Source organism: Saccopteryx bilineata, chromosome 1 (assembly GCF_036850765.1).
Source record: "Saccopteryx bilineata isolate mSacBil1 chromosome 1, mSacBil1_pri_phased_curated, whole genome shotgun sequence".
In the NCBI taxonomy this organism is placed as follows: Eukaryota; Metazoa; Chordata; class Mammalia; order Chiroptera; family Emballonuridae; genus Saccopteryx; species Saccopteryx bilineata.
Genome location: NC_089490.1, coordinates 284,214,966 through 284,466,100, shown reverse-complemented (window position 1 = coordinate 284,466,100; position 251,135 = coordinate 284,214,966). Strand labels below are relative to the sequence as shown.

Below are 251,135 nucleotides of genomic sequence, written 5' to 3'. Positions count from 1 at the left end.
TCGTCCCCAAGTTAGCTCACTGCCATGGGGTACATGGATTCTAGGCTCTTCCAGATGTCAGAGCTAGACTATCAGGTCAACATCTCATACTTTATGATAGCTCCAACTTAAATCCTACACACCACAGCATTCTTCTTTACGCCCCTCATTCTATGTTCTACTTCCCTTCATTGCAAACCCTCATTAAGTCCAGGAGCCAGAGGTGAACACAGCCTGAGGACCTGGGTTTGGGGTTTCTCACCTGTTGCGGTGACAGAGAGAAGGCAAGATTCCCTTACCAGTTAGTTGGATTGTACCCCAGAGTAGCTGGCTGCCAGGCTTCTTTTTTTTTTTTTTTAAAGTATGGTGGACTGACACTGGTCTATTCTTTTTTTTAATTTTTTTTTAATTTTTATTGATTTTTTAGAGAGAGAGGAGTGAGAGAGAGAGACAGAGAAGGGGGAGGAGCAGGAAGCATCAACTCCCATATGTGCCTTGACCAGGCAAGTCCAAGGTTTTGAACCGGTGACCTCAGTGTTCCAGGTCGACGCTTTATCCCACTGCGCCACCACAGGTCAGGCCTGCCAGGCTTCTTAGAGTGAGCAAAGTATTTATGGAAAGGAGAGGACTTCTCACAAGGGAGGGCAATTATCCAACTGAACAATATTAAAACATTCAACTCTGACCCACAGGAACCTACCTGTGGACTTTTCACATAAAATCAGCTTTTGAAGATTTCCTACTTAAGAAAAAAGTAAGGACAAAGCTGCTTTTGTACTTTTCTCCATACAAATCACATTTCCAACAAAAAAGCTCCTTGATCCATCACCACTGGAGAAATGTCCCCTTGAGCTAGTTCTGCTGAACAGAATTTTCAGTGGAGTGTTGTGGTTAAACCACCCATGAATAAGACTGCTTTCACTTTCTGACTCTGCACACTACTGAGAATGTTTATGAAATTCTATTAGTAAACAAACTTTGATATCGGTTGTAACAATTTTTCCATGTGGTATGGGTCTCCCAGTATCAGACTGGCCAGTCATTACAAAACAACTGGGCACAGAACCCAGATTCCCATGGAGATGCTGTCCCCTTAGGTCTCAAAAGCATTTAGCTCAAGTACCAGTATTTCCCACAAGTCTTGAGAATCAGGTACTACTATTCCTGTTTTAAATGAGGAGCAAACCAAGACTCAGAGAGACTGTGTTATAACAGAAAGTCAGAGAGCTAGTATTTTAGTGAGTCTAAGATACCATAGATGTTAAGGCACATTTATTTCATTCTCAGGTATGTTAACGTGGGGAGGAAGGGAAGCATGTCTTAGAATCCGGGAAACAGGCCTGACCTGTGGTGGCGCAGTGGATAAAGCGTCAACCTGGAAACACTGAGGTTGCCGGTTCAAAACCCTGGTCAAGGCACATATGGGAGTTGATGCTTCCTGCTCATCCCCCCTTCCCGCTTTCTCTCTCCCCTCTCTATAATGAATAAATAAAGTCTTTAAAAAAAAAAAAAAAAAAAAAAAAAAAGAATCCGGGAAACAGTGGCTAGCGTCTGGAGGCTAGGATCAAATTCAGATCTTCCTGACTATGAAACCACGCTCTCTCCACGTGAGCAAGAGTTAAAGGAAGTAGAGCAAGCAGGAGGGGAGAGCCAGGATCCCAGGAGACTGAGAGGACAGGGAAAGGTTTCAGACTCTGAGCAAAGGCACGGATGTGAGCGTTTGCTTGGAGAGGGGGCTCAGTGAAGAGCTAATCCAACTACAGCCAAGTATTCAGAACAGAGACCAGTTAATCTGCCTAAAAAGAAATAAAACTTTTAGAAAGCAGGACTATCGCAGGTAGTGCATGATTATTTAGGTTTAGCTGCTCTAGGTAACTGGGCATCGTTGTGAGTGCTTGGGTGGGTGTTACACGTTCAAAGCTGTGTTTTACAGGAGGTGTGTACAAGGTGGATTGGAGGGGAGAGAGGGACGAGGCTGCTGCCGTTCAGACAGGCACCATGTGATGAAGCTTGAATAGCTATGGTGGCCCTGAGACTGGAGAACTGGGTTATAGGCATGGGGGGATTTAAGAGGAAGGATTCTCAGCAGTTGCTGACAAATTGGAGGTGGATGGGGAGTCCATATAATTTATCATCCAAACCAGGACAACTTTGAGATAGAAAGCAAAGTGCTATTAAGAAGCATATCAGACAGCAGGCATGAAACAGGACATGGTGGGCAAACCTGATATGCCGTTACTGCAGACAGAATGGAAAGACCAGAAGCAAAAATTATTTCCATTATTTCTTGCTTTGGAGACTGTGGGTTTCTTACTGTAGTTGACAAGGGAGTTGTAACTCCCATTTCTTGTCCAGGAGGGTCTCTTTTTTATCTTCACCTGTCCTTCCCAGTTGGGCTAGTGAGAAATCAAACACCCCCATGTGATATAGATTAAGGAACAGGCTTAATTCATAAGCTGTGTGCTAGGGCCAGGGTGGTTTCTGGGATCCACTATGGTGGACATTCCTTGGGAAGAAGCCCCACTCTCCCCTCCCACTCTGTCCCCTCTGTTCCTTATAGGGCAAGATCAAGAACAACCTCATCAACGGGGAACAAACTGAGATAGTACACGAACGCCAGCAGTCTGCAGAAATTGTCTGGGAAGTCCAGCGGCCTCGCATCTAGGGAACTGGAGGGCCCATGGGAAGCTGGTTTTGGAAGCAGGGACCTCTGCACTTGTGGGACCTGGAGTCAAGTGCGTCTTCTCTTTGGAGAAAGGAGAAAGGCCTTCAGTCCCAGCCAGAACCTTGTCCAGGCAACTCAGAATAAACACCCAAAGCCTTTTGTTTCGTTTTGGTTTTTTGTCAGATAGCTCTTGGGGCACCAGAGGACCTGGTTGAGAACAGGAGTAAATACAAATAGTGCAGAGAGAAACCATCAATTTTTAATAAACTTGCTTATAAGCAAATATAGCAGGTCCTCAAATAATGTCATTTTGTTATGATATTGATGAGAAAAAAAAGAGATTCCTGTCCAGAGCTACTGTCTATGTGGAGTCCTTACATTCTTCCCACGTCTGAGTGGGTTTTCTCTGGGAGCTCTGGTTCCACCCACATCCTGCAGATGTGCACGTGAGGTGAACTGGTGTGTCCCCACTGCCCCAGTCTGAGTGAGTGTGGGTGTGTGAGTGGCCCTGTGATAGAAGGGTGTCCTGTCCAATGTGGGTCCCACCTTGCTCCCTGAGCTGCCCGGAGAGTCTCTGCTCACTTTTTTAAAATTTTATTTTATTTATTGATTTTTTAGAGAGAGAGGAGTGAGAGAGAGAGACAGAAAGAGAGAGAAGGGGGAGGAGCAGGAAGCATTAACTCCCATATGTGCCTTGACCAGGCAAGCCCAAGGTTTCGAACCGGCGACCTCAGTGTTCCAGGTCGACGCTTTATCCCACAGAGCCATCACAGGTCAGGTCTCTGCTCACTTTTGACCCTGAACTGCAATAAGATGGTTGGAATATAATGATCTTACTTGTTATTAATCTTTCTTAAATGTAAGTATGGCTAGCATTTATTTGAATGTTTAATATTAGAAGTGTTTTGGATCTTTATTTAGAAGTTTGGTGATTTTGTGACCAGAAATTTGCCATAGGAACTTAACTCTTGCTTATATCATCAGTTTACCTATGGAAAATCAGTTTTGTTATATATTGTTTAGTTTAAAGTTGCACTTTTCAAGAACCTATCAATGATATTAAGTGAGGGCTTACTGTAGATAGAACTTTAGACTATATTAAATATAAACTTATTATTCCTTGAATGGTTCAGAAGGTAGTTGAGTCTTGCAAAGCTGAAGGTTCCCCATCAACACAACTGGCTGTGCAGTCAACACCTGTCTGTGGCCATTGTGCATGGTCCAAGAGGGTGGTCACATGTGACAGACTGACTGCACGTTCCTAACAGGGCCTGCGGCCACTAGCCCAGCTTAAAGGGTCATCAGGTTTTGTGTCTCATTTCTAATGAACTAAAATTAGTAAGAGGTGACAAGGCAGATACACACTTTAAAGGGATGTTTGTGGGATGGAAGTGTCACAGCTATTCCATTGTATTCCACTAATCTAATTTTTACTTAGTAAATACCCTGGGGACTAGAGGCCTGATTTGGAGGCCTGGATTTAGTTAGAGACAATCCAGTTTCACTCCCCTGATGGCAGTCAAGCGGAGTTCCGAGTTCCGGGGCCCTCAGGAGACTGGTGTTTTGAGACTATCACTTCCTCGGTAAAAACAAACAACAAAGAAACCCACAAATTTCAGGAACTCTTCACAGCTCACAGGATTGTGTCTAAACTAGTGACTGATACTTGAAACCTGTTCCATATGATCTGTTTTTCCAGTAGTCCTTGCAGTCAGTCTGAGCTGGCCAGCGCCTCTGAACTCACCCCGGCCTTGCCCTCCACCAAGTTCTCATACAGGCTGCTCCTCCTGCCTGGATCCACCTCTTGTTCACAACTCCTGCTGGTCTCTGAGCTGCAGACCCCTGTACCCAACAGCCTAACTGACATTTTCTAACATGACCCAAACCAGCTCCTCCTCCTCTCCCCATCTTAGCGAAGGACAAGTAATAAGTTCCAGTACCTCTGCCAGGCTCGATATAATCCACTGTGCACAGGTACCTTCCTAAAACACAAAGCAGGCCACTTCCCCCCTCTGCCAGCTCACCAATGGCCCCAAAGCTCAAACCTCTTAGCAGCACAGGGGAGGAGGCCCTTTCCAGCACCTGCTTGCTCATCATCTGTCCTCTAGCTCAGACTGCTCCTGGTTCCTCCGAAGGCAAGGCTGGTTTATCCTGTCCCAGACCGGGCACACATTCCTCATGCCATTCACCCAGCTGCCTTCTCCAGGTTCCTTTTCCCTTGTCCATGACCGAAGCACCATGAGGGAAATTAGCAGGCCTGCTTGTCTTACTATGTATAAGCCCCATAAACAGTCTTTAATGAATGTTTAATGCTCAATGAATGGAGAAATAAGGAATGAATGAAACTAAAGTACAATGAGGCAGAACCAGGACGATAAAGAAAAAAAGAGGCTGCGGACTAGGATGTTGGTTTGCCACCTCAGGAGCTCCCCTGGGTGAAATTTGAAATGGGCCCCGCTATACAGAAGGCAAGAAGAGACAGAAGAAAGAGGCAGACCATCCAGATTGGCAGGTGACAGGTTTAGTAAGCAAGGGAACTTAACTAGGCTTGTCTTAAGCAGCTGCAAGACAAGATCTCTGCACCAGCCTGCCAGAATCGTAGGGATGTATATAGAGGCTTTAACAGGGTTTAGTCTAGACCAGGCATGGCCAACGTATGGCCCGTGGGCCGGATTCGGCCCGCGTAATGAGTTTATGCGGCCCGCGATTAAATTTTTAATATTCTCCACTACTTTAAAGTCTCAGCTACTCAAAAGCGAAAGCGTCTTTGATTATTGGAAACAGAGATATTTAAGAAGATAGTGATACGTGGAAAAGAATTCTGTGTGTGACTAATCTAAGGTTAACTTCCAATAACTGGTCGAATAGATTCGCGATACTTCTTTATTTTTTATTTTTTATTTTTTTTTGTATTTTTCTGAAGCTGGAAACGGGGAGAGACAGTCAGACAGACTCCCGCATGCACCCCACCAGGATCCACCTGGCACGCCCACCAGGGGCGATGCTCTGCCCCTCCGGGGTGTCGCTCTGCTGAGACCAGAGCCACTCTAGCGCCTGGGGCAGAGGCCAAGGAGCCATCCCCAGCTCCCGGGCCATCCTTGCTCCAATGGAGCCCCGGCTGCGGGAGGGGAAGAGAGAGACAGAGAGGAAGGAGGGGGGGGTGGAGAAGCAAATGGGCGCCTCTCCCACGTGCCCCGGCCGGGAATCGAACCCGGGTCCCCTGCACGCCAGGTCGACGCTCTACCACTGAGCCAACCGGCCAGGGCCACTTCTTTATTTTTTAAAAAAATTCCATTATAAAGATTTACAAGTTTTGTACTCGTCTGTACTCAATATGAACTGTTTGACGTTTAGCGGCGATGTGAAACCCACATTCTTTTAGGTGGAGTTTGCCAGTGTGCACCCAAGGTCAAACAATTCCTTATTTTTGTGGTCAGGTGTGCTGAATCAAGTGGCAGTGTAGCATAGACAATAGCTGCAGTTGATAACTGAAAACGTGTCCAGGCTGTTTGTAAAACGAAATAATTGTTTTATTTGTGATATAACCCCTTCAAGCTCATTCTATTAATTAAATATTGTTTTGATTGATTGCGATACAGTTTGGATATTTATACGGTATATAATTATATTTTTATTAAAATATATTTTTATTAAAATAATATTGTATATTGAAAATTTTTCACTCACCTTTATTCATAAACAAATTACATAATAAAATTTTGTTTACTTAAACAAATCATTTTTGTATTTAACACTTTTTAATTTTAATATTTCATCCAGCCTGTGAATAAAGTTTTCTTTCTACTCTGGCCCGGGGGCAAAAACTGTTGGCCATGCCTGGTCTAGATGGTCTCAACAACACCTTACTCTCCCAACCTGCGTCTCAGAAAACAGCTCCCACTGCGGGAACGGTAGATGGAACATACATTCCAAAGATGGGGAGGAGGTGAGGAGCCTAGGATTGTCTGGGTCCAGCTGGTGGTTCAACTGGCGGTCATGTCCTGTCTATGAACTCCTCCAACATAGGACCAGAACAGTGGCTAGTCTGCTGATTCAAGTGTAATTGCTGCCCGGTGGGAAGGGGTTGGAAGTTAATATCCTGCTGTCAACCTTGCTGATTTTGTGTGTGTGTGTTGATGTGTGTGCCTGTGGATAGAGAGGTAGTACCTTTGCAGGATATATTCTTATTGTAATATGACTCAAATTCCCTCTAACTAACCACGCTGAAGCCTTTTGAAAAAGCTCTTTTATTAGTGGGCAATACCTAAATTGGGAACACCGCTGGTACTTGAGTGGCCACCATATTGGTGTGAGGTGGTTCATTTCTGGTAAGCACCTCTCTTACAGAATGCTTGTAAAATGTAGACTATTCTAGTTTGCATATTGAAATTCTCCTTCTTTTTTGAGAGAGAGGGACAGGAAGAGAGGGAGAGGGTGATAAACATCACCTCATAGTTGCTTTCACTTTAGTTGCGTATTGATTGCTTCTTGTAGGTGCCTTGCTCAGGGCCAAGCCAGTGTCGCCTTGCTCAAGAGAGTGACCTTGGACTTTTCATGGCAGCAACCTTTAGGCTCAAGTTGGTAAACTTTGGAATTGTGTGGACGATCCCTCCTCCTGGCTCAAGCCAGCAACCCATGCTGACAAGCCCGCACTCGAAGCCAGCAACCTCAGGGCCTTGAACCTGTGACCCCAGTGTTCTGGGTCAACTCTTGATCCACTGCACCACTACCAGTCAGGCTACATATTCCAGCTCTTATAAGCACAACAGATAGTCAGCCCCAAATAGAAATAGCTAATCCCTTCTGAGAGCTGGGTCTTAGAAACCAGGTACAATCTTATTTTCTATTTCCTCCACGTTCCTGTTGTGTAATCTTCCCATATTTTGTGCCAATAGTGAACTATCTAGGTTCTCTCGGCTCAGTGACAAGAAAATTAGGGAAAGGAGTAGAAGATAAGGTATGAAGAGGAGGGCAGAATTGCTTTTGTAAAATTATCAGCACAAAAATCATCTACCTGTAGGACTAATAATGCAACGTGTACACATGGCTTCTTGCATTGAAGGGGTCTTGGACCTGCTGAAGAATTCTAACATGAAACACTTTAGGGAGAAAAAGAATACTGAGGCATTTCCCTCTCATTCTAAGGCTTAGCTTAATTTTTTCTATTCAGCCTCCTGGAGTGGGAATTAATTATTCATTATTTTTCTCTCCTATTACAAGCTTTTCAGCTACTTTGGAAGGGAAAGGTGAGTGGCCTCTTTTAAGAGCTCCTATGTGTATTTTGCTTGTCATTGCTAAAGCTGTGTTATTTCCTAAACTGTCTCTTAGATCCACACACTTTTGTGTCCTTGTTTTCCTCAGATATACATCGTCAAATCATCTAGGTCATTAGTGTTCATCACTGTTGCCAATATTCAGATATGCAAAATTCAGGAGAAAACCTTAAACTGCAAGGTTACCCACAGGAGTTTTAAACATGACATGTTCTTGAAAGTTGAGGACAAGGTTTATTTGAACCATCACTAGTATTATTTTTATGTAGTCTTAGCACTGAATAAATTATTCAAGCGTCACAAAGATAATTAGACAAAGAGAAAACACTCAGCAACACCCATTTATATGTCTATGCTAGGGTCAACTCCTGTGACATTATTCCTTTGTCAGTAATTGTTAGAGGTCAGAGATGAAAAGGACAGCTTAGAACAATTAGAAGTGTGCACCTTTTTATGCAAAAACAGTTTTGTGTAGCATTTTTTTTCTAGTCATTTTCTCTTTTTCTTTTGAAATTAAAGTTAATGGGGTGATCCTGATCAATTAGAGTATATAGGTTTCAGTTGAACATTTCTATAGCATTTGGACTATTGATTGCATTATGTGCCCATCACCCAAACTCAAATCATTTTCTGTCACCATAAAAAATATTTCACATAGTGGAAATATCATGAAATTGAGATACTAAGGGTTGCAAACCACATATAATAAATGGAGTTTAGCTTTTCCATGTTTTGGCTGTCAACAGCTTTTACAAATTCAACAGATTCTGACAGTAATTAGAATTCAAGGGGGTGGAGGAATGTGAAAAGTCTTGCAAACCTGCTTGTGTGTGCCCTGATCAGGGATTGTGTCCACATGCTGGGGCTGATGCTCTATCCAGAAGCACATCTGCACTGGTTTGGACACGTGTCTGGCTCCTAATCTCTTCTGCCCAGGATCCTCCCTCCAGCTGTGGAGTCTAGTGACAAATTTTAGAATATTGCACTCCCGGGGCTGGATCCAGTGCTAAATAAAGGCCAGATTACACAGTAAAGCTTCACTTATCGTTTAGAAACTCCTCCACGAGGGCCAAGAGGGGGGATCAATGCCTGGGGAAAGACAGTGTTTCTTTTGTGCTTTGGGATGATGCTCCAACCAATTGAGCTATCAGCCAGGGCAGTTAGTCTTTCTTTTGTAAAACATCAACATCAACAATAAAAAACTTGACACTGAATTGTTTGTTTGTTTGTTTGTTTTTTAAGTGAGAGGAGGGGAGATTGTGAGAGTCCTGCATGCCCCTCCACAGGGATCCACCTGGTCACCCCTGTTTGGGGCCAATGCTCAAATCAACTAAGCTATCCTCACTGCCTGAGGCTGACGTGCTCAGACCAATGGAGCTATCCTCAGTGCCTGGGGCCAATGCTGGAACCAGTTGAGCCACTGGGGCCAATGCTGGAACCAGTTGAGCCACTGGCTGCAAGAAGGGAAGAGAAGCAGATGGTTGTTTCTTGTGTGTGCCCTGACCAGGGATTGTGTCCACATGCTGGGGCTAATGCTCTATCCACTGAGCCAACCGGCCAGGGCCACCCTTAATTGTTTCCACATTGCTTGCTTATTGACTCCCTGGGTTGTCAGAGGGATTCTCTTCAAAGGCAAGTCAGAAACACCAGAGCCCCCGCATTGCCTTCACATTTAAACCCAAACTTCTCTCCACTAGTGGATCATTCAAGGCCTTTATAGTCTGCTGCAGATATACAGACGGATCTGTGCACCTCCACCCATACCTCCACACCGTCTCTCTCAGGTTGATCTCCCACGGAGATTACTGCCCCTCCCCTCCAACCTCTACTTTACTTCTCTCATCCTTACAACTCAGGGCAGATGCCATTTACGTATTCCAAAGTGCCTCCTGAAACTTGACTCTTCCGCTCCTTCCCTAATTTCAGATGCATGATTTAAGTAAGGCTCTTAGCGCTGAGTGATTTTCTTCTATTGCAGTGGTTTTCACAATTGTTATTGGCCCCTCCTTGGGTTCCGAGCTATCAGTGGCTGGAAGCCATATCCACAGAACTTAGCAATGTGTTGGAACCATAGTAGGTGCTCAATAAATCTTCGAGTGAACTCGAGGAACACACTCTCTAAGGCAGTGGTTCTCAAAGAGTGCACCAGGGCGCACTGGTGTGCCCTATGATATTCCAGAGAAAAATGTGCCTGTTGGGGACCAAAAAACCAACAGGGTTTTGGGAGTTTAGATTATTGGGGGACAGAGGTTTGGGGAATTGGCTGTAGCTGACAGGCTGCCCAATCCCCCACCTCACTTGCCTGATTAGGTTGCAAAAGGTTTTTAAGCTGTGGTGCTGGATTGTTTATACTATCTCCTATGTTCTCCGGAAAGGCTGGAGGTGAGTTTCTTCTATCCTTTGCTTGGTGTAAAGTTAAGATGATATGTATGATGGGGTTTTCTGCGTTCAACACAAGAGTAAAAAGAGAGGAATTCTTCAATGTGTTGATGAGGAAATGAGAGTTTGCCTTTCAAATATATGCCCAAACATTGAAGAAATTGCTAGGACACATCAGGCTCATGTTTCTCATAAACACAAGAATGAAAAAACTTAACACATTTGCGCCGGGACCTACCAAATTTACTAAATCTTACTAAGAATGTATCTCTCTATATAAAAAATAACTTTTTTTTAACCCCTCTTTTTTACAAATTCTAAAAAGCATAACTCAAAAAATGTAACATAAAAATGTTTTTTAATGTCAGAATAAATTTAATTTTGTTGTATTTATTTCATTTAATTTCCATAAAAGCACGCTTGGACTTTATATTTTTTTCTTTAATACTTGACTTTATTATTATAACATATTTCTCAGAAATTTGTATATAGTGTGCCTATGATTATTTGTAGGATTTTAAATATGCCCCGACTTCAAAAAGTTTGAGAACCACTGCTCTAAGGTATCGCAATCATACAATAAAGTGCACACATCTACAACATACAGGTCAGTGAATTCTTACATATGTATACACAGAGGGACCACCCATATGAGCATTATACAACTTTCCCCAGAGGTTCCTTTGATAAAAGGCCTTAATTGTTCTGGGGTTGAGCCCTATTCAGCTGGTGAATGCAGGCTGGTTGCTAGTAGAAGATTCCAATAGGATGTAAGATACCTTGATTCATTACAGGTAGAACGCTTAGGATGGAGGGATGGGCATTTATTTTTCCAAAGAAAAGCAAGAATAGGGGAATTAAATAATACATTTTTAAAAAATGAAAATAGTGAAAAGTGAGCATAAACAATTACTCTTTTCCCCTCTCCCCACACTCACCCAGAAGCCAGGGCCAGTGAGGCCCGGTAAGGGAGATTTTAAGATTCCCTGTCACCCGCCACCTCCCGGCTGCCTTTCCCCAGTCCCGATGCCTGCTGTGACACAAAGACCAGAGTGACATGGAAATAAGTGCCGTAAGGACTTGTCAAACTTCATTTTGATACCCGCAAAGCATTCAGTCTCCCCCACCCGCCCCAGAGGTTCTGGTTTCTGAGTTCTCGGCTAACCGGGACCTTCCACCTGGACCTCCCACAGGCCAACGTGCATTTGGGAGCCAGATGACTTAGCCTCCAGTCCGAGAGAAAGCGTCCCCCACCCCCACCCCCGCCTCAATCGCTGCGGCCCAGTGTTTCTTTGAATGTAAAAGGAGAGAACAAGACGCTCTTGAATTGACCCACATGTTTTTTATTTCCTTCCTTTCTCAATCCAACATTTATATCATCACATTTTTTGCGAAGTACTAGAGACTTCAGCTGTGGTTGGGCAGGCTGCCCCCGCAAGCGCACTGGGCCAGGGGTGGCTGGGGGCTGAAATCGCCCTCAGGGGAAGGGGCGCCCACAGAGCCTCAGGCTGCAGGATGGGTGAGCGCTGGTCCCGCTTGAGGCCCTGAAGATGCCCAACTGATTCCGCCCGTAGCCCTGACTCCCTTCCAGAGCAGTAACCCGCGGCTATCCTCTCCTTGTCCCCTCGGCAGCAGTAAGGGAGAAGGGGGTCACGTTCCCCTGGCCCCCGGGACCCCGCCCAGCTGGCTCCCACCGCGCGGGGGGCCCGCCCCGCCCCCGGCCCCCGGCCCCCCGCCACCCCGCCCCGCGCGAACTTGGCCGCACCCACTTCCCTCGGGAGGCGCCCCCGCCGCGGCCGGGCTGACGTAACAAGGCACCCAGCGCCGGCGCCCCGCGGTGCGCGCCCCACGCCGGGACCCGCCGCCTTCACGGCGCCGACACCCAGGCGCGCCCGCCCGCCCGCGCGCGTGCCCGTCCCTGTCTCCGTCCCCGTCCCCGCCTGCAAGCGCTGCTGAAGATGGCGAGCCCGGCGCCCCAGGAGCACGCCGAGGAGGGATTCCCGGCTCGGGCTGCCGGGGAGCAGGAGCCGCCGGCCGGGGCTCCCCCCGAGGAGCCGCAGGAGGACGCGCAGGAGGAAGGGGCGGTGGCGGCCGTGGCCGCCGGGCGGCAGGTGGAGGAGGCCGCCGCTGGCGTGGCCGTCGCGGTGACCTGGCTGCTGGGGGAGCCTGTGCTGTGGCTGGGCTGCCGCGCCGACGAGCTCCTGAGCTGGGAGAGGCCGCTCCGCACCTTGCTCGCCTTCGTCGGGGCCAACCTGCTGTTCTGGTGAGATCTCGGGGATAGGGCGGGTGTGTGTGTGCTGGGAGGGGTCCGGAAGGGCAGGTGACCTTGGGGCTCCCGGGGTGGGGATTGCGCACTGGCCACTGCGGAGTAAGAAGTGGGAGCCCTGTCCCACTTTCTTGGTCACCTTTCTGAGCAGGTAGACACCCACTCCAACTTTCTCCCTGTAAAGAATTGTCATCCCCCGTGTGTGTATCCAGCTTCGCAGGGGAGGGGGTCCGCTGACCCTCGTGCACCTGTACCTACAGGTGTGCCTGGCGTGCTGGGCAACTTGGGTTTTTGCTTTCTAAAACTCGCAGGTTTTGACCTGCTTGCCCAAAGCGTGCCCAGACAATCGTGCTTGAACTTGTACTCGTTCTTGCACCCCCAGCAGGCATATCTGGACCAGCTTAGGTACATGCTCAAGACTGCACCGCCTTCATAAGCCACCTGAGATGGGCACTGAATGATTTGTTTTTCCATTCCCTGGAGGGTTGGTTTTACTGTCTTTCTCCTTGATGAGAAAACAGGAAGCAACCAGATGGATTACGTACATCCCCCAAGCCCTCACCCTCATATGCAGTGGAAAACAGTCATATTTTTAGGTAAGGTATGGAGAGAATACATAGTAATGGCTATGACAAGCCCCTGATCAACAGGTTTGACTCCCTATAGAGAGCCCTTCACTGGTAAGGACAGGGGAAGTGTCTGGCTCCTTCCTTGAAGGACAGCTCTGTCATCTGCTACCAGTCTGATGGAGGGCGGAGAAAAGCCTTCTTTGTTTGCAACCCTGGCCTCATAACAAGCATGATCCACATTGTGCAGATTAAGTAGAGGTTAGGCAACAGATACCTTGTTATAGGACATACAGTTCTTTTTTTTTTTTTTTTTTTTTTTCTTGTTTGCAGTATCATACATGATCATTAAACTGCTGCTAGAATGTTCACACCTGTTACTGCAAATTCAAAACCCAGTAATAGCTCCTGGGGAATTTACTTTAGGTCAGGATAGGGCTCGCTGGTACTGGACATACAGTTCTTAACCTTAAAGTTAGGAAATAAATGCACAAGACCTACACAGGCTACCATTTTCTAGTTTAATTGAGCAACTCAAAGATTTTTTTTTTTTTTACACAAATCTGTGCTATTCCTGGTTATCTCTAAAAACTGACTGTATCTTATCAGAGCCCCTGAGTGTGAATTTAATTTTACTTTGGATCTGTTAGCTCTCTGCATTTCTGAACTTTATTCCAAATTTCCCTATGCTGTTATAAAGTTATGTGAGCACTCAAATGAGGAGGATATGTTGTACTATACTGGATGCGGTAACAGTTCAATCATCTTAGGTCTATATCTCGCTCATTTTACTAATGTGGGACAGATAATTCTTTAAATTATGTCTTATTTTAAAATTCTATTTATTAAAAAATAGCAAATATCCTCACAGTTGAAAAGTTTAAAGATGCCTGACCTGTGGTGGCGCAGTGGATAAAGCGTCAACCTAGAACACTGAGGTCACAGGTTCGAAACCCTGGGCTTGCCTGGTCAAGGCACATATGGGAGTTGACACTTCCTGCTCTTCTTCCCTCCCTTCTCTCTCTCTCTCTCACACATGCTTTCTCTCTCTCTCTCTTTAAAATAAATAAAGTCTTAAAAAAATTTAAATATACAAAAGGATAAACATTTTTTAAGTTTCTTAAAAAATTTATTTATTGATTTTAGCGAGAGAGGAAGGGAGGGAGACAGGAACATTGATCTGTTTCTGTATGTGTTCTGACCAGGATTGAACCGGCAACCTCCGTGCTTCAGGATGAAGCTCCAACCAACCAAACTATCCAGCCAGGGCAGGATAAACATTCTGAAAATCTCTTTCCCATCCATGCCTGTCCCTGGCTACCTGGTTTCCTTCCAGAGACAACCAATGTGACCAGTTTCCTTGTATCTTTCCAGATAGTGCATATTTTAGCAAATACACAGTATTCTACTCAAATTGTAGAATTTTGCCTGTGCTGTTCCTCTTCTTTGTGAATCTTGGTGATCACTTCCTTATTCTTTCTCAGCTGCAAATAAAATTTCATTGTAAGGATGTCACAAATTATTTAACCTGTGTCCTACTGATGGATTAAAATTGTTTCCAAACTTTTGCTGTCTTAGTGTTATAGCTTTGTACATGCATTGTTTTACATATGTGCAAGTGGTTCTGTAGGATAAATTCCCAGAAGTGGAACTGTTGGGTCAGAGGGGATGTGCACTGTCATTTTGTTGAATATCACTAAATTAGTAGACATCCTTGAAATTCTACCAATTTGTACTCCAAGCAGTGATGAATGTGACTTTTTGTTTCTCTATATTCTTGTCAACAGCATTTCATCAATCTTTTCTGATCTTGTGAATCAAATAGGTGAAAAAGGGTGTCCCATTATGATTTTAATTTGTATTTCTGTGGGATTGAGCAGTTTTCCTATGTTTAAGGAGCATAATAAATATCTTTTCTTTGCATTATCTGTTTATCAATAACTTTTATCCACATTTCTATTTCAACTGTTGGCATTTTTTCCTATTGATTTGTAGGAACTCTTTTTATATTAAGAACCTTAGCCTAATTTCTATAATATAAGTTGCAAACATTTTTTCTGTAATGTATTTCTAATAACCTCTATTGAAAAGGATGATTTTTCCATAAAACAATTGAAGGCATAAAATAATTGAAGGCATATTATTCAAGAGTGATGTCTTCTATTTATTTTTTTTATGAGTTCTATAGTGAGGCAAACAATGACCAGGTGTTCAATCAGTTTATATCTTACTGCTTATCTGTTTTATTTCTTCTCCTGTTTGCAGTATCTACATTCCACACATGTATTTTCTTTGACAGAAAAATAATAGTATTTCTTTTTAAATTCCAAAATATTTGTTAATTGGAATTGCTGACTCATTTATTAATTTTATTAAAATTGTGGACTTCCCCCCTTTTGCTGTTTCTGGGGTTAAACACTTTTTTTTTTTTTTTTTCCGTATTTTTCTGAAGCTGGAAACGGGGAGAGACAGACAGACTCCCGCATGCGCCCGACCGGGATCCACCCGGCACGCCCACCAGGGGCTACGCTCTGCCCATCAGGGGGCGATGCTCTGCCCATCCTGGGTGTCGCCATGTTGCGACCAGAGCCACTCTAGCGCCTGAAGCAGAGGCCACAGAGCCATCCCCAGTGCCCGGGCCATCTTTGCTCCAATGGAGCCTTGGCTGCGGGAGGGGAAGAGAGAGACAGAGAGGAAAGCGCGGCGGAGGGGTGGAGAAGCAAATGGGCGCTTCTCCTATGTGCCCTGGCCGGGAATCGAACCCGGGTCCTCCGCACGCTAGGCCGACGCTCTACCGCTGAGCCAACCGGCCAGGGCGGGTTAAACACTTTTTAAGGACATTGTTGTCTTTAATAGTGTACTTCTTATCAAGTCATCTTATATGATGATGTTCTAATATTCTCTGTCGCAGTAACTCTAAAGCTCTATTTTTTATGTGTAAAACAAAAAGATCAGTGTTAGAAATGTGAGGAACCCAAATCTTGTCTTAAACAACAGTGATGATATTTTTACTTTAATGGTGTTATTTCATTTTTGTGGAAATTAACTTTTAAAATTTTATTATTTTTTTTTAAAGATTTTATTTATTGATTTTAGAGAGAGGAGAGAGAGAGAGAAAAAAAGGGGGGTAGGAGTAGGAAGCATCAACTTGTAATAGTTGCTTCTTGTATGTGACTTGACCCGAAAAGCCCGGGGTTTCAAACTGGCAACCTCCGCATTCCAAGTTGATGCTTTATCCACTGCACCACCATAGGTCAGGTAGAAATCACTTTAAACATATATTTTTGAATGATTTAGTACCTGGTACCAGCAGTAGCTTTTAGGATTTTGGGTTTGAGTTCAAAAGCTCTAAGACTTATTACCTTCCCATTATCTGTAAGGTTTTAGTACTATGTACTACAAGAACCAATGTTGAGAGATAGCTGCAACAAATGGGTATAGTATAATTCAAGGATGCATGAAGCAAGTGTGGTAAAAGAGCCAGAGAAAGGATAACTCATTTTGATGCAGTTTCAGGGTAATAGTGACATTGTGGATGGAAGAGATTGTGAGGTCTTCATAAGGAGATTGTGCTTAGACCAGACCCTGATGGACAGAAATGTTTTGGGTAGATCTAGTACATGGTCAACAGCCATCTAGCCCTAAGGAATCATATCTGGAATTTTGATCAATATACAAAACTGACTTGGTTGGTATTGGTACTTAATTGGTACTTAATTGGTAGAGACTAGTGGGGAAGGTGAGACTGGCAAGGTGTTTTGGAGACATATTTGGGGACAATGGTTGCCTCGAATGTCATGTGCCTGGACTTCTTTTCTCTTTAGGCAATGGGGACAGAAAAAGTGGCACATTAATGTATCCATGGACATTTAATGCATAAGTTTTGGTCCATTTATTCTTATTATAAAATTCCATCTAACAATAAAAACTACAATAATAGGCAACAACACAGATGAATTTTACAAATGTAATATTGGGCAGAAGAAGCACAAAGAAGAAGTTATATGTGCAGAATGATTCGGATTTTTAAAAGTTTGAAAATGTACAAAGCTGAACAGTATTGATTAGGTATACACATAGGAGATAAGAAAGACATTCTTTTTTTAATGTTATTTTTTTACCTTGTGAGATTTATTTTATTTTTTAAATTGAGTTTATTGGCATGACACTGGTTAACAAAATCATACAGGTTCCAGGTGCGCAATTCTGCAACACATCATCTGAACATGGTATTGTGTGTTTACCACCCCTATCATCTCCTTTCCCTAAGCGACCCCCATCCCTGGCAATCACCACACTGTTGAGAAAGACCTTATCCCTGAAAGTTAGAGAGTGCTTGTTGCTGGGAGGAGTGAAGAGGTATGATCACAAAGGGACATGTGGAAGGTCTGATGAACAGGCAGTGCTGTATTTTCTTACCTGGATAGAAGTTACATGGTATTCGAGTTATAATTATTTTCAAACTCTGTGTGTATAAGTATTTTAAAACTATGTGTATATCTATTATCTGTGTATTTTATGGAAAATACTAAGTAATGCTAAAAAATGGTGTTCACTCAGAGCTCAGAGGAGTTGGATAAAACATAAACCACATGTAATGTTTACCTCAAGAACAGGGTTCTTGAAGTAGATTGGGTAACACTTCATCTGTGTTTCCTTTATTTTACCAATGAGAAACATGATTTAAAAATTCTTTCTCTTAATTTTAAGTTTTATTTATTTTAAAAAATAGCCAATACCGCCTCTCAGTTCAAGAGTTTAAAAGTACAAAAGGGTAAACAGTTTGAAGATCTCTTTCCCACGCTGGTCCCTGGTTACCCGGCTTCCTCCCAGAGGCAACTATGCACTCATTGATAAACACAACATCAAATAGAATGAACCGAGTGAAACAGAAAATGCCCACTTGGTTTTGCTTTAAAATAATTAACTTTTTGCAGTCCACTGTCAGTGAAGTGCACACACTCTGAGCGTACAGCCAGATGTCACACCCATGTAACAACAAAGGCAATCAGGATATTCTAGACCATTCATTCCATCACTCCAGAAAACTTCTTTGAGTTCCTTTCCTGTCAGTACCCACCCCTTGGGACTGATCTGCTTTCCATCACTATAGATTCTGTTCATCTTCTCTAAAGTTTCATATGAATGATACCATATATTATGGTGTCTTTTGTGTTTGGCTTTGTTTACTCAGCATAAAGTTTTGAGATTCAACCCATTGTATCTATCAGTTATTTGTTCCCTTTTATTGTTGACTTGTATGCCACTTCAGGGATGTGCCACAATTTTTTTTTTGGTATCCATTTGCTAGTTAATATTCATTTGGGTTGTTTTCAAGGTGGGCTATTATGAATAAAGTTACTGAAAAAATTCAGGCAGAAATCTTTGTGCGAAACGTCTGTTTTTGGTGAGAGGAGTGGCAGGCTCTGACTCATGTTTTGTATGGCCACATGACAGTTGCTGTGGACAGGCGAGGCATAGAGCAGAATGCCCCTATTCTCAGTCGCCTGGCTGGGCATGGTTGCTGAGGCTGGATGCCTTTCAGCACAACCTCCCTCTTGGGGCACACTGTCTCTGCCGCCTAGAAAGTACTCTGATGTGATTTAGCATTAAATCCACAGCTGGATTGTGTGGCATACGGAAAAGTCTCTGCGTTGGGCTATTCCTCAGAGCATCTGACATTGCACAGCATTACTCTCCATTTGTGTGACTAGAACTGCAAGACAGTGATTCGCCTGACCGCACAAGGACAGGAAACCTTGGGTACTATGACTTTTGTGGGCCAGATCTGTGGTGGCTCAGTGGATAAAAGTGTCGACCTAGAATGCTGAGGTCGCCAGTTTGAAACACTGGGCTTACCTGGTCAAAGCACATATGGGAGTTGATTCTTCCTGCTCCTGCCCGCCTACTCTGTGACTTTTGTGGTGTCTCAAACTGGGCATCTGTGCAGTCCAGGATGCCCAGGACCCACTGGGAGCCCTTGGGATGCTGTCCTCCAGAGTTGGTTCAGAGGTTGCAGGGTCCAGCTCCCACTCTATATACTTCTCAAAAGCCCCTCTCTATATACTGTCACTGGCGGCTCTTCCAGCTTGTGTTAGAGCAGTGCCCTCACACAGTGCTCTCTGACCCTCTCTGACTGGCAGCATCAGGGGCATCACCTGGACAGTTGGTAGAGATGCAGGTTATTATGGGTTCCATGTGACACCTACAGGACCAGAATCTCTGGAAGTGGGACCACAGTATCTGAATTTTCTCCAGCTTCCCAGGTGACTTGATACACACTCCAGTTTGAGAACCACTGACTGCATTTGAGCACTTTCTAGGGTCCTGAGCTCCCTTTTTTGTAAGGCAGCGTTTCCACTGTTGACCAATCCTGAGTAGCAGATATTTTCCTTACACCGAGTTAGAGCCCATCTCTTGCTTATCTCTGCAACTTTCCAAGATCCAGGCCCCATTCCCTGCATAGTCCTTGGACTGTTTCAAGATCTGGTCTGTTTTCCGTGCCTGCTGAGCCTCCTCCCTCGCTGAACAATCCTGGGTTCCTTCTATGCACTGTTTCCAGACCATTATGAACACGCTGGGTGATTTGTTTTCCTTCTTCAAGGCAGCATTCCTGAGACAGTCTGACCAGTGTGTGTGCTTCCCCACCTCCCCCCGGGCAGCAAACATCCTCAACACCTGCTACTACTATTGACGAATGTTAGACTCCCAGCAAACTAGACTTGTATATATAACTGTATAATTATGTATATAAAGGTCTGATTTGTCAAACTACAGTTACTAAGTATATTCACATTTAGCAACTCATTTAAATCTAACAGCAGGTATTGTTCTCCTTTTATGTAAGAAGAAACTAAGGACAACAAAAATTATTCTGTTATCACAGATGACTTTGACCTGTACTGTTCAGTGGAATATTTGCAGTGATAAAAGTAGCTGACATCTCTACTTTGCAGTATGTGGCTATTAAGCATATGAAATATGGCTAGTGTGACTCAGGAATTGCATTTTTAATTTTATTTAGACTTAAATTAAAATAGCCACATGTGGCTGTATTGGGTAGAACCGTCCTAGACCATAGACATGGGGCAGGGACATGAAGCCACATCTTCTTTCTACAAATTCAGTGTCTTTTTTACTCTATCACTATAAAGGGTAAGAGAAGACAAATTATGGGAGCCAAAAATTGGGGCTTACATTTTTCAATATTACAAAATTACACTTAGTCATATCAGTTTAGAGGGAAAATAATTATGTAAAGAGAGGTTGATTCTGCATTAACAGTGATGTTTTCAGCCTGTCAGTTCAGTTCAAGTTCCTCACCATCTCCCTGCTCCATTTAGCTAGTCAGCTGCTGTGGAGGAGTGTCTGCCCCAGGCCCACAAGGTGCTGGACCCACCGGGTAGACCAGAAGCCCAAGGACCAAGGTTATCTATGAAAGCTTACTTCTTTGGTTTGGGAGATGTGACTGGCTCACTGAATTGATTGAAGCAATATATATACTAGTTGTTTGTATGTCGCAGTCCCTAGGGCTCAACAGTTTAAGAATAGTGGAGATCAGGGAGGTTAGAACAGTTGATGAAAGCTCTGTGCACTTCATTGTGTAGGTTTAAAGAGAAGGTGTAATTGTAAAAGGTTAATAGTGAGGACTTTCCATGGAGGACAACCTCAGGAATCAATAGGGCTGAGCGATGGATACTGTCAGCATAAGAGACTCGCCTGCTTCACACTGGAGGTGTGTTCTGGAGAGGAGAGAGTATAAATTATTATTCTTGGATGCTTGGAACCAACATGGGGTCTGAAACATTGTAGATGTTCAAAAGGCTTAGTGAAACTGAGTTAGACTAGAGGCGAGTCTTCTAGCCTGGGTAGGGTGGGACTTGTGGAAGGAGGAATGGTCTTGCGCGGTGGAAAGTCTACAGTGCACTGAGAGGAGTTATGGACATGTTTTATGTCCAGCATGCCGCAGGTGTTTCTGGAGTGGTGGCCCCGTCTGCTCATCATTAGACAGAGGCTCTTTCGTGAGTTTCCATGTAGGACTCTGTCAGACCTTCGTTCCGTTCTGTAGCTCTACGAGCTGCTGGTTTGAGGACTTAAGAATCAGGCTGCTTTCACCAGATTAACACTCATTCTAGAACCCGATCAGGTTTTTCTCGCTAATGTGATACCTACAAAGCTCATTTTCAGTGATTTTGCACAATTTTATGTTTCTGCTCTTTGTATAATACTTCACCTCAGCTTCTTTTTGCTACTCTGTTTTTCTTTTTTCTCCTGTTGTGCATGAGTGTTTTCAAGAGGCCTGATTGATCCAAATGAGTACAAATAAATGAGCTGTATCATTATTACTAGCTGCTGAGAATCCAGTGTGACTAAGACACATTCTGATCCCTGGTGAGAGAAGCAGATTAGTAAACCTATCATTCTAATGCAGAGTGATGCTGCGAGTGGAGTGCTAAATTGTCACAAATATGCCAAGAAGAACCAATAGGATTTCCTTGGTATCAAATGAGGGGTCCTAAAGACTGGGGAGAAGACAGAATGATCAACATATAAAAAGTGGAAGAGAACTAATGCATATTGAGTAGCTGTTATGCACTAGGTGCTCAGTTAATTCATGGAAGCTTAAAAGTGTACACAGTAGCACTCATAGTTACTTATATATACTACTCACAGAAATTAGGGGATCTTTTATCACTTCATATTCATTTTGAAACATCCCCTAATTTTTTATTTTTGTGAGCAGTATAGAAGTGTGTGTGTGTGTGTGTGTGTATATATCGTGAGAGAATGAGGAATGGGAGAGGGGAGGGAAGATGATGGGACAGGAAGGGAGGAGAGTGGGGGGGGGGAGGGGAGGAGAGGCGTATGTTCCAGGGGAAATATAAGAGAAATGTTAGAAAGAGAAATGTTGGGACGAGTTTATGAAGAGGTTAATTTTGGACTGAGGAAAGGAATTTGGACTATATCAAATAAGCAGTCTCTGTTACCCCAATATAAATACCATTGTATTACTTCCTTCTAAGACCTTCATTCAAAAATTATTTAACAATTATTTATTGAGTGTCTGCTACATGCTGACACTGTTCTAGTGCCAGAGATGTAAGCAATAATGAGATTTCTTTTCTTTTGGAGCTTATATTCTAGTGATGGAAATGGTGGAAAAAGACAATAAACAAATATACAAAATGCTAGGAGAGTCTGGATGCTATGTCGATTAACTAAAGCAGAGACAGGGGACAGGAAGTGATCGGGAGGTACTATTTTGCTGGAGTGGTCGGTGCTGGACTCTTAGTGTTGGCTTTCCATTGACGCTCTGGGCGAATTAGGGGAGTGAAACCCTGGGGCTGGAGACCAGTAAGGAGCAGCAGTGGGAAGGGAAGAGGAGATGGATCAGGGGAGGCTCTGGAGGTAAAATCAGGAGGACCCACTGATGTTGTGGGTGGGAGAAGAGAATCAGGAGATGGGATGACTCACTGACAATGGTCAAGGAAGAGTGGCTGGTATGAACCAATATGAGGGTCACTGAGGCTTCGGCAGGTTTGTGCGGTGTGGGAGGAGGGTGGCAAGCCCAATTTTGAGGCTGTGGAATTTGATGTGCCCATAGGCCATCAAGTGAAATTGTCCAGCAAATCTCTGCAAGGCCGATACATGGCTGGTGCTCAGGGGACAGTCTGGGTAGGAGTACAGATTTGGGTATTTTGGGGGTGCAGGCTTGTGGAGCGGTGTGTGAAATTCCCTAGGGAGCATTTGTTGGGTAATAGGAGAGAAGAACCTGTGGGAGAGTTTTGAGGAAACTGATATTACCAAGGTGGGTGACTGCCGAGAGCACCTTTTGCAGGAGAGTTCGAGCATGGCAAGTCCCAGAGAGAGGGTCCTGGAGGAACCAGGTCAGGTAGCAGCTGAAGTCATCAGCTAGCGTTTGACTAGGAAGTGCCCTTTTCTGGCTTTGTGACAGCAGTGTGGGCAAGGGCATGGCCTTCCTGACCATACCAGAATGGGAGGAGTCTCTTCCTTCCTCCCCATCACTGCCTCCTCCCTGTGCAGTTCCACGGAAGACAGGACTCCAGCCTGTCCTCCACAGTCCCTCTGTGGTTTGGTCCCCAGGCCAGCTATTGACTTGGCAGACGTGAGTTCAGGCATAATTTAGGAAATCTCTCTCTAATGCCTGGTTTTTGGACCAATGAGATACCCTGATTTGAATATCAGAAGCTACATTTTGCTGTGTTTCTATTGTGCTCATTCTGTACAGTCTACCCACCCCCTCTCCACGCCGTCCTCCACCTGCTCTTCGGATGCCTGAAGACTCCTGAGAGGGCACCCTGCAGGTCAGTGGAACTTATGGGGATGGAGGTAATGCCATGGGGAGGGGAGAAGGACAGTAGGGGCTCTTGGGAGGACTGAAAGGGCTGGACTTAGAAGGACACCTCTTTTTCTGGTATCTGAGGGCAAGGGGGAAAGGTAGGTGAGAACCCGCAGTGGATGTTGCCAGGAGTCATGGGCCAGTTGTCACGGATTTCTCTTTGAAGGAGTAGGAGGATCTACTGAGATTCAGGAGGTTGAGAGAGCACGCGGCTGGCTTTATCTTTCATGGCAAAGGATAGCAGGAAATCACAAATAATTGGGGGGAAATGCTGGATGACATTGTTTTCCTGGCTTTTTTTATGTCTGGCCATTTCTACATTGAATACATTTTTATCAGGTCCCTGTTTCATCTTTGTCCTCATGGACCATTTTTTTTCCCCAGGCTACTTTTTTTCATGGAATAGTGCTAAATTTAGTATTGTGGCCCCCCCTTTACTGTATTACATTAGCAGGAAATATTACACGGGAGACTTTCCATTTGCTAAAGAAGCAAGCTCTAAGTGCTCATGGTATCCACATCTCTTTACAGACATGCTTTTAGAAGCATAAAACTCTTGTTTTCAGAGATTCTTTGGAGAGATTTTTCTACAGTGTTTTCTTCTCTGCTCATTTCAGTTTTTTTGGTAAGGGCATATCTTTCTCTTGGAGATGAAGGCGCCACTACCTAAGTGAAAACACGTTGGGCGAGGTGTGGCCAGTTGCATGCTCCTGACAGAATCTCAGAACTGGGAGAAAGAGCTGGAGCCACCCATGGGCCAGCTGTCACCCCACCCCCACCCCCCGCCCAGGCACTGGCAGAGTGAACCTTTCATTGGGAAGATAGACTTGGATGACGCAGAGTGCTCACTCAGGTTGTGGCCACACAAGCACCCTGGGTTTCTGGATAAACCAATTTGGCAGCTATATAACAAGCTGGTGTTCTTTTGACAAATTTGGGGGCATACTTTCTGTGGCCTTACATGATTTCACTTGGTGATACCTGCAGTGACCATTGATTTTTAACAATGGCCATTCATTGGGCTCCTGCTTTGGGGCACTTGGCATAGCTATTATGTTATTTACTTTTCACACTACCCAGCAAGGGGTCATTGTCCCATTTTACAGAGAGGACTTTGAGGCACAGCACATTGGGGTCACTTGCCCCACGATGACAGTCTTGTTGCAGGGCTGGCATCCCAGCCAGGTGTGTGTACAGCCTTCCCCCATCAACCAGAACCTACTGCAAGGGGAGGTTGCGCATAAAATGAGTGGGATATCATATGGCTGTGCCCTCTGTCATCTACAGGAAGGAGTGAATTTGCTTCTCAGTTAAAACATCAGCTGCCTCCCACATAGCCGGTGTGTCTTATCTGCTTTCTCGAAAGAAGTTAATTTATTTTCCAAGTAAAATGTCATCACCAGCCACAGCTCCATTCCACCACCTCTGTTTTCCATTTTCCAGCATTAATGACCGAAAGCTGGACTGCATCCCTCTGAGCTGTCAAGTGGTCCAGCTTCGTTCTACTTCAGCTCCCTTTTGCATTTGCTCTTTTGTCTAGACTAGAGGACGGCTCTTTCTCTCCAGGTAAAATGTTGTGTGGACTCCTGCATCTTAGGTGGCTGCACCGCTTGGTGGTGTAGAGTGGTACCTAAAATACGGTATGTGTCCTTTAGGATGTGAGCCTGGGTGCATTTACTGATGGGAGATGACATCTTGTCTTTAAGGAGCACTCCTGCTGTCCCCTGGGCTGTTGGGCTGAGACCAGGCATGACCAACATATGGCCCATGGGCCAGATCCGGCCCTCGTAATGAGTTTATGCGTTCTGAGATTAAATTTTTAATATCCTCTGCTACTTTAAAATCTCAGCTACTCAGAAGTGGAAGCGTCTTTGATTATTGGAAACAGAGATATTTAAGAAGATAGTGATATGCGTTAAAGAATATCGCATGTGACTAATCTAGGGTTAACTTCCCAATAATTGGTCGAATGGATTCGCGATACTTTTTTATTTTTTAAAAAAATTCCATCATAAAGATTTACAACTTTTGTACTCGTCTGTATTCAGCATGAACTGTTTGGCATTTAGCAGCGATGTGAAACCCACATTCTTTTAGGTGGAGTTTGCCAGGGCTCACCCAAGGTCAAACAATTCCTTATTTTTGTGGTCAAGTGTGCTGAATCAAGTGGCATTGTAGCATAGACAATAGCTGCAGTTGATAACTGAAAACGTGTCCAGGCTGTTTGTAAAACGAAATAATTGTTTTATTTGTGATATAACCCCTTCAAGCTCATTCTATTAATTAAATATTGTCTTGATTGATTGCGATACAGTTTGGATATTTATATGGTATGTAATTATGTTTTTATTAAAATATATTTTTATTAAAATAATATTGTATATTAAATTTTTTTCACTCACTTACATTTATTCATAAACTAATTACATATAAAATTTTGTTTACTTAAACGAATCATTTTTGTATTTAACACTTTTTAATTTTAATATTTCATCCAGCCCATGAAAAAAGTTTTCTTTCTAATCTGGCCCGGGGGCAAAAACTGTTGGCCATGCCTGGGCTAGGACTGATGGTGGTGTCTTTATTGAAGGAGCATGGGAGGATGTCAGCAGGATTCAGATCATCCTGCTGTTAGCGGCTCTTACTGGCCCCGGGCCTGTTCCCTCCACCTCCGAGACTCTGCTTGTCCCCACCCTTTCATCCATAGCCCGTCACTGTCATTAGTCTCCTTGTCTCCTCAGTGGGTCATCCCTGCCACCCTCTCTGGGTCTTGGCTGTTAATTTCAGTATCTAGATCTGTTTGTGTCTTTGATGGCACCTGGTACAACTTGGAGGTATTTTGTTTTTCTGTGGGTTTGTTTCTCTAATTCTTAGATACTTAGTAAAATTCTGTTGAGTACCAGGGAGATCAAAGAAAAAAAAATGAAGCTACAGTTACAGAATGTGCAGTAAACGATGTGGGAAGCACTGCATGTAAAAATTAGTCACTCTCTCTACACACAGATGCAGTCTTTATCTTGCTCTCAGATTGATTATTCCCACCAGACTTTTAATAAAAATACAGCAATCTCTTGCCCACTTCTTTCCACATCCTAGTTCTGTTTTTTAGAGCAGTTATTGTTCATTTTCCGCGTTTTGCTCTATTTATAGCTTTTCTAAGTAATATTCTTAAAATATCATTTTTTACATTTGTAATTTCTTTAATTTTTTTGAGGTATAATTGACTTATAACATATTAGGTGTATAATATAATAACTTGATATTTGCATATATTGTGAAATGATCATCACAATAAGTCTGGTCAACGTCCATCACTATACATAGTTACAATTATTTTTAAATGCCTTTTCTCAATTGAGCAATCTGAGACATATTTTTCCTCTCCCACTCTAATTCACATACACGCCCTTCCCCTCCTCTGTCTACTATAACGATGTCACAATTTTGGGTTTAATCATTACGGCTATGTAAGAGTTGTTGAGAGATGAACTAAGGAGAATGCCTCGCTTATAGTACCTTGCTTGTACCATTTAATTTTGCTGTTACTCTATTTTTTTTCTATTCGTTTTTTTTTTTTTTTTGGCTGGATTATAATGCCCAAATATTCAGTTAAACATTATTCTGGATGTTTCTGTGAGGGTGTCTTTGCATGAGATTTATATTTAAATTGGTGGATTTGGCTAAAGTAGATTACGCTTCATAATGTGGTGGGCCATATTCAATCAGTTGAGAGCCTGAATAGAAAAAATAAGACTGACTTCCCCCAGTCAAGACGGAATTCTGAAGCAGATGATTTCGGACTTGAACTGCAACCCCTGGCTCTTGCTGGGTTTTCAAACTGATGGATGACCTTTGAACTTGAACAACAGTGTTGGCTCTTCTTGGGTCTTCAGCCTGCCAATCCACCCTGTAGGTTTTAGACTTGCCAGTTTTCATAATTACATGAACCAGTTTCTTGGCTCACATAATGTAATTTCTTCAACCTTGACAAATAGAACATTCTCTTGCTAGAATATTTTCCAAGTCTTTTTTCTTTTTTAATTATTAATTTATTGTGTTTACATAGATGTTAGTGTCCCCCCAAATATATCGTCCCCTCCCCTGTGTTTCCCAGTACATCCCCCTGTCCCCCGCCCCTAACGCCCTTTCCCCTTCCCTCCAGGCTTTGCTTTTCTCTCATCCCATCCTATAACCCTACCATCCCCTTTACCTCTGACCGCTTTCCTTCTGGATCTTTTCATCCCGCCTCTGTCTCAATTCGGCTCCTCAGTTCATATTGTTCGTCAGATTCCTCAAATGAGTGAGGTCATATGATATATTTCTTTCTCTGCCTGGCTCATTTCACTTAACATAATAGTTTCCAGGTTCATCCATGTTGTTGCAAAAAGTAATATTTCCTTCTTTATCATGGCCCCATAGTATTCCATTGTGTATATGTACCATAGCTTTTTAATCTATTCGCCCACTGTTAGACACTTGCACTGTTTCCAGATCTTGGCTATTGTAAACAATGCTGCCATAAACATGGGGGTGCATTTCTTCTTTTGAATTGTTGATGTGTTCTTGGGATATATTCCTAAAAGTGGGGTAGCTGGGTCAAAAGGCAGTTTGATTTTTAATTTTTTGAGGAATCTTCATACTCTTTTCCACAGAGGCTGCACCAGTCTGCATTCCCACCAGCAGTGCAGGAGGGTTCCTTTTTCTCAGCACACTTGCCAGCACTTTGTGTTGTTTTGTTGGTGAGCGCCATTCTGACTCGTATGAGGTGATATCTCATTGTGGTTTTAATTTGCATTTCTCTAATGATTAGTGATGTTGAGCATTTTTTCATATACCTATTGGCCATCTGTAGGTCCTCTTTGGAGAAGTGTCTATTCATTTCTTTTGCCCATTTTTGGATTGGATTGTTTATCTTCCTGGTGTTGAGTTTTACAAGTTCTTTATAAATTTTGGTTATTAACCCCTTATCAGATGTATTGTAGAATATATTCTCCCATTGTGTAGTTTGTCTTTTTATTTTATTCATATTGTCTTTGGCTGTGCAAAAGCTTTTTAGTTTGATATAGTCCCATTTGTTTATCCTGTCTTTTATTTCACTTGCCCGTGGAGATAAATCAACAAAGATATCGCTGTGAGAGATGTCAGAGAGCTTACTGCCTATGTTTTCCTCTAGGATGCTTATGGTTTCCTGATTTACATTTAAGTCTTTTATCCATATTGAGTTTATTTTTATGAATGGTGTAAGTTGGTGGTCTAGTTTCATTTTTTTGCAGGTAGATGTCCAATTTTTCCAACTCCATTTATTAAAGAGGCTGTCTTTACTCCATTGTATGCTATCTATTTGTTCTTTTAACTCTGTAACATTTCTGGAAAGCTCCTTTTTGTAAAGATCAAACATATCAGGCTGACACTTTTTAAAAATTGGACTTACTGGCGTGGCATTGGTTAATAAAGTTATAGAGGTTTCAGGCGCACAATGCTACAGCGCAGACAGTACAGGCTGACACTTGGGCTCCTCCTTTTTTCCTTTCCCTTGGAACCTTCTGGTTTCGTGTGATTGTCCCCTGGGCCTGCTGTTCTCATCCCTCATCCTTCTCTCCTGTGTGGGAGCCTCCGTTATGAGGTCCATGCTGAAAACAGGGCCAAGAAGCTCCAGTGATGAGGCCTCCTTTTCTTCTCCCTAAGATGGTTTAAGGTTTTGTATTTGTTCTAAGTTTCTCATTTCTGTTTGTTTTTTCTGTCTCTGGATGCTTTCGTGGTGAACTCTTTCCTTTTATTTTTTCTTTTTTCTTCCCTTCCCTTCCCTTCCCTTCCCTTCCTTTCCCTTCCCTTCCCTCTTTCTCTCTTTTCTTTCTTTCTCTCTTTCTCTTTCTCTCTTCCTTTCTCTCTTCCTTTCTTTCTTTCCACAGAGGCAGAGAGACAGACTCCTGCATGTGCCCTGACCAGGACCACCTGGCAAGCCCACTAGGGGATGATGCTCTGCCCATCTGGAGAGAATGCTCTGTTGCTCGGCAACTGAGATATTTGAGCACCTGAGATGAGGTCATGGAGCCATCCTCAGTGCCTGGAGCCAACTTGCTCCAACTGAGTCATGGCTGTAGGAGAGGAAGAGAGGAAGAGAGAGAGAGAGAGAGAGAGAGAGAGAGAGAGAGAGAGAGAAGGGAGAGAGGGAGGGGTGGAGAAGCAGGTGGTCGCTTCTCCTATGTGCCCTGACCAGGAATCGAACCCGGGACATCTGCATGCTGAGCTGATGTTCTGCTGCTGAGCCAACTGGCCAGGGCCTCGTGGTGAACTTTTCTGTATTGAAAGAGTACATTCTCCAGCTCTGAGAAAGTAAAAAGGAAATGCATGTTTTGAGGACTTGTGTGCAGAAAATACCTTTATCTTGCTCTTCCAGCTGATTGGTAGTTTAGCTTGGTTTTGAATTCTTGGTTGAAAATAGTTTTTTAAAAAATATTTATTCATTTTAGAGAAGGGAGACAGAGAGAAAGAGAGAGAGAGAGAGAAGGGGGAGGAACAGGAATCATCAATTCCCATATGTACCTTGACCAGGCAAGCCCAGGGTTTTGAACCGGTGACCTCAGTGTTCCAGGTCCACTGCGCCACCACAGGTTAGATAATTTTTCCTTAGAATTTTGAAGCCTTGCTCTCCCTGTCTTCTCTCTTGTTCCCAGTGTTGCCTTTGAGCAGTTGGATACCTTTCCAAGGCCTTTTTAATCTCTTGTGGATGATTGATAGCCAGTCCAGCTCTTGATTCCTGATTGCTGGTATTTAGGTAAGCAGGGAACTGGCCAGACTGTTGTATTATTGCTTGTGCTTTAGTGCTTCAGGGCAAGCTTAAAGAATTTCGTTTTGGCTTTTGTACTTCCAGGGCTCAACGTTTGCCATATGAAAGCTCCATATGACTTTTGTGGTCCGCTATAGCCCTGTGGACTTCTGTGTGCCTCCAGAGGGCACTTGCACAGAACACAGCCTGAATGGGGCCCCTGAGTTGTACAGGGAGGCTGCCCTGGCTGAGTGCTATGACTTTGCTGAGTCATGCACTGGAGGACGCAGAGCAGGGCTAGGGGTCAAACCTGCCTTTGTAGGAACATGTATCATTTTAGAATAGGCTGCACCTAGATGAACCAAAAGCTGGAGAGAATTCATGTCTTGACCTCCTTTGCACGTCCTCAAAGCAAATATCCTAACTTGCCATAGACCAGGATACGACCAGGATGCATGGAGATGAAAGTGTCACTGCTGTTTACTTTTTAGGTTTGGTTGGAGCTTAAGGGCACAAAGGTACCTCTTTCTGCTTCTAAAAAGCACCCAGGCACTTTTGCTCGTGTTTTGCTGGTCTGGGAGGCACTAAAGGAAGTGTGCGTCCAGAGTAGCAGATTTCAGCCAAAGAGTCATAAAATGAATCTGTTAAAATCATCTCGGACCCTGAGCTCCCCAGCACTTTGAGGGGACTAATCTGTTTTTCCACGTTTGAAACAGCTGATGGCAGATACTTATTTCTGTGATCAATTTACACTAGCTCTGACCTAGTAAGCCCGGTTGTTTTGTTAGCAGCTCAGCCCTTTCAAAAGACGGCATCTGGTGATGCAACACAAGGTAGGCCCTCTGCTCTGGCTTCATCTTCACCTTGTTTCATAGATGAAGACACTGAGGCCTAAGTCCCCACAGTGAACTGGTGACACCATGACCCATCTCAGAGCCTCCTGACCCCCTTTTAAATGGTGTGCTGCTGAGTGCTGAAACAAGTGTGATGAAATTTAGGATGTCCAGATAATAATGTTCCCAAGTGCCAGGATCACTGATCAGAGTGTTCAGTTTACTGTGGGAAAATTACTTTGCTGCTCCAAACACGTTTCAGGGATCTCGAGCGTCTGGAGCTGGGTGCATTGACAGGTCTTCCCATGCTTTGCTGGGACCCTCACAGCTCCTAGCTATGAACTTAAGACTTTACCCTCCCTCCTTACACCCCGCCAGTGGAGCTGAAGTTCGTTAAAAGTTGCTTTTGACAGAAAAAAGTTGAGGACTTTCTCTTGCTTTCAGTTGTAATGACTTGACTTGAGCCCATCTACTTGAAACAAGATGTTTAACATCCAGCTAGTGTGAATACCACCTTTTTTCACACGATAAGGATACCTCTATCCTGGAAACCTTTTATAGGGGGAAATTCTTGTCACTTGAACATTCATTTACTATTCAAAGGAAATATTTTTGTATGTTCCTGAACTACAAATTGATACTTGTATTTTCTAAAACAACCCAGGATCCCTTAAAATGGACACGGCCACTTCAGTAGTGGCCATGTATTTCTAAATACAGCTGAAGAGCTTATTTGTTGTTGTTAAAACCTCTTTAAAATAGCTGTTGACCTCTTCTCGTCAAGCACGCCTGTAGCTAATACACATAATACATGGTGTTCACAAACAAAAACCAGGCGTGCACTCAATGTTTTTAAAAAATTCAAGTTTTCATGGGAAATAAAACGTCAAGGTCAGGATGTGGAGATGTCCATTAGAACAGCACAGTATAGGAACCATGATGCACAAGACTGCACATCGCCAGATCCCGAAGAAGGGATTTTCACCACGAGGCAGAAGACGGCCTTGCAGCCTCTGTTCTGAGCTCAGTTGCTCATGAGTTGCATACACTCCCAGTCCATCTTTGCATGGGGAAGGAAGCGTGTACGATCTGGAGGAAGGACATTATGTGACCCTCCTCCCGTGGCTGTGTTTCTGCATCCTGAATGGGTATATGTTGGGGTGTTGACTGTGGAATGAACACCTTTCTTTCTGAAAGAATATATATTTTCTTAGTTTACCTTTTAAATTTAACTTTCAAAAACCTTCTGGGTAAATTCAAAAGTATAACTTACATGGTTATGCTGTATATAATATCTGAAAGTTTTAATGAGAGACTTTAATCAGTGTATTATCATAGTTACTGCAAAATGGTACATTAAACTCAACCTTTTTAAAATAAATGATATCTAAATATATAAAGATACTTAACAATACAATTTTGCTTTTGGCTCAAGTTCTAAGTTCATTAGAATACATTTAAGATATATAATTCAGTGGAAATTGAAAAAATGTTTTAAAAATGCTTTTCTGTTTTTTTTTTAAATTCACTAGTATTAGTGAATACTAGTTTTTATTAATCAAAATGAAAATTGGTAATTTCCATTTAAATTTTCACTTTTGGCCCTGGCCGGTTGGCTCAGCAGTAGAGTGTCGGCCCAGCTTGTGAAAGTCCTGGGTTTGATTTCTGGTCAGGGCACACAGGAGAAGCAACTATCTGCTTCTCCACCCTTAAAAAGCCTCCTCTCTCTTTCTCTTTCCCCTTCTCCCGCAGCCATGACTCGAATGGCTCGAGCATATTGGCCCTCGGTGCTGAGGATGACTTCATGGCCTCACCTCTGGTGCTGAGATGGCTTGGTTGCTGAGCAATCATTGTGCAGTGGCCCCAGATGGGTGGAGCATCGCCGGGAGGAGGCTTGCTGGGTGGATCCTAGTAGGGGTGCATGGGGCAGTCTGTCTCTCTGCCTCCCTGCTTCTCACTTCACTAAATTTAAAAAAAAAATACTTTTAATAATGTCACTAAATATAGCTGAAAAGTTCAGCATGTTTGTATGTTAATGCCATGTATGACTAAGACATTGGATGCTGTGTATGTGCCAACTTTTAGCTCTAAGGTTGCCCATGGAATCTCTGCTGTGTATGGAGTTTGCTTGGTGCAGACAGGTGCTTATGAGCCCGTGTATGCCACATGCCTATGGCATTCAAGAGCATGGCTGAGAGTGGAAAAACCATTGTTGTACGACAGTTCCCAGAATGTCAGTGATGATTTTTGGCTTCTGGTGAGAAGAACTCTCAGATGTCTAGAAAGAAGCCCAGACATATAGTGTAGATTTGTGTGGCTTTTACCATAAGCATAGCTTCTTAGACTTGAAGGGAGGTCCATTTTTTGCCTCTCCTCCAGAGATGAGGATACACGAGCCAGCCAGGGCACCGTCCTCTTTGACCTGACTAACCACGTCATTGCAACAGGGCTTTAGCACAATGGCAGTTAAGAGAACCAGACTGACTTCCAGTAGCTAATGAGAGGCCACATCTTCCCTTAAAGAGAAAGACTAAGCCAAGGTCCAAGGACCATTCATGGCCTTTAAAAATTGTATAGAAGGTTTCATGCTTCCCCTACATTTTTTTTTTCATTTTGGCACATGGTTATTGTTATGACAGTGTGCTTCATGGATTTCATGACTAATGATTACATGAGTGACATGCATGATTATTTAAATATAGTAATTGACTCAGTCATTCAACAAATACTGAATGAACAACAGTACAAAATGTATGTATTAAGCACCCATTTGTCCAGGCAGTGACTTAGTGCTGGGGTGATATGCAGTGTGGTGTCAGAAAATGATAAACAATGAACAAACAAATAAATGTATGAGTAGAAATCAAGATTTGTCCTATGGAGGGGAAAAAAACATTACTCTGAGTGGTCTAATTTGATTGCAGGCTGCCAAGGAGACTGGTTTTCAGCATGTGTGGCTATCGTGTGACAGTTGCCCACTGGGTGGTACCTTGACTCATTTTTGTACCTTTGCCAGGCTTTTGTAAACAAATGCCTTTTGCCAAAGGATCCACCTTTTCCTTTATCAGAATAGCCAGTTCCCTTTGAGGAGAGCAGATTCAAAGTTCTGATGTAGCCGACTGCTGATTGGGTTATCAATAAATGGCATGTTAACAGCTGAGAGCATTTCTTTGTCATTTGCAAGCAGAATTTTGCTTCTCATTGGATCGCAGTGCGAATTTATGATTGAAATGTGGATCCTCTTCTATTCCAGGCTCATGGTCCTTGCTGACTGTGTTGGTGGTTGAACAGAGGCATTTTCTTTTATTGTTTGTGCTTAACGGCAAATGTTATAAACACAGGAGCTAAGTCATTCATTTGGAGGACTTAATGAGAAACTGTCATCTTTCCTTATTACGTATTTTTTTATTTTCCTCCCCACATTGATTTTCATGGGGCTGTCTGTCTTGTTTGGAGAGGTAATACAGCCCTGGAAATCTCAGGTGGAATTATCAGGAGACGTGTTTTTTGTTGGAGGTTGGTTGGGCTGTGCCAAGGGACAGCTTTGTCTCCCTTGTTTAATTAGAGAAAGTAGTTAGGGTTGTTTCTAGCCCTGCTCACTGCCCGTGTGTGCACACAGAGGGAGCAGGACGGACAGACCTGCTGGGTAACGGCAGCCCCTTCTAGCACACCCACACGAGTGTTTAGCTCTGTGCACTGGAGGGGTGCTTTGTTCTCTCGTGGAACACTTCCAAGCACTGCTTCTCTTGTCTTCTAATTCATAGCTCCTTCTTGGAAGACATTGAAAAGACCGACATGCAAATATCCCCATGGAGTCACTTTTAACAAGTCAGGGTGCTATTGGTTAGCTCGTTATTGTGGTTCTGGGGGCTCAGAGGGAGCTTGGGCTGTCTGTGACGTTTGCTGTTTCACTTACTTCCTTTGCTATGTTTTATTGACCAGTTCTTCTCGTAGGAATCCTATATGGAAATGATCTCTGTGTTAGTCTGTCTTCTCTTAGTGAGGTACAAAGGGGGATTCCTCATGATGAAGCATCAAGTTCCTAGCCCGAAGAGGTCTTCCCAGACCCAGATGTGTGGCTTTCTTTTTGCATCTCAGCTCCTGGTTTGGATTCTTGTGGGCTAACCTCAGAATTGAGTCATCTTTTTTTTCTTTGTTTTATTTCCTTTTGCCAATTTTCTTATGTATATGTTCTTAATCTGTGGGATTGTAGCTATTTAAGCTCTCTCCATAGAGCTGAAATATAGTAGAAATAAATGCTCATAGAGGTGGGCAGATGTGTGTGTGTGTATGTGTGTGTGAGAGAGAGAGAGAGAGACAGACAGACAGACAGACAGACTGGGGTGTAGGGGTGCTGGAATGAGGTGAACTAGCTTCCAGCAGGGTGAACCAGCCAAGTGACCTAATGTTTCTGAGCTTTAATTTCCTCGTTTGTGAAAGGTGGGCAGCTCGCAGTAAGGAGCAGGGAGAGAGCCCGTCTTGTGCCTGCAGCACATGGGCTGTGAGTTCACTAAGACCTGTGGTTCTTTCCCAGAATCAGTTTCCCACTTAAAAATGTTAACTTTTGTGCTGCTGCTTGTTTGAGCTATTCACTGAAGCTTATTTTTAAAATCACAAAATGTAAAAGAAGACATTAAAATATGAATTTAAGTAAAAATAGCTTTGTATCTGAAGGGAGCCTGATTTGTAAATCGACTGGCACTCCAGGGTCCAGGTCTAGCTAGTCTGCCTGAGCAGGTGGAGGCAGGACCTCTGCTACAGCGGCTCGGGCTGTCGCTGCAGTGTGCACCCCCTCCGTCAGAGTGGACAGGATGGCCGGCACGAGCCATTGCTTCTGTGGCCCTGCTTCTTTCGCCCCACTGTGGGGTTCAAGGGGTCCCATGGTTAGGGGCTGAAGTTGGGGGACCTGGAAGAATTGACAGCAATCAAAAGAAATTCATTCTCGTTGCAGGTTCACTCTCAGTTTGGAATGTTTAGAAACAGAGCATAGGGCACTTTGAGGACTGAGGTCTGTGAGGCAGCCAGCCCTCTCCTGCTTGCACACTTATTCACAGGCATTCCTTTTCTGTCTCTGTCTCTGTCTCTGTCTTCTTTCTTAAATGGACCCATACGAAAGAACCAGAAAGGCTTTCCTTCCTGGGATGACATAACACAGTCCTTGACCACGAGCTTGCCCTGCCCATCAAAATCCAGCTGGACAGTGTCCACGGCATGTGAGCCAGGAGTGGACATTCTTGATACATATATTGGTTCCCAGATACTTTCGGCCACTTTCCCCTGTGCCGTAGGTGTGGCCCCAGAGCAGCAGGGAATCTCATCTCACCAGGGGCCAGGAATGATGGGCCATGGTCCTCCTCTTCCCTGCCAGCATCTGGACACTCCACAGACTCTTTTTATTTAACTCAAGTTTTGAAAATATTTCCCACTCTGTTAGGGCACTTGCACCACATAGGATTATAATCCTTAGCTTTGAAGTCCCTATTCCAGCATTGCCTTTCATAGGGACAGATGCCCAGGAGTGTCATCATGGTTTGGCCACTTAAATATACCTGTGGAAACTACAGTGGCAGGAGCCCACGTCCAGCTCTGGGTGTTATGTTGGTTTTTGCACATTTCGTTGTTGAACAAGAAAAGTGGATGATGTGTTCCTGGGACAACTGTGGGTCATGGTGTTCCTGATATTAAGGATGCACCGTGTCGGGAGGCTGTTCACTTGTGTTCTTAGACAGAGGGGTGTGTTCTTGGGTCAGTTCTGCTGGGCAGTGCAGATTCAGTGTACTGGTAAGGGGCATTTGAACTTGGGCTTCAGATGAATGTCTTCCCAGGAGTGACAGAATTACTAATTCAGCGCTCCATCTAGTTTTGGATGTTTGAAGCAAATTACATAGTTTCTTCCTTGTGTCACATGATTGCAGTGGTACCTTGAGATACGAATTTAATTCGTTCTGTAACCGAGCTCGTAAATCAGTCAACTCGTATATCAAACTGCTGATACTGGACCCGTGCGCCAACGCGCCAACTAGCAGCAGCTTCCCGAATCATGACTCGTATCTCAGAATTTCGCTCGTATCTCAAACAAAAATATGGATTGAATTGCAGATCGTATCTAAAAATTCATATGTTTGTCTGTTCGTATCTCAAGGTACCACTGTATTTGTATTTTTTTAGGGTGACTGTGTGGCATCATCATTTTGTGCCCAAATCTAAGTATACTGGGATGAGGTGTAACTCAGGATGCTATGGTTTCTCTGAATTGAGGTAGCCTGTGCTTATAGACCAACTTTGTTCAGATATTTCAGCAATGGTCTCTTCATTCACTGGGTGTAGTGCCTGAGAAAAATCTGCTTTTGTAGCAGGGAGCTTGGAGCAGACAGGCTGGGTCCTCAGCTCCGTGAGCAGACAGGGCCAGCTGCAGTGCTCATCAACCTGGACATAGAAGGAGACCGTGGAGCTGGCAGGTCAGTCCAGACACTTGGTTCAAGGGTGTAACAGTCTCAGTCCTAGTCCAGGAACTTCCTGGTCTCCGACTGGGAGTGGGAGGGTCCGGGCGGTGGGAAGTCTTGTTGCCGATCCTAGGGTTTACTTGTGTCTGTGACCTTGGACAGTGGGTAGTTAGAGTCCTATCAAGAGTCATTCACCTGGAGAGGAATTGGCTGGAGCCAGAGAGGTGCAGCCCTGGCAGGGCTTCCCATGAGGCGGAGAGGAGAGGGAGCAGAGGAGGGTGAGCAGGAGAACCAGGGCCAGCCCTGGGACAGAACCACGTGGAGCTGATGCCAGTTCCCTGCATCTCGGGTTATCAGAGGGAAAGAGGGGGAGGACCCATGGGACCTACAGCTGTGGCAGTGTCGTCACTAACTGACTTCCCTTTCGGGACCCTGACAGGGCCAGGTACGCTGAGCTCATCAGTGTGTGTCTGCCCCTTCCCTGCCCCCTGCCCGCCCCCAGAGCTGTTCTTAGAAAGCTTTGCGGCCTCTGCCCCTGTGTCTTGCACCCATGCTATGCATGGGCTTATTTATGAAGAAAGAGGCCCCAAAGTGAAGCTTGGTATTCAGATCAGTCATGTGCAGGCCTCTAGTTTACTGTTTATGGACTCAGCGTTTGAGTGGAAAGGGCCTGAGAGACTGTCGCAGCCCAGTGTTGGTAGAGCTGGCTGTGAGCATGTAGATTCCCGCCCCTCACCTTCCGAGGCTGCTGATCCCCCGGGTCCAGTGTGAGGCCCGAGAATCTGTATTTTTAGCAATAGCCTCCAAGCAATTGGGATGGTCAGCCACCTTGGGGAAGGTCTTACCTATCCAGTGCCTCCCTTTACAAATGGAAACACTGAGGCACAGAGAGGAGGGCGTGGAGGTGGGTCTCATTGGCCTCACTGCACAGCTGTGACTTGGCTGAAATTCAAACAGTGACAGGTACCACTGGACAGACACTGTATATTTCATTGTCATTTGCATGAAAACCCAAATACACCATCCAGGCTGCTCATGACAACAGCTTCCTGACCGTTACATATTTTGTTCTTTCTTCCTTTCTGTGCTTCTGGGCTTCACTGTCCCTTTGTCCCTCTAGCCCTCCTGCCACCTAGCAGTGTGTGACTTTGATCAGATTCTTCTGCTTTTTTCTTCTAGTTCCTTTCTATGACCAAATCTGGTAGCTAATATTTAGCTTACTGATAACTCAGCTGGAGTGGGTGGCAGAGGTTGACTCCCCCTTCCTGGTCTGGAAGTGCCCTCCTCCTGAGCTGCAGTGACCAACTCGGACAGAAGGCGCGCGGCACTGTGGATGGGCAGATATTACACACAGGCGGAGCTGAGGAACCCAGTGCACTGTCCTGCTGCTCCCGACGCAGTTTGCCCATGGCTTTCTCATAGTTCCTATGCAAAGCAGGAATAGAGCCGGCTGATTTCCCTTCTCCTTGACCTCAGATGGACTCGATTTCACTCCGGTGGAGCCCTTGGCTTCTCCCACTCTCTGGGCTCAAGAACGCAGGTTCCCTACCGCTGCTCCCCACTGTCCTGTGGATTCTGCACTGTGCCTTGTGGATTCAGCACATTCCCTGAATTCACTGTGCTGCCCCCACCTGTTTCTACCAGAGCCATCCTGTCTCCTTCCACGGCAGCGGACACTTTCCGATAGCTTCCACCCAGTGTTTCCTGACCTGTGGGTGTCTTCTAGAGCAGTGGTCCCCGACCTTTTTTGGGCCACGGACCGGTTTAATGTCAGAAAATATTTTCACAGACCGGCCTTTAGGGTGGGATGGATAAATGCACAAAATAAAATTATGCGTCTGGCGTAAAAACTGTGGTATTTTAAAATATAATTGTCGAACTTACTAGACAAGCGTCAAGAGTGAGTCTTAGATGTAACAGAGGGAATCTGGTCATTTTTAAAAATAAAACATCGTTCAGACTTAAATATAAATAAAAGGAAATAATATAAGTTATTTATTCTTTCTCTGCGGACCGGTACCAAATGGCCCACGGACCGGTACCGGTCCACGGCCCGGGGGTTGGGGACCACTCTTCTAGAATATCTCATCTCCCTGTAGAAGGAAGCTCATCCCTTTATTTGTTCCCTTATGTTTCTCTCTTTTCTTACCTCTAATTCACTTTTTTGGTCATCATAACTGAAGATGTGCTTCTCTAGGGGAAAAAAAAGGCTTCTGAGTTTTACCTTCCGTTTGCAGTTGAGTCATTACCTTTTCTTGCTCCATTTTGATCACTCCTTATTTCCAAGTTATTTAAAACTGTACATTTTGTTGATTTTTGAGAAATATATTCATAATCCCCCTTGCCTCAAAATATACATTTAAACTGGTCTGAAATTGGGGTGCATTGTACAATTCAGAGGGTCATAGTAGTTTATTTGGCAGCTTTTTATATTTGCATTTACATTATATTAGGTATTATAAAAAATCTAGAGATGACTTAAAATATACGAGAGAAAGTATGTTGGTTACATATAAATACGTCATTTTATATAAGAGACTTGAGCATCTGCAGATTTTGTGTATTTATATGCAGCATATAATGTTCACATGTACTAATTGCTTATCATAGTATGTATGTGTATATTGCAGTAGTCATGTACCTTGTTTTCCCATGTATAAGACGCTCCCATTTATAAGATGCATCTTAATTTTGGGGCCTGAATTTTGAAAAAAAATGTATTACATAAAGTTCCTGAACTCAAGTTTTATTCATCATAAAATTCATACAACTTTCACATCTGCGCGAGAAAGTGGGAAATGCAAGTAAAAAAATCTGCAACCTCTGTATAAGTTGCACCCAGTTTTTAGACCCCAAATTTTTTGAGAAAAAGGTGTATCTTATACATGGGGAAATACGGTATGTATAATGTTTGCCTGTCTTGGTTTCCAAAATCAGGACTAACTTTTGTCAGATAAAAGTTATGTCTTACTCTAGCTAAAAGAAGTATATATAACAATTTTTAGTAAACAGAAAAAATATTTTAATTTAAAAAGACGTAGTAGTGTTGTTTTTAGCTGGTTCTACAAAGCCCATCCATCTGCAGGGAGATGTTTATGATATATATACACGTGGGGGTGGGGGCTGCTTCTGAAAAGCCTCAGTTCTAGAAGCCATCAATGCAGTCAGAGGTACCAAGGCTAATTTGGGTAAAGACAAAGGTCAGTAGCCTTCTTTGTTGAACTAAAATCTGTTCTAAGGAGACATAAAAGCCTGTCTTGATCACTGATGGGGCCTGCCCTGCAAAATACGATGAGGCTAGCGCCAGCTAAGTGGCCAGTGGCTGTATAGTCTCACAGAGCCCCCTATGCCGAAGGCCCTGCGAGTAAGGGTCGGTGCTCCGAGGTTGCCATTTTGTAATTCTTTCAATACTTTTATCTTTGAATCTGTGCTTTTATAAGTGAAGTGTGATGGGACATTGAAGCATGTGTTGGGGTCACGGAGCCTTGGCTCACACGAGGTCCCACCGCTCCAAGATGGGGTCCTTGCCGCTCCCTCTCTGCCTCTTAGTGCCAGTCCTGCCCAGCCTTCCCCGCCCACCCCCTGCTGCCTGACTGCCCAGGGTCCTCTGCCCGGAGCAGTGGCTGGGTTGCATCAGTGTGGGAGGCTTGTGTTTCACTGTGGCCATGTGCCCGTCCCAGGGACCTGAGCACAGGTGTCAGAACCATTTTCCTAGAGCATATGCCCTGTAGCTGCAAGATAAGGTGGTTGACTCTTTTGTTCTGGCTGGCAGCACCTTGGTGCATTGAGTGTCAACTGGGCAGGGATCTCAAACCTACAATGGACAGGTCCCAAATGTCCCTGAATGGAAGTTCCAGTTACCTTGGGGATCTCCATTTGTCATGGGTTGGGGCTATAGGCTGGTGGGATGAGGATATTAACTTCTCACCCCCAGTGTGTTCTTTGCATTTTTACCTTGCACTAGACCTCAAAAATTGTATCCCCCATCCCCCAAGAATGGTGCTTCTCCACAGACTCACCCCTTTCAAAGTCTACTATCACTCTTTTTCTCATCATTTCTTGGGCATCCTGCAGTTTGACTATAACCCATCTCTTAATAATTATTTTGCATTCCAGAATGCTCTTACCATTGTGTGTGGCTATCTTTGCTCCCACATTTCTCCATGGGTGAGGTGATCACTGCAAATAGCAAAGTCACCCTGGGGCTCAGATCAGGCTGTGCTATGTGATTCTCTTTGGTAGGTTCTAATGGTATTTAGTTTTTCTACTAAGAACTGCTCCTTACCTCAAAGCAATTCTCAGTGTTGACCAAGCAGATCAACACTTAACCGACACTTAGACCTTAAGAATGCATAGGTATAGGCCCTGGCCGGTTGGCTCAGTGGTAGAGCGTTGGCCTGGCGTGCGGAAGTCCTGGGTTCGATACCCGGCAAGGGCACACAGGAGAGGCGCCCATCTGCTTCTCCACCCTTCCCCCTCTCCTTCCTCTCTGTCTCTCTCTTCCCCTCCCGCAGCTGAGGCTCCATTGGAGCAAAAGATGGCCCGGGCGCTGGGGATGGCTCCTTGGCCTCTGCCCCAGGTGCTAGAGTGGCTCTGGTCGCGACAGAGCGACGCCCCGGATGGGCAGAGCATTGCCCCCTGGTGGGCGTGCCGGGTGGATCCTGGTTGGGTGCATGCGAGACTCTGTCTGACTGCCTCCCCGTTTCCAGCTAAAAAAAAAAAAAAAAGAATGCAGTAGGTTTCAACAAGCTGTTTAAGAAAATCTCTTACTATGTCTTTGTGGACAAGATGGAATACTACGGGCAAGAGTACAGTGGCAAACTGGGTGGTCTCTGCCATATTCACAAAGTACTGATTCATAAATCTAGGTCACTCTGGGAGCAGCTGCTAATGGGGTGTGGCAGGACCCCAGTATTTGTGGGTCTTTGATGGATTGTGTGGATGAGGACTCATGACATGCAGGGTACCAAATATGTGGGTGTCATGGAGCTGGACGAGAGAACAGATGTGATCAGTGCCACCACTGAGGTCTGTAGGTTTGAATGATGGGCTGTGTCAAACAAGAACCAATTTAATAGGGCATACTTAGGTCCAAAAATTGCATCTGAAAAGTAGAATCTTTGGGGGTTTTAAATGCTTAGAAATTCAAAATAAGCTAGCATGCTGATAGGACTGGTAAAAAAAAAAAAAAAAAGAAGCTGTGACCAAATGAGCTGAAAACTGATGATCACACAAAATCCTGCACACAAATTTTTAGAAAAGTTTTATTCATAATTGCCCCAAATGGGAAGCAACTGAGATGTCCTTTAGTATGTGAATGGATAAGCTGTGAATATTATACAGTGGAATACTATTCAGTATCAAAGCATGCAAAGACACAGAGGAAACTTAAATACTGCTAAGTGAAAGATGCCTGTCTGAAAAGGAGACATACTACATATGTGATTCTTACTGTATGACATTTTGGAAAGGCAGTATTTTGGAGACAGTAAAATGACCAGTGGTCTGCCAGGGGTTGGGGGAGAGAGAGGTAGATGAGTAGGTAGAGTGCTGGAGATTTTACATGTGTGAAAATACTCGGTGTGATGCTATAATGGTGGATATATGAGCTCGTATATTTGTCAAAACCCATAGAATTTACAACATAAAGAGTGAACCCTGATGAGAACTATGGGCTTTAGTTATATCAATATTGGTTCATTATTACAGTTGTATCACTAACGCAAGATGCTAAGAGGAACTCTAGGGGAAAGGTAATATGGGATCTTTCTGTGCTGTCTGCTTAATTTTTCCATAAACTTAAAACTACTCTAAAAATAAATTCTGTTAATTAAAAAAATACCTGTCTAAGTAAATATGTGGAGTCCAGAACCAAGGGGCTCAGGTCCCTCCTGGTTTCATTTGCTTTGAAGTCACCACCTAGGGCCCGGCCAGAGGTGGGTGGGACACCTTGGGAAGAGGCGAAGGAACCAGGATGTTTGTCTTGAAGAAGGCCAACACTTCAAGGAGGCCTGAACATATTCCCCAGTTTCTGCAACCCTGGTGGTGACTGCTTGCTGTCTTCAAGGAGAGCTCCTGGAATCTCTTTAGTCAGTTTGGCACACCCAAGTAGACACACTCCTGCAAATTAGTGACAGCCCTTCCAGCTATTTTCATGTGGTAACAGGCAGATGGAGAAGCAGGAACTTGTGACTGGGAGATATTTAACAGCAAGATAAGAGAGCTGGCTTAGAGCCAAACTGTCTGGATCCACATCCTCGTCCCAGCTCTTCCTGGTCTTGGGGCCTTGGGCAGGTTTCCTAACCTCTCTTTACTCATCTGCAAAATGGGAATAATGGCAGTACCTTCCTCATGGGATTGTTACAGGGATTAAATGACTGAACACATATGAAATTCTTAGAATAGTGCTGGCACTCACCTTTTATGAGCTGGCACTCAGCTTTTTTATTCAGCTACCATTTGTTTCTGGGAGGCAGAAGTAGCACCACTGGGTCAAGGAAAGCAGTTCAAGGGCAAACGTCCTCACTCTTACTTGTTAGCCTCCTTGCACTCATGTGGTTCCCTTTGCTTATGCTGTCCCCCCACCTGGATGGCATTTGTCTCTTTCTACCTGGCAAAGTCCGACTTCTCTAGGATGACAACGTTTAAGTGCCACCTCCTCTTGAGCCTTCTCTCTGACTTTCTTATCCTCTTACAGCCCTTTTCTCTGCCCCACAGCACTTTGGATAGTACTGGGGTTAAACACAGTTGTTTACTTGTCTGCTCCCATCTCCGCAGGCAGGCTGGGATCTGGTCTTCAAAGTATTCCCCACAGCTAGTCCAGCCTCTGACCAACACTCCTTAGGGGATGAAAACACAATTGCCCTTCCCCCAGGAATAATAGGATAGTGCAGGAAATTGGATGCTGCAGAAAAGGCTGAGCTTCCTGATAGGAGGTGTTTCAGCAGAGGTGGGTGATGCTGACTGAGAGGCTCACGATGGGTAGCACGTAGCGTTGCTCTGAGCAGTGCCGCGGGGGGCTGGCACCCGATCACCATCACCGCAGGCCAGCAGGCAAGGACTTGTTTGATGTCCTAGGAGACAGTTTTCATATAAAGAAAAGATCAGTTGCAAACAACTTTACTTTTTTTTTTTTTTAAATATTTTATTTTTAACTTTATTCAGTTGTTTTTTTATAGAGAGACAGAGAGAGAGAGAGAGAGAGAGAGAGAGAGAGAGAGAGAGAGAGAGAGAGAGAAGGGAGAGGAGCAGGAAGCATCAACTCTCATATGTGCCTTGGCCAGGCAAGTCCAGGGTTTTGAACCGGCGACCTCAGCGTTCCCAGGTCGACACTTTATCCACTGCGCCACCACAGGTCAGGCACAACTTTACTTTTTAAAAAGTAAATTTTGATTAAGTGAGAGCATGCATTCAAAACCCTCATTTTTCTTCAAGCTTTCAATTTTAGGTAATGTAATCTATTTTGTTTGATAAATCTAAGCGGGTTTAGACAACCATTTCCAAGATGGTCTTTGGTGGACGATTAGTTTTGTTAAAAAGTTTAAACATTTTAAATGAATTAGTAAAACTTATATTTTCTCTGTCCTCTTGAAGACATCATTATCAAAGATTACTAAGGTGGTACCAAAGGGGCTTGGGAGCCAATATGAATAAGTTCCCACCAGCCAAGATGAGACATTTGAGGGTCAATAGGGACAATACTGCCCCAGAATCAAGCACATCAAATATGTTAGTAATTACTCTAAAAAAGCTCAAAGGAATAAAGAAAACTAACTTTGTAACCTTTAAAGCAGGGGTCGGGAAACTTTTTGGCTGAGAGAGCCATGGATGCCACATATTTTAAAAATATAATTCCATGAGAGCCATACAATGACCCGTGTACGTTATGCATTATCCAGTAAAAATTTGGTGTTGTCTTGGAGGACAGCTGTGATTGGCTCCAGCCACCCGCAACCATGAATATGAGCGGTAGGAAATGAATGGATTGTAATACAGGAGAATGTTTTATATTTTTAATGTTATTATTTTTATTAAAGATTTGTCTGTGAGCCAGATGCAGCTATCAAAAGAGCCACATCTAGCTTGCAAGCCATAGATTCCCGACCCCTGCTTTAGAGCAGTGGTAGTCAACTTGGTCCCTACCGCCCACTAGTGGGTGTTCCAGCTTTCATGGTGGGTGGTAGCAGAGCAACCAAAATATAAATAAAAAGATAGATTTAGCTGTAGTAAGTTGTTTTATAAAGATTTATTCTGTCAAACTTAGCGAAAATCTGACATAAAGTACTTGGTAAGTAGTTATTATTATATGCTTTAACTTGCTGTAACTCTGCTTTATAAATTTTATAAAGTAAAGTTACTTTCCTACTTTATAAATCACCATTATTGTGAAACTGGTGGGCAGTTAGAAAATTTTACTACTAACAGAGATACAAAAGTGGGTGGTAGGTATAAAAAAGTTGGCTACCCCTGAGGATACTAGGTAACTGTCCCATAATCTTGAAAGGTGGTAAATGAAGAGAAAGAATCTAGTATTGATCCTGCCTTTCCTCTCAGCTCCATCCCTCCCAGGAGTCAAGGATCTATAAAAGGAAGTTTTTCTGTGTAGCCATGACCCAGCTAATGCCTGAAGCAAGACTGGAGGACTGTCATTCTGTGTGTCTCCTGAAGAATTACTGCTAATATCAGAAAAATGTGAACACCAGATATGCAGACAGTGTGTGACTCCTTACAGAAACACACACCACTACCTAGTGTGTGGCTTTTATTTCCGCTTCTTTTTCCAAGCGAGAGGAGGGGAGATAGAGAGACAGTCTCCCACATGTGCCATGACCAGGATCCACCTGGCAACCCCTGCATGGGACCAATGCTCTGCCCATCTGGGGCCATACTTCCAACCAAGCTATTTTTGGCACCTGAGGTGGAGAGTTCACGGAGCCATCCTCAGTGCCCGGGGCTGATGTGCTCAAATCAATTGAGCCATGGCTGAGGAAAATGAAGAGAGAGAAAGAGCCAGAGAGATAGAAGGGAAGAAGAGGGGTTGAGAAGCAGATAATCGCTTCTCCTGTGTGCCTTGACTGGGATTCAAATCTGGGACATCCACAGGCCAGGCTGATGCTCTGCCACTACCCCAGCTGGTCATGGCCTAACGTGTGGCTTTACCAAAAAAAGAATTGAACCTAAATCTGGTCAAGTCTCTGGATCCAATTACCAATTTTTACAGCCTGCAGAAGGGACAGAGGAAAATGTTAAAATCACAAGGATACAATGAATGATTCTTAGACTCTGGAAAACTTTACTAGACAATGAGTCTGTTTCTTCCACAAACATATTCAAGCAGAGAAAGAGAGAGAGAGAGAGAGAGAGAGAGAAAGAGAGAGAGAGAGAGATATGGCAGGAGACCTGTAGATTACAGAAAACTTAAAACATACACCTCACAAGTTCAGTGTATTACTTCTTTTTAAAAAGATTTTATTTATTGGTTTTACAAAGAGAAGAGAGAGAGAGAGGTGGAGGGAATGAGAAGAATCAGCTCATAGTTGCTTGACTGACTTTACTTGTTTGTTGATTGCTTGTTGCATGTGCCTTGACCAGGCAAACCCAAGGTTTCAAACCAGTGACCTCAGCATTCCAGGTCAATGCTCCATCTACTGCACCACCACAGTCAGGACTGTGTATTACTTTTTCAGATCCTGTTTGTGTCTGTGTGTATTGTGTGTGCATATGTATGTGTATGTGTGTGCAAAAGAAGATGGGGAAATGTGTACATTGACAGGCTATCTGATGACATTACAGAATTAAAACAATTCTTAAGGTATGATAGTGGTGTTTTTTTTAAGATAAAGGACAATATTTGCAATTTTTAAAGATAAAGGGCAATATTTGCAAATTATATCATATTTGGGATTTGCTTCAACTAATCTTGGGGTGGCAGTGAGGGTGGAGTTTAGTGGGTGGGAATATAGAAAACAGAAGATTGGCCATTAATGGAGAATTGTAGGGCTTGGTTTATTATATCTTGATGTCTCTTTTTGTATATGTTTGAAATGTACCAATGTAGAAGTTTTTAAAATATGACTTTGTCTAACAACCCAAACCCTCCTAAGTATTAAGTAATTCCTATAAAATCAATAAATTAAACTCAGAATGTTCCTAAGATTTTAATTTCACATCACAAGTCTAAATGATACAACTACATATTTTAAATTGGGGCTTGAGACGAATCATCTTAGTATATAGAACTAAAATACCAAATATGTGCAGGTTTTTCTAAATACAAATTATTAATATTTGAGATTTATTTTTCAAAAATTTCTATACTTAAATCTTGGGGTTCAAAGATACTGACCTACCAAGGAAACAATTGTGTGATCCCATGCAGTTTCAGCATTACCATCCCAAGCAGTTGTTGGGGTTCTGTTCTCATCTGGCAGAAAGTCCTTAGTGACTAATGAGATCCTTGGCCAAGATGCCAGCTGGACCCTTGCCAGGACACACCAGGGCATCCCCAGTGCTTTTTGGAGTTGTCATGGCAATGCTCTTTAAATTAAGTCTTCTGGAAGCCAGGACTGTAGGTAGAGTCCTGTCATTACCTAATTTTTCTATTTCTTGAAGATTGTAACTTCCACTAAGAGAATAACTAATGACCTTCCTTGCTTTGGTTGGTTTTTGCATTTCTTTGACTTTTTAAAAAGATTTTAAAATAGCTTTCTGGCTAGCTCTAAAGATCTTTACACTTGAGGGAACTTTCTCTCTCTCCTAGGGCTTTGACTCCACAACGAAGGCCATTCTAATGGAACACACTAATCAAACATTTGCAGATTCCCTCTGATGCAGTGTGACTTAAACTGTGAGTGGCATCCCATTTGTGGGCACTGAGTCATGTTAGTGAGTCACAGTCAGCATTTAAAAGCATAATAGAATTGAATGGAAAGTTTCAGCCAGCATTACAGATTGTAAGGAGAAATATTATTTTTTGAACCGTTGGTTTTGTTTGTATATATTTTATTTAAATGCAAATGAATTTCTGCTGTGGCTTACCACCCAAAATTTTGAAAACTGCCACTTCAGTACAAGGAGGGGAACACTAAGAGAGCCTGGCACAGAGTCAATAGCAAAATTAATTATAAACTGATAGGGAGGAGGTAGGCCAAAAAGAAAGTAAACACCAAAAAACAACCTTGGTCAAAACAAGCATTGGAGCTCAAAAGATAGAGGAAGTGGTTGTTGCTTAGTGGAGGAAAAATTATTATTACTATAGACACGAGTATTGGCATTATGGGTTATCTTCTGTGTCTGCTCCTTTCCTCTGTGTTCTTGTACACCATTAATTCCCTTTGGGTAGCACAGTATCTGGCCCAACCTGGGCAAATACATAAATCAGTATTTATTGAATGTAAATACTGGTAGTTATGTTGTAAAGTATTGTACCTTAATTCCACAGGTTATGTAGACACCAAGGCAAGATACAGAAGAATTTTTAGGAGGAGATTTATTAATAAGCTGGCTGCATAGGACTTACACGGGGTATAACTGACCCAAATCGTGTGTCCCAAAAATAGCCCTGAAGCCAGTTATATAGACTTGATCACATACACGAAGGGGAACATGACACAATAATCAATCATTAACAAGCTTACAACATTTGTCTGTAGCAGTGGTAGTCAACCTGGTCCTTACCGCCCACTAGTGGGCGTTCCAGCTTTTATGGTGGGTCTGGTAGCGGAGCAACCACAAAGTATGAATAAAAAGATAGATTTAACTATAGTAAGTTGTTTTATAAAGATTTATTCTGCAAAACTTAGTGAAAATCTGACATAAAGTACTTGATAAGTTATTACTATTATATGCTTTAACTTGTTGTAACTGCTTTATAAATTTTATAAAGTTACTTCCCTACTTTATAAATCACCATTACTGTGGAACCGGTGGGCGGTTAGAAAATTTTACCACTAACAGAGATATAAAAGTAGGTGGTATGTATAAAAAGGTTGACCACCCCAGTCTATAGAATCAATAAAAAACATTCCTGCCCTGGCCGGTTGGCTCAGCGGTAGAGCGTCGGCCTAGCGTGCGGAGGACCCGGGTTCGATTCCTGGCCAGGGCACACAGGAGAAGCGCCCATTTGCTTCTCCACCCCTCCGCCGCGCTTTCCTCTCTGTCTCTCTCTTCCCCTCCCGCAGCCAAGGCTCCATTGGAGCAAAGATGGCCCGGGTGCTGGGGATGGCTCTGTGGCCTCTGCCTCAGGCGCTAGAGTGGCTCTGGTTGCAACATGGCGACGCCCAGGATGGGCAGAGCATCGCCCCCTGGTGGGCAGAGCGTCGCCCCTGGTGGGCGTGCCGGGTGGATCCCAGTCGGGCGCATGCGGGAGTCTGTCTGACTGTCTCTCCCTGTTTCCAGCTTCAGAAAAATGAAAGAAAGAAAAAAAAAAACAAAAGAAAAAAAAAACAAACATTCCTACATATTAAAACTTACAAGATAATACAATAGTGATGTCGTTTTACATATTAAAGACATTCACAAATCTTTTAGTGTTTACCTCCCATTCCTTTGTCTAGAGGTATATGTTACTCTCAGGATTCCAGGAAGGGAGGGAGAGTTAAAATCAGTGTAGGATATGTAAATATTGTCTCTTATTGAAAGGGAAAGGAAGTTCTTCAGATAACCTTTATTCTTTCAAAGCCTGACTTTTCCTCTTTAAAATGGCGTTGCCAATACTAAGTTTTACAGTTCTTTGGCACCATATCACAGTTAGACCACCTGTTTCAGAGAACCTACAGAAGGAGCCTGGGATCTGGGAATCTGTATTTGAACAAGCTTTCCAGGCAGCCAATCTGGTGGCAGTTGCAAGCCAATACTTAAGAAGCACTGACCTGTTCTACCCACTCATTTTCCTGGCCCAACTCTCACACACAGTCACATTAGAATCAAAACTAGAACGTGGGTTGCTCACCTTCTGATAAAGGGCTTTACCCACAACTTCACCAGCATCTCATGTTGACCACCTCTCACAAATATGACTTTCTAGTAGATGTCCTAGACTCTCTGCTTCTTCCCTATTTCACCTCATTCTCTCTGCTGCCTCCACACTTTTTCATAAATCACCTATCATTTCATTTTCCTATTCTATACCTTTGGCTTTCTCTCAGTTGCAGATATTAAAACCAGATGTCCCAAAATGTCATTCAGTGCCTGCCACAGTCTGCCCCCAGCCTGTCTCCTTATTCTCTTCTTTCTTTGATATCCTCCCAACTGTCCTTTATCCTTCTCCTTCTGCTGAGGCCATCCTAGGACACTTGGCATGCCCTGGGCATACTTCTCCCTTCCCTGACTCTGATACTCAGTTCATGCTGTATCCTCCAAATGGGACAGCCTGTTTTCCTCTGAATTGCATTCATCCTCCCAAAGTTTCAGTGCCACTTATAGAAAATTTTCCCTGACTTAATTATTTCTTCTTTGTTTCACTTTGCTCTTTATTTATGTTCTGTTACTGCAGCCGAGACTCATTGCATTGCATATTTTAGCTCAGTCTTTGTCTGATGAGGAAGTAAGTTTCTGGAAGGCAGTATTCATGTGTTGTTTAATTCTCTATATTCTCTACAATCCCTTGCAATTAGCATTAAGTGACTTTTTGTTAAGTTAATTTTTCTATGAATTATGATTTCATCACAGTTAGTATTATTGTCAGCTTGGCCAATTAACTAGTGTAAAATGGGCTTCAACCTCTATAGGAAGCCTTGAAGCTCCCTGTGACTTTGCTATTCCATTTTTTATAAGCCCCACCCCCTCAAAAAATACTGTAGGGTTTGTGTGCTGTTCATGATAAAGAACTCTTTGTTTCTTTCTGGGGAGGAAGGAGGTAAATAGACAAAAGGGTAGTGATCTTAAAGGGAAAAGGTTAGCAAATTGGGTCTTTAATACTGCTCTTTTTAAGAGGTTGATGGGGAGGATATAATAGTTCAAGAAATGAATATGGCATAAAAGAAAAACATAAAACAGGGTACAGGGCATCTATTATAGCTTCTCTGTGTGTCTTAGTAGACCCTGTGGCTCTGCCTTTTCAGGACAATTCTGTTCTCCATCTGTCAGAGCAATATTTGGGCCATACACAAGACAGCTGATCCCCTACCCAAATTAGAGGTTCAAGTGGAAAGCCTAAGGCAGAAGTATGCCTGGGCCAGGCACTTTATTTTGCTGAATTTGATGCCTATTAAGTAACTTTTATGTGGCCACCTTGGGGTGATTTGAAGAGCGGTATCATTGTTGAATGTATATTTTGTTTCTGAGGTAGGAACTAAAGCTAATTTTTTAAAGAGAAGATGAAAATCCTCAAGCTGAAATGATGTGTCTGTCTTTGCTCCGATAGGTTCCTTGCACTGACTCCATGGAGAGTGTATCACCTGATTGCCACCGTGCTGCTGGGGCGTGTCATCACGCAAATAATAAAGGACATGGTTCTGTCTAGAAAGAGAGGTAAGAAAGCTCAGAATTCATTATTCTCACATTTAATTTTCTAGAGCCTGAATATCTGATCTTTGTGTTCGTGTTAGAACCAAGAAATGTTTGAAAAGGAGCAAAAAGCGAGACAGTACTGGCATTGACTTTGTTACTTTTAATATTGGCTGAATATTTATTAAAACTTTAATATGTGTTATTTATTTAATTGGTGTGGTCCCTTGTCATATCTACTACTCTTGGGTAAACAGTTTGTGTGATGGTTTCTCTTTCAGCTCCAAGCACTATTATTTTGAATACCATTTTGATATTTAAGTAAGCTGCCGTGAGGAGAACAGTTTATTTATTACATCCTACATGATGAAAATGGGCCATTAGAAAATGGACTGGTAGGCCCTGCCTCAGTGGTAGAGTGTCGGCCTGGCATATTAATGTCCTGAGTTTGATTCCCGGTCAGAGCACACAGGATAAGTGACCATCTGCTTCTCCACCCCTCCCTTTCTCCCATTCTGCATCAATAGCTCAATTGGTTCAAGCACATTGACCTGGGCACTGAGAATGGCTTTGTGGAGCCTCTTCCCCAGGCACTAAAAATAGCTTAGTTGTGAGCAATGGGCCCAGACAGGCATTCTTGGGTGGATCCTGGTTGGGGCACATGCAGGAGTCTGCCTCTCTCTCCCCTCCTCTCACTTGGAAAATAAGAAAAAAAAATGGACTAGTTTATGTATTTTTTTTCCTCCCTGAATGAACAAAAATAATCCAGGGCTTAAAAATAATTAAATAATCGTTAAGCATTAAAAAAAATAACGATAATGAAAAATGAATTAATTTTAAACATTAAGTTTAAAAATGAGAAATTAATTCACTTTTAAATTTATCTGAAGGTGTTTTCTGACTAATTTCTCTGTATTATAAACTCGAGTCAAGCTTTTCCATACTCGGAGGGTCCTCTTGTACCACAGTTTGAGCTTGTTTAGCAAATGGACAAAAACCCCTCCTTGGAATAATTGAACTCTGTGAACCTAAATGTGGTAAGACTGATTTGACTAAAAACAGCTAACAGAAGGGTACAGTTAGTGAGGCATTTGCTTTCACTAACTGTAATCTGAAATGGAGGGATAATTTTGGTTGAGGTCCACATGGATGGATGCAGGTAAGACCTGCCCAGAGTTCCAGCCTGACAGGGCACCCAGGCCTCCCTGTGGAAGGCACCTTCCCGATGCCACCTCCAAGACCGGGGATACGAGCTATCACATATTTACCATCACGGTGTTCTATGGGGGTCTTTAATTCAGTTTAGATTTTCAGTCCTTATAGTTCTTAAATGAAATAATTTACATTTCTAAAAATGTAAGCCATTTAGAAAGATTGTTTTATATTGGTATGTTTTAAACTTTGAAGGTAATTTTTACTTTTTTTTTAAATACCAAAACCCCCCTACTTTTTTAGGTCCTGACCTGCGAGGATATCCCGTGACCAAATATATTTATATATACATGCCCATTTGTAGTCTTATTCCAGGAAAACAATAAATCCCAATTGAATTCTATGAGTGCAATTCTCTATAATCATACTTTCCTAAACCAAAGAACTGTATATATTTGTTGAAAAGGTAATTTCTTCATTCCAGTGTTCTGGGAAGGTGAACAAATTTATTTTTGTCCAGTACTGCTTTTCGTGAATCTGTGGATTTAGACAATAGTCTTTTAAGCGTTTCTCTTCCTCTCTCTATCCCTAATCCCCTTTTCTCTTTCAGAGAACAGATTCCCAGCTTTTACCGCTAATAGGCACCTGCCCTGATGCTCGTGAAGTGTGAAGGCTGCCCAGAGGTGGAGCACCTCGGTGCTTTGCGATTTTGTACCGGGGTTGGGGTTGGTGGGATCAGTGCATGGCGACTCCCTGTTTTTGCCTTGATTCGTAGCTGGTAGAGGAGAGCCTGTTTTTCTTAAATAGACTTTGTAACATTTTCACCTTCCAGAACCTCCCTCCTGGAAATCTTAGTAGAAATAGCCACTGCCAAATTTTGTCTGTAGTCATTTTAGCTCAGCAGAGGAAGCTGACTCACGGAGCAAGCTGAGCATCCATATTTTCAGTGGTGTGTATCAGATGTGGTCCCAGCAGAAGTTATAAGGGACAAACGTGGAAGGCCAACGATGAAGCTGAAAGACTTCACAACTGTCCTTTTCTCACTCCGGGCCCCTTACACAGAGATCATTTTCAGCATTGACTCATTGGCTTAATGTTCTTGCAAATATAAAACTTTCATATTCATAAATTGCAAGGAACCTCTGCATTGCAAAGATTCAGTCCTTTAAAAAATTAAGGTGCTGGAGTTGGGATAATACTAGCCTAAAGGGTCTAGTTCTTAAGGGCATTCATTCCATTTCCTAGCTGTGGAGAAGACCCCACCATAGGCTGTATTAAGTGTTTTATGGCTCCTGTAAGATTTACCACATTCTTGGTGGCTCCAAACAACAGAAATTTTGTTTCTCTCACAGTTCTGGAGACCAGCAGTCCAGAATCGGTATCACTGGGCCAAAGTCAAGGTGTCAGAGGGCTGTAGTGCCTCTGGAGGCTCTAGGGAAGGATCTAGCTCCTCCTTTCCTAGCGGGACTTCTGGTGTCTTTGCCTTGTAGCTGCATCACTCCAGGGTGCTTTCGTGGTCACATTACCTTCTCCTGTGTGTCAAATCTCCCTCCGCCTTCCTCTTCAAGGACACTTGTGATTGCATTCACGGCCCATCTGGATGGCCCACGATAAATCTCCATCGTATGGCCCTTAGCTTACTTACATCTGGTAAATCACTTTTTCCATAAAAGTATCACTTTGCTGTCCTGGGGATTAAAACTTGACGTCCCTGGGAGCCATTATTCATCCTACTACCCTCTCTGAGCCTCTTTATCCTGTGAAGTGGGAGAAACCAACCCATTCTACAAGGCTGTGTCAAGGCCGAGTAAGAGGGTAGAAGCCTTGGGCACAGTAGCAGTCTGCTCTGTTCAGCTCTGCCACAGAATCAGCACAACAGGGGTTTGTGCCCTCATCTGTTGGTCTTGAGCGCCTTTCTGTGCCGGGGCTGGTGTGAGGCACTGGCCTCCGGTGGGATTCGGACACACACCTGGCCTCCCCGCCCATTTGGCGCTCTCACGCTCCATCCTGTAGAGCAGACGTTTGTCACTGGCCAATCTTTCTGTCAGGGTTCCACCCAGTGACATTGCTCTGAATACAGCATTTCTCCTGAATGGGAAAAAAATAAAAAAGGAAAAAGACTAATTACCGTACTTTCCTGACCCTCCCTTCCCATGACCGAAAAAAAAAAAACACCAGTGCCCGTGTTGCCCTCTTCATGAAGTCTTTTAGGACAAAGACCCTCTGAGGCCTGAAAATGGTTGGCAGGCCAGACTTCACAGGGTTTTCAGCCCAGGCCCCGACTGTGATGAATTCTTCTCTGGGAGGCACAAAATTGGCTTCAAATTAGATCCAGATGCAGTTATGGTAGCGCCATGGCTTCCACCAACACTGCCAGCCACTCTCATTAGACACCTTGGCTGGTAGCAACAGCAACAAGGAGAGGACAGCCAAGCACCGGGGCTCACGGCGCTGTCCTGCCTCCTCGCATCTCTTACCTTCCCTGCTTCCTACTAGGCTAAAGTTATTAAAGTTCCATTGTTAAGAGGTTAATTGCATTTCTCCTCTCCCTTCGTTATGATTTTTAATACCATCTTAGATGCTTACTGTGAAATAGGTGAGGGAAAGTATGGAGAGCCTTATTGTGAAGTAATGGTCTTGTGACACCTACAGGAGCCCATGTCTCCATTACTTGTCACCAGAATGGGCAACTTCCAGCTGCCATGGGATCTTCTCTCTCTCTTATTATGTTCTTTGAGTGCGTGCTTTCTGCATTAACCCCTTTGTCTGGGCTCTAGGGAACTCCTCTGCAGCGTGGAAGCAGCTCCTGCAGCCTCCGACTTCTCTTTGACCACCTTCACCTTCTCTCGCATTGCAGAAGGACCGGAAGGTCTGCCCCAGCTCTCTTTAAGATGCTTCGGGCTTAGCAGAGCTGCACATAGCCACCTGAGCAGCATTGTTACCCATTCTCTCTGTATGCCTTTCCTCCTGCAAAAGCTGCACGTGCACTACCCATTTGTGCCGTGCACTACCCATTTGTGCCACGTGCTGGTTGCTGCTGAACACGGACCCACCAGGAACCATGGCCTATGAACTAACTGTAGTCCTTTGTGCCCCCTCCATTCTCTGTCATTCCGGCTTGTACCCCGATGGCTTGTATGACAACCTGGATGCAGTCACCTACTAGTGAGTCCTCATCTTTCACCTTAGCCTTTGGAAGTACTATGCCTCCAACCTCTGCAGAGGCTGAAGGTCAGTTCTCAGTGGACCACTCTGTCCAGGCTTCCACCGCTGGCTGTGGTTGCACCAGCTCCTAGTGCTCAGTTCAAGTGTTTTCCTGCTCAGCCTCTTCCACGGCACTTCCCTCAGCCCTGTCAGCACCTGGCCTGTGCTCCGTGAGTGCGGTACTGCTGCCCTTCCTACTCCATGCCCTTGTTTCCTTAGCCAGCAGCCATGCTCTTGGCTCCTGTGTTGTCAGAGAAAACCTTGTCGTATGACAAGGTCAGGTGGTGCTTCTAGTCTATCCAGCTTTCCAGCAATAGTTGAGACCTCACTAGTGCTCATAATTCCTTGAATTCTTTTGTATTCTTTATTTGCTTTGTTTTGATATGCCATCCAACTCCAAAATATTTGAGGTAACTTATAAGGAGCATAAAGAATACGATTGCTTAGAAGAGCTCTAGTAGAAGAACCAGAGTCTAACATAGTGACCATAACTGAGCAACATTTTATCCTTGAGCTTACTGGCAGCCAAGGCAAAAACGGAAACCACATCAAACACAATTCTAATAATCTGATGAAAGGATGTAAGCAGTTTTGAAAAGCTTTTTCCTGGGGTTAAATTTTAAGAAGAATTTACCATGTAGATCTTTGATAGGGGATTTGAAGAACAAGAGACAACATTTTTGGTAGTTGATGGAAAATGCAGAAACCACCTTGTAGCCATTTTATTAAAGCTGGTAGTTAAAAGTGTAGTATTAAGGCAGAGTCCAATGAAGAAAGTCATTGAGGAGTTAAGAAAGCAAACAAGATCTAGGTATATATTGTTTCTGTTGATTACATGTGAGCCTAGACATAAGCTCAGAACACCTAAAGAATGAATAGAAAAAGTTCTCCTTTCTGCAATAAGAGGTCTGAGTTCCCCTTTTGTCAGCACCATTGCAGAGCTCTCCTTAAATGCCACCTCTGTGATGAGTGATTTCTTTTTTTTTTTTTTTTTTTTGGTATTTTTCTGAAGCTGGAAACGGGGAGACACAGTCCGACAGACTCCCACATACGCCCGACCGGGATCCACCCGGCACGCCCACCAGGGGCGATGCTCTGCCCACCAGGGGGCGATGCTCTGCCCCTCTGGGGCGTCGCTCTGTTGCGACCAGAGCCACTCTAGCGCCTGGGGCAGAGGCCAAGGAGCCATCACCAGCGCCCGGGCCATCTTTGCTCCAGTGCAGCCTCGGCTGCAGGAGGGGAAGAGAGAGACAGAGAGGAAGGAGAGGGGGAGGGGTGGAGAAGCAGATGGGCGCTTCTCCTGTGTGCCCTGGCTGGGAATCAAACCTGGGACTTCTGCACGCCAGGCCGACGCTCTACCACTGAACCAACCGGCCAGGGCCTGATGAGTGATTTCTTGAGCAGACACATTTCACTCTCATGGTTTGTGCTTCTTGTGTACCTTGGCTTGTATTTACATGAGTGCAAGTTTTGACTGCCCCACTGCAGTCAAGTTCTCAAGGCAGGACCCTGTGGTATGGGTTTCCATCTCCCGTGGTACCTCCGCAAACGTTTTGCATGTAGTAGCATCTCAGTAAGTATTTGTGGACTAAATGCCTGACTTGGTCATGGTAACAGAGGTGTACATGGTATGATTGGCTAGTTCTAGAGTTTAAAGATCTAAGCACTGCATTTTAGATAGGTCAGAATGTTTCTAAGTTGAGAAATGCTTCCAGAGAAAAATACTGCCGGCTCAGTTTCACCTTTCCCTTCTCCTTATTGCAGGTGCCCAGCTGTGGAGGAGCCTCACGGAAAGGTAGGAGGCTTGCTTTCTGTGTGGTGGGGATAGGGGTGAGTAGGGGAGGTAACTAAGCTACCAAGATGGACCGCTGAAATATTTTAGTGACAGGGACCTAAATCCTATGGTAATTTACAAGAATGGGAAAATAAAAGAAAATTCAAATGAATTGAGGGCAAAGATCCAGTTGGGACTCATTGGAAAAACAGTTCACATCTTGCTATAATATTGAGCAGCCTGAATGTGTGACGGTCACAATGTGTGAGGATGGGAAGTGAAGGAAGGCGTTCTCATTGTGAAGGGCATGTTAACTAACCTTATTATGGTAAACATTGTGCAGTAGATATGTGTATCAAATCATCATATTGTTCACCTAAATTTGAACAGTGCTTTATGTAAACTATATCTCAGTAAAGCTGGGGGAGAGAGAGGGGGATGAATGCCTCCCTTCCTTGTTTATAGGCAACACCTTGTTATTTCACAGGCTCTTGTTTAATCTTTGGGAGAATTTGCTCTTGTCAGCTAAGCTAAGCTTACCGTGTTTCCTTCAGAGTTGAGCAGGCAGGTGGGGGGGGGTGCGTGTACACTTCTGCATGTGTAGTTTTTTTGGGCATTAAAGGGTTTTCATAAAGCTCACGTGTATTATACTTTACCACATAACAGTAAAGCCAGCATCTGATTTCCAGTATGGTCATCAGTAATAAAAATTGGATAATTTTAATCATATGCCACTCATATATTGATTTTGTACCTGGAAAATTCATCTTGTGCAAATGGATTCTCAGTGGGTATAATTCTGAGAACTGCTCATGCTTGAGCAATTTTTTTAATAACCAAGAAGCATTAACTCTACAGTCTGTGAACAGGCTTTATACAGAGCTGTCTTTCAGCCTAAGCAAATTAACATTATGACTCATTCCTAGTATTGAAACGAAACCTGATCCATAGTGTAATAGTGTTTTATTTCTTCTGCATGTGACTGTGGCAGCTGACTGAATAAAATCCTCTGTTTACACAGGAAAATTGTGCATCTCACCTTTTAAAAACAAAATTGTTTTTAGTTAGGCCAGGTTTTTCTAAGTAAGTATGAATTAGAAAGAAATAACTTCACTTACATATAATATATGCCAATCAATCAGAAATATTTTATCTGGGTTTTTCATAGTTTTATTTATACATTATAACCCAGAATAAGGAGCTGTTTTCATCATAAATCCCGTTTTGTTGTTTAGTGCCAATTTACAGAAAACACAGGGGGTTTTCATGGCAACAAATGACTGAAAATTATGGCTTAGAGCTCTGGTGTTCTCGAACAGACTTCCCCAGAATCTCAGCGCCCCCAGCAGGACATCCTGCATAGGAAATGGGGAGCTTTTCAGTGAGGTCAGGCGGGCAGCAGATCTACTCTCCTTACCGTGAGCTGACTCAGGGGCACAGCAGAGAATTAACAGTCAATCCTTCTAGAGCCAACAGGGATTAGCAACAGTGGGGAGTTTTCTGCCTCTAGCTTAGTGGAATTGCAGGTTGACTGACTCCTCTCAGCTTGACTCTCTCACCTGCTCTTAAGAGAAGTTGTTTTGTGGCCCCACTTCATGGGATAAAATGCCCTTTGTCTGTCAGCATCTACTATAGGTACCTGCTTAAGTGTTCTGGCTGTCTCCCCATCCCTGCCCCCACCTGGGGAAGAAGAGCCAAGAATCTTTGCTGGTAAACCCAAATCCTGAACTTGCCCCAGCTCATATGCCCAGAAGGAACTAGAGCGTTTAAGTAAGAAATGTTTAATTAAATTATTGAGCTCAATATTATGTCTTCATCAAAAGTGAAAAGTCATCTAGTGTTTGCTAAACTGTCTCCTCTGAGGAATAGAATGCAGTATGAAAATTTTTTTCTATGTTTATGAATCATTATTACTCAATAAAATTGCATAGACAGGGTACATTTTCAAGTAAAAAACATGAAATGGTCACGTGTTAAATAACAGAAATTAAGTCAAGTATTTTTTAAAGATCCAGTTGGCTTTGTTGAACAATTCATGAATCGGGCAGCATCCGATTTAGCAAAGAGGAAGGAGGTCCAAGGTGCTGCACAAAATGAAAATGGAAGGCTTTTATAGAGAGGAGGGGGAAGGGATCTGAAAAAATACTGATTACCTCATCATCCTTTGGGGAATGGAAAGGGCCTGTGTGGCAGAAGACCTCATAGGTGGTTACCATAAAATTCCAGACTGACTGGTTAAAATGATATTCCTGTGGAAGGTTGAAACTGCAGTTAGGGTAGGTCTGATGCCTTGGTTTGGTGATGTGAGCATAGCACAAGTGACTCCATTTTGGCCTTTTTTTTTTTTTTTCCAGCACATGGTAGCTTGAAAAGTTTACTTTCTTTGCTGTTAGGCACAGTAATAATTCTTGACTCAAGCATTAAAACTATTAGATTTTATGGTTTTTAGCATTTTTGAATGTGTTTAACCCTTTGAGTAGTGAGTATTTTTCATGTTCGCTGACCCCCGGGAGTGAGTTTTTTTTTCAAAAACTAAAATTAGTTCCAGTTACTCTGGCTGGTCAGGAGGCATGGGACATACATGAACTTTCGTACTACACTAAGGGTTAAAAATCACCGTATAACTTGTATTTTGTAACCTTGTGCTTGTACCGTTCTAATAAGGCATAATACTTGGAAACTATTTTTAATTTAATTGCAGTCAAAACTGTAAACAGGGAGCCACATCTGCGTGAATTTTAAAAAGAAAAATCTTGCTGTTGAAGGATGCATTTGGTTGGACTAAATGAAAAAATATATCTTTTCCTCAGGGAAAATAGTTCACTTAAATTCAGAAAAGGCTGGATTTAGCATAAGCGTATTCAGTAAGTCTTTGGTTGAAGATGTCTGAGCTAGCCTGGGAGTTGAGCATCCATTTTAAAGTCTCTACTCTGCCAAAATAAAAATCCGAATAGGCCTTTTATTCCTTTTCTAAAAAAAAATAAATAATCGAGCATAATTCTGTAGTCATATATTGCACAGTGGAGAGTGAAAGCCGCTTTCTTCCTCTCTCAGGAAAGAACAGACCCATTCATTGACTGAGAGATAGCGAGCTACTGAGATTGGGTCCGAAAGTTTCTCCAAGTTCCTTCATCTGGATTCCAATCTGTTGTGTTCATTTTTTAAAGCTGTACTTTGAAAATTACCCCACTAGAAGGCAAGTATGGAACAAAGGACCAGAAGCAGTTTTTAAAGCTCCTTTGGAGGACAGTGATATGGAGAATTCTGCTTAGTTCTTCACATTAATGGTGTACCTGTATAGAAAGTTATTTATGAGTTTTAAAAATGCCTCATACTAGACATTCAAGGACCATTCTTTTCTCTCAGTTGTCTGTCAAACTAAAATGCATGTCTAGCATGGGAGTTCAGGGGAAAAGCTCTTCATGAAGTTGGTGTGGATCTTCACGACGGCGGCTAATACATTTCCTGAGACATTAACAGTAAAGTGAATTGTACACCTGAAGCTTAAATAATTTTATTATCCAATGTCACTGCAATACATTTAATTAAAAAATAAAAATAAATAAATAAATGAAAGAGGAAGTCCGGTACATTTCATAGCCCAGTGGTTTCATTGACAAGGGCAGTAAATTTTCCGACCTTCTGCATTCCATTCATGAGTCACATAGTCTCCTTATGTTCGTGCAGATTTATCGAGTCAACATGGGCAGAAGCCCCAGGGTCGGGCTCTCTGTGGGTCAGGGAGCAGCAGCCCTTAGGTGACCCTAAATGACCTAATACTTAGGATTCCTTAAGTGAAAAGCACTCAGTGTTATATTTTAATATCATTTTTGTTTTTGATAGTTTTAGACATTTCTTTAAATTAATGTAATTCCATAGTAATCTGATTTAACATTAGTGCTATCACCATTTTCCCCCCTCATTATTTTAGAACTACTTTATCTTTGCATAATTAAAATTGTGTGTACACTGTCATTCCCCATGGTGGCCCCTGATCTCTACAGCCACTTGAAACAAATGAAAATTCTGACTGTCATCATTTTTATCCATGTTTACAGATTCTCTTAACCCCAAGCTTACTAGGTTTGATTAGGTAGTAGATCCTGAATTATTAAGGATTTGAAAATGTAGTTCATTTATAAAATAATTAAGCTAGGTTATTGTTAACTAATAGTATTCTTTCTGTGCTTCAGTAAATTTAAATTACCAGAGAAGTAAGATTAGTAGTTAAAATTTATCTATCTTGCCATAGCCTATGTTACAATTATTTTTTTCCCTTTATACATTATATTGTATGCAATATTTATTTATGTTTATTTTTCTCTTTTGGCTTTTTAAAAGTAAATTTATTGCTGTGAAATAGGTTAATAGGATAATGTTTCAAGTATACATTTCTCTGATACATGATCTGTATATTTCATTGTGTACCCAACACCCCCTTCCCTCTGGCAAGTACCACACTATTGTTCGTGAGTCTCAGTTTTATATCCCACATATGAGTGAAATCATATTAGTTCTTAGCTTTTTCTGACTGACTTATTTTGCTTTGCATAATATTCTCAAGGTCCATCCATGTTGTTTCAAATGGCAGTATTTCATCTTTTCTTCTGGCTGAGTAATATTCCATTGTATATATGTACCATATCTTCTTTGTTTAATTTTCTATTGAAGGACACTTTGGTTGTCTCCATGTTTTGGCCACTGAGATTAATGCTGCAGTGAGCCTAGGGGTGAATATATTGTTTTATTATTCCCAAACATTTTTATTCAAACAATTATTTGAATATAAAGGCTTCACAGGTAATTGAAAGTTTCTTCTCTCCATCTTCCTTCCCTACTTCCTTCCTTCCTTTCTTCTTTCTTTCCTTCCTTCCTTCCTTCCTTCCTTCCTTCCTTCCTTCCTTCCTTCCATCCATCAAAACTGACAGTGGTGCTTAGAAACAAGATCTCAGATACTCTGGGAATGACGGTTTGCTGTTTCTTATATGCATTTGGATTTAAGGAGAGAACACAAGGAAGATTACATGAAGGTGGGAGAAAGCAAGGTGGGAATTGGGTTACAGGATAGTTAACAAGATCATGTGTTCTCTTGAGGGTGGTTTCTCTTCCCAGGGGTATGAAAAGGCATTTCAAAGGTGTGTTGACCTAGGTGTACAAAAGCAATGGCCAAGGCTTGCTTAAAGCAAAGGTAAACCTTTTACTAGGGAAGTTATAGGCCTGGTGAGTGACTATTCACCATGACCTGTCCAGTTAGGAATTTATGATCAGATCACCCTGTGACACTACTTTTGGTTGGATTTATTACAATGCCTGTTTTTGATCTTTCTCTTTCTCTCTCTCTCTCCCATCCTCTCTCTCTTTCTCTATGTTTCTTTCTGTGGTTCCCAAACATTTTTATTTGTAATCATATTTGCCTGCCAGCATTTAATATATATATATTTCTCATTTTAAAAATAATACCTCCTAATATAGAAAACTGAAAATCTAGGAAACACTAAACAGTGAAAATCCAAATCCGTTATAAACCTATTACCTGGAAATTAAACTTACTTTCAGTTTTATTTCCTTCCAGTCTTTGTAAAATTATATATATGTCCATCTATTTATCCATTCTTTCAACAAATGTTTATTGAATGCCTTATTGCCAGCCATTTGTGGAAGGAAAACCAGCAACAACAAACAACTGTGTCCTCATGGAGTTCACATTCTAGTGAGCGAGCCAGCATATAAATGTTACTATCACCCATAACATCAGATGGTGTTTAAGAGGAAGCAGAGCAGCGGAGGGGAGTAGGGACTATGCGGGTGGGCAGGAAGGGTCAAATTGTAATACGCTCAGGAAAGGCCTTCCTGGAAAAGGTTTTTGAGCAAAGACTTGAAGAAGGTGAGATTGTGAATCATGTTTGAAGGAAGAGCTTCTAGGCAGATGGACTAGCAAGAGCAAAGGCCCTGAGGCAGAAACTGTATTTTAGGGTGATTTTTGTTTTCTACCAGTAAGGATTTTTTTTTTAATGCAGCAATAGTAACTGGAATAAATGTAATATTGTGTAGCTAATTCAGATTATGTTGTACAAGAGTACTTAGGGCTATGAAAGTTGCCTTTTATTGCTCATTGTAAAAAAAAATTATAGATTTAAAGCTAGTGCAAGGAGGTATAATACAGAATATATTATAATTATATGCTGGTACATAAAAGTGGTATTACTGTGTGAAGGGAATATAGGTAGTTCTAGTTTTCTTATTTTTGTTACCTTTTTCCTATAACGACCATGCATAGCTTTTATCATGAGGAGAGACAAGCTATTCAGTGAAGGCGAGGGTCACACCAGTCCGGGTGGGCCTATGGCTGTGGCTGTGGCTGTGGGAGGGGGTATGGAACTCCGAAGGCAGCACAGCTTTGGGTATTCAGTTCCCCTAAGTGCCAAAGAGCTGCCGGCCAGAGACGGGGCTCCGGTTACGAGGAGAGACACTGGCTCGGCTCAGTCATTGGAAACAAAGGTCAAGGCCCAAGTCCAGAGAGGCAACTGGGCTCAAAGGAGGGGATGGGGCCTCAGAAATAAGTCCGAGGCCTGTGTGTTGACACTAAGCCTCACTGGATACGGTTATAGAAGAACTCTTAGTAGGTTGAAATCATTAATTTCCAAGGTCAAGTGGTATCTGAGAGGTGGGATAAAAGTTCTGAAATTCTCCCTTTCTGCAGCTAAGCAGTAAGCCCCAAACTGAGCCTCCAGGGAGAGGTGAAGGGCCTAATAAGTTCATAGTCTCATGATTTAGGTATCTTCCTCACAAGGAACTTTTACTTTAAGTAAAATCTGGAAACTCTTTGTGTCATTCAGAGAAAAGATTGACAATTTAAGCCTTGTACTCAAACTATAGTCTTTGGGCCATTCAAATAAGCGTGAATCTGGGAAGACACATACTGTCTTCTGAACAACCCACTTCTGGGTTCTGTTGGCCCATCTGTCTGTCTGTCCATCTATCAGATATCAGCTGTTAGCCTATCAGTCTATCAGTCTACCTACCTACCTGTACATATTCCTTAATTATATTTTAATGGCCATATGTGGTATATTGAAAACTATATGGCAGTGGTTCTCAACCTGTGGGTCACGACAGGTTGAGAACCGCTGCTATATGGCATCTACACATAAGTTATAAGGCATTATACTAAAACCACATCAACCTTCCCCCCAGCCAGGCCTGGCACTACTGTGTCTCCCGCCCCCTGCTGCCACCTCCCCACACCAAAGCAAACATGGTCCTGCAGTTTGAGCTCTTGGCTGACTTGCTTTTTAAAACACTATTTATACATATATGTGGACATGTAATATAAATACATATAAATATACGCCTATTTAAATTACATGTATTTGTGAATCAAATTTTTGTTTTTGACATCTATAAAAATGGTACCATATATATGTAGCCTTTTAGAACTCGTGTCTTAGCACTGAACATTTTTCAGAAAGATGAGTCCCATGTTGCTCTGTTTAACTGTAGTTCATTCATTTTGTGGCTGTATCAGTCTGTCTTGTGACTGTACCACGTTTATTTAGACCTCTGTTTTCACTGGACTTTGGATGTTTTCTTTTTTTAACCAGGCTGTCCATTGCTTCTATATGGCCATACCGAAGGTCAAACACACAAGAAATGCCTAACATATAAAGTGAATGGTTTCCTGAGCCAGAGTACTGTTGTTAATATAAACCTATAAGGACTTTTATGAGCTTATTTGAGCCAAATGGGCAATAACTGTCAGGAAGCAAACACTCACAGTTTTACCACTTATTTTATACCTTAGAATCAAGGGGGAAGACGGAAGGGGTTACATGAAATTCATTGGTGATAGATTAGGATGGCAGGAGGAGTAAAGCCCGTACATTTTTGGGATTCGATGAATAGGTACACACTTCTTTTACCTAGGTGGGTGTGGGGTAGTTAAGAGTTAACAATGAACACAACAGTGATAACAAGGAGGGGCTCTGTGCTCTCCTGCTCTGGTGGGAGATTGTACCACATGGGGTCTGGAAAAAGGAAATTACCCTAACATTCCAAAGGTATGTTATTGTAGATGCAAAAAGAAAATAGGCTTAAAGATTGACTTTGTCAAGAAATGGTATATCGACCTAGGACATGACTACTCGCCCAGACTTGCTTTTGGCTAGAAAGTTAATTTCAGACCATTCTATGTGGTTACGTTAGCTCTCAGAGTATGTTAGACCCGCCACGCAGGCCTCCCCTGAGCGTAACAGGTTGAGTATGTGTCCCTTTTTTTCGTCCACACTGTATGTTTGAAAGCTTGTATAAAATCTGCACCAAGTTTTGGGTTCTGACACCTATTAATATTTTAGAAATATTTCCTTCAAGACTGTTTTAGTGCCGACTGCCACTAGAGGGTGCATAAGAGATGGGACATCAGCGTGACAGGGAAGCTAAGAATAACGTGGCTACTGTTGAAAGCTAGCTGCGTGGCTCTAAAGTATAATTAGTACCTGCATATTTCCATGGGGCAGAAATAGTACTATTGGCGGTGAGAACGAAAACGGCGCCAGGTGTTAAAGCAGTGGAGTGAGACTGGACTTCGGTTCGGCACCCTCGGTACTTGGGTTCTGGCTAAGAAAACTCAGAGCCAAGACTCAAACTTTAAGCAAAATTTTACTGAGAAAGTCACAAAGGTAGAAGAAGCAAGCCATTGAAGAAATGGGTTCAGGAAACAAGTTACAGAGGCCAAAGAAGGGCCCTTGGAGCTTAGGAGAAAGAGATAAAGGTAGAGAGAGGTACTGCGTTTGGGGGGAGGGAGAAGGGAATGGGAAAGGCAAGGACAGCTCCTGAGAGGGAGAGCCCGCCGGGTCCTCTGGCCGAGGGCTTTTAAGGGTGAGGATTTTAGAGGAGGACTCAGGAAAGGATCTCAATAAAATATTCATCAGCTGTCCAGGTGTGTCCTTTCAGGGGGTTCTTGGTCAGTGCAGCTGTTCCCCCGGGGTCAGCCATGGAGTTGCTTGCCTGGTTTTGCTGCTTTTCTGGACCTGGTGCTGAAACAGAACTGAGGCCTAGATAGATTCCATGTGAGTTAGAACCTCATTGTCCTGGGGGCTTCATGTTTAAGGGCTATTCTTTGCCCCCTAATTTTTCCCCCTCTAAGGGGGTCTAACCCATATGACTAGCGACATGCCAGGGGAAGGGTCCTTACTGCATGACCAGCAGTATGAAAGTCAGGGGATTCCAAACCGTGTGACCAGAAATATGCTAGAGGAGGAAAAGTGACCCTGGGGCGAGGTCCTCGTTTTCCCAGTTTTGCCCCTTGTTTGGACCTGGAGCTTTCCCCCCGGTGACCAGTTCCTGGCCCATTGTCCTTGCTCTGCACATATCTGTCTAACTGCTTCCCATGGCATTGTTCCAGTTCCCAGATGAAAATACAGTTCATATATTTGTGTCCATACACATGTTCACGTGGGTGCGCGTGTATTTTGTGTAGCAGGAGGAGTGAAGACGATGAACAGGGAGTAAGCCAAGCGACAGAAGGCTGCATCAGTGGAGAATCAGGCAGACCAGCAGGGAGGAGACACAGACATCAGTGGAAGAGACTGTGCTGCTTTAGTTTAGGAGCATGCTGCTGATTCGCTAGCCTCCATGCACTCAGTGCTGCTTTTAGTGCTTCCCCATTTTACTGCCTATTTCTGTCCACTGTCTTCTGAAATTTTTTTGACTGTTGTTTATTATGTGCTCTCCAAAGTCTGTCCTTCCCTAACTGGGCCCTGATATAGTACTTTTCCCTTTCTTGGAAATGAATGGAAACATGGACACCCCCCTACCTCCAGAATCCCAGAAAATTGCTTGATTTGCAATTGCGTAGATTGAGGACTTCTTGGTGTGTTGTTGGCCCCTTGGTATGAAATATTGAAAGCAAAGGCCCCTGCTTGTTAGAAAAGTGCACAAAAGAAAAGGCTGCAGAAGCCTGTCCTTAGGACCTTGGAGTGTTTGTAGTGGACTGAATAACCCCCTCACTACTCCCTCCAAAGATGTTCACCTCCTAATGCCCAGAACTGGTTAGTATGTTCCTTCCACCATAGAGGGACTTTGCAGATGTGATTAATTTAAGGATCTTCAGATGGGGGGATGATCCTGGATTATCCTGATGGCCCAATGTAATCTTAGGAGGGAGGCAGGCGGGCAGGGCAGACAAGATGCTAAGCTGCTGGCTCTGATGACGGAGCATGTGTCCTTCACTCGTCATTTTAGTCAGGTTTCCTCTATAATTCTTTTGGAAGAGGAGGGGCTCTGCAGGAATGGGGGCCCATTGAGGGGGAGAACATTATTATTGAGAGATATTTGGTAAAAGGAGGAAAAAAGGCGTATGATGTCGTACCCTTATTGGGTAGATTGCCTTGCTCATGAGCTGTTTGTTTGTTTTTTTCAAGGCTATTCTTACTTGTGCTTGTTTTTAATACCTGAACAACTGGGAGAGAGAACTTATAATCCTGCAGTCATTTTGGCTTGTATTCTTGGAGAGTATTTTTAAACTACAATTTCAGAGCCATCTAATGCCATGAAAGCATCAGAAGTGCTTTCAGTATTCAGCTCTGTTGAACTGCACACTTTGGACTTTGAAGAGCGTTATTACTTCCACTGAAAACACATTTTTCAAAGATCTTTTCTTGGATGTTTTCAGTTGTTTATTAAAATGGGTGATGGTATTTTCAATCATGACTCAGGAGTCACCTGCCAGGGAAAGAAAACTGTCTGAATTCTAGCGCTTATCAAGCTAAACATCCTCAAGTCAGAAATGGTTATTTATTTTGAATACATTGCACATTTAAATACCCATCCCCGGGGGCTAAGTTGAAATGAAATCATCTGGTTTTAAAAGACTTTTAATGAATGCACCGAGCTTGGAATAGATCATGAAGACTCAGTAATCAAGAGAAGTTTGAAATGGCAAAGAAACTTGTTTTTTTAAATTGAGCAATGAATCTGAAACTGATTTGGGATCCAAACAGGACTGTCCCAATCTGGGACAGCACTCGTTAACCTAGGAAGGAAAAGACCACCTGCTTCACAGCCTGGTTCACATAGGAGGTGTTCATAAATGCCCGGGTGATCGAGTGGGGCCATCTTTACTTGCCGCATGGAAGGAAAGAAGTGAAGTGTTCTTGGTTTGAGGAATTTATGGTTTTTGTGGATGGCACATGGAAAATTAGAGATCAATGTATAAGTTTGTCTTTGTTCCTTCTTCCTTAACAGGGAGAGGATACATTGCTGGTAATAAATGATTTTTCTTCTGCTGGCTAGAATATGGATCAATAATTTAATCAGTAGCCAGAAGTAGTTAGCTAAGACCCTAGAGAAAGTTTTCCTCTTGACACTGAGAACTGATTTCTGGAATGCAAAACAAGTAATTCTCTGCTAAGCAGGTGCTTTCGAGAAGTAGAGGGAGACCAGTGAGAAGGGGATGAGGCAGCTGGGACCAGGGTGACATCCCAATATTGCATCAGTCACGTTGCTTGAGCTCACCGCCTAGACTTTGCCTGACCTCTTGACCCATCTCCCCCATTTGGGTTTTAATAATGGGTCTAAGTAGAGGAAAAGAGTTGGTTGACACAAGTGGTAGGAATACAGAATTAAAGAGTAGAACCAAACTATAGGTAATCTGAGCCTCTGAAAAAGTCCTTAATGAAACAATCATAAAGATAATCTGTCCAGCACTCAGGCTCCTGGAGAAGGGTTTGTTTGCTAGTCCCCTGGGTTAAGTAGTTTTGGTGTCACACAACCCACTTAGATATAGATATGAAGAAGTGCTCCCTTTCACATTCCTTTTGGACACTCTTTCCTGCCTATTACCATGGAGCTCTGGGAGTCCTGAATTACCAGCGTTGTTTCAAGGGATATTGCAGATACTTGCAGATACTTTGATGTGGACCATTTTCAATCATTTACCACCTTTACCAGTTTATATTCTGACATCTTTAGAAGAGAGCATTATAGCCACTAACAGGTGATTAGGGCTGGGGGAAACTGTGGGTCATGTGGCAAGTTCACCTCACATCAAGATACCGTCAAGGGCAGAGCCATGAACCAAACTGATCTCCCATCCAAGTACTAACCAGGCCCGACCCTGCTTAGCTTCTGAGATCAGACGAGATCGGGCGCGTTCAGGGTGGTATGGCCGTAGACGAACCAAACTGATCAACCCTCCCCTCTCCCAGCCTAGGGACTGATAGACCCCAACTCCTCATTCACGTTACAGGAGAAGAGAATCCAGACAAAATGTAAAAGTAGCTCTATATAAACTTTTTTTGGTCAAAAAAGTTATAATAGATGCAGAGTGAAATAAGCAAATCAGAAAAAAAAACAAGAACTGCAGGATTCCATACATTGGTGGGACATAAAAGCGAGACTAAGAGACATGGACAGGAGTGTGGTGGTTACAGGGAGTGGGGGGAGGGAAGGGGGGAGAGGGGGAAGGGGAGAGGGAGGGGTACAAAGAAAACTGGATAGAGGGTGACGGAGGACGATCTCTCTTTGGGTGATGGGTATGCAACAGAACTAAATGACAAGATAACCTGGAAATGTTTTCTTTGAATATATGTACCCTGATTTATTGATGTCACCCCATTAAAATAAAAATTTATTTATATAAAAAAAAGTTATAATAGTGTTCTCAAGATCCTTTCAAATTTTTAATCAGCAGGTCACGTGAAAGCAAATAGAAGCAGGATCGATAATGAATGCATGAGGACTCCTAGATTTGCCATTCTTTTCTCTTTATTGCATAAGGCCTTATCAGGGTCAGATTCTGCTACATAACAAACAAGCGTACCAATCACAGTGGCATCCAGCCAACCTTTATTTTACATTCATGAGTCTGGAGGTCAGCTGGGATGCATCTGGCTTAGGCTGGACATGGCTCCAAGTTCTGAGTTGCATCCAAGTGTGCCCCTCTCTCTTTCAGGCTTGTTGGACCAGCGGCCATCTAAGGCATATTGCTATACTGGTTTTCATTCTACGTTGGAACATTTTTTGATGTATGCATATAGATTTTTTCACTTATGGGGTATAAGCTTATAAGTCCAGTCTTCTCATTTATTTCTGAAGATTGCAACTTTAACTACCTTTTCCTAACCCTTAGTATTTTATAGGTGCTTCTTGAATTTTTGGCCATAATTATTAGTTTTACCCAGCACTAATTTTCAGGAATTTACTGAATACCTTATTCTTCTCTCTTTCAAAATCAGAATAGTTTTAGCCAATAATTTCAGGATGTGAAATTGTTGGCAAATTTGATGTTATGATGGCATATTTGCATATATTCATACACTCAGAGCTTAAGGCTTATTGTAAAACCTGCTGTTACAAGACTGAGCATCCTGTGTGCCTTCACATTTAGAGAAGAGCCTCTCGGTACACATCGCAATGGGAACTTGGAAGAACCAGGTATACCTCTATTCATCCACATATTTCTGCAGCCTAAATTTCTGCTGCTGAAATAAGAGTTAAAGTTTTTTGTGTCATAGATTAAATTCCCATTGTTGGAAACACTCATGGTTATTTAATAAAAGTTAACAGAGCCAACTGTGAACTAGGCTCAGTGAGAGTATGTTGCAAAGAAAATATAGAATATTTTTAAAATGTTACTTTTATTCTGAAGAAAACCAGATTTTCCTGTTATCTCTGCAGGAGTTCATTAGCCATCTATCCTTTCCCTCCATAAAATATACTTGATCTTGGGCAGGACTCTGAAATTCTGTACTTGAACCTCTTGGGATTGTAAAGGGATGAAACACTTCACAGAAGTCTATCTTTCTGTTTGAGAATAGAGAAAGGGAGGAGTCAGTTTCCCTGGGCACCCTCTAGGTCTCTAACAGCTGCTATTTTGGATCCCTGTTTAAACTTCGGGGCCACTTTCCCTGGTTGGTCGTTGTCTTGAACTTGATCAGTGGCTCCATTCTTCTGACATTCAGTAAACGCCTGCTTTGTGTAAGGCACTCTGCTGGAGATCAAGCAGGGCACCCCATCTCCAGTCAGGGTTCTGTTGTATTTCCCTTGATGTCAGAACAAGAGGAGAAATTGTCAGTGTCAGAGAGGTGGTAGAAATAACAATTGTTACACATTGTAGGCGAGTTGAAGCTGTGTCATTTCACTTTTCAAGTGATTTTTAAAGAGATTGCATTGCTGTTTGTTTTACATAAAGAGAGAGAGCCTGTGGCCCAGAATAAAAATAGCTGTAAGTATTACATCATCAGGAAAAGTTTTCATTGGTCCGTCATGCCTTTAAGGACGGGGTTGGGAACCTATGGCTCGCGAGCCAGATGTGGCTCTTTTGATGGCTGCATCTGGCTCGCAGACAGATCTTTAATAAAAATAATAATGTTAAAAATATAAAACATTCTCATGTATTACAATCCATTTATTTCCTACCGCTCATGTTCATGTTTGCGGGTGGCTGGAGCCAACCACAGCTGTCCTCCAGGACAACACCAAATTTTTATTGGATAATGCGTAAAGTACACGGGTTGTTATATGGGTCCCACAGAATTACATTTTAAAATGTGTGGCGTTCATGGCTCTCTCAGCCAAAAAGTTTCCCGACCCCTGCTTTAAGGGAAGGAAGCTCATGGTTTTATTTAGATTGATTCTGTTTTGCTTATTGAAATGATAATTTTAAGACAAAATAAGAAAAAAGAGGGAAGGGATACTTGAAGAAGGCCACAAAGTTTATTTTGTACACATTGATCAATAGTGCAAAATTGGGGTTTGATGTGAATTTTGATGTGTATTGAATTAGCACCCTATTAAGAGAACTGTCTTATATTTAAAGTATAAAAACATCGTTGAGGTAACATGTTGCTTCTAACAATGTACCTCTTTTCAAATGTTGACTGTTTCTTTATAAGAATATGAAGTTTCAGGGTCTATACAGTGGAAAAGCAAAGGTACCAAAGAAAATTTATTTTTTGTGATTTTTTTGTGCTTGGGATTTTGGTTATTGAATCTTATAGTTTTTACTTCTCATGACCTGTGAAGACTGGACTTAGATTCTCTCATGAAGGGAGAAAGGTGTCTGACTCAGCACTCATATGATGCATTTTGTCACAACCCAGCCGTACACCTGGAGTGACAGTGCACATTTGTCCTGGTGCTGCTGTGGGGACAGAGAGAACCACAGGTCTGGGGTAGCTATTGTACCTTTCTTTCCAAGGAGCTTCGATTAGAACAGCACAGACACCCCTCCATCTAGCATTAATCAAGGAGGAATAATTATTTGGACTTGGTGCCATATGGATATTAAAAGAAATGCAAGGAACCAGAAACTGAAGTGGCTTGAAGGTGCCCCCAGGAATCCAAGGGGGGTGACAGTGAAGGGTAGTCGAGGAAGCAAGGGGCCCTGGATGATGATGATGGTAAACTGTCCAGAACTCTACTCTATTAGTGCTTAAGATTTGCCTGCCACTGTGCTGCATACTTTCAGCATTACCTAATTTGTTTCTTGACAATTGACAAGGCAGGCAGTATGAGCCTCATTTGGAAGACAAGGACACCAAAGCGTGGTTAAGTAATTTAACCAAAGTGACAGAGGGATCCCAACTCATGTCCTTCTCTCCTCTTCCAAGCCAGTGGCCTTACCTCAACATTCTGCCCCAACCTATATCAAACAGCTTCTATTTCCTTTTCTAGAACATAGCTTTTTAAAAAAGTATATAGGCAAATAAAGTATAATATAAATAAAGTTAGGAATTTAAAACAAGAACCTAAAATGTTTTCATCACATGGCAATAATGAGGAAGCAAACAGATTGGTGGAGTCATCAGTGTGCAAGGATTAGCGATGATCAAGCCCATGGCAGGAACCATAGCTGGACTGAAGTGAGCCCTGACCTGGGCATGGGGTGGAGGGCTCCCTACGTGTTGGAGAGGCCACTGGTGGTTTTTTGTGACTGAAATATGTTTCTTTGCTATTGCTAAAAGCTTATTTTGAATAGACTTAAAGCTTATTTTCTTCACAAAAATGCAACTTTATTTTTAGTAAAAATATGTTGATCTGTGTCACGTCAACTAATTTTTTCTTGGCATAGAGTTTCTCCTTTATGTAAAATAATTAAATCATAGGACATAATGTGGCACCAATGGAATAAACTTTGAACTTGGAGCAAATAAGTTTAACTCTCAGGCCTCAGTTTTCTTACAGGTTAAAGGAAGTGAGTTGGCGCATTTTAAACCTATGGTAAGTAATCGAGACAGTGCAGTGAATAAATCACTGGAACAGGGTAGAGAGTACAGAAATAGGCTCACTCATATGACAACTGATTTTCAACAAAGCTTCACAGGCAATTCAGTGGAGAAAGGATGGTTTTTTAACAAATAGTGCTGGAAAAGTTGAATAACCATATGCGCAAAAATTAAACTTTAACCCATTACCTTGCACAATATATAAAAATTAACTTAAAACAGTATGAAAACATAGGCCTAAATCTATAAAATTTCTAGAATAAAACATAGGAGAAAGTCTTCATTTCCTTAAGAAATTTTAAGATTTCTTAGACACAATACAATAGGTATAATCCATAAAAATTTAGAAAAATTTGACAAATTAGGTTTCATCAAGATTAAAAACTTTTGCTTTTAACAGACACTATTGAGGGAATGAAAACTCAAGGGAGGAGATAACTATAAATTTATGTAAATATATCTGATAAAAAAATTTATAGTGAGAGTATATAAAGGACTCTTAAAACTTAGTAAGAAAAGCCTGACCTGTGGTGGTGCAGTGGATGAAATGTCATCCTAGAACACTGAGGTCACCTGTTTGAAACCCTGGGCTTGCCTGGTCAAGGCACATACCATAAGCAACCAATGAACAACTAAAGTGGAGCAACTATGAGTTGATATTTCCCACTCCCCCACCTCCTCACTCTGTAAAATCAATAAATAAAATCTTTTTTTAATTGATTTTAATTTATTGTGTTTACATAGATTCTAGTGTTGCCCTGAATGCATCCTCCCTCCCCCATATTCCTCTCAACATCTCCCTTGCCCTCTCCCCATAGAGCCCTACCCCCTTCCCTTCAGGTTTATCCCCTCCTTAGAAAAACCAACAACTTAGTAAGAAAACTACCCAATAAAAACATCAAACAATTTCAACAGGTACTTCAGCAAAAGTAAACATATGAAAAGATGCTCACTATCATTAGTTATTAGAACTGCTAATTAAAACCACATTGAAATACCACCATACCTATTGTAATGGCCATAACTTTAAAAGACTGACCATACCAAGTGTTTGTTTGGAGGATGTGAAGCAGTTGGAACTGTCATATTCTGCTGGTGGGGATGAATGTCAGATGGGTACAACTATTGGCTGAAACAGTTGGGCAAGATCTTAAGAGATAAACATATACCTACCATGTGATTCAACCATTCCATTCGTAAGTATTTACCCAGAAGAAATGAAAACATGTGTCCACACAAAGTCTTGTATGTGAGTGTTCATAGCAGCATTATTTGTCATAGCCCCAAACTGTCCATCAGCAGGGGAATAGATAAATAAATTGTGGTATATGCATACAATGGTATAACAGTGGTATACTTCCCTACAACAAAAAGGAATGAATTATTGATGTGTTGATAAATGAAACAATGTGGGTGGGTGAATCTCAAAATAAGTATGCCAAGTAAAATAAACCAGAAAAAAAAGAATACATGCTGTATGATTTCATTAGTATAAAAATTTTTTTAAATGCAAACTCATCTGTCATTACAAGCAGCAGATCCGTCCTCACCTTGGAAGGGCAGGGCTGGTGCAGGGAAGGGCAGGAGGCAGGGGAGGGCACCAGGAAACTTTGGGAGGGTGATGGAATTGTTCGTTATATTGATACTGATGATAGTTTCATGGGTGTATGAATATGTCAAAATATTACTATGTCAAAGAGTGCACTTTAAATATGCACAGTGCATTGTATGTTGATTACACATTGAAAAGCTATGTAAAATAAAGTGGGTTCGGCAATCAACACAACTACATGCATGAGAACACAAACAGAAGTTTGTGTTGAGAAGCCAGCAGGGCTTTTATTCAACTTTGTAGGCATGGTTCCAGAACTGGATTTGACAGCCTTTTATACCACTGAGGTGTCCCTTTCATGTGTGCTGTGTGGCACGTGTTTTAGCTGAAACAATTCAATGGTCGTTTGATTTTGGAGACTAATGTATTACCAACTAAGAAACAAAAATGTGTTATGGAGGCCTAGTGCAAAGATGGACAAGTGTAGACCTGAATTCGGAGCTGAGTTTACCTAGGGAATGGTTTTCAGGCTTCTTGTTTGCCTGTCATTCAAACAAAAGCCATAGAGTGCTGGGTGGTGGAAACCTGCAGTTTTTCAGAAGCCCTCTGACTTGCTGCTGTTGTATGTAGATAAGCAAAGCAAACTACAGATGGGCTTTAACAACCCTGCACCCCCAACTGAAAAGCCTTCAGGTGGAAGTCAGGTGGGTGATTTTTTCCTAGTGCTCACATCTTCACTAATCTGTAGTGGCAGAAAGCAGAGCAGGGGTTTTCTAGGGCTGGATTGGGTTTCAAAGTAGTGTGACGGGGTGGGGGTGATTTTTAGGTGGGCATCGGAAATGTTCTGTGTCTAGCTTGTGGTGATGGTTTCATCGGTACAAGTATTTGTCAAAACTTACCAGATTTTATGCTTTAAATGCATGCATTTTACTTTTTTTGTGAATTATACTTCAATCAAAGTACTATTTTAGAAACTCCACGTTTCTGTCCTCAGCTCTCAGCCCTCAGCTTTAGAATGTAGTGACCCCTGCACACATGCACCCTGATTATGTACTCATGAAATAATCATATCGTTGCTGCCCTGGGTCATTTTTTCTTAGGAAACAAGAGTAAAACCACTCCGTTAGGTGCTATTTCATCCGTAGGCATGCAGATTAATTTTCAGGGTTAAACTTGGCTAAGTCAGGTGTGAAACTGAGGCAGTTTTAGTTAATAAAATACTAAAAGTGTGATGTTAATTGAGTCTCTTCAACTATACGCTCTGGGGCAGGGCAGGGCCCACGGTGATGTTTGTCCTGCAGTCTCTCAAGCACAGTGACGTCACATAATAAATACTTGTTTACCTGTCGGTTGTCTGAATTGATGCTTTTTCCTGTCATTGTTTTTAATCATCCTTATGAGTCAACTGCCTTACTCCATGGTCCCCCAACCATGGAAAGTGTCTTCATGATCACTTCTCACCCCACTTTCTGCACTCAGCAGGGTCTGTCTGGCTACGCACAGCACGAGTGACTGACGGGTGTGGAGCCCAGCACCCTGCCTGTCTGGGACAGGCACACTGCTGTCCCTTGCCTGCCTTTCCCTTGGATATAAGCACCAGTTAGTTCCAGATTACTCATTAACGAGCCTCAATCTTTCCTAGATTTGATTTTCCTGCAGACCGAAGTGAATCATTCACCGGTACATGTGTGAATTTCCTGAAGGGTTCAGAATCAAAGGGTTTCCGATTCTCAGTTCCTAAGATCCTTTCTGTAATCTTTAGATTCGTAGCAGAAAGGGTTCCATTATTTAGCTCTGGGCTGTGTCCGCAGAGGTCCGTGCCCGTGACCGTGACATTCATCCTGAGCTCCGAGCCAAGCCTCCTTAGTTCTTCCTCCTCCTTCCCACATAGCGGGTACACTTTGTCCTCTCCAGTTTGATTAATTATTGACTTTATAAATGATGCTGCTTAATAAACAAGCATAATAAGGTAATTGATTTGCTCTTAAGATGTTTACAAGTCCTTAAACTGAATCAATAAAACAGAGATCACTGCCACAGGAAAGCCTACTGTGCTAATAATTGTTGGCCAGGGGATGCAGGTTGAAAGGAAAAAGCTGATCAGTTTGGATGCCTACATTCCCATCCAAAAGAAAGATCCCATTTTGGTAAATTTAAGAAGTGAATGTCTCTGGACAAGAGTGTGGTGGTTATGGGGGGAGGGGAAATGGAGGGGGAGGGGCACAAAGAAAACTAGATAGAAGGTGATGGAGGACAGTCTGACTTTGGGTGATGGATACACAACATAATTGAATGACAAGATAACCTGGACATGTTTTCTTTGAATATATGTACCCTGATTTATTGATGTCGCCCCATTAAAATTAATAAAAATTTATAAAAAAAGAAGTGAATGTCTCTCTTTTTATTAGCAGCCAGATCCCTTGTCCTAATCAAAAAGCAGGCAAGAATATGAATAAAATAATCATGTCTTACATTAAAAAGTGATTTGAATGTGCGCTTCCCTTGGGCAGAGTTCTTTTCTGTTCATGTAAAACTGCCATTCACATTTTCTACTCCCAGCAAACGTCACTTTAAAAAGAGGAAGTTATTTTGAAACATGTCATTCAACTTAGGCACATTCGATAAGTGGAGAATCAGGTACCAGTAATTATTTGACATCTATATGTCTGGTGATTAAACAACTCATTAATTTTTGACAGTTCCTCAAAATATGTTCGAGGCGAGTCAGGGAAGCAGTGAGATCCGCCCTCAGTGATGGAGAAGTGACACAGCCGGGCAGCCATATGGGGACAGCTGGCTTTCCTGGTGGGGGCAGGGACAGGCCAGGCCCAGGGCTGGGGGCGGCAGGACCGGGGGCTGTGTTCTGACCTTTCCTGTCTGGCTTGCTAAGTCCCAGCCCTGCATTACGAAACATGTTCTGGAAATTATATCCAGAGGGCACACGTCCCTCTGGTGACAGCTTATTTCTGGATTCCCGGTGCAAATGCCTGGACTCTGATGACAGTCAGGGGTGTGTTTTATGGTCCATCATCTGATTAGTCACTGAATTGTAAGGATTGTCCCATGGGCTTTGGGCCAGAGCACGTGAGTGCAGGAACAAAATAACTTGTTTATTTCCTCCAGGCTCCTTCTTGCAAACCAAGAAGTCAGGACCTCCCTCCTTCCTCGGTGTCCCCCGGCATGGATATCCCCAGCTGTTTGGAAATGAAATGTGTGGGCCCTTCCTTGGGAAATGGTCTCTGATTCAGAGTTCTTTGCGGCCCTGTGCAGTGACGTAAGAGCTTTATCTGAAGACTTGATTTCAGTGCTCACTGGAAAACCTTGGAATACCAAGTGTGTCTGTAATAGAGCCTCACACGTGATCAAGCACTTTTGTTCCTCTTCGATTCTAATCTAAGGTGAGGTCCCTGATGCCTCTGGCAGCGTCTCTGGTGGTCGGTGGTTGTGCTGAGAGTCATGCCATTGTGGTTATAATAGAATTGAGTTCAGACCCCTCATTGCTTAGTGTGCTCATCTTTAAAGTGGGAGTAATAATAGAAACCCCTCTACTGGTGCTTTGGGGAGACGTGAATGAGATCGCGTAGGTACAGCATTTAATACAAAATGTGCTTTCAATTCAGCTTAGCTGTCTCTCATCGTTATTATTTGTCCTCACTGTGTGTGACAAGTAGAAGAGGCCTGGACTGGAGGCCACTTCCATGCTCAGAACAAGACTCCCAGGGGGACTCAGGAGGCCCACTAATCCTCCAGCTGCCAAAGCAGTCACCTCACAGCTCCTCCGGCCAAAGCGGTATCTTCACGTATTCCCTGAGGTTGGTAGCGTGGCCCCCAGAGTGGAAGCCGGGCTCCGTCTGCTCTGTGTTTTGGTTCAGGAGGGTAAGGTGGGGGAGTTAGGGCTCCTTCCAAGGCTGGGGGCTGTGCTGCGGCTCAGAAATAGTGTTGATTTGAGCCCCTGCTCGAACTGAGTGTGTGACCTCACCGATGTTGGGAAGCTGATGCCAGGTTCCTTCCTGTGAATACCCTTGACAGCCAGTTCGTCTCTACAGGATGGGGCAAAAGTAGACTTACAGCTGTGCAAAACACAGAGTTTATTTTTGTATTAGTATTTGCTCATTATTGTATTATTTTCCCATATGAACCCCTGTAAACCTGCTTTCGCCCTTCCCTGTAGTCTGGGCGTGTCCTTGTGGTGGAGAACCCCTGCACTTGTCAGCTTGGGCTTTGCTCAGAAGGCAGTGGCCTGGCTGCAGGCTGCGGTCAGGCCCAGGCAATGCTGTCGCTCTCTCCTCAGTGGATAAGAAGTCCCGCAGGGGTGATCGCACCAGCCACCTCATGTCCATGCTCATGCCATCCTCTTCCTTTTAAAGAATTAAAGCCCGCCTTTGATCTGTGGTCTTAGCTGCACACCACGTGTGGCCCGCTCCCACACCCCACCTTTGAGCTACTGCAGATGTTGGCAGCTGACAGCCCTGGGGGCTTGGGTATCCTGGCCCTCAGCTTCAGGCAAGTAGAGGAGCCATTTACAGAACGCCCCCACCACTCTCTCAACAGGTGCCTGGCCTGGGCAAGTTCTAAGACCTCAAAGCTTCATTTCTTCACTTTTAATATGTGAAAAATGCTATTTAATTCTGGGGTTCTAGTAAGGATGAAAGCACACGAAAGTCTGCGAGGTACCTGGCCCCTTGGTAAGGACTCTGTGAACAAGTGGTCTCTGGTTCATACAGTTGTTTGGGATCAGGCGGGTCAGGCGGCTGTGGAGTGTACACTCTCATCCTAAGGGACAAGGTGGACAGAGTGAGATTGGCATGGGCTGGTCAGGGGTGAGCAGGGAAGAGTCCGAAGGGCAGTAGGTTGAGATTGAACCTTCTGCCATCTTGATACCATTGTGGTGTGAGGTGCAGTGAAGAGCCCTTCCTTTAACCACACAGATGATCTCCCAACTCTTGAGAGCTCAGCTTGTGGGGGGGGGGGGCTTTAAACAAATCCTTCTTTAGAAGAACATTCTTTTAAGTCTGCCAGCATGCTTTCTCAAAGCAAGGGTCTGATATGAGCTTAGAAACTTAGTTTATAAAACGTTGCAGCTCTAATTTTAATTTATTAAAAGAAACGCAATCTTGGACATCCTTTTGCGTTGGTGCCACCAGCACTGTGCAGTGATCTCCAGTCTGCTGGCAGGCAGCGGTGCCCCGCACGATGACTCATGGGTTTTCCATCCAGTGCATCTGACACATCTGTGGTGTTAGTGTTTCCTTTTGGGTGGATGAAGGAAAAATGAAATGGGAGACACATGTTTGTCCTGAGACCTGGTGTGTCTTGGTGGCATCTTGGGAGAGGAGTTAAAATGTGTTGAAGTGTTGACATGTCCAGGTCCCGAGGGTGAACCAGGTTGGTGATTTTATGTTTTGTGAGGTGATCAACTTATGCTGACTCATAATCCTTGTCACTGTCACTGCCACTGTGAGCAGTCGGATTCTTGCTAGTTGAAGACTTGCGGAAGGAGTTTGGGTTTTTATCAGCACTGTCCAGCTTCGGGGCATGTTGTGAGAGCTTCTCTCTGGGAATGAGTGAGGGGGCTCCCTGATTTTAGGGCCACCTCCTCTGTGAAAACTGGCCTGAAAATTCTGACCCACCCCAGCACTTGAGTGGTCCACTTCGAGCAAGGGAAGTGAAATGGGTGGGAGGGGAAAGAGGGCTCAAAGGAGACAAAGGACTTGCAAGACTCTTTGTTCATATGCTGCCTGTGATGCTAGGTCAGGCAGATAGATCCACGTAGCAGTGAGCTCTCTGTCGTCCCTGGTGCAGTGTGCCTCCAGAAGCCATTGTGCCCACTCTGCAGACGGCGCTGTGCCCCTGGCATCATTGAGATCAAATAGGGCACTCCGCTCTCATAAGGACTGACGTTGACTGAACATATATTTGTGTGTGTTTGAGAGTGGGGTGGGGACAAGAGGGAGAAAGACACGAATGCCAGTCTGGGCATTCTGGTTGAAACTACTGCATTAGGATCCAGCTTTTCATAGCTGTTAACAAAATGCACTTTCATGTTTATTTATGTCTTCACTTGTTTAATATCGAGCTTCTACATCACCCCCAGGAAGCAGAGAATATTCATCCCATATTAATCCATGTATCTCTGGGACCTAGCACAGGATCTGGCACTTAAATGCTCACTTTAAAATGTTTGATGAATGAATACATGATCCTGTGCCCATAAGGAGACCATCATTTCCAGAGAAGAAAAATGGTAGCCTAAGACACTGCCCTTCAGAGGTTTGGTTGGGATATTTTATCGATGTAGCAATCCCTCATACAGAATGTACTTCTGAGGGGGCCCCTCCACCCTTAGCTAATCAGGAACATGGAGGTTCTGGGTCCCGTGTGAAAAGAGGCCAGTAAAAATTCAGAAAAGGAAAATGAGAGCTGGCTGGAATGGAAGTGTGAATGTTGATATGAGTACAGAAATACCCGGGCTACCCCTTCTGATTCATTCACACATTATCACATGATGGCCTTGGCCTTGATAAGGTTGGCTGAAACAAGCAGGGTAATCTCTGCTCTCCACAGGCGCTATACGTCCCTGCCACCCCGCGGGGCTGGGCAGGTGTGGAGCACTCTGCACTTCAGACGATAACCTTGGGGAACATCTCTTCTCGGCCCAGCACCAGGGGGCAACTCTATCTCAGTTCCTGAAGTGCGCGCAGACAGGGTTGTTCTCACACAGAGTTAAAGCCTCGGCAACTCCAAATGGACTCTGACGCTCAGGTTTTTGGTCGATAGAATGTTCATTATTGTGAGTCAGTGGGTGGTATAAGGAAAATGTGCTATTCTTTTCCAAAGTCCTGACGTTTGGAAGGACTTCCCATAAAGGAGAATTTTCTGCCTTCTATGTCTTTGAGTTTCCAGGCATTCTTTGTAAAAAGATATTTAAATGGCATCTAGTTAACTGTGTCAGTCTTTCCCTTTGTCTGTATGGGGAACCTACCTGAGGAAACACAAAGCAAAAAAACAAACAAACATATGAACACTAATTAGTAGATTAAGAGAAAACTTGTGATGTTCTAGAAAGTTCTAGACACCCAAAGATTCAAGTGACAAGCTACTTACATTCAATGTTATTGGGTCTCCACTGGATGTCAGGACATGTTTGATCTCAGTGTCTGCCTCCTTGTGTCTACTTTTTAAGGACAGTTTTCCAAGCCAAGGAAGACGGGGGTCTGCTCCCTACACTCCAGCAGTCTGACTGAGGTGGGCTGGCACTGGAAGCTCTGACATGTTCCCCGACGCTCTCCTAATGAATGCCACTCCCTCTGGTGTAAAGGAACCTTGCATTTGGTGGAAGAGCACATGCAAGTCTTCCTAATGGGTTTGCTTACAGTATGTGCTATGAAAGGGAAGCCTAGTTCAGGGCTCTCTGCTGCCTGATATGGTAACAGAAATCCATGCTTGGTGGAACCTTGTATTCCTCCTCCTGTTCTACCACTCCCCCTTCTCCGCTCTCAAGATGTGCCACAAGTTGTCTTGCTGCCACTGGGAGTCCACCCCTCTCAACCCCAGCCCTAATACATCCTTTCCCGTCACTGAGACACCACTTCCCTGGGAGACTTTTGCCCACTGTAGCCTCTTAAGCTTGTCTGCTGGCTCATCACATGACTCTCCGTATCTGTTCTTTCCCTGTCATAATAACACCCATCACATTGCTTTGTAATTGCTTGTTGATTTGTCTGTGTTCCTCACAGACTTTAACCTGGTGATGACAGAGACCATTTCTAGTCTTTGCCCTCCTAGTGCCTGGCCTGTGGTTGGCTACAGTAAGCAGTTATTAAATGAATCAGTCGTGTAACAAAACTGTTTAGTTAATAAACACCTAGATGAGTTTGGAATTGTGCTATTGCTAAGCAATGGGAGAGTCCCGTAGAGCAGTGGTCCCCAACCTTTTTTGGGCCACGGGCCGGTTTAATGTCAGAAAATATTTCCATGGACTGGCCTTAGGGTGGGACGGATAAATGTATCATGTGACCGAGACAAGCGTCAAGAGTAAGTCTTAGACAGATGTAACAGAGGGAATCTGGTCATTTTTTAAAAATAAAACATCGTTCAGACTTAAATATAAATAAAACAGAAATAATGTAAGTTATTTATTCTTTCTCTGAGGACCGGTAGTGGTCTGCGGCCTGGGGGTTGGGGACCACTGCCCTAAAGGAAAAACATACCCCTGGCTCAGACTTTTGCAAGTTCCTGTGGCTTTGGGCAAGATACTCGGCCTCTCAGCCTCAGTCTCCTTATCTGTGACATCTTCCTCAAGGCCTTTTAAGGATTATTGAAAGTTAACAGAAAGCACTTGACACATAGTAAATACTCCTTAGCTGCTGCATTAGGATCTGTCATCAGTGGGTGAGCTGGCCAGCAGTGATAAGGGACCAAAAAGGAAAGAATAGGAAATCTAAGAAATAGTTTTGTTCATTCATTCTTTTCTTATGTTTATAGTCCGATGAGAGTCAGAGAAGGGAAAGATCATTGTAATTTGAGAGAACCACATGGAAAATGTGAGATTGAATCTCTCCATCTCTTGAGTATATTTATAAAGCAAACTCTTAAGTGGGACTGTCCAAATGCCAGCACTGTTCTCAGTATTTTGCACGTTTACATTCTCATGCAGTCATATCTACTTAATTCAGTCCAGTCCACTTGACAACAAATGTATGGTCTTCACGACTGTATGAAGTACTATTTTTATCCCCATTTTACAGTTGAGGAAACAAGCACAGAAAGGTTAAGGAATTTGTCTGAGATCACATAGCTAGTGGGTAGTAGAGCCAACATCAGAACACATGCAGGCTGGCTCCAGGGGTCACTTGGCAGAATTGTCCCCGGGAGCACACACACCATGCCCAGCGCAGTGAGAGGCATGGAGACGGGAGACTGTCTTTCAGTGGTTTACTGCTCAGGCCAGGGCTGGCAGTCCCTTGAGAAGTAAACAAAATTTGGCAACAAAGTTGAGGACTAGAGCCAGGGTGGGTTTCCTGGAAACAGTCTGTAAGGTAGAGATGAGCAGGCAGCCCGTTTATTAGCATGGGTACCTGGGAGGGAGCAAGAGGTGGAACGGGCCGAGAGGAAGTGGTGCTGTCACGTCACCTGGCCTTCTGGGGCAGGGAGGGTGGGATCAGATGATGGAGAGAGTATAGGCCACAGCTTTCTGGATGCAGGTCAAGCTACATGAGGCTTCACTTAGACTTGACACTAATTGAAACAGAGGTTGAAAATGAACCTGACCAGGATGCAGGATAAATGCAGATAGTATCTTGAGGGTGGTGTCTTTGCACCTGAAGGACACTCAAAGTTACCTTCACTCTCTACCCTGTTCCACATCTGGGTGAACTAGCAAAATGCACTGATACCATTCAAGACGTGAAAAAAGAAAAAGAAGCTGAAGTAGTTGAGCTAGCTGGGAACTCATCTAGATGTTTGGTTTACTTTTGGGTTTAGCTTGCTTTTAAACTGGGCTACAGAGTATCCTGTGGGGGCCTTCAGTGGGATGGCGATGATAGTCAATCAGATGCTGATACATTGAAAGGAGCGTTTCTGGTTTGTTCAGTTACCACATTAGCAGCAAGGGCTGCTGGTTTGATTTGCAGCAGATATGATAAGAGGCTAATTATATGATAGGACGACCCACGTGGCAGGATGATTTCGGTCATAGCAACACAATATTTATTTGGACAGCAAACAGTCAAGCTGCTAATTCAAGATGCAACCTTTTCCAGAGACTCTGCCAGTGAGTAAAAAAAATACCTTTCTCTGTTCCTCACACAGACACGTTCCAGTTCTAAGCAATAATACTACGACAGGTTATTTTCTAGTCAATACCGGCTTAGAATTTATTTCGTGATCATTTTTAGTACGTGTTTTATTTTAAATAACCTTCATAAAAAAGTATGATCAATGACAGGACTCCAAAAGACAGAATAACAGATTTGTTTTTATTTGTAGATTTTTAAAGGCAGAATTTTAGACTTATCTATTTTTGGTAGAGTTTATCTGATTATCGAAGGAATACATGTGAGAAAACTTAAAGCATACAAAAGAAAGTAAGAATCATAGAGATAATTACTGTTAATATTGGGGTAGATAATTCCCTACAGATGATTTTCTCTAATCAACTATACATGGATACATAGTCTGTTATAATTTGTGCTGTGTGTATTACACGGGGTTTGGCCATCTGTGGCTCAAACTCATTCATTTATGTATTGTCTATGTAACAACTGTGGAGTTGTGTAGTTCTGACAGAGAGTGACTATCTGGCCATTTACAGAGTTTTCCAACCTGTTTTAATAGTATGGAAGACATCCTATCAAAAACGTGCTTTTAGCTTGATTAGGCAGTGGCGCAGTGGATGGAGCGTCAGATTGGGATGCCGAGGACCCGGGTTCAATACTCCGAGGTTGCCAGCTTGAGTGCTGGCTCATCTGGTTTGAGCAAAGCTCATCAGCTTGGACCTAAGGTCACTGGCTCGAGCAGGGGGTTACTCGATCTGCTGTAGCCCCACGGTCAAGGCACATGTGAGAGGGCAGTCAATGAACAACTAAGGTGTCACAATGAAAAACTAATGATGGATGTTTCTCATCTCTCCGTTCCTGTCTGTCTATCCCTCTCTCTGACTCTCTCTCTGTTAAAAAAAAAAAAAGTGCTTTTAGTGTCTTTGTGGTATTCAGATGAGTGGATTGAAGTCATATGTGATTTCACCACGTCCCTATTCCACTCGTTTAATCCATCAGCTTGGCTCCTTCTCCAGAATGAGTCCTAGGTTCCCCACTTGGCCATCCCCTTGGACCTGGGCCGGATCTCACCCCCAGCTGGTCCCCATGCCTTCTCTTGATCCTGAAGAGCTGGCTTCCACACACCAGCCAGAGCTAACTGTGTCGATGACCTCCTCTTGCACTTGGAATGCAGTGTGTGCCTGACACCAGGGACGGTGCGAGGGTGGCCGGGGCCCTCCTTTCCATTGCCGCCTTCCAGGGAAGGGTTTTGGCCCCTTGACTACGTAAGGCTTCCTGAACGGAATTTAAAGGGTCCAGCTCCTACTCACACTAATGGCAACCACTGTGAGATCAGTTTGATCATTTAGCTATGTTGCTATATCTAAAATCACCTCTTATTTACATAATATATTAGTTTAAACATGCTGCTTTATTTCCCCTTCATGTCAGTTTTATTGAAGTTGGAGCCACTTTATGAGTCAAATGTATTTTTCCAGAACAAGTTATCTTCGCTCCTAAGTTGGGATAGAGAACTTTAAAAAAACAAAGTCACTAGAAATTGTACCAAGCTAATAAACAACTATTTCAAGCAACTTTTTCTACCTTTATTTTTGGTCCAGTTTTATTGAGATATACTTTACATTAAACATTGTATACATTTCAGGTATTCAATATAATATATATATTATTTGTGGTAATCATTTCCATATATATATATATGGAATGAGTCTACTTAACATGTATCACCTCACTTAGTTAAAAATGTTTCTCTGGGATGAGAACTTTTAAGATCTACTCTCTTAGCAAGTTTCAAATATCTGGAACACTATTGCTAACTATAGGCACCTTACTCTACATTACATTTCCAGGATTTACTAATCTAGAACTAGAAGTTTGTACCTTTTTCCCACCTTTATCCAGTTCCTCACCTCCTAACCCTCACTGTTGGAAACCACCAATTTGTCGCTCAGTCTTCCTCACATGCCTACTTAATGTACTCCTGTTTAAAGAAATGTCTAAAAAGCCTATTGATAACTACACCCAGCCCCTTCAGTTATGAGGTCACACCACCACAAATAATTACAAAGTCTTTGATAAATGTCTTTGTCTTTAATTATATGGTTATTGTTATTAATATTACTAATGTATGATATAATGTGATATTACAACAATATACCACTTCTATCGGATAACCTCTGTGACATCTAAAAGCTTCCCAAACTAGCATTGATTAATGCCATTTCAGACATTCTTCCTCCCCTAGTACTTTTGTATTCTAAATAAAGAAGTTGAATGTACAGACCTGGTATAGGACAGATTTGGTAAGATCTTAAACATGTGGCCACATCCTCCTTCTAAGCAATGATTTTAAGTAAAACAAAGTGAAGCATGTTTTTAGAGATGAGTAATAAAGGGACAAATATTACTTCCACGGATTCTGAGGCACCACCAGATACCCCTTCAGGAAGGAACCCTGACCAATCCATCTAGGAAGCTAATGTTGGCTCTTTCTCCATATCCCAGTGTTGCCTAAAGGGCTGCCATGTTTACTGGAGGGCCATGGACACACAGGGTCAAGACAGGCACCATCTTGTCCACTGAAGCCTGTTTCTGGCTGAAGTCCCCATGAGGAGTCCTACTTTGCCAGTAAGGTTTGTAATTCTATGTTACTGAGAAGCCCTTAGAAACAGCTATTTCTCACTGTTGGTGAGACTCCCGTTTTTTGTGGTTTTTTTTTTCGAAGCTGGAAACGGGGAGGCAGTCAGACAGACTCCCGCATGTGCCCAACTGGGATCCACCCGGCATGCCCACCAGGGGGCGATGCTCTGCCCCTCTGGGGCGTCGCTCTGTTGCAACCAGAGCCATTCTAGTGCCTGAGGCAGAGGCCACAGAGCCATCCTCAGCACCCGGGCAATCTTTGCTCCAGTGGAGCCTCGGCTGCGGGAGGGGAAGAGAGAGACAGAGAGGAAGGAGAGGAGGAGGAGTGGAGAAGCAGATGGGCGCTTCTCCTGTGTTCCCTGGCCGGGAATCGAACCCGGGACTCCTGCATACCAGGCCGACACTCTACCGCTGAGCCAACTGGCCAGGGCCGAGACTCCCGTTTTTATCTCCTCACATGAAAACAGTTGCACTTTCATGGAAGGAGATGGGTACCCCATCATCCTGGAAGACATATCTAAGCACAGTGTCCCCCACCCTTGCACATCTGTCCACAGATGGTATGGAAACATGTTGTTTCCTGTTCTCCGTCATGGCTTCTGACACAGCATGTCACTTAACATTTAGGACTGAGGTGATGTTTAAATTTTAACTGGATCCACAAGGTGGATCAGGAGGGGTCTTAAAGAGGTCTGTCTATGTTCTCTGTTTTTTAAGATTTTTATTGTTGTCTTAAAATACGTAAGGTCCAGTTTTGCATAAAGAGTTCACGTAAGTTATAAATCAGCAAACGGAAAGCAGCTCTGGCAGCGTGAACTGCGCTGAGGACCTGTGATGGAGTGTGTGTGTGGCATTGCCAGGGTTTGATGCTAAAAGTGGGTCCAGATAAAGAAGCCAAGTCTTGTTTCCATTTTTAAACTGCAGACTTCCTCTAATACTCAAAATAGGAAAGAAACATGAAAGGCAAGGACGAACAGCACACGTGGAAGGGAAATGTGAACTTAGTTACGATCCTGGAAATTTTGTCAGAGTGAGGGGAACAGTGGCAGGTTGTCATGGCTTCTAGAAGAACAGAATGGCGGCAGCCAACGTGTGCACACGGCTCACCTCCAAGGACATGACTCACAGCATGTGACACACCATGGAGGAGTGTGTGTAGGACCCCGTCTCACATACATCCTTGGGGATGGAACACGTGTGTGTAGCACAGGCTTTTGTTCCCCTGTGTTGGGCCACCCCCGACTTACGGGTTCAGACTTGGTGTCGCCTCTTGGCTGGTGCTGACTCTGTGGGAAGGAAGTGAGATAGATAGTCTTAGAGTGTTGACTGGCTAAGGGTTGGGCAGGTCTAGTGCAGCAGTGCCAACAGGGCAGAGAGGTGGCCTCTCCGTCTCTTAAGGGGTTAGAGGAGGACTCATTGGTGAGGATAGGGTGGGCAGAAACAAGCTTGTGACTGGAACAGTTTGATCAACAAAATTAGTTTTGTATACCTCTTTTGTTGTTTTTAATAAGTAGTAAATGCATGAAATAATAAGCTATCTTTCAGTATATCATTTTTTTATACTTAAAATGGTCATTAGGGCAGAGAACTGGTTGTTAAGTTATTGGGATCCCACCCCTGGTCAAGACTCTCTTCTTTCCCACGAAGGATCAGCAGCTGCCCAGCTTTTCTTGTAACAGATGCTTGAGAGGGGGCTGCTTCCTCCTCAGAAAGGCCAGAGGCTGTAGGATGTTGGCTGGGAGCACGTTTCCTCAAGCCGCTGCCTGGAGGAGACGTTCCTCCAGGGCCTGAGTGAGAAGGTCGTTCCTCCAGGGTCTCAGCCCCTCCTGGGGCTGGGTCAGCAGGTGGCGCTCAGCCAGCTACGGCCAGGGTGGTCTCACACGGTGCAAAGAAGAGGGTGAGAAGGAGGCTTTCTGGTCACCCAGCCCATAACCTCCAAACGAATAAGGAAATAATGATTAACTATTTAGGCCTGTTCAGATGGAAAGTCTCCATTTCAGTTTGGCTCCTCCACAAAATACTGAGTAAAAGTATAGCCAAGAAGCCTCTTGGTAGGTGCTTTTCAGGAATAAAAAGTAATTTTTTAACATGGATCTAAGCAATTTAGGATGAGGAAGATTAATATATAACAAAAGCATTACATAACCCATAGTTAAAACCAAAGGCTGTCATTGCCCTCTGTCTTGCATGTATTTGTTTAGCTCAAGGATAAGATTGCTTTTGAGCCCTGTGCCACTCTTGTTCAGTCACTTCAGGCTTTATTGTTTACAAAGATCTCTGTTTCTAGGATTTGTGGTCTTAGAAATTTTCCATTTCCTTATGTTTGCTAAAAGCAGTGAAGTTTGCCAGACTGATTTTTCTCTTATGGCTGTTCTAAATTTCTTGGAACCAAAAATTCTCTGTCAAGGACCTTTACCCCAAAATACACATAGAGCCTCGGAAGAGAGTTTTCTGTAAGCAAGCAAGGCTGCTCAGGAGCAGGTGTGTTCTGTGGAGGGAAGCTTGACCCACTGGGAGCATTTGGCCCTGTAGGGAATTTGACTTCTACCAGTATCTATACTTCTGCTGGAGTTTTATAGGAGATTTTTTTTGGGTGGTACTGGAGAAGGATGAGAAGAAAAAGAAACAAAGAAATTGGCTTGGTATAAGACATATCAAAGGTGTTTTAAGGAGAGAAAGAACCAGGAAGTAAGTATGAACAAAACCAGACTACAGGGCTTTAGAGAGAAGCGGTCACAAGCAAGTGTTTGTAGAGACCATGTTTAGTACAATGAAATGGGTCACGGTAAATGCTGGATACAAGAAAAAGTAAGTCAGTGACGTGAGGTGTGAGGTCCGAGCTCCTCCTTCCTGGTTTCTTGTCGGCCTTCTGTAGGCAGTCACTAAATGGCCTCTTTTTCTTCCTCGTGTATCCTGAGGCTGCTCCTGTGCTCTGTGGTCACTGTCACTCCCTGCTCGCCATCTGCCATTTCTCCCTCTTCCTGCGAAGAGCCCGCTGAATGAGTGAGCAGATGGGTTATTCATGGTGTTTACACTTTGCTTCATGGATTCAAGTGATCATTAACTCCAAAATCTTACCATTTAAAAATTCATAACATATATTGAACTTTTATTAAGAAACATATTTGATCAGAAAGTTAGGACATCATATAGAGCCCCCCAGAGATCAGCATGACATCGGTGTCGCTGGCATAAGGCATGACTCTTGGAGGCACTTGCATGTTTCATGGGTCTCCCTGACAGCCTCTCTCCTACCAGCTTCTCTCCACACCTTGACCCCCTTTCCCTTCCTGCCATTTTACAGCTCTTCTTCCATATTTCTGTCCTACTCCTGGGCTTTTCGCCTCCACCAGGCTGGCCGGCGTCTCCAGGCTTCCCTGGGCTGCACGCTGTTCTGTCCGCACCACATGTCCAGCAGCTGCACTTCAGCAGATCTCTTTGGGAACATGGAGCAGGTGTAGCGCAGCCTGGACCGGAAAGGTGTGGTAGGCACTCACTGGCCAAGCTGAGCAGTCTGTGGCAAAGATTTGGTTTTAGTTGGCAGTCCTCACCAAGACCATAACAAATTATGTGGCAATCCAGGCATATTAGCAAAATAGAAGTTCTGACAAATAGTGGAAAGAACATGGTGATATAGTGATATACAGTGTGTCCGTAAAGTCATGGTGCACTTTTGACCGGTCACAGGAAAGCAACAAAAGACGATAGAAATGTGAAATCTGCACCAAATAAAAGGAAAACTCTCCCAGTCTCAATACCTATTAAGTGCAGTTTGATGTGGGCTCACGCACAGATTTTTTAGGGCTCCTTAGGTAGCTATCCCATATAACCTCTACAGACTCGTCACTGACTGATACCCTACCAGAACGGGTTTCTCCACCAAACTGCCGGTTTCCTTCAACTGCTTATCCCACCGACTAATGTTATTCCTATGTGGTGGCGCTTCGTTATAAACGCACCAATATTCACATTGCACTTTGGTCACGGATTCGAATTTAGCGAGCCACAGAACACACTGAACTTTCCTCTGTACCGTCCACATCTCGACTGGGAATGGCCGTGGCTGCTCTGCTGTATACACGGTGTTACGTCATCATCTGCGCATGCACACATGCTGCCACATCATCCTAAAGAAACTGGGAGGGTTTTCCTTTTATTTGGTGCAGATTTCACATTTCTATCATCTTTTGTTGCTTTCCTGTGACTGGTCAAAAGTGCACCATGACTTTACGGACACACTGTATTAGGTTACCCTATAATGTATAACCCAAACAGGTACACTGATGAAAGTGAAAATGGTCTGTTATTATACCAGGAGGAGAGGTACAACTGGGGAATGTCTCAGGCTGGAAAATAGGGTGACTAAGTGATAACAGAAAAAGGAAGAAGAAGATTGATCAGAAAGCTGAGGGGCAGGCTCTGTGTATTGGTTTTAGAGTGCCAGCTATTTTTGGTTTTGTTTTTAATTTTTCTTTACATTTTTTAAGACTTTATTCATTTTAGAGAGAGGGGTGGAGAGAGAGAGAGAAAGAGAAGGGGGGGAGGAGCAGGAAGTCTCAATTCCCATATGTGCCTTGACCGGGCAAGTCAGGGTTTCGAAATGGCGACACTTCAGTGTTCCAGGTTGATTCTAGAGTGCCAGCTATTTTTGGGTGAAAAGAAACTTGGAAACATTCCCTGTGCAAAGCTTTTCGGGTCCAACTCAAAATGAGCAGCTTTTCAGGCCACTCCATAAAGTTGCTGGAGTAATATGCTCACCTGAGGAATAGGCTGCCTCCCAAATCCACAGGCCCACTAGGGGCTGTGCCTCCTTCTGGGTGGCAGGAGGAGCTGGGTGCCACTAGTTATCCTTCACCCCGGAAGAGGTACTTGTACTGCTGAGTACCACTGGACCCATAATATTTCAGTGAGTTCAGAAAAAAAAGTAAAACGTTAAAATGGGTAACGTAATTGAGTCCATTCTAATTATCATGAGAAGAAACTACAAAGAAAGGTTCCTACTTTCTCTTCTTGGCTGCCCCGATGATCTGGGTCACTTGTTTCCAACCGTATCTTTAGCAGTTCTGGGTTTCCAAACACCCAGCTCAGGGGCTGCCTTTGTGAGGGAGAGAGGACATGTCTAAGTGCTCTGCCCCCATTTAGAACCGACTGCCTCTTTTTGACTTGGGCACAACATAGCTTTTTTTTGGGGGGGAGGCTTTTATTGCTTTGAAAGTCACCAATCTAGGACATGTCTCAGTAGGATTCCTCCAACTAGAAAGAAGAGAGAGGGGACCATCTTTTGGTAGTGTGGCACATTGTAATTGCCCGTTATTACCAAATAGATCACTCACCACTCACATCAGGTACATATACGGTCATTTGATCCTTTATTTATTTTTAATCTAAGGGGGGAAGAAAAAAAGATGTCCTTTTCCACTTTGTTCCAGAAATATACTGGCTCTGATACTATTCCATACCCTTATTGTACTTTTGCAAAGTGGATACTATATAGTCTGAATTTTTGTGGAAAATGAATTCTGTATTGGCAGCATTGGAAGTCACTGGTGGGATATTAAAGGATAGGGAGAGGAATTCTTAGACTACTGAAGCAGTGGGTTGGGGGAGGGCTTGCTTTGGTTTCCTTTCTCTCCTTTCAGCCAGCACGAGTCTTCTACAGAACAGTCTCCAAAGGCAGGACTCGTACTGGGGCAACTTGAGTGCAAATCTGTGAAGCCTGGTGCTCCTGGAGGCCTTGCTTCCCAAGTGGAAGAGCAGGGATTTTTTCTTCTGTAGTGACAGGAAGCCGCAGAAAAAGTTTCTTCTTCTATTTAAAAGTAAGCTTTTATGCATTTTTAATTTTTATTTATTTATTCATTTTAGAGAGGAGAGGAGAGAGAGAGAGAGAGAGAGAGAGAGAGAGAGAGAGAGAGAGAGAAAGAAAGAAAGAAAGTGGGGAGGAGCAGGAAGCATCAACTCCCATATGCGCCTTGTGCAGGGTTTGAACCGGTGACCTCAGCGTTGCAGGTCGATGCTCTATCCACTGTGTTACCACAGGCCAGGCTCTTTTATGCATATTAAGAATTTTTTTTCCTATATGCCAACAATGAAATATTAGAAAACGAACTCAAAAAAATAATCCCCTTCACGATTGCAACAAAAAAAATAAAATACCTAGGAATAAACATAACAAAGAACGTAAAGGACCTATATAATGAAAATTACAAAGCATTGTTAAGGGAAATCGAAAAAGATACAATGAGATGGAAAAATATTCCTTGTTCTTGGATAGGAAGAATAAATATAATCAAAATGGCCATATTACCCAAAGCAATATACAAATTTAATGCAATTCCCATCAAAATCCCTATGAGATTTTTTAAAGAAATGGAACAAAAAATCATCAGATTTATATGGAACTATAAAAAACCCCGAATAGCCAAAACAATCCTAAGGAAAAAGAATGAAGCTGGGGGCATTACAATACCTGACTTTAAACTATATTATAGGGCCACGATAATCAAAACAGCATGGTATTGGCAAAAAAATAGACACTCAGACCAATGGAACAGAATAGAAAGCCCAGAAATAAAACCACATATATATGGTCAAATAATCTTTGATAAAGGGGCCAACAACACACAATGGAGAAAAGAAAGCCTCTTCAACAAATGGTGTTGGGAAAACTGGAAAGCCACATGCAAAAGAATGAAACTCGACTACAGCCTGTCCCCGTGTACTAAAATTAATTCAAAATGGATCAAAGACCTAAATATAAGACCTGAAACAATAAAGTACATAGAAGAAGACATAGGTACTAAAATCATGGACCTGGGTTTTAAAGAACATTTTATGAACTTGACTCCAATGGCAAGAGAAGTGAAGGCAAAGATAAATGAATGGGACTACATCAGAATTAAAAGTTTTTGCTCAGCAAGAGAAACTGATATCAAAATAAACAGACAGCCAACTATATGGGAACTGATATTTTCAAACGACAGCTCAGATAAGGGCCTAATATCCAAAATTTACAAAGAACTCATAAAACTCAACAACAAACAAACAAACAATCCAATAAAAAAATGGGAAGAGGACATGAACAGACACTTCTCCCAGGAAGAGATACAAATGGCCAACAGATATATGAAAAGATGCTCAGCTTCATTAGTTATTAGAGAAATGCAAATCAAAACTACAATGAGATACCACCTCACTCCTGTTAGATTAGCTATTATCAACAAGACGGGTAATAGCAAATGTTGGAGAGGCTGTGGAGAAAAAGGAACCCTCATTCACTGTTGGTGGGACTGTAAAGTAGTACAACCATTATGGAGGAAAGTATGGTGGTTCCTCAAAAAACTGCAAATAGAACTACCTTATGACCCAGCAATCCCTCTACTGGGTATATACCCCAAAACCTCAGAAACATTGATACGTGAAGACACATGTAGCCCCATGTTCATTGCAGCACTGTTCACAGTGGCCAAGACATGGAAACAACCAAAAAGCCCTTCAATAGAAGACTGGATAAAGAAGATGTGGCACATATACACTATGGAATACTACTCAGCCATAAGAAATGATGACATCAGATCATTTACAGCAAAATGGTGGGATCTTGATAACATTATAAGGAGTGAAATAAGTAAATCAGAAAAAAACAAGAACTACATGATTCCATACATTGGTGGAACATAAAAATGAGACTAAGAGACATGGACAAGAGTGTGGTGGTTACCAAGGGTGGGGGGGGAGGGAGGACATGGGAGGGAGGGAGGGAGAGAGTTAGGGGGAGGGGGAGGGGCACAGAGAACTAGATAGAGGGTGACGGAGGACAATCTGACTTTGGGCGAGGGGTTTGCAACATAATTTGATGACAAAATAAAGTATACATGTTTTCTTTGAATATATGTACCCTGATTTATTAATGTCATCCCATTACCATTAATAAAAATTTATAAAAAAAAAAAAAAAAGAATTTTTTTTCCTTATCATAAGAGAAGTTTGTATTTGTTGCTGAAAAACAGAAAATACAGAGGCAAAAAGAATAAAATGGGAAATACTCATTATTTCCTTAAGCCAGAGAAGAAAACCATGATCAACACTTCAGTCTAAGTCCTTTATATTACTTTTCCTTTCTCTGCTCTTCCTTCTCTCCCCCTTCCCTCCCTTTCTACCTCCTTCCTCCCTCCTCCTCTCTTCTCCCCCCTTCTCCTCCTAGTTTCCTTTTCATACATATATATCTTTCCAGATATTTTCATCAATATATAAATATATTTATGTGACCACAGACCACTGTTTTGGACCTTTGGCTGTAAAGGATAGAAGACAGTTAATAACTAGGAGACGTGTGGTTACTGGTGGGATTTCTGGAAGAAATATTTGTGAATATGTTTGTAGGCTGAGGGGAAAAGCCAGCTGAAATCGGTAGGGTCATGAACTGGCAATAAGAAGGTAGGATCGTTGGTGGTACAAACTGGAAGAAGAAGGGAGGGGAGGGCTTTGAAGAAGTCACATAGGAGATCTTATTCTTGTCTTCAGAGGCTGGAGGGAAGGAAAGATGAGAGAGGGTTTTAGGTGGAGCAAAGCACAGGCCACGATATTGAGGGAGTAAATGTTCAATGGACTCTTATCAATACTGTCCTGTTGATTGCCTTGTAAAATCTCTACCCTTCTCGCTTTTGATTAAAAGTAATTCTGAAGCCTGACTAGGCTGTAGCTCAGTGGATAGAGCGTCAGACTGGGACGCGGAGGACCCAGGTTCAAAACCCAGAGGTTGCCAGCTTATCACGGACTCATCTGGTTTGAGCAAGACTCACCAGCTTGAGCCCAAGGTTGCTGGCTTGAGCTAGGGGTCACTTGGTCTGCTGTAGCCCCCGTCAAGGCACATATGAGAAAGCAATCAATGAGAAACTAAGGTGCCGCAATGAAGAATTGATGCTTCTCATCACTCTCCCTTCCAGTCTGTCTGTCCTCCTCTCTGACTCTGTCACACACACACACACACACACACACACACACACACACAAAGGCAATTCTGGAAACATTTTTTAGATAATTGACAAGAATGTATTAATCAGTTCTCATAGTAAATTTTGTTTTATGTCTAATTTAGACCAATTTTGGCAAAGTAGAGATTGGAAGCTCTAGAGCTGTACAAGCCAATAGGAATATAATGCAAGCTACATATGCAAATTAAATCAGTTCTCATAGTAAATTTTGTTTTATGTCTAATTTAGACCAATTTTGGCAAAGTAGAGATTGGAAGCTCTAGAGCTGTACAAGCCAATAGGAATATAATGCAAGCTACAATTTCTAGTGGCCATGTTAAAAAAGAAAGTGAAAAACAAGTGAAATTAATTTATATAATAAGTATATATTTTTTAACAAATATACCTAAAATATTATCATTTCAACGTGCAGTCAATATAACAATTAGTAATGAGCTACTTTACATTCTTTTTTTCCCTACTTCATCTTAAAAGTCTGAAACGGCCCCATTTCACCTGCCCAATAGCCTCACGCAGCTGGTGGCTGCCATATTGGACAGGGCAGCTCTGCAGGGTCCACACAGTTTGTATCTCTGAATGCTAATATAAGAAAGAAAAACGTGTCTGTTCTTAGGAGGCGACAAAAGACTCTCTCATTGGCCAAACTCGAGTCAGGTTCCTCTGAGCTCTTCTTCAATGAGGCTCTGTCCTTGGGTATGTACTCAAGAACTCATTTTAGCAAGAACTCTGTCAGTAGGGTTTTGAAAGAGTGTGGATATAAGAAACTTCAACAATGGAGGTGTCTGGCCAGATGAGCTTTAGCCAGGATGTGTGGGCTCTGCTGTCTCTTCGGCTGAAGTGTAAAGAGCACTCGGTCCTGGAGGCACCTCCTGGCTCTGCCACCGCAGGTCAGCTAACTTTGCTGGCCCAGGTTTCAGCGTCTGTGGCCCTCAGGGCCTCTCCCTGTCTCCATTCTTCAGGGTGTCTGTGCAGTCCACGTCAGCAATGATGAGGGGGCCCTTTGCCCCACAGCCCCCCGTGGGGCTGAAGGCAGCATTGATGTGAGCGGTCTTCTGTGCAGTCTGTTCTCTCTGCTGTGCTGTTTCCCTTCTTGTTCTTGTGAATTTCAGTAATTAACACAAATATGCCTAAAGGGAAATGCATGGTTGAAACAAGTAACTTATTTTTTTTAATTAAGTTTATTGGTGGTGAAACTGTTTAATAAGATCATTCAGGTTTCAAGTGTACAGTTGTATGATACATGATCAGTATATTGTACTGTGTGCCCAACACCCAAAGTCCAATCATTTTTTTTCACCATATATTTGGCCCTCTTTACCCTTTACTGCACCCCCCACCCCACAGCTCTCTCCCTCTGGTAAGCACCATACCATTGCCTCTGTCTGTGAGTTTTTGTTTCTTTGCTTTTCTTGTTTTAAGCCAGTAATTTAAGAGTGCATAAAGAAGTGCTTAAAGGCAGTACTTTAGTAAATATTGCAAGGCAGTAATCAGCGGTTGATCTGTTACAGCATTAATCAGTTGGTCGCCCTTTAAGATGGAGAGGCATCTTTCAGGGATGTATTCAGTTCTATAGTAACCAGCTGCCAAGTTCAGCAACTGCTGCACTCAGATATTCAAGAAATAGTAAAATAGGAGTTGAGGAGAACAAAAGGTGAAATTAATGGGAAAAAATTGTCAGAACTGAGAGAATTGGCATTTTTTATTGATAAGATTAGATGAAAGTGCAGTAATATTTTCACTGATAATATTTTCAGTGTTTCAGCTTTTCAGTTCTTTCAACCTGAAATTTCTAACAACGCAGCACATTGCTTCGGCTCTGCGAGGCTCCTGCACACCCTGATCTTCAGAACTCTGCTTACGCCTGTTTTCTTTCAAGGTCAATGGTATTTGAGTTATGTGTTCGAGTATCTGCACTGACTTAACCTTGGACTTTTGAGGTCTAAAGCTTTAAATCTTGTATGAAATATTAAAGAAATGTCTTAAATTGTGACATATATGTATCACAAAACAGCTAACACCATCAAAAGAAAGCAGATTATGTTATTTGTTTCTACTTGTTAATTCTTTAATGCTCTAGAAATGTTTTTGACACATAAATGTAAAATACATATTAGCTATAACATAACAATGGAGTACAGGCATTTAAAAAAAGAAAGGTATATTGTTTCTTAATAATTAGATCTTGCTTACTGCCTTACTTAATGCTACCAGTCAGGAAAACAAAATGGTTTCAAGTTTTTATGATATATTCCTAAAGGAATCTCAGTAAAATTTCTCTAACCTTTTTTTTTCTTTAAATGAGGAAGGAGCTATACTTTCTATTTTTAAACTGAAATATGTTTTAAATTGATAGATAATATATTAGTTGTAGGTGTACAACATAATGATTCAATCTTTGCATACACCCTATGTCTAATTAACATCTGTTACCACATACAGATTTTTGTCCTGTGATGAGGATTTTTCAGATCTACTCTCAGCAACTTTCCAATACACAACACAATATTATTAACTATGGTCACTGTGCCGTGTAGTTCATCTCTGTGACTTATTTTGTAACTGGAAACTTGTATGTTTTGATTACCTAGCTATAAACTTTTCTCCTAGCCGTTTGGTAAAAGTAGAATTGAGGTGATTTTTGTCTTGCTCTTAGAAGTTGTAGCAAATGAGGGTACCCAGTGATTGATGGCCCCATAGTGAGGAGACAAGCCACAGAAACCTCTCAGGCTCAGTCCCGCCGAGTGCCAAAGTCAGGCTGCTTTCCGATGACGAGAAGTCCTGAGGGAGAAACCGTGTTGCCCAAAGGAACACAGGGGCTCTTATTTGTGTGCACACTTATTCTGAGTTGAGAAATCAAAATGACCTAAGGAAAGATTTCCATGAAAACAGTATCCCTCAAAACACAATTGTTTATTGGCTTTTTTTTTTTTTTTTTTTGAGAGCTCTTCTGCTGAGTGACTGTGTGTTCTCAGAGCAAACAAAGCTCTCAGCTCCGGCACGTACAGCCAGCCCACTTCGCCTCCGCCCTCCAGCTCTCTCTTGTGAGTTAGAGATCCGATAGCCCAGGCTGAAGCTCCAAGCTCCCCGTGGCCACGTCGCCCTTCTGTGGGGTGCCTGGTCATGCCAGGGGAAAAACAAGGAAAGAGAAAGGGGTAGGCAGGCCCAGGCGAAGTCATCCCAATAAAGGTTAATCTCTGGGTGGTGACACCTTCTCACACGACTGGACAGAAAATGCTGGGCAGCTGGGCTGTGCTTGCTCCTAGCTGCCTGTCACGGTACTGGGAGTAAGAGGTGACCTATTTATTTTTAGAAGGGGACAGTCATAATAACTCGGCTTTTAGCTTCATTCAAGGCAGGCAGACGCTTTGGAAGTTTGTAAACACCTACTTTCTGAGTAAGGGAGGAGTGCTTGTTTGCGAAAAAAGGAAGAACTTGACTACTGGGTTTTTTCCTCCTGATAGTCATCGTTAGCGTGGAGAAGAAACCACTGTGGCACGGACGTGCTGCTGCCTTCTCCACGGTATTAGTCTTTTTAAAGGGCAGAAATGCCTGAAGGTGAAGACTTGGGACCAGACAGAAGGTAATTGCGATCTATCCTTACTACTTCTAGAGTCTGTTTTATTTGCTAGGTATCTTTCATTTGCTAGTTATCTTTTAAAAATACTATGCCTAGTTAAAATTAAAAATTAAAAAAATTAGAATGTAATCCCTTAATTCCAGGAAACTGAATTTTCTTTAGCATGAAGAAAGAGACATAAAATTAACTTAATATACCCTTAGAAACATACGCAAATAAGTGTTTTTATTTAATGAGGAAATGATGGTGTGAAATTCTAAAAAATATTTCTACCTACACCATGTAAAAATTCTACTTGAATTTTTGGATGTTTGATTTTTAACTTTAGATGATAGTTGTTGGAAATCTTAGCTAGTAAACATTTTGTAAAACATTTGCATTTTAAAGACTTGTTGAACATTTCTAGGGGTTAAATATTAGACCAATATACCAATTTTGATATTGGCATACTTTTTTTTTTTTAACCACAGTTCTTATCTTTGAAAATGCAATCGGTTGAAGCCCATATGCAGAGCATTAATTGTATCAATGTTTTTACTAGTATCTAGCTCCAAGAAGAGAGGATAGGGATGGGACAGAAAACAGAGTTATTCCTAGTAAATATGAGCATAACTTGTGCCCATATTGAAAGTTCCATTTCTAGCCCCATTGCTGTTAACAACATTGGTATGAATGAGTTTCATTGGCGTTCTAATTAGTGTCATGGAAATTCAGGTATGAAGAAGTAGGAAGAAAACAAAACAGAAGCGAACTCATGGATACAGAGAACAAACTGATGACTGCCAGATGGGAGGGGGCTTGAGGGACTGGGTGAACTAGGTGACTGGGGTTAAGAAGTGCAAATTGGCAGTTACAAAGTAGTCACAGGAATCAAAGTTCAGCATAGGGGATGTAGTCAGTAATATAGCGGTGCCAGGTGGGTGCTGGATTTGTCGGGATGATCCCTTTGTATGTTATATAAATGTCTGATCTTACTATGCTGTACACCTGAAACTAGTATAATATTGAACTGTGATTGAAAAAATAATTTCTTAAACTGTTAGAAAAGGAAAAGGGGCTATTGACAATTTTATTGTCAAAGAAGGTGGAAACTAATCACTCTTTAGGAACAGGAGTGCTGATATTTTGTTGTTGTTATTCTTTACTTTAAGATAAGCAGCCCTTTTTAGCCATGGTTATATGATGTGTGTGTCTATGGATTATAATGATTTATAATTGTGTCCTTAGAAGCTACTTTTCTCTTTAGTTTTTTAGTTTTTATTTTCTTCCAGATTTACATCGAAGGAGGACATTAAGTTGTTGACATTTAATTGAGTAATTGAACAGTTTTTTATGTAAAACGAGACATTAAATCAAGTACTTGAAGAAGACATTTATTAAAGTGCCTAGATCTAAGATACGACTAACTAAGTACTTATTTTCAGAGAAATGGGAATGTCAGTTTTGGTTTTGAGCTGACGGGGTTGATCTACCTGTATTGTGTGTCTCATTCTCTGCCCCAGGTCGTGTAAACATGTCTGAAAGCAGGACTTCCTTTTTTTCCTCTTAGCATTTTGGCATTCCTGCCAGCCCTCTGAATAGAAGTTTGAACAGAATAGTAATTTTTAATAAATATGTGCTGAATGGGGTGTATTTATAGACCATTTTAATACTTGCAGTAAATCTAGGGGGCCTGACCATTTTAGAGACTCAAGGGACAGATTTGGCAGAAATGTAATAAAGGTTGACTCAATGAAATGTAACATCATCACAATTAAATAGTAAATAATGGTGGATAACTATAAATATTTTGAGCTTAATAGTTTGTGATGTAAACTTAACATAAGATTGTTTTCTAAGAATATTTTATTGCTTACAAAGGACAGACAAGGAGATGATGTATCTAATAATTATTATTATTACCAAGGACTGATAATGTACTTGCTGAAAATGGGAAACTCCCTCTCAGTCCTTTGAAGTAATATACCCCTGCTCCCACTTTTTTGTTTTGATGAGGTAACTCTCCACCCTTAATAGTTTGTGATTTTCTATACAATAGAGTTTGCATGGCTTCATATGTTTGTCCCCCCTGCCCCCATCTGTGAGATGGCCAGAAAGGGCAGGCACTGTGGACAGGGCGAACCCATAGAGCTAGGCTAGAAATAAAATATTACACTTTTGAGAGGGAATTTTACTCCTGCTAAATTTGAGATGAATTGCCACCGGACGACTCCTCTGGGGCCATGTCTGAGAGAGAAATAACTATTACAAGTGGCAGGTCTGCTGACACTTGTTCTGAGGGCTCGAGTGCCACGGGTCACGGCTGAGCCTCACATGCACACTGCTTCATATTACCTAGGGCCCGGTTTGGAATTTGGTGACCTGAATTGCTCTGCAGCTGGCAGGGAGCTAAATCCGAATGCTGTGGTTTCAATCAGTGGAAACCAGACCCTCACCTGTGTGTCGGGATGAGTGCTCTGGGCCCCGTGCGCTCAGGGGCAGTGGCTCAGAGGCAGCTTTGACACTCACCTGTGTACAGATGTGAACAGGCTGCCTGGGACCGGGGGAGGCAGCAGAGAGACCCTCCCCTTCTTTGTGTATCTCATTGCCCATAGTAAACACTCTTGGTAGCAACCTTCAAAGTCTCCGTCGCAGTTTCAAGGTCAGGGGATGAGGGGAGAGGGTGTGACAGAATGCCACTCGGAGGCAGGATAAGGAAGGCAGAAGCCCAAGCAGGAAGCCAGAGAAGGAAGAGGCGGAGGGGGCGGCAGTGTCTGAGGAAGCTGACAGGATTGAGAAATACAAGGATAATGAGACCCTGGCCAGAGGCCTGGCTCTATGTGGTCCCTCGTCCCCCACCCCTTGACTTGGGGCCCCACTGTGGGGCAGCGCCTGGGTGGAGTGGTGTGGACAGGGGAAACATTCCCCATTCCAGCTTCCAGCAAGGGGTTGGGCCCTAGGCTACCACGACTGAGCTCTGAAGGTGTCCTCCACTTCCACACAAGGTCACTGTGTTCACACGTTCGCTCTGTGTGTGCTTCTCAAGTGCGCGTCTGAACCAGCTGCTGTGCCAGGTGGTGGCATGAGGGGTTAGGCACCTGCCCTCAGGGAGCATACAGTCTGGATGGGGAAGACAGACATTTAAGTTAAAAAATAAGTAAAGAAGATTTCAGATAATAAGGGCTAAAAATAGTTAAAATGGTAATGTGGGGAAATGCCTGGTGCGTGTGTGTGTGATGCATAAGAGGAGTTCAGAAGGCCTCGCCCAGGCGGTGCCCTTGGAGCTGAGGTTGGAAGGAGCCGGCCGTGTGCGGGTGGGTGTGCGGAGCACATGTGTGCCCAGGAAGAGGACCCAGCGCGAGTGCAGGCATGGAGGAGGGGACACACCAGCATCTGGTCGGTCAGAACAGAAAGGCAGGAGTGGAGAACGTAGAGAAGGAAAAGGTTTGGCCAGGCCCACAGCGTCTTACAGGCCAGAGTAGGAGGTTAGGTTATTCAAGATGGTGAGAATTAATTAGAGGGTTTGAAGTAAAGGGTTGGAGTGGGTGTGGGGCCACCAAAATACTTCAGAAACATGAGGTAATACACTTTTAGGGGTTGGCACAGGAACCTCAGCATCATTTATAACTTCATGGAAACATGGATTCTGGGGTATAAAAATGCTATGGTTTGGAACATAACTATCAATAAGTCAATAGTGGGAAATCAGGTGGGTGTGCATTTCAGAAAACAGTATAAATTACGCATCAAGAAAACCCCAGAATAGAGGCTGATATAGTGGAAATTCAAGGCAGACTGTTTATTATGGAGTAATTTGAGGTCAGCCATTGGGTGACAGATAAGTGGGTCCCCTGCATGGTCTTGCAGGCCTTCTCGTAGGTGCTTAGACTCGTGTCAGCAGCTTTACCTTCTGAAGAAAGAGAACAACTTTACATGGTGAGTCTGACCATTAGGTGACCCAGTGGGGTGGGCTGTGAGTGTGTGACTGGCTCCACTGTCTTTTATTTTTAGGCAAGTATCTCAAATCCATAGTGAGGGAGGGTGATATGGCATCTTGCTCACCATGGAACAGGGAAAGACCACTACTGGGATGCCCTCTTGAGAACTGCAGATAGAGTAGAGCGTCGGCCTAGCGTGCGGAGGGCCCGGGTTCGATTCCCGGCCAGGGCACACAGGAGAAGCGCCCATTTGCTTCTCCACCCCTCCGCCGCGCTTTCCTCTCTGTCTCTCTCTTCCCCTCCCGCAGCCAAGGCTCCATTGGAGCAAAGATGGCCCGGGCGCTGGGCATGGCTCTGTGGCCTCTGCCTCAGGCGCTAGAGTGGCTCTGGTCGCAATATGGCGACGCCCAGGATGGGCAGAGCATCGCCCCCTGGGGGGCAGAGCACCGCCCCTGGTGGGCGTGCCGGGTGGATCCCGGTCGGGCGCATGCGGGAGTCTGTCTGACTGTCTCTCCCTGTTTCCAGCTTCAGAAAAATGAAAAAAAAAAAAAAAAGAACTGCAGATAGCAGCTGTTTTCTAGATTGTTCCAAGTATCTGCTTATGTTTTATGCAGATCTAATACTTAACCAATAAGCCAAATATCACCAAAAGGGCAATGTGCAGTTTTAACGATTAAGAAGCAAAATATTGGTAATACAGGACTCTCTAACGCCTTGTTATTTGCCTTGTCATATAACATATTAAAAACTTAAAACTTTAATTGATAAAGGCCACCTCTAAAACGAACTCAGCGATAGCAGTTTCAGATGCTCACAGATCTTACTGCCTTGCTCCGGAGTGGTGAGGTTCCATTTGTTTGGACTCTGGCGAAATATACGAAAGGCTATTTTATTAAAGAAAACTAAAGCTGTTTTAAATAAAGTACATGGCCTAAATTGTATTTGGAAAACGGCATTAGCAATTACATCGAATTTTATTTTTGGAGAAAATAAAATAAATTAAATATAGTTTTCTAATCCAGATAGTTTAATAATTCAGGTTGACCCGATTATAGGCTTAATTTTACATTGTTGATAGAGTCTATCCTTCGATGGTACTATTTCTTTAAAATATGAGATGAGGCTAAAGAAAGCCTCACCAAGAAATCTGACCAGCACGCGCCATCTCAAGCTTTATGTGAGACGGGTTTCCATGAGCAAGCATTCCATATTTCAGCATTTATGTCTGAACACGTCCTTGTGCTGCTGTTGTCTTTGAAATTGGCACAGCGAGGGGAAGTCAGTGAAGTTCATACAGCCATGAAGTGAAGGGCTTCCTACTTGAAGGCAGGCTGCTGACTCCTGCGCCTGTGCAGTTAGACACATATACAGTCATGTGGTGCGGACACACTGGGTGGGTTTGATGCTCAGAAAGGTCAGTATGGTTGGGGAAAGGAGAAAGAAGAGAGTGGCTGGCAAGGAGTGGAGAAGGTGTAGAGGAAGCCCTGGTTGGGCCTTCTAGGTAATGGTGTGCTGGTCTTTGGGGGAGAGGAAGCCCTGAGCTCAGCATTCGTTGTTTCCTTTTCCAGACACACATGAGTGCCTGAAAGTGGAGCTGGGAAGGATGCACAGAATTGGTTCTGGAAAGCCTGTGGGGCTCTGCTGCAGCTCACAGAGTGATCGGGTGTTGATGCAAGAATTAGCGTTTAATTCTAGGATTGCTGCATCTTCTTCACGGATGTATCCCCAAGGCATGCCAGCCGCTCATGAAGGCTTGTTGAATGAATGGTTTATTTTTTTCCACCCTCCCACACAGTCATGGAAAATGTCTCTAAGGCTTAGAAAATGTTTACCACTTTTGAAATCCTCCTTTGACCCAGCTGGGCTAATATTTGAAATTGATTAAGAACATGGAGAACAATATGGCCTGTCCTTGCTGCCCGAGTTTGTTTGTGTGCGATATCTTAAACTGCCAGTTAACAAGTGGCACGCGTCCCAAACCCTTGGAGCTCCCCAAGCCCCTGTTAAAGCTGATTTCTGTTTCATAAACATAGGTGACTAATTTTTTGTCGTCCCTGAAATGTGATGAAGGTCTCTTCGGTTTCTAATACCGAAGGAAGGCTACAGCTGCCATGTGTTGGGCCATGGAAAGAGCTGTCCCCGGGCTGTCCCAAGGCTGCCAGCAGAAGCAGTCCCTCCAGAGGAAAAGTCCACCGTGTGGGCTTTCCTTACTCCCAGACTTTTGTCCCTTTGTGGGCAACTCTGTCTATGTCCATCCAGTTGTTGTCTTCTCACTGTGGAAATCAGCGGCAAAACTTGTACACAATGTTGTTTTCCACTAAAAGGTGTTATAGCCATTCATCTGGGGAAATAAAAATAGTAAGGGGAAAAATAAATATAAAGAAGAAAAAAATCAACTGTCATCTTACTGCCCTAAAATAATGCTGGTATATTTTACCTTCAAGTATTTCTTTGGACATAGGTTTTGGGGGCAAAGTTATGATAATTGTATACGATGCATACAATTTTTGTGTGCTCCTTTTTCTTTCTCTCTCATGAGCCTTTCCTGGTGGCCTCTAACATTTGGAAGCATATTTTTATGCCTGCAGAATATTGTACCCCTTGGATTTTCCCAAATATATTATTACTGTACTATTGAAAATTGTTTTGCCGTGTAAATGGGAGTGATGCACCACTTTAATATTTCTAATTAGAGAATGAGCTGCCAGTTTCCTAAGGCCTGGACCCAACATCATTTCCACCACGTTTTGGTGGTTAAGCAGCCAAAAATTCCAGAGTCTGGAATGAAGACATGGAGACCTCACTTTTCCTTGGGAAGAATGTCAAAGAATTTGGGGGCTTCATTTAAAACTTCTAGGAAGAGGAAAAATATTTACTTAGTATTTGTTTTTATAAAATATTTTTAATCAGTTATTTGTTGAAAAGATATGTATAGTGGAACTTTCTATCTGGAACCCTCTCCTAAAAAAAATTGCTGACCAATGACATCTGTTCCTAACAGAGGAATGCTAAAGTAGTTTTTGATGAATACACTTACTTATATGGCTGTTTTTTGAAGCTCAGATCTTTAGGCATAAACACTTACCTATTTCATCCATTGTGTAGAGTGACTCCGGCATGGTCTTTGGAATCAGGCAAAGCTATTTTCAGTCCTGGCTGCAGATCCCAGCCTCCGCATTTACTGGCTGAGTGACCTTGGGCAAGTTTCTTAGTCTCTCTATATTCCATTTTGTTTATTAGTTAGATGGGGATAATAGTACTTTAGAGGCTTCTTTTATAGATAAAATTTGGTAATCTGCATTAAATATTTAGTTTCGTGAGCGGCTCATTGTAAGTCCTCAAAAAGTAGTTAATCATAATGATATTTACAGAAGTTATACATTGCTTTTGCAGCACAAAACAGGTCATTTTGAGTGAAAATGTCTCAAGCATCTGGAATCTAATCCTTGTAAATATCCTTATTACAGTCATGACATAATGTAAGGTGCTCAGTGTGTGCTGTCCATCCACGCTGTTTAGATGGTGGTCTCAACTGGGCTCCATGCAGAACCGCCCAGAGCATTCCTGGTTGGCCTACTCTGGATAGTCTGCGTGTTCATGTTTGGAATAGGGCCATGAGGGGGGATGTGTTTGGTTCACATTGTTTTTATCCTCCTTCGTAGGATTGCTTTAACCCAGGTGAGTGTGGGTGTTATGCTGCATTTTGTTAAGTGAATTTACCTCTTCTAGTGGGAAGCAAGGATGTCGGCCCGATGCGGCCCACAGTGAGCTGAGTGTCTGCAGGAGGAAGTTCAGATTCAGGACATGTGTGTTTCTCTTGTCCAGTTGGTTTGTTTTAATCTTATGAGCACTGCAAATCTTCTAAGCGATCATATTTCCATCTCTGATGTAGTTATTGGGAGGTACAATGACAGCTCGCCTTTAGCAAGTATAGGGAACCCTCTGGAATGCACTTTTGCATACTCTTCTTCCCCTGGACTTACTTTCTTTCCCATCAGGCCCGTCAGCACCGTTAGCTGTAGGGCCACTCCCTCCCCCATGGCTGGAATAGCCAGCTGTATGCCAAGCCCAAGGCATCTAGCTGAGAGACCCGTTGTGGCCTGACACCCATCCCCGACTCAGCCCCCAAGCTGTCCGCCTGGGCTGGGGCTGCATCTCCTGGAAGAAGTGCACAGTTTCCACAAATGCATCTTACAGACCACAGGCTCTGCTCCCTTAGGTGTTTATTTTATTCCTTGTTTTCTGCATACTTTTATAAGCCAACTAAGGTCTTTCTGGACTGGAGTGAGATAAAGTAATTACCAGGAGAATAGCTTCTGCCACAGACAAATTAATATATACCTGTATATGAAGAAACAGAAAAGGAAGTCTTCCGTTCACCTAGTTTTTAACTTAGGACTGGAGGACAGAAAGCCATTCAGTTTAGAGAAGGCTAGTTGGAGGTAGGGCAAAAGAAATACAATGCCTTGATTTTGTGTTTGAGAAGCATCAACTTGCAATGCCTAAAGAATGGTTGCTTTGAAAATCAGTAATTTTCTTCAGCCCTTCAGCCATCAAACTTCTTTTTCAACTTAAATTCAGGGGTTTTAGTTTGTTTCTGGGGATGGTTGGCCATGTTGCAGCCTAATAAGATTGTACAAAAACCAGCCAAAGGACCTTCTTGGGCAGAAGTGAGTTAAAACTCTATTTATGTTTTTTTACTGTTCTTGTGAAATCACCGGTAAACTCTGAATGGGAAAATAAAAATGACCTCCCAGGAGAATATTGGCTTCTGGCTCTTTGACCAGAGTAATAATGACCTCATCAAGTGTCTTCTGTGAATGAGATGCAATCAGGCAGAACAGTCCTAACCCTGACCTGCTCTTACCTGTATTTTTCTGATTTTTCTCTCATGCTCTCATTCATCCTGTCTCTCTCTGATCTCTGTGCTCTGCCTGTACCTTCACACCACGAACTGCCTTCTCTCACCCATGGTACCTGTCTGTGAGTCCAAATTGGCAAAGGCAAGAGGCAAAACCTAGATGTAGCAATGCATGACAGTCCATGTGGGTCACAAAGTGTTCCGATGCAGAAGTTGGGAAACAGTGGGAGGGTCCCAGCTGTCCCTGGGAGATACACACAAGTGTAAGTGGTGGTCAAGAGGGCAGTGGTGTTTCCCTTAAAAGGAGGCCTGTCAGTCTTCCAGGCCCAGCCACACTCCCCTCCCCCTCCCCAAATACAGCCTCATTTTTGCAAGGTTGGCCTGCCCTGGGCATGATTATCACCCACTAGCTAAATGCCACAGAGGGCTATAAAAGATGTTGCTCTGTGGTTTTCGCAGTGTCTGGGGAGAAACTGAGATTGTGGATTCTTTATCTTGGATGGGGTATGGGGGTAGTATTGTTGTGAGCGCCCAATGTGGGAAGAGGTGAGGGAAAGGCTCGAACCCCCAGTAGTCCCCTCTTTGTGGTAAATGATTTATGAAGAGTGCTGTATGTCGAAGGTGGAGACTGGTACTCCAGAGCTGTTCAGACACCCACATGTGGTGGTGCCTAAGTAGGAGTGTCATGCAGTAATTATCATCATGATGTGGCCTCTTGCTGGTTGTAAACAGAGCAGCTGTTCGCAAAGACTGCCCTGTGACTCATGAGCTGACATCTCATGGAGCTGTTTCATTTAAATGATAGGCAAGTGCTTTATTTTTAAAACAAATCCATCTATCATCTTCAAATTATACCTATAAAAATTTAACCTATATACTCTGTCTTTAGATAAGGCAAGAGAATGACAAGATGTTTACATTTTTTTTGGAAATTAATAGTGTATATTTCATAGGGAATTCTAGGCAGGACTCACAAATTATGTGGCATTTGTATGTTTAAACATGGCTCTGTTTTCTCAGACGTTAACAAAATGTTTCTGGAGCAGCTTTGTAGTGTGAGTGGTGGGTAGCTTTCTTTCCAAAGTAACTAAACTGAACGTGAATTCTCAATGGTCATCATTCCTCATGGTTTTTAATATTTTGAAGACTTTCTTTCAGAAGTATATTTGGTTTGCAAAGGAAGACTTTGCGATATAGGCTTTGTTATAAAAGGAAAACATACCTAAATCAGTTATAAACCTGGAATGCGTTGACTTGCTTGCTGAAACAAGAAGAGATTTGCCCAGTAAACAAAGGTACAACACTGACGTCAGCGATAAAGGAAGTAACTGATAATCCCTTTTTTGGGTACAGCAGAGGGGAAAATGGGAAGCTGTTGTGTTCCATAAGGCAGGTGCGAGGGTTTGATGGCAAATGGCCTCCTTCTCTTGTGCCAACGCCTGTGAACTGGAGAAGGTGCCTGGAGTTCTGGTAAGGATGGTGAGGCTTTGTAAGGAAGGGTCTGGAAAGACTGTTAGGACAAATTAGTATGGTCTGCCATGCTTGGAGAGGGTGGATGTATGTAGGAGTGAAGCACACTGTGCCAACGTGAGTTTGGGAGCCAGTGGCAGGGGAAGCAATGGGAGAATAAATTTTGTTTATTTGGTTTTGAATGACCCTAAAAAGTCCCTAAAAGTTCTAAGTGATATTAATGGCATTTGGGGCCCCCCAAACCCCCAGTTACCAATATTCTGAAGCTTCAGAGGGTAGAAACTTTACCTAGGAAAATCTGAAGGTTAGATGTCTCTTTGCTAAATCCCAGATAAACTGTGAGGGCAAGGACTATTTTAAGATCAGAAGGAAACCTTTCTCTTTGTAATATTTTACAAGTCAAATCTGCACATAACAACTTCACCAAGAGTGTGATGAGAAATTGTGTGCTTCTATTTCAGTTATTATTAACAATAGGACTGTTTTTCATCCAACCACTGTAGAACAGTCATGGCAAGTTGGTGGGTTGGAGCTGGAAGGACCTGGAAAGATCTGATCGTGGTGCTGACACTTCTTGGCTGCCTGCTTTCTCATCTAGAAAATGGGGGCGTTTACCTGTGTTGCCACATTGTAGTGAGGATTGCAGATAATATGGTAATGCTCCTAATGTAGTTCCCAGCACTCGATAAGCACACAGTACATGGGGGTGTTGTTATAGGAGAAGCTCTTTGAATGGTTCTCAGTCAGCTTGTTGGGTCAATCACTGATCTCTGTCACCGCTGTGGAGCTGCATGGCTGAAGCCCATGACACCCTGAACCCAGGAGGCCAATTCCACCCTGCAGCCCGGTTTTGTAAATCAGATTTTATGGAAACACGACTAGGCTCTTATATTTGCATTTCATCTGTGGCTACCCTCATGCTGTAATGGCAGAGCTGAGTACAGAGACTGTGTGTTCAACAGAGCTGAAGGTATTTGCTGTCTGGCTCTTTTCAGGAAATGTTTATCTGCCCTGACTCTATTCTACCATTTGAATTGTGTGCTTACCAAGTCAGTGTATTTATTCACGAATCTTTTTATGCCTATTGTTGCTACTGTAATTGCATCATTTTAATTATGAATCATGTAAACTGATGAAATAAGAGATCAAAAATTGTATTGTTGTGGGAGGTTCTGCTGTTTGTTCCTGAATACCCATCTTCCCTTCCTTTGGTAATAGACTTGCAAGTTGCAGCTAGATGATGGCCACCAGTAATTGACTTACATTTCCTAGGCTCTCTTGCAGCTAGGCATGGCCAGTGTGTTCCAGCCAATGGGAGGTGGGAGGAAGCTTTGCGTGCGACTTACAGGATGTGACTTTAAGGGAAATGGAGTACTCTCTGGCTCCCTTTTCCCTTCCCTGCTGGCTGTGATGTGGATGGGTTGGCAGGAGCCTTGGACAGTAACTATCTTGGACCATGGATGGCAGTGTGATGCTGAGGGTATCTGGAAAACAGATGGAAAGAGCATAGATCTCCAACATTATGGAGACCCCCACACAGCCTAGGACTGCTCTGCTCCACTGTACATGAGAGAAAAATGAAGTGATTTCTTGTTTAAAACACTGTCACTTTGACATTTGAGACATTAGGTCAACTTATATCTTAATACATAGCAGTCGTTTACCTCTATGAAAACATATTGAATGCATTGAAGAGAATCAGTAATGGCAAGTTGCTGATAAATACTGCTTTAAAAAAAATAGACAACTAAAAAGGTTGGTGGAGGCATGAGCATAAGAACGATCCTGTGTGTGGGTTGTTTTGACTCAAATTCTTCCTCTTCTTTAAATATTTTATTGATTTTAGAGAGGAGAGAGAGAAAGAAAGGCGGAGGGTAGGAGCGGGAAGCATCAACTCGGTGTTGCTTTTTGTATGTGCAAGGCCAGGGCCTCAAACCAGCGACCTCAGTATTGTAGGTCTACGCCTCATCCACTGTGCCACACCACCAGCCAGGCTCTTACTCCTCTTTAAATAAACTAGAAATCATGGATAATTTGTGTGTGTGTGTGTGTGTGGGGGGTATTTTATGTAAGAACTACCAATCTCTGTCCCATGCCCTGAATCAGTTGGAAGTTGTATAACTCCCACTGCACATGTGTGTGAGTTAAAACTTATTGGATTGAGTTGAATGCCCAAAAGTGTACTACTTGGTTTTTGTTAGTCCCCAGTCAGCATTGAGGTTATTCCCAGGTATAAGAATATTCACACCGATTTCTTATTATTATGGTTTAGAATTAATGGGTAATCTGTACTATTCTAGATAAAGGAAGGGGGGAATTATCTAATACTGAAAAAGCAGCTTGAAATTGACCATTGTTGGCAATATATAAGGATACAATAGCCCTCTTAAACCCCAGGATGAAAATCTGAGAGGGAGGATTTAATTACTCCCAGGTAATTAGGCTCTGATGCTTAGTTGTTTTTGGTAAATTTACCTTTACATTCTAACTCCCAGCTCTGGAATCTCCAGCTCATGTTTCCAGTGACATCAAAGGTCAGGGCTTTAACTGAACACAGAATTTCTAGTTTGTTTTACCTCAGGGGACAAATCAATGAAGGTTGTAGCTTCTAGCCACTCTCACAGGTCCAGCTGGCCGCTCGTGCAGAAGGCGGCCAGCAGGACATCTACTCTGGGCTTGCCGTCACCAGGGGCCTGGGAACCAGCAACCCATTGTAAAGAAAAGACAGAATTCCTTATATGACCCTGAGTTTCTCTATTACAGGACTGCAAACATTGGCATAACCTGGGTTTGCCATTTTACATTTTTAATATCCTCACAGCCTCAGGTAATGGAAGTTTGCTTATTAGGAGGCCCGTTTGCCAGGAAACTCTTTCAACCTGAGATATGACACTTGAAGTGTCACCAGTAGTTATTGTCTAAGATTTTCTGTTCCATCAGTATCACTGGGGATGTTTTAAGGGATATTGCTAACTTTAAATATTCCTTTTTCAAATTAATATCAATTTCTAAATCTGCTCTTTATATGAGAAAATAAATGTTTATTTCATAAAAATAGTACACTTATTTGGTGTTATACTAATTCAGCTTTTCAAGCAAACATGTGACTGTATAGCTGATTACAGAATCCTTGAGCAGATGTCACCGAATATCCCAGCCAGCAGTACTCAGCCCAGGGCCAGTGGACCCTCCGATTTCCTGAGATATTTCAAAGTGGGGGACATGATCCAGAAAACAGTCAGTACCCAGTCTGGTTCAGCTTCATATTGTATAGACCCAGAAACCCGAGTTCCTCCTATGGACTAGTCAGAACTCCAAATGGAGTGACTTCTTTGGTCACTGTGCTTTTGATTTGTATATTATTATATCCCCACATTCTTTAGCATAATTTGTTAAAAGAATATTAATTTTATTTGCTCTTAGGATTCCAAAGAGGTAATTCATAACATAATTCACAGAGTCGATTCATTCCTGTTCTCTTTGGCTATGTATTCAAAAGAAACTTAATGTTTAAGTGAACTTAATCATCCTCAGCATCTGAGGTTCCTGCTGGCTGTGTGTACAGGGATCACTCAAACCCTGCTGGAACTGGATAGCTTGGTTAAAGATGGCATAGATTAGAAGGTATAAGGCTTTCATTTATGATAAGAGAAGCCATGGCATATATCTGATTTTAAAAACAATTGCTTCTTATGGAATCCACCGTTTTTTTCTCTTTCTTGAAAATGCATTATGGTTACATGAACTAGAAAAAAAAAATACATCATAGATTGAGTTCTGATCAAAATACAACTCTAAAGCATAAAATGTACTTGAAGGTAGCGATTAAGGGATGCATCTATATCTTTCTCTGTTTTTCATTGCATGTTTGTGTAAAATAGTCAATGTGTTGTTTACAAATAGGTGATTTTCTTTGGCCAGCTGGTTCCATTGGCTGTGGTCAGTTCCCTGAAGACTCACCTAGGGTAGTGAGCTCCCAAGTAGCTCAGGATCAAGTGTTTAGCAGCACCTCATTGATCTACTTGGCTGGATGAAGACGACCCTACAATACCCAGGCCCAGCAAAGTGCTATTTCTCAGTAGTTTTGTATGGATGTGAAGGCGATCTGGCTGGACATCTGTCACCCCATTGATCGCCAGGGTTGATTCAGCTGATCTGGCTGGCCAGGCGGGTGTCCCCTTCCTCCCTCACCGCTCCATGTGCGTCCCTCCCGAAGCTGTGCACTCGGTTGAAGAGGACGACCTTCCCCAATAGAGGAGAGGACCGTTCTTCGGTCAAGGGTATACCAGTAGCTGTGCTCCCTTGCTAGAACCTCCAAACAAGTCTCAAACTCCAAACAAGTTTTGTGGTCCTGGATGGCTCTCACCATTAGGACAACTAAAGAACTTAGGCAGATCAAAGAGCTGTTTCATCTCCCTAGAGGATCTTACCAACTTCATTTTATGTACCTGCACGATAGAGTACAAGCAGAAAATGAAACAGTAATAAACTGTGTGTGTGACAGACAAGGAGGCATTTAAAATTTTACCAACTAGCCAGTCTAGTAAACGATGACCCAGGGGAAAGAAACGAGGGGTATGGACTTACTAACGTTGTGCCCGAGGGAGGTGGTAGGTGTGAACACCACACACTTTGTATGATACGATTTAGGAAAGGTGACTTCCTCGAAATGGCTAGAATATTGAGCAAGCAGGTCTCCAATATACTTGGCAGTTTTCCCACATGTAAATCACATGTGGCAGTTGTTAGATTTTCCAGAACACTACTGAGAGGAACTTGAAGTCTAGAAGCGGAGAGGAATACCTGCGACAGGTGAAAGTGAAGGAGGACAGCGTAGATGGGCAGGCAGCTCGCGCTGGCATAAGGTTCAGCCTAGATCATTCAGATCTCATTTATTTCCACTGAATGACATTTCACAAAGGAATACCAACTTTAAGAATAAGGTTTCCTAAGCTAATTCATAATGTGAATGGAAATGAAAACTTAAGAGGAACTCTTAAGTTTTCAGGAACTTTTTTAAACTTCAGATCTAAAACACAATGACTGTTACAGTAATCAGAAATGCATTGAAGGATGACTCTTTTCAGTTCATTATTAGACAAGTTCCTATTTTTATTCTTTGAACATATGAAAGTGGGGGAAATGCATTCCTATAGAGGTGCTCTCTAAATCAGACAGGCTGTATTACTTAACTTTTATAATTTTACTTTCCTAAGGAACCTATTACTAGGAGAAATAACTTCTTTTGAAATTCATCCTCACTCCATAGTATCAACCACTGCACACCCTCTCTGAGCAAAAGACTTCTGTCCAGTAACACATTTCATGTACCTGTATCCATTTGTACCTTGACTGTCACATAGCCCCTTCTAGTGTGTGCCCTGCACACCCCCACATACATACCCATCATCACTGCAGGCTGTTACTGAGTATTGCTTTGTACAAATTTAACCATTAATGCATGCGATATCCACACAATAGCTTATTTTTTAAAATGTGCTTTGAGGGAGGCTGATGACAAGTGTAGCAAGCATTGAGACATCTTAATGAAATTCTCAGGTTTTTTTCCTATGACTGATAAGATGATATGAATGATCCTCTTAGTAAGGGTGTGTTCCTTTAAATGCCATAGATGTTATTCCATGGCTGGATTAAAAATGAAGATAAATGAAAGATGAACTCTTAAAAGAACTACAGTGTGAATGTGGCCCACAATGTAACAGGCCAGCATCTTGAATGAATACCTCAATAACCAATAGTCATTGACTCCATATTTGCTGTATTCCTGGGTACCCCCTTACCACAAAGACTGACAACAGAGTCTTCAAAACAAAATTAACTTTAATAGGCTTTCATAATAAAAAACATTGTGGAGGAACTTGCTCATTCATTCTGTTTGGGTTGGATGTGCCTGCTCAGGCCCAGTGAAATGGGTAAGTTCTCTGAGAAACAAAATTAGGAACGAGATTGTTGATGAAATTTGCTCTGTAAGAAATATATCCCTTAGTATTGTCACAGAGGTGTAGGTTTCACATAACTAGGCCAAAGGTGGAAAAAGGCAGGGAGGGCACAATTGCCTTTGACTCCAACTGCAGTAAATCCTGGAACAGACTTCGCTGGAAATCGTGGGTCCCAAGTAGAATGCAAAGAAAGGCTTTTGTCCAAGTTAGCCAACTCACTTCCCGGTAACAATTTCTGTTTTCCTTGGGAAGTGCTTCCTGACTCAGACATTATCTGTTCTTCAGAAATAAAGTAGAAACCTTTTCTTCCCCCGGGGATAGTTAGTGAAGCAAATCTTGGCATCCGTAAATGAAAGGGTGTTTAATCTTCAGCAGGTCTCAAGTAGGTGCTTGTTCCAAGCTAGTAATGGAATTTTAATTGTTCATGCCCTGAGTTTATGAAAGTCTAGTTGTTGAAAAGTTAACAAAATTGAAAACCCTGGAAAATAACTACTGACTGGCATCTGTTTATAGAAACTAGAATAACATAAGCAGTAACGTGATGGTGGTTGAGTGCCAACCTTCCAGATTATCTTGATGGGTCAGTGGTGCCAGGGAGTGGCAGTGCATAGATGGAGATGGCAGGGACAAAGGGGCACTTTCACAGAGGGACTGATCTCTGATTCACCTCAAGCAGTATTAAGAGAGAGAGAGAGAGAGAGAGAGAGATTGAGCCAGAGAGAGCGCAAGCCCCACATAGAACCACAAGTTGCCCCGAGGGAGGTGGGGCTGGGCTCCTGGGGCAGAAACAGCCGGCATCTAGGTGGCGCCTCCTGGTCCCGCCTGGGGAGGAGTTGCTCACGTGGCTAATTGGTCTGAGAAAGCGAAAGCTTCCAGTGGAGGGCTCTGTAATTTCTTAATCTTGTGTTTGCTTATTTTAATCCTCCAGTTGACACATCTCATTTGCTTTGTCATGGTTCTAATGCTGTTTGTGCAGAGACACATACCTGTTTTTATTTTGTTTCTCTGCCTGGACACACACATACACAGTGGGGAACATATTATGTGTCCACAGGATTAAAAAAAATTCTCACACTTTGCACTAAGAAATGTTAAAATCTGTAACTGGATACTCACTGACCTTTCTAAGAAAAATTCGGCAGGACTTACCATCAACAGATGTTCACCAACAGAGAGCATGAGACCATTAGTCACTAGCGGAGAATGGAAGGGCTATGAGGGTTCCAGGCCAAAGCATATTTATAGGTGTGATGGTTGAAGCAGCTGCTTGCCATGGTTGCTAGGTGACAACTTAGGTTATAACAAATCCTCTCTTTAAAAACATTTGTCCATATGGGACATTGACATAATTCACTTTCTGAAAAATATTGCCTGGCTTCTCCATTTCCATTCCTATAGATTAAAAATAAAATCAAATGGCATAAAATAATGTACCTTCTCTAGAGGTAGTATGACAGTTCTTGTAGACACCTTTGAAATGATTATTGCAATATGGGTTCTTAGAGATACAGAAAATCTAAAAAGTGACTAGAAGTGTGGGTGTGTGTATCTATCTGTCTGTGTGTAAGAGGATATAACAATATCTGAAAGTGCTCTCCAGTGGATTGAGGTTGCCTAACAAAAACAAAGAAGGGACTCATTCTCTCTATCGCATGGAAGGCTGGGTAGTGGCTGATTTTCACACTCTGGCCCCCTCGACTTCACGAGAGAGTACTGTGTGCAGAGGCTGCTCCTGGGTCCCCTTGGAGAAGTCAAGCTTTCAGACCCACGTTTTGCCAGAAAGAATTCTGCAAAAAATACTGATAAGGAAACTTTTGGAACAAATGAGGCATATTTCCTAATTGCCTAATTTTGAAGACATTTTAGGGGAAAGTTAAAAAAACTATTTCATGTAAATGAAAGTGAGTGTCCAAAGTTTTTAGATCTTTTGCCCATTGTTATATACATATATCTTTATACATGGATAGGAATACATGCTAATTATTGCTAATATTTCATGTATAGCAACATTAAGTAGATAAAAATCATATATAATGTCATTAATTAACCACTTATTTTTGACATTTTCTTCTTTGATATTCACTCATTGTTAATACTCATTCATCGCTTATATTCATTCCTCTATTCACTATTTTATGTGCTTCATACATGTCAAGCTCTCTTAGCTTTGAATCCAGAGTCATGTGTATGAATTCTGTCACAGAATTTAAAATCTAACAGGGATTCAATATTAAAAACTGAAATTAACTACAATCAATATTTGCTATAAAAGAAACTGATATGATGATGGACTGAGGAGGGGGCTCAGAGGGAGAAGATTCAACGAGAAAATGTACAAAGTGCTAGCCCATTGGAGACCTCAGCCAGTAGCACCTGTGACCGTGGTTATCATTGGCGTGTGCTCTGGAATCATTCATGGATTCTGACTTAGAAACAGCTGAAGTGGTGGAGAAAGAAAATAGGAATCTCAGGTCCTTGGTCTTCTGTCTCACCTGGAAACCAAAGCTGCATTTTCAGATATTTCTGTTTCTATAGCTTGGCAGTTGAAGATTCTATATGCCTTCCCACAGTACAGCTCTAATATACTTTCCCACTCATCTTTGAAATGATCCCCATGTTCCAATCCAAGTTCTTCTTGTATCTTCCCTTAGGAGCAGTCTTAGTTCCATTTCTTACAGCCTTAGTCCATTGCATATTACTTCTGTGACTTTGAGCAAGATAGTTAATGGATCTGGGCCTCAATTTCCTCATTGATAAAACCAGAATAACTACCCCTTTACTTCTGGGCTGACTGTAAGGATTAAATAGGAGAGTAAATGTTCAACATGGAGAACAGTGCCTGGCCCCGTTGTTGGCTGTTATTCTTACTTCTTGCTGCCTGAAACCTCCTTAACTTGAATTGTTAACCAGGTGCCTTGACTTAAATTATTCACCCTATTTCCATCCTTCCATTACACTAAAAATCGTTGCCTAAATAAAACTGTGATACTAGTGTCTATGTGTAATCTTATTCCATAACTTTTTAAAGAGTTGTTTCTACCTCCTATGTTAACATATATAATACAGCTTTTTATTGATCCCACTGAAAAATATGTAGCATTTTCCTTTGTGCTGTAGATGCCAGTAACCCAACTGAAACCAACTCAAGGCCAAAAGGGGGAACTGGCTCCCACCCAGGGGATGTCTATGTCTGGCTTTGCCTCTTGGGGCTGAGAGGACCTGAGAATTCAAACCAGAACCTCAAGATTCATGCATATTCTCTATTCCTAACCTGCACACTGCTTTCTCTTCTCTCTTTCTCCGTCCAGCACACATTACCCATCTCTTGTAGGCAATTATCTCCTCAAAAATCGAAAGCTCAGGAAATATGTGAAAGGAGTTGAGCTTTGATATATAAAAAATCTAACTTTTTTGCTTTTAAAAATACTTTCCATTATAAAAAATGCCTTTTGAATTTTAGGTTTACTAGTATATTCTAAAAAGATTCATTATCCTGTGAAATGTACAAGAATGACAAGATGGTATCTTATATTTAAGACGTTCTCCTCCCATATCCAACTCTCCCAACTTAGTTTTGGATGTTTTTCTCCAATAGCCCTAATTAAATGTCATTCTGTAAAGGCGAGCTTCAAGTATAAATGAGAGAGAAAGAGAGAGAGAGAGCTAGCAGTTTGGGGTCCCATGTAAACTTTTACTTATTGGTTAGGAGGGTGCCTGTGTCATCATTAATCCCTGGATCCAGCAATGATGACTGACAGTCCTCAACTGCCTCCAGTGCGTGTTTACTGAAATGAATGGCAGGGAAACGGTGCTGAGAGACACCATTTGTTCTACGCCAAGATTCATGTTTCAGCTTTATTTTTTGTAGAGCTCAAAGACACTGGGGGCAAAAGAGATGGAACAGGCTGCTAGCACGTGTTCTCTCACAGAAGTAGTCTATTTTTAAAGAGCACAAAAGTGTCACATTTATCAGTCTCACAGCTCCCCCTAATGAAGGATACTGTGTGCTACATTCTGAAACTAAATTGCTTTCCAGTTTCATGTATATAAGCCATTAAACTGTATAAAAACTAACTTGTCTTTTAATATAAAATTTAAACAGTGTTTTTGTTAAGTATCTTTTTTTAAAAATAAATCGACCCAGTAATCTAAAAGGCAAGCATGAAAGAAAATGTAATCTTTCGGATCTCAGTTGGACCATGTGAGTTACTTGGTTCATACCAAAACTGACCACTTTTTATTCCTACCTCTGCCACAGTTAAATTACGTCAAATCTGTTTGATCTCTTTGGAGCTTGTTTTTAAGACTTGTTAAGACCAGAGCAACATTTAGTCTAGGATTAATTTATTCTTTGCAACTGAGGTAGAACCCTTCTGCGTACCTGATGCGTGAATTTGAGGTTTTCTAGTCTGGTGGATAGGCCCAGGTGTCTCTTGCCTCATGTGAGCACAGGCTTCTCTTCTCTGTTGTCCTTCCTATGGCTTGTCCCAGTCCCCAGGGTCCTCACAGTTGCACTGGTTGCCCTCGGCTGGAGACTCCAGGGTCCCTGATAGTCAATATTCTCTCTGCAGGCTTTAGTCTCCCACACTCAGTCCTGGCAGCTCCGGCCTCTCTGGTTTTCTAGTTGGACTCTGAATTCTGTCTCATCGACTCAGGCAGTCACCGGAGGCCATCTTTCCTGGAAACTCAAGGCAGTGAGCTGGCATCACCGCAGTCACCATCTCTCTGGGGTCGCCAACCTGCCTTGCATAGTGCCCAGGGTATTGAAAATCAGTATTTCATGCATTTTATCTACTTTTTCTTTTTTTCCTTTTTCCTTTTGGTTGTTTCAGAGGGGAGGGCAAAGTAGATCCCTGGTAGACCATCGTGTCCCAGTGCAAATTCTCCTCTTGTCTTTGTTTAGGAATTCCCGTAACCTCCTCCTAGGATTTCTCTCCCTCTCTTAGTGTAAGAAACACCTGCCTCAGAAACACTTGGGACGCTTCCTGCCAGTCTGCTCCACCGCTCTCTGGAGTGCCCCTGGGGTTCACAGTCCACCTGAGAACTGCCTAGGAGGATTGCTTGGGCCAGAGCCCCTAATGTGTATTCTAATAGGAACATGGAGGCAGAAAGAAAGGATGGTGGGTCAAGTTCTCCTGGGAAGCCAGACTGCCTTCTGTGATAAGGCGAGGCTGCTGGTTGGAGGAGGCATCTTTCTCATTTCTGTTTCGTTAGACTTTCTCAGGCAGGCGAAATCATACATTGGTTCTTTGGTAAATAAATGCTTATCTTTACCATGCAGAATATCTTTTGTCAAAAATCTGTCATTTGCCCTGGCCGGTTGGCTCAGCGGTAGAGCGTCGGCCTAGTGTGCGGAGGACCCGGGTTCGATTCCCGGCCAGGGCACACAGGAGAAGTGCCCATTTGCTTCTCCACCCCTCCGCCGCCGCGCTTTCCTCTCTGTCTCTCTCTTCCCCTCCCGCAGCCAAGGCTCCATTGGAGCAAAGATGGCCCGGGCACCGGGGATGGCTCTGTGGCCTCTGCCCCAGGCGCTAGAGTGGCTCTGGTCGCAATATGGCGACGCCCAGGATGGGCAGAGCATCGTCCCCTGGTGGGCAGAGCATCGCCCCTGGTGGGCGTGCCGGGTGGATCCTGGTCGGGCGCATGCGGGAGTCTGTCTGACTGTCTCTCCGTTTCCAGCTTCAGAAAAATGGAAAAAAAAAATCTGTCATTTCATTTTTTTTTTTTTTAAAGAAGAACATAGCTAAGTGGATCTGCCAGGGCCATGGTTTTGGTATGTTTTTTTGAAGACACCATACAGCTGCAAATCCTTGGGCAAAGCCCATTTGAAAGATGGCATGGTGCCTGACCTGTGGTGGCGCAGTGGATAAAGCGTTGACCTGGAATGCTGAGGTCGCCGGTTCAGAACCTGGGGCTTGCCCAGTCAAGGCACATATGGGAGTTGATGCTTCCTGCTCCTCCCCCCTTCTCTCTCTCTCCTCTCTCTCTAAAAAAATGAATAAATAAAAATCTAAAAAAAGAAAAGAAAAGAAAGAAAGATGGCGTGGCCACGAGGGATTTGTGGCTTCTCCCTTGGAACCACTTCAGCTGGGCTCACCAAGGGTGTGGGGGGTTGGGGATGCTGGTCACCAGGGACAAATGTCCCTTCAGTAAGGAGGTTCACTCCTTACTGAAGGCATGATTGAAAGAGAAAGCTGAAGGACAGAAGGAAGCAGGTGAGGGAGGAAAGAAGGACAGACAGATGAACCAGAGCCTTACTTCCCTTTGAACCTGGCAAATGCATGCTCTCTCTGAAACTAAAGAGGGGGGAAAATAACCCCTGGACTGTTAACACTGAAGCCACTAGGAACTGGTTTTCCCCACTGGATGACCTTTAGTCATAGAAGAGTTATAGTCTTTGGTTTAGAACTTAGTAAAGCTTCACACTGTTTCTAAGCCACCTTTTATGTTAGTGGGACCTTATGTTGCAGGTTGATTGGTGCCAAGGGTGGTGGGAAGACAGCCTCACACCGTATGAAAGATCTCTTTCCCAGGCATTGTCCAGTATTCACAGGAGATCCTTCCCCTGGTTATATGTTTTCCAGATAAGACTCTCTAGGAAAACATAGAATTTCATTATGGAGCAACTCTGTGTGTGTGTGTGTGTGTGTGTGTGTGTGTGTGTGTGTAGACGTCACCTGTATTAAATGTCAACTAACCACTAAGCATGAATCTTAGTTTCCGCTGACTGTTTAGATTCTGCACATGAAGTGCTGCTTTTTTTGTTCTGCCTAGAAAGGTGGGTCTTAAATGAGGCCTCATGGGTATGGATCAACCTCCCCTTATTCCTCCTGACTGTAGGAAGGAGGTAGGAGGGACACTGAATGTTCCTTTTCAGTCTAATTAGAATACTGGATTTCTTCAAAGGATGTCATTGAATTTATGCATCCTTTAAAGGGGACCCATGTCTAAAGGAGACATAGGACTGCATTGAAGTTAGGAGTCATGGCCTCAGGTTGTCGCTTTGCCCCAAACTAGCTGCAGAAACTTGGGTTTCACTCTCCTCATGTATAATGATAAGGGAATTAAAATTTTTTTGATGTTATTGATTTTAGAGAGAGAGGAAGGGAGACAGACAGAAACATCAACCTGTTTCTGTATGTGCCCTGACCTGGAATAGAACCTGCAACCTTTGTGTATCCGGATGATGCCCTAACCAACCAAGCCGTCCGGCCAGGGCAATGATAAGGGAATTTGAAAAGTTGACATAAAATGTTTCATTTCATTCTACATTATATAACTATATTAATTATAGTATATGTTACATACCAATACAATATTACCTAAATTGAATTGTGGTGACATTAGCTAATGGTAGACTATATATTTATATAATGGACGACTATGGAAACATGCATTCTAAGGGAACTCAGAGTTAATCACTGGGCAGTTTAAAACTATTATGAAACTCAAAGAGAGTGACTTGTCTGGGTCCATGTTTCATTTAAAGAAGTGTAGAGTGACATCTCTTCTTTGTCCTTGAATTCAGATTTTCCTTTTAAATCATACATATTTCCATTAAATTGTATTTAGTACCATCCATACATTTATTGTTATCTCAGATATTTATTACTCTTTCCAAATCCATTTGGTTAGAAAATACTTTCAACTTGTACACGAGTTTCTCATTTCTTTTGTTGATTGTAACAATAATTCAGATATCAATTATAATTACTCACAGTTCTTACGTTAATATAAATGTTAGTAACAGTGGAATTTATTGTCCCAAAATATTATCACAGGAAACTATTTTTAAAGGGGAGAAATTTAATATAAATGAGAGTGTCTTCTTATGGCTGTGAAAATATGCACACATTAAATACTCTTTTGTCTCTTCTTCCCACCAAGTGGTGATGTCTGTAGATGCGGAAGGGAACAATGCTACAAGTATTCAGTTTTTGTTGGCTTGAAATAATGATACTAGCTTGACCTGTGGTGGCACAGTGTATAAAATGTCAACCTGGAATGCTGAGGTCGCTGTTTCAAAACTCTGGGTTTGTTCAGTCAAGGCACATATGAGAAGCAACTACTATAAGTTGATGGCTTCCCCTTCCTACCCCTGCCTTTCTCTCTCTCTCAAATCAATAAATAAAATCTTTTTTAAAAAAGAAATAAGAAATAACAAATACTAAATGCACTGAATATAATGCAAAACACAATGGGAGAACCTGATAACTTTTTATTTAATGAATGGATGGATACTGAGGTTTCTTCATATTCATTTGAAGTCCCCTGTGAAAACAGTAAGGTCCTTAAGTACGAATCAGAATGTTTAGGTATTTCATTGTATTAAATATTTTAAGTTGTATAAAGATTTGCTGTAACATTTTTCCTATGCAGATAATTTAGGTAATTTTAGGGATTTAATATTAGACTAGGGTCCTTTTCAATTTTAAGGCATTTATTTACTAGAGTAATAAAACATATATACAAATGTGGTGTCACTTCTAAGGCCTGAATCCTAAAGATAGTATTAGCAAAAGGTTCTGGAATCTATATAAAGTACCATTTAATCAAGAAATTGTTTTTCATGGCTCTCACCAGAAGAAATACTATTTTTACTTCACAAGTACATAAACCGAGGCAAGAAGAGAGATTTCTTCCTAAGCCGCGGAAGTGGGTGCCCGTGTTGCCCCACGGAGAGGCAGGGTCAGAGGCCTTTCTGTGGGCTGAGGGCAGAGTCTCTGGGCAGCCCCAGCGCCCTGGGAAAGCCACGCACGGGAGGGAGTGAGAACTAATCCCAACGGTGGAGATTTTCCGTGCTGGAGGCTGTTTCACTCAGAGGGAACCGCGGCCGGCCTCATATCCTGGTTTGCGCGCGCAGATAAGGAGTGAGCGATTCCTCCGAGTGCCTCGGCAGTGCGCGCCCGAGTTATCGCACAGAGGGGCAGAGTCAGGGGCCTTTGTGTGGGCCAAAGCGGAATCTCGGGCCGCCCCAGCGCCTTGCAAGAGCCGCACACGGGGACGGAGCGAGACTCAATTCCAACACTGCAACTTTTCCCTGCGGTTGGGGGTTTCACTCAGAGCGTGAGACTGCTGGCCGGATATCCTGGTTGCAGACAGTGAGTGAGAGTTTCCTCCAAGCGCCCCGGAAGTGGGCGCCCGCTTGTGTTACCGGATAGAGTGGCAGAGCCAGAGGACTTCGAGTGGGCGGAAAGCCCGCCTGATTATGCTAGCAGCTCTGACTGACTGAGCCTTACCCAGAGCCCTGTGCTGAGTGGAAATAGAGTGGGGAGTTGCAAGCAATTTGAGCCTCTTACTATCCAGGCAGAGGCAGCAGCAACCCCATACCTGGACTATCAGGCTACTAATTGAGGAAGGAAAGACTAGGAGAAAGGCTCCAGGAACACGGACTCTCTCACTGTCGGAGCCTATAAATGCTAATGAGCCTCGACTCCCAACGAGAATAAAGCACAATACATGACATTGCCATAGAGACTTATCAACTGCAAACCTCTACCTGAGCGTGCCAAAGGGGCAGAACCCGGGGTACAGAGTCACCGACCAGGAAGAGGGAGAGAAAAGAAAAAGCAAGAAGATAACCTCTCAAAATCAAGAATAATCTGCAGACTTTATAACCTATCCCATTTTATTATATTTGTTCGTTTGTTTCTCTTATCTTCATTCTTGAGACTTTTTTTTCCTCCTCCAATTTGGCCGATTAACTCTCTACCGGTCTTACTCTCTCCTCTCCCTGAACTACACTACCCATAAGTGTTACATCTCCCATTATCATTTCTCTTCTCTTCCTTTCTCTCTATGAGGGTTGCACTCCAAAACCCTTAACTCTCTCTCTCTCTCTCCTTTCTTTTTTCTTCTTTTAGTGGTTCCCTCTTTTTTTCTCTCTCTCTCTTTCTTTTCTCCCTCTATATTAGTTTCTTCCTTTCTCCTTTACATCTCCTCTCATTCAAACCTCAATAACAAACAAATTATCTTATCTGGGACTCAAACCTATGTTTGTGGCATTTTGGGGGGTTTTTACTTCACCTTTTTAACTCACTAGCAGTGCTCCCATCCCTGGCTCTCCATATTATCTAGTTCTTGTTCCACTAAATACAATAGTAAGTTTTTAATTTGTCCCCCCATTTTTCCATTTTCCTCTTATTCCTCTCATCATAACTCTTAGAAAACCAACACCTAAAAGCAAATCATTTTATTCTTGACCCAAATTTTTTCCTTATTTGCTTTTTGTGGGTCCATACGCTCTTTTATTTTTCTTTTTTCTTTTTTCTTTTTTTTTTCCTTTTTTTTTTTTTTTTCTTTCTCTCTTTTTTGCCCCTTTATTACTTTTCCCCAATTCAGGCCCTCCATCACAGGCATTGTTTGTTATAACTCACAGTCCACCACAAGATTTTCTCAAGAAAGAGGGGAGAGGAGAGGAGAGGAAAAAAAGAGGGGGGGAATAATTTCCTTTTTTAAAAAATTTTTATTTTATTTTATTTTTCTTTATTTCATTATTAATTTTTTTTAAAAAAAAACAACTCTTTTCGATTTATTTTTTTATTTTTTTTAACTTTTTATTCTTTATTAAATCTCATTAATACTATCAACAAAACCACCCTCAGATGCCATTAAGGAAGAGAAAATCGAATATCATGGATACAAAAGAAAGAGAGGTAACACAGCTAGATGAGGAAAAATCTATGGAGAAAAAATTTAATATATTGGAAACCTTGGAGCTAAATGACAGAGAATTCAAGATAGAAATCCTAAAAATCCTCCGAGATATACAAGAAAACACAGAAAGGCAATATAGGGAGCTCAGAAAACAACTCCATGAACACAAAGAATATATGTCCAAGGAAATTGAAACTATAAAAACAAATCAAACAGAGATGAAAAACTCAATTCACGAGCTGAAAAACGAAGTAACAAGCTTAGCTAATAGAACAGGTCAGATAGAAGAGAGGATTAGTGAAATAGAAGACAAGCAACTTGAGGCACAACAGAGAGAAGAAGAAAGAGACTCAAAAATTAAAAAAAATGAGATAGCCCTACAAGAATTATCTGACTCCATCAAAAAGAATAACATAAGAATAATAGGTATATCAGAGGGAGAAGAGAGAGAAAATGGAATGGAGAACATACTTAAACAAATAATTGATGAGAACTTCCCAAGCCTGTGGAAAGAACTAAAGCCTCAAGTTCAAGAAGCAAACAGAACTCCAAGTTTTCTTAACCCCAACAAACCCACTCCAAGGCATATCATAATGAAATTGACACAAACCAATAGCAAAGAAAAAATTCTCAAGGCAGCCAGGGAAAAGAAGAATACAACATATAAAGGAAGGCCCATTAGATTATCATCAGATTTCTCAACAGAAACTCTACAAGCTAGAAGAGAGTGGACCCCAATATTTAAAGTCCTGAAAGAGAGGAACTTTCAGCCACGAATACTATACCCATCAAAGCTATCCTTCAAATACAAAGGAGAAATAAAAACATTCACAGATACAGAAAAGATGAGGGAATTTATCATCAGAAAACCCCCACTCCAGGAATTACTAAAGGGGGTTCTCCAATCAGATACAAAGAACAAAAAAAAACATAGCCACAAGTAAAAGCTCCAAGAAGAACACAATAAAACCAAATTTAAACTGTGACAACAACAAAAAGAAAGAGGGGGAGAAGACGGAGATTAACAGTAGCAAAGGACGATGGAGTGCAAAAGTACTCACAAAATAGTTTGCTACAATGAACAGGGTAGGGACCCTTTTCATTACTCAAAGGTAACCACCATTGAAAAAACCACCACAGAAGCACATGAGATAAAAAAGATAGCAACAGAGGAAAGATGTATGGAATACAACCAAATAAAAACAAAAGATAGAAAAACGAAAGAGAAGGATCAAACAAGACACAAAACTAACAGAAAGCAAGATATAAAATGGCAATAGGGAACTCACAAGTATCAATAATTACACTAAATGTAAACGGATTAAACTCACCAATAAAAAGGCACAGAGTAGCAGAATGGATTAAAAAAGAAAATCCAACTGTATGCTGCCTACAGGAAACTCATCTAAGTAACAAGGATAAAAACAAATTCAAAGTGAAAGGCTGGAAAACAATACTCCAAGCAAATAACATCCAAAAAAAAGCAGGTGTAGCAATACTCATATCGGATAATGCTGACTACAAGACAGGAAAAGTACTTAGAGACAAAAATGGCCATTTCATAATGGCTAAGGGGACACTGAATCAAGAAGACATAACAATTCTTAATATATATGCACCAAACCAAGGAGCACCAAAATATATAAGACAGCTACTTATTGATCTTAAAACAAAAACTGACAAAAATACAATCATACTTGGAGACCTCAATACACCGCTGACGGCTCTAGATCGGTCATCCAAACAGAGAATCAACAAAGACATAGTGGCCTTAAACAAAACACTAGAGCACCTGGATATGATAGACATCTACAGGACATTTCATCCCAAAGTGACTGAGTATACATTTTTCTCCAGTGTACATGGATCATTCTCAAGATTGACCATATGTTGGGCCACAAAAACAATATCAGCAAATTCAGAAAAATTGAAGTTGTACCAAGCATATTTTCTGATCATAAAGCCTTGAAACTAGAATTCAACTGCAAAAAAGAGGAAAAAAATCCCACAAAAATGTGGAAACTAAACAACATACTTTTAAAAAATGAATGGGTCAAAGAAGAAATAAGTGCAGAGATCAAAAGATATATACAGACTAATGAAAATGACAATACGACATATCAGAATCTATGGGATGCAGCAAAAGCAGTGATAAGAGGGAAGTTCATATCGCTTCAGGCATATATGAACAAACAAGAGAGAGCCCAAGTGAACCACTTAACTTCCCACCTTAAGGAACTAGAAAAAGAAGAACAAAGACAACCCAAAACCAGCCGAAGAAAGGAGATAATAAAAATCAGAGCAGAAATAAATGAATTAGAGAACAGAAAAACTATAGAAAAAATTCATAGAACAAGGAGCTGGTTCTTTGAAAAGATCAACAAAATTGACAAACCCTTGGCAAGACTTACCAAGGAAAAAAGAGAAAGAACTCATATAAACAAAATCCAAAATGAAAGAGGAGAAATCACCACGGACACCGTAGATATACAAAGAATTATTGTAGAATACTATGAAAAACTTTATGCCACTAAATTCAACAACCTAGAAGAAATGGATAAATTCCTAGAAAAATACAACCTTCCTAGACTGAGTCAAGAAGAAGCAGAAAGCCTAAACAGACCTATCAGTAGAGAAGAAATAGAAAAAGCCATTAAAAACCTCCCCAAAAATAAAAGTCCAGGCCCTGACGGCTATACCAGCGAATTTTATCAAACCTTCAAAGAAGACTTGGTTCCTATTCTACTCAAAGTCTTCCAAAAAATTGAAGAAGAAGCAATACTTCCAAACACATTTTATGAGGCCAACATAACCCTCATACCAAAACCAGGCAAGGATGGCACAAAAAAAGAAAACTACAGACCAATATCTCTAATGAATACAGATGCTAAAATACTAAACAAAATACTAGCAAATCGAATACAACAACATATTAAAAAAATAATACATCATGATCAAGTAGGATTCATCCCAGAATCTCAAGGATGGTTCAACATACGTAAAACGGTTAATGTAATACACCATATCAACAAAACAAAGAACAAAAACCACATGATCTTATCAATAGATGCAGAAAAGGCTTTTGATAAAATACAACACAATTTTATGTTTAAGACTCTCAACAAAATGGGTATAGAAGGAAAATATCTCAACATGATAAAGGCCATATATGATAAACCATCAGCTAACATCATATTAAATGGCACTAAACTGAAGGCTTTCCCCCTTAAATCAGGAACAAGACAGGGTTGTCCACTCTCTCCACTCTTATTTAATGTGGTACTAGAGGTTCTAGCCAGAGCAATCAGACAAGACAAAGAAATAAAAGGCATCCATATTGGAAAAGAAGAAGTAAAGGTATCACTTTTTGCAGATGATATGATCCTATACATCGAAAACCCCAAAGAATCCACAAAAAGACTACTAGAAACAATAAGCCAATACAGTAAGGTCGCAGGATACAAAATTAACATACAGAAGTCAATAGCCTTTCTATATGCCAACAATGAAACAACTGAGAAGGAACTCAAAAGAATAATCCCCTTCACGATTGCAACAAAAAAAATAAAATACTTAGGAATAAACATAACAAAGAATGTAAAGGACTTATATAATGAAAACTATAAACCATTGTTAAGGGAAATCGAAAAAGATATAATGAGATGGAAGAATATACCTTGTTCTTGGCTAGGAAGAATAAATATAATCAAGATGCTATATTACCCAAAGCAATATACAAATTTAATGCAATTCCCATCAAACTTCCAATGACGTTTTTTAAAGAAATATAGAGCAAAAAATCATCAGATTTATATGGAACTATAAAAAACCCCGAATAGCCAAAGCAATCCTAAAGAAAAAGAATGAAGCTGGGGGCATAACAATACCTGACTTCAAACTCTATTATAGGGCCACGACAATCAAAACAGCATGGTATTGGCAGAAAAATAGACACTCAGACCAATGGAACAGAATAGAAAGTCCAGAAATAAAACCACATATATATAGTCAAATAATTTTTGATAAAGGGGCCAACAACACACAATGGAGAAAAGAAAGCCTCTTCAATAAATGGTGCTGGGAAAACTGGAAAGCCACATGCAAAAGAATGAAACTGGACTACAGTCTCTCTCCCTGTACAAAAATTAACTCAAAATGGATCAAAGATCTAAACATAAGACCTGAAACAATTAAGTACATAGAAGAAGACATAGGTACTCAACTCATGGACCTGGGTTTTAAAGAGCATTTTATGAATTTGACTCCAATGGCAAGAGAAGTGAAGGCAAAAATTAATGAATGGGACTACATCAGACTAAGAAGTTTTTGCTCAGCAAGGGAAACTGATAACAAAATAAACAGAAAGCCAACTAAATGGGAAATGATATTTTCAAACAACAGCTCAGATAAGGGCCTAATATCCAAAATATACAAAGAACTCATAAAACTCAACAACAAACAAACAAACAATCCAATAAAAAAATGGGAAGAGGATATGAATAGACACTTCTCCCAGGAAGAAATACAAATGGCCAACAGATATATGAAAAGATGCTCATCTTCTTTAGCTATTAGAGAAATGCAAATCAAAATGGCAATGAGATACCACCTCACACCTGTTCGATTAGCTGTTATTAGCAAGTCAGGTAATAGCAAATGTTGGAGAGGCTGTGGAGAAAAAGGAACCCTCATACACTGTTGGTGGGAATGTAAAGTAGTACAACCATTATGGAAGAAAGTATGGTGGTTCCTCAAAAAACTGAAAATAGAACTACCTTATGACCCAGCAATCCCTCTACTGGGTATATATCCCCAAAACTCAGAAACATTGATACGTAAAGACACATGCAGCCCCATGTTTATTGCAGCATTGTTCACAGTGGCCAGGACATGGAAACAACCAAAAAGCCCATCAATAGATGACTGGATAAAGAAGATGTGGCACATATACACTATGGAATACTACTCAGCCATAAGAAATGATGACATCGGAACATTTACAGCAAAATGGTGGGATCTTGATAACATGATACGAAGCAAAATAAGTAAATCAGAAAAAAACAGGAACTGTATTATTCCATACGTAGGTGGGACATAATAGTGAAACTAAGAGACATTGACAAGAGTGTGGTGGTTACGGGGGGGGGGAGGGGGGAATGGGAGAGAGATAGGGGGTGGGAGGGGCACAAAGAAAACAAGATAAAAGGTGACAGAGGACAATCTGACTTTGGGTGGTGGGTATGCAACATAATTGAACGACAAGATAACCTGGACTTGTTATCTTTGAATATATGTATCCTGATTTATTGATGTCACCCCATTAAAAAAATAAAATTATAAAATAAATTAAAAAAAAAAAAAAAAAAAAAAAGAAATCATACTGTATATAGTCTTCTGTGTGTTTTTTTCCTCAATATTACGATTCTAAGGTTCATGGACAGACATGGAGTTGGAGTTCATTTCCATTGCTGTTTTATCTTTTATTGCTTGAATATAACTCACTATTTTTGTTCATTGTCCTAATGAAATTATTTATTTTAAATTTGTTTCCAATTAGGAAATGTTCATTCATTTCATTATAATCACTAAAAGAATGATCATCAAATTGGTTCATTTTAAGTTTTTCATTGCTTTTTGTTAGAATTATATTTGCCAAACAGTTCAACAGAATCCCTGAAATACCGTTCAACATACATAGCAAGCAGAAATGGAAACCTGTGTTTCAGTCCTCTCTGTGGTCTGGAGAACTGCCCAGTAGCCAAGCCGAGCCGCCAGCTTGCAGCATGTCCGTGTTGTTCTAAGAAAAGCGGCCATTATTTGATAACCTTATTTCCTTTGCTTTTACAGCTTTTGCGTTTATAAAAAAAATCTCTCCCCGTTAAGCAGTCATACTGGCAAGATTTTGTTACAGATAGTGGCTTCCTAACCATGCATTTAAGTGTTTCTTTTAATAGGTCCGGCATCATTCATGAGATACACAAACCTAGTGATAGACTTAGTCACCATGAAAGGAGGTAGAGTTGATGGATACATAAAGCACTCCCTGATTCTTAAACATCCCTCAATGTTCATTTCTTCTGACAGCAGGACATCATTTGACGAATATCTACCTAGTGGAATTGCATCACCTGGACAGCTTGGCTTCAGAGCATTAATTGAGGCTGACAGAACAAAGAAGGAAGGAAATGAATTTTTTTTAATGCCATTGAATTGATTTAAACTTGGATTAACATGTATATTGAGAAAGGAAACCTTATTTATTTAGTTTACAAATTGCCTTAGTCTTCAAAGTACATTAAAAAGTAACAATCTATATGTACACGGATCCTATGTCATTGAGCACTTAAGGGCCAAGGTAGCTTTGACTTGTCTGAGGGCTACTATAATTGAATCCAGAAATCCAGCCTCACTCTGATACCCTGCAGTCATAGCTCAGGTGATAGTTCACTTCTCTGTACTTGAAACATGTTTAGGTATGGCCTTATTAGCTCTGTAGCAGTGCCTTCATCATGGTAGGTACTAATAATAATTTATGAAATGAATGAATTTGAGGGCCCTAAGCAGAGCTGGTTTGAACTGACATAGTTTTGTGATGAGTTAGAATTGCAGGAGTGGGATTTGAACTTGATGTCATTGTAATTGTAGGGAATGCCGTGTGTCTGCTAGTGTCTTCTTCCTGCAGTGATCGTTATCAGTTTTTAGCTTACTGAGGTTCCTGGGGGAAAACAAGGGCAGGGACATGGTTCGACCTAGTCCACTTGCTACTTTCCCAGTTTCATGTAATGATATTTTTCTGGTTCACTCTGCTGGAGCCACACTGGGGGCTCAGAATAGTGCTTTTAGCTCCTTCTCACTGCAGGGCCTTTGTGTATGTTGTACATTATTGTTTCTGAAACTCTCTGAGCCCTTATGGTAAACTTCTACTAATCCAGATTTTAGCTTCAAGTGACTTCTTCAGAGAAGGTGCCGCAGCACCCCCATCCTATACCTCTCCCTCAGCCTGACCCTTCTGACCCTTGTTGTAACTGGGTAATTGTGTTGCTGGTGGTTTAACCTGCATCTCCTCCTCTCTTGGAAGTTGAGCTTTGCTAGGCAGATGTCAGGCCTGTTTATCTATGCATGGGGCTTTTCCAGAGAACATGGCCAACAGTATGTGCTCAATAAATATTTGTTGAAGTAGTGAATATCAAGTCATCAAAAGTTCAGCTAAAATTTTTTTGTTCTCTTTTTTCTCTCCTTAGCTGGGAAGTTATCAATTCCAAGCCAGAGGAAAGACCCAGGCTCAGCCACTGTATTGCAGAATCATGGATGAATTTCAGCATATTTCTTCAAGAAATGTCTCTTTTCAAACAGCAGAGCCCTGGCAAGGCAAGTTTTCTCATATAGGCGAATTACCATGTGTGCTTTAAAATGTGCAGTAAACTTAGAAGAAATGAATAAGCTTATTTTATTAGCTTGTGAGTGCTCTCCATTTTACAATATCACCTACAAAGAACACATGCTGTGAGAGCTGGTATGAACAAGGTTCAGAAATGTGGAACTAAATTAACAGCTTGAAAAATCTTTTTTTTTTTTCTGTATTTTTCTGAAGCCAGAAACGGGGAGAGACAGTCAGACTCCCGCATGCGCCCGACTGGGATCCACCCGGCACGCCCACCAGGGGGCGACGCTCTGCCCACCAGGGGACGATGCTCTGCCCCTTCAGGCGTCGCTCTGTTGCAACCAGAGCCACTCTAGCGCTTGGGGCAGAGGCCGAGGAGCCATCCCCAGCGCCCGGGCCATCTTTGCTCCAGTGGAGCCTCGGCTGCGGGAGGGGAAGAGAGAGACAGAGAGGAAGGAGAAGCGGAGGGGTGGAGAAGCAGATGGGCGCTTCTCCTGTGTGCCCTGGCCGGGAATCGAACCCGAGACTTCTGCACTCCAGGCCGACGCTCTACCACTGAGCCAACCGGCCAGGGCGAAAAATCTTGAACCTAATTTTGAAATTGGATTGTTTTTAATTTTTTACATATATAGCCAGGCCCTTAACTAAAATGAATAGTAATTGGTCTTGTCATCCAGACTAAGAAGAAAAAATATTGAGAATTATAGTATGTAGCCTAGCTCTGAAGTCAAAGGGAGATGAAGGGAATACATAACCCGTTGGAAGGGGCTTTTGGAGATAATTGAGTCTGACTTTTAATAAAAAAGTAGAGTTTCTTATGTTATATATTTAAGAAATAAAACCTTTGGCAAAAACACTCATAGTGAGTATATAAATGGAATGAGTATTTTTCTAAGTAAGGCAAAACCTCTGAGGAGAAGAGTCATCAGTGGTTTGGAAGGGATTGCGAGGAGAAGCACATGCTCTTGTCTTGTTTTTATGGGTGGAGGCAGCTTCAGTGCGATCCTGGTAGCAAGGGTGAGCTGCGGAGCCATCAGTGGACCCTTCCCTTCCAGGATTCTATTCAAGTTTCTTGAACATCTGCCTGTAGCTGGAAGGAAGAGCCTAGGAACGTTGGCATTTCAGTCCTCTTGTACCCTGTACAGACACTTTCTTACCTTCAGTCTAATACTAAATAATCAAACTATGCTTGGACACATTCTGAGTATATTAAAGTAGTAAGGTTGTAAATGGATGGATTTTTAAAAACCACTGATGGTGATTTTTTAGAATAGATATCCAAATGGTGGTGTGTGTGTGGGGGTGGTGGTGGTGGTGGTGGTGGTTTTTTTAATGCCTATTTTACTGAAATGGTTAAATGTTTTAAGGAGATTCTGAGCCTAAAGCTTCATTAGCTTGTCTTAAGAGGCTCCAAGTCAGTTCGCTTCAGAGGGCGATGCTACAGTTAGAGGCTATTGTAAAATTCCTTTGCAAAACTGAATCCTGACTATACTAATGCTTTTGTACACTTATTTGTTCTTTCAAGTTTTAAGGTCTTTCCTCTTCCATTTTACTACTAGAACGCCATGTTCTCTAAGGACCCCACTCTATCAGAAATAGCTCATTTAGTTCCACAATTTCATCAGTTCTCCTTTTGACTAATTTATTAATCCTGTGCCAAGGAATGAAAAATCAAAGTTAATCAGAACTGTAGACCCCCCACACTCTTCTTCTTATCAGTTATTGAGCCATTGCAAATACCTTATTTGCGTGTCTTTTTCAAATTTCCTTATTTTCTTTGCTTATCAGTTTAGTATAATACCCTAAAGATAAAGCAAAAGAAAAGCATTTATTTTTAAGGTGAGAATGTGTAAAATATGTGAAGACTTTATGGGAGAATTTTTCTATCTTTGTGTCTAAATTTTTTAAAACAGTCAAGATTTTTGGGGGGGTCATGACTGACGGAAGGGGGTCAATGTGGTATCGTTAGGGAGGAGGAATGGCCAGTAGAGTTATCTCAGCAGCTTTTCAGCCACCATACAAATTACCATTATGTTTGCGGAAATGCCTCTAATTTTTGTTTCATGTTTTGCTGTGTTTATGAATTTTGGTAGGCTTATAGAATTAGAACTTAAAGATTTAGTTGCCAGGTTGCTTTATATTCAGCAAGTAGTCCTGAGTAAAAGAAGTTTCTGGGAGCAATAAATCTTCAGTCCTTTTGCATCTGACAGCATTTCAGCCACAGCATGGTTAATGGGAGACATTGTGTTCTGTGCCAGAAATTAGCTTCTGGAACGTCAAAAGGATTATTACCAAGTGTGAAAATGCAGTAAGGCCGGTTGAAGTCATTAGTCAAAACTATAGGCATTAGTCATTATTCAAAACTATGGGCACAAGAACACTGAAAAACATTTGCCATAATGTGATAGATCACATGTAGATAAATAACCGTGTGTATATCCTATAGGCTCTAAAATATCCTGGTGTCATACCTGTCATGTTATTTCTCTGATTTCTAGTTTTGCCTCCTGGTCTGCAGTGTGTGCACGTTTTTTATGATCTTGGGAAGTTACATTCCCGGGGTGATACTCAGCTATCTACTTTGTAAGTATTATAGAACATTTGGCTAGATTGTGTGGTCCATGTGTTATCAATTAATGGTTAACAAGACCTGCCATAGTTTGGAAGAGGAGGAATGAGTGCTTAGTTATAAAGAAAGTTGGTTATTCTTTAATATCCACCTGTACAAAGTTTCTCCTTTCCCTAGTGATCTGTTTATATTTTAAATTGGAAGAATCGTTTGAAAAGGCAGGATTATAAATGATTAATTTTATTTTAAATTATGTTTTAAAACTATATGTTATACTCCCCATCCCCAAGTGAATACCTTTGCCCATGTGTATGTCCTGTGGCTTAAAAAATAATTAAAATCACAATGAGATACCATTATACCAGAATGGCTAAAATAAAAATAATAAACAGATCATACCAAGCTAATTAGCAAGGATATGGAAAACTGGAATCCTCACATACTGTTGGTGGGTAAGTAGAAAGGTACAATCACTTTGGATAACAGTTTGGCAAGTTTCTTAAAAACTACTATATGTCCCAGCCATTCCATAACTAGCTGTTTACCCAAGAAAAATGAAAGCGTTTTTTTGCAAAAGACTTCTACACAACTGTTCGTGTATGAATGGAACATAATCCATATGTCTATTAATAGATGGAGGGATAAATAAAATATGCTATATTCATAAATGAATTACTGTTCAGCACTAAAAAATATATATGTGCAGCAATCTGGATACATCTCAAAATAATTAGATTGAGTGGGAGAAGCCAGATTAAAAAAAGAGAGCATATACTTTATGATTTCATTTATATACCATTCAAGCTTAATTTCTAGTGACAAAGCAGACCAGTGTTTGCCTGAGGATGAGACAGGAGAGGTCAAGGAAAGGTAGGAGGAAGGATTAATAGAAACCCATGGAGACTTGGGGATGGTAGATTTGTTCACTATCTTGATTGTGGTGATGGTTTCTTGGTTGTGTGCATAGGTGAGAACTTAACAAATTATACACTTTAAATATGTGCAATTTACTATACATCAGCTATAACTCAAACATGCTATAAAAGGTATAGATTTAATACTTCTCCTGAAAAATAGAATTTAGCGCTGCCACTTTTAGATGGTGTGTGCACTCTCCACATAAACTAACCCTCATATTTCCCTATTTCTCTCATACCAGCTTTTAAAATTTACACATACCACCTTGGTTTCTAGAGGTATTTCAGTCTGCAGCTCCTATTTAAAAGGTAAATAGGCACGTTTTCTAATAACAAAAATAAATATTAGGGAAGATGAGACAACCTTGATTTCTTTTTGTATTCCTAATGCATAACACAGATGGCAAATGGTCCAAGCTCAAATCTTTTCTCCCAAATAGAACTCAGGTAGAATACCAGCCTCTGGATGTGCTTTGTTCAATAGGCAAAGGAGAAGAGAGCCAGAGAAGGAGAGTCTAATATGGGCAAGGTGTTATTCAGACGGTTTGCACTCATTTCATTTATCCTTCACAACAGCCCCCAAATAATGTTATTATACCAGCATGACAAATGAGAAGCACATAGATAATAACTTTCCCATGGTGCAATAGCATTTAACAAATAAGTTAAACAGGCTCCAGACTGTTGTCTGGAAAGCATGGAACCTTTGTATACATGTTGAGGGTAAAAGGATTAAAGGGAGGGGATTGATCTAATTGCAAGTCTTTGAAAACAATGGCTATAAACATGATGCGTGTGTGTTTGCGAGCATGCATGTAGGAATAAATATTTTTATTACAGAGGGAAGAATTGAAATTATAAACTTATTTCATAGAAGCATTTTCCTAAGACAATGCTTCTGTTTGTCAGTAAAGGAACTGAGACATTTTTGTGAAATACAAAGATGTATCCTGTTGAAGTAAAGATGATCTTACCCACACTCTCTTCCTTCTTATATTTCAGTACTGTGTGCATTTTTGTGTCCACTGTTTAAGTGTAATGATATGGGACAAAAAATATACAGCAAAATCAAGTCAGTTTTGCTGAAACTAGATTTCGGAATTGGAGAATATATTAACCAGAAGAAGCGTGAGAGATCTGGTAGGTAAAGTTTGACTTAGATTCTACGCATGAAATGAGACACTAGTGGGCTATTTATTATGAAATCATCTTCAGTACATTTCAGGTTGTCTTACCATTTACAGCATATTATTACAGAAGCTAATCATCCCAGGTAACATAGCATTTTCCTATTTAGACTTTTATTCATTTTTTTTTGAAACATGCAATAAATAGACTTTTTATTAAATTGTCGGGAAGAGAAAAGGATTCAACTATTCTGTATTTGCTGCTTATGATCTACTTTCTTTAATTTGCTTTATTTTTGGGGTGAGCTATTGCAAATAAAAAAATGACAAAAGTAGGCCTAAGAATGTGGAAACTGTATAGGAGGGATCAAAAGAATGGGAAGGAAAAGAAAATACATAGAAGAAAAATCCAAGCGGTCGATTTTCACTTTTTAACTTGCCCTGTGACCTTATATCTTCTCAAACTACAGCAAGCATCACAACTCCTTGGAAAACTTCTTAAAGCGTCAATTGCTGGGCCCCACCCCAGAGTTTCTGATTCAGCTGGTCTAGGGTAGGGCCTGGCGAAGCATGTCATCCCTATAAATTAAAAAAAACCACACAACATACATAATTCAAATAACTTGATCTCAAATCAATCAATCAATCATACAAAGTTCCCAGTGGTGCTGATGCTGCTGGTTCAGGGACCACGCTGTGAGAACCACTGATATGGACTATCTCCCTTGGAAATGAGACCTTTGCAAATATGTGAAGCTTGTTGTGTGCAAACATTTAATTCTATGGAAGCATTGGAGAAAATGAGGAATGTGGGCAAGGATATGTAATGGATAAAATACACCATGTCTAAGCCGGCCGGGAAACTGAAAGCTTCCAAATTTTTTCTCAACAGAAGCAGACAAAGAAAAAAGTTACAAAGATGACAGTGAATTAGACTTTTCAGCTCTTTGTCCTAAGGTATTTTTTTGTTTAGTTTTCAATTTGTTCCTGTGTGGTTTAACTGTAAATTTACTTACACGCACTAATGCGGAATGATTTTCCTAATAGAATCCTATTTCTCTTAAGATGATTGAACAGTTCTGAAAAAGAAATACTCATCTGATTTTTCAGTATCCTGATATTTTTAGTGTTAGCATCGAGTTTTCAAAAGATTTGCCATACAAGGTTAAAATGTGCCATTGGTATTTATATTAACACAGATTAGCCTCACGGTGGCTGCCAAAGAATTGTCTGTGTCCGACACAGACGTGTCCGAGGTCTCCTGGACGGACAATGGGACGTTCAACCTTTCGGAAGGCTACACTCCGCAGACAGACACTTCTGATGGTATGCTCACAGTTCTCTTTTATTATTAGCAGTGCATGCAGAAAGATTTAACCTTGTCCACTGCTGAATGGATAAACAAAGTGGGGTATATTTATACAATGGACTATCACTTGGCTATTAAAATGAAGTATTGATAAATGCTATGACGGGGTGAATCTTGAATACATTAGGTGAAATGAAACAAGCAGGACACACAAGTTTACATATGTTGTCTAACTCCATTTATGTGCACTGTGCAGAAAGGGCAGAGCCATGTCGATGCAAAGCAGATGGCTGGTAGCTACCGGGCCTGGGGCAGAGGGAATGGGGAATGACTGGAAATTAGTCTGTCTCTTTCTGGAGCGATGAAAATGTTATGGACTTAGATAGTGGTAATGGTTGTACAGCTTTGTGACATTAAAAACCACTGAATTGTATACTTTAAAGGGGTACATTTTATAGTACATGGATTACATCTCAAAGGCTATTATTTTTGAGTATAAGAAAAAAAAATCTAAGCAAGTCAATGCCTAAATTCTGCCTTTATTTTGAAAACAAATATTGACAATGAAAATTAATATCTAAAATGCCTGGTGATGTTGTTCGTAGCACTAATGAGAGGAGGGGAAGAGTGAAGCTAATCCCACATACCCGGCTGGTCCTCGTGAACAGGGACGGGCGCATGGAGGGCAGTCTCCCCAAATCCAAAGCTGGCTCCAAGGTTTCTCACGTTTTTCTTCAAAGTTAGTTTAAAAATAAGCAAAAAACCAAAAAACAAACAAACCCCCAAAACCTCTTATTTTAATTAGGTTAGATACAATTTAAAATAGACAACGCTTGTGTAGTAACTTAATTTTAGCTAGACTCACTGGATTATTGCAAGTCATTTTAGCCGTATACTGAAAATATGAGCAGATTGTAATGGAGGATTATGAATACACTGTCTTCTGTGTACTTTTACAGGCAAGAACACACTTTCTTTTTTCTAGATGAAGGAGGAAAGCTGTGCAGGGTTTGAAAGGAGACAGGTTTGGAGACTGGGGGACCCAAGTGTTGGCTTTTCTTTGTAATTAGGTAACTTACCCATAACAGGCGACGGACTGTGTGTGGACCTAAATTTCCTCATCTTTAAAGCACATGAGAACAGGAGGATCACTGAAGTCCACCAGAGCTTGACAAGCTCTAAATAGCCACAAGACCCGGATAACACACACATTGTTTTTAAGTATCCCATGTTAAACTTTCACAATGAAAGGACAATGATAATCCAACCCACAGATGAGACTTTTCAGTAGTTAAATAGAAGATTTCATATCGGTGTTGTAAAGAGTTAAACATTATTCTGAAAAACTTTCTATGAAAAGTAAAAAACAATAAAATCACTGACTTCCTATGAACCACATTGCTTTCAAATGTCCCAAATCTTAAAAGTGTTCCTATATATGTTCAGGACAGGAGTTTGGTTAAAATGATACGGTCAATTTCAGCTATCTTTATGGAAAGCCAAATATTTCCATATGCTCTGAGGTTGAATATAGAATAAAAGGAGCAACCGCTTCTTCTAATTCATTGCTTTAAATAAACACAGGTTACAGATACTCAGATAGATCTCCATGGATGAAAATGCTGAGGTTGGGTAATACTTCTCTTCTGTACCAGATACCATGTAAAATTCCAACTGAATTATTTTTTATTCTTTAATCATACATATCCACATTGGCTTAAGTTAATTTCTTCCCTATGGGGCAGGATGAAATTTTTGTGTGTGGTGAACATTTAAACTTCTCAAACGTCAAGCTAATGTTAGGTTGAATATTGAGTCGTTACATACACTGTTTTGTGCTTACAAGGAAAGTTAAAGATGTCGGGAACCATGTAGTATTTGTATACTTGTGGAGAGATAGTGTCCCAGACTCGGGAGGGATCCAATATGTGTGGTTAAGTTGATTTAAACTGAACCAGAACGCTAGATGAATGCCAGGGTTGTCACGGGGTTCAGATTAAAATCAGATATCTTTTAGTCAGCTTTTTTATTTCAAATTTATGATGGCACATAAGCATGAACTTCTGTTATCCGTTTCACAGATCTTGACCGACCTAGTGAGGAAGTTTTTTCTCGAGGCCTTTCAGATTTCCCATCTCCAGAAAATGGCCTGGGAACAAACGATGAAGATGAATTAAGCCTTGGCTTGCCCGCTGAGCCCAAGAGAAAAAAGGAACAGTTGGATAGCGGCCTCAGACCCAGCAAAGAGAGGCAGTCAGCAACCGGTCTCACTCTTCCTCTGAGCAGTGACCAAACCCTTCACTTGATGAGCAACCTGGCTGGGGATGTCATCACAGCTGCAGTGACTGCTGCCATCAAAGACCAGTTAGAGGGGGCACAGCAAACCCTTTCTCAGGCTGCACCAAGTCCGGCAGAGGACACAGACAGTGAAGGTGATGACTTTGAACTTCTGGACCAGTCAGAGCTCGATCAAATTGAGAGTGAATTGGGACTCTCACAAGATCAGGAAGCAGAAGCACAGCAAAATAAGAAGTCGTCAGGCTTCCTTTCAAGTCTTCTTGGAGGCCATTAGTCTGGGAATCAGCTTGTACAACAGAGCACAGGGAAACCTCCAAAAAATGTCAAACAGCAAAAAAAAAAAAAAAAAAAAAAGAAAAAATGTTTTTTGAACTGTGAGCTTTACTGATTATTTTGTCTTATTTTCCTTTCTGCAGTGAATTAACTGGATATATATCAGCTGACATTGATAGATTGATACCTCTGATAGTTATTTTTATGTAATAAGCATGGAAATGAAAAAATATATTTAAATACAGTTGACCCTTGAACAAATGGGTTTGAACTGTGCGGGTCCACTTACTTGTGGAATATTTTCAATAAATACTATAAATGTATTCCTCTTCCTAATGATTTTCTTGTACATTTTCATTTTTCTGGCTTACTTATAAGAATTCAGTATATAATACATATACAAAATGTGTTAACCAACTGTTTGTTATTAGTAAGGCTTCCAATCACTAGTAGGCTATTAATAATTAAGTTTTGTGGCGAGTCAAAGATATACATAAATTTTAGGCTGTGCAGGGGTCAGTGCCCCTTTCCCCCACATTGTTCAAGGGTCAACTATGTGTGTGTGTATATATACACACACAAACATATACATATATACACACATATATATACATACTGTGTTTTCAGAGATGAATATTAGTTGTTTTTAAAGCAAAAAGAAAATACCAAATTACTGAGATCCTTCATAAGTACTCCTCACTGTTACTTTATAATTAATTTTTCAAGCATGCAAGAACAGCTTATTGTAACTCACTGACATAACAACAATTAATTGCAAATACATGTTGTATCAGCTCCTTTGTTTCTAATACTTTGAAACAGATAAATATATTCTCAGTAGATTTTGTTGTAAAAAGACAAAAATTATGGAGACATTTTCAGTTGAAGGACTTGGGAAAAAATATCAAAATTAAATCCCCAGGAAAAGTTCTTAGAATATATTGAATGCCTTTGGATAGGCTGGTATATTTCCGTGTTATTTCTGCAGTTGTAGGCTTAGCTTTACTTGTACATGGCATGCTCTATTGACTGCCAGCCCTAGTCCTGCAATGGGTGGTGTTACCCCATAGAAAGCCAGTCATTATATATCACATAGATGGTGGTTTTGATGTAAACAGAGATTGGGTGATGCTTTGTGGTTCAATTGTCACGTATTTGTAACAGGGATATTGTGAGTAACAGGCAGATCTATTCTGCCTGCTCAGATCTAGGTTAATCCCTCGTCTCTGATATAGTGTCACAGAATACATCTCAAAATCATGAAATTTAGCTCCTGGTCTGTTCTGTGAGTGATGTGGTCATCAGCAGTAGAGAAACAATAACTGTTTTTGTAGTCTGTATAGATTCTCCAAACAGGAGAAAAACTTGCTTGGCTTTAAAGTGCATTTATTTGCCATTGAAGTCTAAATATTTCATCTGTTTCTCATTGGAAAGCTAGAATATGTTATATTTTTCAATTATTTTAAACTTTTAAAATCACCTTTAAATAACCAAATTTGACTTAAGTTTTTAACAAAGAGCAGAAATCAAGCTAATTTTTTTTGTCATTATATCACTTGAAAGTGTAGAGGGACCATGTCAGCAATACCGACAATCTCTTCAATCTTCAGGTACAGCCGGCATTTCTGCAGATGCTTACAGGGATCTGCGGCCCTCAGAAAGGAAGGATAATCCATGAATATAGGAAATCTGTGATTCCCTCCCTTTGTTTTACCCCTTTCCTTATATTTTTAAGGAACTGATTATAGGTAATCTGACATTTTAATGTAGCATCTCTTATTTATTTTTTCTTTCTGAGGTATTAAAATATCTAGACTGAATTTTGCCAAATGTTTTAAAGGGAGAGAAATTACTGAAGATTTTGAAAACCTGCTTTTTGTGATTGACTATGCTTATGTCATTAGTGCCTCATGACTGTGTTTGATGTCCTTTATTGATACAACGTGAGCCTGTGCCTTCATTATCTTGCCCATTTTGGTACAAATGAAAACTTAGATCCATGAACTGTGTGTGTATGGGAGGAATATACCTGAAGTCTATTCAGTATGTTTCTGGACATGAAGAAAAATACAGTCACATATTTATAAAATACTTGTGACCAAGATTCTTTTTTTTTTTTTTTTACGTGTTCGTTTCTTCATCTAAAAAATATTTTGACTATAAAATCAAAAAGTTTAAAGGTAATTTCAAATTTCTTCATTGAGGGGAAAACAAGAAGTTAAATAATGTAAGTAATTAAAGAATGTGTTACAAGTCAGTGGACAAGCTTACAAGAGAAGATAAATTCAAGAGTCGATGGTATGAACAATACACTAAAATAAAATGTTATTAACTATAAATCAAAAGGGGTTTAGGGATGGGGAGGGGATGAGTATAGGGAAGAAAAATATGTTACCAGTACTGTGGAGAAGACATACCAGCTCTCTATGGATAGTAGCATTATAACCATATATACACTTCAATATTATTTTTTCAAGAATATGATAATTTACACAATGCAATAACGGTATTCCTTAATTCAAACAAACAGGGACGTGGAAGGTTTTTGTTTTGTATGAGTCTGGGTTATTTTCTTGTTTTGTTTTTTTTTTTTTTTGATGGGGGAGCATTATATTTAATCTTGTTTCTGATTTTAAGATATAGTAACAATAAACCCTGTGATTGATCCAGGATAGTTGGGGACTGTATATCCCTTACCATGAGGATTTATGCAGTCATTAATAATCTAAAGCATGAATTTTTTAAATTATGGAGCTGTATAAAAATGTTTTGCTTATTTAACCCTGTAGAAGATGCTGAGCAAAATCAGACAACGGGAATAGCTTACAATGGGAAACAATAAAGCAGGGCCCAAGAAGGTCAAGCTTGCTTAAAGGTCTACCCAGGGTTAAAGTGGTGTTTGTATTCTCATTCTGAAGCAGCTTTGCTTTTTGATCACCCTGAAAATCTTCGAAAGTGATTTAAAAATTACTGCTCTCCAGTTTAGTATTCTCTTAGGAAAAGAAACTTGTATAAGGTTTTGCAATTGACAAACATCCTTAACATATTCAGGCATCTCCATACAATATTTGAAATCAGTGCAACTACCTTCCTTTAAAAAAGTGACCAATGCCAGCATACTACTGATTTTAGGCAAGAAGGAAATCTACATTTAAGAAAAACTACATTAGTTATAATATAGAAATTATTCTAAAAACCCTTAGTAAACTGTTGTCATAGGTCATGTGTTATCATGAGGTTTAGAAAGTCCCAGAACTATATTTTTGTATATTATTTCCTCCATTTCCACCAAAGCATTTCAGTTAGGATGGAATGGAAGCACGATTTCTGGTTCTGTCTTAGGGTAATATCACCCTAAGACATAATATCAGTCACATAACATCCCCAAACCACCATTTCAATTTCCCCAAACTTAAAATTAGGAAGCTAATTCTAATCTTTTTCACACTAGGGATGGCCCATGGGCCAAATCTGGCCTGCCACCTGTATTTTATGGAATACCAGCTAAGGATGATTTTTTGTGTTTTTAAATAGTTGAAAAATATCAGAAGAATATTTCATGCCACGTAAGAAAATGTGAAATTCACCATTCAGCATTTATAAATAAAAGTCTTATTAGAACATGCCACACTCATTTATTTCTGTACTGCCTATGGCTGTGAACATGTTGTTACCAGAAAAGCTGTATAGTTGAGAGAGAGAACATAGGCCTACAAAGTCTACAACACAGGTCCTTTATAGGAAACGTTTGTCAACCTTTGGTCTAATACATAGAAAATAATACAGTTAGGATTATGTGTAATCCTCACGATTCTACCGTTCAGTGGTATCAAGAGCATTTTTTCAGAATGATGGGGTTATATAAACTGCCCAAAGTCATATAGCTAGTAAGAGGAAAAGCTATGTCGCAGTATCCAGGAGGAATTTTACTTTACAAAATTTTCAAATCTAAATTTTTTTTTTGTCATGGACAGTCTCAGTTTAAATTTTTTAGTAGGATGATTAATTGGTAATAAATATTTTTGATAGTATTGTCAGCAGAGATTAGACACATGAACATAGTACTCTGGATATGCTGTGGAAAATTTAACTTAAAGGTCCTTTAGTCATTTGGCTTACATTTATCAAAAAGCTAAATTGGCTATAGACCTGTGCCTTTCTGGTATTTTTTCAATTTACTGCAGCTCCTGCTGCTGGATCTGCTGAAGGCCCAGTGCTCTTCCTGATGCCCATATAAACTGAAACACTTTTGAGTCCCTGCCCTTGACCCAATGATAACTTGATGTGTCTAGTTTTATTTTCCTTTCTCTCCCTGTATCCTATGCTTCACTCAAACTAGACATATCCTTTCTAAATAATGTCCCTTATTTTCCTCCTTCCCGTATTCTTTTTCTACTTGGCAGATGAAGGCCTCAATATTCCCCCTCCTTTAGGACTCATCTGAAATGGGTCAACTCCTTAATGAAAACTGTTCTATCTCCCTAATTGATGAGATTTCTCTATGCTGAAGGTCCCATTGCCCCTTTCTTTAGATTTCATTGTATTTGACCCCATCTTTATTGTATTAGTTGTGTATTTTTTACTATTCACAACAAATCCCAAAATGAAAGAAGAGTGTCTTAACCTAGGACCAGCTGATTATTATAAAGGACAGATGATGTGCTTTCTAATAAGAAATACCCATTTGGTCTCCATTCCTGGCATAGAGCTGTGTGACTTCCCCAACAAGGTTCTAAAAGACATTATGGTTTCCACTTTGCTCTCTTTGGAGGAAGCCAACTTCCATGTTATGAGGACACTCAAGCAACTCTATGGAGCGGTCATCTCAGTGGGAAACCAGAACCTCTCGCTGTGAACCTGTAAAGGAGCCCTCTTTCAAGGGGATCCTTCAGCCACTTTCAAAAACCTTCACATAACTTCATCTTTGGCCCATATATTCACTACAATTTCATGACATCCTGAGACACCCACATTCCTGATTTATAGAAACTCTGATAAAGTTTGTTGTTTTAAGTTGTGCTATAGAGAAAAGTTACGCTTAGTAAAGACTTAAGAATTGGGGGTAGGCACTATATTTGACGAGAGTATGGATTGGACAGACACCTTGAAGGAAGCAATCCAGCAAAATAATGGTTCAAACAGCGCCTGAAGGGTTTCTAAGACTTAGTTCCAACAAAAGATGTTGGCTTAGCTTTATGAGAGGAACAGCAAGTTTCAATGTGACTGAAGTGGGCTGAGCAGAGTGGGAAAGGGGTGTGGCAGGAGGTCAGATGTGGAGGTAAGGGTGGTGGCAGATCATAGAGGGCCTCCCAGAATAAAAAGTGGCTTAGTCCATTCAAGCTGCTATAACAAAATACCATAACTAGGTGGTTTACAAACAAGTTGGTTTCCCATAGGTTTGAAGGCTGGAAGTCCATGATCAGGGTGCCAGCACAGTCTGCTGAGGGACCTCTTCCTGGTCACAGACTTCTTACTGTACACTCTCCTGGATATCTTTGAAAAAAGCACTAATCGTGTCACAAAGGCTCTCCCCTCATGACCTAATCACCTCCCAAATTACCCCCACTGAACACTAACCTTGGGCATTAGGTTTTCTTTCAACATATGAATTTGGGAATGAAGGAGAGGGGTTACACACGTTCAGGTCATAGAAGTAAGATGCTTGAATTTTATTCTGAGTCAAGTGAAGCCACTGAATGCTTTTCAGTAAGAAAGGCAACGTTGCCTTGACATAGATTTTTATTTTAGTGAGAAGATGGGAGATGGACTCTCACATGCGCCCCCAATGGGGATCCACCTGGGAACCCTCATGGGGCTGATGCTGGAATCAACCCAGCCATCCTCAGCACCTGAGGCTGGGGACCAACCCAGCCATCCTCAGTGCCCCAGCCTACATTCCAACCAATCGAGTCACTGGCTGTGAGAGGGGAGGAGAGATAGGAAGAGGAGAGAAGAAGACGGCAGCTACTCATGTGTGGATAGAACTAGGACTTTTGCATGCTGGGCAGCGGAAGCATCAACTGAGCCTATCAAATGAGCCAACCGGCCAGTGCCTGACGTAGATTTTTAAAAACGTCTCTATCTTTATTGTTAAGCACCACTTGGATTCTGAACGTGTAATGTTCAGTCTCACTCTGATGACTGGTTCAGTTAGGCTGTGCAGATAAGTCTAGGAACTCCTTGAGCCTGTAACATTCACGTTTCTGATAGAATTGGGTTGCTACCTACATCTGAGGCCAGAGTTAACTGAGCACATGAAATGAAGCTAGTTCGAATGGAGATGTGCAGGTAACTGTAACACAGGCTGGGGTTCCAAGATTTAGTGCCAACAAATAAATGTGAAGTGTCATTAAACCTTTTGGATGATTACATGTTGAAATGATATTTTGGATATACTGGGTTAAATAAAACATATCTTTCCTCTTTTTGCTTTTTAAAATCATGGCCACTATTCGATTTAAGATGGCACATGTGGCTTGGTTTAGATTTCTATTTTTTTACTCTTTGCTGTCATTTTTTTCACTCATGACTTCCGCCTGTGCCCTTCCATTGAAAAAGCCAGGCTTGGTTCTGGCCGCCTGGCTCAGTGGCGGAGCATTGGCCGCGGGCCGTGTCTAAGTCGTAGGTTGGATTCCCGGCCAGGGCACACAGAAGAAGCAGCCACCTGCTTCTCCATCCTCCCCTCTCTTCCTTCTTGGTTTCTGTCCTTCGTGAGTTCAGGAACGTTGTGACATGGTTTAGGGGAGTGGGGCGTCAATGGCGGCTTATTGGCCTGGGAGGACCCTGAGAGTGGTCTTGGCGTCCACGTGACGGTCGGGGCTCTCAATTCCTCTCTTCTTCTCCCGCAGCCGTGGCTCAGTTGGAGCAAGCTGACCCCGGGAGGGAGGAAGGAAAGGAAGTAAGGGGAGGAAAGGAGGAGGGAAAAACTGGGCTCAGGCCTGGGCTCCGGTTTTCCGGTGAATCCCCTCAGCTTCAGGCCTGAGTGTCCGGTGTCGCTGGACTCCAACCTGCCGGCGAGGGTTCGGGTGGACGGACCCGGCTAAACAGCAGCCCCCGCTTTCGTGACACTATTCACCCGGCTGCCGGGGCTTTAGCGCGCGGTCCTCCGGAAAGCCCCGACCGTCACGTGGACGCCAAGACCACTCTCAGGGTCCTCCCAGGCCAAGAAGCCGCTCTTGACGCCCCACTCCCCTAAACCATGTCACAACGTCCCCGAACTCACGAAGGACAGAAACCAAGAAGTCTCGGAGGCCTTGAATCACCATCGCCCAACTTAGTGGACACAATCAAAATTCACCCCCGAACCTGCAAGCAATCAACACAGGCTGACCCAATCAACACCCGCTTCAGGCAGACTAGGCGGGGCCTGATTAGCCAGTTGCAGCTCTTGCCTTCCCTGGCTCCTCATTGAAAGAGATGCGGGTCGAGAGGCGGGACTTCCTGTGCAGCCGGTAGTGACTTCCGTCGCGTTATCATCTCCTCGCTCAGATCCAGTCGGGAAGTCGGCGCCCGGTCTGACTCTTTGCGGGCCGTGAAGCTAGTTAAGTAAGGTTTGAACGCCTCTTGGGAGCAGGGCGCTGATCACTAGATCTCTGCTTCATCGCCTCTTATTTCCCGCCTGGAGATGGCGACGTACACCTGCATCACCTGCCGGGTGGCGTTCCAGGACCCGGAGATGCAGCGGGCCCACTACAAGACGGATTGGCACCGCTACAACTTGAAGCGAAAAGTGGCTGACATGGCCCCGGTCACGGCCGAGGGCTTCCAGGAGCGCGTGCGGGCGCAGCGGGCCGTGGCGGAGCGGGAGAGCAAGGGCACGGCCACCTACTGTACCGCCTGCGGGAAAAAGTTCGCCTGCTCCAACGCCTACGAAAACCACCTCAAGTCCCGGCGGCATGTGGAGCTGGAGAGGAAGGCGGTAAATCGCAAGGTGGAGATGATGAACGAAAAGAACTTGGAGAAAGGGTTGGGCGTGAGCAGTGTGGACAAGGATGCCATGAACGTGGCCATCCAGCAGGCCATCAAGGCCCAGCCGTCTCCCAAGAAGGCCCCCCCGGCGCCTAAGGACTCCGGGAGTCCCGTGGCAGCGGCCGGTGGGGGACGTGCGACTGACGACCGGGACCCTGCCGAGAAGCCTCCCCGGTTCCAGTGGTTCGAACAGCAGGCCAAGAAGCTGGCAAAGCAGCAGGGGGAGGAGGAGGAACTGGATGGAGACGGTAAGGGCCCTAGGGGGCGGTGTGTGTGTGTCTAGGAAATTGGTTCGCCTTTGGTTTCCAGATTTATACTCGAGGTTAGAGGAGGGAGGGATCGTTTTTATTTGTTTATTTATTTGTTTGTTTATTTTATTTTTTTGCATTTTTCCGAAACCAGAAACGGGGAGGCAGTCAGACAGACTCCCGCATGCGCCCGGCCGGGATCCACCCGGCACGCCCACCAGGGGGCGACGCTCTGCCCACCAGGGGGCGATGCTCTGTTGCAACCAGAGCCACTCTAGCGCCTGGGGCAGAGGCCACAGAGCCATCCCCAGCGCCTGGGCCATCCTTGCTCCAATGGAGCTTTGGCTGCGGAAGGGGAAGAGAGAGACAGAGAGGAAGGAGAGGGGGAGGGGTGGAGAAGCAGATGGGCGCCTCTCCTGTGTGCCCTGGCTGGGAATCGAACCCGGGACTCCTGCACGCCAGGCCGATGCTCCAGCACTGAGCCAACCGGCCAGGGCTTATTTATTTTTTATTAATTAAATTTATTGGAGTGACATTGGATAGCAAAACTTTACAAGTTTTAAGTGTACAACCCAATAAAACACTATCTACACCCCATATCGTGCACCATCCACCCCAAGCAAAGTCTCTTTTAGGACCCATTTTCCACGCATCCCACTCCACCTTATCCTCGCCATTTGTCCACCTCCACCTACTCACATCCCCTTTCCTTCTGGCTAACACCACACTGTTATTTGCGTCTCTGTGTTATCTATATATGGTTTATGTGGGGGTTTTTGGGGCTAATCCGGAGGGATCCGTTTTGAAGGGAAAGTGGTAAGGGCGGATTCCATGCTTCCCGAGGTCACGTGTCCAGCATCCTCCCCGGAATTTTGTTTGTTTCATTTACTATTGTAGATTCAGGGCCTGAAACCTTCCGGGGAGATAGGTCCTTAATACACTTGTAGAATGAATTGATGCCATGTCTGTTTGTTTTGAATGAGGAGGTTTTTAACATAGGCAAAGGAAGACATGTAATTATCTTGGGTTTCTGGTTATGGTGGCTTTGCACTTAGTTGATTGAAGCAGTGAAACAAGGGGTTCAAAATCAGCTAGCTATCCTAAACTGAGGAGCTGGAGCCAGCAACCAGGCTTTCTTGACTTTGAGTTATTTATTCCTTCTTTCCTTCATCACACATCCTTTTACATTGATTGTATGTGAACACATAAACGCGAGAAAGAAGCAGACTCCTTCCAGGAGTTTACTGTGGGCTGGAAAATTAAAATTAAAGTATTTCTTAGCCATACAAATTGGTCTGTGGTAAAGCAATAGTTAAAATTGAGCTCTTGAAAGAGAGGGGTTCTCCTGGGAGGTAAATCAGCACTCTGTCTCCCCAAATATGACACTGCCACCTCATGTTTGTATATCTGTGGTTTCTTTTATTGTGGTTACTACTTTCCTTAAACTAACCTTGTTTATCAAATCTCTGCTTGAAGATTGGGAAGATATTGATTCTGATGAAGAACTGGAATGTGAGGATGCTGAATCGATGGATGAGTTGGAGGAGCAGGATGCAGAGGAGGAAGAGGCTGGGGGAAGCGCACCCCTTGGTGCCATCTCTATAAAGGACTGCTTATTTTGTCCCCATCATTCAAGCTCCCTCATGAAGAATGTGGCGCACATGACTAAAATCCACAGCTTCTTTATTCCTGACATAGAGTACCTTTCGGATCTTAAGGGACTGATTCAGTATTTGGGTAAGTACAATAGCTTTCCTTTTAATGAAGAAGTAGCACGTTATTGGGGGGCAGGTCTTAAAGAAACATTCGTTTTATGTTTCTCACCAATCTTGGATTTAATGACGTTTATTTTGTGTAGACCAGAACTTGATGTGTGTATTTTGAATTGTGCTGATGTATGGTGAGATTTAATATGGCCACAAAAGCTTTTTTCATACTTTTTTCTTCAAATTGTTTTTCCAGGAGAGAAAGTTGGTGTTGGGAAGATTTGCTTGTGGTGCAATGAGAGAGGGAAGTCCTTCTATTCCACAGAAGCTGTACAAGCGCACATGAACGACAAAAGCCACTGTAAACTCTTCACAGATGGTGATGCTGCTTTGGAATTTGCAGACTTCTATGACTTTAGGTAAATCTGTGGTTGTAATGTGAAGCAAAGTGAAGTCATCGTCTTTGCATTGATGTGATATTAGATGTGCCAGTGCCTGATATGTGTCTAGCACCGTATAATATACTCTTTATATCTCTTATAACGCTTCTATAGAGGTGGTTATTCCCTCTCATTTTGTAGGTAAGAAACTGAGTGTAACAGAGTTAAACACACACATATCATAAAGAGATCTGATAAGAAGGTCTCAAGTCCCAAACTGAAATTTATTTGACTTGAAAACTGCTTTTTGGCAGTTTCATGGTCAGGAGTTCAGTTTTTCCAGTTAACCTTACGAGCAGAGGCACAGGAATTAGATTTTGGTTTTTCTGAGAGTCCTTGAAGCACAAGCTGCTTCCTAAGGGAGTTGGGGAGGTTGCTGAACTAAGACATTCCCAGGCATTAGATGGTGAGATCATCCCATGGGTGGTTCACCCTTTACTCGAAACTGGTATAATTGATCTGTCATGCACCAGATCTGTGCTAGGTACTCTTGAATAGCTAATTCCTGGTGTCAAGATACCTATGACCTAGCACAGGTTTGCTACACAAGCAGATGTGTATAATTACCATGCCAGATGTGCATAATCCACGTGATACAGATGTTTAGAAAAGTCCTAGTCTTTTTCAGTTGTCCTTTTGCATTTTCTGCCTTATTTCTCTTGTAGTGAGGGAGAGTTTTTCATTTTTGTCACTTTGGCTGTATAGGGGTATTCCATTGTGGTTTTAACTTGCATTTCTCTGGTGACTGCTGCAGTTTTATATACTATATTAACTAACCATTTAGATGTCTCTTGTGAGGTGTTTGATCAAATTTTGTTTTTTGGGGGGGTTCTCTGTCTACTGTTAACATTTTATGTGTATTTCTCCAGTTAATGTCTATGCATTTGTGAACATTTCTAGGAACATAGAGATTCTTCTAGAACTGCACTGTCCTTGTGGCTATTAAATAATTAGAAATTAAATTACAAATTTAAACATAATTCTTAAGTTACACAACTACATATCAAAGCACATTGATTACTAGCTACCATTTTGGACACAGTCATAGAAAATTTCTGTATCACAGAGTTCTATTGGACAGCACCGTTTTAGAACTTAAGAAGTTTTTTTTTCATCTTCCAATTACTATTGACATACACTATTATATTAGTTTAAGGTGTACAACATAATGATTAGACATTTATATAACTTACGAAGTGATCACCCCAGTAAGTCTAGTACCTGACACCATACATAGTTATTACAGCATTAGTGACTATATTCCCTATACTGTACTTTATATCTCAGTGACTGTTTTATCTCCCCCAACTTTTTATAACCAGAAATTTATACATCCTAATCCCTTTCCCGTTTCACCCTTCTCTTCAACTCTCTTCTATCTGGCAACCATCAGTTGACAGAACTTATTGTTATAATGGTTAAATTGATGAAAGGTGCATCTCAGCTCTCCATTTTCTTCCTCTCTGGTTACCTTCCTAGGGAGAAGTTTTTATTAGTACAAGTTTAGGTTCATAGCAAAATGAGCAGCAGATACAGAAATTTTCAATCTATACCCTGCTGCCACATACGCATGGCCTCCCCCATTATCAACACCTTCCACTTGTACATATGTTACAATAGATGAATCTACACTGACTCATCATTATCAAAGTCCATAGTTTGCATTACATTGCACTTTTGGTGTTCTACATTGGACAGATGTGTAATGACATGTATCCATCATTATAGTATTATGTAGAGTAGTTTCACTGCCCTAAACTCCTCTTTCAGCCACCCCAAACCCTGGAACCCACTGATCATTGCATCCTACACAGATTTGTTTTTTTTTCATAACTTCATGTAGTTTGAATTATACACTGTATGTAGTCTTTTCAGACTGGCTTCTTCCACTTAGTAATAGGCATTTGAGGTTTCTTCATGTCTTATGGCTGACAGCTCATTTCTTTTTGGTTTAAATTGTATCCTATTTGGATGTACCACAATTTTATCCATTCACCTAGTGAAGGACATTTTGCTTACTTCCAAGTTTTAGTAATTACGAACAAAGCTGCTATAAACATGTGTGCAGGTTTTTTTGTGTTGACAGTCATTTTTAGCTCCTTTAGGAATATACGAAGCAGTAAGATTTCTGGACCATATGGCAAGAGCATGACCATATGTCATTAGTTTTGTAAAGAACTGCTGAGCTGTCTTCCAGAGTGGTTATACCATCCCCTTTCATTCCTTCTTGCAGTGAATGAGACTTCCTGTTGCTCCACATTCTCACCAGCATTGGCATTGTTAGTGTTACCAGCATTGGTGTTGCTAGTGTTCTGCATTTTGACCAGATTTAAACATTACATTGTTCTAATTTGCATTTTACTAATGATATGATGAGGAGCATCTTTTTACATGCTGTTTGCCAGCTGTATATCTTCTTAGGTTTCTGTAAGGTCTTTGGACTGTTTTTTGGTTGGGTGTTTGTTTTCTTACTGAGTTTTAAAGGCTCTTTGTTAAAAATATTTTGGATAGCAGTATTTTATCAGATGTGTCTTCTGAAAATATTTTTTACTGTCTATTGCTTTTATTTTAGTTCTCTTGACATTGTTTTTCACAGAGTAGACATTGTTATTTATTTATTTTTTAATTTTTGTATTTTTTCTGAAGTGAGAAGCATGGAGGCAGAGAGACAGACTCCCACATGTGCCTAACTGGTCTCCTCCTGGCATGCCCACCAGGGGGCGATGCTCTGCCCATCTGAGCATTGTAACCAGAGCCATTCTAGCACCTGCGGCAGAGGCCATGGAGCCATCCTCAGTTCCCAGGCTAACTTTGCTTCAATGGAGCCTTGGCTGTGGGAGGGGAAGAGAGACAGAAAGGAGAGGTGGGGAAGGGTGGAAAAGTAGATGGACGTTTCTCCTGTGTGCCTTGACCAGGAATCAAACCTGGGACTTCCACACTCCAGGCCAATGCTCTACCCTGAGCCAACCGGCCAGGGATCAGATGTTTTTAATCTTAACATAGTCTACTTTATCAATTTTTTTCTTTCATGGATAATGCCTTTGTTATGGTACCTAATAAGCCATCACCAAACTTAGTTGTCTAGATTTTTCCTACATTATCTTCTAGGAGTTTTATAGTTTTGCATTTTCCATTTAGTTCTTTGATCTATTTTGAATTCATAAATCATTTACATACTTTTACTTCAGAGCAAATGCTAAAAAATTATTTTCACCTCACACCTTTCAGCGTACAGACCCTGCAACTTTCTATCACCCCTTTTGGGTAGCTAGTGGGTTTGCCATATTTGTAAATACAATTTATGTCTTTAGGTAAATTTGAGGTATCCATCTGCTTATTAATGCCTTTCCCTGTTTTCCAGGAGTAGCTACCCAGATCACAAAGAAGGGGAGGAGCCTGAGGAGACCGACCTGTTTCCCCCAGAAAAGACCTTGGATTATGATGATGAAACCATGGAGCTGATTCTACCTTCTGGTGTGTGCATTTGTCAGAACTAAGTAGCTTGATGCCAGTGAGACTGTTGGAGAGGCACGTTCCCTGCAGTCTTTTCCGTACGGAGGGGAGAACAAAATGAATGTTTCTGTTCTCGGGTGTGTGGCACCCTCTGAAGGTTGCTACTTAGCTCTGTGTTGGCCGTTTTGTTTACATTGGATCGCTGCTTTTGCTCACCTCTATTTTGATCAGAGTGCTCTGTCATTGTTTTCTTTTCAGAATTGTAGACCTGTTCTGTTGTATTTATCAATTTTGGCCCCATCTAGGTTTTTCTTGTTAATCTTGACCTTACTGTTATTCTTTGAACTGATTTCCTGTTTTCTCATATTGCTCAGGCTTCCAAATGGGAGTCTGACCTGGGTCTGTCTGATTGACAGTGCCCAGGTTGCCTGTTTCTTATTGTAGGGAAGAGGCTTAGAGTTTGAATTCTGTCTTATATTTGGGGAACAGTATTCATAATTGTGGGACTCTAACTCAGGTTTGTAAAATTGAAGAGAAGCCGTGAATAAGGGAAGCACCCATTATTGTTCATAGTGTTATGATTAGCTGAGGAGAATAGGAGACTGCTCAAGACACCTGTACCAATGAAAGAGAATAAATGGTAGAGATAATAAGATCCTAGCCTAATCAGATGGTGGCACAGTGGGTAGAGTGTCGGACTGGTACGCAAAGACTCAGGTTCAAAATCCGGAGGACCCAGGTTCAAAACCTTGAGGTCACCTTGAGTGTGGGCTCATCTGGTTTGAGCATAGCTCACCAGCTTGAATCCAAGGTCACTGGCTTGAGCAAGGGGTCACTCAATCTGCTTAGCCCTTTGGTCAAGGCACATAGGAGAAAGCAATGAACAACTAAGGTGCTGCAATGAAGAATTGATGCTTCTCATATCTCTCCCTTTCTGTCTGTCTGTCCCTATCTGTCCCTCTTTCTGTCTCTCTCTATCTCTGTCTCACACACACACACACACACACACAGAAAAAGATTCTAAAAATACCTTGTATTTCCTGATCAGTTCATTTTATTTTTACAACAAGTCTTAGGGGCTTGGAATCATGTTTGCCTGTAGTACTGGGAACATATTGCTTCGCCTCTATGTCATTAGGCAGTGAAAGAAAGTGGTGTGAGATGAGCTGAAAGACCGATATCACTGGGGTTTTTTGTTTGTTTGCTTGTTTTGTTTTTAGAGAGAGACAGGAAGGAAGATGAGAAGTGCCAACTTGTATATAGTTGTGGTGCATTTGTGCCTTGATTGGGGGCTCTGGTTGAGCCAGTAGCCTAGGGGTCGGGAACCTATGGCTCATGAGCCAAATGTGGCCCTTCTGAAGGCTACATCTGGCTCGCAGACAATCTTGAATAAAAAAATAATAACGTTAAAAATATAAAACATTCTTGGCCCTGGCTGGTTGGCTTAGTGGTAGAGCGTCGGCCTGGCGTGCAGGAGTCCTGGGTTCGATTCCCGGCCAGGGCACACAGGAGAAGTGCCCATCTGCTTCTCCACCCCTCCCCCTCTCCTTCCTCTCTGTCTCTCTCTTCCCCTCCCGCAGCCAAGGCTCCATTGGAGCAAAGTTGGCCCAGGCGCTAAGGATGGCTCCATGGCCTCTGCCTCAGATGCTAGAATGGCTCTGGATGCAACAGAACAGCGCATGCGGGAGTCTGTCTGACTGCCTCCACGTTTCCAACTTCAGAAAAAAAAAAAAAAAATATATATATATATATGGTCTACCAGAAAGTTCTGTCTGTTTTTGGAATAAAACAAAATACAAATTTTTCTTACCATCAATAAACTTTATTAAATAATATATTTTCACACCAAATCCTATCTTCCAAATATGGTCCGAAATGGTTTGCTGAGCTGAATTAAGCCTTTCTGCGATCTCCCATGTTGTGAGAAAAGGATCTTGCTCCAACATGGTCTTAACAACATCATCATCGATCAAAGATGGTTGCCCAGAACGTGGCTTATCAGAAAGGTCGAAATCACCTGTTTCAAATTTTTTGAACCATCTTCTGCATGTCCTATCAGAAACTGTACCTTCACCAAACACTTTCAATAAATTTATACATGCTTCTATAGCATTTCTTTTTTTTTTTATTTTTTTTTTATTTTTTATTTATTATTTTTTTTTTTTTCATTTTTCTGAAGCTGGAAACAGGGAGAGACAGTCAGACAGACTCCCGCATGCGCCCGACCGGGATCCACCCGGCACGCCCACCAGGGGCGACGCTCTGCCCACCAGGGGGCGATGCTCTGCCCATCCTGGGCGTCGCCATGTTGCGACCAGAGCCACTCTAGCACCTGGGGCAGAGGCCACAGAGCCATCCCCAGCGCCCGGGCCATCTTTGCTCCAATGGAGCCTTGGCTGCGGGAGGGGACGAGAGAGACAGAGAGGAAAGCGCGGCGGAGGGGTGGAGAAGCAAATGGGCGCTTCTCCTATGTGCCCTGGCCGGGAATCGAACCCAGGTCCTCCGCACGCTAGGCCAACGCTCTACCGCTGAGCCAACCGACCAGGGCCCTAGCATTTCTTCCTTGTTGAAATTCATATACAATACAGTGGTGTAAATGAACTTTATCAGTAGCCATGGGTACACTATCGCTTCACACATAAGACTAACGTGAATCAACTTTTAGTTAATTTGCTACATCAGTATGTATACATTAAGTGATAAAAATAGAGAGGCATACATGCACCAAATAAACATGTGCTTACGTGTCGAAACTTGTGATAGAAACGGACAGAACTTTCCGGTAGACCGTGTGTGTGTGTGTGTGTGTGTGTGTGTGTGTGTGTGTAACATTCTCATGTATTATAATCCGTTCATTTCCTACTGCTCATGTTCATGGTTGCGGGTGGCTGGAGCCAATCACAGCTGTCCTCGGGACAACACCAAATTTTTATTGGATAATGCGTAACGTACACTGTTGTATGGCTCTCATGGAATTACATTTTAAAATATGTGGCGTTCATGGCTCTCTCAGCTAAAAAGGTTCCTGACCCCTGCAGTATCCCCTTGCTCAAGCCAGTGACCTTAGGTTTCAAGCCAACGACGATGTGATTGTGTTGATGGTCCTGTGCTCAAGCTGGTGACCTCGGGGTTTTGAACCTGGGACTTCAGCATTCCAGGCCAACACTGTGTCCACTGCACTGCCTCTGGTCAGGCCAATATTGGTTTTTAAAGCCTCGGTTTCCTTGGTCACACCTGCAGATCACTTGCTGAGCCATTTATTGTACAGTATTGGCTAATACACCTCAGGACAGCTCTATGACTAAGACTTAGAAGTAGTGAGGTAACTGGTTTGTTGTTGAGTGCTACAAAATACTGGACTCTTAGGTAGGCTCAGGAGAGACCTAACCAACAGCCAAGTATTGCCTTATCCCAAAGGTTCTTAGCTTTTTTCTTGGGAAGGGTTTGCATGGATGTTAGCATTAAACTAAAATTGAGAAAGATTCTAACGTAAAGAGCTTAAAGAAATTTTATCCACTAAGCTTGGCAGATTTGGCTTTAATCTGGTTTCAAAAACATTAGTTGTGATACCATAAATTTAGTTCATTCAGATCAAGTAGCTGATCCCAGAGCCAGTGACAAAGAGCACCCGGTAGAGGGCACTGTGGGCATTGTTTTGAGAACTAGTCTGGCTCCCGTGCTTTAGGTCTTTGCTCTTCATTTCCTGTGGAATAAGTTGATGTGTAAAGCACATCTAGTTAGCAGCTGACTCTCCAGATGCAATTGTTGGTGGATTCACAGGAGATAGGTAAACTGAGGAAAATTACAGTTGGAGATACTTTTTCCCCACTGTTTAATGTCATTGGTTGTTAGGCTGTTTGCTAAGTAGGAGTGGACAGTTCTCTGAGGAGTGGTTGCTGTGGTGACTGATAAGTGGACAGGTTGTGGCTTCACCATAACTCAGACATAACCCATCTGTGATATATTGGGCTGTCACAGTGTGTTCTAAAAATAATTTTCTTGACGAGGCCCTTCAGGTTGAGCTGTTCTCAGCACATTATACTTGGTGCTTAATATCAGGTGCTCACTGTCATTGACACACACAGGGGTGGCTCCAAACACTGCATGCTTGCGTCTCTTGGGCCACCTGTTGGGACCTTGGCATTGAGAAATAAAACCTCTTCAAGTATGCTTTAAAAAGCAAAACTTCTATAAATATGTATTTCCAAATGCTGCTTAAGAAAATAAATTATTGATTTATTATGTACTAATGACCAGCATTATCATTTAATGATTTTGAGGCAGTCATTATTACAAACCTGGAGCATTTTGACCTGCCATTATAATTAGAAAATCACAATAAACAGTGCTGGCCTTTGCCTGCTAGAGCCTCCATTTAAGCTGAGTCTCTGTCCGTCCGCGGTGTCCCACTCACTTTTGTGATCTAGGAATTTTGTTAACTCTCAAGCTGCCAGAACAGTCAGGGTCAGGGAGACATGCTTTCATCCATACTGGTGTTCAGAGACCGAATCATCTTTGATTTGGATGTTTCTCTTTGTCATTTCTTGAGTCTGATGACAAAACAATCAACTGGAGGTACTACTTTTCCATACCTGTGTAGCAGACAAACTGTTTGCAGGTAGCTTGCAGGTGGAGGGACTTAAAAGAAAATAACCTACCTGACAGAATTTTTTTCATGTAAATTAAAGGTCTAGATCCTAAGAGCAAATACAGTTACTTGCCATATTTATACTGTCCTGTTCTTGGTCTTTTACACAGAGGATTCTGAATGAAATATGAATGAAATCTGTTTTATATATGTAGATGTCAAACTTTCCTAGCTGTCCACATGGTTCTACCTAGCCATATTACCTTTAGTCACTTGCAGCAGAAATAACTGTTTTATGCCCAGTGTATAAGCTGTTGTTAAATTTCTACATGTTTATATCTGTTTGGAAAGGTGTTTGATTACTTATATTCTAATTAATATTTTTGTGAAAACACCACTTGTACTAAACGCTCAGTGATGCTGACAGCACTGGCTCGGGGTCACGTGTTGAGCCACTGCTCTGCTGGAGCCTGGTGTCATCACGGAGGCCTGCCCTTGCCTTTCTCCTGCTGTGCAGCTAAAAGATACTGGTCAGCGCACTTTTCCTGTAACGAATCAGATAGTCAATATAGATTCACTTCTGGAAGCACGATTGACTTGCATAGTTTTACCAGATCCTTCTAAATAAGCAAAAGCTGTAGAGAGAATTCAACTTAATCATCTTTTAAGATGCTAGTTCACCTGGTGATTGCCACCGGTTGGAAAGCGATAGGGCAGTTTTGTCAGGCACGATTGACATTTTGGGCCAGGTAATTCTTTGATGTGGAGGGTTATCCTGTGTATTGCAGGATGTTTAGCTCTATTCTTGACTTTTATTCAGTGTGTTTCAACTGCTGGTTCACAGACCAATCTGCCAGAAATTTCGTACTGGTCCGTGAAAGGGTTAATCACCCTGATGTATGAAGATTATGGATCCAGTGACCTTAGTCTAATTCGCTTATGCTCAGGGTGATTTCTGCCTTAGTGGTTTCTGAAATAATTCTATTTTCACTGGTCGCCAAGTATAAAATGTTGAAAACCACTGCACTAGATTTTTTTCTCCAACCTCTAGCTGTAGCAGCCAGCGTCTCCAGTTGTTGCCCGATGTCGTTGGAGTCAAGCTGCCCCTGTTTGTGAAGCACTGCTGTAGAGACCTTAATGCAAAGGAAAGGTGGAATGGTTTCTGTTCTAGACCCAGACTGCAGCTTGTAGGCCTACACATCAAGACTATTCTCTGTGCTTAATATTCTTCTTATTACAAAGAATTGGAAATGGAATCCCTTACCTCCAAGGGCCCTATTGTCTGTATTACTAGGTGTTGCTGTGTGAGTTTCTAGGGAGGCATATTGCATATATGTACAAGATGCTGAGTTTTTCACTTTAAAGTGACTTGCTATTCTTATTTGTAAAAATTGCTCTGCTTTTTGGTTTCCTTTCTGTTTTAAATATGCTGCTTCACCTTTTCTCAGCAGATGGAGCACTGCTTCCTCTGGTGCGTCGCTTTCCGTTGGTGCCCTGTGAGGTCTGATTTGGAAAACCCGTGCTTTATAGCCCTGGCTTGGAAAACTATCCAACTCAGTGTTTAAATATTGTTCTTTTGGAAAACAGGTGCCAGAGTGGGTCATCGCTCCTTGATGCGATACTACAGACAACGATTTGGCTTGTCGAGAGCTGTGGCAGTTGCCAAGAACCAGAAGGCGGTGGGCCGGGTGCTCCAGCAGTACAGAGCACTGGGGTGGACTGGCGGCACAGGTATGTCGGTGTGGAAGCCACACACCAGCCCACGGCCTCGTTTCGGAGCAGGGGTCCGGGGGACAGTCCCCATTCATACTGTCTTTGTGGTTCTCCCTGGGGGAAACTCAGCCTCTTGGCTCTTTGGCTTCCCTTACCACTTGATATGTTTATGAAAGTAAGCCGGAAGTTCTGTGACTTAAAAGCTTCTTATTCCTGTCACAGTAACTGTGAAACTGCATATATGCCATTAACTTTTTAAGAAGATAATTTCCAAATAAAAATATTTAGTAATCATCAAAGGTTGAAATTATACTGGAGGTTACACATAAGAGTTAAATAGTATCCTTGTGGCAAATGGTGGAGCCAGTGAAGTCAAACATGACCTGTAAGATATGCTTGTAGGTTCTTACGTGGTCAGCATGGGTAGTTCCCCTCACACCGCTTCCCCCTCGTTTATAAAATGGTGATGACAGTAATAGGACCTACCTTGTAGAATTGTGCGGGTTAAATATTAGTGTATGTGTGATACAGTACATGCACACAATCAAGTGTAGCTATCACTCCTTTCTGTAACTTTCCCATAGAAAACTTAGTAAGAGTCAGAGGAATAAAGCAGGCCACTGAAACTATTATTCTGTGACCATCATCAGTATGAAATTATAAAGCCATTATGATATGTCTGCTATATGAAGTTCAGTCCTTAGTTGTTCTGGGAAAACATCAATCCACTGGAGGAATGTGGTGATTATAAGAGAACTTTTTTTTTTTTAATTTCAATTTTTATTTTGAAATTAATGGGTGACATTGATCAATAATTACATAGGTTTCAGGTGAACATCTTTATACCATTTGAAATGTTTTTTTTGTTGTTTGTTTTTTTAATTTTAATGGGTGACATTGATAAATCAGGGTACATATATTCAGAGAAAACATCTCCAGATTATTTTGATATTTGATTATGTTGCATACCCCTCACCCAAAGTCAAATTGTCTTCCGTCACCTTCTATCTGGTTTTTTTTGTTCCCCTCTCCTCCCCACCCTCCTCCCTCTCCTCCTCCCCCTTACCCCGTTACCATCACACGCTTGTCCATGTCTCTGAGTCTCATTTTTATGTCCCACCTATGTATAGTTCAGGGGTCCCCAAACTATGGCCTGCGGGCCGCATGTGGCCCCCTTAGGCCATTTATCCGGCCCCCGCCGCACTTCCAGAAGGGGCACCTCTTTCATTGGTGGTCAGTGAGAGGAGCATAGTTCCCATTGAAATACTATACTGGTCAGTTTGTTGATTTAAATTTACTTGTTCTTTATTTTAAATATTGTATTTGTTCCCATTTTGTTTTTTTACTTTAAAATAAGATATGTGCAATGTGCATAGGGATTTGTTCATAGTTTTTTTATAGTCTGGCCCTCCAACGGTCTGAGGGACAGTGAACTGGCCCCCTGGGTAAAAAGTTTGAGGACCCCTGGTATAGTTCTTAGTTTTTCTGATTTACTTATTTCACTCAGTATAATGTTATCAAGGTCCATCCATGTTGTTGTAAATGATCCGATGTCATCATTTCTTATGGCTGAGTAGTATTCCATAGTATATATGTACCAAAGCTTTTTAATCCACTAGAAATATTGATTGCATTGTGTGCCCATTGCCTAAAGTAAAATTTTTTTCTGTCACCGTTTTTATTTATTGATTTTACGGGGGTGGGGAATGAAAAATAGCAACTCATAGTTGCTTCACAGTAGTTGTTCATTACTTGCTTGTTGCTTATCATATGTGCCTTGACCAGGCAAGTCCTGGTTTTCGAACTAGTGACCTCAGCATTCCAAGTCGATGCTCTGTCCACTGCGCCACCACAGGCCAGGCAAGAGCTCTTTATTAATGGCTGGAAAGCTATGTTCAACTAAAATCCATTTTCAGTGCCACTGTGTGTATGTATACATTTGGTTTCCTTCACTGTGGCCACCTGCAGGCTTTTATGATGAGGTCAGAACTGGTGAAGTGCGGGGAGAAGTAGCAGCAGAAAGGCTGTCATACAGTCCTGCTTCCGCTGGTCCCCAGGCAAGGACACCAAGCAGGAGATAGACAGCTCAGGCTGCAGCAGACCCTTAAAATATCACTTGGGTTCTAGAGTGCATCTGCTTGGTGGCATTGTGACCTGGGGCCACTTAAAACTAGCAGACCCTGACTTTACCGGATACTTCTCAGCTGTCTGATTTGATTTGTAGTCTCTGCTTTTCTCTATTCTATTAGATCAACGGGACTTTACCTTTTGGGCTTATAGACCCTTTCCAGATGATGAAAACTAAAGAGGTCCATCCCTCTTGCATACACAAGAGAAAAGTATCTATATATAGAAGTTCTGCTATGCAATTCCAGGGTGCACTTAAAACCCTGCCCCACTGCATGGAGATCCCAAGTTAGCTACTTTTCTTTAAATATAAGAACCCCAAACTAAGTTTGAGATTCTCTGCAAAGATTGGTTTTTCTCTGATCACAAATAACAGATGTTTGCCTCATTTCTTATCTCCTTTCCAACTGCAGGAGCTGCTCTTATGAACAAGCGGGACATGCAGTATGTCCAAAGGATGAAGTCAAAATGGTTACTGAAGACCCAAATGAAGAACAATGCCACTAAGCAGATGCACTTTAGGGCCCAAGTGATGTTCTAAGGGCCTGCCGGAGACTGAGCCGTCCGTCTCCTGCTCAGTGTCCTTCCTGCCTCGGGACCAGCGGAAACAGGGCTGTGTGATGGCCTTTTTGCTGCCAATTCTCCCTGTACTTCATCTGTTCTGACCTCTTAATAAAAGGCAGAATCAAATTGGCTTTCAAGTCATTTCTGGACAGGATTTAAAGGTTCTGTTTTCACAAAGTGAGCCGTGTATCTGCTGGACTCAGGATTTGCACTACTGCTGGGCATGTCTGTGGCCTCAGCTTGTATCTGATTTGTGGTTGTCAGAACAATATGGGAAACTCAGGAGTGACTTGTTTCAAAGTTTAGCTTTCAGAAAAATAACATATCAGATCATATAGCACTAGAACCTGTATAAGCGGGCTATGTGGAATGTCGCTCATTTGAATGCATCATGGCTCGCAAGGTAGTGAAAGTCTCTTCTGGGCATGCTCCTTGAATGCAGGCTCAGTTAAAGAGCACGTCAGTGGCGTGCTGTGAGGTTCTTTATTTCAAAATGTGAACGGACAAGAGTGACCATGCTATGCACTTGCTTGGTTTCTGGTGCTGCTGCTGCTTGAGCTTTTAGTTTAGGAAGGAAATAAATCTAAAGCGTTTAGCTCTCGTTTTAGAAACAAATTACCTCGGGGTGAAATCCAAAGAGATTCTCAGTTTAGGTGATTGAGAGGAAACAGTGATAAACATGAAGTTCAAATCCATTGAGCTACCTCTGACTTTGGAAAACTGACTTGGTGTTTTCAGTCTGTAAAACAAGATGTTTACTATCTCACAAGCTTTTGGGGTTAAATAAATCAGAGGACCCATCACTTACACAGTCCTTGCTGTAAAGTAAGTGCTACAGTTCTCCCTGATTGATCAAACCGGTGCCACAGTGGGTGGCTCATGTCTGGTCAGAGCAGTGTTCCCTTTGAGCAGTGGGGGTCAGGCTGCCAGGAGGCCATGCTGGTCCTTAACCGTGTGTTCACCGGCCCTCATTTACTAGATTCATGTCCTTTAAACTTGGGATGCAGAGTTGAGTTCATTTTATTTCCCTTGTGCCTGGTCCATTGTCCACATGGAGGGCTCCCTGGTTATCCTGTTTTCTAACATCCTCCTTACACAAGGGGCACACATTTTAAATCTGTGTCCTGGGAAAATGAGGCAGTGCTTTGTACGAGGTTTGTTTTTAATTTACGTGTAACTTTCCATTCACTCAACATGATAAACCTAGTTCATTGCTCCTGACCTCTGCTAAGGGGTCCAGTGTGCCCCCTACATGGCGCTTAAGGCTCCCCGGAGCTGAAAGCTGCTTGTCTCCCAGCTGCCGTCACCATACCAGCCCGGCACCAGAGTGGACCTTGTTTACATCCATCCCCTTTTAATTTTGAGCATTTTTACCTGTGTCGGGGGTGTGCACAGTATCTTTGCTGACCTATAAAATACTTCCGCCACTTATTTAATTCCTACTTCAGGCTTCGGGAGATACTTTCTTAGTTCTGATTCTGGGTTTGTGAAACAACCCACTCTCACTACATCATGATTTTATACAATTCAGTTTTTTGCTTTTTTTGTAGTAAAATTCTATTGGGGGGATCGATGAGATTTAAGTATCATCTCCTTAATCTCATAGTTGAATGAACCAGATGAGAAACATGACAATGTACTTATTTGGGGGGGGGGGCTGCTTGGTGGTCTATGAAGGTATGGAGATGTCTGTTTCCTGCTCATTCTCTCCTTGGGGTTTGGCCATCTCTCTGTAGTCTGGCTCCCTCGGGCCTCCCGCCCATTCCTGCACTGATTGTTTCCAGTGTGCCGCATTTTGTTCCTCTCCCAGCCGCAGGTCCCTTTCCTGATGTCTCCTGCCCATCACATTGGGGAAGCAGGTGGGACCCACCAAACAAAGGTACAAGCCTAAGACCTCAGGAATGCTGGTATCCTTAACTTCACGTTTGACCATTTTACATTTCCCTGTAGGGACAATTGTTGACCTAGTTCTTTTGTTTCTCCAAATTTTTATTCACAATCCCTTTTGATTAAATCTAAAATTAATCCAAATTAACCTGAAGTTAAGTTTTTGCTAAGTCCAGATGTGTAATCCAATCCCCATGGGTATTTCTACACTGCGCCTATTGTCTTAAAGACAGTGGTTGTCTGCGCTGACGGGCTGCCTGTGTGATGGTGTGAAGGTTCTCCTTCTGCACAAGGTCGGCAGGGGATGCTGCTGCTGGCTGCCATGGCTTGTGTGAATTCTGTCCCGTGAGGATCCTCAAGATAACCGGGCCCTTGCAAGTTTCTGTCCATCTTTAGCTTGAGACGTCAAGACTGGGATCGAAATTGTGTGATTGTAGCACAACTCTGAATCTTCTAAAAGCTGATGAATTGTACACCCTAGTGTGGGGGGTGTATGTGAGTATATCTCAGTGAGGTTGTGTTTGTTTTTAAAGACTAGGATTAAAAGTGAGAACATAATCTATTCCCTCTCCTTGCATGTTTCTGAAGCCTGTGGCAGCTGTGCTGGTGCCCCTGCGTGTCTGCGGACTGGACCTACACTTGATCTGTTCTTCCGCTTTCCAGGGTGTGAATTTATGTGTTAGTGAGTATAAGGTGCTTTCATGTACCATTTTTTCCCTCCACCTTGAAGTAGGTAGCATTCTTAGTTTACAGATGAGAAAACAGAGAAGGTCAAGGAAGGTCAGGAACTTTTTTTTTTTTAAGATTTTATTGACAGAGAGAGATTGGGGGTAACAAGAAGTAGTTGCTTCACTCTAGCTGTTCATTGATTGCTTGTCATATGTGCCTTGACCTGGCAAGCCCAGGGTTTTGAAATGGTGACCTTAGCATTCCAGGTTGATGCTTTATCCACCACAGGCCTGGACATCACCTCATGCTAAGGAACATACTCTGTGGGCTGAAAACATTTACTAATACCCATGAAATTGGCAGCAGCTTGCTAAGAATCTTGTTCTAAATCTAGAAATACAGGAAATTAATGTTTTCATTAATGTTACATGCATGATGACAAATAAATAATATGTTACACAAATGAAAAGGAATATCACCCTTTCTTGCCTAGACCATGAATGAATTTTGCCCCACCAATTTTGGTTATTTGGAGTCATAATTGTTAAGCTGCTCTTCTCCACCTTAGTTATTTCTAAACTCATTTAAGATCCCATTGGACATTATTAATTTGGAATTCACAATAATTCATATGCAGACCAGCTGTGTTGCCAACTCACTGTGCAGATTTTTTTTGCAAGAGAATGTCTATCAGTCTAGAGAAATTTATAAGCTTTGAAGAACACACATTTCATTTAGCTTTTGTAATCAGCACATTACTTATGACATCAAAATTGATAGAGACTAGGAAGAGTTGGTTAGCTTGTTAATACTGCTGTGAACATTTGAATGTTCACATAATTATTTTTTGATCACTTGTGGGCTGAACCTGGGTGCTAGGATTGTGTGATGTGACTCCTGTGGCACACATCAATAACTGACAGGCAAGAAAGCCTGTTTCTCCTCCACGAGTACATGCTGGTCACGACCACTCTACAAAGTCAAACTTTTTCAACTCCTTCAAAAAACCTTTTAGTATAAACTGTTTGAGTAAATATGATGAATTTCCTTTGAGAAACAAATGCCTTTATATTTAACATATACCTGAAACTATAGGAAGAGCATTAAAACTATGTTAAAAACACCAAATCTGTTTTCTAAATCTTTTAACATTGATGTCATTGACGTGACCTCTAAATCCTGCGATTCAAGGCATTTGTTACATTACTCCCTTATCTTTTATTACTAATTCCCACGTTTGGTATTTCATGCCCAGGTACCATTGTCACCTGGAGTCATGTGCCTCAGACATGTCACCCTGCCCAAGCTTACCCATTTTCTAACACACTGTCTGCAAATGTGGAAAATAAGACTCTACTTATAAAGGTGCGGGATTTGAGTTTTTTTCTGAAGAGATTTTTATAATACTTAGTGTTAGACAATGAGAATATTAAATTGAGTGTAAATAGGAACTATTAGGACATTTATGCTTGAAACATGATTCTCCTTCTAAGATGTCTTTGCTATTTCTAGTTCAAGTGAATGAACTCTATTTGGATAATTGGGTAGTATATATTTTTTTATTCGTCTTAAAACTTGGGGGAATTTTTCCTGGGAATGAAAACAAAGATATATAAAATATAAAAATCAGTAACGATGAAGCAAAAGCAAACAGCTCTTTGCCAGGTGCTGCTGAGCGCTCCCTGCACGGGTTCACTGAGTGAGTCTTCTCTGAGGAACCCCGAAGTAGGACGTATTTCCATCTATCCAGGTGGGGAAACTGAGGCAGCTAGTAGGCTCTAGAGCTAGTAAGTGGCAATGTTGGGACGTGAAAGCAAGCGGTCACCTGCAGAGTCCACACTCCTAACCACTACATGGGGAGTCCCTCAGTCTTCCCATCTTGGAACCCCTCTACACTGTAAGGGTCCCGAGGCCCCGGAGAGCGTTGCTTTCTGCTGGTTGCATCTATCAGTACATTCTGTATTAGAAAGGAAGACTGACTGAGAAAAATTTTTTTTTTTTTTTTTAATTTATTTTATTTTATTTATTCATTTATAGAAAGGAGAGAGAGAGAGAGGAGAGAGAAAGAGAGAGAGAGAGAGAAGGGGGGAGGAGCTGGAAGCATCAACTCCCATATGTGCCTTGACCAGGCAAGCTCAGGGTTTCGAACCGGCGACCTCAGCATTTCCAGGTCGACGCTTTATCCACTGCGCCACCACAGGTCAGGCGGAGAAAAATTTTAAATGTTAATTTATTTAAAAATAAAATCAGTACATGTTAACATGAATATATTTTTATGAAAAATAACTATTTCCTTTAAAAAATCTAGTGAGAAAAAGGAATTGATTTTACAGTTTTTGTAATTATCTTTCACATCCAGCTTCACAAAAGATGAGGGGGTCACCATTATTTGCTTCCTCAGATGTGACACACGTCATGTAGATATTGTGACTTAATGGGAGGGAGCACAGGGGTGAAGAGTGCAGGTGGCACTCTTAATGTTATTGTTAAAATAGCTTTGACCCAGTGAACCCCTGAAAGGGTCTCTGGACACTCCGGGATGCCTAGATCACACTTTGAGAACCACTGCATTACATTGAACTGCCTTCAGTCCACAGGGAAAGTGTCTTGGCTGAATACTAAGTGCTCAGAAGGTATTTCCCCAAGTAAACCCCCACCCGCTGTGCAGAAGCAGCAGCGATTGTGTGGTCAGAGGCCGTGTGCCCCCTTGGTTCAGCCCTGGAAGTTCTCTCCCTTTGCTAAGTTAATTTCTCTCTGTCTCCGATGCCTCACCTAAAATAGGGCTAGTTACAAATCCCTTGCAGAGACAGGGTAGGCTTTCCAACATATACGAGACAAGGTGGCTACCAGGTGCTGACACACAGAGGACAGGATGCCTGATCAAGGGTGAATTTATTTCAGCTTGGCCATGGCGGCCAGGGAAGGAAGGAGAGGGTTGCGGTCAGCACAAAGGGAAGGAAGAGAGCCGGCAGGCTGATCAGTGAGCCTTTATCTGAGAGCCACACGGATGTTGAAGGTCAGGTGTGTTCAGAGATACATAAATTTGGGTTTTTGAGAAGTTTATACTGTGCCTATACTGTAGAAAGTGTTAGACCTCCAAGGGACCTGGGGGCCACCTGGTAACAGAACACCTTGCTCCTTCTGGAGAGGCATGTGTTCCACTCACAGGCCGAGCGTTGCCTTGTGTCTGTTCAGGCCAGCTGTGATTTACAAACAATGAGTTACAAACACTCCCGGTGTTCAGACTAGGCGAACTTCTGGACTGCAGACTCGGGATCGTAGGTCCTATCAGTCAACTGTGCCAACACCAAGCTAGGGATGTGTCCATGCAATTAATTTAATTCTCTCAACTCTGAGAGCAAGAAACTGATATCTCAGGGTCCAGAGACATCTTTGCTATCTTCTGCCTTTCAACCAGAATTGTAGGATCCCAAGGTTAGAACAGTGGCCTCTGACTTCCTTTCTTTAACTGCTGCCTACAAATTAAAGTTCAAACATTTATTTACTTATTTATTTTTTATATATTTTCTTATACTCTTTACTTTTTTTTTTTTTTTTTTTTTACAGAGACAGAGTCAGAGAGAGAGAGAGATAGGGATAGACAGACAGAAACAGAGGGAGATGAGAAACATCAATCATCAGTTTTTTTGTTGTAACACCTTAGTTGTTCATTGATTGCTTTCTCATATGTGCCTTGACCGTGGGCCTTCAGCAGACTGAGTAACCCCTTGCTCAAGCCAGCGACCTTGGGTCCAAGCTGGTGAGCTTTTGCTCAAACCAGATGAGCCCAGGCTCAAACTGGCAACCTCGGGGTCTCAAACCTGGGTCTTTCCACATCCCAGTCTGATGCTCTATCTACTGCACTACCACCTGGTCAGGCAAGTTCAAACATTTATTATATTTAGGTGGGGAGAGGAAGTTAGACATGTGGTGTGTGTTTCAAAATGAACTCAATAACAAATGTCTTTTTCTTTTTAAAACAATGTCTTAATGAATACATAGAAACTTTGTCTTCAGTTTTTTAAAACTCCATCTAGATAGGACTAATTTTCTAAAGAATTAAAATAGATGAGATGGTATACTTCAGATACCGATAAAATCAAATATTCACTACATTCACAGGGATGGAAATTGAACACATTTAAAAAATCTGTAAACAAGAGCCCAAACTGATTGTTTCATGCTCATAATTTTCATTTTACAGAATTTCACAGAGAAATAAACCCTGAATTTGTTTGAAGATAAAAGCCCTGCTATGAATTAATGTTGAATAATGTGAAAGGATTCTAGGGACCTAGAAGTAAACTTCTGAAGAACTCATCAGAATTTGAAATGACACAAGTTTACAATAAGGTTTGTGGGTCTTGAGAACCACTTCAGCCTCTGGTTTTTGTGGGATTTAAAATAATTTGCAGCTACAAAGACAAAATAATTTAAAATGATATTTTCTCTGTCTACCTATACTATTATTCTGAGCTTAAGGGGAAATACATTACATTTATTTGGATACCTATATATGCCACACACATTACTAGGCACTCTCTTTTGTTGATTCCAACTTAAATACATACATATTTTAAATTGTAGTAGACCTCTTTAATTCAGTATCATGATGTTAAATGTCCCCTCTCCAGCCATGCCAAAAAGCAGCAAATGTTGTTTGCTAAAAGGCACGGAAGTAGAAAGAGGAACTTTTTATAATATGGAATAAATATAATACGCAGCTGTTTATAAATACAAATGGCTACAGCAGTGAGTGGGGAAGACTTGGCTTCTATCCTTTTATTTTTCTTCCTTTTCTTTCTTTCTTCTTTCCTCCCTCCTTCCCTTTCTTGCATGCTCTCTTTCTCTTTCCTTCCCTTCCTTCTGCTTTCCCCCCTTCATCCCTCCCTCCTGTTTTTCTTTCCTTCTTCCATCCCTAACCCTTCCCTCCCTCCCCTCCCTCCCTCTCTCCCCTCCCTCCCTCCCTCCCTTCCTTTCTTCCTTCTTTCCTTTCTTCCTTCCCTTGATTCAGTCAACTCTGAAGGCTTCTCCAGATTCAGAACTCTCCATGGAATTGCCTAAGGCCTTTATTATAACTCTATTGTTGTCCAACACCTAATGTGGAATTGTTCTTCTCTTACTTCTTTATAGATATCCATCCCAAATGCACTGCCCTGTAAACGTCCTACTTGTATATCTCTATCTCAGTTTGTTACTATAACTAAAACCATTGGTACCAGGAATGGTCCAAGGCAGGAGGCTCGTAAAGGAGGTCTGAAGCCAGGTTCCAGTTGGGCTGTGGTCAGTGAGGACACCCTGATGCAAGGCGGGAGGAGTACTGATAGTCTGAGACATGCTGTAGCCCTGCAGCTGTTAACTCTCACTGGGGTGAGAGAGCTGGGAGGGATGCATTGGCGGGTGCAGGGTCTGGGTATTTGAGAGGTTCAAGGAAAGTGGTATTTCAAGTACCCTAAGTCCTCGATGTTGTCCGTTGTTTCTTGGAAACTGCAACTTTAAGCAAAACCAACTTTACCATAGGCTAATTGATATAAACAACAGTTCAGTTCCTTCCTTATCTTATGATCACACAAACATCACCAAACTTCCAAATAAAGACCCCAAATACTTCTAATATTAAACATTGAAATACACGTGAGCTAAGTGTGCATTTAAGAAAGATTAATTAATAAAAACAAGTAAGATAATTATTTTCCAACCTGCTGATTCCAGTCAAGTCTGCCACCTTTAATACACTCAATACTGCGAAGCTGGTGGTCCCCACCATGGCCTCATTTAATTCACTGTTCTGCCCCAGCAAAACCAGGATCCTGATCATTGAGAGCAGATCATCATGCAGTCAGCTAATCACCCAGTGTATCTATTGCCACTATGGTATCCAACCTGCCAACAACAGAAACCAGCCCTGAGGCCCCATATCACATCCTTTCCTAAGGAGACCAACCAGAGACTTGTTAGCAACTTGATCCCATTAGGTCCTTTTCAGTCTAGAAGTGGCAATGATGTACTTTGACTAGAACTGGCACATATTCAGGAAGTGGCTTTGCTTTTTCTACCCACAGGTACTAAGCCACCACCACCATCCATGAGCTTATGTGTTATTTGATAAACTGTCATGAGATCCTACGTGAGGTTACGCTGGACCAAAGATCCCATTATAATAGCAAGGAAAGAGCAAGAGCAGGCATATGTGACCACAAACCCACTGGATTCCCCCCTCACCATCCCACACACCCAGAAGCTGTCTGACCCATGGAGCCTTTGGAAACAGCTCAGGTGACAGCCTGGAGATGATGCCCTGTGGGGATGAGGTGGCACTAAATCAATGTCCATTATCTAATCCTGTGATCCCAGTAGGTGAAGATGATGGGTCCATTGAGGAAGAATTGGAAGTAGGCCTGGCCCTACCTGCCATTACTCTCAGTGATGTGCTTGGGGAATTTGTCCTTCTTTGTCACTGCACATTGAGTCTCTTAAGTCTGGGTCGAGAGAGAGAGAGAGAGAGAGAGAGAGAGAGAGAGAGAGAGAGAGAGTGCTTCCAGCAGGATATGCAGCAAGGATTCCACTGGACTTGAAGATACAGCTGCAGCCTAGCAACAGGAAGGAGCTACAGCCACACCTACCCAAGACCTTCACTGGGTCGTTCTTGGTACTCCCTTGCCAAACTGTGATGGTAAGTGAGCAAGGACAGTAGCAATGGCTTAAATTGGGCCACTTACCACCACACCCATGTCTTCATGGTGACCCAGGGCTCGGAGCAATCAGGACAAAGAACCTGGGTCACCGCACCAGGGGAGCCACCCAGACCAGCGGGAGTCCCTGCCTATGGGGAACCTGGCAAGGGCAGTGGAAGGGGGAGACAATGATACCGGCTGTAGTGCCAACGACGGTGGTCTGGCCCCAAACCTTTTCTTACAAGCTTCCTCAGAAAAAGGATCTTTTGGAATCAGATGGAGCTAGCTTCAGATGGGACAAAAGTATATGAAGGTGTTAGATCTGAGAAGCGCGAGGGGCAGGCTGTAGTGAATGCGGAGTTTCACTCCCTGTCTCCCCGGCAGGACCAAAGTATCCTTTCCCAAGCAGTGAGAAGAGCGGGCTGTGACTCCGCACAGGGACGTAGCAGGGAGTCCTACTCAGGAACGGCCCAAGGTTATAATCCATTACCAGTGGCATTCAGACATGGGTTTATTTGAAAAAGAAAAGGTGTGGCACCCTGGTCTCAGTGAGGGTCACCTGACAGCGCCATTTCCGTTTCCCTGTGATATTGCACCTGCCTCACAGCTTCTCCCCGTGCATGGCCAGCTTTGCTCACTGTCACAGGTGGGTTTCCGCCAGCACTTCCAGTGAAGCCGCTGCGTGTGACCTTCCCTCTCAGAGTCTCATGCCCAGGAACCCGACCTGAGAGTGCACTCTGGCATCAGCATCTCAGAAATGCCTTTCTTGTCCCAGTCGTTGTAATTCTGGGGTTAAAAGCAAGCTAGAGAGGAAGAGCAAATAATTTTTTCCTCCCAAATTGAAAATGAAAACATTAGTTTTATTCAGCAGAAAGTGTTCTGCCGAACACAAAGGGCCTTGTGTCTTCGAGAAGACGTCTCCCCACAGTGTCCTTTCCTTCTGCGTGCTTTTGGGGTTTCAATTATTTATTTTTCAATCAAGTTCTAATCCATTGTTTAGATAGATGTGTCTGAAGTATTTGGAAAATGTAGTCTGTTTTTAAAATTAGATCCCAGTTGTCATTATATGGAATGTGTGTGGGCATATGGTGAATGGGCTTGTTTTTAACCCCTGAACGCTGTTGGCCTGCCTCGCTTTATCCCTGGGAAAGGAGGGTGATTCTGAGGGTTCTTTTTCTCACTCAGCTCACAATTTCTTTTCGCTTTGTTATCCACAGCCTCGGAGTTTTGAGAGAGAAAAAAGTCAGCACCTCAACTTCCTTAAAGAACACAGATAATTGATCTGCAGAATTTATGTTCTTTTTCCGTCTCCAAATTATCTCTTTGTGACAGGAAAGACGTGCTCACTGAGCATATCATAGATCTTCTAATTCACTAAATTTCCTTCTTAAATTGATAGTTTTCATGCTCTTTCTGTTTAAATTGGCTGTGGTGTTGGGTACTAAAAGAACATATGAGATGATTTATCTGTTTTTTAATCATTAATTTAAAAACTAGTCAGATAATCTGTGCAGCATTCCATTTCAAATATAGATAAGAAAGCAGCAAAAAGCATATGGATCAGGTTTTTCTGACAGGTGTTTTTTCCCTCAGATTATTTATGGACTATTCAAAACCCACAATGGTAGACAGACTAGTGTAACAAACCTTCATGTACCTGTCACTCAGCTTCAACAATTATCAGTACTTTGCATATCTTGTTTCACTTACCCATCTTTACCTTCTGTCCCTTCCCATTACACACACACACACACACACACACACACACACACACACTCCACCCATTTGCCCCCTGGAATATTTGAAGAAATACTAAATGTTGTGTCATTTTCCTCATAAAGTACTTTTATGCATTCCAACAGTAAGACTAAAGAAATAACCACCTGGGTATTATCATACCCAACATATAATATCTTAAAATTTTAATATCCAGTGCGTATTTAAATGTCCTCAATTGTCTCAAATTTCTTCTATGGTTAGTTATTCAAATAATGAGAACCAATAAAGTCCATAAGCTGTATGATCACCATGTATCTTAAGTATTTTAGTCTACATAGTTCCTCTTCTCTCTCATCCCATTGAATTTGTCAGAGAAATCAGATTATTTATCTTTTATATTCTACATTTCAGAACTGCATTATTGTTTTTCTGTGATGTTTTTAACTTGTTCCTGTTTTCCTTGTTTCCTATAAGCATAGTTAGATCTGAGGTTTGATTTGATTAAAGTTCAAATGTCTTTTAGAACATAATATTTCTTATCCTGGGCACTTCCTATTGAATCATATTAGGAGCTCATGTTGTCTGGTAGCCTCACTTACAGTAATGCCCATAAGCAGTCCAGGTGATGTCAGGATGCTCTGTCCTCAATGAAATTCTTATAAACCCTTCACCTAGGGCTGTAGCATTCACTGACCACTATGGTCTAGGTCCAGTGCTTCATGAAGGAGGGAAATTACAACTTCCTCATTGTAATTCCTTCTGCAATAGTTAGTCATAGCTCATCTATAAAGAATTCATCCCCATCAATTATTAGGCTGCCTTGAAATACAATTTGTATAGGAAAGGCAGGGTGAATTCTTGAATCTTTCTATATATTTATCAATTTTCAAAGTAATGAGTTGGTACTCTAACACCCTACAAGTTTTTTTAAGTATCATTGTGAACTCATAAATTTTTATATATTTAATATTTTAATTGAGTCTGATTAATAATCTTTTTGACCGGTGCGATCTCTTTTAAGTAGCTGTCTTTTGACATGACCTATTTAGTGTTTAATAGTTCCTTGCTTTTCTGCATTTTAAAATGTCCCAGACTCATCTTGTACATTTCAGATTCCGTATAAAAACCAAAAGGTGACTTACTGGGTCAAAAGGAATTACTCTTTTAAAAAAAAATTTTTTTTTGTTTTGTTTAAGAATGATTCTTTTTAAGGTGGTTAGACATGGTGGGAAGATGACAGGCTTTGGAGGTGGGTTATAGTCCAAGCTCTATTGCTTACTAGCTCTGGGACCTTATAGAAAGCTTTATGTTAAAAAATGAGGATAATTAGAGTTTCTATAAGGAAAAGTACATTAATGACATAGGCAATTATTTTATTATAGGGCTCAGTGGAAAAGTAAGATTCACAATTATATATATAAAAAAAGGCATAGAAAAATCATTGTGATCCAATATGTTACCTTGTAATAGTTGTGTCTTTTGGTGACAGGTCATATTTCTCTTCTTTATACTTCATACTGTTTTTTTCCCCACATAACCTAGAATGGAAAGAAATAAGATAACTGTATTAAAAAAAAAAGCTTTCAGCACAAGTCCTATAGTGTTGATTAAAATTCATCTGAGATATAATAAAGAAAAATATTGATGTAACTAGACTCCACCACCTGCTTCCTTTCTCTACGCCATGTCATATTGATTTCAATAGACCAGGTCAAAGCTGAGTGTTTCCTGCTTTCAAGGATGACCTCTGAAGGCCTCATGCTATTCTGCCTTCTTGCTCTCAGGGGAGAGCCTCTAAGTTCTGGGTTGATAGCTGAAGGCAGAACTGTAAACACAGGAAGTAAAGAAAATCTCCATTTGACATGCTTATAAATCAGTTTTCCCGGGGATAACACTGTTGGTGTTGGCGCTCATTGAAAATAATCTTATTGATCAAAAAACTAAACCAATTTGTTCTTTATTCATATAAGGGTCCAGATGACTTGTCAAAGATGAATTAATCTTGTAAGCTTGTAATCTTTTAAACTATGACAAATGATAAAAACTTTTGTGAGGGATGTCTACAGAGATGTCTAACCTAGGATTTAGTCTGACTTTCAGGAATGGTATTTTGACCCTGCAGTTGAGGGTCATAATTTCCTCTTTTAAAATGGACGATGAAATTCTACAGACATTTGGGGGTCTAACAGAGGGTGATAATCACAGATAACATTATTCTTTATATTTTAATTCTATTTAAATATATTTTATTTTAAAAGAGAATTCTTTTTTTTTTGACAGAGACAAAGAGAGAGAGAGAGAGACAGATAGGGACAGACAGACAGGAAGGGAGAGAGATGAGAAGCATCAACTCCTCGCTGCAGCACCTTAGTTGTTCAATGATTACGTTCTCATAAAAGAGAATTCTTGATTTTGATTTTAAAGCAGTGTGGGCTAAGTCTCACATTGTGAAAACTTTACTACTATGTCCTGCTTGATTAATTGTGAACAATGAATTGCCTTTGACAGGTCTTTAGGTGGCTGTGTAAGAGGAAACATGTGAAATAAAGTGTCCTAGTAATTGAAAGCAACCAGTAAAGGTTGTTTTTTCTCTTTACTTTTCTTTTCCTTCATGTTTCTCCTCTTTAATGAGCTGGTTTGGATGCTGATCTGTGGATGAACCAAACCAAAGCATTTAGGATCAGGACCATTGTCACTTAAAGTGCTGCTTCAGTCAACAACACATCTTACTGGGCTCTTGTTCCTGCTTCTCTATTGGATGATGGAAACACACTGGTGATGGAGACACAGTGCCTGTTCACAAAGGCTCACAGCCTAGCTGGCTGGACTGCACATGCACACACACTGATAAATAAGAGATTAGCAGAGGTTACACCAAGAGTGCTACGTGCTATGTGATGTGTGATGACAGGAGCCATCCCCATGACAGTGTATCAGTCAGGGTTCTCCAGACAAACAGAAGCAAGGCATCTCCCTCTATCATCTCTATCTCTAGCTCTCTCATTATTTAAAGACTTGGCTCATACAATTGTAGGAGGCTGGCAAGTCTGAAATCGGCAGGGTGGGCCAGCAGGCTGGAGACCCAGGGATGAGTTGATGTTGCCGTCTAGAGTCTGAAGGCAGCACTGAGATGGAGTTCCCTCTTGCTTGGAGGGTGAGGGGGATTGTAATCTTTTTTTCTTATGGCCTTCAACTGTTTGAATAAGGCCCACCTTCAACCGGTTGAACAAGGCCCATCTAATTCATTCCTAGGGTAAAAGTTTATTATTTACATAGGTATTTATATAGAGAAAATAAATGTTTCTCTCACTACTGATCTTAAGCCACCATAAGTCCTTTCCCAGAGGCAGCAACTATTACTAGATTGTTGACTTCCTTGTAAAAATGTTATATGCATATATGAGCAAATGAGTATAGATGCTTTTTTTTTTTTTTTTTTTTTTTTTTTCTGAAGCTGGAAATGGGGAGAGACAGTCAGACAGGCTCCCGCATGCGCCCGACCAGGATCCACCCGGCACGCCCACCAGGGGGTGACGCTCTGCCCACCAGGGGGCGATGCTCTGCCCCTCCGGGGTGTCGCTTTGCCGCGACCAGAGCCACTCTAGCGCCTAGGGCAGAGGCCAAGGAGCCATCCCCAGCTCCCGGGCCATCTTTGCTCCAATGGAGCCTTGGCTGCGGGAGGGGAAGAGAGAGACAGAGAGGAAGGAGGGGGGGGGGTGGAGAAGCAGATGGGCACTTCTCCTATGTGCCCTGGCCGGGAATCGAACCCGGGTCCCCCGCACACCAGGCCGATGCTCTACCGCTGAGCCAACCGGCCAGGGCAATGCTTTTTTTTCACTTTTAAATTTTATTTAGAAAATTAACTTTAACAGGTTGACATTGCTCAATAAGAGTACATAGGTTTCAGGTGAATATTTCTATACCATTTGAACTGTTGATCATGTTGTATACCCATCACCCAAAGTCAAATCATTTTCTATCACCTCAGATGCTTCTTAAAAATATGCCAATAATACCGTGCTCTTTTTTCAGCTAACAGAACATGTTGAAGATTGTTTCATTTAAATTTAATTAAAGATGCCTTTATTTTTTATCATTGCATAATATTCCATTGTACAAATATACAAATATACAATGGCATATACAATGGTGGCTGTGTAAGAGGAAGCATGTGAAATAAAGTGTCCTAGTAATTGAAAGCAACCGGTAAAGGTTGTTTTTTCTCTTTACTTTTCTTCTCCTTCATGTTTCTCCTAAAGAGCTAATTTACAAAGTCAGTCCCCCATCTAGATTGTTTCCAGCCTTATGTTAGTATAGACACAATGGCCATAAATATCCTTGCTTTAAGGTATATCCCTAGAAGTAGAATTGCTAGGTCAGTAGATAGAGGCATTTGAAATTTTGACATATTAGCAAATTGTCCTGCATCAAGGACTGCCAGTCAACACCCCTACAATGGTTGTTTTCAGCTCCAGTTGAAGGTGGGCCTCATTTAATCAGTACAGACATGTCGTCATAGACATTATGTCCAAGGATGGGGATGGATTTGGGCCGAAACTCTTTTTTTCTTTTCATTTTCCTCATGTCCCTGGTGACCAATCACCAGCACTTGGGAGCTGGCTGCCCGGGTGTAGTCTGAAGAAAGGGAACAAGGAGACAAGGTGAAGGGAACTCCCCCATGGAGACCCTCCATGAGCTTTGCCTTATTACTGTAGGGCTTTGATCAAATACCAATATATCTCAGAGTTATTGTGGATCCGATTCCAAACAGCCGCAAGAAAGTGCATCATTATCTTTTTGCTGGTGGAGGGTCTTGCCTTCAATTTGTAAAAATACCCCGTAACATCTGTAAAGTGTAGTAGAGCAAAGTGCAGCAAAACAAGGTGCACCCGTACGAAGAAGAATGTGGTCTCTTCTTGGTGACTTGCCCAAGATCAACAGCTCATAGGTTTCAAGAATAGACTTGAACTCATACTCAAGGTTTTGTTGCTTCCTGTGACCATCAGGGCATAGGTCTGCGACCATGCCTGAATGACTGATTTATCAGCAGCATGTATGAGGAAGCCGATGCTCATCTTTTCAGAGCTAGTTCACCAGTGTCATTTATAAGCTGGTTCATGTGCTTGTTTAGGACGGTGCCTGGTACAGAGGAGGCACTCAGTGAATGTTAGTGATTATCATTCTTCTTGTTGCATAGGAGGTCGGGGGGACTGGGTGGGCTGGGAGAAATGGAGGGGACATTTTTGAGCTGGGGGCTGACATGCCCCAGTCAGCCAGGGTGGCGCCTTGGTCCTTCCAGCCGCGTGATTTGCACAGCTCCAGCTCGAGAGCAGCGTTTGAATCATGGGGGCAGATGAGCGTTTTTCTTAATTGAGCAGGAGCTAATGGGAGCTGTATGTCTTTGAACCTGCCCATTGGATGAGAACAAACATTAATTACCTCTGGGCTGGAAAGGCCAGATACAATTTACTGAACCAGAGGGCATCTTCCCCCGTCAGTTATAAAACAGTGAGCAGAGGACCGGAGCGTGCATTCCCCCAGCGGAAGTCCATCACCGGCTGTGGTGTTAAATACAGACTGAAGGCCCCATAAACCAGCATCCACGTGTGAAGCAATTAAATGTGGCACTGCCCCCTCAGCACTGCTCCTGCAGCTGCCCGTTGGGTCTTTCCAGGCTCAGCAATTTGTGGGATGACAGAGGAATAATAATGCATCAGTTTTCTTTGGGAACACAAAGAAGGCCAACGTGGGAGCTGCTCTCTCCTAATTAAAGCCAGATTAGAAAGGTGTTGTCAACTGGGCCCCCAAGGAAGGGTGGGGCTGGATTTTCCCTAGTGGCACCTTCTGCCAGCTCCCTCTGCCGAAACAGTCTCTACCATCTGCTGATGGCTGTGACTGGGTATATTTGCCACAGCTAGTGGAAGACTCAAACTCCAGGGGAAGGAATAGTGACTTGACTTTTTTTTTTTTTTTTTTTTTTTTTATACAGAGAGAGAGAGTCAGAGAGGATAGATAGGGACAGACTGACAGGAACGGAGAGATGAGAAGCATCAATTATTAGTTTTTCGCTGTGACACCTTAGTTGTTCATTGATTGCTTTCTCATATGTGCTTTGACCGTGGGGCCACAGCAGACTGAGTAACCCCTTGCTCGAGCCAGTCACCTTGGGTCCAAGCTGGTGAGCTTTTGCTCAAACCAGATGAGCCCGCGCTCAAGCTGGCAATCTCGGGGTCTCGAACCCGGGTCCTCTACATCCCAGTCTGATGCTCTATCCACTGCGCCACTGCCTGGTCAGGCGACTTTTTTTTTTTATACAAAGTTTTATTAATTTTAATGGGGTGACATCAATAAATCAGGGTACATATATTCAAAGAAAACATGTCCAGGTTATTTTGTCATTCAATTATGTTGCATACCCATCACCCAAAGTCAGATTGTCCTCCGTCACCTTCTATCTAGTTTTCTTTGTGCCCCTCCCCCTCCCCCTCTCCCTCCTTCCCTCCCCCCCCCATAACCACCACACTCTTGTCCATATCTCTTAGTCTTGTTTTTATGTCCCACCAATGTATGGAATCATGCAGTTCTTGGTTTTTTTCTGATTTACTTATTTCACTCCGTATAATGTTATCAAGATCCCACCATTTTGTTGTAGATGAGCCGATGTCATCATTTCTTATAGCTGAGTAGTATACCATAGTGTATATGTGCCACATCTTCTTTATCCAGTCATATATATATATACACATATATATATGTATATATATATGTGTGTATATATATATATATATATATTTTTTTTTTACTGTGATTAAAGCCTTTAAGCAAACTGTTGGCCAATACAGCAAGAATCCATAAAAGAGTAGTGTCCTTAACATGTTCACCAAGTCCAAGTTGGCACCAACACCATTCCAAATCCCTGCGAATGCAACCCAACCCGAGTTCAGTTTGTTAGGAGCTGTCACAAGGAGCAGGAGTCCAGAAAAAGTCCACATCCAGGAAAAGTCCGCATGGCACTGGAATTGTTGTCACAATTCTATACTTTGCAGTTCATGTCCAAGTCCCAATGTCCGCTGCTTCTAGCTGGTAATGATTCTGGAAAAGCCATCTGCAGCATGTGTGGAGATGGAGCCTCTGTTCTCCTCTGCCTGGAGAGATGAGACCAGGGTGCTTTTCCCTGGAGCTCTGCGACTCTGGTGTGGTAAAGAGAAACTTGGGATACACTAAGCTGGGTGGCAAAGGTAAATTCACAATAGAAGTTGGCAAAAGGGGGAGAGAGAGCTCTAAATTAGGAGTAGGTCCCAGCCTGAAATATGAGTGGGGCAATGAGGTAGGAGGAATAAAGGAAAGACTATATATTGAACAAAGCAGCAGAAAATAGGACTATCAACACCCACAACAGAGATCTTTGAGGGAAGAATAAAAAACCTGACTAGTCAGGCAAGACACAGTTAAGTGGCCCTTGTGTAAATGAGATCAGTTTACCTGCTTCTTGAAAGAAATACCCTAGGCTCATCCACAGTGTCCTAGATGGGGCCGATGGCCCTGGGCACCTTCAGCCTTCAGTGGCAAACCCCAGCATTCTGGGCAAGGTTAGGTCATAGGTGGCTGGAGCAGGGCTGGAAGAGACTGAACCCTCCCTAGAGGAGCAAGGGGGAAGCCTACCTTCCAGTGTCCCTTTTTCCTCACAGCAAAGATATGTAAGCCTGGCAGGTGTTAGCTCAATGACCTTCCTTTTCACTATTGAAGCAGGACCCAGATGGATTCCTATGAGACTTTTTTGGGGCATTGGAACCTTTAAGGGTGTATCCTAAAAGCTGGTAATGCACCTGATCTCTATTGGGCTTTTTCTGCCTCTTGGTACCTTAGAGGCCATGCTCAGAAGATCTCACTGTGGGGTTTGAGGATCCCCATCTGCCTATATAAACCTTTTTCGTATAATGGAGCTATTTGGAAAAAGACAAAACAGTGTTATTAGTTGGATCAAATAAAAGAAGGTAGAAATTTGCAGGAGAAGATTTGGCATCTCCTGTTCATCAGCATTCAAAAGAAATTTAAAAATTTTTAAGTAAAAAGCATGATATGGTAGACCTGTAGGAGTTCCAGGATATGACTTCCCCCTTTAAAATTTTTTTAAATTGACCTTAAAATATTTGCTGGGTACCCTTTAATAATACATTAACTTTAACGATTGTAAGAGATACCCATAATTCGAAAGGTTTGACAAAATACAGTAAATGCTTTTGCTACATATGCAGGAGCATTGTCAGTTTAACCAGTTTAGGAAATCCAATAATAGAAAAATGCATACAGACAATAAGCTATAACACGCTTAGCAGCTTTTCCTGTTCTGACAGAGGTTACTATAAATCCAGAATATGTATGCACTGTAACGTGGACATAAGACTGTTTGCCAAATGAAGGTATAGGAGTAACATCCATTTGCCAAAGTTGTCCTGGTAGGAGTCCTTGAGGGTTAACTCCAAATGAGGGGACAGATTGTCATATAGGATCCCTTGGACAGGATTTACCAATCTGCAGTGCTGCTTCCTGAGAAAGTTGAAACTGTTTACACAGGGCTGCAGCGTTCTGGTGATGAATAGTATGAGACTGAATTGTGCTGTCACGGTTGCTCCAAATAATTTTGTTTTGGGTAGCTTGATCAACAAGGGCATTCCCTTGTGTTAAAGCTCCAGGGAGCATGGAGTAAGCTCGAGTATATCTATAAAACATGGAGCTCTATGTTGACATACAAGTCTTCGAAGAAGGAGGAACTGCTGAAATAGTTCATCAGCAGTTGTCCCTAAGACAGTAGTCTTTATAGTGAAAACAACCATAAGTAAATATGTGCTGTCTGTATATAGATTAAAGAAGGAGGCCCTGGCCGGTTGGCTCAGCGGTAGAGCGTTGGCCTGGCGTGCGGGGGACCCGGGTTTGATTCCCGGCCAGGGCACACAGGAGAGGCGCCCATTTACTTCTCCACCCCTCCTTCCTCCCCTCCTTCCTCTCTGTCTCTCTCTTCCCCTCCTGCAGCCAAGGCTCCATTGGAGCAAAGATGGCCCCAGCGCTGGGGATGGCTCCTTGGCCTCGCCCCGGCGCTGGAGTGGCTCTGGTCGTGGCAGAACAATGCCCCAGAGGGGCAGAGTATCGCCCCCTGTTGGGCAGAGCGTTGCCCCTGGTGGGCGTGCCGGGTGGATCCCCGTCGGGCGCATGCGGGAGTCTGTCTGACTGTCTCTCCCCATTTCCAGCTTCAGAAAAAAGGAAAAAAAAAAAAAAGAAGAAGAAGAAGAAAAAAAAGAAGGAATATGGCAAATGCTGAAAAGCCATGATAATGGCATATATTTCTAGTCTTTGAACTAATTTTAAGTTGACTATTTCAGTATAAAGTTGTCCATTGATTTGCAAAAGTTGACTTCTTTTTAATAGTAAATGCAACCTACCATTTCACATTTTACATCTCTCATTCCACCAAGTGCCCTCTTTCCTACTCCAGTTTGGGAACCCAGAGAGTATTTTTAAGCCTTTTGGGCTCAGTGAGGTCGGGGGCTATTCCGGTGTGTTTTAGCGATGATGCAGTTAGTCTCGTTTATGATCACTACATATGACTGTCAAATGGAGGCTGGCTGGGACACAGACCTGAGCCTCATGCCACCTGCACTTCCAGGAAGCACCCGCCAAGGACCCCTAACACGCCAGGCTCAGTCCTCCAGCTCAGCTCTTGCTGGCTCGCCTACCTTAGGAAACAGGACCTGCCAGCCTCCTAAGGAAACCCCTGACCCCCCAGCCAGTCCTGCCCTAGTTCTGTGTCACCTCTTCTAACACTTCATAAAACTCACCATTGCCCCAAATCCCTCAGGAAGTGTCTGCACTGCTTATAAGACACCATGCTTTTCCATCCGAGAACAATTCTCCACCGAATAAAGGACAGCAACTCGCTACTAAACTAAATTATTTCAGTTTTGTCATTTAGCAGTTTGGAAGAAGAGTGGAGGAGAGCACTGTATGGGGTTTCTCTCTCTCCTCTTTTTGATCTTTTTGCTCAAGAGCTGGAAGCTTGATTGAATCCCGTTGACCTCAACACACATGTCTTCAGAACTCGCTGTGAATGGAGTTTGCCAAGTGCCATTTATGCCAAGGGAACTAAAATTGGAGGTGGGAGACCAGAAAGAGGTTTGCCTATGCATGTCCCACTCATAAACTCTTGAACTTTTAAGCTCACCATGGCAACCAAGCCATCTGCCTTCTTCACTCTGAAAGAAGCCAGCATTCTTCACTTAAATGAAGGATGCTAACCAATCCCTGGTAACCTAGCCAATATCCTTCATGTAATCGAGGACTTGAATGGGGACAGTACTTGCAGTTTTTGCCCTTAAAAACCCTGCTTTTCTATGTTCCCTTTGGTTGTTGTCTGAGTTTGTGCCTCCTTGATTACAATCCCTCCTTTGTTTAAATAAATGTGTGTGTGTGTGTGTGTGTGTGTGTGTGTGTTTAAATCCCTTATTATAGTCTGAGACTTCATTTTTGGCTTGGCAATACTCAGGTAGCTGGTTGACCCTGGGTGTGCAGTATGGGCATGTCTGAGGGTGTCTGGGTGTGGGGCATCTTCTTGGCTCACCCCATCTGCTCTGCACTCTTGGACAAGTGGCCACTGAAGTCCCTGCCCCAAGGCTTGTGCCAGACCGTGCTCCACTTCACTTCCCTGGGCTTCAGGGAAGATTGGGGCGAGTGTTCTGTGTAACCCAGGCCCCAAGAGAATCAGTGCCGTGGAAGCAGTGTTGTGCAGTGGTTAAGAGTTTGATCACCTCTGTTAAAATCTTGGCTCTACCTTTTGCTGTGTGTTTTTGGTAGAACTGCTTACCTTCTCTGTGACTCAGTTTCTTTATCTGTAAAATATGGATAATAACAGTACCCACCTCATAGGAGAGTTGCAAAATTAAATGAGATCCTGTGTGTAAGCAATTATTATAAAATGAAGCCTTCTCTATAAGGCGCCCCTCAGTCCCTGAACACATCAGCCTCATGCTCTGATGTAAGACCTCTTTCTTGAGGCCCAACCCTAGTCTGGCAGAGATGGGAATGGGGGTGGGCACGATGTGAGGGAGTACCTGTTATGTAGTCCCAGTCTCACCCTCACCTCTCTCTCTCTCTCTCTTTTGCACAGCAACTTTCTCCTCCTCATTCTGGTTATCAGTGGACGAGTGGATTAAAAAGCAGTGGTGCATATATATTATACAATGGAATACTATGGGGCTATGAGAAAAAGGAAATATTACCTTTTGCAACAATATGGAGGAACCTAGAAACTATTATGTTGAGTGAAATAAGCCAGGCAGAGCAAGAAAAATATCATATGACCTCACTCATTTGAGAAATCCAAGGAACAATGTGAACTGAGGATCGGAATTGAGACAGAGGAGGGATCAAAGGGACCAGAAGAAAAGAGGACAGAGGGAAAGGGGATGATAGGATAGGATAAACCTGAAGGGAAGGGGGGAGGGCGCTGTAGGGAGGGGGCATGGGAGATGTTGAGGGGGATGGGGAGAGGGGGGATGCATTCGGGATAACCCTAGAATCTATGTAAACACAATTAATTAAGTTTAAAAAAAAGAAAAAAGAAAAAAAAAAGCTCCCAAGCATGTTGACATAGGGACCTGGATGCCCACAGAGGTCACAGTTGTGCAAATAGCAAGTATAAATCCCAGTCCCTGTGAGCACCTGCTGGGTCATGTGAGGCATCCTCTGTGGGCCTATTGTCTATCTTCTGATGGCCCTCTGGGGATTTCTCTCCCACCTTGCCTCACAGTTGAAGTTCACTCACAAGCATGTTTCCATGATCACCAAAATGACCCTGGAGCTTGGGGTGAAGACTGGTACTTACCAAGATTCTTAACCGAATAATGTTCTGCCAGATGCTGTCAGACTGAGCTCAGGATTTATCAAGTATGGCTCAGAAAGGCCATTCCTTTCCAGAAGAACTGAGCGCTGACAGCAAGCGTTTCTCTTCTGGGTAGGGTGGGTTTACTCTCCGTTAGTGGCAGGAACTCCATATTCTTGCACCGCTTAGGAGAGAGTTATGGGAAGTTTATTCTCAGCGTGCTCCTGGCTGGGCCTGAGCGCCTGGCTTTGGTCCCCAGGAGTTCTCTAGTCCTGCCAGCGTAGGTGGGGTTGATGAACTTGATGTATTTGTTATTGTTACTACTTTTTTTGCGTGGATGTCAATGACAATGATTTACTTCTGTATTGAGCAATCATGCTTCTTATCTCCTTCCTTTTCAAATGACTATTTTATTCCTTCTTCCATCTTTTCCTTTTGACTTAACAAGTTTTTCTTATTAACCTTTTTAAAAACAGTTTTATTAAGAAATAATTGATAAACAAAGAACTGCACATTGAATGTAGATAATCTGGTGAATTTGGACGTATGCAAACTCCCCTAACACCGTCACCACAATCAAGATAACAGACCTAGCCCACACCTCCCAGCGCCTCTTTGTGTACGCAAACCTCGCCTATCTCATGTGCTAAGGAGACTTAATTGTTTTTATAAAAAGTTTCTCCTCCTTTTACATTTAAAATAGTTACTGGTCATTCATTTGATGGTACTTATACTTTCAGTATTGTTAGAAACAATAAACTGAGACTTGAAAAGTTTAAGAGTTCATGTGAGCAAAAATCGACTGGAATCCAGCAGCTCCCAAGTGAAAGTGGTTAGGAACACTTTGCGGACAGGAGCTGAGGGGAGACTTTGAGAGAAAAGGCTGAAGCAAAGTAAGGAGATGATTGATGGGCTGTAGCTTAAAGCCCCGTTAACTGTGATTGGTTGTCCTTAGGTTTTAGTTTTGTAACTTTGAGGCATTTTCAGGCTTAGATTTTGGCTTGCCTATGTATGTGCTGGGTGAATTAGATGCACTAGAATTTGATGGCCTCCTTGTTTAATTCATCTAACAGTCAGTTAAATGAAACTGTGCACAAAATAAAAATGGTCAATCATTTAATTCTCTACATTTCTTTAAAGAATAAAAATAACATTTAAAAAAATAAAAGTTGCCTGACCTGTGGTGGCGCAGTGGATAAAATGTCAACTAGAAACACTGAGGTTGCTGGTTCGAAACCCTGGGCTTGCCTGGTTGTTGGGCAGATAAATATATTATGCTCACTTTGTTAAAGATGGCGCTGCCCATGAGGAGGCCGTCACCCAGGTGATATTAATGTGTGTTGGGGGTGGGCTAAAGGCAGGCAGAATCCTTGTAGCCTGGGGCTTGGTTTTGGGATTAAACCTTTCCCACCCTTTTTGATGTGAGGTGGTACAATCCCATCATGCCTCAGATAAGTGACTGTATTAGAGACTTCCCTATTTTGTATATTGGATTAAAGGTTTGGATTTCTACACTATAAAATAGGGGCAGAATGGGAGCTTGCTCTCTCGGTTCCTGAGATTATCATTAGAGGAGAGAGCAGAGCAGAGAGCAGAGAAAGGCCACGTTGAGGAGGGCAGGAGAAGCAGCCAAGATGGTGGAGTGCTGAGTGAGAAGCCAGTTAGTGCAGTTTGTTCAGGGAGAAGGAAGGAGATGGGGAACAGAGGTGAATAAGTTTGGTGAGCTAGAAACTTTTGATTCTAGGAAACTCGGATAAGTCAGTAGCTTTGTGAGCACTGAATATGAATGGGTTTTGGAGCCCAGTGTGTGTTTTTACTTGCCCGCCGGGTGCAAGCTAGGATTAAAGCTAATGGCCCACCAGCTTTTGGCTCTGTTGTTTCTTTACCGACTGTTCGAATCCAATGCGAACCTGCATGGGCCGGGCTGCTGTGATAGTGGCCCTGGCTTCTGGCTTTACAGTGGTCAAGGAACATATGGGAGTTGATGCTTCCTGCTCCTCCCCCTCCCCTCTTTCTACTCTCTAAAAAGAATAAATAAATAAATAAAAATAAAAAAAAATTAGAAGTTCACCGAGGGGCTATATTTATTATTAACTGAACATAGTCTCTACTTTTAAGGGTGTGAGTCCCTGTAAGGTCAGGAGCCATGGCTGTCACTATCAAAGCAGCCACCTGGCCCATGCAGGTTCCCATTGGATTCGGGCAGATGGTAAAGAAACGGTGGAGTCGGAGGATGGTGGGCCATCCTATTTATTGGTGTCTCACCAAGACAGGCAAACCACAAAAGAAGACAAGGGAAAAGCAGAAAACCAGCTTTTCCCATGAAGGGCAAGGGATCAGCGAAGCCCCTGCGATCGTGATAGCAGGAACTGTGTGTGCAAGCTCCTGGTCTGTCCCACTTTATAGAGTAGAAAACCCAAAAACCTTAATCCAATATACAAGCAAGGAAGTCTCTGATACAAAGTCACTTATCCGAGGCATAATCGGATTCCTCATGAGAGTGCACCACCCAGATCATACAATCAGTCAAGGGTGTGGGGAAAAGCCCAGTCCTAAAACCAAACCTTAGGCTACAACGACCCGGCCTGCCTACAGCCTGTCCCCCACACCCAATATAAATCACAAGCAAGCAAACATATATATCATATTTACAAACTTATTTGACCAACAGTCCCACAGTTTGGAAACCAATAATTTAGGGATTAAAAACTCCCACTCCTCACCTCTGTTTCTCAGCCAGCCAGCCTCTCTCTCTCTCTCTCTCTCTCTCACACACACACACACACACAAACACAGTAATTGATGGATTGATGTTGTTGGTCAAATAAGTTTGTAAATATGATATATATGTTTGCTTGCTTATAGTTTGCATTGTGTGGGAGGTGGGGGGACAGGCAGTAAGCAGGCCGGGTTGTTATAGCCTAAGGCTTAGTTTTAAAACTAAGCTATTCCCCACACCCTTGACTGATTGCATGATGTGGGGTGGTGCACTCTCATGAGGAATCCCATTATGCCTCAGATAAGTGCTTTGTATCAGAGACTTCCTTGTTTGTATATTGGATTAAAGGTTTTGATTTCTACAATATAAAATGGGGCAGATGGGGAGCTTGCTCTCTTGGTTTCTGAGATTCGCATTACAGAGGAGAGCAGAGAAAGGTCACCTGGAGGAGGCCAGAGGAAGCAGCCAAGATGGCGGAGTGCTGAAGAAGTCAGTTTGTGCAGAGTTTGTGTAGAGAGAAGAAGATGGGGAACAGAGGTAAATAAGGCTAGTGAGCTAGAAACCTTTGATTCTAGGAAACTCGGATAAGTCAGGAGCTTTGTGAGCACTGAATGAGAGTAGGTTTTGGAGCCCAGTATGTGTTTTTGCTTGCCCGCCGGGTGCAAGCTAGGATTAAAGACTATGGCCCACCAGTTTTTGGCTCTGTTGTTTCTTTACCGACTGTCCGAATCCAATGCGAACCTGCATGGTCCAAGCTGCTGTGATGGTGGCTGTGGCTACTGGCTTTACAGATGTTAATTTATATTTCCGCCCAGCTGGACTGGGGTTCTAGGGTGTGGGTGAAAATATGGGCTATGAGGATTCCAATATTTGGTGTGGATGTACTTACTAGAAATAGGTCCCTGAGGAATCTGCTTGGTCACTCTGAGCCCTAGTTTCCTCATGTTCGGCCAGTAGTCACCACCATCATGGCCATTCACATGCAAGTTCTCATTAGATTTTGGCAGATGGTAAAGAAACAGTGGAGCCAAAAAATGGAGGGCCATTCTTTTATTCAAGACTCGCACTGGCCAACAAGCAACACACAGGTAAAACACTTCCCTCTTCGTTCAGTCAGAGATCACAAAGCCCTGACACATTATCCGGTTCCAAAACCAGGAGAATCTTCTCAGCCTTCTCCTAGAATCAGAGGCCCCACCAGTCTCAGCGGAGCTCACAAAAGCCCCTCACTTCTGTTCCCCCTCTGCATATATTCTCTCTTCTCTCTGCACAAACTCTGCCAACAGGGTCCCTTCCTCTTCCCTCTCTCTTCAAAACTTTCTGGACTGAAACCTCTCCTTCCAGCAAACATTAGCAAGACAATGGCCCTCCCCAAGCAGGAAAGTAATTTGCAATTTCACAGATCACATACCTGGCGCTGCCCAGCCCCATTTTTTTTTAACACTATGTAAAACCAGCAGCCATGGCCAGGGCCACTATCAAAGCAGACTGGCCCATGCAGGTTCGCATTGGATTTGGACAGTCGGTAAAGAAACAATGGAGCCACAAACTGGTGGGCCATAGTCTTTAATCCTAGCTTGCACCCGGCGGGCAAGTAAAAACACACACTGGGCTCCAAAACCCACTCACATTCAGTGCTCACAAAGCCACTGATTTATCCGAGTTTCCTAGAATCAAAGGTTTCTAGCTCACCAGCCTTATTCTCCTCAGTTCCCCATCTCCTTCCTTCTCTCTACACAAACTACACAAACTGGCATCTCACTGAGCACTCCGCCATCTTGGCTGCTTCTCCTGGCCACATGGCCTCTTTCTGCTCTCTGCTCTGCTCCCTCTGCTCTCTCATGCTAATCATCCCAGGAACCAAGAGAGCAAGCTCCTGCTCCATCCCCATTTTATAGTGTAGAAATCCAAACTCTTAATCCAATATACAAAATAGGGAAGTCTCTAATACAAAGTCACTTCTCTGAGGCATGATTGGATTGTACCACCCCACATCAAAAAGGGTGGGAAAGGCTTAATCTCAAAACCAAGACCCAGGCTACAAGGATTCTGCCTGCCCCCAACACACATTAATATCACCTGGGCAACGGCCTCCACGTGGGCAGCGCCACTTTAACAAAGTGAGCATAATACATATTATCTGCCCAACAATCCACCCCTATGCTCACTTTACTACCCACAGTCTACATCACCGGCATCCCTGTGCAAGGAAATGAGGCACATTACACAAATTACAACAGTACAAGTCATACAATTTCAACAATCACAAAGGTACACTTCACCAGTCTCTGAGCACTTAGCCCAAAGCGCAAAATGTCCCCGGCCTTCTTTCTAGCCATGGGAAAAGCTTCCCGGGTGTTGGGCAGATAAAATATATTATGCTCACTTTGTTAAAGATGGCGCTGCCCACGTGGAGGCCGTTGCCCAGGTGATATTAATGTTTGTTGAGAATCCTTGTAGCCTGGGGCTTGGTTTTGGGATTAAGCCTTTCCCACCCTTTTTGATGTGGGATGGTACAATCCAATCATGCCTCAGAGAAGTGACTTTACTAGAGACTCCCTATTTTGTATATTGGATTAGAGGTTGTGAAGCTACAATATAAAATGGGGGTAGAATAAGAGTTTGCTTTTGGTTCCTGGGATGATTAGCATGAGAGAGCAGAGGGAGCAGAGCAGAGAGCAGAAAGAGGCCATGTGGCCAGGAGAAGCAGCCAAGATGGCGGAGTGCTCAGTGAGATGCCAATTTGTACAGAGTTTGTATCTGGGATAAGGAAGGAGATGGGGAACTGAGGAGAATAAATGTTGGGCGGATAAAATGTATTATGCTCACTTTGTTAAAGATACCGTCGCCCAGGTGATATTAATGTGTGTTGGGGGCAGGCAGGATCATTGTAGCCTGGGGCTTGGTTTTGGGATTAAGCCTCTCCCATCCGTTTTGATGTGGGGTGGTACAATCCAATCATGCCTCAGAGAAATGACTTTGTATTAGAGACTTCCCTATTTTGTATATTGGATTAAGGGTTTGGATTTCTACACTATAAAATGGGGATGCAGCGGGAGCTTGCCCGCTTGGTTCCTGAGATTATTATTAGAGGAGAGAGCAGAAGAGAGAGCAGAAGGAGGCCACGTGGAGGAGGCCAGGAGAAGCAGCCAAGATGGTGGAGTGCTGAGTGAGATGCCAGTTTGTGCAGAGTTTGTATCTGGGATAAGGAAGGAGATGGGGAACTGAGGAGAATAAGGCTGGTGAGCTAGAAACCTTTGATTCTAGGAAACTTGGATAAATCAGTAGCTTTGTGAGCACTGAATGTGATTGGGTTTTGGAGCCCAGTGTGTGTTTTTACTTGCCCGCCGGGTGCAAGCTAGAATTAAAGACTATGGCCCACCAGTTTGTGGCTCCATTGTTTCTTTGCCGAATCCAATGCGAACCTGCATGGGCCAGGCTGCTGTGATAGTGGCCCTGGCCCCAGCTCCTGGCTTTACATTTGGCGTAGTCTGTGGCAGGATTTGATACAGATCGGCAAGGAACCTTTGAGTGGTGGAGTAGAGGACTGGCTGCTGTTATGGTTCCCCATGGCTGTCCTTTTGGGGACCATAGGCTGGCTGACTTTTACAGCCATGCGTGAGGAAACTGAGAGCTCTGTGGAAAAGGTTTCCCGGGACCTGCAAACCGAGCAGTGGAAGGAGCTGGAGCAAATGCGGGAGAAACAGATGCTGACCCTGGAGCTGGAGGAAGTGCTGGAGGAGGAGGCCGACCAGGTTCACGAGATTCACCTGGAAATGGAGCAGCTGCTGGAGGAGGATTCACAAGTTCGTGAGTTGCAGCTTGCCCTGGATGTTGTGGAGAGCCAGCAGCGGCGGGAGGCCGGGGCTGAGGCCAGGGCTGGAGCTGCAAGGTCTGCGGAGCAGAAGGCGACAGCAGCCTGAGACTTGAGCCTGGCAATGGGAGCTGGTGTTTTCAGTTCCTCTTTGAAGGATAAGGAGAATCGAGCTGGAGTTGTAATCCACAGTCTCCAGAAGGTGAAAGCACAGCTGGAGGGAGCACCTACTAAGGCCCTGGTAGGTCTGCGATTTTGGGACATAGGGCTGGGCAAGCTTGCCAGAGCAGAGATGGAAATGCTGACTGCCATTGCCACGTGCCCCTCTTTGGGACAGTGTAAGACCTGCAAGGATGGCAGGGATGAGGGGGGTGGCTGACGCCCCATGTGCGTGGACTGATTTCCTGGACTACGACCGGAGTGGGCATTAGCTCCTTTGTTGAATGGACTTATGGATTTTGGACAATGTGAAATACCCTGATGGGGGTGGGGGGTGGCTTTGCTGGAAGCACTCCCCTGCCCCGGGAAGCTTTTCCCATGGCTAGAAAGAAGGCCAAGGACGTTTTACGCTTTGGGCTAAGTGCTCAGAGACTGGTGAAGTGTACCTTTGTGATTGTTGAAATTGTATGATTTGTGCTGTTGTAATTTGTGTAATGTTCTAATTTCCTTGCACAGGGATGCCAGTGGTATAGATTGTGGGTAGTAAAGTGAGCATAGAGGTGGATTGTTGGGCAGATAAAATGTATTATGCTCACTTTGTTAAAGAGGCCGTTGCCCAGGTGATATTAATGTGTGTTGGGGGCAGGCAGGATCATTGTAGCCTGGGGTTTGGTTTTGGGATTAAGCCTTTCCCACCCTTTTTGATGTGGGGCAGTACAATCCAATCATGCCTCAGAGAAGTGACTTTGTATTAGAGACCTCCTTATTTTGGATATTGGATTAAAGGTTTGGATTTCTACACTATAAAATAGGGGCAGAACAGGGGGCTTGCCTCTCTTGGTTCCTGGGATGATTAGCATGAAAGAGCAGAGCAGAGAGGAGAAAGAGGCCACGTGGAGTAGGCCAGGAGAAGCAGCCAAGATGGCGGAGTGCTGAGTGAGATGCCAGTTTGTGTAGAGTTTGTATCTGGGATAAGGAAGGAGATGGGGAACTGAGGAGAATAAGGCTGGTGAGCTAGAAACCTTTGATTCTAGGAAACTCAGATAAATCAGTAGCTTTGTGAGCACTGAATGTGATTGGGTTTTGGAGCCCAGTGTGTATTTTTACTTGCCCGCCGGGTGCAAGCTAGGATTAAAGATGAAGGCCCATCAGTTCTTGGCTCCGTTGTTTCTTTGCCGACTGTCCGAATCCAATGCGAATCTGCATGGGCCAGAAGGCTGCTGTGATAGTGGCCCTGGCCCCGGCTCCTGGCTTTACAGTTGGATGGACTTACGGATTATGGATTTTGGACAATGTGAAATACCCTGATGGGGGTGGGGGGTGGCTTTGCTGGAAGCTTTCCCCTACCCCGGTGTAAAGCCAATAGCCACGGCCAAGGCCACCATCACAGCAGCCGCCTGGCCCATGAAGGTTCGCATTGGATTCGGACAGTCGGTAAAGAAACAATGGAGCCAAAAACTGGTAGGCCATAGTCTTTAATCCTAGCTTGCACCCGGCGGGCAAGTAAAAACACACACTGGGCTCCAAAACCCACTCACATTCAGTGCTCACAAAGCCACTGACTTATCCGAGTTTCCTAGAATCAAAGGTTTCTAGCTCACCAGCCTTATTCTCTCAGTTCCCCATCTCCTTCCTTCTCTCTACACAAACTACACAAACTGGCATCTCACTGAGCACTCCGCCATCTTGGCTGCTTCTCCTGGCCACATGGCCTCTTTCTGCTCTCTGCTCTGCTCCCTCTGCTCTCTCATGCTAATCATCCCAGGAACCAAGAGAGCAAGCTCCTGCTCCATCCCCATTTTATAGTGTAGAAATCCAAACTCTTAATCCAATATACAAAATAGGGAAGTCTCTAATACAAAGTCACTTCTCTGAGGCATGATTGGATTGTACCACCCCACATCAAAAAGGGTGGGAAAGGCTTAATCTCAAAACCAAGACCCAGGCTACAAGGATTCTGCCTGCCCTCAACACACATTAATATCACCTGGGCAACGGCCTCCACGTGGGCAGCGCCACTTTAACAAAGTGAGCGTAATACATATTATCTGCCCAACACACTAAAAGTGAGCAAACTAAAAAAATACAAATTTTACAAACTCATTTGCCCAACACCTCATATTTGGAATGAAGACTCCTTATTCTATATGATCACTTTCTGTCCCTACATCCCACAATCTCACAATTCCCTGATTCAGAAGAGCTACAATTTATAGTGGTGATTAATACACAAGAAAGGAAGGCTAGTACTTATTTGCATACAAATAGAATGCTAATCATGAGGTCCAGATAAAGCTCCTTAGCATCAAGATGGGTTGTCAGGATACATCCTTCTAGAGGTGCCCAGATGGCCAGCTGAGGCAGGAAGAATTAAATATAAGAGGAACAGTAGAGTGCTATTAGCTATTGGCAGCCCCAGGCGCACTGAATGGCTTCTGACTCCCAGTGCTTAGCTTGGGGGAGGCCTTATCACTGCAGTCCTGGAATTTGGAATTGTTATCTACCAGAGCAGAGGAATTAAAAATAATGTTTGAGCCTGATGGGCAATGGCTAGCAGTCAGCCACATGATGACATTTATTGTTCCCAGAAAGGGGTTTTGGCAGAGAAGAAGTCAGGAGACCGAGGTAGATGATTTAGGACCTCTAGAATATGACCAGGGTCACCTCTGCAAAAGTTCAGTTCATTCGATTTCCCTGCAACCGAAGCTTAGTTTTCATTTTGTAAATAGTTATTTGATTCCTTTTCACTCATGAAGAATGGAATTCCTTCTTGTCTCACTGTGTTGTTATATGATAGCTATTTCATTTATTTGAGATAAGACTATAATCTTGACATATATTTTAGTTAATATTATACAAAGAATTCCCACATCTTTAAAAATTATTCCAGACATAATTGAAGGGTGCATTATACAGGGAATGGCAAAAGTAGGTCTACAGTTGTCAGTTCTTGAAACATTGTTTATTCTTGTATTATTATTTATCAATTATTGTATTATTTTACATACAAACAACTCTAAATCTACTTTTGCCCCACTCTGTATTGAAAGAAATTATTATAATCTACTTAACTTATGTTAACATTTAGTGGCCTTCTATTATAAGTAATCCTGATATAAAGATCTTTGTCTATAATTTGTATCATGTCTCAAAAGTAGGATTAGTGTGTAAAAAAGTATAAGTGTACTTTTTATTTTAAAATCTTTAACACAAAATTTCAAATATATCTAAAAGTAGGGAGAATGATCTTAGGAGCCCGGCATGCCTATCACCAGCTTCGACAGCTCTCAACATGCAGCCAATCTTGTTCCATCTATTTCTCCCCATCCCACAATTATTTTGAAACAAGTCTCAGATGTTATTTCATGTATAGATTTTCAGTATGAATTTCTGAAGTTATTAATATTGTCAACACCCTGTGAGTTTACATTTTTTTGGTTATCTTTTTTTTTTTTTAAATATATTTGAATCAGTATCCGAGTAAGTTCCACACACTACAATCGAATGATAGGGTTTTTAGATCTCTTTATAGGTTCTCTCTTTCTATCTCTCTCTTCTATTTTCTTCTAGAAAGCTAGGTCATTTTTTCTTCTAGAGGTTCAGAGTTGCTAGTTGCATCCCCAAAGTGGTTAATATGTTCTTTTTTCCTCATGTTTCTTATAGATTGATAATTAGTTCTAGACACTTGATCTGACTCCCATCTTCCCAGTTCTCCTCTCAGGTTGGAAGATTCATTCTGCTTGAAAAAAGCCAAGTTAGGTATTCATACTGACCAATCATACATGGTGGCCAAAATGATTAAATTATTCTGATTAGTTTGCAAATCACCTGGCCTACAAATGATGTGTTGTGGGGGCAGGGAGGTTCCCAAATAAATGGAGGCTTTTAAGTAGAGATTACTAAACTTAGTGTAAATAGAGACCATGATGGTAAATGTGACTGGGCTAAGGGATGCCCAAAGAGCTGGTATGCAATACTTCTGGGTGTGCCCATGAGGATGTTTACAAAAGAGATTAGCATTTAAATCACTAAACGGAATAGAAAAGATGGCCCTTACCAATGCAGATGAACATCATCTAATCCACTGGGAGCCCAAATGGTACAAAAAAGGCCAAGGTCGGATGAATTTCCTCTTTCGAGCTAGGACATCCATTCTTCTGCCTATGGACATTCTTCTGCTCCCAGGCCTTTGGACTGAGGTTGAGTTACATCTTCAGCTCTCCTGTTGCAGGTGAGCGAGCAGATCATGGGTCTAGTCGGCCTCCATCACTGTGTGACCCATGGCTGTTTCTGTAATCATCTCTTCATCCTATTGGTTCTGGTTCTCTGGGAAACTCTGACTAATACAGATGCTAAAAGGCCGGAACCAACAAATACTCACTATACTTACCTTGGAGCCCAAAGCATAGATCCCATATCTGAGGAGTCAGCCAAACACAAAAGAAAGTACCTATTTCGGATACAGAGATGTGAGTCACATGATTTAAAAGGGACTTCAAGAGTCTTCTGTCTAGATATTTCATTAGAGAGCCAAGGACACTGGACCTCCACAGAAGCTAAGTGATGTGCCCAAGATCATATTCCTATTCACCATAGGGGGAACGTGGATTTTTGATTCTCAGAGTTCCTCTGAATCATTGCTGTTCTTACCTTCAGATAAATGAGGGCTGACCAAAAACGAGAGAAGTCCAGACCAGGAGCTTACAATGTTCCCAGCACCTATTTCCTACTAATAATTTAGTTTACTAGATAACCTTATCTCTGCAAGAAAATCACAGGTAATTTTTTTTAAAGCAAGCAAAGCATGTATGTTTGTGTATGTATTTGAGAGTATTTTTAGTTGATTTATTCAATAACTTTCTGCATATATCTCCTAATAGCTCAAATATAATTTACTTTCATATCCTTTTTTCCCTTCCACCACCCAAATAATAAAGTGTCCATTGCACATTTTCATTTCAGTTCCATTTTCCTTTAAGGGGACACACATACCTTCCAAATATTTCTTTACAGAAGGGTTCACCTTGGTGCTAATGGAGCCGCTGGCCGGTCACCAGCTGATAGAAAAATAGGCAGTATTCATTCCTTCTGGCTGATTGAGGCGATGAGTTACGTTAATGAAAAACTCAACATGCCTTCATTTCATGTTCATTCTTTTCTCCTTTAGTTAATTCTTTGGTATCTCCCAGAATTTCTCATTTTTATGAGCACAATGCAGATAAATCTCTCAAATTTCTCAATTATCTCTGGGTGGGGTGGGCTAGGGTGGGTAAGAAGAGGGAGTTAAGAGAAACCTGGTGGGGAAGCTATTTCACATGAATGTTTGTTCAGCTTATTCACAGAAGCATCTGAATATATGGAGGCACTCGGAGGGGGTCGGTGTTGACTTATGGATTTGTCTCAAAGTTAAAGCCCATCTTTTTTTAAGGGAGGTGAGAAAGGAAAAAGTGGCCCCTGACATCCAGGAGCTAGCGCTGGTGGTTTTCTGCTCACATCAACGAGCTCACAGAACACAGCATGAGATAAGGTTGTTCTGAGATTGTGATGAAGTGAGACCAAACAAGGCCACTGGGCAACCCATAAAATACCAAGCATCCTCTCTCTCAGCTAAAACGGATGGCTGCTGCTTCTTAGCAATTATAGTTTTATCCTTGCTCTAGTTTGCTCTCCCTATAGACAAGTTTTATTAATATATCCAAGCACAGAATTTCCCCACTTTCTGACAGTGCCCAGTCTAGACCAAATCCTTGCTTCCCACACCTCCCCCAATTTCCCAACTGAAGCCCTTTGAAACCTAGAATAGGTTCCTTCTAACACCCTTTTACTGAGGTGCTTCATGGTTCCTTTTGACCAGTGTACCCTCTCCCTGCTGTGAATAATAAACCCTACTTGATTGATGAGAGCATGTTCCTGATGGTCTTTGGCTGGAGGACATTGGCAGAGAGTAAACACAGAAACATTATCACTTACTTGTCATTGACTAGTGACATTAATAAGAAGATTTGAGACCATTCTTTCTATCATTGTGTTTGTTTGTTTTGCTCTATTTCATTATCAAGTACAGAGTTCCTTATTTAGACAAATACCTTAGGTGGTGCCCTACTATATAAAGCATATCTAAAGGGGACTTCTCTGGACTGAACAGAGGCTCCTGAGCCCCATCAGAGTGGGTCCCCCATGCCTGTTCCCGGAGGAGCCTTACGGTACTTTCATTTGTCAGAGGGACCCATGTAGAAAACCACGTGTCCAGGCTAACTCCTTCCTATTGTAGATTAGACATCCAAGTGAGTTCCTTAAAATCACACTCCTTGTTAGGGACACAGCTTGGACCAAGATTCTTGTTTCTTGACTCTTAGTCCTGAGCCAGAGTTCTATGGTGACTGGTTTTTGTTCTTGAGAGTTCAGTGCTGGCTTATTTGAGCTAGTGACCTGTCCTGGTCTCACTCCCCAGAGATGCCCTCTGCTCTTTTTCTTTTCACTTTCTTGACCAGCAACCACAGTGATTACCCTGGTGCTCCATAATTGGAATATAAAGATTCCCTTTAATGCATATTTGCTGGCAAGAGCTCTACCCATCAAGGATGAGATTCCCAATGAAAAGTGTTTGGTCTTTTTTGCTGAAGATCCAACCAAAGTCTAAGTGCTCAGATTCTTGAGATGAGAGCAACAGTGAAGAGAAAAAGGTAAATTTGGGAGAGTAGTGAAAAAAAGACCAACATGACCTAAATGAATACTTGGATGGCCTCATTATGAGTCAATTAGATAGGATGTAAGCTTGATGCAGCATCCCATTTATAAAGTAGAAGAAATAACACCTCTTCTTGGCTGATGCATGGGGCTGTTGTGAAGATAGGTGGGTATTAGAAAGTTAATTTAAATTCTGTGAGTTAAAAGGGCTAGAGAAATCCAGGGGATCATAGGGGAAAATATTTTTGGTGATGTTTGTCACAATGCCATCCTATGCAAAAGGAACATCTGTTGTGGGTGGCTGGAGTGTAGCATGAAGTGAGAATCTTTTCTGTATGTTCCAGCTCAGACAGAGCAAGGAGTCCACTCCATCGAGGCAGGTGGGACTTGGAGAAGAAAATGGACTGTAATGAACGTGTTCTGTATTTAAGATGAAGACTGGGATGGAGACATGATCTGGTCTAACCCCACCCACCTGAGTTTAGGCTGGTCCCATTGCTACAGGTCATACATCTTTCTGGGTCAGGCTGTGGCACAACTTATGCTGCTGTCATCACATTCTGCCCTGTCATTTACAGTGTGACGACCCAGAGACACCAGCAGAGGCATCTGTGGGTGGATTTCCTTACTAGACCAGTTAGGAAATAAACTCCAAAATATTTGTTGTAAAAATATCACTAATGAATGCATCACTGCCTTTAGGCTCTGTAGACAACTGTCACTGAGCACCTTCCCAATATCAGGGAATTGTAACTGGGGCTGGGACTAGGTGAGATGCGTAGGGAGCTCACCTTGGGCACAGAATTTAACAGGCTGTTGACAAACTCAGTCATCAAGATAAGTCATATTTACAGGCAGGTTTTAAAAAAGTTAAATTGGAAATCTGTCCCTCCTTTTACTGCCAATAAACCCTTAGCATCTGCCTGATGCCCGGAAGAGCTTTCCAAAATCAGAGCTTTTCATTCTGTTCTCTTGCATGCATCAACTCATTGCCTTGGTCAGCTCGGCTGCTACAACAGGCTAGGCGCCCTAATCAACAGACGTTCATTCATCTCAGTTCTGGAGGCTGAAAGTCCGAGATCAAGGGGCCAGTGTGGTCAGGTTCTCACGAGAACTTATTTCCTGACTTGCAGGCGGCTATCTTCTTGCTGTCTCCTAACATGGGGAGGGCGGGGAGAGAGAGAGAGGGAGGGAGAGAAAACTCTGGTTTTCTTACAAGGACACTAATTGGTGCCCCTTCTCATGAGGTCATCTAAACCTAATCACCACCCAAAGACCTCACCTTCAAATGCCATCACATTGGGGCTTAAGGCTTCAATATTTGAATTTGGGGGGGACACAAACATTCAGTCCGTAATACTCATTTAACTCTCACATCCAGCCAATGAAGTATTTAGTATAATCCTTTTTTTCCATCTTTGTCTCTTTCTCCCTCTTGTGTGAAAATTAGAGCACAGAGATGTGAAATAACTTGTCCAAGTTCATGCAGTTGAACCAGGATTTGAACCCTAGTGCCCTGACCCCGGAACCAGCGCTTTAATCCACTCTTGTTTTACTGCCTCTACAGCAAAAGAATATTTTCTCAAGAGAAATCTTGCCTGAGCACAATGATGGCTCAGGGACAGTAGAAATCTTCCCATATCTTAATTTCCTGTATGTACCTCAGAAAAGCCCTGTAAAGTGAAAATACCAAGTGAGACGAGAAAGGGAGAAGGTAGGTGGCATTTCTTGACCCCCCAATTAATTAGTAGGGCCCTAGCTAGAGTCAGTTCCACTAGTCACGGTATGCAGAGGAGGTAAATTCTGATGAAAGACAGATTAGAGAGGAATCATGGTGGAGCTAACAGTCTCTAGAAGGTGACGTGCTTCAGGGGCCTAGGGGGAAAGCTTGGACAGCCTCTGGCACCACAAAGCACCAGATACAGGAGAGCTGAGGGGCACGGATAGAGAAGGATTATACGTCCACTCAAGGAGGGCCAGATGGGTGCAAAAGGTCCCCTTCACCTCTCCGTAGAAGTGGCACCAACACGAAAGTTTGTAGAATTGCCAAACCGTAAGGTCTTGCCCAATACTCAGTGGTGCTAAGAGTGTTATAGGTTTAACTTTTGTTCTGCCTGAATTTGCCAAGCGCCCTGTTTGAGAATAATCCCTGTTTCCTCTCGCTGCTGACTCAGAACATGCCACACGTTGTTTAACTGATGTCCTGGCAAGCCGGCAGTGCCTGGAGCGCCTTGCCCAAGGTTACGCCATGATACACGGCCTGGATTTGGACTCAAGCCCAGTTTCTGACCTGTAGGTTCCTGCTTCAGCTGGGACTTACTTGCTGACATTCCTCCTTCTTAATTCTCCTTATCCACACATTTATTCACTTTCTTTTGGTTCAAGAGCCTCTCTGGAAACCTCGGTGAGGCTCAGCAATTATTCAGTGCACTTGGTGGCCTCTGCCCACCACTAACCAGAAGTTGAGCTGTGATGCTAGGCCCTGGAGCCTGCCTGTTTTGCCTCTCTCACCTTGGACTTTCTGTGTCCTGAATGTTTGTGCCCTTCATCTCCCCTATAATTCATCTGTTGAAGTCCTAACCCTCAATATGATATTAGGAGATGGGGTCTTTGGAGGGTGATTAGGTCATGAGGGTGGAGCCCACGCAGATGAGATTAGTGCATTTAGAGCACAAGAGGAGAGTTTGTTTTTTCCCTTTCTGCTCTCTGCCATGTGGCCCTCTGCACACCTGGAAGAAGGCTCTGCCAGATCCTGACCACGCTGGCACCCTGAACTGGGGCTTTCCAGTCTCCAGAACTGTGAGGTATAAATTCTGTTGCTTGAGCCACCGAGTCTGACATTTTTGTTACAGAAGCCTGAGCTGACTAAGACCTTTACAGGATTTGCTGTTCTATGTATTGTATGCACTTAAAAGATAATATGTTTCAGGTTTCTCCTAGTGCCTAGAAAGATGCAAAATGCTTGTCATGTCTTTAAGTAGTGACCAGAAATGGCAGTGCTTGGGTATCTGGACATTGCGTCCAAGGTATGTCTAGATATGTGGAGGTGGTAATTTCCAAAATGGTACCAAGAGAGACCGTCCATAGTTCAGGCAGGAAACATTCTTCTATACTTCTGCTCATCCAGTCCTGAGCCCTGGGACAGCCAGTGTTGGCTGTTTACTCAACAGTCATTCCTACCTCTGCCATTGCTCCATGGCTTCATGTTTCCTGGGAGATCCAGTTTCCCACCCAGTGGTGTTCCCAGATTCTCCTGAAGGCAGTCCTGGCGAACGGGACCTAACTAAGGGCAAAGGACGCTGTGTGCGTGTGTGTGTGTGTGTAGTGGGTGTTAGGGAAAGGTGGGTTCCCTAAAAAAAAACACACAGGAGGAAGCACCAGCATTCGTCACTGGATGCTGCCATGTCTGTGGTGATGTCTGGATCTGCGGCAGCTAAGTTTTGCAGTGCCAAGGGTAGAATGACAACCCTGTGACATGCAGAGTAAACAGATGGAAAGGGCCTTGGATGTTATAATGGAACTGTTGCACCAATCTGGGAGTCACCTTTCCTCTGCTCTTCTTGCTTTATGAGATTAATGTCCTTCTTGTTGGAACAAATACTTTTAATTGAGTGCTTAGGAGCCTGCAGCTGCAAACTTCCTCCTACACTCTTTACACCAACTTCCCTGCACACTCATTCTTGGAGCTGTGCCCAAGACAGCTCCCTCCTCACAAACACTGGCATACTTCATAGTTCCAGCACATTCCTTTTAGTACCAGGCTTAACACTGCACACACACACACACACACACGCACGCACGCACGCACGCACACACAGTACCTTGATTTGCTCCCTTCAGTTCAGTGCACGTGTGGTGTGTTTTAGGTGCCCAGGGGCTACGGAGGGAAGAACAGACTACACAGATGTAAAGTGGCAGTGGCAGAGCCTGGCTCTGAGTCACAGCCGGTCTGTGGGATGAATGAGGTGCTCCCCGGCTCCGGCCCCATGGCGGCTGCCTGCCGTCTTCATTCAGAGATTGCTCATGTTTCTCCCGAGGCTCTAGCCAAGGAGGCATTCGCATTCCTGACTCAGCACTAGCAGGAAAATCCCAGAGGAGCAGGATTTACTTTTTAGGGCTGAAGATGCCTGAACAGAGGGTGCCTGATAAGGGGTGAGAGACAGTTATAGTGGGGTCAGGAGAAAGAGACGGCTGTTCAGGATTTGCAAGACTAGTTAGAGGGACTGTGTTTGGAGCAAAGGACAAAGCCGTGGGAGAAACTAGCCATGTGGTCTGGGGGTCAGAGCTGAGCTGGGGCCATGAGGCATTGTCAGAAATGTATCCTGGATGGGAGGCAATCAGGTGTCTACATTCCAGGGGAAAGAATATGTAAGAGTCTGTCCTGGCTTATGGGACAGTCTGGGCTCGGGACAGTCTGTGCAGCGGGTAGGACAGTCTAGGAAGAGGCAGGCTAGGAGCAGGCCTGAGACAGTGTGATGGGGAGGAGAGGACTCAGCCAACTTCACGGGGAGGAAAACCACCAACGTGAGCTTCTAGAACATTACTGATCACCAGAAAGTACGGCCACAGAGTGCAGGCATTGATTTGGGCCAATGGTCCTCAGAAGAAAATAGAATTTGAATGGGACCTGAGGCTGATAACAAAGAATTATTAAATGGACAACTTTTGTGAAAAATGCGTGCAGAGCCTCTGAGTCTCACCTGCTGGAGGAGGTCATGGAGAGGACGTGACCTCACTTGACCTTGAGCTGGTCCTGGGATCTTGGTGCCTCCTCACCTGCTCCCCATCCTTGGATGTGTCCTCACCCACTGTTCCCACAGCAGGAGCCATTTCATGGACGCAGCCTTGAGAGAGCAAAGTGCTGTTGAGACCGCATGGATGGTGCCTGTGACTAAACCTGTCAAGACCTCTTTATAAACCTTTAAGGTTCTGGTGGGCCATGCGGAGATCTACTTAACATGCAGCCACTGACGACAAGCCTTGATGTGATTGCTTGCTTGTTAAACCAACCTGCCACCTACCGATCTGGAGAGTTTGCCTCTTTCCTCGGTCTTTCCTCGCCCTCCAGTCGGGGGGCCCGTTCACAAACCAAAGCTACCTGACTTCCACCCCTGGGGTTCTGATTCAGTTGTTTCAGAGAATCTAATTTGATCGGTCCCTGGAATCTATATTTTGAGAAAGTTTCCAGGTGAGTTCGATGATGAGTCAGGTTTGGGACCTTTAGAAATTGGCAGTAACAGTGTTGACGTGAGGTTTAGAGCAGATGGTGGATACACTGAGTGAGCAGGGAGTCAGGCCTCTGGGATCAGGGGTCAAGGGTAGAAACACCCTCCACCCTGAGAAATGACAGACTCACACAACAGTGGGCTTGACATCAGCAATCCTGGGGAAAGTCTTCCGTGTGCCTGTCATAGGAGGGATGTGCCGGTGTCCCCACTTGTCCCTGATGGAACTGAGGTTTGGAGAGGATAATCGTTTTGCCTCAGTCACCCAGTCAGGTCAATGGTAAAAATGGGAAATGGGTCGGGCTTTTCTGTCCTCCAGAGAAGGAGAGATGGCGGGTCCGTCCTGGTGGGAGGCTGACTTCAAAAGCAGAGGGGGAACTGGCCCGGGGCACATGAAACAGACTGGAGAGCAGGAAGAAAAGGAAAAAAAGTATGCTGGAGTTGATTAAAATGAGACCAAGGAAGAGAAGGAGAGAAAGGTATTCAAAATGAGAGAAAAGGCTCTTATTTTTGCTTTTTAAAAAAATTTCCATAATTACAGCTTACTTCCTTAACTCTGAGTTCTAGCTCCCTCCTGTATGAAATTCTTCTCCTTGTTCCGAACGCTGAGTGATTCCTTCTTCTGATGCTCTTTTACAACTGTCTCCTGGTCGCTTGGCTGGGTGTCTGGTGATAGGCAGCTTCTCCGCCCTCCATTGGCACGGGCTTCTCTCCCGTCCCGTCCCACTGAGGACAGAGGAGGTGGCGTGGGCCATCTGTCTGCCTTGAGAAGTTCTGAGTCATTCTGTAGAAGTTCTCATTGAGTCATTTTGTTCTATTTTGTAAATAATGCCTCCTCAGGAGCCAAATATAGGAAAGACCTACTTGTCTGAAACAAAGCAAAAAAATCCATAACTAAGTAGTTGTAAGGATGTTTTCTGGCCCTCCTGATAGGTTGTACTAAGAACCATGGAAACATTTAGGGCTCGGAAGGAGAAAAATTTAGCACATCAATATGCATTTACAAGAGCCAGTGTCCCTTCTGAAGCCCCCGCCTTCCTACCCAGGAGCACTGCGGACCCCAGGACTCCTGGGCACACTGAGCTGTCCAAGGAAGGACGAGATGCCGTTTACTCTGGACAGTTCATGGACTTCAGAATCCTCTGACATCCCTTAGAAACACAGGAGGGAACAAATGCTGCTGCTGGTCTGCTTTCTAGGGTAAACAGTCAATGGGAAAAGTGTGTTCTTTAGTTTTTGCAATCGACATTTTGGACAGCAATGCATTAAATTAAAACAACAATTAAAATGTGATGCAAAGCATGTCCTTATTTATACCATACCAGTGTATTGCAAAGCAGTTTACTTTCTTCTATGGTTTGAGTTTAATGAGTTTTTTCCAAAAAGAATCATAAAAAGGATGCTTAGAGAAAGGAGACTGTTTTGTTTCTTTAATAAGCAATGTAGCTCTCATCAGATGTTATGAATATTGATTACTAATACATTTTTAATGCAGATATTTTATTAGATAATAGAGCATTTTCTCCTCTAAATTTCTAGTAGGAGGAAATCATTGAGTTTTTCCATTTTAAATGAAAGGCTTTCTACAATTGGTTTTTCACTAAGCCTTAAAATGGATGATCAAATTTAATTGTGTTAGAACACACTTACGACGAAGCCCACTGCTAATGCTTCTCCCACAGACTTTCCTGTCTACTCAAATCCCAGCAAACCTCTTGAAAGCAAGAACCAAATACGACCCATTCCCTAACCCACATGCCTAGTAGAGTGCTATTATTATAAAGGAAATACTCCGTAAATGTTTGTTGGATGAATCAATGTCACGCGCTGTTGTTTTATTGGAAATGCTAATTCAAAATCTCCTCCTGGTGAATACACTGTCCTAAGCTTGTTTATCAGTGATGGGTTGCTATATAGGATTCACACTTCCTCGTGTCTTTCTCTGTCATCTTTTGGTGGTCAGCAAGGCAGCAGGGTACAGGGACAACCTTAGACTCAGGCCTCTGTGCTCAGCAGACACGTTAACTCCTTTGCTTACTTGGGTTAATAACTTGTAAGCCCAACTGTGTCCCAGTTTTCTTTGCTAAAGGACGCTGAAGTGTTCTACCCTACAGACATCAAGTGGTCAGTTTGGGCTCAGCTTCATTGCAACAGCCAATGGAAAAATGTTCCATTCAGCGGGGCCAAGAGCTTAAGATGGCAAAGGTGAAGCTCCTTCCGCAATTCTTCCTACATTTTTATAGCTAATGGCAAAGACATGTAAGTTTAAGAAGAGTATCTCTGGGAGAGACTGGGGCACACAGCTCAAAAAGGTGTATGGGAAGAAAAACTTTTCCTTGAAGCATCGTTTATTTTAAAAGGCCATGCACATTTACCTTGTTTTTCAGGGAGATAAAATGACTGACAATGCTGTTTCCTACTAATGCTGGAATTGCAACACATGTATGTGAACCAGTCACAGCCACCTCATCACCTCCCCACAATGAGCTCCTTGTCAGACTCACAAACCATATTTTCACTGTGGCAGCAGCATCACAGGTGCTACGACACCGCTTTGCCCGGTTCAAGTGTTTGAGAGAAATCACTCTGGATGCTTTACTAAGAAAGCAGATGGATGAACACTGAATTTATTTAACAAATCCAGTTTTTTATCCACTTTTCATAAAAATGCCCTTTGTTTTTGCTGTTTTGTTTTTTTCCTTTCTTCTTTTCCAAGTGAGAGGAGAGGAGATAGAGAGACACACTCCTGCATGCGCAAGGACCAGGATCCACCCAGCACCCCTGTCTAGGGCTGATGCTCCGCCCATCTATGACCATGCTTACAATCAAACTATTTTTAACGCCTGAAGCAGAGGGTCCACGAAGCCATCCTCAGTGCCCAGGCCAATGTACTCAAACCAATTGAGCCGTGGTTGTGGGAGGGGAAGAGAGAAAGAGAGAGAGAGCAGAGGGAGGGGGGAGGGTGGAGAAGCAGATGGTGGCTTCTCCTGTGTACCCTGACTGGGAATTGAACCAGGACATCCACATGGCAGGCCAATGCTCTACCACTGAGCCAACTAGCCAGGGCACCCTTTGTTTTTACTTCAAGAGGAAAAAGTTATCAGTTCAACCCCTTTACCATTTTTTAAGTTGAAACGCCATTAATAACGTCTCACATCTTTCTTTTTTCTGTGACTGAATAATAAGAAATAAGAGGGACTAATGCTTTTATCAAGTGACATAAGTGGGCTCCTGGATACTGAGAAATCAGGCGTGCCACATCCTGCCTCTAGGTGGACCAGCACCGGCTTCTGTTCCAGGCACATTTGCACAATTTATTCCCTTTCCAGGATGGCTCTCAAAACAACAATGATCTCACTCAGTTTCCTAATCACTCTCAGTACATTAAAAGTTTTTATTTCGGCTTCACAAAAATCATAACACATTTTACAAAATGAAAGATGGAATTCTTCACATTTTGTTTGATACATTTCTCAAAACATGCCCCAGTCCTCCAGTGGCGGTCACTATAAAGCCATGGGAGTGTCTGTGTGGGTGGGGATACATTTCCACCATCAAGACGAGATTGGGGAGCCAATGGGACTTGAGAGTAAAGGAGAAGTAGGAGTCTAATACGACGGCAAGGTTGTAAAGCAACAAACGATATTTGTTACCTAGTGTGGGAGTGCAGAACTGGGCAAAGGTGTGACGGAACCTTTAGAGGGCAAACACTTCAAAGTTTTCCCTTATATAGTTGGTAAAATCAATATCCCTGAAAATGTGTGGTAGAGTTAAGGAGGTCAGGGAAGCGTTAGGGTTGTTCTCAAGGACAGTGACCTTTGCTGTCTGTTCTGTTATTCTCAAGGTTACGGGTGGGCTGAAACAATATCTTTTGAGTTAGGATAAAAAAATGACTGTATTTGTGGCTAAAACTTATAAAGTGGGTGTGTGTAGTTGATTGGGTCCAGTTAATTAAAGGGCTAACGACTAGAGAAACAATAGAGGACTAACAATTTTGGCTGTTTGTCTCCATAGAAGAAAGATATCAAATAGCTATGATTGCAACCAATGGACTGGATTGTGTGGACTCTACATTCTTGTTTACACATCTTTCTATCTCCCTCAGCTCCTCCCCCAGTGCCCTGTATAAGGAGGGGATCAATAATAACGGTTGACCTACTGCCAGCCTTTTAATTTGTACAAAGTAATAAATAAAAAGATATGCAAGGTCTATCGTCACAGTTCCTTTGTGTGTGCTCTATGTACCTGAGAGAATGAGGCTAGTATGATATCAACACCCTGGAAATGTGTTTAAACAATCACAAATGTTATCTCATTGCTCAAGCTATTTGTTCTTTTACCAAAATAAAACCATAGTGAAAATTTATTTAATTAGCAAAATGGGAATAAGAAAAACTTAGCCTGTGAAGAGGGTGAATACAATAATTTGAAAGAGATAATGGAAGGTGGAAATATAGTAATGGATCACATTATGATGTTCCAGTAAATTACAGACTGTATCTATGATGGTTGTCCCATAAAGTTATGTACATAGCACAGGTGTGCAGCAGGCTATACAATCCAGTTTTGTGTAAGTATTCTTTAGGTTGTTCACACAACAACACAATCACATAATGATGCCTTTCTCAGAAGTATCCCAGTCCTTGCCTGACCAGGCGGTGGCCCAGTGGATAGAGAATTGGTCTGGAACACAGAGGACCCAGGTTCGAAATCTGAAGCTCACCAGTAAGCGCCGGCTCACCAGCTTGAGTGCAGGGTTGCTAGCATTGCCTGGCATGTAGTAGCTGCCCAATGACATTGTTAAAGGGAGGGAGTAAGGAGGGAGTGCTGAGGGAGACAGGAGGGTGGGAAGCACCCCCATTGGAAATCACAGAAGTACTTAGACATCAGTGAGATGTCTTTCTAGGTCCGTGTCCCCTGCCGCAACTGGGTGTCCTCTGTCCTTCTGCACTTTATTTGCGTTCTTATTTCCCTACCCTTGTGAGAGCCTCTTCCTGCCTGAATGCTCTCTGGGGCCAAGCGCACCTGCGGAAATGACGGTGGCCCTGTGAGAGACCAGGAAGCTCTGAGCCTTTGTCTCCTCTTCTCTAACCTCAGGCAGTGTTTTCTTTTCAGAATCCTCTGCTACTGTCCATATTCCCGTGCACTTAAGTTTCCTTAGTGTGCACAAACCCTTTTTTTTTCTTTCTTAGAATATTTTAGTTATAAATTTAGAAATCTAGAATAAATTTAGAAGTCAGTCGAAGAGTGCAAACGTTTGACAAATAACAGCTATGGGCTTCATTTCAATTGTTCCCTGAACCTGAATATAAATTTGAACTTTTAGGTCTAGATTTGAATTCATTTAATTCAAATATCAAAATACTTTTGAGGTTATGTTGCTGAATGAGGAAATGGATGTCTGCTTCTTACATAAAAGTGACCCAGTGACTAAACTGGTATTAGATTACAGATTAGGTCACGTGGCCTTGAATGAACAGTCTGGCAATGATGTAATCCTGATGCAAGAGCAGGATTAAAAATATTGAAGCTTTTCCAATTATTTGGAAAATGTGCTTGTGATCCATCAAGCTCTTGGACTTTAAGTTTTCATTAGCTTGTTTTCACTTGTATCTGTAGCCAAGGAAGGAGTGACTTAAGCAAGAAATTAAGGGCAAAGATTTTATTCCTGAATATCTGTACCCTGATTCAGAAAGGGCAGTTGTAAATAGCCTGAATTCATTTGACCTGCTCTAAGCACTTTATTCATTTGAGAACACATATCAACACTTAACAATCTTTTCCTTTTCCCCTTTCTTGAAAGGACAGCCTCCTACTGCTCTTGTCTTCTCTGTTCAAGTAGTGAAATTGGCAGAACACATTTGTTTCCATGAAATCTAATTGTTCTACTGGTGGGACTTACAACTTGCTGTCTTAAAAAAAAAGTTTCTATGGTGTCTACACTGAAAATATCACTCACTGTTGTTCTTTCTTTTTAATAATTTTATTAACAGAGTATGCAGAAGATACTGTATGTTTTCTTTAATTAATAATAAAAACATTTACTATTTACTTTATGCCAGATATAGTGCAAGGTGTTTTATACATTTTAATTTCAATACAGTAAATCATCATTAATATTGCCAATAGGTTCTGTGGCTTCAAGTGGAACAACATATAACAAAACCAATTTTACCATAGGCTAATTCATATAAACAAGAGTTAAGTTTCTATGACATCTCATTGACATTTGATGACATTGAATGAAATGATGTGATTTGCAGACCTGCTATATTTTATTTGTATATTTTTATCTAATTCTCAAAATTATCCTACAATGCATTCTTTACTTTGTTTTACGGAGAATGAAATAGAAACTCAAAGAGTTGGAGTATTTTGCCCCAAATCGTGCTACTAAGTACCCACAGTGGTATTCAAATTTCACCTCTGAATCCAGTCTCTGTTCATTCATTCTTCACCATGTTGGTGCTAAATCAACTATTTCTTCATTCATTTAGCTTAGTTCCTGGTTTGATCTCCAAAGAAATCAATCTTCAATCATACAGTTTAGCCAAGTTAGCAAACATAGGCTATACTCATTTGTATGTACTGGCATGTGCTATGCATCTATAGTCACGCACTGCTTAACAGCGGAGATATGTTCTGAGAAATGCATCCTTAGGCGATTTCGTGGTTGTGCAGGCTTCATGGAGTGCACTTACACAAACCTAGATGGTACAGCCTGCTACACTTAGGCTATACCATATAGTTATTGCTCCTATCCATAAGCTTGCCCAGCATGTTACTGTACTGAATACTGTAGGCAATTGTAACACAATGGTAAGTATTTGTGTATCTAAACATAGAAAAGTTACAGTAAGAATGTGATATAAAAGGTATAAAATGGCGACCTGATCTGTGGTGGCGCAGTGGATAAAGTGTCGACCTGGAAATGCTGAGGTTGCTGGTTCGAAACCCTGGGCTTGCCTGGTCAAGGCACATATGGGAGTTGATGCTTCCAGCTCCCCCCCCCCTTCTCTCTCTCTGTCTCTCCTCTCTCTCTTTCTCTCTCTGTCTCTCCCTCTCCTCTCTAAAATGAATAAATAAAGAATTAGAAAAAACAAAACAAAACAAAAAACTAATGATTGATGCTTCTCATCTCTCCATTCCTGTCTGTCTGTCCCTGTCTATCCCTCTCTCTGACTCTCTCAAAAAGAAAAAAAAAGAAAATAAAAGGTATAAAATGGCACAGCTCCTTAGGCAATTACCATGGATAGGCTTGCAGGACTGGCTATTGCTCTGTGTGAGTCGGTGAGTGGGGAGCGAAGGTGGCGGCCCAGGACTTTATCGCATGCTCCTGTAGACTTTGTAAACACTGTATGCTTAGGTTGCACTAAATTTAAACAATAACACTAGATTAAATCAAGCACAGGAGAAAAGGAGGCAATCAGGTGACATGGTAAACTCAAGATGCAAGAAGCTGCTGCCCTTGCAACATGGAACACTGGTTTACAGAAAACTCTTTTTTATAAGTAGAAAGAGTACAGTCTAAAATAACAAAAAGTATGGTATAGGAAATATGTAAGCCAGTAACATAGATAGTTTATAATCATGATCAGGTATTACGTTCTGAACATAATTGTACATGCTATACTTTTTATATGATTGGCAGTGTGGTAGGTTTGTTTACACCAGCAGCACCACAAACACGTGAGTAATGCGCTGTGCTGCTACATGTTACCATGGCTACGGTATCACTAGGTGACAGGAATTTTTTAGCTCCATCATTGTCTTATGGGACTGCTATTGTATAGCAACTCTTCTTGACTGAAATGTCCTTATGTTGTGCATGATTGTATATCTATCTTCACAACTAGGTGTGTATATGTGAGAGGGCTAGGAGAAAAAGAACAAAAAATAAAGGAAATTCCAGAAATATAAAGACAAACATTTAAGTGTTGGTAGATTGACAATAAAACCTATTAAAACTGTCAAACAATCTTCTCTGCATTTCTGGACATAGGGCATTGTGGGAAGGGGCATGATTCTAAGAATGACACTTTCAGTCCCATGTAGCCGGTGTGCACCACCACTACAGAAACAATGGGACTCTGGTGGTTTATGTCAGAGATCCGGTAAAGATCTTTAAACAAGAACCCACTGCTGCTCTGGAATATTCATTTTCTTCCTGACCACTTTCAGTTAATAGAGTGAAAGTTAAAAGCATCAAACTCATGCAAAAGCTTTTATGAAAATGAACGCATCAAACAAATGGATCTTTTAAAAAATCTGAGAGTTGATGCACACTAATAATATTAGCTTCAATTATATTTAGCCTTTTTCAAATAAAGCCCTTGCAAATAGATAAGAGAGGACTGCTTCCATTTCCGATTCCCCTACCCCGCCCCGCCTGCCATCCACCCTCTTCTCTGCGCTGCATGACTCATGGCTGAGTCTGTGGCCCAAACACAAGTAAAGGGTCAACAAATGAACAGAAGGAGGATGGTGCCTCCTGTCTTTTCCTCTTTAAGTGCTGACACAAAAGTCTCCCCAGAGAGGCTGAAATTGGTCAGGATGTTGAATTCTCTCTATCTGGCACATTTCATTCTTTTATACTTACTGTCTTCCTCTCCCAGTTGTCATTCTCTGTGATTAGGTGAAAATAAATGCTAGCACCACCAGGAGGCTGAGATAATTCCGCAGTGCATACAAATCCATCCTCGTCTGTCTGCGGGGCCTTTTCAGGTGCCACGCCCGGCTTGTTCCTTGATTCTGGATCTTTAGGAGAAACTATTTATAATGTGAGCTGTCACCCTGTTGAGACACTTTCTAGAAGTGATAATAAACCTTGCCATGCTTGTACAAGACAATATATCTCAGTAAATGACAGCTGTCTCTTTGCATACCCTTAGTATTATCAAACCAGCCCCAAATACCTGCAGATTGGGAGGGAGAAGGAAAAATAGTTTGCAGATGTCTGATAACTAATCACAGAGGCCTCATAATTTTGGGGTTTGTTTTCCTAGAATGAATCATTTGTCAGAGGAAATTATGTTAATAACATTCATGCAGTTACATTGATAACAAATTAACACTCCCACTCGCTGCATGCATACATTTATAGCAATGCAAGACCTCTTTCCTGCTGTTCCGTAATATCCACTGGGGTAATAACAATTTCCATCTCTGAGCGGAAACAGTGAGGAGGCGCCTCTCACCCGTCTGGAAGCCGGTGCTTCTATTTCCCTGTTTTTCATTTCTGTTCCCATCCTGAGATTGTTGGTTGTGGGATGTCACAGCAGTTTATGACACTACTGATTACAACATAATGATTACTCATTGATTAAACGTGGTTTCCCTGCGGTTGGCAAAGGTGGACCAGGAGAAGTGCAAAAAGAAACTGCAACTGCCAATGAATGGTAGGCCTACAGCTGCCTGTCTGGAAGGCAAAGGCAGGTACAGAGAAGAAATTTTAGTCCAACCTAGGGAGCTAACTTATTCATTTTCTAAAATGAATTTGATGTCAGTCCAGTAAAACCACTGGTTCGATGAATTTTCATGTTCACATCAGCTAATCTAATCAGCCTGCAATGCATTGTTTGCCTTGTAAATCATCACACTTATTCTTTATGTGAGCACAAGAACTTTTTTTCCAGTGATGTCTTTATCATTTTAGTTTTATGTACAAATCAAAATGACAGTTACTTTTACAATGGTAAACTCCATTAATAGCTTGGCAAAGAAACCTTGTTATTTTGTTCTATTCATAAAATCTGCAATCAGCACTCAGCTAGTAATTGTATGTATACAAAAGCAAACTGTACTGTCCAGAATATTTCCAGTAACATTTTAATTCCATTCCCATCCGGCCATGACTCCCTGATACAGGATGAAGGCAAGTCTAGAAAAATTTAAACTTATACTTGAAATAGCTCATAATAATAAATTATCTTTGGAGCAACTTTAAAAATAATTTAAAAAAATTATTATTATGTGAGAGGCTGGGAGGCAGAGACAGACTCTTGCATGTGCCCCAACCAGGATCCACCCAGCAAGCCTGCTGCCTGAGCTGGGCGGGGGAGGGGGGGAAGAGGGGAAGAGAGAGAGAGAGAGAGAGAGAGAGAAGAGCAAGGGGAGGGGTGGAGAAGCAGATGGTCACTTCTCTTGTGTGCCTTGACTGGGAATCGAACCCAGGACTTCCTCACACATGGCAGACGCTCCACCACTGAGCCAACAAACCAGGGCCTTGGAGCTACTTAATATCACATGAACTAACTTTGAGAGGAGAAAAAGGTTTGCTTTGTTTTTTGATTGAATTTTGGTACATACCTAATGAATTAACATATTGAGTTCAACTAAACTATATATGAAGAACCTACAGAAAATAACTCACACACAAAGGAGTTGGCTCAATTCCTGGAAAATGATTTTCGTAAATTCATGGGCAGTCTTCTTGGGGGTTGGGATAAGCTATGAGCATGGACAGACGAGGAGACAAAGAATGTTCAAGAATTCAATTACTTGATGCAATAAATATAGAATATATGTTTATTAATTATTTGGTCAAGAGGCCAGGCCAAACTTTATCTTCATCTATTAATCACAAGATATTTGACTAAGATATGGAACAAAATGAAACTGTTTAAAATTAGAAAACATTTAAAATCACTCATTATATATAAATACAGTTGACTCTTGAACAAGACAGCTTTGAACTTGGAGGGTTCACTTATAGGTGGATTTTTAAAAAATAAATATAATCAGCCCTCTGTATCTGAGGGTTTCATATCCCTGGATTCAAGCAAACACTGACGCAAAAGCATATTTTCAGTTCAAGGTTAGAACTCTATGACTTTGGAGGGCTGACTGTATGCGTTGTTTTATACCATTTTAATAAGGGAGTTGAGCATCTTCAAATTTTGGTTTTTGAGAAGGGTCCTGGAACTAACCCCTCTAGGATACTGAGGAACAACTATGGCTAAGTTTTGGGGGAGTCAGAAGCTTAATATAGTTACATTCTGAGGTACTGGGCAGTAGGTATTCAACGTATGAGTTTGTAGGGCATATGATTCAGCTCATAATAGCAACTGAGGAAACTGAGGCACTTACTGAGCCTAGCTGTGGTTCTAGGCCATCAAGCTCTGGGCTGTGCTCTTTATCTTTACTACACTGTGGTATATTGGATGAGATGGAAATGTAAGTGCTTTCAGATCCCAAACTGGAGATAGCTAAATATATTTTAATTTCTATACAATTGGTATTAATTAAAATCATCAGGTAATTAGACGCCGATATAAAAGGAAAGGTCTTGATGCTTTATTAACAGTAAGAGTCAGAAATCAATGGCAATCCATAACTGAACTGTGGTTTGGTTTCTACTTTCAGGCAGTCATTCTTTCTTTTTATTGTGTAATCCATCAAGAGTTTAGGGGGCCACACCTGAGCCCTTGCCTCCCAGATACATAGGCTAGCAGGCCGGGAAAGCTGACTCTTATCTCTGGAAAATCCCATGCCTTGACCTTGGAACAAAGGCCAACAGAATAATTTTTCCTTTATGTAGCTTTACCTTGTTATACCTAGTTACTGGAAAAGATGCCTATTGTCTTTTGTTGGATGTCCCCAAAGCTGCATATATTAATGATTGACAAATACGTTTTTTCATCTCTCACTCTGTTGCTAATATCCTTGTTTGGCTCCCCATCATCCTATTTGTATCTTCAGCAGATATTTTCTAATTGGTCCAACTCTCTGTTGCCTGGTTTTGCTCAACTTCTTTCTATGTAGAACCACTAGGACTGTGATGGTGAACCTTTTTATAAAAACTGCCCACTTTTGCAGTGCTGGTCAACCTGATCCCTCCCGCCTGCTAGTGGGTGGTCCAGCTTTCATGGTGGGCCAATTGGGGCGCCGTTTGGCTGCTCTGCTACCCTCCCTACCATGAAAGCTAGAACACCCACTAGTGGGCGGGAGGGGCCAGGTTGACCAGCACTGCAAAAGTGGGCAGTTTTTATAAAAAGGTTCGCCATCACTGCACTAGGATGATCTACTTAGAATGTAAATCTGACCATACCCCTCTTTGTCTGTGATCCCAGAGACTCAGCTCCTCAATGTGGCCCTTCATGGGCTGGCCTTCCATGGGTGACTCTGCTGGCTTCTCTAATTCCATGTCCCACAAATCCCCACTTTAGTCGTCAACATTCTCGATTTTACGCCCTGACACACTCCATGCCATTTTCTCACCTTTGTATCTTTTCTCCTGTTCTCTTCTCAGGCTTGAATTCTTAGCTAATCATTGGAAAGGATTATGTTATTGTTTAAGACCAATGCAAGTCGCTTCTTCCAGAAAGCTTCTTCTGACATTTACCCTGTGCCCCTACTGGGCTACTAGGTCTCTTCAGTCCTCCCATGTACGATGCACACTTTCTCAACAGCACACTTTCCCATCATGTTATACAGCAGTTATGTGTTCACATATTTGGGGTAAAATGTAATTTAAAAAAATTTGTGGCCCCCCAAAGAAAGTACCACATGGCTTATGATCAACAACACATCATACTGCTCACAAAATCAGGAGATATTTCAAAATAAATATGAAACAATAAAATATCCCCTAATATTTGTGAGCAGTATAGGTTTTAGATAGTCTGTGGACACATGAGAGTTTTCCATGAGACATTCCCTGGAATGAGTTAGAAAGGTGTATTAATAAAATCAAATCCCAAGGCTACATTGAACCCAAGGTTGAAATATATAATCCTTCTTCTATTTCTATTCCAAATTGTCATCAGCCACGTAGTCCAATTAAGTTCATTCTGGTATCTCCAGTTTGGAGATTCTGAGATGAAATTAAAGGAGGACATTAATAACAAAGTACAATAATATAGTACAGCAACGTAGATATCCGAATTTGATATCCAAACCTTCCCTATTATAAATTTCCCAGCAGGAAATTAGAGTCTAAAGATTAAATCTCCTCTCTGGTTGAAGTTCAGATATACATAGGAACTAATGTCTGAAAGTAAGTTCTGTGTTTTTTCTGTGTGAGATAAAAATTCAAAGATCTTATAATCCCTTCATTCCTCAATTTCTTATTCTGGATGTTTTAGCCAGAGAGTTCTTATTGTCTAGGTCAGGGGTTTGCAAACTTTTCATCTTAGTACACACTTCAAACCTGAACAATTAATGAGAACCTCGAGTATTTATCAATATTTATTATATTCGAAATTAAAACCAGGACATTTAAAAATACTTACAATTCACTTAAACATAACAAAATACTATTACAAATTAGTATAGATAATTACAATTTAACATAGATAATATATTTATTAAAACTAGTGCTATTTTCCAAAAACAAAAATTTAGTAAAAAAGAGTTTTTTTTTTCTATATTTGCAAATCTTTTTCACATTTGGTTTAAAAGAAGACATCTGGATACACATATCTGCTTCTGCATTCAACCTGTCGCATTTTGTTCTTTTGGTTGAAGAATCTGAAGAAACTTCAGCCTCATACAGATATTCAGTTGAAAAAAGGAGGTGTATTTCAAACCTGTTTAAAGATCATCGTGGACTTCCTCCTTGATATTACACTAACACTTAACAAGTACTAGTTTCTTAAAGATTCGTTTCCAGAGGGAATCTGAAACCCTAACAGTGTACTTTTTATACTTCGTTACATTAAAATTCATTGAAATAGCTTAGACTTTGAAAAGATCTTTTATCCATGCATAATTTTGTTAATATTTTGATTCTTATTTTGGTCATTTGGGAAATATAGGCTCACTGAGTTAAGCCGATCTCCTGAATGGTAACATATTTCACTACACAACATCAAAACATCACCTTTGTTAGTATGACCGCCCAACTCATCAGAAAGTCTGCAAGGCTAGGAAATGAGCAAGCTCAGATGGTAGATACGCATTGTTAAAACTTCTAATTTTGGTTTGAAAGCTTGAATTTTATCATTGGTGACAATTATTATCTGCTGTTTTGCTTCAACTGATGCGTTCTTTGTTCATTTTTGGGCAAATAGTTCCCACATACCCAAGTTTAAATAACCAGAGTAGTTTCTTTAAATAAAAAAAAAAAGTTCATTAAAAAAAAAAGAAAAAGGCTAGTTCAAGTCAGAATTCAAACAACCTTCACACTGTGCTACACAGCAAGAGGACTCTGTGTGGGCTTCTCCTTTAGTCACACAGAATATTAAAAGAACGTGTCCTCAGGGGTGAGATTTAATAACATTAACCTTTTTTTTACAGTTTTGTCAAGGACATTCTGACGGGAAAGTAGGTTGAAAAAAGATTTTTGAGTGTGTGCTGAAAAAGAAGTCAGTGACTGCTTGTACCGTTGGGAGCCAGGCCGGCTACAGTGCAGGAGGTTTGGGCCCCTGGCTTTGGCACCATCAGAGCGCATCAAAGTGGAAAAGCAATATGGTCTTAGTCTTACTAACACAATGGTGCTGAGCTGGCAGACCCCCTGAGAAGGTTGTGGGCCATCTTTGGAGGCCTGTGCTCCGGGCCAGTGCCTGGGCTGGTTCTGCCTAAAATGAGCATCATTCCTTTTAGGAGTCAGAAGTGGTATTGGTTTAATCAAAAGTTCCTGAGTACTTCTCTTTTTAGAAGACTTTAAATAGTAAGACACATTCAAGCATCACAGCTCTGACCCCACATGAATTGAGGAAAACAGCCAATCACGACTCCCAGGGCAGCTCTCCTGGCAAAATGGGTTCCCAGGACCCAGAAGGGAGTTTGCCACAGGAAAGGGCAGAGAGCCAGGCAAGTCTGGGAGACCGTAGCTGGAGAAAGTCGTCAGCTTCTCTCTTCTCCAGACTAGTCTACCTGTCTGGACTTCATAAGCTCTAAACTTAAACTTGAACGGGAAAAGACATTCTAGAGAAGCATTTACCCTGTCTGGGCGAATCCACGCACGCACACCGCCCCTCTCAGACAGCCCCATGGAGGCATTGCTGCCTTCTGCGAAGTTTAGAAATGTAAAATTCTTGTGACCCTCATCACCAGTAGTTGGTGTTTCTGTCTGTGCTGTCCAGGAGAACCCTAACATAACCTATCAATCCACGTTTCCCACTTGCCTAGCCTGTGGGGGCCTGACATGAACAGTAAATCTAGAACTTCACTCAGTGCTCGGTGGTGCAAATTGAATTCTCTAGTACTGTAATTCAAGAATGGTGACCGTATCCTGCACTCCAACATCTAAGAGGCCCTTTCCTCCATGATTGAATCATTGGCTTAGCCATATCTGTTTAGGAACACCTGCACCTGTGTAGGACAAGGACAAACTGTAGTGCCTATATGTAGAAGCCACCCTCACCTGCTAATGCCCCACATCTTTGCTGGGCCTGCAGGGTCCCAGAAGGCACCCCCCACAGAGGGCACCAGTGTGAATTATTTGGCTGAAGAGACCTTGCTGCCACCTCTGGAGCCCTTGTGCATTTTGGTGGCTGTGGTCCCCTGTGCTGCCTTGCTGTTTTGCTGAGACCTATCGACCTTACCATCTTCTAGCACTGTGCAAGCAACCCTGACTGCCAGTGTCCTGTGGACAATGCTGGAGTAAGCAGCAGTCACTGCCCAGGTCAACATAGCATGTAGTCTAAGGATGAAGCTTTTGCCCAGCCTGCAGCACTTAAATTCCAACTGCACAGCCCTGTTAACATTGTGTATGAGCCTCTTTAGATTTTGGAGGTCAAAACACTGGCTCATACACAAAAATTAGAGGCTCAAAGCCACTTCCCGAGTTCAATCACTGCATATGTAATTTACTCCCTCAAAATTTTGCTACTTGTCTTTCCCCTAAGATTACCAATTTATTGTGCCAGATATTGGTACATTTGAAAGTATACACCAATTACAGCCTCTCGTGCTTTAGGCCATAGGAACGGGAGCTACTTCTTAAAGACTTAGTGTGTGTGTGTAAGCAGAGCTCAGTGTTCTCTGCACAGGAGGAGGGGCAGGAAAAGGAATGGAGAGAAAAAGAAACTTTGTCCAAATTCTCATTCAAACTAAACCATTGTTCCGAGGATCTATCTTCGTGACCTCTGGGCAGGAAGAGGTAAGGAGACGGAGAGAGGTCAGTGTTGCACTAATGGGCTTGAAAGATGCCCTGATGTTTCAGGACAGGGGCAGAAGTATTACCTTGAACACAGCTTAGTGTAGCTTCTTATACACTGTTTATTACTTTAATTTCTATAAGCTACAGTTTTCTGGTTCTTAAAGTGGAGATAGCAATATCTATATGGAATGATCACTAGATGGATTAGAGATGATACGTGTAAATCTAGCACAGGTGTACACAGTTGGCCCAGAGGGGAGAGAAACATGCACAACTGGATATATTATAAGATAGAGTGTGTGGTCCATACTACAATAAAGGAAAAGTCAAGTGCTCTAAAAGCATAAATAAAGAAAAATTTACGGTACTTCTCACATGGGCTTGGGTGGGTGGATGATTTCACGAGAAGGGTGGCTCTGGAGTTGAGCTTTAAGGTTTCATAAAAGTTTCATTTGATGAGCATATTGTCTTAATCATCTCCCGTCTTAGAGGCCTTAGGCTGCTAAACAGAAATGTAAAAGATACATAACAGAATTCCTGAATCTGTAGATCCAGTTGGAGAAACATTGCATACAAGCCTGTGCACACACAGAACAGACACGAGAGAAATTCAAAGGATGTGTCTGCAAAGTCGTACAAAGCTTCCATGCTTGGTTTAGGCAGAGAATGCAGAAGAGGTGGTAAGTGCAGTTGTGCTCGTCTGAAATGCTCTCCTAGAAGCTGAAAGTTAACATTAAAATAAATAAGAAAGGCATGGGAGAATGGGAGAAATGTTTGGAAGCAAAATTATTTAAGACATCTGCACAAAATAGAAAAGTGGTGAATATGATCAGAATAAGGAAGGCTTCCTGGAGGAGGTTCCTTTGGAGAGGTTTGTTCCTAGGGAGAGACCCAAGTTAGGTTCAAGAATTCATGTGGGACTCCAAGAGCAGGGGAGCATGTGGGTTCAGCACAGCCATTTCCTAGCTCTGGGGACCAATTCTTCCCATCAGGCTATGCCTGCCACACCCAAGACCTTCAAGATCACAGTTTTATCACAATTGTTAAGTCCATTTTTAGTAAGTCTGCCAATGATGCAGGACCCATTTTGCTTAAGAATAGAAAGAAATCATGACATGATGTTTCCATAATATATTATTTATGTTTGAGTATGAACATGTTTTAAAGTAGGTAAACTGAAGTTGGAAAATCAACATTATTTCATAATCTACACTTATGCCTTTTTTTTGTATTTCAATTCATGGAGAGAAATTCAGTGAAGGGAATAAGTAATTTCCTGGCCTACTTAATGGAGTGAAATATATTTAATGGCCTCCAACAACTTGGCTTTCATGAGGTTTCTTGTCTGAAGGAAAGTAAATTGCATGGTCTCAACTCAGCAAAGGGCAGACAGTGGTCTGCGCCATATATAATTAAGCTCATCCGCGGAGTGGGAAAAGAATTCTCATACAGGGAGGGGGGCGCCCCTCCCCCAGCAGAGAGCTTGCATCATTCAACAGCAGTTGTCAGTTTATTCACCACCATAAACTTAAGTCTCACTGAAGCACAAATTAATTAGTATCTTGAAAGCTCCTAACAGGAAAAGGAAGCAGGGAGAAGCCCCGGAAACAGCAAAGTGCTCTAAAGTACAGTGGTTTGGATAACACAAGCATTGAATCAAATCTTCCTCTGCTCATGTGTGCCCCTAAAAGTCACTTGCACCCTGCATACAGACACCCATTTCAGTGATCCACCAACATTTGGGAAGAAGATAATTGGAAGTTTTATTTTATTTTTTAAATAATTCCCTTATGCGATGAAGTATGAAAAAGAGTATATTTCTATTCAACGTTCTAAATGCTACCTGGTTAGCATGATAAGGTTGTAGCGATATCCATGGGTGTGCTAGATCCATGCGTATCCTTGAAAACATACATTTCTCTTTTTTTTATGAGCTGGGACATAAGGACAAGTTCATCATAATCCTAATTTGATCACGTATCAGTCTGTGTAATTAATGATCCTCTCTTTATCCCCATTCCCCCGTCCTAGCTCTTGTGTGCTCCTCCTACCATCAAACGGCAAACATTCTGCCCTCAGATAGAAAACAAGTTGGTAGGAATGTGGCTAATTGTGTAGCTTATTTCTATATACCAGTTCCCTTCACTTGAGAAGTTATACCATGAAGCAAATTAGCAACTAAAGTAGCCATGCAGTCTTGTAGTTGACACCCATCTAGGCATTTCTGTTATGTAGACACGCTACCAGAGATCGCAAGGAGACAAGATAACAGAGTCAGTTTGGTCCCATTCCTCCCTAATGGGAAGTTCCTCCCGGGTGATTCTGAATGATGGAAGAGCAGGCATGGAGGTGCACATGCGGAGACCTCCCTTTCACAAGGCGGCAGGCTCAGGAAGAACGCAGGCACTGCTGTCAGGGGCAATGGCTGGTGCGCAACCGGCTTGGAGGCGGGTGCTCCCTGTGCTGTGGGACACAGATTCTTCCGCTAGTACAATTGTCAACAGGTGCGATCAGGAAGGGCTTCCAGCAAGAGGGGTGGAATGTGAAAATGCGATGCCAGTGATCCAGAAAATTCCCATCTTGCTGGGCGCTTTCGCTGGGTGCTATGAACCACTGGTTCATATCCCCATGGGCAAAGGGCCAGCGTGACAGATGGCAAGGCAGGCCGGCAGCTGCCCAGAGATGGAGGCCCTTTCTGCAAGGTTGCACTGGGGAAGGGCAGGCTGGGCTATACACTTCTGCAGAAGTTTGAGGAGGCACAGCTGAAAAAGCTCCTCATTAACTGAACACATTAGCAGAGGCTAGTGGCGTTCTGACGCGGTGTTTTGACCTTGCTTGATTCTAAGAAGCAGCAGGCAATGCAGTCAAATGAATTTGACCTTTACTATGATTCTTGTCCTCATTGGAGTGGGAGAGGGTTCTAGGCTGGAGAACTGGACACAGATGAACAAGATGAATATGAATTAAAGCAAAGCAGGTTGCATGTCCTGATGGATTAACTGACATGGAATGTCAGTATTGCTCTGTCAGGTATCGTCCTTGAGGACAGGCTTGGGGCGCATGGGTGCACATGGGTGCACCGCTCTGAGGCTGAGTGCTGTGGAGCGGCTCTTGTCTGAGTGTGAGGCCCGATACAGAGGTGATGAGAGCTGACATGTGTGTCTCAGAAGCATCCGTTGCTGTCAGGTTTGATTCCTGGAGCTGAGGGGAGTTGTACCAGGCTGCAGCGGAGAGCCTCTCTCTGGGATCTTCCTGCTCCTGTCCTGCTTTGGAAACAGACTCAGCCCTTCTTTGCTTGTCCTGCCTCGCTGATCTGGAACGTGGGGCCCTTGGCGCTGACTGTTGCGTTCTTGGCTTTGGGTCTTCTGCCAAAAGTTTGATGGAAAAAGTTTTGATTAAAGATTTGCTTGAATGTTCCCTCTTGAGCGGGACAATGGGGGAATAGGGTTAGGGAAATGTGCCATTAGGGATTTATGTCATGTTAAATAATATTCACTAGGCATTTAACACATATGCAAGCATATACTAGAGGCTGAAATGGAGATTATAGATGTGTACTACTTAAGTAACTGATTAAGTAATTAGATAAATATCTATTAGATATCTATTGTGGGCCAGGCACTGTGTTAAGCATTGAGGTTATAGCAAGGAAAAAAAAAAGTGAAAAATTCTTGGAGCTTACTGTATAGTGGGGAGAGGACCCAAATAAGCAAAACAAATGAGTTAAATCATGAAAGCACAGTAGGTGAAAGTGAACATACCTACTCGTACTGCATGGAGTTCAAATCCTGCTCATCAAAAGCACTCAGCCATGGTGTGATGTTGGGCAAGCTACTCAATTCCTCCTCACCTCAGTTTCCTCATCTGTAAATAGGATCAATAGAGAGCCCCCCCCCCCCCCCGCATTGTGTCCATGAGGGTTAAATGAGAGCGTGTCAGCGTGTCAGCAAAGCTATCGGAACAGGCCCAGTTTATAATGAGTCCTCTAGAAGGGTTTGGTATCACAGTGTCGGTGTTAGATGGTGGCAAGTTAGGAAAAGTGGAACTGAAAAGCACAGGGATGGGAGAGATGGGTTTAAGTTTTAGATCGGGCCATTAGGGAAGGTCTCACTGAGGAGGGGAAATTGGAGCAAAGACCTAGGAGGGGAGGGGAGGGGAGGGAAGAAAGTATGAGGCCACTTGAGGAAAGAGTTCAACGGGTAGAGAAAACTGCAAGGTCGACAGCTCTTGTTCAGAGAAAGTTAGGCATATTAAAAAAAAAAAGCCGACAAGAGGCTAATATGACTGGAGTGAGCGAACGAGAGAATGTGATTACAGAACAGGTGGTGGAGACAGGTCACGTAGGGCCTGTAGGTCACTGTTAAAATAAACATCACTTTCTTGGCAAAGGTGACTGGCTGGAGGTGGTTGTTGACACTTGTAGGGTTTTATATTCAGAATTCTTAGAATATAATTTGAAAATTTCCCCTCTATGTGTTTAATATTTGGACTACTATTCTGTAATAAATGCATAAGTCCTTGAATTTCCTATAGAATCTATTCTTTTTTTAATGAGCAAATAATAATTTAATATCAACAAGGAAAAAAATGAAAGAAAATAAATGACCCATGATTCTGTCACCATAGCAAAAGAACTCTTGATTTTATCACACTTTGTACTGGAAGCTTTAAAATAGAACGGGAATTGTACTATCTCCTTGCAAGGTTGCTGATAATGGAACAAATATCGTTTGACTATGAATGGGAGTGGGGGGAACTGTGGCAACAAGACCCCTTCCCTCAATCTACATCTCCAGAGGCTGGGGGCCCTTGTGTGGATGATGCACAAAGCAGGTCCATGGTTGGGATTCAGGAATAAATACGTGTGTCTGACAGATAAGAAAGGGCAGGAGCAGCCAGGTTGCTAGGAGGAAAGACAAGCCACCTAGGGGGAAAAAGTCTCCATATGATAAAAGAAAATCAAGAGTCCACATTCTATAGAGGAGCAAGGCAAGATCATGAGTGTGAACCCAAAACTGTTTCCTTTCACCCTTGTTTGTGGTCACGTCCACCCAGATAACACCAAAAGAGGGATTGCTGGGGGCCAGTGAGAGCCAACTGAAGAGGAGAGGCTGGAGACGTAGAGTCAGACTCTGCAGCGTGGGGTGCTCGAGGCTCTGAGCCCTGCCGGCCACGGAGGCCACCTCCACAGACCTGAGAGAGGCCCAGCTCACCCTCATCCATCCCTGTGGGGACTTCCTAAAATCCTGTGTGCAGGGGTTGGACGTCACAAGGGACTGGGATGCTGTGCCAGCCAGAGGGGCTTGTGCCTATTGTTTTTCTTTTGGGGCTTATTTACTTGAGACTTGGGGATTCAGATTAAATAATGATTAGAAATAATCTGCACAATATGCATCTGGCACACAAAAAATGCTCAGTGAAATGGAAGTCATTATTTCTATGTTCTGCTTCTTATGTTTTCAATTGAACAAAAAGTGATGCCACTGCCAAGACTCATTGAATATGAGCAACAATTCACAGCAACAAATGTTTATTGTGCACTAGTTGGGCTCCCCTACAGGGCAGGGATTGACATTTAATTAGGTTGATATCTAATTTGTGGGGACATTTAAAACTGTTCTCCTGTGAAAATAGACTTGAAGGCTATGTTAAGTGACAAAAGGCCACGTTGTCACAATTAATGGTCAAATCAGAGTGCTCCTCAACATGCCTTTGGCAGTTGTAACATTTCTTAGTTCCAGGGGGAGTGTCCAACTACTCGGGTGATTCTACTCAGTGACCTTCTTTAAAAATATTTTTTGTTGTTGTTGAAAATAGCCAGGATGGTTTCTGTTGGAGACAATCAAAAGACCAACTAAAATTCTACTAATTTCCAGCTTCTCAAGGGCACGAACCGTGTCCTCTTCCTCCTTTATTGCTCCAGGGCCTGGTTCATGACATGTTTACAATAAACAATAAACCCAAATGAACGAAGTTCATTCTAATCTTTATAAACTCGTAAGAAATAATTTATGAGACTTGTGTATATATTAGATGTAGCATTTACTAAGGATGCATAATCATCTTCCATTTTGCAATATGCTATTCTGTCATACAGGCTAAATTAATTAGACTGTCAACACAATATTTGTTGATGTAGTTATCTTTTTAAAGGTGCTGAATAAAACCATCTTGAAAGTCTGATGTCATCTATCCCCAGACCAAGCCAAGTGTTCCCAGGTGAGATGCACGGAGTTAGATGCAAATACAGCCAGAGCCAAATGCATACCCTCTCCCCCTTCTTGGTACTCCCCTCTCCTTCTCTCTCATCTCACCTCTCCCTTTCCCTGCCCCTCCTTGTCTGCATGCCTTGACAGATTGCTAACTTCACAGCAACCAGTGCGGAATCCCAGACTCCTGGCTCCCTGAAGGCACCACATCCTGGTAGACTGCACACTCATCACAGGATGTGCTGAGTTTAGACATACACCATCTACATCCACAATACCCACAGTGCACATCATCTCAATGAAAAGCTCTTGGACCAGGAACAAGGGGAAGGCAGGGAAATAAATGCATGACAGCCACTCCTTGCTCTTAATTGTATTTCTCTGTTTCTACTAGACCAGGGGTCCCCAAACTTTTTACACAGGGGGCCAGTTCACTGTCCCTCAGACCGTTGGAGGGCCGAACTATAAAAAAACTATGAACAAATCTCTATGCACACTGCACATATCTTATTTTAAAGTAAAAAAACAAAACGGGAACAAATACAATATTTAAAATAAAGAACAAGTAAATTTAAATCAACAAACTGACCAGTATTTCAATGGAAACTATGGGCCTGCTTTTGGCTAATGAGATGGTCAATGTCCAGTTCCATATTTGTCACTGCTAGCTGTAACAAGTGATGTGACGCGCTTCCAGAGCCCTGATGCATGCCTCCCGCGTCACCGGAAGTAGTACTGTATGTGAGCGATGCCACACTTTGTGGCACCGCCACATACAGTACTCTCACTTTCCACCAATGAAAGAGGTGCCCCTTCTGAAAGTGCAGTGGGGGCAGGATAAACGGCCTCAGGGGGCTGCATGCGGCCCGCGGGCCGTAGTTTGGGGACCCCTGTACTAGACAATGCCCACCTCTGTTTCCTGCTTCTCCCTCCCTCTGTCTCTCTACCTCTCCCTCTGTTGTTGTTCAGCTCTAGTTCAGATTTGGAAAATAACTATTGATTGGTAGCAGAAAAAAAAAGAGAGGTGAATGGGATGGGGTGGAGAGAGGAATGTTGGAGAAAAGAGTGGCAAGAAGGAAATAAAGGCAGAGCGTACCCACCAGATTAAAACGTTCTGACGTGACTGGAAAGGTCTGAAGTCTGCTGGAATATGCTCTAAAAGACTAGGGACAGACTGGCAGAATCTTCATGCAGAGAATTCACTGATGAAACATAAACCATAATTTTCATATTCTACTTGATTTTCTCCTCATCTGCTTCCAGTTTTGGTCAAGTGCTACCAATGACTTGGATCCATTATTATGTTAGTAACCAGTGGATACCCCCTTTTTTTCTAAGCCTTGATCTTCATCTAATACTGGGTGGAGATTTCTCAAATCCTCACTCAGGGAAGCAGCTGAGTTGTATTGGGGGAAAAGAATTATCCCTACTCCTAAATCTTGATATAAAAATGACAAACTATCCCAACTGACTGGCCATAAAATCATTTAAGTCAACCCTTCCCCTTACAGATGAAGAAATGAGACATAAACATTTTGAGCACCCATCCCTTGGACAGAAGAGCCCAGAATAGGGAATTTTCTACTGAGTCATGATAAGAGGGGCAAGGAGGATAAAGTCAAAGAGCAGGAGAAGACGATTAGGTTGGGGAAGCTCGTGTTAATAATTAATTCTGTATTTGTGTTGTTCAGAATTTGAGAATGCTTTTTGATCAATTATTCATGGCGGAAGAAGGTAAAGAAAACATCAGATGCCATAGGACATCCGATCTGACCCTTTTGAGAACAACCATTTCCTGGGTCTAGCATAGTGCAATGAAATCAGTCCATCAAGGGTCTTTGAATATATTCAGTGAGCATCTTTCACAGTAGACATTTTGAAATACCCTAGACGATAAAGGCAACATCCGCCTCAAGGGAATATCATGCATAATAAGCATGAAGAAATGTCTGCTTCTTGAAGTTGGGTTATGACCCCTCTCTGAGAAGGTCACTAGGTGAATGTGAAACACTAGGTTTCTGCAAATCACAAAGGCAAGAGACTTGCCTCCCAGCGTGTGAGAGACATTAATAAGAACAAGAAAGGAAATCATTACTGGTGAGCTGTGCTGTTTTAACACCTAGTTCACCTCCATCCAACTAGTAGGTGCCCCCCAAAAGGCTTGATGAACAAAGGGTGAATGAATGAGTGAATGTATGAAAGAAAGCTAGTGACCACTTTCAGGGAACGGAAAATAAATCTTGGCATATGAGGCCAGATTACCTGAACTGCTAGACGCAAGTTTCACCTTCTTTTTGTTTTAAGGCCCTTAGTCTAGCAAGGTTGTGGACTGAATTTGAGACTGAAAAAAGCCATCAAGTTCTATCAGATTAAAATTGTGTATATGGCCCTTCTACTACAGGGGCATGGCATGTGACACATACCACAGGGCTATGTGTTAGAAAAGTAGGTTAAAATCTTGAAAGCAAGTAATAAATCTTTTAGAAATAGAAAGTTTTATGAAAGAGTAAAGTGATTTAACTTGATTAGCTAGTTGGGCATGGTGTCTAGAATAGATGTGAATATTTTCTCTTCCTGACTTTTAGTTTACCCAAACTAAAGAAAAGAATTCCAGAAGAGCATTTGTAGGTTTCTGCTTAAGTAGATGTGCAAGGTTCTGGAAAAAAAAAGAAATCTTGGGATTAAGTGAATTATATGTAATGTATATTGAGAAATGTTTATATATAATATGTAAATATTATATATAAATATAATATAATATAAAATATATATTATATGTTTATATAATATATAATTACATATAAAATTATATATAACTTATTTATATAAAATATATATGAATACATAGGAATATATAAATATATAAATAGAAAATGTTTAAATATATAAATATAAATTAATATAATTTAATTGTATAAAATATATAATATAAAATATAATATATTACATATATAAATATATAGTAATATATAATATATAATAATATAAAGACAAACATTTATATATAATAATATTACTAGGCTAGAAGAGTTTCTTTTTTGGAAATAAAATGAAAAATAAACTACAGAGTAGTAGTGTGACTTCTGAAACTGAGCTATTGTTTTATTCTATTTGTAGGTCTGCACTACAAATGGAAGTAGTCATTCAGCTAGTTTGCTTTGGCCTCTGTGTCCACCCCTCCCTCCACCCCATCCTCCTCCTTCATTCCCCCCACCAAATCAATGAATTTGTGAATATTGAGTTGGAATTCAGCCAGGGATATCTCAAAATGCCATCTCACATTGCCTGAAACTATGAGGAGGAAATTATTCAGACGATTGATGTTCCTTAGGCAGCACGTTAAATTGATCCTCTGGCAAGAAATACCTCATGTAACTTAACACAGTAATTCCCATAAATACCGATGTGATCATCAACCAGAAGTAAGATTTCCTTATACCTCAAAACTAGACAAGGAGTTCTGTGTACATTTTTGTGTCGTTATTATGTTTTATATGTGTGTATCTTGGCATGCTCAAACCAACTGTGACATAAATTACACTAATGAAAGTGCTTTGTCAAGCGTGCAATGTGCTTTGATAAAACACTTCGATTATAAGACTTTGTTTTGAGTACTTACTTTTCAAGTAAAATTACCCTCTAGATTGACATTTCTTTTTTTCTTTTTCCTGGCTAGTTGGAATTCTCTCTTCAACAGAAAGTTTTACAGTATTATCTCCGGTGACCTGACTATATTTTCCTGGTTTAAACTTGTGGAGAGTGTATTTTGAGCTATTGTTTTCTTATTATAAACCTAAAACATTAATAAAAGTTTTCTCTCCCTGGGAAGGCACTGCCTTGCCTTTCTTTATTCATAAATTCATCTGTTCATTCATTCAATAGATATTTATTGATTGCCTACTTAGTGCCAGATCCAGTGTTCTAGGCAATGGGTGTCCACTGGTAACAAAAGTGGACACCAGATATTGATAGAGGTCCCAGGTAATGATAAAGAAAAATAAAAGAGACAGGCCTTGGGTAACAGTGCCAATTTAGAGAGGGTCACCAAGGCGGGCTTCTCTGGAGACATAACATTTGAACAGAGACTGGAATGAAGTAAGCAATGAGCCAAGCAGATGTCAGAAGGGAGTAGGCTTGAGACAAACAGAACCTGTGCAGTAAACCCTGATGAGAGAACACAATGGGAATTTCTATAAAAAGTGTGTATGGTCTCTTCTTTCCCTTTCAAGAGTTCCTTCTTTTAAAAATAACGATCTGAGTTATTGGCCATGTGGAATTACTTGCTTCCTGATTTTGGATAGAAAGCCTGTTCCATTGACTATTCTTGTTGGATAAACATGGCTGTTTCAGGATGTGAGAAGCAGTTATTCCAGATTTGGAGAGAGAAGCGGTGGGTAAGGGCATTGGCAGGGACTTGCCTGGCAGAGCTGGTGACTGGAGCAGAGAAATGAATAATGAATGTCTATGTGATGATTGCGTGGGGATGTTTTTGAAAATGGTTCATAGGAAAATAATTAAAATAACATGTTTCCCCAATCATTGTCAGGCATTTAAAGATCTCGCTGTAGAAGGCTTCAGTGGGTTTGGGAAGAGACAGTCCTCTCCCCACCCCAATAAAAATTAATCTAGTTGTACATTTGACTCTGTGGATTTGTGTGTGTATTTGTGAACTAAATAGAAGACAGTGATCATAGAGTGCTTGTAACAGTCAGAATTTTATGGGCTTTTGGCTGCTGTCTATACAGATATGCCACAGGGAAGAATGCCTGATAGGTTCAGATTGTTTCTATCCATGAGGCCAAGTTCTGACAGCTGGCTGTTGCGTGGCTCAGTCAAGCAGTTGGGTTTGTCAGTTCCCATCTATCTAATTCTGGGTGAAGTCAGAGCCCATCCATTCAAACTCTAGTTATTCATGTAGCAGCTGAACCAATCCAACATTACTTGTCTTGGGGTAGTTTTCCCTGTGTCCCCTGACCCTCACCACGGCCACTCCTTTCCCTTACTGGAGGAGCTGAGCTCCTGACTCTCTCTCTCCAGTACTACTCCAGCTTTAACTTTTGGGGATTTCAGGGCCTAGGTAGCCTCACAGGTCCTTGATTTTCTCACCCTAATGGTCTGTTTTTCCTTCATCTCAGCCTCTCACTCCATTGTCATTCACTGATGACAAACTCTGCATCTGTCCTACATCCTACATAATCTCTCCCTCTGGTGACCTGATTCTGAAAGCCCAATAAGCATGCTACCTCCAGGAGTCCTACCATTTTGTCACTGTCCCTTACTGCCCTTATGTCTTAACTTCACTCCTTAACTTTCCAGCATCAACCATCAATCATTAACATCATTTTTTTGCCTATATCTTTTTATTTATTTATTTATTTTATTCATTTTTTTAGGTGAGAGGAGGGGAGATAGTGAGGCAGACTCCCGCATGCACCTCAACCGGGATCCACCTGGCAATCCCTGTCTGGAGTCCATCCTCAAATCAGTTGAGCTACATTTAGTGCCTGAGGCTGACATGCTCAGACTAATCAAGCTATCCTCAGTGCCCGGAGCTATGCTCAGATTGAGCCACTGGCTGTGGGAGGGGAAGTAGGAGAGAAGGGAGAGAGGGAGGAAGAGAGAAGCAGATGGTTGCTTCTCCTTTGTGTCCTGACTGAGAATCGGACCTGGGAAGGTCACATGCCAGGCTGATGCTCTCTATCTACTGAGCCACTGGCCAGGGCCGCTTACCTGTATCTTAAACCCCTTTGTTCCTTTTTTGATTAGCAGCTTTTCTTTGTTTCCATGAACATAGCTGGAGAAAAACATACAGTAATACAAGTTGGCATCACTCTAAATTCACGTGTGCTAAATATCAAGTAGGCCGAGGTGTGGGGCTTGACAATCACGCCATTTCCTCAGATCATTCGTATCTCTTATATTCTAGATAACAATTTTATCCATTCTTATCTCTTCTCAGACCTCCACATCTTAGCTGATAACCTTCTTCCTATTACACTGACAAAATGGAAGGAATCAGAAGAGAAATGCCACAGATCTTACCACTATACCTACTCACCTACCAGTGTCTGCACTCATGTAATCTTACTTCTCTTCTATTATTACAGATGAACCAACTCTCTGTGAGTATCCCATCCCCTGGTGTCTCCTTGTGGACTTTGTTCCAGCAGTTAAAACCCTCTCTAACACATCAGCCATTTCCCCCAGCTTATTGAATCATAATAGTCAGCATACAAACCTTTTCCTATTTCTCCATTTCTAGAAAAAAGAAACGTTCTGTTGGACCTATTTCACTTCCCAGCTATTACCCTGTTTCTTTCCTTCCCTCTCAAACAAAACTTCTCTATCTCTAATTTTTCTTCTCCAGTTGGATGGACTTCAGCCAGTTTTTCATCTTAATAAAGGCACCAAAATTACTCCTACCAAGATCATGACTGCCATCAATGTTGGCACACTTAGTGGTCCTTTCTTGGTAGTTATCTAACTTGACCTTTGGCATTTGGCACAGTTGATTTCTCTGTCCTCTTGAAATGCTTTCTTCACTTGGCTCGCAGGGGAGCCCGTTTGCCTGGTTCCCTCTTCTCAAGCTCCTTTCCCAGTTCTTCATCTCTCAGCTTTGCATATTGATGTTCCCTCGGCCTTATCTCAATTTGTGTAAGCGTTTGATAGCTAGAGGGGGTTAGCGGCCACTGTTTAGGACAGTGCAAATCCAGTGGAATCCTTGTACGTTTAGAACAGTGATTAAGTAGACTCTGGGTCAGATTCCCTAAATCTGGATTTAGATCGTCCCCACCGCCTCCCCATACATTCACACATTCTAGCTGCTTTTTGCTCTAAGTCAGTTGGAAGTAACATTAGTAGCTTACTTCATAAAGATGTTATTAGAATTAAAAGAAATAATTTAGGTAAAGAGGTTAAACGCATATAGTAAAACTTGATAAACATTAGCTATTATGAATATGGCTGCAATGTGGGTTTTCAATCTCTTAAACCATTTGCACTTCAAAGTCCTGGTAAACCATATTCTATGCCTACTTTTGTATGCTACAGTAATAAAACAAACCCTTTATTGAAATTAATGGAATGATAAGTGCTGCTTCTGAAAAGAAACTAGTGGAGTGATTAAATATTATAAGTGGATTGCCAATTATATTAAAAAGCCCAAGTGGATATGGATAAACATGAATGCTATAAAAGATTATTCTACTGACCTAAAAGATCTTCAGAATCACTACTGTTTCTGGATTGTAACTCCAGAAACTCGTTTCTTTTATACAGCATAGTGGTTAGACAATCATATACTTTACAAAATAGTCACAAAGATATAACATAAGGATTATAGTAATAGTATTGTAATAACTATACATGGTACCAGGTGGGTACTAGAAACATTGGTAGGGAGACACTTTGTAAAGCCATAAACATTTTTTCTTTTTTATTCAGTGAGAGGAGGGGAAGCAGAGAAACAGATTCCTGCATACACCATGCTGAGATCCTTCTGGCAAGCCCACTAGGGGCTGATGCTCTCCCCATCTGGTGCATTGCTCTGTTGCTCAGCAACAAGCTCTTCTTAGTGCCTGAGGTAGAGGCCATAGAGCCATCCTCAGCTCCCAGGGCCAACTTGCTTCAGTCGTGCTATGGCTGAAGGAGGGGAAGAGAGAGCAAGAGAGAGAGAGAGAGAGAGAGAGAGAAGTGAGAGGGGGAAGGGTGGAGAAGCAGATGGGCACTTCTCCTGTATGCCCTGACTGGGAATCAAACCTGGGACATCCACACTGCAGGCTGATGCTCTACTAATGAGCCAACTGGCCAGGGCCAAGACATAAATATTTTGAGATAAAAAATAGTTTAGAAAGATTTATGACCTGAAAGTAATTAAGATAACCTTGAGTTGAGGGCCTAATCCACAGGAGACATTAAAAACAAGTGGGGAATGATGATGTTGGCAAAAATTTTCAAAATCCTGACTGTTCACCTGTCGCAAGTTCTCCAGATTTCTAATACAATTGCTCTTCCACTGATGCAGTGGGGAGGGACAATGAAGTATTGGAGAAAACAGAAAAAGAAAGAAGCTCAAGTTTCTCCCATGACAAGTTGCTTTGGTGTACGTTTGTTTACAAATGAGCTAGCTAGAAGTTTATGCACCAAGAAATGTTTTGCCAAACAGTAGTTCTGAGGTATGTAATTAGGACTTTCATAGTAAAAAATAAGTTTGAAAAATTATGGATTTGGATGGATTTTAAATGATAAGACTTCTTACAGCCCTTTCATCTTCGTCAGCATGATGAAGCATCATAAAAAGGTCTAGACTATGGAAGCCTTTAATGTAAAAGAAGTCTCTTTGTAGTATGCTGCCCAGAACACTTTTTGGAAAAATCCTGGCACAAAAAATACCATAATTTTTACCTTCTGTCTGTTTTACTTTACTATTTTATCTTTGGGTTTTAATAGTAGTGTTTAATAAGTATTTGTTAAAGAAATGAAATGTAAGCAATGTTTTCCAATTATTAGAGCCTGATGTCAAGCAATATATAATTAATGCATATTCATGATATGGTCACTTGGTTCTTAGACAGTCACTGATATAAGCAACTCCTTTGGTCCCAAACTTAGGTTAATCATTACTAAGCAATCCCTGCAGGAGGATTCAATATTTAAAAGTAGGAAAAAAGAGACTTTAATAATCAATTTGTGTTTAAAACAAATTTGCATGAGTATTATCTCTTTAAGTAAATGGCTTTGAGGAAGTGTATATACTTCATTCTGCAGGGAAGGTTTAGATTGCATGGCCATGAAGCATATCATCCGTTCATGCATTCAGTGACTTTGCATCTACTTGGTGCCAGGCACTGTTCCAGGCATTGGTAAACTAGGAGTGAATGAAACTGAGGAGGTTGCCTGACCAGGTGGTGATGCAGTGGATAGAGCATCAGACTGGAATGTGGAGGACCCAGGTTTGAAACCCGGAGGTCACTGGCTTGAATGCAGGCTTACCAGCTTGAGCAGAGGGTTGCTGGCTGGAGTGTGGGATCATAGACATGACCCTCATGGTGGCTGGCTTGAAGCCCAAGGTTGCTGACTTGAGCCCAAGGTCTCTGGCTTGAGCAAGGGGTCACTTGCTCTGCTGGAGCCCCCGAGTCAAGGCACATATGAGAAGCAATCAATGAACAACTAAGGTGCTGCAATGAAGAATTGATGCTTCTCATCTCTCTCCCTTCCTGTCTGTCTGTCCTTATCTGTCCCTCTCTCTGTCTCTGTCAAAACAAAACAAAAACTGAGGAGGCTGGTTAACCCAGGTGGTTCCCAATCTAGCAGAGAAAAGGGGAGCATGTATATAATTTAAAAAGCAAACAGATTTTAAAGTGAATTAATTGCAGATGGAGTTAAGTCTTGTTAAGGCAACAACAAAGGAATAAAGGGTGAGTGAGCCAGGGAATAAAAAAGCATCAGGGTACCAGGGAAAGCACAGGGACAGCTACAGAGCCCAGGCAGGATATAGAACCAGTGACAAAGTAAAAGTCTGAGCATAACAACCCCAGTCTCCATGGAGAGCCAAAGAGTTATAGGATACGAGAGGGTTGGGCTGGCATTGCTACATGAAGGTGGCCAGAACCTGTGAACAGGCTGAGATGAGGTGTGGCTGGCAGGAACAGTAGCATCACACAGAGAGGATGTGTAAGGAAGAGATGCTGTTCTACAAATGAACCAGAGATGTCCTTTGTACATGGACCCCCCTGATTGTTTGTTTCTTCACAGCAGGCTAAACTCATTAGCTCACAAGCCTATCAGAGCCAAACTCAATTGTTTACACATCCGTTTGTTTTAAACACAGTCCAAATAAGCAGGTTTTATTCTATATATATATTTGCCATTTAGAACTTGCCTTGTTTGCATACTCTTTGAAACTGCCCAACACCTGCTAGCCACATAAGATAAATTCCAGGGTTATAAAGACCCCAAGTCACTGCTGCCGCCCTTGGGAGCTCTCTGACCCCGAGACTCCCTGCTGGCCTGCTGAGTACCAACACCTAGATGTGAAGGACCTCTCTGGAAGTTCCCTTGCCCTCCTCTTCTGGATGGTTTGTCAAAGCATCACCCAAATACAGCTTGTGTGTGGTACTGCCACCTTGTGGTTGTATCTTCTTCCTTGATCAGCTCAGAAATCCCTCCTATTCTCTATAGATAGGAAAACCAGTCACAGCAAGTCTGGTCCAGGAGTGAGAGGGGCATTGCCCACCTGTGGGAGAGAGGGAGAGAAGCATCAACTCATCCATGTATTTGTGCACCTATTGATTACTTCTCATACATGCCCTGAATGGGGCTTGAACCAGTGACCCTAGGCTTGACCCAGGCTTGAACCTTAGTGCTCCAGGTCAATGCTCTATCCACTGTGCCACTGGCCAGGGCTACTGTCATGATCTCATCTAACCCTAATTAGCTTTCAAAATCTTTATCTCCAAATACAGTCATACTGTGGGTGGGGCTTCAACATTTAAATTAGAGGGAGGACACAACTCACTTCATTGCACACCTCCATGTCAGTGAGATGTTGTGCTGCTTCTATTGGTACTCGGACTCCTACTGGTAGGGCTGGCACTTGATTACTGATGCTATCTCTGCTGGGAAGAGTCACATCTGCCTGGTCCTGTTGTCCAGCCAACAACTACAATGTAAGATCTGTGTCTAGATTCATTTTTTGCATGTTCATGTCTAGTTGTTCCAACACCACTTGTTGAAAAGATTATCTTTGTTCCATTGTCCAAGATCAGTTGGGTGTATTTGTATGAGTATATTTATGTGGGTCATTTCTGGGGCTCTCTATCCTATTTCATTTGTTTATTTGTCTATTCTTTAACCAATATCAAACTCTCTTGATTACTGTAACTTTATTCTAAGTTTTGAAGTCAAGTAATGCCACTCCTCCAACTTGATTCTTTTTCAATATTGAATTGGAAATTCTGGGTATTTTGCTTCTCTTTATTAATTTTAGAATAAATTTATTAATATCTACATGATAACTTGCTAGGACTTGAAGTGAATCTATAGATCAAGTTAAGAAGAACTGATATCTTGGCAATATTAAGACTTCCTATTTATGAACATAAAATATCTATTTATTTACTTATTTTTTGATATATTTCATCAAAGTTTTGTAGCTTTCCTCATACAAATCTTGTAAGTATTTTGTTCAATTTAAACCTAAATGGTAATTTTAAATTTCAAATTCCACTTATATATTATAAGTATATAAAAAAATGTTTGACTTTTGTGTATTAACCTTGTATCTTGCATCTTGCTAAAATTTCCCATTAGTTTCAGGATGTTTTTGGAGTTTTTTTGTCAATTCATTTCAGACTTTCTACATAAATGATCATGTCATCTGTAAGAAAAAACAGTTTTATTTATTTTCTCCCCAATCTCTATATGTTTTATATCCTTTTCTTGTGTTATTGCATTAGCTAAGACATCCAGTATGATGTTGAAAAACAGTGGTAAGAGAGGACATCCTTGTTTTGTTCTTGATTTTAGCAGGAAAGCTTCTTGTTTCTCACCATTAAGGGTGATGTTAGCTGTAGGTTTCTGTAGATGTTCTTTATCGAGTTAGGAAGTTCTTTTCTATTTCTAGGTTTCTGAGACTTTTTTGAAAATCATAGTAGATATTGGATTTTGTCCAATGCTTTAGTTGTGTAGTGGAAAAGCCATTCTATATGATTAGGTCTCAGTCTTGCGGTGAGTCTATGTCCTTGCCTTGTGGACCTCACTAGTTCTTCCCAGTCCCCCCTTTCCCCCTCTTTTAGGCAGAATGGAACAGCTAGAGGGGGCTGGAGTTGGGCATTTCCCTTCCCTTATGTAGATTAGGTCTTGATTCACTCCTTTCCCCTGAGGACAAGACTTGTTAAGAAGAACAGAAAGCTCTGGAGTATTTTCCTCTGTTTACTTTCTACCTCCCCCTTTCAGAAGCAGGAAGATTTTTCTTCAGTATTCACTGGTAGGACTCTTGCAGGTAAAACTCACAAAAGTGTGGTGCCTTTATCTCCCCACCACCAAGACTGTGTCCTCCTGGAGTGTTGAAGTCTTAGGCTTGTCTGATCTGAGCCTGCAGCAATTCATCAGTCACGCTTCAGGCCCTCCTGCCCCAGCACCAGTTCTCAGAGTGGCTTCTGCACTCGGGTTTCTGAGTCAGTCAGTTGTGATTATTGGTGTCTACCCGTCTGTCTCTCCAATTTTGGGGGCAGCAGTTAGCCCAGTGACCACCCACTCTGATGGATCTAAGAAGAATAGTTGATTTTTTTTAGTTTGTTCATTTTATTTCTGTTAGGACAGAATGGTGACTTCAAAGCTCTTCCATGCTGCTCTAGAAACCTCTAAACTTACTTTTAGGTATTTTGCTGACATATTTCAGTACTACTGGTTTCCTCTATGATATTGTTTATTCTTTTATGATTAAAAACCCCCCACTATTATTCTGAGTTTATAGATTTCACAAAAGTTCCAAAGGGCTTCATTGCATAAAGAAAGTTTAAGAACCCCTAATCTAAATGAATAGGGAATGAAAATTTTATATTCAGTTCCATTCTGCTGTGCAGTGGGGTCTATCAAGTTTGGTGGGGATTTTTCTGGAGTTTTAGGTCAATGGGTGATAATCACAGAAAGCAGTGCCTCAGTCAATCCTGAGGCAACAGACACGTGCTAACCCTTCTGTGCATAGAACTCCCCTCTTCCTGCGCTGAGGCCCAGCTCTGAGCTGGGTCTGACCCCGGCTCCTCTTCAATAATGACTGGAACAATAATGAGAATAGAGAGGAAAATCAGTGAAGGCATCAAAATACGATAAAATCTGTTAAAAAATAATCACCCCTAGAGGTCTGGTTTGTAAGCCATTCAACATTCAACAACAGTTTCTCAATAGAGAAAGAACAATGGCTTTTACCCTGTAAACCACTGCCATTAAAATGCAGGTTCTCACTTTCTAATGTCTCCAATCCAATCCAGTGCTTTGTTTCAAGCAATTATAAAAACCTCACTGTCAGATAGGCTTTGGGTTATGTCTCGCTCCAGCCTCTTTCGCCACAGCTGCTCCCAGCTCATGGAGAAGGGAGCGTCCCCTGCTGACTCAGATGCAGAGAGACACGGGTGGAGAAGTAGCAGGGTGTTCTCATTGCCCACAGCCAGGTATTCTCTCTGTGACTGAGGACGCCGCTGCCCCAGGGACCAACCGGGTGGCAGGCCACAGGGCTACTGCTCCACTCGGGCTGCTGGCAGAGATGGGACCCTGGCACTCTCCACAAAGGCCAGAACAAATTAAACATCCCATGGAGAAGACTGTGGCCTGAGCCCATTTTTCAAAGTGGAAACTGAAGCTGTGCTTTTGGAGGATGTAGACACGGATCACTGGAAGAAGGTTTAATTGAAAGTGAAGAAAGTAATGGCAGGGCGCACTCCATTTCTTGCTTCAGCTCCCCTAGTTCTAAGGAGACTAATGCAAAGACCACAATCTAAGGAAAGGGCTTAGTGCTCACCACCCCCAACTATGTAAGTTTTGTAACACTGAGGTTTGTGTCTTTTGTAAAAGGGAAGCCTCCATGGAATCCCATGATTTCTTTATTCAAGTTCTTTTCTCTTTAGAGTAGTTGGGTAAAAAAATTTGGAAGCTTTTTTTAATGGACAATTAAAATACTCTTCCGTGATCTTTCAACTCTTCTTGCCCTTTTCCCAGAGGGATTATTAGTCTCAGATTGTATGATAAAAGTTTCCAAATGGTCCTCAGATCTTCTAGAAGATTCTCAGTTCATGATAAAAGGAATGTTTCATATATGAATCTGCACATGCTAAAACGAAAGGAGAGAAAAACTGAGGAACTGATATAGGAGTGATTTTTTAAAAAATTGTCCTTAGAATTTAGTTCCTGATTCAGGTGTGTAGGTTAGGTGGCTTTATTGAGGAGAAGGCCAAGCCAGTGCTCTAAACACAGAGTGACTGATCTCCCCATTGCAACATTGTGGTTGACAAGGAGAAAATGAGGAGAAAGACACAGAGCATCTCACCTGCATGGGGATATTCTAGCTAGTGTACTCAATTTGAGGGAAAAGCCATATAAAATAAGTTAAACAAGCTATTTATGGAGGACATTCATTTTCAAAGTGTTTGGGAGAGTTGAGGGATTATATGCAAGACAGGCAGGAATACATGCAATAAATCTGGCATAATGTTAAAAAAAGGAGCCAGAGTAAAGAGAGACTATTGCCTACATTGTGGACATAATGTACACATTTCAAATTGATTACATCGGGGCTTCTTTACCTGGTGTCCCTGTGTCATAGAATTCAGGGATGCTGCAGACATGGATGGGAAAAATTATTATATTTCTGCTTTTTTAAAAAAACTCTAACTGAAATTGAGCCTTTCCTTTCATTATAAATATAGGTTTCATTGGACTGTCAAAGGGACTCATGGAACAAGAAAAGGTTAAAACTTCTGGAATAATGGTATTCTTTACCAATAAATGAGAAAATAAGATTTCTCAATGTTCAAACCAAAACATTAGTGTATTAAACTGGTAAACATATTAATTTAGTAAGAAATATTTTAGATCAAAGCATACTGATAATATAACTTACCACATAGATCAGTTTAGTCTCTACAATTGATATTTTTAATTCATTTTTATTTGCTTATTGAGCATCTACTATATCATGCAAAGCTCTAAGGATCTAGTGATTACAAAAGGTTTCCAGTGCTTTGAGGAAATCTGCTAGGTACCTGACTATAATAAAAAGAATGGTGTGATAATTTTTTTAAAGTTGAGAGATAAAAAGCAATTATTTAATAACTTACTTGGACTCTGTATGTGGTGACAAGGAGGTTAGGTCCTCAGAGTATTTACATACGTCTTTATCCCCTTGTTTGTAAATGTAGTTTTTTGAACATCCACCTTGACAAAGCATGAAGCCAAAGTAGGAGAGAAGTGTTCTGATGGGCAGTAGGAAACACTCACACCCGCTCCCTCATGCAAAACTCACACTCTTCCTGTTGATCTCATGGACCCCTCATCACGTAAGGTACTTCCAGCAACTTCTCTAATTCTCCGGGTCATTTGTACCAATGAACAAAGAAGTTGTCTGTAGACAACATAGAGAGATGTCACAAATTCATTCATTCTTCTAAAACACAAATGAAAGCTTTTTCCTCTAAAATGGTGATCCAGAAGTATTGTGCTTTCAGTATATGCTGCTTTCTAATATCAAGATTTTGTCAGGTTTGGGTAAAATGGACTCATTAGATATATGCTTCTTTTTGAAGCAAAGATAATTAATGAGAAGATATTGGGCATTTTAGTTGAAATGCTGAATCTCCTGATTTATTGCTGAAACAGCTACTTTAATTTTCAAAAGAAATTGTAAAAATTGACTCTTTTAAGTGCCAGTTCAACTATAATGGCATTTTAAGAATAATTAGCTGAGCACAATACAAAACTAAGAATAAATTTCACTTAACACTAAGCTAATTTCATATTATGCTTCTTAGCAAATATACTATTTGCTAAGTATATATTGAACTACTGTATTTACCACATAGTATTCCTTGCCTAGAGGAGTATGTATATTTATGCCCAATACCATGAGGAATGTCTCCATTTTTAGTCCTCACATTCTCTCAAGCTAAGGGATGTAACTGGTGGAACTAGAGCTCTCACTGTCATATAGTTTTAGTGTTGTGCTTATTATTAACCTCATAGCTCTGTACTAGCCACATGACCTTGAGCAAGCTAATCTACCCAACTCTGGTTTCCTCATCTGCTAATTAGGCATAATCATCATAGTACCTACTTCACAAGGTTGTTTTGGGGATCAAATGCGATAATTCAGCTAAAATGCTTAGCAGAATGTTTTGCACATAGTGACTCCAAATATATGTTTCTAACTTTTATTATTATCATCCCATTGTTATTGTATGCTCAAAAAATAAAGCTATAAACAGGGTCTTCATCATCTTCCCAGTCTCTTCCCCATCTATAAATTTATTTTCTTCATCCCATCCTTGCATTAGTTAGTTCAGGCCCAGAATAAGGTGTAATTCCTCTTGATAAGGTTCAATTTTCTCCCTGTAAACTTGACTTCATTCCTTCACGTTTTTTATATCTGAATCTTCAATCTCTTCTTCCCTTTGGCCTTTTTCCCCCTTCAGCTTATAAACATGGGCAAACCCATTTGTTGTGTGATAGTCTCAGCCTTCCAATAACCAGTGTTGTGGCTGATCTGGACTTTGTGGATGTCACAGTTGCAAAACACCCTCAGCAATAACCATCAGAAAGGTTTATTACTTACAGGTCCTGGAAATTACATGGCACACCTGGGGCCATACTATATTGTAGAGCTAACTTTCACAATATCTTTTCTGGGATGTTGGATCAGATAAACAACAAAGTAAATCGACCCATAAAAGTTCTCTCTGTCTTTGCTCCCCCAGAGAAAGTAACCATCAGTCAAATATAAATATCTTTAGCTGAGAAATATTCACATAGGTACATTGCATCAATTTGTCCATTATTAGTGAGCTTTAGTTGTTATATATGTCAATAGATGAATTGATAAATAGATGGATGGATTAGATAGATAAATGGTCTAGAAGGTAAGAGACTTGAGTTCTAATCAACTGTGTGAATAAACTCTGTGATCTTAGAGAATACATTCTCTTTATTAATTAATTTTAATCAATTTCTTAATTTCTCCTTACTAATTCCTTTTTCTTAATTTCACCATTTATAAATATGGAGATAATAACATTTGCCCTGTCTACGTGACAGAATCGTGAAGAGGTTCAAATGAGAGTATATATATCAGACCACTGTGTAAATCGTCAAATTATCCATAACTAAGCAGTGTTATTATTAATACAGACACAATTGTTATTTCTAAATAATTTATAATCTAATAATTTATAATTAATAAAGATGTTATTTCCATCATTATGATGAGGTCATTCCTAGACCTGCTACTATCTTTGTGGTTGTACTTACCTGTACAATAATATAAATTAATACTTCAAAGGTCATTTAAATCCATTCTCTGTATATCAGAGATATCTAAGGCTATAAATTTAATTCTAGGTTAATATTTCTGATATTTTTATTTAACTATAAATAATACCTTGAACACCATATTATGTTTTTCAATTTAAATTAAAATGAAAGTTTAGACAATTTGTAGTTTTAAATGGCTATATTTACCTTACTTTATCTTCAAATATCAGTTAAAGTTTACTTGATGGTAAGTGTGGGAAATGTGGTTGGTTGTCTAGCCAACAACCATATTCCCTTCTTTTTGATTCCTTCCTAGAAAAACACCTATTTTGTTCAGGAACTTGACTGACAATTTACTAGTGCTGGCCCCAGATATGAAACATGATTGTTCTGAGCCAATTATAGCAACCCCCAATCCTTTTGTCCAGTGATTGGCATAGAAGTTAGTCTGTGACCCAAATCTGACTCATGAACCTTGAGAAGACTGTTGTTGGAAGAATGAAGAATACTCCGAGAAAGATTTTCTTCCTAGATTAAAAAAAGAAATACATGCACAAGAAACCTTCTTTATATTTCCTTCTTGCTTTTAAATATTATTATAAGAGGACATGTTGCTTGGCACTGTGGCAGCCATCTTGAAATTATGGTGAAAAAGCCAGAAGACCTACAGAAAAGCTGACATTGCCACGCTTCTGTATTAACCCACGTTGGAATAGCTTATCCTTAAGAGAGTGAAAAGGCAGGCCAAAATATCAGAGAAGGTATTTCCAACAAAAAATATAGAGAACTCTTAAAAATCAATAAGAAGAAAGAGTGACAAAAATAGGTAGAAGACTTGAATAGGCCTTTTGCATAATAATATTATGCAAATTGCCTACCCATTATTAAAATAGTGGTCAACATCATTAGTCTTTAGAAACTGCAAATTAAAACCACAATAAGATATCACTGTGGCCTGACCAGGCAGTGGCGCAGTGGATAAAGCATCAGACTGGGACACAGAGGACCTAGGTTCGAAACCCCGAGGTAGCTGGCTTGAACGGGGCTAATCTGGTTTGTGCACGGGCTCACTGACCTGAGTGTGGGGTTGCTGGCTTGAGTGTGGGATCATAAACATGACCCCATGGTTGGTAGCTTGAGCCTAAGGTCACTGGCTTGAGCAAGGGGTTCACTTTCTCTGCTGTACCCCCACCTCGTCAAGGCACATATGAGAAAGCAATCATTGATTGAACAACTAAGTTGCCACAATGAAGAATTGATGCTTCTCATCTCCCTTTCTGACTGTCTGTCCCTATCTGTCCCTGTCTCTGTCAAATAAATAAATAAATAAATATGATACCACTGTATATCCACTAGAGTAGATACAATGCAAAACACTGACAAACCAAGTGATGATGTAGATTTGAAGAAACTAGGATTCTCCTAAACTGATGTTAGGAATGTAAATTGGTACAACCACTGTGGGATACTTTTCAACAATATCTACTACAACTGAACTTATGCCTACCCACTGAACCAACGATTCCACTCCTGGCCATCACCCAACAGAAGTGTGGATGTGTGTTTCCCAAAAATGTTTACAGCAGCACTCTTTGCAATAACCCCAAATTGGAAACAGCTCAAATATTCATCAGCAATAGAATGACCATATAAATTGTGGTATATTCACGTATAGTATATTAAAGATCAATGTGAATATATAAACTACTGCTACACACAGCAACATGGATAAATTCCATAAACAACTTTGAGCAAAGGGAGCCAGCCAGGCATACTGTATGATTACATTTATATAAAGTTAAAAGACAAGCAAAACTAGTATTTTCTTCTTAGAAGTCAAGTCAGTGATGAGGAGGGGGCACAAAAGGGCTTTCTGCTGCTGGTAAAGCTGTTTTATGGCATGGGTTTTGATCATGTTACGTTCACTTTAAGTATGAAAGTTAATTGTTGCATATTTATACCTTTTCTGTATTTATGTTTGCTTCATTAAAAAGACTACTCAAAAACAAAAGAGAAGAAAAATAAAGTGAGAAGAAATATTAGTATCGCCAAAAGAAAGGAAAATAGAGGAAGAGTGTAAAGGGGAGCAGTGCTTGCTGAGGGGACTGGCAATCCAAAAACCGGCTGTGTCAGGCCTCCGTAGTGTGGCCTTGTCCCGCTAAAACCCTGTGCTGTAGGTTAAATGCTTCCAGTCTTTATCTGGACTTGAGCTGTCTCTTAAAGGTTAAAAAATAACTTCTTCTGTTCTAAAAAATTAGAATTCACTGTTTGGACCTGTTTATCTACCAGAAATAGTCAGATCCTTGCCATTTTGGTTCTTGGATGATTTCATGGTGATAAGTCCATTTCTATCTCTGGATAGCTCATACTCTTAGATGCTTAAATTCAATTCATAAGACTTAAACTAATTTTCTAACAAAGTCATCACATTTTCCTACTATAGAAGAATACTGCTTTTAAATGTAGTATATATAATTAATTTAGAGTTTAAGTAAAGACTTCATCAACTACTAAGTTTTGAAAAATTGTTGCCATATCTTGATGATTTACTTATGGTTGGAACTTCCTCTAACATAAGCACCTAACCTACAAATGTTGACCAATGAGTTCTATTCTGCCTTGGGTTGTTGGCAAGCTTTGTTCCCCCCCATGTATGCTAGACTTGGCCCCCTTCCTAGACCATTAAGTCTAGGAAGATTTTTAAAATCTTTTAAAAATCTCTCTAACCTTGGGTTTCATTCATAGTAAATGCCCAGTGCTTACTGAACACTTCCTGGTCACTGTCATCCTTAGGGTTAGCTAAGGAAAGAACACGCCATAGGCAATTGACAGGGACTTTGTCTTGGCAGCATTTAAGGATAGAATAGGCATTTTTCTGTTGATAGTCTAATAGGGACTCAAAGAGATGGACTAGGGACATCATGACACTGTCTGTCAGTTCCATGGCCTGTGTACGTGACAAAAATAGCAGCTAATTATTGTTTGGCTTACCCAACACCAAGCGATTCATTTGCCTTTTTTTTTTTTTTTTTTTTTTTTTTAAGAAATAACATTGACTAAATTACCCCATTGTTTTGTCTTTGTGTAGACAGAGCCTCGGATTCTATTGATGAAACCATATTTCATGCTCGCGCTCTGAAGCAGCTGTAGTTCACTGATTTGAAATAACTTAATGAGGTATTGATTTGGCGGCTCAGCATGCTCTACAACAACTGCGCGAATCATGGAAGGCAACCCTGTCGGCAGAGGGTAGGAGGAAGGGGCATTTCTAATGAATACGCCAGATGAGTTCCTGTCAAGTTGATGATTTGAATTGGATGCTTTAGAACTAGAGACATGTATTATTTAATTGGAGATGAGAAGTAGGAGATAATTTTGCTCATTTGGAATTTGGAATTGGAAATAAAACACATTGCACTTCATGAAACATAAAAGTTAAAAAAAAAACTAGCTCAGAGATTATTGGCAAGTTATTTTTCAAGCCAATTTTTAGTTCTTCAAACTGGAAGAAATGGAGAAAACCATAGAATGGAAATATGTTTCCAGAGAAAGGAAATAAAGGAACTGTTCCTTTTGCATGTTACCTAAACACTCCCTGGGGGCTCTTAATGAGCTGCCTAATTGCGTTTTGGCCCTGAAGTTGGAAGGAGTTTTGCTATAAATTTACAAGATGGAGGAAATTTAAATGTGAGGGCACTGCACAGGCAGGCATACTGGGAACTTCTTCCCATATTGCGTTTAGCTAGATTCTAATTCCATGAATAAAAGGCTGGCATCTTGAGGGCTATCTCCAAGTTACTCAAATGTGCCAAGACTTCAGAATCATTGGGTTAACCTCTGTGCTAATCAGGTAAATTTACACAGACCAGGCAGGTGCCCTAAGCCACTTCTCCACTCTCTTCTCAATCACTCCATGTCCTTTTTTAAAAACAAACAAACACCCACCATTGATAGTTTGCCAGAATGCAATCAATTTGGTGTTCCTTATGAATGTAGAGTGCTATTATTACAAAACAGAGTAGAACCAGA

The 251,135-nt window shown here is 42.1% G+C and overlaps 2 protein-coding genes and 1 non-coding gene across 5 annotated transcripts; 2 read left to right on the top strand and 1 right to left on the bottom strand.

Annotated features, from left to right (window-relative positions):
* Positions 1 to 12,153: 12,153 nt before the first annotated feature.
* On the top strand, positions 12,154 to 146,350 carry RETREG1 (reticulophagy regulator 1). Of its 3 annotated transcripts, XM_066243966.1 has the most exons (9): positions 12,154 to 12,559; positions 51,893 to 51,999; positions 58,096 to 58,126; positions 134,972 to 135,098; positions 137,610 to 137,694; positions 139,600 to 139,737; positions 140,617 to 140,681; positions 140,924 to 141,050; positions 143,115 to 146,350. In XM_066243966.1, exons 1-9 carry the CDS (start codon positions 12,255 to 12,257, stop codon positions 143,603 to 143,605), a joined length of 1,476 nt encoding a protein of 491 aa, XP_066100063.1. In that variant the 5' UTR covers positions 12,154 to 12,254; the 3' UTR covers positions 143,606 to 146,350. The 3 variants fall into 3 exon arrangements, with proteins under 3 accessions (XP_066100063.1, XP_066100074.1, XP_066100083.1); XM_066243977.1 differs by lacking the exons at positions 12,154 to 12,559; positions 51,893 to 51,999; positions 58,096 to 58,126 and adding an exon at positions 100,300 to 100,869; XM_066243986.1 differs by lacking the exons at positions 12,154 to 12,559; positions 51,893 to 51,999; positions 58,096 to 58,126 and adding an exon at positions 110,409 to 110,449.
* Positions 13,450 to 13,653, bottom strand: LOC136321246 (small Cajal body-specific RNA 16). Its single transcript, XR_010728521.1, has one exon. It is a non-coding gene; the product is annotated as a small Cajal body-specific RNA 16 (non-coding RNA).
* A 4,691-nt stretch (positions 146,351 to 151,041) lies between the features above and the next one.
* On the top strand, positions 151,042 to 166,537 carry ZNF622 (zinc finger protein 622). Its single transcript, XM_066243951.1, has 6 exons — positions 151,042 to 151,820; positions 153,297 to 153,557; positions 153,783 to 153,945; positions 157,328 to 157,440; positions 163,595 to 163,738; positions 166,261 to 166,537. Exons 1-6 carry the CDS (start codon positions 151,229 to 151,231, stop codon positions 166,386 to 166,388), a joined length of 1,401 nt encoding a protein of 466 aa, XP_066100048.1. The 5' UTR covers positions 151,042 to 151,228; the 3' UTR covers positions 166,389 to 166,537.
* The last annotated feature ends 84,598 nt before the right edge of the window (positions 166,538 to 251,135 follow it).

What these genes read in the sequence shown, in the direction of transcription:
- RETREG1 (XM_066243966.1), top strand. Translation starts at nt 12,255, where the DNA reads ATGGCGAGCCCGGCGCCCCAGGAGCACGCCGAGGAGGGATTCCCGGCT. An exon ending in GGGGCCAACCTGCTGTTCTG is followed by an intron (nt 12,560 to 51,892) that starts GTGAGATCTCGG and finishes TTGCTCCGATAG; the next exon opens with GTTCCTTGCACTGACTCCAT. An exon ending in GAAGAAGCGTGAGAGATCTG is followed by an intron (nt 139,738 to 140,616) that starts GTAGGTAAAGTT and finishes TTTTCTCAACAG; the next exon opens with AAGCAGACAAAGAAAAAAGT.
- ZNF622 (XM_066243951.1), top strand. Translation starts at nt 151,229, where the DNA reads ATGGCGACGTACACCTGCATCACCTGCCGGGTGGCGTTCCAGGACCCG. An exon ending in GGGACTGATTCAGTATTTGG is followed by an intron (nt 153,558 to 153,782) that starts GTAAGTACAATA and finishes TTGTTTTTCCAG; the next exon opens with GAGAGAAAGTTGGTGTTGGG. An exon ending in GCAGACTTCTATGACTTTAG is followed by an intron (nt 153,946 to 157,327) that starts GTAAATCTGTGG and finishes CCTGTTTTCCAG; the next exon opens with GAGTAGCTACCCAGATCACA.